Source organism: Spermophilus citellus (assembly GCF_964194105.1).
Source record: "Spermophilus citellus genome assembly, chromosome: 4".
NCBI classification, from domain to species: Eukaryota; Metazoa; Chordata; class Mammalia; order Rodentia; family Sciuridae; genus Spermophilus; species Spermophilus citellus.
The window spans coordinates 126248310-126536667 of NC_138185.1; the positions used below are offsets into that span (position 1 = coordinate 126248310).

General features: G+C 35.8%; 1 protein-coding gene across 2 annotated transcripts; it reads left to right on the plus strand.

The window, feature by feature from the left end:
* Positions 1–5053: 5053 nt before the first annotated feature.
* Positions 5054–200030, plus strand: WDR72 (WD repeat domain 72; the record flags this gene model as incomplete). 2 transcript variants are annotated; one of them, XM_081292970.1, is made up of 19 exons in its annotated part: positions 5054–5206; positions 13483–13589; positions 17914–17992; positions 19158–19332; positions 19944–20020; positions 21161–21280; positions 22138–22283; positions 22668–22764; positions 28085–28226; positions 28602–28847; positions 31200–31420; positions 34083–34278; positions 60457–60659; positions 111265–112082; positions 114701–114792; positions 118590–118669; positions 123549–123744; positions 191934–192038; positions 197895–200030. In XM_081292970.1, the coding sequence occupies 19 exons, from the start codon at positions 5054–5056 to the stop codon at positions 197948–197950; spliced, it is 3309 nt and encodes a 1102-aa protein (XP_081149096.1). The 2 variants fall into 2 exon arrangements, with proteins under 2 accessions (XP_081149096.1, XP_081149095.1); XM_081292969.1 differs by lacking the exon at positions 197895–200030 and having other exon boundaries at positions 191934–192256.
* Between the last annotated feature and the right edge of the window lie 88328 nt (positions 200031–288358).

The following is a 288358-nucleotide window of genomic DNA, read 5'->3' on the forward strand; positions in this document are numbered from 1 at the left end:
TTATTTCTTGTGGTTTTTGCTTTAGTGTGTTTTGTTTTCTAATTTGGCTGTGTTATAAATTGTGGCTATAAAGGATTTTAATCTATGAAATGTTTTGATTTATTTGATTTTCTAAGCTCCATGTGCTTTGTATTTTGCTAGATATTTAAACCATTTGTAAGTAATTAAATAGATAGAGACTTTATTACAACTGAACCTTTAGGCTTCATTCATTAATTTGTTCAGTAAGTAGTAAGTTACTGAGGACCTGCTGGTGCCTCACCTTGTTCTGGGTGCTAAAATACAGCAGTAGACAAATGAGATAGAAGTGTGAGAATAAAGCACAGTGTCATGGTAGAAGTGTTTGATCTGTGGATAACAGTTGCTATTTTCCTGAAATATGGAAACTAAGATAAAAATAAGAGCAACAATTTACTTACTGTTCTCTGCCCTACATTTGATTCAGGTTCCCATTCCATTTTCACAGAAACCCTATGAGATAGCTATCACTATTATTCCCAAGATAAGGATAACTGAAGCTAAGAGGGAATGACTGATTCAGATTTAAATCTAGTATGACTTATCATTCACACACTTATTCTCCTTTCTCAGATTCAGAGCTTAAATAAAAAGAAAAAAATATTATTTTCTTGTGTTCAAAGCACTGCACTTTGGGAATGGTAGGGAACACAACATCTATTAAGAAATGATTTCCATTTTTCACAAAGAATGTAGAAAGAAGGACCATCAAGATCTACTCATTCAAAAGAGTATCTAGCAAGTTCCCCCTCTGGATTGGGCTCTATAGAAAGGCCTATACTCTGTACTTGGGAAAATTTTATCATACTATTAAAGGAACATCAGTGTGGAGTAGATAATGTTAAAGAGATATAAAACCTGAATCATAGGTGATCAGTTTTTGGGTAGACAATGGTTTGCTGATTCAAGTAAGAGAAGCTAGTTTTCCACAATAACAGGAATATAAATAATACACCTAAGGAATTACCTTAAGTACAATATGCATTATTACAAATATACTAATTCCCTGGAAAATGTTTCCCTGAAGATTTTTTTTTCACTTCTACCTAGCAGGCATGATCAATTTCCTTGACTAGTTTCCTAAGGAAAGTTTAAAAGGTGGCAGGTAAGTCTTTGGACAAGAGCCAAAGTGCACATTGCCCATAAACAGAAATTCCTGGCTTCCTTTGGAGCTGCATGACCATGAGCACTCCTTTTTTTTTTTTTTAACCACTTCTTAGTGCCCAGAAAGCACACATTAGCTAAGCCAAGAATGAAGGTTAAAATCTAAGTGATTTTTGAATGACAATTTGTAGGAATTCTAAAAGTGTGTGGTGAAACAAGAGCAAAAGTCAGGAATGGTCTTTCTTAGTAGCTGATCTTAAGACATCCTCATAGAGGTCCTTCTTACTAGCAGTTCTGAAGTCTTCACTTATATCCCATTTATCTGATCTTCACCGGAGTGACACCTCATGTGGAAGCACCTCATGGAGTGAGCTACTTCCTCTCCTTGCTATGGTTTCAACACCCAGTAGCAGACAGTCCCATAATCCCTTTCACTCTGCTACATGTCCTGTAATTCATAATGGGCTGCCCTTTGTTTCAGCATCCTATCTACCCTCTCCAGGCTCTGACTCCATATCCTGTGCAGATGCCTTCCTCACTCCGCTTGAGCTATGACACTCCACTTAGGCTGTGTCCTACCTGATGATTACAGGCTGAGTTACCCAGGAAGGGAATAGGTTTCCTTTTTTTTTTTTTCTTATGGTAGATAAATATTGGGTCTTCTCAGTTAAAATCTCTGATTAATATTAATATTGCTGGTTTTTTCACTCAGCAATTTTTATTTCTTTACTACTTCTTGTTATAATCTGGGTTATTTCCTGAGAATTGTTTCTAAGCCTTTTATTCCCTCTTTACTTGAGCCTATTATGATTTATTCTCTTAATTGATATTTGCTTTGGTTAAATGATTATATTTTATTTCTAGAAGTAGCATTTATTTCTTTTAAAAAAGTCTACCTGTATATGTTTTTATAGATTGTTTATTTTCTAAGTTTTTTTAATGTCTTCCTTCTGTTTTTCTTTTGTCTTTTTTTTTTTTTTTTTTTTTTTTAAGAGAGAGTGAGAGAGGAGAGAGAGAGAGAGAAGAGAATTTTTTTTTTAATATTTATTTTTTACTTCTCGGCGGACACAACATCTTTGTTGGTATGTGGTGCTGAGGATCGAACCCGGGCCGCACGCATGCCAGGCGAGCGCGCTACCGCTTGAGCCACATCCCCAGCCCAATCTTTTGTCTTTTTAATAGTTTATAATACTTTAATACATTTGTTTTTCTTTTGCAGTAGGTTTAGATAATTCTCTTATCATTAGTTCCCAGGGTACTTATACCTCTGCTTGCTCATAGTTTATTATTTTCTTGAATGTTTTGTAATTTGATTTTGAATTTATTTTCCATTGAAGTTATTGGTTTCTATAGGAATCTTAATCACTCTTGGTTGTTGAGGTGTCTCCCAAAATGCATTTTAAAAACAAAAACTTCAAACTTAACTTTATTGAAGTATAGTTGGTATGTAGGATACTTGTATGTTCAAAATGCATGTAAAGTGTACAATTTTATAAGTTTTGACAAATGTATACACTAAGGAACACATTACTACAATTTAAATAATGAACCCATTTACCACCCTCAAACATTTCCTCCTTCACATTTGTAATCTCACTCTTTTCTGTCCCTTCTTGGTGTCCCAAGCAATCACTTACCTGCTACCTGCTTCTGTTGCTATGGACAAATTTAAATTTTTTAGAAATTTATACAAAGAAAACCATACAGTATTATTCTGTTGAGTTACTTTTGTCATCAATGTAATTATTTTCAAATTCATGTCGTGTGAATCATTAGGTCATTCTTTCTTGTTTTTTATTGTGGAATAGTATTCCATTGTGTGGATACTCCAAAATTTGTTTTTTTCAGTTACCTATTAATTGACATTTAGGTTATTTCCAGTTTTAGGTTACGGCAAATAACATTGCACAAGTAGCAACCTTTGTATGAAAATATCCCTTTTTTCCCCTTGTAGGTAAGACTTAGGAGTGGTTTGGCTGAGTCATGTAGTAGATATATATTCTGGCTTTGTCTGAAACAACCAAACTGTCTATCATTGTACATTCTAACCATTGGTGTATGAGTTCCATTTGCTCTACAAACTTCCTAGCATTTGACATAACTTTTATTTTTAGATGTTAGATATTCTAATAGGTACATAGTATTTCTGAAAAATCTTCCAGTAGTATCATTGACCTGGGAAAATTTTGAACCTTGATTTTTCTTGTAGTGTTTCTGTCATTATATGTAATGATATATTTTTACTCCACACCCATTTGTGGTTCAGACTGCATTTTTCTCTGAAGAGTCAAATAGTAAGCTTCCTTATCTTCTAGGAGTAGTGGTGCAGTTTTTTTGAGGTTCCCATTACATTGAGCAAGGTTATCTCTAAAAGGCTTTATTTCTTGTCCTTAAGTATATTATCACTCAAATTCCTCACCCACAAAAGCCATAGACTGACCCAGATCCAGGCTTATGTACTGGTTTTCAGATACCTCTGTTTTCACTCCTTGAGATCCTAGACTTATTTGCAGTCTTATTCAGGAAGCAATATTTTAATATGTATATAATGCACTACTTCTCTGTGTTTGAAGCAGAAGAGATCAAAAGTCAGGTTATAGTGTTTTAATAAACCAGAATCCCTGGTTAGTTTAGTAATTTGATTAACGTGTATAGTCCTGGTATTCAAAATTGCCAAGTTAAGAGTATTTTCTATAGAAACTTTGGTTTCCTGGTGCTTGGTATGGAAGTAAGACTATTACAGGTATATTATAGAATAGATATACTTTTGTACTATACTAACATGTGAACCATGTGGAATTCCAACAGTGGGAGTACATGTGAAAAATTTAAAGTAGCCAGTTTGTGGATTACTCACTGTCACTGTCCATGCTAAATTTGTATTCATGGTGTCAGTGCACACCCCAGTTTTATATATTTGTCTCTCTGTATGTGTGTGTGTATGCTAAATATATGTAAATGAGTATTGTAAATAGTAGAAACAGTAATTCTAAAATTTCTTATTGGTATTTAACTTTTTGATGCTTTACTACATAAATCCTTCCAGATAGAATATTTGAATTTTGTCAACTTTCTCAAAGCAAACATGAAAAGTATCCTTAGTACCTTCTTTCTGTCTTCTATTTTTGACATTTTAATGGGATTAAATAATACTGCTAAATTACATCCCCAAATTGTTTGTATTTCATAAAAAAAATGACTATGTGGGGAGAATAATTAACTGGTGTCTCACAAAATGTAATGACATATCACTCAGTAGTATTTTATTAATTACTCAGGTGAGCATTTTTGGATTATTATGCATTCATTTTAACCATTGCAACTATTACATGATTAGTAGTGACTGCATGAATTTTATTATTGAGGAAGATATCAAATATAAAAATGGGTCAAATAAAAATCATTATAAATAACTGTATAACTTGAATGTGAATATGGCAGAAATCATCACAGTCACTGACACATGAATCTTTCAGTACTAGGAAACACTGTTTTTGTGGAAAAGATTTTCTTTTTAATTGAAAATTCAGGTATTTGTTGCCTAGATAAAGTGATATTTCTGGAGAGAGGAAGTTTATATTGTGGTATGTAAGACAGTTTTGTTCTTCAGGGGCCTACCTGGACTTTGAAGAAGCTTGGGATAAAGCAATAGTAAGAACTGGGTGTGCAGTGGGAAGATCATTCTTATCTTTCTGTTCATCAGTATCAATAATCAAGAATGGAAAGAGGAGACATTCTTTTTTGATGGAATAGTGATGGCAATAATTTCAGTGTCTGATGGCTACTTTCTCCTCTGATTGATGATGAAGCAAACATATCATGGAAACTTGTGTCATCATAAATACATTTTGTACTGGGTCAGTTCCCCCAAATTTATGAAAGATGACCATGTACACTTTTTTCCTTCTCTGTATGTCCAGGATTCACCAACATGAAGACTTCCCTGCAGGCGGTGGCACTATGGGGAAAGAATGCCCCTCCCCACAGCATCTCTGCCATCATGATCACAGATGACCAGCAGACGATTGTGACCGGAAGTCAGGAGGGGCAGCTCTGTCTCTGGAGCCTTTCACCTGAACTAAAGGTTAGTGAAAGCTGTTGGCATTGAAATAGACAGCATTCACATAGTAAAGCACAGCTTGCTTCTTCTACCTGTGGTGACAGTGGATGGTTTGCATGATTGTTAAAAAGATGCTTACAAAAGTAATAAATTGGTTTTACTTAAGAATTTAGAGAAAATAAAGTGATATATGGTGGAATAAGGTCATATTTGAAAATTATATTTTGAATATTGCTAATCTTGACTACCAGCTAAATGCTATCACCCTTTAAGTTATGCTGAGTTTTACTATTTTATATCCTGAATTATATGCTAAGTAACTGAACTATAGACATGTAAGTATAATTCTAAAAATTATGGCTCATTAATCTAAAGAGAGAGCATGCATTCCTGAGAACTGCTACTAACTAAATGAGTAATATCTTAATTATCTGGGTGTTTCCACTGTGCTTGGCCTTCTTGCCATTCTTTTGGTCTCTGCTTTCATGTGATTGTTACAGATCACATCAAAATGCTCTAAATCCAATTTACTATGGTTGTCCTTCTATTTCAGAACCTGACCTCACCTAGGACTTGGCCCATTGATTAGCAATTAATTGTCTCTGTCCCAAGTCATAAACATTTAACATATTGGAATAGATATTTGCTTAACTCTAGCAGTCTCTAGACCCAATTTGTACATTTAAACTAATGATGTACTTAAAGTATACTGCCCTCATTAAGAAGCCTTTTAAAGATCAAAGACTATTTTTAGCCTTTAAAGTCTGTCACTTTAAAACCTAAATTAACAATTAATTGTAATTCTATTTTATAGTGTAATTAATTAACATCTCCTATCACTAAACAGTTCTACTACAGGACTGCCAAGAACCACATAGCAGAGAAGCTCGGCTTGATGTTTATGAACACCCATGAAAGAAGGAATGAGTATTATTGCAATAGTTGTGCTTTGAAAATGATGCGCCATATATATCTTGAAATATATATTTTCTGTTATAGATTTAAACTCAGACTCCTAAATGGCTTTAAATGTCTTGTTAATCTTTTTAATGTTGAGTATTATTATTTTCTGGCTGAAGCAGTTGCCTAGTAATGTGCAGTTCACTCTTAAGTTTAAGACATTTGAAATGCTGACATCTTGATCCTTTTTTATTTGTTCCTGCTATTTATCCAGCCTTTGTTCAGCATACATTTGTTGAGTATGTATGCTCTAAGGTAGGCTAGATGCTAGTTACTCATGAGTTCAAACACAAATGAGACCTGTGCTGGTTGCCCAGGAGGTTTCAGTATGGTAGAGGAAGGATTTAGGTTAATCTAGTGCAGGTATGTTGCAGTACAAGGTATTCTAAGTAGGGAGTTGTCTGCAAGTATGTACAGTTGGGAAGTTATACCATGTTTCTCTTTGTAGCAAGTCTTCCTGGAGTTAGAGCAGTGATTCATAATAGGGATCTATTTTGCCATCCAATAGAAATTTTATAATATCCACTGGCATTTTTCTTGTCAAAATTGAAAGAAGAAATTACTGTAAACATCTTAGGGTATGCATGACAGTTCCTACAACAAAGAGTTTTCCCCATTTTAAATAATAATGACACTAATATTAAGAAACTCAGGGTGAGAGGTGTGATTTGGGAATGGGAATCAGATTAGCCAGGGACTGGGGGCAACTAGATCATGCTCTGTTAAGGAAATAGCCTGTGCCTGCAGGAAAACAAAGAGCTTTCTATCGCTGTAGCCTAAATGTGAACAAAGATCAGAGAGAGGTGAGGCCAGGAGAGAAGATGGGTTGGGGCTGGTCATGTAAGGTTTAATGACCAGTGAAGGAACTTATATTGAATACTTAAAGCAAAAGGAGACATTGAGAAAATTTAAATTGGGGATAGTATTGGTTTTGTGATTTGGAAATTCACCATGAGGATGTTGTTGGAAAAGTTTGCAATGTGAATAAGGTGTTGATTAGTACAAATGTAATACTTTCTCTATGAATTTGACTTCTTTACATTCCTCACATAAATGTAATCATACAGTTTTTGCCTTTTCATGATGGGCTTATTTTACCCTGTTGAGGTTTATCTATGTTATCACATGTGACAGTGTTCCTTTCCTTTGTAAGACTTAGTAATATTCCATTGTGAATATACAACACACCACATTTCATTTATCCATTCATCCATCAATACATATTTGCACTGGCTATTGTGAATTATGCTGCTATGTACATAGATACATCTTCATCCCTGATTTCAGTTGTCCTAGTTGTACACTTAGAAGTGGAATTGCTGGCTCGTATGGTAATTCTATTTTTAATTTTTTGAGAAATCCTTATGGTGTCTATATCATTTTATATCCCCACAAACAGTGCACAAGTGTTTCAGTTTTTCTACATCCTCACCAATAACAGTTTTTTAATAATAGCTACTTGAATATATAAAGTAGTATCTTGTAGTTTTGAAGGAAAAGGCTTTCTAAGAATGAGACTGAGTTTGAACTAAGTTTTAAAGGGTTCACAAGAGCAGAAGGAGGAAGGAGAGTGCAGACAGTGGTAGCAGCAAGTGTGTGTAAAATGTATAAGCGTTTAGTTGTCAGGGAACTGATAAAAGAGGTTGAGTAGATCATGAAGGATAAATTAGAGGTCATAGATGAGACAGACCCCACATGGCATCTGCAAGAACCGGCCCTGTGTGCAGATTAAAAACAGTGACGATTATTCGGGATTAGAAGATGTTTACTGTAAGGAAATAATACTCCCATGTTTAATTGTGTTTATATTGTAGAATATCACAGGCTAGTGTTGTGCAGGGCATGTTGAAAGAAAGGAGAGATGAGACCAAGGACAGGGGGCTATGCATAGGAGCCTTCTCCAGTAGTTTAGTCCAGAAAGTTTTTGAGCATGAAACAAATCAATGGCCCATGGGGATGAAGTGAAGATGAAAACTGGGAATATGTTAAGAAGAGAGAATGGAAAGAACTGAGAAACCAATTAGTTGTAGTATCGTTGAAAGGGTACAGTCAAGAATACTTTCCAGATTTGAATTTTGTGTGATGGTAGGACTGGTAAGATAATATTATCATTTATTTAAAAAGAGTTAAAGGGATTAGGAAATTGTAATAGGGAGGGAAAGAAGGTGATGTGAGTTCTGGACATCCTGCAGTATCCAAGTATTCAGTAGCAGATTAAGTATGTCCCTCAGTTTTCCCTGACCAGGGTGGGATGTTAGGGAGCAAGGGAGCTAGGGAACAATGTCTGCAGGTCCTAGGCTTCTCATTGTTTGCCTTGGTTATGCATGCTGCATGTTCTGGGTCTGCTACTAGAACCCTCTAGTTTGTAGGGTGCACCAGTGAGGATGTCTGTGGCTTGTGGCTTGTACTAGAAACTTCCTCACTTGGGTTTTCTGATATTGACTGCTGATACTCATCACACCTAAGCATAGAGAAAAATGAGGTAAACATCTTCTCAGAGTCCCTTAGTATTGCTATTACCTAATTTTCCTCCTGTTCAGTACTCAAAGTGAAACAAAGTGAAAAACAGCAGTGTGTGTAAAGATAAAATGAAAATCTCATTTGAGGTCTAGTTCTGATATTTACCAACTCTGTGATACTGGGCAAATGACTTGTATTCTTTGAGCCTTGATTTTCTCACCTGTAAAATGTGGATTTAAACACTGTCTATGGTTGCACTAGTTCCTGGAATATAGTAGATGTTCATCCAGTCATGCTCTCTTCCATTTGTGCTATTAGAAGCACCTGAGAGTGGGGTTAGGAGGTTCCAAATACTGCATAGAGGTACATCCAATGAATAGGAGTAAAGGTCTCCCGATGTCATGACAAGAGCTAGGCATAGGTGTGGAATTTATTTTTTTATTCTTCACAGCAGCAAAATGAGGTTACAGAGATTGTTACAATTTATTTAAATTAAATACTTTTGGGGATTTATTAGCAGAATGAAGTTTTTGTGTAACAGGCAATGATAGCTTCTAATATTTCTTTTTGATATTTTGTCCACAATAGATTTTCTATAAAGAAGGAAATGTTCTTGATGTACCCTGTACTTAACCTGGCTTTTAATACTCTGGAAAGAGACTAAGTGAATGGGAATATGCACCACTGAGTGTGAGGATTTGAAAAATATAGGATGTTATTTTCTAAGCTGGAACCTTATGGACTTCCCAGGAAAAAAAAATTAGAGTTAGAATGTATCTTGTAAGTGATTCAGTTCCACCACAAGACCTTCTTAGCCTAGCAATAGACCTTTTAAAAAATATTTCTGTAATAATAGATATGAAAGAAAGAAATAATTATATTATAGAATAATTTATCCTTATTGATATGCCTGGGTTATCATTTACATATATTTTTGCATAGCTCAGGAAAAAATCACAATGGTATTTTTTGTAGTAATTCATTTGTAATATAGATTTTTTGTTACCCAAAATACATTTTCTAATCACTCAAATAAAATTTTTGGTCTATTATTGTTATTTTCCACTTACAGAGACTATATATGTTTTCTATTTTGTAGTTTAATTTTTATGATCTTGTTTTACAAAATAATGAAGAATATACTTTTTCACACATGATATAATGGTAGAATTAACCCTTAATTTTATATATTAAGATTCTCATTCAGGAGAAAAATATTTGTATTTTAAATAATCATTTAATTAAAATATTTTTAGTGAAGAAAACAGGTTCTTATCAAAATTAAGTAGAAGATACAGAGCGTTTCCATATACTCCTCTGCCCCCCATACCAGTTCTCTTCACCATCAATCTGCCACACTAGAGTGGTATATTGTTTACAATTAATGAAGCTAGCTATACATGATTATCACCAAACTCTATAGTTTAGAGTCAGTTCACTTCTTAATGTTATATGTGTGTGTGTGTGTATACACAAACACACTTATGGTATCATGTAGAATATACAGTCTTAAAAATCCTCTACTCCATATTCATGTCCCATTCCCCTGAACCTCTTATAATCACTGATATATTTTTAATCTCCATAATTTTGCCTTTTCTATAATATCATGTATTTAGAATCATACAGTGTACAAAATTTTCAGATTGACTTGTTTCACTTAAGTAATATATATTTAGGTTTTCTCTCTATCTTTTCATGGCTTGTTAGCTCATTTCATTTTAGCATTGAATAATACTTCATTGTATTAATGTGAAGTACCATGACTTGTTTGTCCATTCATCTACTGAAGGACATTGTGGTCATTTCCACATTTCTGGCAATTATGAGTAAAGCTGCTGTAAACAGTGTGCAGGTTTTTGTGTAGATAATACTTTTTAACTCATTTGGGTAAACACCAGTGAATGTCATTACTGGGTTTTATGTAATAGTATGTGTAATTTCATTATAAACTGATAAACTCACTTCCCAATTTTGCATTCTCATCAGCAACGAATACATGTTCTTATTGTTCTACATTCGTGCTAGCTTGCACCTATTGTTATCACTGTTCTGGATTTTAGCCACTCTATTAGGTGTCTACTGGTACTTCATTTTTGTTCTAATTTGTATTACTTTTATGAAAGATGATGTAGAGCACCTTTTTTTTTTTTTTTTTGGTAAAGGCATTCTCACCATTTATTAAGACTTACTGTTCTGTTTAAGCAAAGACCAAAGGGGTAGTAAAGAGAAATTCTCACCCTAACCAAGGTGAGAAGCAAGGAACAAGGACCATAGGACCCAAAAAGAAGCTTTATAATAGGATAATCCTAAATGGAAACCCCCAAAAGGCAAATGCAGACCAGGCTCCATCTACTCCATCTTTTGCAAAAGGAGTAATGACATGAATAACCTCAGGAAGGTATTCTCATTGACAAAACATCTGGCAATAAGGTTGCAGCTACAACTTAGGAGTTTCAGGAACAAATCAAACTCCCACAGTCATCTTTGGTTAACCCCAAGTTCTAGATCTGTAGACCTTCCAATTGCCCTCAGAGGTTTTTCCTGGCCTTTTGGTTGCAGTTTTACTCTTCTCTGCCCTGTTCTTTACTTCTAGCAGTAGTGGTTATTGAACCCAGGGGTGCTCTATCACTAAGCTAGGTCCCCAGCCATTTTAAATTTTTTTGAGACTGGGTCTTGCTAAGTTGTTGAGGCTGTCTTTTAATATGCTCATTTGCCATCTGATTATAATCTTTGTTGTCTGCTTCCAATTATTTTTAATCAGGTGATTCATTCTACTATTATCGAGTTTTAAGAATTCTTTAGGGCTAGAAGTGTGGCTCAATGATTGAGTGTTTGTCTAGCATGTGTGAGGCCCTGTGTTTAATCCCCAGCACCACAAAGAGAAAAATTTCTTTGTATATTTTGAATAAATAGTTTCTTATCAGATATATCTTTTGCAAATGTTTCTCCCAGTCTCTAGCTTGTCTTCTTTTTATGATCTTTACTTTTGTTTCTTGATTTTTACTTTTGATATAAATAAGAAACATGTTTACTTTAAAAATTTTAGGGAATAACTTAGAAGTGAATATTCTGCACTGGCCTGGTGTTTGGTCAATGATTAAGGACATTTCAGCTCTTTTTCTCTTTGGTTTTTGAAAGTATAATTGCCAAATAAAGATTATTTATATCTAACATGTTTGATATTGTGATTTAATGTACATATGTATTATAAATTATTTACCACAAGTTGTGTCACTGTCTATACATATATCACCTCATATAGTTACCGTTTTTTGCTTGTGGTAAGAACACTTAAAATCTACTCTCGTTAAATTTCAAGTGTGCAATAATAGTTAGCATTATTTTTATTATTATTTTGTATAGTACGAGGAATCTAATCCAGGGCCCAATGTATGCTCAGCAGGCACTCTACTACTGAGCTATATCCCCACTCCAAAATATGGTATTATCAACTATACATACTGTGCCATACATAGAGCTGTAAAACTATTCCTCTTATAAGTCAACATTTTCCTTTGACTAGTATCTCCCCATTCCTTCCCTACTTACAACTTCTGTAAACCACTGTTCTATTCTGTTTCTATGAGTTGGACTATTTTGAATTCATCATATAACTAACATCATATAGCATTTGTCTTTGTTTGTCTGGTTTATTTCACTTATCATAATAACTTATCCAGGTTTATCTGTATTGTCACAAATGATAGGATTTTCTATTTTATGACTGAATAATATTTCTTTATGTGTCTATATATATATATATATATATATACATGTATATATGCACATTTTCTTTATGCATTCATCCATTGATGAACACTTAGATTGTTTCCATATTTTAGTTATTATGAATAATGCTGCAGTGAAAATGGGTGTACAGATATCTCTTCAAGTTACTGATTTCAATTCCTTTGGATACATACACAGAAATAAAATTGCTGGGCCATACGGTAGCTCTGTTTTTAATTTTTTAAGAAATTTCCATTTTTTCCAAAACGCTGTATTAATTCATATTCCTATCACTAATAAGGTAGTATAATGGTTATAAAAATGTAATATTTTCAGTGTTATTATTTTGTAAGTTCATTTAAATTCTGAAATCTACACATTAATATGCTACCGTCATTCTACACATTAATATGCTACCGTCATTCAGGAGACATTTTACATATCATAAACATCAACATGACTTATTTGTATTCAAAACCTAGATGCTGTAAAACAGATCTGGCTATCATCTAGATTTCATGATGCATACCAAACCAAAACAAACAAAAAATTGGGTACAGCACAATTGCTTTACCTACGTTTTATTCTATGCATTTTGAGAGTTAATGTATCAGTTTTCCTGAAATATATGTACAGAAAAAGTATAATATAAAAGGGTCTCTTAATATAAATATACACTATAATCTTATTTTAGTCAGCTTTTTTTTTTTTTTTTTTTTGCCATTGTGACCAGAAGACCTGACAAGAACAATTTTAGAGGAGGAAAAGTTTATTTGGGGCTAACCATTTCAAGCAACTCTGCTTGGGGAAGAACATCATGGCAGAAGGTCATGGTGGAGGAAAGCAGCTCAGGAGAAGACCACCATGAAGCAGAGTGTTTCACTCACCAGAGACAAAATATATACCCAAAGACCCACCTTATCTAGCTACACTCTACCTGCTTACAGTTACCACCAAGATAATCCCTATTAGCAGATTAAGGCCCTGATTAGGTTAGCATGCTCACAATCCAATCACTTTGCTTTGAACTTTCTTGCACTGTCTCACATATGAGTTTTTGGGGGATACTTAATGTCTAAACCATAACAGATGTCTTTATTTTTCAAATGGTTTTTAGTTATGTGAAAGCTTCCTCTCATCATTTTCAGATTTCAGCTAAAGAACTCCTATTTGGTCATTCTACTTCAGTAACATGTTTAGCAAGAGCGAGGGACTTCTCCAAACAGCCATATGTCGTCAGTGCTGCTGAAAATGGGTAAGATATGTGGAACTTTGTTCCCTTCTTTATTCCATTCCCTTTCTGAAGACTATAATGGGGTATGACTTGTGGTCTAAAAAAATTTTCCATGATCAACATGTTTCTTTTACATATAGGAAAAGTTAGAGCTTAAATGACTGAGTACTTTTTGATTTGGTCCCAAGGAATATAATCAGTATTGTGATCTCAATGCAATACTCTTGCTGGGTGGGGACCAAGATAAACATTTTAATGTCACCCCCTTACTATGTGAAGAATAATAACAAATACCTAGAATAATAGAATTGGAAATGGAAAAGTTAAGCTGCTTGTCTGCTTTCATGTAGTTAATTACTTTTGAGATTTTAAGTAAACTTATCCATTACAGTTTTACAAAACAATTCAGTAGTTACATTCTTCATATTCTCTCAACTGAGTGGTGGGAAAGAAAAGGGAAAGGAACATAGACTGTGATTTGCCTGAAGTTTCAGGGAAGCAAGGCTCTCCAGTAAAAGAGGACATAGCTGGAAGAAGAAGCCTACCAACAGAAAAGCTTGACTGCTGAAGAGTTATTTGCCAACATGTACTAGGAATGTGGAGTCCATTCTGTATTTGTGAATGAGGGATTGAGTTACTGGCAGAAGTAAGAGAATGCCCTCTTTTGTTTTTTACCCAAAGGGATATTATATGCCTTTGAACTCTAAGAACCAAGAGAATAATAAAGAATCAGGTGTCCCACTTGTTTAAACTATTAACAAAATAGCTAGCAGAATAGTTGTATAAGAGATACCTGTTCTCAGAGTTTATAGTATAGCAACAGGGGATCATAGTTAGAGAAATGTATACTTAGACATACATAGTATAAATGCTAAGAGAATTCACAACTGATAATGCCTCCATAATTATGAAGTTTTCAAGGATATACTTCTGTAGGAAGAATAATAATTTCAGAAGGAAGCTATGAAATGAAAAAAAGAATATTGATAAAAACAAGCAAATTTTTAGAAAATTTAAATGAACCCAGACTATAAGACATACTGTTTCTATATACTCTCTCTACCCGCCACACATAATCTTAGTTGACAACAGCACAGACTAGTTCCAATTCCAGATTCCACATGTTTTGCTGTTCTACGTGTGAATAAAGATGTTGATTAACTTTTTAAATCCGCATCCCTTTTTTATATATATATTTTATTTAGAGACAGGGTCTAGTTGATTGCTTAGGACTTTGCTAAGATGCTGAGGCTGGCTTTGAACTTGTAATCCTCCTGTCTCAGCCTCCTGAGCTGCTGGGATTACAAGCATGGGCCACCGCACTCAGTTGATGTTGATTAACTTTAGAATTTCAAGCCTCATGTATATATTGTATGTCTATACAAACAAAATAAATAAAAATAAAAGAAATGGGATATACTTCTAGTTTAAAAAAGAAGAAAAAGTTGTTTAATCCAAAAAAGACATCAGAATCAAAGAAAATGAGACAGATAGAAAGCACAAAACAAGATAGTTGAAATAAATGAAGATAAAATAGAAATCCCAATTATATAATGACACTAAGACCCCTCTGTTAACTTATAAAGATTGTCAGACAATTAAAAAATTGTATAAGAACATGGAAAACTTAAAAGAAATGGATGAAAAAATTAATCAAATATGTACTAACCAAAATAAGGTTGATATAGCTACATTAATATTTTATATTAATAAATATATATATTTAATAAAACTTTTAAGGAAAAAGCCTTGGCACTAATAGAGTTATTATTTATTAGTAAAACTTTTCAATCATTGTAAAAAGATGAGACCAGAGAATGAGGCAGACTCTAGGCCTGTCAGGCCTCTAAGACTGTGAACCTTAAACCTGAGTGTGCATCACAGTGAGAGTCACTCACAGAGCTTGTTTCCCAATTTGGGGGCCTTATTCCTGGAGTCAAGGAAATAGTAGATATGAGCTGGGGTCTAAGAATTTGTGTTTCTAACACAATCTTAGAATATTCTGATACTTCTAGCTCAGAGACCATATTTGGAGTAGCACATACCCCACATTCAGCCAGTGAGAGAAATGTGGAATCAAGAATAACTTGGGAAATTCGCTAGTGATGATACCATTCACTGGGATAAAGAACTAATGTTCATTTTTAACACAAGATGTATGCATTTCTGCAAGTCATCCAGGAGGAAATATCTAGTAGCTAGTTACATGTGGAAATCTAGAGCTCAGTTGAAGATGTCTGGCTTCCAGTTAGCATGGTGACAGTAACTGAAGACATGGGAATAGATGACTCACCCAGAGAGAGTGGCAAGTCTGAGAATGTAAAAGAGTCTAAGACAAAAACCTAAGGAGGATCACCACTTAAGAAGCAGACAGAGGAAGAAGAGGAGCCTGACCATACTAGAGAAAAGTCATAAGCCTAATGGGAGGCAAGGGAAAAGGGTTTGAAGAATCCAACAAACTTCTAATTCAAGATGGCATACCAAGTATTCAGTTTATTACCTCTCCCTCCAGTTACAACATTGAAATTTGAGCAAAGCAACAATAGCATTAATAAGAGAAAAATAAATAGAACAAATAAAAAATAGTATATTTCTAAAACATGGAAAATGTATAGAAGAATAGCAGCTAATACATTTATCCATTAATGAATTTTTATTGAGTATACTGAGGACAGGTTGTAGAGTTGAATAAGGAAAAAATCCCTTCTCAAGGCCTTACAGTGAAAATTTAACAGTTTTTTTTTGTATGCTATAGATATTTCCTCTGTGCTTCTGCTTCTTATTGAAATAAAAAATAATTAGTAAACTCACCTAGGAACAAGTCAACTGGCCAAGAGCTTTTTTAAACCACACATACCAGGACCCCAACACTAATGCATGGAATTAGAATCCTTGAGGTTAATTTTCTGAAATAGGTGATTGTTGATGTATAGTAAGAGTTGAAAAAGATGGGTAGTAAACTTAAATCCCTAGTCGAACTAAAATTGTTTATTGTTGGATGCTTAAGTTTCAATTTCCTTACCTTTGAGATATATTTATTTAATTTTGTGGTGGATTATTAGTTGTTTTGCCTTAGAGTTATATGATTTTAATTTCTGCCTTTCTTGAAATCTTATTTTTCAGAACATGTTTCCCTCCTCTTCTAATAGTTACATGCCTATTCAAGTTACCTTTTTGTAATAAGGTTGGATATAAACAGAGGGGGAGAAGCCTTGAATATTTTCCTTCTATACTTAGAATATGGTTTCTCAACCTCAGTGCTAATATTTTGGACTGAACCAGCATTTGTTGTGGGCGATGATCCTGTGCATTGTAGGATGTGTAGCAGCATTGCTTGCCTCTCCCCACTAGGTGCCAGTAGTGTGTTCCTAGTTGTGACAACTGAAAATATCTCCAAACATTGCTAAATGTCCTTGGGAAGTGAAGGAAGGGGCAAGGGGACCAAAATCACCTCAGGTTTAGAGCCAGTTATTTAGAAGATTGATTTTTAGTGTTTGGTTATGACCCCCCTTCCCCCCCCCAAAGCCTCAAATTACCACATAAATATAGTATTTACTGTTATTAGTCTCTATTTTGCTTATTCTAAATCGCAGTATTTAGCTTAATGCCTGTAAAACTTGTTTTTCTTCAATAAAAATTTTGTTAAAAATGTCAAAACAGCAATATTATCAAACCACTTTGAAATAGCCTTTCTTGTTTCTGTAAACAGAAGTCATATAGATTTAAACTACCCTACCTGGGTGTATTTTATTACTGCATTTTAGACTGTATTTGTGTCTTTGTAACATGTGGAAACAAGTAAAAGTTTTCAAAACAATGAGAGTTTTCTAAATATTGAGTGACAAGGATGATTTCAAATAAAAAGAAACTATATCAGTGATAGACCATATGTAGCCTCTTGGTGGCGCTGTTAGATTTTACAAAATTGATACCTTGGCTCTAAAAGATGCAGCCCTTGATGTATTGTGCTTTTCAGAATATGTAGTTTAAGTTCAGTGAAATAAACCATTTCTAGAGGATGCAGTTTCCATGGAAAGATTGTTGTACTGTCACTCACAGGCTGTGATAGCTGTACCCCCACAATTTGTTGTAGGCCAGGTTGACCCTAAAGTAAGGTTTGCAGGCAATGGCAGGGTGTAATTACCCAAACAAAAAGATACAGATACAGTATGTCAACCTCGCTAATGACCACAACATTTTCTTGCCCAGTAATCTGTAACAAAAAGCCACATAAATGATCAGGTTGTGCTTAAGTGCGATGCTAAAGAAAAAGTTGGTGGTACAAAAATTATTCCAGCCAATTGAGTGGAAATGACAGGGAATAATACAAAGTTATGTCTTCTAGGGAGATGTGTGTTTGGAATGTCACCAATGGACAGTGCGTGGAGAAGGCTACACTTCCTTACACGCACACTGCCATCTGTGTAAGTACATTCAGAACATTTCAGGATTGCAACTCATTTAGAACATTTACAATACACATATTTAAAGGCATATATTTGTAGAATATTATTTTCTTTAACTCTTTGTCATGAGAGTAAAATATCAGTAATCCTCCACTATTTTGGCATTCTTCTTTTTCAAAAGCTGTTGTTCAAAGAAAATTGTTTTCCCTAATTCTTTTATTTCTGTATGTTATATTTGAAAGACTATTTTTGTATTTTTCCTTAGTGACACTCACAAAACATACATGGACACTTGTAAAGAAGTCATTTTAAATGATTCAGTTTAAATGACACACTATTTTATAAAGCAGTAAAAGGATTTTTTCCTCATTTTCCATTGTTCTTAATTTCTGAAGTTTTACTTATAAAAAGAGAGTAAGAGGCATAGCCATCACGTTTATAACCACTTCCTAATGTATTATTATCTATTTATTGTTTTTTTTAATTGCTGGGGATAGAACTGAGAGCCTCATACATACTAGGCAATTGTTCTACTACTGAACTATATTCCTAGCCCCACTTCCCAATTTTTAAAACAGATTCTGGCTTTTGGGGGATGGGTTCCATTGGTGTGGACAGTCTTAGACATGTCACCCATTGCTTTAAGTATGGATACCTGGCTTTGCAATAGCCACAAACTCTTTTCTATTCTTTTGGGGCCAAAACTCTGCACATTAAGAAAGTTCATTAAAGGTACAGTTTATTACTTGATCTTTTATAAAAACCATTTCCAAAACCTATTTGGCACAAGAGTTTCTCAAATGCTCTTCAAATACTTTTATTTCTTATCAACACGTAGCAGTATTGCTAGGTTAAAGAACATAGGTTTTGTTGTTGCTGTTTAGCAAAAACATTCCAGAAATAATATACTTGTGAGATTTCCATGATTTGGAACAATATTTCTTCTTTCCAAAAGATCCTTCTTTCTCCAGAAAAAAATGGTAAAATATAATTGAAACTGATGTGCAAAATCAACATCATAGGATTACAGAATAAATAAACTAAAATAAATTTGTGTTGTTTTCAGTTTAATATTTTAATTGAACAGCTATTAAAACTAAAATTTAGAATAGTCTTAAATATAGCCAAAGTTAAATTAAATGCTATAATAGTTAAATTTTTACTTTGAATTTCATTTGTACAGTATTACCACTGCTCATTCCGGATGACGGGAGAAGGCTGGCTTCTGTGCTGTGGAGAATATCAAGATATCCTTATAATTGATGCCAAAACTTTGGCTGTCATTAACACTTTCACATCATCTCAGTCTCCTGATTGGATCAACTGCATGTGCATTGTTCATTCCATGAGAATTCAAGGTAATAGTTGGATATTGTACATTGCTAAGAGATTGCATGTAATTCATCTACTTTTGAATTATTTATTAAATTATTGGGCAAAAGTCCAGAGTGCTTTTTACATTTTCTTGTTAGTAGAGATGTTTCTGTAAGTTAGATCAAGACAAACTGAGAACACCCACTCCAGTGGGTCATTAGAAAGTCAGGAAGATGTTAAGATAAGTGAAGAAAGGAGGTTTCTGTCACCTAGTTCTGTGTGGTATGTTAAGAATAATGGGCAGTATTTTGTCTTGCTGCATTTTCTGGATGTTATGCTGAGCAAGACAGAAGAAAATGAAAACTGGCTTCTCCGCTTATTTCTAAAATAAGAAGTTTGAATACTACCAACTTATAATTGATAATATGGTTCTTCTATTAGTGGTATTCCCCTTTTACAAAGGGATCACTTTGAAATTTTAAAGCAAATTTGGAACATGGTATGAAATGTCAGTTTTTTACTTAAGAAATACACCAAGTTGAACATTTTTCTACCTACATAACTCTGCATAATCCTTAAATGACTATGAAATGGTTTATACAGCAATGAGTTATGGCACTGTCCAGCTTATATGTGATCTTTGTTCATTTTACAGAAGATTCTCTCTTGGTGGTATCAGTAACTGGTGAGCTCAAAGTATGGGATCTCTCCTCATCTATCAATAGCATTCAGGTTGGCTTGGTATCCACTATCTTCTCTCCAATTTTTAGTATATTTAGTGAAACTTTTAAATTATTATGGTATTTCATGTTCACAGTTAAAAGTTTAAATGATGTAGAAGTATATAAATTTTATTTCCATCTACTTCCCCCATCTATCTTCCCAGGGATGAGCATCAGTATGGTTGAATTATACCCTTCCAACTTTTCTCCTTGCAAATGTTTTTATGTATACACTGATGTGCATACACACGAAGAGATTATGTTTTTAATTTAAAAAAAAATATAGCAGAATATCTATCTTTCTTTCCCTTTAGCAGAAGATTCTCTTTTTCTGGGTGTGTGAATAGTACAAGGAGGTGGCCATGAACAACTGTGGGTTTTGTCCCAAGGAGTCCAGCATGACACCTCTTTCTGGCATCAGACTATGAGTTGAAATATTGAATAAAGGAAGGGACATTGTGTTCATGTTTGTGACAGTATTGTTTAGGCCTTCCAAAGGGTGCTAGGGTCTCTTTAGGAATTTTGAGGTTGAAGAAGCCTAGGAATTGTTAGTATACTGAGGTCAAGAAACGTACACCCCACCCAGCATTATTGGTATTCTCTTTATACACAGGGATCACTTTGAAATTTTAAAGCAAATTTGAGAGCCTTGTTTCCCATCTGAATACTAACCTGGAGCAACCCTGCTTTATTTCTGAAATCAAATGAGATCAGGTGAATTCAGGGTGGTATGTCTGTGAACAATTGAGAGCCTTGTAGTCTCTGTTCATTGTTGGCTACTTTTGTGTCACTTTCAAAGCACTTCATTTATTTTTTTTAATATTTTGGTAATTAAGGTACTGCAGGTTTGTAGAAATTGTTTACAATTTTTGTTTGATCTCTCTGCCATATCTGAATATCAGTAACTTTATTTTCTCCACATCCAGAATGGTTCCCCAGAGTGTTTGTTGAGTGATTATATAAAATAAGTCTTTGAATCCAAGTGGATTTCCTGCTCACAGATTCTTTTTAAAGGAAACTTCTTAGTTCAAAACACTGAAATGCAAACTAGGATACTTTTACTTTTATAATGGTATGGTCTACTTCAGGTATATGGTCAAATATAAATTTCTAAAAATTAAAACTAAAATGTTTTTCTTTCATTTTCAAGGAAAAGCAAGTTGTCTATGAAAAAGAATCCAAGTTTCTTGACTCTTTGAACTGTCAGACAATACGATTTTGTACATATACTGAGAGACTTCTGTTGGTGGTGTTTTCTAAATGTTGGAAGGTAGTATTAAATAACATAATAAATAAATAGCAGTGATGTACAAATGTAGTTTTGTTCATGACAATATTTATAAAAGTATGATTTATATATGATACGAATTCTTATAATAATATTGCAAGAGTGTAGAATGACTTATCTTTCATGACTGACTGATTAATTTTCAACTCTTTTTTTAGCCACTTTGTTTTCTAAGATATTATTATATATGTCATAGTATATTCTAATTTTATGAATAGAAAATCATAGTTATAATGTCTATCTCTAAATTATTTTTAAATGTTGGTGCCTGCACTTCAGAATTAAAAAGAAAACTAAAACATTTTACCTACAGAGATTAAACCTTAGTTTTAGATTTTTTTTTTCTTTCTCTGTTACTACATTTGCTTCTAGGGAATATATATTCTTTTCTTGTGAATATATTGACTGAAGTCTGCAAGAGGAAAGCTAAGTTTTTCTTTGCGTCATTTTCTCGTGCCCTTCTTTTCTTAACTGTTACACATAACTGGCTCAATGAGCAGAACTATATTGTCTTACTTGTATGGTGATAATATATTTTTGAACAAAGATTTAAAGAACATTGTATAGCAAAGGATTTCTGCTATATAAACTTGCACATGTTAAACCTAGAATAGTCATGGAAAGAATCAAATTGTTTTGAAATTTAGGATTTGAGGTTTGTTCATTTAATAAACACATTCTGGAATGAGACAACCAAATAAACTTCATCCTTGGAAACCTATGTTAGGATGAATGTGGGAAAAAAAATAAGTGCTAGTAAAATATAATCTTGAACCATGAGTACCCTGTGGTCTGTTACTAAAAATTAATATATTGTTGAATTATGACTGTCATTCTAGGTTTATGATTATTGTGATTTTTCCCTTTTGTGGACTGAAGTTAGTAGAAATGGGCAGTTCTTTGCTGGTGGAGAGGTGCTTGCTGCTCACAGAATCCTCATCTGGACAGAAGATGGTCACAGTTATATCTATCAGCTGCTGAACAGGTGGGCTCAGATGGGAGCAGCATACAAAACATTCAGGTAGAAAATGAACTTTGGGAGGTTTATTATGGAAAAATCCCTGCATGCTGCCCATGATCAAAAACCAGAACAAAACAACTTTGGCACTAGAAGATTTACTCTGGGCTTGGTAGGCTTCAGCCTTTGTACAAAACAGCAGGGGATGAAGGAATGAGATTAACCATGTATAACTTGTACAGCTGGTGCTGGGTTTTCAAAAAGTCACTTGTAATTATTAACCCAACATTTTCTAACTAGAGTTTAGAAACTTGAATGGTACCATCCGGCTTTTGAAAATGGGAGGGGGGGGGGGGGAACAAATAAAGAACTGCAAATTTCTAAAGTTTGCTTCTAATTTTTGTGATGTAGTGGCCTTTCAAAAAGCATATACCCTGCTGATGGAAGAGTGCTTAAAGAGACCATTTATCCTCATTTACTGTGCTCTACTTCTGTGGAGGAAAACAAGGTAACGTAAGAAAAGAGTGGCTACCTCCAATCTGTTTCACTCGGTTTCTTAGATGAGTGAGTGTTGCTTTGTTTGTAACAGAATCATCCTTGAAAAAATTAACTTGAATCATCACATGAAGTTGTTAATGAGAAAATCAAGTTTTATTGTTAATGGCTACTGAAGAGAAAATGTGGTGCTTAAAAATCTAGATGTACAAAAGATTATAAAAATAAAAAATATTTTTATGTCTCATTAACCAATACCTATTTATCATAGGCAAATTATAAATATTGAAGAAAATAAAGGAGATTAAAATTCTAATTCCACTACCATAAATATGTACTGTTTTAGATTTTAAAATTTCATTTTATGTGTTTCTTTCTTGTAGTTGGATACGTTTCAAATATTTAGAAAACTTGTAAGAATAGTACAATGATCACTTATATATCCTTTATCTATATTCAGCAGTTACTAACATCTTGTCACATTTATTCTCTCTCCACACACACATTTACCTACATTTTTTTTCCTTTGACCATTTTGAAAAGATGTTTGACAGAACATTGTTAACATTTTAATGTAACTACTCTAATTTTGAAATGTTATGAGATGATTTTTATCCTGATCTTTTAAAAACCATATATCAAGATCATTTTCACATATACTTAACTATTCTTATGAGTAAATTTTCTTGTTAAAATAAATGTAATTATGATTTCTGGCAGAGAGTTGAGAATACAATTGTGAGCTTGATAGTTTGCTAAATTATACCTTTGGCACTCTAGGAAGTCTGAAAATCTAAGCAGTTATTTTATTTCAACGGTGGGTGTTCCTTCAAGTGATTTTTTTTTTAAACCTCTACACTTGGTCATCAGTTAACTATCCAAAAAGGTATTTCATAGAGGGAGGAAGATTTTTGAATTATTGATGTGTCAACCAAGAAAGCATGCTTTTTGCAGAATGATGGTTTGCTTAATTAGACAGCAGAGCTGTTGGAAATCCTATAGTTCAGTGATTGTCCCTTTAATATATTGGTGAAAAGTTTTGTTTCCAAAACTTGATTAAGAAGCTGTGAAGCCAAAATTTAGAACCCCAAATGTCACTGGAGCATAGATAAACTTTAGAATTATGGCATATATTAGGGGATGATTTCAAAATTATTTGTTAGCAGCAATAGAACCATTTCCTTTTTGTTTTGTTCTTGTTGTTTTGCTATTTATCACAAAAGCAGCACTGTTGGTTACTCAGGAATGCATTTTCAGTTATTTTAAAGGGCATGTGCTTTCCTCCAGTTTAGCTCCAGAGTATATTTTTATACAGTACAGTTTTCTCTAGAAGCCAATTATAAGTCATACCCTTCAGAAGCTTCTAGTCTACTGCAAATACCAATGTTATACATAACAATTTAAAACACAATTTAAGAAAACTAATGGGAAGCTACATTGCCGTGTTTCTCAAAATGTAAATGTATGGGTCTTCTATCAATAATTCTTACTTAGAGAATCATAATTTCTTCTGTATCTTTAGTGTGGGAAGGGCTTAAAAGTCAGTGAAATATGAGTAGTGTAACCTAAAACTGAAGGACATTGATCACCCATCCTTAGACTCTTGTTTATCCTTTATCCATTAAATAAGTTAAAGCAGAGTGTTATCCTCCTTGTTCAGAGACTACCAGCATTCACTAAATATACTACTTCTTAGTCTTTCCTGTAATTAGGAGGCAATGAAGGCATGTGGTAGAATTGAAAAGATGAGTTTGAGAGATATGTGAACCTAGAAAAAAAGTTTGCTCTGTAAATATATAGTTTTGATTAGACTTGTTTTGCGGAGTGATACCTTAGAATTAAATCTGGAGGTTTGGTAGTTACATGTTGTGAGAGTTGCCTTGGTAATACATGTGAACAATTGGCTCTCGTCTTTTGGCCAAGTGTAATACCTGTGAACATATCTTGCAAGACTGGGAATCCACCCTTGTAATACCTGTGAACATATCTTGCAAGACTGGGGATCCACCCTTACTTCCTGTAGCTTTCTGAGGATACTCCCAGCTTTCATTTCACAGTTGGTGATTGCTCAGACCTATGGGCAAAGTTCCTGACCATTAAGGAACTCTAGCTCTTCTGGCTTAGCTGAAGAGGAAGGTTGCAGGCCATGGTGGAGGTAGCTGGGATAGAAACACACCCTGAGGGTGGCAGATAAGGAATTTGGGTGTATGAACTAAAAGAGATGATGATAGATAAATTTTTTTTTACTTGTTCTTTTTAGTTATGCATAACAGTCAAATGTATTTTGGCATATTATACATACATGGGGCATAACTTATTCTAATTAGGATCCTATTCTTGTGGTTGCACATGATGCAAAGTTACCCTGGTTGTGATTTCAAATACAAGGCTAGGAAGTTTATGTCCCATTAATTCTACTGTCCTTCTTATTCCTCTCCTCCCCCCCTACTCTTCATTTCCCTTCATTTAATCCCAGGGACTTCTAGATACATAAACTTCTATTACATCGTTATTATTATCAAGCATATACATTGCCTCATCCATTTCAACAGCCACTAAGACCCCATTTTGGAACTATAGGTCAGATAAGTTAATTCCCAGGTTTTGAACCCAGGTGGTTTAGCTTTAGATTCTTATAATATGTTTTTGAAATAAGTTTGTCATTTTGTTTGAGGAAAGGATAAGAATGGTTAATATCTATTGAGTATGTGCTGAGTGCCAGACATCATTCTAAGCACCTTATCTTTATCCACTCCTTATTTCTCACATAATCCCATATAGTAAATTCTTTTATTAACCCTCTTACACAGTTAGGGATACTGAGACAAGAGAGGCTGGGTAAATTGTTTAAATTAAGTAAGTTACTCTTTTAATAGAATTACTATGTGGTAAAACCCATATTAGAATCCTCGCAGCTGTCCCCAGAATATATACTATTAGTGAATATATTTTATTGTCTCTTAGAGGATGGTTACTCAGTACTGAAATGAAAATGGTGGTCTTGGGTGAACAGCAGAACTAGAGAGGGAACTATTGGGAAGAAGGAAGACCAAGGGGTCAAGGAATGGATGTGCCCAGCTGAGGAATGGCAATATGGAATGTGAGGGGGGTGAAGGGGATTGGCAGCCCCAGGGAACTTGCCTGGTGGAGGGGATAACAACCCCAGGGAACTTTGCCTGCAGGAGCAGAGCACAATTTGAAGTAAGCTGTGCTGCCACCAATGTGAGTAACTCAACCACCCTCTCTGGAGTTTTATTTACATATCAAAACATCAAAGAAGTTGGAGTAATCAATTCTAAATTTCCTACCAGGCTCCCAGAGAGTTTGAGTAGTCAGTTTATCCAAATTTTATTAACATCATTTTCTAACAGCTACAGAAATCATGACTGTGGGACAAATAAGACCTCAAAATGCCCTCTGAATCCCGTCTGTCTGTTTAACTGGCTTAATGGAACTGTTTTTCAAAGTACTGTCATTTCTACAGACTATAGAGAATTATCTGTCTTGGTTGTATGGCCTTGAATTGTTTCTTTTTTCCTGTGTCTTAGTTTTGTAACATTGATAACAACAATACGTCATAGCTTTTTAAAAATATTTTTTAATTGCCAATGGATTTTTTACTTTGTTTATTAATATGTGGTGCTGAGGATCAAACCCAGGGTCTCACACATGCTAGATAAGCACTCTACCACTGAGCCATGTTTTGTAAGGGCTAAGTACAATAATATTTTGGTTTTTAATATTCTCTGAAGATACATTATAGAATTTTCTACTCTCATGCCTACATCTAAACCTAAAAACCTATATTTTCTGTCTAGGCGCCATCACTCTCTAATACTTTTAAAATTCTGACACCAGCAATTGCCTTTCTTTTCAGGATGCCTTTTATTTGTATATCAAAAGAGGTTGTCGGTTTTGTTTTTCTAATCACTTAATCATTGTGATTTCTGTGTGTAATCTCTATATACAAGCCTGCCCTAAGAAGAGCTGCCCTGTGCCAAGGCACTAGGGAGATTCTAGACATATTCACTAGGGAAAGTACATCTTTAAGAGCCTTTTGCCTGATATTCACGTACTCTGTTTCAGCAAAATTATGATTATATATATATATATAATTAATAATTATAACATAATGTATAACAAACATAATGTGTATAATGCATATTATACATATACCCAATATATAATATGTATTATATATTATGGAATCTTTTTTGTGGCAACGTTGGGAGATTTGAAATTATGCATGTTAGATCTAAAAACTGGTCAACAGAAAATAAAAAGCATACTAATAACACAAAAGTGCCATATAAACATTAATTGATGCTGTTTTAACTGACACTGAGAATCGTAGGGACCCAAAACAGATCAGGCCTCCTGAGAGGACAGTATGGGCTCCTGAGTTAGAATTACTAGACTGCAGGCCCATTGCTATATTCTTCACCTTAGGTGAATCACCCCTTCACTCCCTCATCTGTAAATTGAGGACAATGAGAGTGCCAACTTCACAGGATTATGCTGGGATTATATAATTGAATATGTGTAAAGCCCCTTATCAGTAACATGTGCATATAGCAGTATGTGTAATACGCTGTTATGGTTTGGATGTAAGGTAGCTTTCGAAAGCTCACATGTGAGTCAATGCAAGTAATTTGAGAGAAGAAATTTATGGGTTATGAGAGCCTTAACCCAATCAGTGAATTAGTCACCTGATGGGATTAATTGAGTGATGACTAAAGGTAGGTGGGATGTGGCTGGAGAAAGTGGGGCATTGGGAGTGTGGCTTTGGGGTATATGTTTGTATCTGGCAAGTGGAGATCTCTCTCTCTCTCTCTCTCTCTCTCTCTCTCTCTCTCTCTCTCCTTTCTGATCATCATGTGAGCTGCTTACCTCTCCAACATTCTTCTATCATGTTCTGCCTCACCTGGAGACTTGAGGAATAAAGCTGACTAGCTATGGATTGGTACCTCTGGGGCTATGAGCCTCAAATAAACTTCATCCTCTATAGTTGTTCTGGTTGGGTCCATTTAGTCACAGCAGTGAAAAAACTGACTAAAACATATACATATGAAATAGAGTCAAAAAGTTTACTCCTACCAACTCTTTGAAGTCTAGCTGATGACTGTTCCATGAAGTTATTTTTTGTCCTAAATCACAGATTATTTCATTTAATTCACTTGAAAATTCTGAAACAGTGGGAAATAAGTTGAAAAAAAAAAACTTTAGTTCAACTAGGGAGTTTTGTTCCACCTTTTATAAACAGGGGCTATCTCTCTACACTTAGAACGTTTCCACATAAAGTTTATTATTTTTTTTTGTTTGTTTTGGCACAGAGCCTTCCCTTTGTTATGGGCTACATGAATGAAAGGAAAGAGCCTTTTTATAAGGTACTTTTCTCTGGTGAAGTCTCAGGAAGGATTACTCTGTGGCACATCCCTGATGTTCCCATATCCAAGTTTGATGGTTCTCCTAGGGGTAAGACAGTTTCCTTTTCTTTCCTCACATGTTTTCTGAGTACTGATTTGTAATTAATTCAGTGTTTGTTGGTTGTTTTTTTTTTTTTTTGAGCTGAATAACCTGAAGCTACATATTAAAAAATTCTCATGAACCACTATGTACTAAGTGCAATATAAAAGCAGGCATAAACATAAAGCTTATAGATTTAAACAATTCAACTAATATAATTCAAATTAATACCAATTGAATATAACAAGGAAAGAATGTTGGCAACATGAATATGGATTAAGCTGTTATTCACAGTTTTTGAAAGTATAATGTCTTGATGACATTTTACCTGTCCACTATGAATTGATAAACCATGTTTTCTAATTTTGTATGTTTTACTTTTAGAAATACCAATAACTACCACCTGGACCCTTCAAGATAATTTCGATAAGCATCAAACTGTGTCTCAAAGTATTATTGACCATTTCTCTGGGCTTGAAAATGAGGCAGGAACTGCAGTAGTCACTTCATCAGAGTACGTTCCAAGTCTTGATAAACTAATATGTGGCTGTGAAGATGGGACAATTTTCATTACACAGGCTTTGAATGCTGCCAAAGCAGGACTTCTAGAAGGGGGTTCTTTATTAAAAGGTGACTCAATTTTATTTAACCCTCTTAATTTTATTTATCTAAGTTTCACTTTCAATAAGCTATATAAAGAAGATTCAGAAGTCTTTTGCTGATAAATTTGTACATATTTTAATATTAAAATAAAACATACATGCAGATTTTTAAAAAACTCAAACAGGAAGTTTTACAGTGAGAAACAAGTTTCTCTTCTTTTACCAAAGACAACTATAAATAATAGTTTCTTTGTGCCTTTATTGAAATTTTTTATGTACCAGCATAACAGTATACATTTTTTAAATTATATTACACAAATAGAAGCTTATTGTAATACATTTTTCTAAGATATCCTTAAATAAATATGAATAAAATATTTTGGTGTTTATTCTTTATAAACTATAATTATTAACAATGAATTTTAATTGAAAATTGATGTTTATGTTTTTTAGTCTTTAGCTACTATGGATAATACAAAATTGATTATTCTTGAACATATATTGGATATTTCTGCAATATTAGTCCACAACAGTAGAATTACTAGATCATCATTAGTTTGTATATTTAATATTTTGGAAATATACCTAAAAGTTTTTGTAAAGAAATTATATCAGTATACATGCATGTCCAGTAACAGTCTGTGAAAATGCCTTTATCCTAAACCTTTGTCAACTTTGCTATTAGACTTTTTAATCTTTGACAATTAGGGAAAGAAAAAAAAACGGTATCTTTTTGTTTTAGTTTTTATTTCTTTGTTAATGAACTATATTCATTCTTATACATCTTTGTGCATTACCACAACAAATGCCTATTTAATAAATACCATTATGCAGCAAGTTGTCAGATCAGGAAAGGAAATATAGGAGGTGATTTTAGGATGTGGAGTAAAAATCATATACCATTTTATTTATTTTTTTAAAGAGAGAGAGAGAGAGAGAGAGAGAGAGAGAGGGGGAATTTTTTAAATATTTATTTCTTAGTTTTTGGCGGACACAACATCTTTGTATGTGGTGCTGAGGATCGAACCCGGGCTGCACGCATGCCAGGCAAGCGCGCTACCGCTTGAGCCACATCCCCAGCCCCAACCATTTTAAATTATATAAATCCTATTAGAATGTAAGGTCTTCAAGGGTGGAGACTGAAGCTCAGTATGTTTTTCAACTCCTCTTACATTGCCCACTATTGTTCTCAATTTACGGAGGTTACTAACTAAATGTTACTGACTTGTGATTCAGTACTTGACTGAAGTCAGTGAATAAATGGCAATGAACTGAGGAAAGGTAATATACTGGTATATAGCTAAATGGCTGCTGTTAAAAGTTAGTGAAAAATCCAACACCTTAGCATCTTTTATTTAGGCTGATTTATCCTAATGTTAAGAAAACAAACAGAAACCTACATTTGACTTTTAGCATCTGCGTTTATATATTTTTTTTTAATGATTTTCGAGGGATATGAAATGAGGATGTGCCTAATGGACTAGAAGTAACTACAGTGAGATAATGATTCTTTGAGATTCTGCTTTAGTTTGAATATAGAGGTTATGGCTTATGGTCCTCTCCAATTTGGGGACAGTTTAGTTAATGAGGAAGGAAGAAGCTGTGTGGTTAGTCAGAAAAGAAAAGATGTGTCATTCATCCTGTGTTCCAGTACAGATATGGTTTGAAATAGCCCTGAGCCTGGAAGATGCATGGAGAGTGCTAGAAAATTATGGACATTGTCTTATTTATTTTACCCTATGGTCATTCTGAAGCAAGGATGATTATTATTCTAATCTTTCAGGTGCAGCATCTATGGGTTAGAGAAAATGCAACTTTTTCATTATGACATCTAGAAATTGATCAACCCAGAGATAAAGGCAGATTTCTTCAATAGCAAGTCTACATTCTTAAACATTATGCTTGGTTTTTGACACTTGCAATTAATTCGGTTAACCTATCTATCTGAAACTCAGGGACTTTATCTGTAAAACAAAGAGAAAGGACTAGGTAATGTCTAACATGTTTCAAAGCAAAATGTTGTGGGAAACTTGTTTTTCTTATATATTAGACTTAATTATACTAATTTTAAGGAAAATTGGCTTATTTTATGGAGCAGAATATATGAATCACTCTTTCAAAAAAGTGTTTGCTGTAGAAAAACTGATAACTTGCTAGTATTCTAAGCAATGAATAGAGTTAAACAATCAATGTTAGTGCTTCATCAAAAGCATGGTTTTGTTTCTGATAAAGCTCTTGCCTTTTGAGATGTTCTAAGTGTTGTCCACTAATTTTCCTAGTCAAATGTGGGTTTATATTAAGAATTTATAAAAAGAATTCTCAGAATTATTTCCTAGATAAAAATAAAGTCTTTACTATTTGGTGTTTGATCATTTTCCAGATTCTCCCTGTCATAAAGTTCTCAAAGGCCACCACCAAAGTGTAACTTCTTTACTTTATCCACATGGTCTATCTTCGAAATTAGACCAAAGTTGGATGGTGTCTGGGGACCAAGGTTCGTGTGTGATCTTGTGGGATATCTTTAATGAAGACATTTTGCATAAGTTCTTTTTGGAAGCCGGTCCAGTAACAAGCCTTTTGATGTCCCCGGAGAACTTCAGAGTAAGTTAAGATAAAAAGTATGGAATTCCTCAGGTATATCTTTTATTTCTGAGGTTTGTCTTTATTTTTTCTTTTTAATCACTTTTTTCCTTTTCACTCTAGTAGAGCAGTCCAAGTCAGTTTCATAATTTGAGTTATATGACATTACAGAACATTTTTAAAAGAAAGAAAAATAAGGGATATCTCACAGGAGAAAAAAAAGTTTTGTTCACCTATAATGTAACTGGTTGATTTTCCATATTTCTTTCTAATCTTTTTATCCCAATTTTTATTATTATACAAATAATTTGGTTCTAAAGGAAGTGTTTAAAGTTCTGATTTTATAAAAGTATTTAATTATTTCTAGTAAGAAATAATTATATATTTTTATATATTTTTCGGTCTTAATTCTGAATACGGAGCTATTTTTAATAAAAGTAGCCGATTAGGGCTGGGGATGTGGCTCAAGCGGTAGCGCGCTTGCCTGGCATGCGTGCGGCCCGGGTTCGATCCTCAGCACCACATACCAACAAAGATGTTGTGTCCGCCAAAAACTAAAAAAAAAAAATAAATATTAAAAATTCTCTCTCTCTCTCTCTCTCTCTCTCCTCTCTCACTCTCTCTTTAAAAAAAAAAATAAATAAAAGTAGCCGATTAATGCAAAAACAAGTCAAACAATGTAGGGATGTATAAATTAGAACTTAACTTTTGCCTTCAACAATTTCATTTTATAATAATATTCATAGTTGCATTATTTTTATTATGTGGATTTTTATTTACTTATCTATTTCTTTAATAAATATTGAGATTTAAAAAATTTATGAGCACCTATATTATGTTGGGAAAAATGAAATAGTTTTGTATGTAATTTTTTCATGAAATGTCAACCTAAATTCATCTTTCATAGAGCTAATGTCTTTGTTAAAAAATGAACAACCAAGTTTTGAGTTTCATCTAAAATAAAGGTACAGGATAATGCAGGAAAAGAGATTTTGTAAATTAGTTGGCTTATAAAATTATTTTTCCACAATATTATAAAAAATCAGCTACAATTAAACTTGCAGGAAGCATAATACTTTTTGTAATGAGATGTAGGAAAACAATATTTCAGCAACACAAATGATTGAATAAAGCAGTGAAACAAGGTTAAGTGTGGTTTTAAAATAATTTTCCCCATGATGATTTGGGATTCCTTGATATATCTTTTATTTCTGATGTTTCTTTATTTTGTTTTCTTTTTATTCATTTTTTTTCCTTTTCACTCCAGTAGAGCAGTGCAAGTCAGTTTCATTCCTGATCTCTTTTTCTCTGCCTCATTCATAGATGATTTAATTTTAAGAAACAGGATCTATTCAAACTAAGTTAAAAAATAGTTGGGGGGGACACTTTATTCAGAGAGTATAACAACAATCTTTGAGACAGACATCCAGGACAAAACATTATAGCAAGGGCTGGGGGAACTTGAACTCTAAATTCTGAAACCAAGTTTTCCTATGCAAAAGTATATGCTTGTACACTTGCATGCTTTCCTGTGATTGCTTCCTTCTCTTGCTTCTTTCTGTGAATTATTTTTATCTCTTAAATGCCTTTAAAACAGATTCTGATTGGCCTTGTATGGGTCACTAGTGTATATCCACTCCTGGCCTTAAGATTTGTATTCGTGGTGTGTGTGTGTGTGTGTGTGTGTGTGTGTGTGTGTGTTTAAGGATCCTGAAACACCTTGGGGTGTCCATTCTAGAGGCTATGGGATGGGCAGGTTCTCCAAGAGGTATTATGGGTGGGAAGAAATGATATTTAATCCATTCAATAAGTCTAGGCTCCATATGTATAGCACCTGCCATTTTGTAATTTTTTTCCCTTTGGATTTATGTAATCTCCTTAAAAAATAATTAGGAAAGAAAATATGTTCTCTAGTACCCCACAGAGAGGTTGATGATGGGTCCTGGGAGGTCTCAAGAGATCTCCATTGGTGCTATAAACACAACAGCTGAAATTCTGGGTAGATCAACAATACCCAGCATGGATGGTCATTGTCCTACACTGTGGCCAAGGTAACCACATGCTGACTTTTTAAAAAGTGTCTTAAGGATTCTTGTCCTTAGGAGCCTATTTTTGGTCCTTGTGTCTTTGAAGCGGTGCATTCAGTTGGAACTATCTAATGCTTACCTCTTTTAGATTGTGTCTACACTGAGTTTCCTGTTTGGATTAGAATCTGTATAGTTCTGGGAACAGCACCAAATCACATTTTGAGGCTTTAAGTGGAAACTCTCAGCTCATGATACCCTTGGGCCTAAGCTTGTGTCTACAAATAGCTTCTTTTTGTGGCAACAAATTAGTTCTGGGGTTTATTTTATTCTGCATTATTTCCGATGTCTGTCTCACTGCCTGAATTTGCTGAGTTATGATCAAGTTCTTCATTTATCTCATAAGTAGATCTGGCCTAGAATTCTCCTTTTTACTTGCATCTCTTGACCTTCCTCATAGGTTGTTGAGTTTAAACTGCACTCTGCTTTTAAAGCTTCTCCACAGATAGCTATGTGAAGAGATGCTGTAGAATGTAGAAATATCCTTTTGTAAATGAGGCTTTAACAAAAAATGTTCTATGTTAGGAGATAGGAGAAAATATAATCAAAAAGAAAACATTTGACTGTTTACTTATATAAGCTTGTTGTTTTTGTCACAGCTGAGGGATGATCAGATAATTTGCTGTGTGTGCAGTGACCATTCTGTGTCTCTCCTTCACCTGGAGGGAAGGAGGTGCCTCCTGCGTGCTCGGAAGCATCTTTTCCCTGTGAGGATGATAAAATGGCACCCAGTTGAGAACTTTTTAATTGTTGGATGTGCTGACGATTCTGTCTATATCTGGGAAATTGAAACAGGTAAATTGATATTTTACCCTTTCTGATTCTTTATATATTTATGATGTATAAGTGTGTGGAAAGTTCTAGAGAGGACACAGAAATGACATCACTTGCTTTAAGGTTTGGTTGGGCTGCAATTATAGCTTCAGTTGAAGACATATGTGGAAAATACAACACAATGGCTTAAGTCAGATCCTGACCAGCTGATGATTAGCTGACAGGGCAGTGCACAGGAATGAGCCGGATATTTCTGGAAGCTATAAATAAAAACACAAGTTATCTACTTTAATTATTAACAAGAGAGAAATTTAGTGTCCTACTGGTCTCAAAGTATCATTAAATTCTGCCTTCTTCAGCATACTCACCATCTCAGCAACATTTTGAGCTAATTGATGATCAGTAATAATGGATATAATTAATTGTAAAACTCCAAAAAGTTGAGTCAGGGAAACTGAAAACTGAGTGGCTTACTTGAACTTTTGGTATTATACCACACAGAATGTATAGTTTGAACTTTAAATGTTTTTTTTAAGTTTTACTACATAACTGAAGATTGAGAATAATGTATTTCAGAAAATGCTGGAACATATCAAATTAGGTGATGTAATTAATGAATGTGAGTCAGGAGAGTTCACTTGAGAGTACATTTCACTGAAACTATTGCATGATTTTTATTGATTAATCAGTGGTGGTTTTATGTTGGGTGTTATTAACAGAGTGGGTAGTTTATAATATTATAGTTTAGAGCCATACTTCACCCAAGTAATTGCTGTTTTCTTTACCTTTGACTGTTGTGTGTTAATGTTGGTGACTAATGTACTCATGTTTTGAGGGTGTGGCATAAACCTTACATTTGTATCTTGTTATATGTCTTTGAAAGCTACCATGCTCATTTGCTCATATGAGTTAGAGTCTCATAGCTAGAGGTATCAGTCACCATTTTATTGATGAGGAATTGTCAATATGTGATGTAAATGTGCAAGGTTGCACAGCTAATAAGTCGTGAGTCAGTTTGAGGGCTCTGGTGGTTCTTTGCATAATATGCCCATAATTAGGAGAGTTTCAGAATTCTTAGTTAATGGGTCCATCTGAGTGGCAGGTGAGTATAATGGATAAAATAGGCTCAGGAGCCAAGGTTTGCCTCTAGGACCTGTCAGTGAAGAGCTCTGCAACCTTGGACCAATTCCTTGGCTTCTCTGCATGACAATTTCTTCATCTGTGGAATGGGAGTAATAGCACTGCTGTCTTGCCAGCATTAAATGAGCGAGTACTGACAACACTTGTACACAGTACCTGTAGGTGATAAGCGCTTAGTCATATTTACTACTGATCTCAGAGTGCAACAAAATCTTGACCTCTGCTTGTGAAATCCAAGCCTGTAAAACACATTACTTATAAATTGTACAATTGTGTTCGTGATTGTAAACACTTGCTGACTGAACAGAATTTTTAATAGATAATAGAATCCAGCAGGAATAAAGAAATATCTTGTTGCTTACAAGTGTTCATGGTTCCATTGCCTCATCAAGATACCTTTGTGCTATGCAACTTTTTGTATATGTTAATTTTGATGAAGTGGGAAGTAAAGTACTCTTAAGGTTAGGCTTATTTCCATTTTGTATTTAATTTTATTTTTTCTTTTTATATCCTCAGAATAATCGTATGTAGTTAACAATTGAACAATAAAGAATCATAAAGAAAAATACATAATTCTGTTCCACCATATAAACCCAAGTGCTATTATTTTGATCTACATTGTCAGATATCTTTCCATGCCAATAAATAGATATCCATGTTTTATTTCAGCCATAGTCCTGGCAGAAAACTGAATTCAACTCAGGTGGGTCAAATGAAGAGACTGTAACAAAGGAATATTTATAGGTATGGGCAGGGATGAGGGAACAGACCAGGAACAGATGGTATTGTTCCCCCTACCCAGACACTGGCAGCATCAGGAAGCTCTTACCACTTGTAGGGATGAAGCCTCAATAATGGAAAAGCATTAATACCTAGTGAGAGCTGAAGCTCAGGGGGTTTGCTCATACCTGAAGTCATGCCAGGGAGGCAGCTATAGCCAGATCCTCAGGACTGAAACAGAGAATTGTGGGAAATTCTCTTCTTTCTCCTGCAGTCCCCTTCATTAGTTTAATCTTTCTGGATGTCAGAGGTGAAAGGTATCCAGTTCTAGATATCATATTAACTTCACTGTGGACAGAGCAGGACCTAGAAGGATAAGTGGGATCGAGTGGGCTACCAAATGTACAGAGACTGGAATAGTGGCTGTAATGGACACATCTGAGTTCAATCCCAGGTACCAAAAAAATGATTAATTACTTCAGGAGTCTCCTACAGCTGGCTATTTATGTTGTTTCCTATTAAAGTGTTTGTTTTAGTTTGCCATATTAAATAATATGTACTGTTAATCACCAAATTAACCTAGAGGATATTTGATCCAAATGAGGCTATTTATTTATCTCATGCTACTACACTGGTAGTTTTTAAACAACCTCAACTCAGCCTAAGATAGAACTTAGGATTGCTCAGAACTATATCAGTGTCTTCACATTTGTCCTGTGTCCTTCACTTTTTCAAAGGATTGTCCCATTGACCGACCATCCCATGTGATTCCCACAACAACCTGTGTAGGTGGCTGATGTCTCAGTTTTTCACCTCATAAGCATTCCTTTTGAATAAGTTTTGTTTTGTTTTTTAAGTCTTGTGTCTGGTATTGGCTTTGTTGTTGGTTGCCTTTAATCTCTATCTCAATTTTTCCTAAAATTTAATGAACACTTTTTTCCCCCAAGCTGACTTTATCTAGCTAAGGTGGCTCCATCATGTTTCCTGTACTTGATCTTTATTTTATCCTTTTCCTGTAAGAGAGAAAAAAAATCTTGGATGAGGAATCTTTTCTATTTATATTTTCATAAAGTTAAAAGAGAAAATATCAGCTAAGACCAAAACAGGCTTGGAGAGCCTGATTGGAAGGTACCTATTCACACAAATGAATGAATAATGACTGGGTGAACTAACCTAAATGTTCTTGGGTCTCAAATGAGTTCAACTTCACATTGACCAATTGTGGTAGTTTTTAGGTCATGGTTGCTCAACCATAAGCAGATTTTAGCTTTCTTCTCCAAGTCTCCTATGGGGTTTCTGGAGCTCACAGGTAGTGAATGTCTGTGTATTTTCTATTTCAGTCAGTTTTCCTGAGCCTCTGCCTTTTAGCTTTTCTCATAGCTATCCTCTCTGTAGGGTTTGAACTTAGTTCCTTTTGTGAACAAACCTATTTTTTGTTCCATTTCTCCAGCACTCTGCCTCTTCTAAATACATAAAGGTAGAATAAATTGACATATAGCTATCTCCTCATATCTTTCAGCACTAGAACAAATCTAGAACTCCCAGAGAAAAAAACAGAAGGTATCAGTGAGATAAGAGATTTGGGGAAAAGGGCCTAGACAGAAGGCAATGGAAGAAGATTGACACCAAAGGTTAATTTTCATTTGTGCCTAAAGTCTGTTTTGTTGGAAGTTTAGGGAGTGTGTGGTATGCATGGTCAGGACTTATGCCATCCCCTCAGGTGTGGATGGTAGCAGGTGAGGCCTCTTCAGTTTTTCACAATTACTTTTTAACAGCCTGTTCTCACTTCATTCAAAAATCTTGGTGGAAAAATGCACCAAGATTCTATTCTAGAGCAAAACAATCCCAGGCATATTTTTCTTGAAGTGGTAAAAGGTGGTTGTTCAAATGCATGGCAGGGCAAAGTTTGGGTGACAGGTGGGCATGCTTATCCCATGGAAGAGGCAAACAGCTAAAATAAGGAAGTATTTGTGTAACATTGAGAACCCTCATCCTGGCTAAAGATGCAGTGCTGCCAGGCTCGGAGTGATGAGAGCATCCCATTTTGCTTATTGATTTCCTGGATATCCTGCAATGTTTAGGGCTGATTAGGAAAGAGAGAAATTGGAGATGTCATTTTGATTAATATTTGAGCTCCCACAGTGTGTTCGGCACTGATGACTATGGGCAGCTTTTTGCCCTCAGTGCTGTGACACAATGGGGACAATGTAATACTGATTTTTTTTTCACCCTAAAATACACACCAGAAGTAGTTTTGGGCTCTGATCTAATTATTCTTTGAAGAATTAAATTCAAAATATTCTGAGGACTTTAATGTTCAAAATAAGAGATTGACATATCAGGAAACATGTATAACAAATTTCTTGTGTGTTAGCCATATAATTAGCATCATCAAATGTCTTCTTTCTGTTAAGCACACATTCTGTGTTGTGAAATATTCCATGTGTGTATTTAGTGGAAAAATGAAACCTTGTTTGTTTGAAAATTTTTTTAAAAATGTGTTGATATGATGGTTCCGAAAAGTATTTTCTGTATAAGGCTGGATAGTAAGAATTTTCAGCTTTCTGGGCCATATGATATCTGTTGCAACTATTGAGCTTTGCTCTGTATTTCTAAAGAAGCCACATCATACACAAAGGAACAGGCAAAGCTGCATTCCAATAAAACTTTATTCATAAAAATTGGCAGCCAGTAGTCAAGGTTTATAGACTTTTGAGAATGATGGTGGTTGTTTCCATAACAGCTCATGCATGATTCACTGTACTTCATTGGCTCCATGTGGTAGGCAGGACAGTAGGGTTATACAATGGAGGAAATGGAGCAGAGGTTTTATGAATCTGAAGGTCCTTGCCTGGATGTTGGTTCTTGCCCCAGGACAGATGTCTCCTCCTTCCACTCTGGTGTGTTCTCCACTGCAACTCATAATAGTAAAACCTCCTTCAAATGGAAGTCAACTTTTTGAGACTGTCAAGCAGGAAATTAGATAAGAGAAGCTCTGAGAAGAAAGGAAATGGCTGCCAGGAAACCTGCTGCAAGCTGTTTTGAAGAAGAGGGTTTTCAGTTATCTTTCAGAGCTTGGCTCTTAATTTACACATAGTTCTAACAGCTCTGCTCATCTAATCTTAGATGACAGATTAGAAACATCAAATTTCATGTGGGGAAGCTGTTAGAAGCAGGCACTCTGATAGCAGAAGTGACAGCTGATGGGAATCGAGGAGAAACGAAAGCTGTGTATCACTGCTCAGGATAGACTTTTCTGAGCTGGTAGGAAGAGTTACCAGACACAAACCAAAAAAAAATCTGAAATTGTTTCCCCTGTTCAGAAAGCTCTATAGGGAAGCTGCTTGTCCATGTCTTATGACTCATGTTGGAGGGCTGGACTTTCTCCTTCCCAGGTACTCCTGGACTCCAACAGGAATACTGAAAGGTGTCACATCCATGGTGAATTTCAGACCTAAGGACATCTCAGAATCAGCTTGGTGCCCGAAGTTCAAAGAACTAAAATCTGACTAGTGAGTAGGTAGAATACAGAGTCCATGTGAATCATTTTTATTAATTCCTTCATTTTCCTCCTCAGGAAATGTGGGCTGTGTGACCTTGAGCAGAAATTTCTCACTCTAGCATGGCTTGAGGATCCAGTCCCTAGTCCTGAGATGGCTTTTGTTAGAAAGCACACACTGTGTTTGAACAGCCACTTTTTAAGCATAACGGTGGAACAAAGCCTATTCCTAGGAAATTAAGGAATAAGAAAAAAGATATGTTCAGAGTTATTTTTCCTATCTCAATTTCTTTTTCTTATTTGAATCAGAAATAGTTAGCTGAGAAATTATTCAGCCTACCATGATGCCATATAAATGAAGTGTTTATAGTCTTAAGAAGAATTTTTTTTAAAAAATTAAGAAGGAAAAGTTTTGTCAACTAATAGTTTATACACTGTATTTTAAAATACATATTTGGTATTTGATCTTTTATAGAGTCTACTTTAATTGCTCAGGGTGAGGGATATGTAGAAAATGTGTAGGACAGTTTTCCAGAAATGTAATCAAATTTTCCCCTATAGAATAGAATTGTGTGGTTGAATTCTTACTTTGCCATAATAAAATATCAAACAAATTCACTATGTGAAGAAATCATTTTTCAGTCCACAAATTTTACTTGCTCTCCTTCTTTTATAGTTATATAATGGCTAGTATTGCTATACATATAAAATAAAAATTTGAAAGTTACTCTAGTGACCAATTATACTATTCTGAGGGACAATATTTCTTGGCTTTCTCATCAAGGTCACTACTTTCTAGATACAGGGGCAAAGTTATGTTGTGTCAACTGCCTCGTCAGCACTAATATAAAGCCTCCATTACATGGGTGTTAAAAGTAGGTTTGGGGTATGCAGCATCCTGCGGGTACCAGTTCTGCAGTATATCATTTTCTTAAAGCCATGTTATTTTGTTGTGGCAGATTACAGATGGAACCCTCTTGGGATGATTGTTTTTAGAAAAGAAAAAATAGGATACATTAAAGTACAGGATGAGCTTTTTTCTATATCACCTTTTCCAAGCCCATTTCCTTTATTATAATAATTACTGATGTTATTACTCAACATATATTTTTAGTTTACTGCCAATTTTTGAATCTTCATTTCTTCTCATGTGACCCTGGTTATCACAGCTACACTATAATTTGCAGTTTGTGCTCATGCAGTATTGAGTGTGTGTGCACATACATAGTTGCAGAGATGAATTTTGAAGTTTAGTGACTAAATATTTGCACAATTGTCAACCTTTAATTTCTTAAATAGAAGGTAGTGTCCAGAGGGGTGATGAACATGAACACTGGGAGTCACATTACCCAAATTTGAATTTCGTCTTACCTTCTCTTATCTATATTACACAGTCAAGTTTTAACTCCTCAAAAAGGAGTTAAGTCTCCATAGCCACTGGCGCTGATCAAATGTTAACTATCATTTATTGTGAATCCTTCATAAATTGTCATCCTACCTTGTGTTTATGGTTTCTTTATCCCTGACTCCCTAACTCTCTGGTTCTAGTTGAGCTCAGTGGTTATTTCTTATTTTGATGAAGTGTCTACCACCATGAAGGGCACTGCATTGATCATATGGGACATTCTTTGTTAAAGGACTTTCATTATCTCAGGGAGCCTTTGTACTTTTGAAGCAGTTTGCAAAGTGTAAGACAGTATATAAGTGGAGTGTGCTGGAGTGCCTAAACACACTGATAGGAATCACTGTGGAGAAAATTTTTATTACTTTTATTCTTATTAGCATAGCAAAGTGCACTCTCTCATATTTACAATTTGGAGGTTACTATCTGTCCTCTCTAGACTAAAGCACCAAGAGGACAAGAATTTTACCTATCTTGGTCATTACTCTATTCCCAGAAACTAATGTTGCACCCAACATATAGGAAGATCTCAACAAATATTTGTTAAATTCAATGAAAAATGAAAAAAGAAAAAACAGTATTTAGCTCAAGAGGACAAATGATGCCACATGACTCATTATTTATTTATAGTGTTTCAAACTAATGTTATTGTCTAATATTTAAGGACTAAATTAAAAGATTCTGCCACTATTGTACACTCAGACAAGTCAATAACTTGATCAAAACCTTAATTTTTTTGTGGTAATGATGATGATAACATTCAATGTTTGCAGCAGAATACATACATTTACACATACACATACATACATATACACACGCATATATCACATGCTTATTATAATGGAAACTAGTGCAATGAAAAAATAATAAATTGAAATTCATAAAATTAAAACTTTTGTGCATCACAGCGCATTACCAAGACTATGGAGAGATATGGGAAAACAAGATTTGCAAATCACACATCTGTTAATAGTTTAATATCTAGAAATATAAATAACTCTCATAGAACAACAAAAAGACAAACTCCCCAAATTTGAGAAGGACAGAGGACTTGAGTAGATATTTCTCCAAAGAAAACACGCAAATAGACAAGAAACATAGGAAAAATTTATTATCATCACTAGCCTTCAGGGAATTTCAAATCAAAATCACAGTGAGCTACTAATTCACATTAACTAGGATGGTTAGAATCAAAACAGTGGAAAATAATAAGAGTTGGCAAGGAGTTAGAAAATATGAACACTGGTACATTGCTGGTGGGAATATAAAATGGTGCCACTGAAGGTAACAGTTTGGCATTTCCTCAGAGTTAAACATAGAGTGACCATATGACCCAGCAATTCCACCAACAGAAATGAAAGCAATTCCCACACAGAAATTGAACATTTCTTATTACACTATTCATAATGGCCAAAACATATAAACTGTATAATTGTACATTGATGGGAGAATAGATAAACAAATTTTGGTATATATGTACAATGAAATATTATTTTGTCCCTTAAAGGAATGAAGTTGTGATACAAGGAATAACTTGGATGGATCTTGAAAACATTATGCTAAGTGAAAGAAGTTAGATGTACACACACACAAATCGGCTTTTGTATGATTCTTTTTATATGAAGTATCTAGAATGGTGAACTAGCACAAAGACAACAGATTGGTGGTTTCAGGAGATGGGGGAGGAGTGAACATGGAGTGATTATTTAATGAATACAGGATATTCTTTTTTTATTTTTTTTATTGATTATTTAAAGCATTGCATAGCTCATGATATATCATCTTTCATACATTTGACTCAAATTGTGTTTTGAACTCCCATTTTCACCCCAAATACAGATTGCAGAATCACATCTGTTACATAGTCACATTTTTACATAATGCCATATTAGTGACTGTTGTATTCTGCTACCTTTCCTATCCCCTACTATCCCCCCTCCCCTCCACTCCCCTCCCATCTTCCCTCTCTACCTCCCCTGCTGTTGTTCAGTTCTCTCCCTTTTTTTCCCTCCCCCTTGCCCCTCATAACCTCTTATAATTTTGTGTATCATTGAAGGTCTCCTACTATTTCCATGTGCTTTCCCTTCTCTCTCCGTTTCTCTCCCCCCATTCGTCTTTGTTTACTGTAGTCTTTTCCTCATGCTCTTCCTTCCTGTTCTGTTCTTAGTTGTTCTCTTTATATCAAAGCAGACATTTGGCATTTGTTTTTTAGGGCTTGGCTAGCTTCGCTTAGCATAATCTGCTCTAATGCCATCCATTTCCCTGCAAATTCTATGATTTTGTCATTTCTTAGTGCTGCATAATACTCCATTGTGTATAGATGCCACATTTTTTTTATCCATTCATCTATTGAGGGGCATCTAGATTGGTTCCACAGTCTAGCTATTGTGAATTGTGCCGCTATAATCATTGATGCAGCCGTATCCCTATAGAGCGCTTTTTTAAAGTCCTCAGGGAATAGTCCGAGAAGTGCGATAGCTGGATCAAATGGTGGATCCATTCCCAGCTTTCCCAGGAATCTCCATACTGCTTTCCAAATTGGCCTCACCATTTTGCAGCCCCACCAGCAGTGTACAAGTGTACCCTTTTCCCCACATCCCGCCAACACTTATTGTTGTTTGACTTCATAATGGCTGCCAATCTTACTGGAGTGAGATGGCATCTTAGGGTGGTTTTGATTTGCATTTCTCTGATTGCTAGAGATGGTGAGCATTTTTTCATGTACTTGTTGATTGATTGTATGTCCTCCTCTGAGAAGTGTCTGTTCAGGTCCTTGGCCCATTTGTTAATTGGGTTATTTGTTATCTTATTGTTTAATTTTTTGAGTTCTGTGTACATTCTGGATATTAGGGCTCTATCGGAGGTGTGGGGGGTAAAAATTTGTTCCCAGGATGTAGGCTCTCTATTTACCTCTTTTATTGTTTCTCTTGCTGAGAAAAAACTTTTTAGTTTAAGTAAGTCCCATTTAAGGTGATACAAAGTATTGGAGCTAGAGAGAGATGGGGACTGCACAACACTGTGGGTGTACTAAATGCCACTGGATTGTATAATAAATGTACATTATGTCAATTTCATCCAAAATTTAAAAAACACAGAGATTAAGAAAGTATAAAAACATTGCTAAAAAGTGATAGAATTTAAGCATTTGTTGAAAATAATTACTAAATTTAGCATATTATACTTTTAAATTTTTTCTCTTACATATTAACATGTGCAGAATTATGTGTATTCTTATTTTTATGTTGTGATTTTATATTTTGATGATTGCATTTCAATATAATCAATATCCTTTATAAGCTTACATATTTTATTGACATTTTTGCAAAAAAGCAAAAAAGGCTTCATTGTCTTCCCTAGACCAATGAAGGGGTTTGTTACCTTAAAAAGGTTAAGAGCTCCTATTAGTCTTTAAGATTTTCAAAGCGGGATGCATCAGAATTACTCAATGATAGCACTACAGTTGGAGAGTATGAGTCAATATCTGCTTTTTCACTTGGCAGACTGTTTCCATTCGCTTTACATATCCTTTAGTAAAACACCAAAACAAAAATACAATAATAATAGTTTGACCTCATTTTCAATGACATTAAAACAAAAAATACTATAGCACTAAATAGAGTTATTTATCTCATCAAATATATTTTTTTACTTCCATAAAAAATCCTTGATGGACATTTTTACATGCATATGTGCACAAACACATGTGAGCACATACATATTCACCCCATACCATTATCACAGTAGTTGTCTGTTACTTCTATCAGGTGAACATGGACTTTGATGAAATTTTACAAACATTCATTTGATCTTATAATTTTACAAATACTTGCTCTTTTCATAAAGAGGATATTTTAAGTATGGAGTGATAAACTGATCTGAGTAGGGTAGTCTGCTGTGTTCTTACGATTTTCTTCCCTCAAATTCAGACCTGTGCCTCTATTAATGTTTATTAGTTAGAAATATTTGAAGAACTGCCTACAAAATGTTACAGGCATAATATTACTTTATGTGAACAGGATTCTCTATTGCTTTTAGATACCTGCAACTTACTTTTAAGGAAGTAACCTACATTATAACCAGGTTTGGTGGTGCATGTCTATAATCCTCCTGAGACAGGAGAATCACAAGTTTGAGGCCAGCCTCAGAACTTAGTGAGACCTTGCCTCAAGATAAAAAAAATTAAAAAATAAAAAAGAGCAGGGGCATAGTTTAGTGGTGGAGTACCCTTGGGTTCAATCTCCAGTACTACAAAATTGTGTGTGTGTGTGTGTGTGTGTCTCCTATAATAGATGATTACATTTTCTAGTAAAACACACATAGGTGAATTATGTGTATGTGCACACATGCATTTTACTTGAGATATTACTCAATTCCATCCTTTTTTGTCCTGGCATCTTAATATACATTAGGCATATTATTGTGGTATTTGCAGGATGTCTTTGGAACATTTGTAGGCTCAGATACAAACATGAGAATAATACAATATCACACTAATGATAAAAATAAATACTGTCTGCTTTTAAGATTACTTTTACCAATTAAATTGCACCTTTTGTTCCCTTTATTGTTTCCTTTGGCAGTTGACATCTTCCTGGGCTTTCCTTTTCTAACAAAATTACTGGCTGTAGTCATTTTTACCAATTCCTGTGGAATGATCACACTTTTGGATCAGTGTTAGCTAAGTGTGCTTGCCATATATTTGCATTTAGTATTTATGGGGGCTTATTCTATAGCATTCAAGAGGAACACTTCAGGACGGCCCCACTGTGACTTCTCCTTTGCCAGGCCCCTGCTGCAGGGAGTTTACATAGACACTTGGAACGTTAGTGGGTTTCACAGCTGCAGCGTTTAGTGGAAATAAACCCAAAGGAGCCATCTGCCCTCCCCACGCTGCTTCCTTTCAATTCCCTAGCAACTTCCCAGTAGCCAGCTGCCACAGAAACGATTGGAAAAGCAAGACTCAGTGGACTGTAATGATTGTTATTCTTGGGGAAAGTAGGTTCTCCGATTTGGCTGAGAGATAAAGGATATTGGATGCACTTGGTTCATCTGAGTGTATCAATAATATCCAACTTCTCCCATTAACTAACTTGTTAGGATTTGATGAGGGAAGTATTTTGTTTCTAGGGATGAACCAGGTAAAAACCAAGCCAGAGTTCAAGTTCTTGCTTGAGAGTGGTGAGCAGAAAATTGGACTCTGGGAATGTTGTCAGAGTTTATCTCGGGTGCCACAAATAATGTTGCTTATTAATCTCAGTATTGTCAATAAATCCTAGGCGTAGATTGGCCTGCCTCTTTCTTTAGTTTTTTCACATTTCCATGAACCAGATACTTTCCACTGAAGCCCATATTCTGAAAAGACATGGGACTAGCTTCTGTCACTGGAAAGCACCGAAGTTGCAAAAACTCCACTAATGGACACAAGATGCCCTCTTACAGTTTGCCATTTGAGCAGAAAGTACATTGTTTTTGAAAATGAAGTAAATGTATTATACTTTATAGGGATAGTTCAAAATTGATGATATTTGTGAGTTGAGATTCTAAGAAAATAATTGTAATACAAAAACTTATTTGATAAGACAATTCAATTTAACCCATACTTTACACTGCAGATTAACTTTCTTTTTTTTTTTTTTTTTTTTTTTTTTTGGTCACAACATTTTTCTTACTTCCATAAGCATCAGCTCTTTGCTTGAAAAATTACATTACATTGCTACATATTCCTCATTGTATGTCTGTTTTTCTAAAAAGTTCTTATTTCTATATCTTACAACCATTATAGTTTCCCCAAGATTGGTCTGTTATTAAAGTTAACAGTCATCAATGATTTTGTAAAGGAAGTTGAGCTTCCTTTAGGCACTAGATTTAAAGAATATTTGGCATGTTATAATTGTAGATAGCATAAAAATCCCAATCACACATTCTTGGGGTTGTAATCAGATAACAAAGCATGACTATATAAACATTAGGAGAATATAAAGGCATGATCTAATGCCCTGTGTTATAGAAAACAGAGGGTTGCACTAACTCATCTCATAGAATCTCTCTCTGTTTACCTCTGGTCTCCTACCTAACAATTGTTTGGAATCCACATCTATATTCTTAATGTCACAGCCTAAAAGTCTAAAAATCTTTGAAAATTAAAGTTTTTATTAGTTTATGGTAAAGCAACAAAATCAAACCTTAGCTCACATGAGGTTATTTATCCTACTAAGTCGTCTTTGTCATCTTTCTTTCTCATTCTCCTCTTTCTCCTCCTCTTCCTCCAGCTGCTCTCTGCAGATACATACTTTGGGTTGTGTCTGTTCTCCTAGACTCTACTGTAAGCATAAGTGTTATACAGTATGTATTCTAATGTATGAAATATGATATGTCAAGAGCTTTGTAATGTTTTGAACAACCAATAAAAAAAAGAAAACAAAAACAAAATATGAAAACTCCTAAATTCCAAAGCCTGCTGATCCCACATGTTTTGGACAAGGGATTATGAGCTACTCTTTACTTTTCTGTGTCATTCTACTTAAAAGTGATTGATAGTTTTCTTCAAAATCTCAGCTGTACTCTGTGTCTTTGTTTTCTTACCTTCCCATTTGTTTAATGCAATTTGATCTGGCTTCTGCCTGCACCATTCCAATAGAACTGATCTTCCTGAGGTTTCCTCATTGCCAAGTTCAGTTGTCATTCTCTGGATCATGGGTGAATGACTTGTCTGAAATCACTTTGTCATCAGTGTCCTTCTTTTCTGTGACACTGACTTCTCCTGATGGTCAATGGCCCCTCTTTTTCGATTGTCCTACTTCTGCATACTCTCTCATTATTTCCTGGGTTTATTGTCAGTGTGTTTCTCTTTTTCTCTGCATTTTCCTTGGACTATCCACACAGATGCTTTTTAAAATGATTGTAGTAAAATTTAAGAAACGATGTGTTTGAAGTATAAACAAAAGTGTAGAATTTATACAAAGTATAGAATTTGCCATTTTGAAGTAAATATTTCAGTGGCATTCAGTTCATTCACATTATTGTTCTACTCTCACCACCATTCATTTCTAGAATTTTTTTCATCTTTTCAAAATGAGATTCTGTACCCATGAGACTGTTCACCCTTCATTTCTCCCAACCTTTAACAATTGCTATTCTGTTTTTGGTTTCTATTAATTTGACTATTCTAGGCATCTCATATAAGAGGAATCATACAGTATTTAGCTTATTTCACTTACCATAATGTATTCAAGGTTTATCTATATTGTAGCATGTGTCAGAATTTTCTTACTCTCTTAAGCCTGAATAATACTCCATTTTAGGTATATACCACATTTTGTTTATTCATTTATTCTTTTGATGGATGCTTGGATTGGTTCCACCTTTTCTCTACTATGGATATTGCTGCTATGAACATGAGTGTAAAAATATCTACTTGTATCCCCTCTTTTAATTATTTTGAGTATATACCCAGAAGGTCACTATGAGTCCTTTTGACTACCATCTATGCATCCTACGAGATGGAGTGTGGCATATTGTAGCATAGAATGAGCAGTCACCCACACTTGGATTTTTACCAGAGCAGGGGCCTCATTAGGGAGAAATTGTTCTCTAAGGCAAAATTAGTTAGGACAGTGATTGTTGCAAGAAATCTTATGTATGTTCTGTAAAACCCATTCCATGGTTTGGGGTGTATACAACTACATACAAACTGCCGACAGGTGGTGGCAGCAGAAATCATAAACTACAGAAACAGAGATGGCGGTGAGAAGGGATAGGGTAGAATACTCTGGACAAATAACAATAAAAATGAAATGACTTTTTAGAATTAAGAACTCACTAAAGAGCCTAGCTTTATAAAGAATTCTACAGCTATTTCATGAAATTCCTAGTTTAATATTAATGAAGGACATTACTGTTTCTTTTCTCAATACTGTCAACAACATCTAGTGATGAACTTTGATCATTTGACAGGTCAAATACACACTACAATTCTTTTGTATGCTTCCAATAAAACATAGAATTATATATTTTCAAAGGTACTGAAAACAATTAAAAATAAATTGTTGTAGGGCCATCTTCATCAGCTTTTACATGAACTATTGACAAGTTTCCTAAATGATTATCTTGCCAGTCAAGTTCTTTCTTCAGCTCTCCTCCCCAGGTTGCCAACAGATATTACCTACTTTAAACCCAGGCCTGGACATGCCAGTCCCCATGGGCTGTGGCAGAATTATTACTCTATGACTTGGCATCTGACCTTTCCCTGCTGTTTAAAAGTCAAAATACCTATCATTGTCACCCTCCCAGCCACAGAATATACAAATACCCTTTCAGTTGCTCTTCTGAACCTCAGTTTCCTTGTACTTTGATGGATTCATTTAAAACTAAACAACACACAAAGTACCCAATTAGAGGTAAATAATGGCAGTTTTGGACAATGTTGATAACTAAATAAGAGATGAATAAGGAAACATTATTTTGTCTCTTATGTATGATTTCTTAGGAAACAGAATGTTTTTTTATTTTTTTATCTTTTATTCTTTTAGAGGGCAAACAGGAGCAGAAATTTTACACTAATGCATTTACAGGATGATTTACATTAATATTTAAATAGATCTTAAATATCAAAGAGGGCCTTGATTTTATTTCAATGGGCTGAGAAACTGATACTTCATCTGTCATCTAGATTTTTTTCCTCTTTCCAAAAATTTGGAATACTGAATGACTTGTAGACCCAGAATAAAGTTGAGGTGTATGCTTGAATATTTGAAATATCAGATTTTTTTTCCTCTCACTCAAAGTCTGACTTTGATTACATATCTCAGAGTAAACATATTATTTGAGAACTCAGTACCCTCAGTAGCATTTACCCTCTAAATGATTTAGAAATAGATCCTGGAAGAGAGTGATTCTTAATGGTTTACAAAACCAAAATAGATTGAAAAAAATACTGTTAAATCAGAATCTGCCTTGGCATCTGTAAACCTCCCAGTTAGTTTGTGTTGCTTGTGTTTGATGTCAGTTTGATTGGCATAGCTCTCTTCTTCAACCTAGGTGAGTATTGTCCCCCCACCCCACCCCAATTTGAACAAATCTAAGAGCTGCCATCTAGTAGCTAGCCTGGCAGTGATACCCACTATTCAACAGAAACAAGCCTTGTACAAACTACCAAAATGACCACAGTTCTCTCTTTCCCAAAGATACAAATAACTACTTTTTGTTTGTCAGCTATAGTCTTAGTCCTTATTTGCCTTTACTATTCCTAGATAAAAATTATTAGGAAAACAGATTGTTTTAAAAGGAATTTTTGGTGTTGTATATTATTTTTCCATTCCCAACTGTTTAATAAATGTCTGCATGATTTGTGATTCTCAGAGTGCAAGAGTAAGAGCATTTAGAAAAAGAGTCTTAAATGTCTAACCAGCCTTCACATTTATTTGGTTTTATATCTTCATGCCTTTATTCATTCAGTTACTTATTTTGTTTGAGGCAAGACTTTCACATATGAAATAATGAAAAAAAGAATAAAAGATTTGAGGTCTAAATCTGTGGTCCAGAGTAAAAGTATTGCCACAAGTCCTGGTTGTGTTGGTTTCCTATTGTTGGGTAACAAATTACCACAAACTTAGTAGCTTGAAACTTCATTGTTTAATATCTCACAGTTCTGTGAACTGCAGGTTCAGGAGAGCTCAACTCGTTTTTTTGCTTAGGATCACACAAGGACACAATAAAAGTTTTACCAACTGAGCTCTAAGCTAGAGTCTCTGGGGAAGAATTAACTTCCAAACTCATTCTGGCACAGAATTTAGTTATGTACTATTGTAGTTCTGAAGTCCTCTGGCTATGACCAGATTTTGCTCTCAGTTCTTAGATGATACCTCTGATCCTTGTCCATGGCCTTCTTCATTTTCAAAGCCAGCAGCAGCACATAAACTCTTTCCTGGTTCAAATCTCCGACTTCCCCTTCTTCCAGCATCTAGAGAAAACTCTGCTTTCAGAGGGCTCACTAAGGCCTGGTGTGCTTGATTGGTCTCCTTTTTAGTAGGCCAACTGATGAGATGCCTTAATTATATCTGTGAAGCCCTTTTTTCCATGTAATATGATAGTCACTAGAATGTTTTACCATCATAGTCACAGGAGAGCGAAATCACATAAGGATGAATGTCATTAGAAATTATTCTTAGAATTCTGCCTTTTCCCTTGCTGGGTGGCCAGAACTTTCTCTAGAAGACTCTATAGGTGAATGAGTCCATGAAATGGAAAGGTGAAGAGATAGGAGAGAATTTTTGGATTGCATGGTATTGACATGATATTGAATTTTACAGGGGACTATGGTGAGGGTGGTGGTGCTTTCAATATGAACACTGACCTGCTTGCTGCAGCTGTGGTCACCCATGATTTTCCTACAGCAAACTGTTGCCCTGATGCAAAGTCAGAGTGCTTTTTATCTCCTATCTCCAGCATATCCTGGCCTCCAAACACAAAAATGAAGAGCAACAATAATAGATAGATAGATAGATAGATAAAGACTCCTCATTTAGTATCTTATTTAAGGGACTATACCTTAATTTCTCCTTTCTCAATACTCTTCCTCTTTCTAGGAGAAACTCTAGATCAATTCTGCAAGATTGTGACCTAATTAATTGATACCAGAAGTGAATAAATGATAGATAGAGATATCTCTTCAGGGATAGTCTATCCTTGAAGAGGATAAATAATCTGAACTTCGGTGAAGAGCAGGATGAGCAAAATATACATTTGAAATAATTTATGGTTAAAAATATGCATATCTTGTATAAAAATGTAAACAATACAGAGTGAATAACATTTTACAAAATTTAGAAACAAGACAATTTTCATGTTCCATATATGATAGATAACTAACTACAAAAATATATTCTTTGTATAATATATCATACTTTTCTACAAACATCATCTTAAATTGGTTGTAAATTAAATTTAGTTGCAGAGTGGGGTTAAAAATTAAAATTTAGTCATAAGGGATGTTATATTGTTATCACATGTTAAGAAGAAAAATCATTTTATAAGCAAATACCTTATCAAAAAGACTAGTATTTGGGGCTGGGGTTTGATTTAGCAGTCAAGTGCTTGCCTAGCATGTGCAAGGCACTGGGTCCAATCCTCAGCACCACAAATAAATAAAATAAAGGTACAGTGTCCAACTACAACTAAATATATATATATATATATATATATATATATATATATATATATATATGACTAGTATAAAATTTGTTCAAGATTAATGCATTATTTCTAATCCATATACAAATTAACAAACTTAACCCTCTATACATTTCAATCCTTTTTTTTTTCCTGTCATATCCCTCCCCATCCTGTTTTCCTGGAGGTCAATGGTCAGAATTAGATGTGAAGGTCTAGCTGATAAGTGCTTGTGTTGCTCTGAATGTGCTGGAGAGTGTGTCAGAGCTGGGGTTAAATTCACAATGGCGAGGGAATTTTAAAGAATGTATTCCATACCCTTAAGGTATAGAAGTTGATGTGGAATCACTCATGACTGTGTAATCTTATTAGGGCCTTTATATAGTATACAAATGAGCCACGTCTTTAACAGTCTATTTTACAGCTAGATTTATTATATTCAAATATATTGAGGAATGAAGGTAAGTGTCTTTATGCCTGAATTAATATTTTCAGAGGCATTCCTTTTCCCCACACTTTCATTTCTCGTTCAGGTTAGCTAAGTTTTACGCCCCCAGGTCCCTATCCTTGGTCAAATCCCCATCATGTTCATATTTTCTGGTGTAAAATTCAGTAACTATGAAATGCTCTTGTTAGGAATGGGGCATTGGGTCCACCTCCATAAACTCTATGAGGAAGGCAACAAACTTCATGTGTAACTGAAGATAAATGATAAATCTGACAAGAGATTCAATGGTCAAATTCCTTGATAGTGGAATTCAGTTATAACTGTCAGTCAGCTGTTTGGTTGAAATCTGATTTTATGAATTTGATCACCAAATTTTGTAGCAAGACCATGTTTTAAATCTAATCTTGTTTTAGAGAGAGCTACTTTGAAATATAACTATTATTAATTACAGTCCAATCTCATGGTATATCCAGTTAGAAAGTGCCTGCCTGCTTAAAATACCTACCTGCAATGTATCCTTTTACGCATCTTTGTTCATATAAGTACAATGTATATCCATTACTAATCTCATAATGGGAATTATTTAGTAAATTCTGATATGTTCATAGTACCATAATAAGTAGAGTATTTAGTGGAAATTTGTTGGTTTACATTATATACAGTTTTGGTGACCTAGGAGAATCTTATTGTCCTGTAGAGATATTCTTTCTACAGTGTTCTGAGGGGGGAAAAAGTCACTATCTTAAATTTATTTATGTATAATTTTTAAGTAAATGAAATTTTTCTTTTAATGTGACAAAATTTAAATCCAGTAGGTGATTTTTTTTTAGTCCTAATTTATGTTTATTCATTTAGAAATGAATTCATCAAGTGTCTGTGAATTCTTTTTAATCCTTTTTTTTTCCTTTTTGGGATAGTAACTATTCCTTTTTTTGACAAACTCAGTGAACCTAGTTGTTAACTGGTAGAAGGAGGTTTGACTAAGGGAGCTAAATATTAAAGCCATCCATTAATTGGTAGCAAGCTATGATAATTCTGTTGGTTGTAGAAAGCAAATATCAGTGGGGGTTGAAAAAATATTTATGTACAAGGTAGAAAATTCTCCAAATATTGGGCAAATTACCATGGAAATAAAATCAAAGGAGGACCTTCTGACTGGAAGGAAATTAAAGTGTAAGTATTGCTGCTCCTTCCCTTTCCTTTACATCTCTAAGGAATATTTTTGTAAGTGTTCTCTTTTTTTGTGCTGTTGTTTATCACAATTGAAGGCAGCATCCTTTGTGATGCATACTTCTTGCCTAACATAGCCCAATACTTCAAAATCAGATTTCATAGCATGTGCTTCACATTGTGATTATTTGCTCTATTTAAAAACAAACAGAAAATCTGCAGGTGTCCTATAAACATTGATATCCTAATGCCTTAGAATAGACTGTATTATAGCAACATCCTGACTTATAGTAGTTTTGGAATCGTCCTCCTTCCCTTATTTTTATTTTTGGGGTGAGGGTGGGGGTGGAGTGGTACCAGGGATTGAACTCAGGGGCACTCAACCACTGAATCACATCCTTCGCCCTATTTTGTATTTTATTATAGACAGGGTCTCTCTGAGTTTCTTAGAGTCTTTCCATTGCTGAGACTGGTTTTGAACTCCCAATCCTCCTGCCTCAGCCTACCGAGCCACTGGGATTACAAACGTGCACCACCTTGCCTGGCTCTTTCCTTCCTTCTTCTTCTTTTTTTTTTTTTTTTTTTACATTTTCTTTCTTCTTGATGTCCAGAAACTGCTACAGGGTTTGTGCTGGTCTCTTGAAACATTTCACTCCAAATTTCCTTCAATTTGGCCTTCTTTATTGGAATTTAATCCTCACCCATCTGCTGATAATGCTTAAACCTCTGTTTCTGCTCTGATCTCATCTGGAGTTCTATATGCATATTTAAATGGCTATACTCAAATTTGGTGTGTATGGCAATAGAAACATCTCTATCCTCTCTGTATCAGGGTCCATTAGATAAGTAGATAGTAGGAGGAGCCAAGTAGATGTGTTTTTTTCAGAAAGAGGCATTTATTGTAAGGATTCAAAAGTATGTTTCACAGAGATCAGTAGCTAGTCTTTAGGAAAAGACTGAAAACAAAATTAGAAAGTTGCAAGGTCTCCCTCAACCACCACCTCTTTCTGATTCCCTCTTTCCATCTTTGCCTCCTTCTCTCTGCATTTTCTTGTTTTTTTTTTTTTTTCCTCCTTTGACTATTATATTCTGCTTCTCAATCTACAGGGAAGAAAATGACTACTGCACAGATCAAGTTAACATTACATATTCAGAGACTAACTTGCAGTCTCCAATCCCCAGTTCTTGGGTTTCAGGAATGGCCTCATATCATAGTTGAGAGCTGGGCTAGGCTTCTGGCTCAGGTTCCTGCATACATCTAGTCTACTATTGGCCTCTCTTGGACCCTATAGTCCAAGTCATAATGAGCACAGTTGGTATTAACTCCTGCCACCCTAAGACCTTGCTATGTTCTGATACTTTATAGCTGCCCCTCCTCCACTGCCTACTGGGAAATGGTAAATTTTAATCTGTCCATTCAGTGAACATTTATTGAGTCCTGCTTTGTTCCAAGCTTATAGAATGCATACTTGCCCAATAATTCAGCATCTGGTGAGGAAGCCATCTGGAATCTAAACAAGCAACTGAAATACACCAGTTACAAATGTGGTGAGTGCTGTAGAGAAGCTGGAATAGAAAACAGTGCAAATACTTGAGGAAGGCCTCTCTGAGAAGGTGGAAATTCAAGCTAGTACCTAGAAGATGAGATAGAGGTAGGAGGAAGGATTTGTTTGTTTTCTAGAGGGAAAAATAAAAGAAAATCTAATTTATGCACAAGGGGAGGATGACATAGAAGAAAGTGGAGGTGAGAATAAAACTTGTAGGTTAGGAGTTTAATTGTAATTGGAAGTGTAGCCATAGAAGAGAAAAAAAAAATCTTTGGAGTACTGACCATATAATCCATTAAAGAGTGCCATTTAGCCTTTAATTTATGCCAGACCCCATTCTAATATACTGAGAAGGATGAAAAAATAAGTCAAATATGTAATCCTACCCTTATTTTGATTATAACCTAGTGTGTTGAGAAAGGCTGATTATAAAGGTAAAAGTCTCAGGAAGAAGGATGGGGGGCCCAAGCTTCATATCCCTGTGACCTCAGGGCTAGGTTCAGGCAAATTTCAGAGCCTGAGAGCCAAGGTGGTTTATTAAAAACCCATAAGGGATGTTTGAGAAACTGTCATGTAACAGAGGGCACTGTCATATAGCACAACACTTGATCTCTGTATGCCAAACCTCTAAGCTGTCTTCAAATGTTTACTTAATTTGATCCTCTGAGTAATCTGTGAGGTAGGAATTACTTTTATCCCCATTAAACAGATGAGGAAACTGAGGCATAGAAATGTAAAATAACTTGCTGAAGGCCTTACATCCTGTAAGAGTGAACTGAGTATTTCAGTACAAAGCAGTGGGGAGCCATAGTCTGCTCTGAACCACCATGCTGCAAGGTCACCTTGGTGTCCATTATGATGGACAGAGAAAACGTCTGCTAGACACAGGGCTGCCCACATGGCCACTAGAACGCTATAACTTAAAACATTTTTTAATGGATACTATTGGATGTGTTGAAATGACAGTGAAAGCAGATATACAAGTGAAAATATTGTCCATACGGGTTTAGGATCTTGACAGTCCTTCTGTTTTTATGCACTGACTTTTTTGGGGGAGGAGGGGTAACCAATTTTGGATCAGTAAAACTTGATCCAGAATTGCTTATCAGGATGTTAAGTGTTCTAAGCTCTCTTTTCTTTCTCTTATGTATCATAGGTTGAATATCTCTTACCCAAAATGCTTGAGATCAGAATTTAGATTTTATATGCATTTTTAAATTGGGAAATATTTTTATACACTTTACCAATTTAGCATTCCTAATCTAAAAATCCTAAACCCAAAGGGTCTCAAAACCTGGGACTTTTTTTCTTTTTCTTTGGTGCATTATATTTGTACACAGTACTTACATATTGTTACATGTTAGTACATGCACACAAGATAACTATAATTTTTTGAGTGCCACGATCTTCAGGGAATAGCTTAGAACCAAAATAAATTGTATCAAAACTCATATTAATAAAATAAACAATAGAAAATATAAACTATTTACTAAAAAAACATTTTATGCAATGACCAGATAGAGTTTACGGTGTTTTTATACCTCTACTTGGAGGGAAGAGATAGTATCGTAACTTTTAGGAATGCTTCACTCCTACATGTCTCGACATCTTTTTTGATCATGTTCAAACTGATTCCAATGGCTAAGTATAAGTTAAATTCTATTCTAATTATCATAAAGTTAACTTTAGGAAGCAAATGTTTTTTTTTTTTAATTGGAACTTGAATTAAATAATCGAACCTTCAGTTTCTGGTATTTCTGTAACATCAGGAAGCAGCGACTCTGTTTCTTGTCCAATGCAAAAAAGATGCAAAAGCATCCCTTGCCAACATTCCTCCTTATGGTGCTGCCCTCCCTCCTTGTTTGTGTTGTAGCTGTAGACTCCCTCTAACAATTTAACTATATCCCTGAAGTAGCATAAATTCCATGAATAGCATAATATAGTTAAAGGAACATTCTGCATCAGAAGCTATTTATCTGGGCATATCCATCAGGATCTGCTCAGGGTGGAGAAGTGACATAGCGATTTAAGGAGAAAATTTCACATAAAGGATTGTGAACTATCACAAAGAATTTTCATATGAAGAAAGTGCTAGTAAGAAGTAAAGAACTCTAAAGAATATAGGAATAGCAGATTTAAAAAAACAAGTTCTAGTCCTAGAACTGAGATAACCTGACCAAGGAAGAGACCCCGGCTCCCCCCACCCAAGGCTAAGCTCCTGACGTTGCTGAAGAAGGTACAGATATTGTTACTAGATGGCAGAGAAGCTGCCATGGTGGGGCGTTGGTGGAACTTTCCAGGAATATGCCCTCTAAGGTGCCAGCTAGAGCGGTTTACAGAAAGTTGTCTTATTAGAAACACTGATAAGTTTACAGAACTGCCCAAAGAATGTGACAAAGGAAGCTACTTGGTGCTTGGGAAGCTCTGTTGCAAGAGAGAACACCAAACCAAGAAGGAAAACCCCTTTCCTCTGCTAGACCTTTCCATCAATCTCTATTCATAAAGGTTCACATTGCACTAGCCACTAAAGGAAAAATATCCATGGAATTCATATCAACTTTCCCAGAGCAGGTAATAAAGGGTGAATTTGGAACTAATTTGGGGACAATAAAATGATAACTAGCACACATGGGAATCTCTAACCATTATCAGAATTTGACTAAGGGCTTTCAAAAGCTATTGTGTTGGACTTATTGCAAAATCAAAGTACTGTTTTGAATATGTTGTTTTTTAAATTTGTCTCTATAACTTTTAAAGAAATTGACTCTAATACTCATTATGTCACATTTGTGCTTAAATTGGTTCTTTGAAACAAAATAATATCCATAATATTTCAAATATTTTATAATTAATCATAATAGAAACTGTTATTCACAAAGTCGAATGTTTAATATTTTGTTAGAATGAGAGATTTTTACTTATTAGTGAAAATAGCATGTTTTTTTGTTTTAAATATTGTAGCAAATTAGTTTTTATATATGTTTCCTGCTCCTGTACTATTATTAGATTTTAAGGGAGCTCCAAGTACTCCTGGTCTGAATCATTCTTATTTACAAAACATTGTTAACATTTGTCATTGTAAATAGCAGAGTAGATGTTGGAGTAGATTAGTTATCTGTGTGTGAATACAAGTTTCTAGGTGAGCTATTGTCATTACTGAAAAATGCAAGAATTATAAGAAATAGTTGTACTTGTGTAAGATAGTATAAAATAAACCATATCAATACATAAATGTGCCTTATACGTATATAGTATAAGGCACATGAGCCATGTGTTAAAGTGCATTAAATTATTTTTCAACAATCCTCAAAAGTTGGGCATGGTGGTGCACTTCTATATAGTCTCAGCCACAAGGGAGGCTAAGGCAGGAGGGTTGCTTGAGCTTTAGGAGTCTGTGTCCACCAGCCAGAGCAGCATAGCAAGACCCTGTCAAAAAAAAATAAAATCTTGAAATATTTTTAAAACATCATATTTTGATGAACTGCAGAAAACCTATGAGAAGAAAATATCTGACCCTGTGTTCCAACTGAGACTTCTTAGAAAGATGGTGAATTTTACAGGTGAAACAGTTAAAAGTTCTTGAATGCAATAATTTTAAAGGAAGCTGTGGTAACCAGTATCTTTGGTTTGAGGAAGTTTTCTCATTCTTGAAAGAAAGGATTTTCTTGATGTTGCCAGCTTCCTTTTTTGAAAATATCAATCTTGATGTAAAATGAAAGCTTAAGAGAACGTCTATAAGTTTTATATTTTAAAGATGTTGATTTATGAATATAGAAAAATTATAAGAGAAAATATTGTTATAAGAGAGTCAAGACTAAAATTCTGTCTGCAAAATTAGTATAGAGCTATTACTGGTTCAGAATCCAACATACCAACTAATGGTAGTTTAGTTTCTGCAAAGGAAGAATTTGAAAGAAAGAAGGAGAAATAAGGAAGAATTGGGATTTCTAATCTTCAAAACTATCTACCTATCTGAAGCCATCATGGTTTATAGTACATATTACTATTTTCTTATTGTAATTTTTTAGTTAATATTCTCTTATTACCATCAATAACAATTAATAATCTTTCTCCTTAAATAACATAGCTTTCTTTCTCAGCAGTAGAAAAGGAGTATATGAAATCTATATTTAGGTATTATTTATCAAGTTTATTTCCCTTAGCATTTTTATTCATTTGGAGGAAAATGTGTTATAGTACTAATAAGGCAAATGAACTCATGAGATAGAGGTCATGATTATTTCATTGATTGAGTTTTTCCTGAGAGCATGGTATCATATTTTGTAAAAATACAACTATCTGTTAATTATTTTCTGACACTTTTGCTCTATTTTATGCTTGTCCTTTTAAATATTGTAGCAAATTAGTTTCCATGTTTCCCACCCCTGCACTACCATCAGATTTTAAAGGAGCTGGGACTTTCCAGCACCTTTTTAACTCTCATTTGGACTTGCCAGCACCCCTTCTGGAACTGGAAGAATACCAGAGGGCGAGGGATTTATTTTCCCTTCTAAAAATATAAAAAATAAAACCTAACAGATATAATAACAACATTCCAACAATAAAAACTGCAATGACCAAAGCGATGAGGCATTTTCAGGCACTTTGGAAAGACATGAGACAGGAAAAAGAACAAAACATCTGTATTCCTATTTATCCTAATCATTCAAATTATATATTACCAACAGAAACACTGTCAACCTGGTGTCCAAGCCGACTACTATTGACTCTGTTATTTGTGATTTGGAACACTAGGGGACAGCACCAAAATATTCCATCGCTCTTTGTTATTGATCACTTGCATACTGTATAATAAATAAGAGATTTCACTGTTAAAGACTATTGAATGTCTTGTTGACTTCAGCAGTTGTAAAAGCATACAAAGGAAGACAAGCTTTTCAAGTCTTTAATTTCACTTTGGGAGTGGGTGATTTGAATAATTTAGAAAAATCTCCCAGGCTGGTTTGTTTTGGCTTGCAAGAAGATAATCAGACATGATAACTTAAAGAATTGCGATTCTTCGGTTAAGAGTGTTTTGTGTTCTGTCTTTTTATTCTACGAGGATAAATATTTTGCTTAGATTTTTATTCCTACTCTTGTTTTCCAGGCACTTTGGAAAGACATGAGACAGGAGAAAGAGCGAGAATTATTCTTAATTGTTGTGATGATTTGCAGCTTCTAAAGCCTGAACCTGCACTTTCAGTTGCCTCAGAGACACATAAGCACAAAAGTATAGAACAGAGATCCTCCAGCTCCCACCAGCTTGGGCCAATACCTTGCCCTGGTCTGCAGGTGGAGTCTTCATGTAAGGTAAGTTCAAATCAAGTTGCTGCTCACCAAGAACATTATCAACTTGAGTAAGAAGTAATATGCATTCATAAATACATGGTGGCACTTAAGCCACAAAAATAGGAACTAAGAGATGATTGAATCTAAATAGGAACTAAGAGATGATTGAATCTGCCAAGTGATCTTGGGTGAATTAGGACAGTTTTTGAGTGAATATTATCCTTGCTATGGCATTATCTTTGACACAATAGGTTTCTGGCTTATCAAAATTTAAATCAAATTCTACATGGTTTTCAAAGAGGAGGAAAAGTTACATTCTGCAGTGTGTGTCCAAAATTAATTTTCAATTGAGCTTATTTGACCTCTTTTAAACATATATTTGCAAATAAACAAGAAGTTATCAACTAAATCATTGCATGGACAATGCTTTTGATATACTCAGCATCTATGGGATTCCCACCTCTTTAGGATTCCAAGCCTTAGTTAATAAACAATGATAGAATTTGTATTTACTCTCATAAATCAGAAATTTATACTATCTTGATTGTTTTTTCACTTTTCAACATGATATTGTCATTTTATTTAAGAGATTGTTTCCATCTTTTCTTCTTTACTTTATTGAGTTATCTCCTCAGCATGTTTTAACTATGCCATTTATATGCACATATCTAATGTATCTTTTCATTTAAACATATTTTCATAATGTCATCTAATATATTTAAATTTTATTTGTTAATGGCTGCATCATGCTTTATTGTTTTCTTATGGCTTAATGTATTTTTTTTATGTTTCATCTATTAACCTTAGTTTTTTTCATTAAAATTATTTAAAGGACATGTTGGAAACAGGATTTCTAAGTCAAGATTTAGCTGATGAATGACATATTAGTATTTTCCATTATTTTAATGGTATTCAAATACCATTAATAACAACTTTGAGTAAGACCATCTTTTATCTCATGTGTACATATATAGTTAGTGGTAAAGGATGTGTTATCATCAAGAAAGGCCAAGTGGCTGTCCAAGCCATGTCTCAGAGCAGCAGAGCTAGTAACAGGGTGCTAGCACATAATCTTCACACTTTTAGATTTAGAGACCTGATTTAGATTTTATCAGAGTTCATAATTTGTCAACTGAGTCAGAATTTAAGAACTGAGTAACATAACCAAACACCTAAAAATGAATATATAAACAAGAAAAACACTCATTTTACAGTTGCCAATATAACTGGAATTCTGTCCATCCTCTAACACAGAGACTGGAACAGCACCAATTATAATAAAGGCCCTTTGATGAACATGAAGTCAGAGCCATAGGGTTCACTGAGCTCTGAGTCAAATACAGTCAACTGTTTCGGCCCATCACGTTACTATATTCCTTGGTCAAGACTGATATACAATGAAAAATTTCCAACGATTGTATTTCTCTTCTTACTATTTTATTTAGACTAACCTATTTTGTTTATACCTTCTTCCTTCAGATGCTAAGTTCAGTGCTTATGTAACATTTTTTTCCCCTTTTCTTATTTAATCATTTATTTTAGGTTGTCAGAATCTGTTTTTTTTTTTTATTATTTCTAACTTAAAAGGAGTTATTTTTAAAGGAAAATTGCATCGGTACAATGAAACTTTTAACATTCACAACTGAACATAAGGTGGGAAATTGAATCACACATATAAGGTTGGGGTAAATAAAGTGCAGCCAGTGAGGGCAGCTGAAGGACACCCATTCTTGTCCTGAGGCTGCCTTGTTGCTCTCAGTAGACTGTGTGTCAGTGCGAAGGCTGCAGGAATGGTTGGGGAGAGCTGAATGTCTCTTGACCTGTGTGTTTCAGATGCTTAAGATCTGTGGGAGGAAATCTCATTCAAGTGCCAATTTTACTAGTTTAATTCCCAGAAGGTAAACTGATTGCTATTTCTTTCAGTTTCTTGGAGAACCTCAGAGCTACCCTTTAGGTAGAAATAACAGTATATATAAATTTCATTTTTTAAATGTAATTTGTAACTTTCTTATCTTTCTTGACTTCAGAAAGCAATAAAATGCCAGAGTCATTGTCTTCTACTCATAGGCTGATTTCAACTTTATTTTCTAACTGATGCCCATTACCTTAGATGACTACAGTTTCCAACCTTCATTCTTTATAATTGGAGAGGAACTGAATTCAACAGGACTATCACCTCCTTTGTTCTACATACTATACTTCTGTTGTTACTGTGTGTAATGTTAACTACAGATATTTTTATTTGTTTTCTAAGTTTTATCTTTTCCAGTGATGTACTAGGTATCTTCGTTACCTATCATTAATTTGTTCTTTTAACATTTCATCTTCTTAGAGTTAAGACTGTTTAGATTGTTTTATCTTAATCTTCTTTAATTTACAACTTTGATAAGTATGAAATTCAAAGGTGCTTTTAAGTGCCCCGTTCTCCTTGTTATTCACATAGCAAAATGTTTGCATCATTTTCAGAAGAAAAAAATCAACTTCCAAAAAGAGATTTAAATCACGCTCATTTTATAGGTGGAAATATAGTAAGCCCATGAAATTCTGGTTGTCTAAGCTTACTTTATATTTCAGGATTTGTGAGTGTGTGTGTGTGTGTGTTTGTGTGTTATAGTGAGATACAAGTAAAATACTCTAACAATAGGGTGAACTAATGAAACAAAAGAATAGCATGTCAAACACGTGAGTGAACGATTTTTGTTTGGCAACATTAGGACATTTCGAGAATGTCATATTCAGTTTTTCTTCCTTCATTTAAAGAGTGCTTAAGATTTGGGGAGAGGTTTAAAAGAAAACAGTAAATACAATAAAAATTAAAAAAAAAAAACACTTTGAAAATGGGTCCAATCTGAAATGTTAGAGAAGTTGAATTTGTGCAGCTAGACAAAGAAAAATCTTTGAGATAGGAGAGGATGGTCAGAGTCTTAAAGGATTTAATGGAATACAATATCATATTAGTGATGGGAAGCTTCTTTTCTTAGATACTGCTGAGGATAAAACAAGATATAACCTGTATAAATTGCAGTGGGAGGAATTTAACTTCAAAGTAGGGAATAAACATCCTTGTTAATATCATTTCTACATGGCAGAAATTTTTGTAGCTTTCTTGTATTTCAAGGAGAAAAGGCCTTTTTGTCTGGGATTGGTTGGTTTTAAATTCCTAAATTCTGCATTTTTTTTTTTTTTTTTTTTTTTTTTTGCCTGAAAAGTGAGTAAAAGGAAAAGAAGGATTATGTTAACTGCCACATTTTAGGCCCATTGTAATGTCCTGGGAATGCCTTCTGCTGAGCTGACTTTATCTCTAGAGTGGGTCTCAGCTCCCCTGGTTGCTTATTTAGAGCTTTGCCTAATGTGGTGGCCATTAAGCACATGTGGCTGTTGAGCACTTGAACTATGGCCAGCCAGCACCACATGTTAAAATGGTTATATTTATCATATGTAAGGTTAAATAAAACATATTTTTAAAGTCAATTTCACCCATTTCCTTTTTTTTAATATGTCAATTTAAAATTACAAACCTGACTTGTGATTTGCTTTTTATTTGTATTGAACCCTGGTGAACAAGATCAGGTTTAAGTAGTTTTTGTAGAGAACCAAATAGTAAATATTTTAGGCTTTGCAGGCCAGATCTTTGCTGTGGTACCTACATAAGTCTGCTATTGGAGCACAACAGCAGCAATAGACAACTCTTCAAGTGTGGTTGTATTCCACTAAAACTCCACTTACAAAACAGGCAGTGGACCAGAGTTCTTGCACTGGCTCTAGGTTGCCAGCTCATGGTCTGTCCTGTCCTGTCTGGACTGGGGATCATAGTCAAAAAGAGTCAGTGCTTCCTATTTCCCCTTCATATCTAAAGTTTTAATATAGCAATTCATCCTAATCTTATGTACCAGGTGGAGTGTAACCCAAAAGACCCTATATCAAGTCTATTCTCTTACAGAAACTAGGAACTCATATCTATTTGAAAACCATCCTTTGTGAAAAACATATGTACAAATTATGGCTCCCAATCCAAATGAATTTTTTTTGTGTGTGTGTATTTAGATTGCTTTTATTTTTTTTTTATTTTTTTTTAATTATTTTATTGTTGGTTGTTCAAAACATTACATAGTACTTATTATACCATATTTCACAGATTGATTCAAGTGGGTTATGAACTCCCATTTTTACCCCGTATACAGATTGCTGTGTCACATCAAACCAAATGAATTTTTTTAAATGGAATTTTCTTTAAATAATGCACTTATATATTCACCTTTTTTAAACTGAAAAACTGATTATAATTAAAGAATACATTTGCATTTATTTCCATTCTGGCTGAGCTTTCTAGAAATATGACTGTATTTTTTTAAGATTTATCTGACCTTAGGTTGATGTGTTTGGTGCCATCTGCAGAAAAATCTTATTAGAACTTTATACTATGACCTCTTGTAAGACACAGATGGTGCCTTGTTAGAACACCAAAAACTGGATCCCACTATTACCTATACCTTATCAGAATGAAAAGTTAGTTCTTTCATATTTTATGACACCCAAAATAACCAAATGAACAGGTAAAATTCCCAAGTAATTATATTTGAACATTTTACCTGTAAATTTACATGTAAATATTAAATGGTAATTCATAATGGCAATGTTACAACTTGCGGCTTAACTTACTTTTTATTTAATTATATTATCAAATTGTATCACTTCAAAAAATAACAGTATCTACTTGAAAACAATTGTATTTTGTAAGCATAAATCTTCCATGTTGAATGACACTTCTCACTTATTTGACAGGTAATTAATTTGGGTCCTGTTCTTTTTGATGTTTAATAAACAATGTATGGTTATTTTTCTAATGTGGAAAATATCTTGCATTGATTTTATACAATTTGGAAGAAAATAGACTTCCTATTAAACATGAGAGCACTCAATGAAAATACAATGATTTCTTTCTGTAAGCATTAGATTAAAATTAAGTACTCTGATTTAATGAATCCCAGCTTAAAACTTTAGTGCTTAAATGGTAACACCCTTTGTAGTAACACAGGGTAGGCAAATACAGAATAGGGGAGAAGTCTACAAGGCAGTTTCCTTTATGACTATATGTGAAATGATGCAAATTTTTGGCAATGTGTAGCCATTTCTCATAAGCATTTTATAAATAACTTTAACTGCTCTATAATACATAACAAGTTTAAAAAATAACTTCTTTATAAAGAATGTCCCTTTTCTCTGTGGCCCAAGTTGAAAAAAAAAATTTTTTTTTAAGTGACCTCAGTCATGAGGAAAACTATGACAAGCAGATTACAGCTTTGTTTCAAAGCAACTGAGGCGGTCTTAGTCACTGGGACAAGTAGGAAACACACCATGAAGTAACTCCAGCTGTCTGCCTCACAAACAGAAGCCACTCCAAATTTCCTCACAGGACTTCAAAGGCTGGCTTGTATCTAAACATTTGCTGGCCATGTAAATCAGAGGCACAAAAGGAGAATGCTTCTATTTCATGGTGCACGGCTGATGTGAGTTCCGCATTGTGCTGCACGTGCTGGTGGGGAGTGCCAGCAACAGAAGGACACTGTTCTGACTCGTGTGACAAATGTAGTTAACACCAGATCCATATTAATGTTGTCAAGTTCCCTTGATGTATTTAAACAGATTTTAATTATTTTCAGCGTCCAAAGGCCTGAAATATATAGCCTAATAGTTCTTCAAAGAAAGCTTATTTAATGTGTGAATGTAAAACCTCTCATAAAAATGAAACTTTTATATTGGCCTTAGTCATTGACATAGGTTATTCATCAAGTCAGCAATTTGTGTGGCAAAGTGCCATTTGAATAGTGTATTGTTAGGATACTTATGGTCCACTTGACAAGGGCTCTTGCTGTAAATAGTGCAATTTGACTCCAGCTGTTAAAGAGTGGCTTTGACAGCAGCCACATAGAATGGAGATGCCTTACTGCACTGCTGAAAAATCAATATTGGGTTCTTGTTCATAGTAACCTGTTCTTTTCCCTTCTGTAGATTTATAAACGACCATCAACGGTTTATAAGTGGAAGTTTAAATATTGTTTTAAATGCAATTCACTGGAGTTTCAAATTAAGACCCATGATAATGGTACGAATGTGGAGTTTTAGGATATGATTTTCAAACCCTGGTTCATGTTTAGTCACAATGACAGCTAAGTTGAATTTGGATTCTCTTACTCAGTAGAATAGAATTAGTATAAAACACAGACTCAAAATCCTGTGCCTATTATACATGTGAGCCCAGTTATTTCTTCTTTGTGATTTTTCTTATCAGTTTGTCTTCTGCGTCCCTCCCATCTTCTCTGTGTTTACCTTTTTGTATAGATGGCAGAGTCCTTTGTGACTGTGCCCATGGCAACACCCACAGATGTTGACAACCAGTGTTGTCTCCAGTGTTGTTTTCCTAAAGCAGTCTTGCTGGTTTTGAAGTTTTCTAGCAGTTTTCAGCACTACAAGGTTGCTATGATACCTGACTGGTGGTAATAGATATTGAATCTGTTAATTACAATAACTATACACAAGGGCTCTTTTTTGATTGGGTTTTTCTACTGTTGCTAGACGTTATGTTTAAAGTACAGAAGAGGAAATGAAATTATATTCTCAAGATGAGAAAAAAAAATATTTCAAGGAAAGTCTTGAACCCTATGAAAAAATTCAAGTTATAAAAACCTTTTAGCCGACTATTGATTTCCTAGGATTACAGACATAATTTATTTAAATTAGCTCTAGTTTTGACTGAATTTGATTTTGAATTTTTACTGTTGTTTACCTGAGCTGTTGGAAATCTTCGTCAAATGTTGCTGAGCAGAATTTGAAACAGCTGTCATTGTTAACATGGAAAATGCCTTTTTCAGTGAGACAGTTAAAATAACTGTCTTCCCATTACTAACCAACTCTGCATTTATTGAATTTGTGGCTGAGATAGCAACTGAAAATTCATAAAGCTGATAATATAATTGTGAAGGAAGACCTTTAAAGCTGATTCAAGGTCGATGTTATTGTTTTTATAATTGCTGATAGGCAATCCTGATTTCTACCAGAGAAAGGGTTTGCTGGCTCTGGCTTTAGCTGATTTCAAAAATGTTATCTCTTCTGTTAATTCTAAAATAAGATTTTTCAACTGAATGTATGTTTATATCATTTCTTTAGTGCTAAATTTAGCCAAGATCCACCTCAGTTCCCCTCCCCCAAAATATTTCATCATCCCTGTTAGAGACATGGAGATCTAAGATTACAAATCTCCTTTTGAATTAAATTCTGTTTTCGATCATCCATTTACTTGACTGCAAATCTCACTTAGAAACATGGGGAAAAGTTAAGCATATCAAGCATTTTAATTTTGCATTTAGCTTAATCTAGGGAAAGTTACAGCATGAGTATAATTTATTAAAGCATGTCTTTAAATTTGCCTTTAGATTTTTATTTTATAAATATTATGAAAATATGAATCCTGTAATCATGTTCATACCACATTACCAACTCATAATCAGTTAGAGATTTTTTCTTTCCCTTCTTTCTTCTTTCCATTCTTTTTCTTTTTAAAAAATATGTGACTTTCAAAATTTGTTACATCTCATAGGACCCAAAAGATGGATTATTTAACCTGCTTAAATGGGTCTGAATATGCTGAGGCAAAAATTCACTGCAGTGGGTCTGAGTGTTCTATTATTGAATAACTCTGGTTTTGACTACAAGGTGTTGATAAATGTTTCACCTTTTAAGAAACAGAATGTTCTTGAAAATCAGATCATTATCTTACCTTAAGAATAGGGTATGTTTTTATCTATTTTATGAATATCACATGGGATGATATTTTCAGGAATAAAAAGTGAAGTTTGTAGAAATTCAATGTTGAGTTAACTCAGAGTTAGCTGCTTATAACAGGAAAGAAAAAGAGGAGAATAAAATCTTTCTTCTTGAAAGCTGGTAATATCACTTATTGACTGAGTGTACCATCTGGACTCATTTAAAGAAATCCCAACAGGAGCACTACTTCTGTACCAATGACTTATGTTGGAACTGGCCTTGAGAGAGCAGAAAATGCAAAAAAGTTACAGGAAGCAATTCTTAAAAAAAAAAAAAAAGCATTTATTCTCATGGAATATTTCACTTGTACTATTAAAAACAAAATGTATTAAGACCCTAGCTTTATTTATTAGAACTAAGGGCATGAATATATATATATTATTAGAAAATATATCCAGCCAACATTGCTGTCCATTTTTCTGAATTGGATTTTAAATAGTGATATCCCGAAAGTGCCACCAGTTCTCTGCATCCCAAAATGACAATCACTATTTAATAATTGTCTTTACTCTCGTTAACTACTCTGAAAACAGCTGTTTTCATCTTAAAATAATCTTGTGTAAACCTTTTGGTCCAAGTATGATTGTTCCTGCTAGACATAAAAATTATCGTAGTAGGCTGCTGAAAGCAGTAGGGACTTTCTTATGCATGTATTTAATTCTGTGCACAAACAGGACTAAAAACTATAGTTGTGTTTTGTCTTCAGATATTGTCTTAGACCAGATGTTTTTTAGAAAGCCATTATGAAAACACAAAATACAAAGTCCTGCTCACAGTCACTATTTTCTTCCTAGCTCCCACTAGAGGTCTCTTGTCATTATATAAAATTTGACTTTCTTCATCTTCTCTCTGGTAGCAAATGTGTTTTCCTTTTTCTTATCTCTATAGCTAATCCTTGTTTTACAACGACATGGCATCAATGGTGTGATTGTATGGTAGAATTCGGAAAGAATAACATGGGTCCTGTCTCTTCCAATAATTACCATGAGGCTTAAATGAGGATATCATTTGATATCTGATATGACTCCCCAAATCTAAGAGGTTACCTAAGTCTAGAATTTTCACAAAGATTTTTATCATGTGATTGTCTAACATTTTTAATCATCAACACCTAGCTTTTATTCAACCCTGTCAATTACAATTCAAATCAATTTGTAAATAAGAAATTGTCTGTCTTTAAGGTTTTATAAACATGTTTGATGTTCACTTATGCTAATTATCAGGTTAAATAATCTTTAGACCATGATTTTTCCTTGATTTTTGGTGTTATCAAGGATGGAATTAATGTGATAGCAGCAGAAAACTATAAGTTGTGAGTATATCTTTTGATGATTCCATTAATCATAACCAAATATGCCCTAAAATATACACCTGACTTAAATGATCTACCCTTCTGTCTTAGTAAAGATAGAAGCTGGAATAAGATACAGAATATTCAATGAGTTGTACCATGAGCAAGCTTCTGGATGATACACAGCACTTAACACAATGGCTTGCTTCACTATTCTTGTGAACCTATGGCAAAAGTCCCAGCTGTGGCCCCAGAGATTGATGTTTTTATGTCTTACCTGATATTTTGTGTCCTCTAATTCTAGGACTGAGTTTTTGTATTGCATTATCATACACTTTGTAACAAGAATAATTGTAAAAATCTTTTTACCCTTCACTAATGAATAAAATCTAAGGATTTGGATCCTTACTATATCTATCTGTAAAAAGGGCATAATAAATGGGTACTTAAATCATTGTCAAATCATGAAGTATAATAGGGCCAAGCAATTTAATCTACTACAGTCTCATTATGTATGAATGATACATCACATCTCTTAAAGCTTTTGTAGCCCTCCTGTGGTTACCTGTCTTCTTGATAAATCATTTAATATGATTGCTTTTAATTCCCATTTTCAGGATATGCTGAATTTCATTCAGAGTAAATATGCAGCACCACATTACAATTAAAAGTTCTAATTGATTTTAACCATCCACTGGTAACTTTTTGTTTACTAACTCTGGCCACGTTGATACATGTCAAAACCTAGAATGTATCCCCCTTGAATATTTCAGAATGGTCATTAAATTACAATTGTTAATCAATACTTTTATGCAACTTTTATTATATCTACTGAAGTAGGAATTACACCTGTACTTTTCTTATTAAGAAAAACTTCTGAACTTTAAATTTGATTTGGACAGTTATCATGAGGTCAGGGTAAGTATCTTGTAAGGATTACACATATCCTTCATCCATGGGAGTATCCAGTCTGTTGAACTTGCATTATGGCTTATGAAATAGCTTTTTCAACTTCCACCAGCATGATCTGCATGGGAAGAAAAGCCTGGAAAATTGAATTTCAATTATTCTTAATCTGAACTGCATTCATCCTTGACATAAAAATCAGAATATAAAGCATATATGAGAGAGAGATTGAATATCCACTGTAGGTTTAGAACCATAACCCAGATATTTAACGCCCAGATACTTGGCTCCATTAAAGAAACTCATATTTCCACTATAGCTAATCTTCTGCCAGCATGTTTTTTCTTGGATTCTTCATCTTCTTGTCTAAGCTTCAGTGTCATTTCCTTGTAAGTAGTAGCCCACTTCCCTGTACTGTCTTTCTCAGCATCCTATTTTTAATATCATTTTTTATCTTTCTGACTGTCTACTACATTATAAATTTGGAGAGGGTGGCAACCTATTCCTCTAGTCTATCATGACATCCATTTCACCTAACACATGTCTGACACATGGCAGACATTCAGAAATATTTGTTGAATACGCTCAAGAACTAATAACTACTAAAGTCTAGACATGAAAAATAGATGGCAAAGTGGAGGATACTTCCTTTTTTGAATTATAAAGAAAAAATAAATAAAAATACTAGAAAATATTATGTATTTATTTTTCCAGTTAATTGCTTTAAGTCCAATTGGGTTTTGTGTGACTTGATTTTATAGAGAGTAGTGCCTTAAAAAAAATAGTCCAATAATAGCAAAAAGGCTATTAAAACACAATAGCTAACTCATCAGTATTTAGATACCATTCTCAATCAATTCAAAAGTTTATAATAAAAAGTTTATTAAATAATGGTAATGAAATTTAGGACAGTCAGCACTTTGGGGAGGAGTGATTCCCCATAAGTAAGGTGGGTACCATGTGAGCTGAAAAAGACTCAGGAAGATTAAAAAGCAATGTAGTTAAGATGGCTTCTTTCACCACCAAAGTTTACAGTATTGCCCCATTTACTTGTCCTTAAATCTTAGACTTTGTTTTTCCAGTAACAAAATTATCTAAAATAAGCACTCAAAAATAGCCTGAGGATTGTATTGTATATCATAAGCCCTCTACTTCCCTAGAATAATTACTTTGCTCAGCCCTCCCCTCAATACAAAACCCCTGAAGCCAGCCAACAATCTAATCAACAGGTTTGTAATAACTTTTAGAAATGTAAGTATAATAAATATGAAGAGGCCTTATTTATGTTTTATTTCCCAAATGCAAAGACTCTGGTACAATTCTTCATCCCTCAAGTAGCAAACACAGATTCCTGCTTTTGTAGATCATTTGAAAATTGCTTCACTCTCTTTCTAGTTAGAGAGTGGAGAAGAGAGGGCTAATTACACTCTAATATATATGACATTAAATACTTTTATATAACTCATTGTAGTGACAAAGGTGGTACTGGATTAGTAGTCCCAGGAGACTCCAAGCCTTATAAGATTTCCTTTTCTTTATTGTCTCTTAATAACCCATTTAGATCCCAGTGATGAGGCTCTTCAATAATTTCTAGTAGGTCAGTGTTCTTCTAGGTGCAGGCTCTGCTGATTTCAGTCTCTACATATCTCTTCCTGCTTAATGTCATGTACAACAGTTGTCCTTATGTACCTAGTCAAATGCCATCTTTATGCACATATTAGTTAACTTGTAAACTGCCTAAGGATTACCTAATTATAAGTATTTACTTTATCTTCTCAAATAGGCTGTAAACTCCTTGTAAATAAAGAATACTATGTATGTTGTGTAACTTTTGTAGAATGCAATGCAAAACAGAGTATTCACTCAACAAATATTCATTGTATACCTACTATGTGCCAGATATTCTTCATGACACTAGGAATCTCAAGATCCCAGTGTTCATGGTCCATAGGTTTCTAGTAAGAAGGAATAGATCATAACTTACATGTGTACACACACACACACACACACACACACACACACACACACACCAGATAGCAATAAAGGCTCTGCAGGGAAGCAGTGTGTTGGAGTGCCTATAAATTTACTGTAGGCTGAAGGGTCATATAATATCAGAGAAGGGGTAGCATTTATACTGTTCGCTTGGCAGAAAGGAGCCAGCCATTATTCAGTGGGAAGAATATTGTATGCAAAGCAAGCAACTACAACAAAAGAACTAAAGTACAAATAAGCTTAATGTGGGCATTGAAGCCAAGAGAGCCAGTGTAACTCAAAAGGGTCAGTGTAACTCAAGGGAGAGAATTAGGAGTTGCTAACTGAAGAAGAAGGCAGGGCCGACCATGCTGGATGTGACAGTCCTAGATAAGGAGCTTGAGTTCCAGGTACTGAGAAGAGTCTTTCTTGGTTTTACCCAAAAGGAGTGATATGCTCTGATTTGTGTTTTGAAAAGATCACTTAGGTTACTATGTAGAAAACTTGAATAGAGGAGAGATGTTATCAGGGAGAGGAGGCCATTGCATAGTTGAAGCAAGAGAAGGAAATTGTTAGGTGATGTTGAGTTTTTGAATATCTTCAGTAAAAGCTATGATATGCTATATGCGACTAATAGACCTAGATTCCAATGGAGTCACCATAGATGGTGACACCAACTCTGTCCACAGAGTGCAGGATGTTGTGTTAGATCATCTTCTGATGTAGAGAATAGTGGGTCTAAAAGCCCAGAATATAAAGGTGAATGGTGAGTATAAGTTTGGAGAGGTGTAGATATGACTGGAGATAGAATGCATAATGAAGAGTAATGTAAAATAATGTATTGAAATTTTGTAGAAAAATAAATATTTGAATCTGGACTTGCACTTATTCTAATTATTGACTCTTGTGCAATGTTTTACAGCAGATTACTAGAGCTAATTCAGTTTAAGGACTGAAACTTTGACGCCTATTAATTAATAACTCACCATTTTCCCTCCACCCAGCCCCTGGTAACCCAATTCCACTCTTTGATTGTGTGAAATTACTTTTAGATATCTCATGTAAGTATCTGTCTTTTTGGACTAGTTTATTTCACTTGGCATAATGTCCTCAAGGTTCATTCATTTTGCACATATTGCAGAATTTCCTACTTTTATAAGCCTGAGTATTATTCCATCACATACGTATAACACATTTCTATCCATTCATCTGACATTGGACATTTAGATTTACACATCCAAGTTATTAAGAATAGTGCTGCATGGAACACAAGAGAGGTAATATCACTTTGAAATCCTGATTTCAATCTTTTGGATAAACACCACATTCTTTTTTTTTTAATTTATTGTTGGTCGTTCAAAACATTACAAAGTTCTTAATATATCATATTTCACAATTTGATTCAAGTGGGTTATGAACTCCCATTTTTACCCCGTATCACATCAGTTACACTTCCATTGATTTACATATTGCCATTCTAGTGTATGATGTATTCTGCTGTCTATCCTATTCTCTACTATCCCCCCTCCCCTCCCCACCCCTCCCTTTTTCTCTCTCTACCCCCTCTACTGTAAATCATTTCTTCCACTTGTATTATTCTTCTCTTACCCCTCCTTTCCTCTTATATGTAATTTTGTATAACCCTGAGGATCACCTTCCATTTCCATGCAATTTCCCTTCTCACTCCCTTTCCCTCCCACCTCTCATCCCTGTTTAATGTTAATCTTCTTCTCAAGCTCTTCGTCCCTACCCTGCCCTTGGTTACTCCCCTTATATCAAAGAAGTCATTTGGCATTTGTTTTTTAAGGATTGGCTAGCTTCGCTTAGCATAATCTGCTCTAATGCCATCCATTTCCCTCCAAATTCTATGATTTTGTCATTTCTTAATGCAGAGTAATACTCCATTGTGTATAAATGCCACATTTTTTTAATCCATTCATCTATTGAAGGGCATCTAGGTTGGTTCCACAATCTTGCTATCGTGAATTGTGCTGCTATGAACATCGATGTAGCAGTGTCCCTGTAGCATGCTCTTATTAGGTCTTTAGGGAATAGACCGAGAAGGGGAATAGCTGGGTCAAATGGTAGTTCCATTCCCAGCTTTCCAAGAAATCTCCATACTCCTTTCCAAATTGGCTGCACCAATTTGCAGTCCCACCAACAATGAACAAGTGTACCCTTTTCCCCGCATCCTTGCCAGCACTTGTTGTTGTTGGACTTCCTAATGGCTGCCAATCTTACTGGAGTGAGATGGTATCTTAGGGTGGTTTTGATTTGCATTTCTCTGACTGCTAGAGATGGTGAGCATTTTTTCATGTACTTGTTAATTGATTGTATGTCCTCCTCTGAGAAGTGTCTGTTCAGGTCCTTGGCCCATTTGTTGATTGGGTTATTTGTTATCTTATTATCTAATTTTTTGAGTTCCTTGTATACTCTGGATATTAGGGCTCTATCTGAAGTGTGTGGAGTAAAAATTTGTTCCCAGGATGTAGGCTCCCTGTTTATCTCTCTTATTGTTTCTTTTGCTGCGAAAAAACTTTTTAGTTTGAGTAAGTCCCATTTGTTGATTCTAGTTGTTAACTCTTGCGCTATGGGTGTCCTATTGAGGAATTTGGAGCCCGACCCCACAGTATGTAGATCATAGCCAACTTTTTCTTCTATCAGACGCCATGTCTCTGATTTAATATCGAGCTCCTTAATCCATTTTGAGTTAACTTTTGTGCATGGCGAGAGAAAGGGATTCAGTTTCATTTTGATGCAAATGGATTTCCAGTTTTCCCAGCACCATTTGTTGAAGATGCTATCCTTCCTCCATTGCATGCTTTTAGCCCCTTTATCAAATATAAGATAGTTGTAGTTTTGTGGATTGGTTACTGTGTCCTCTATTCTGTACCATTGGTCCACCCGCCTTAAACACCACATTCTTGCCAACACTTGTTGTGTTCTGTTTGTCTTGGTTTGGGTTTTATGATAGTGTCTTGGTGAAGTGATATTTCATTGTGGCTTTGATTTCAATTTCCAGGATAAATCCTGAGCATTTTTTCACAACCCATTGTTCAGTTTTATATTTTCTTTGGAGAAATACCTATTTGGTTCCTTAGCTCATTTTTAGTTGGATTATTAGTTTTTGTTTGTTTTTTTTTTTTTTTGCTATTGAGTTGTAGTAGTTCCTGGACTTGGGCTTTCAAGAACAATGTATAGTATATTTACAGTGGAAAATCCTCTGAGTGACATAAAAACAACAACTTAACATTGAGTCTTGTCAAAATATAACTTACTTAAATAAAAGGGGTTTATATCTTAATTTGCATTCTTTATATTGTGGTTTTACTTAGTAAAAACATTTTTGTATGCATTTGAAGTTAATTAGGATAAACTGGGATTAGCAACCCTTTTCTCTAAAAGGCCAAATAGTAATATTTTTGGCTTCTTGGGCCAGCAGTCTGTCGTAATGACTCAACTATGCCTTGTCATACAAAGCCACCCATAGAGGATACATAAATAAAAGATTTTCTGTGTCCCAATGATATTTCCTTTACAACAAGAGGAGATAGGCATGATTTGCCTGGCTAGCCGGCCAGCCACGGTTTCCTGATCCTTACAGTAGGCAGTACTGTGATTAGATTGTGTTTTAATTGAGTATATTAAGCCTCAAGAGGAGCAGTGCATCCTTTCCACTGGAAAGAACTGTGGTTGATTGCTGTTATTAACAGCTTTCTTGTAATGTTCTCTCTTTGCTAAAACTTAACAGCTATTTTCACTGAATTTGAGAGCTTTGGTTTGTGAGATACAATGTATCTTTATAAAGGTTTTTGTCTTATTTCCTCTGCTTCTTAACTTGTTTAAGGTAGTGTACAAACTTGGTCTTATCATTCAATTGCTAGGGAGGAATAGGTTATTGAAGTATGGTTTTTGGAAAGAACTAATGTCTTCAGTTAGGTATTTTATAAACTTTAGCTTAAATTATACACTTTTTGTTTTTTTTTAAACTATGCACTCTCTAGGTATTGATTTCAATTTAACAAGAATGTGTTGCATTGACTGAAATATCTGGTGACCACACAGAGACATACATCCAAAATAGCCTTGTGGCTGGAGATTCTTTGTGTTAATACACCTAAGAATCATTCAAAAGAGAAACTCTATAAAATTTTGTCTCTTGCTCTATTTAGTGGTAAACCAATTCTGACTTGGTTGTTTTTCCCTAGACTTACACCTTTCCTGACCTTTTTGGCCAATTATAAGCTGATTAGTATGATGTTTAGAAAGCATTGACATGATGCCACTGACTTAAGTGTCATAGCTGGAAAGCAAAGGTGTTTGGAGTAAGTCCAATCCACATATTTATAGCACACTTCTTTTAATTAGTTTTCATCTCTAGAGGCTGAGTTCAGAGTAATTTAGCAACACATACTAGTTATCTTAATTGACAGTTACGTACTGGAAAAGAGGTTAAAAGAAATTTAAGAAAATAGTAGCTATTTATAGAATGCATATGGGAAACATATCTTTTCTGCCATGTGTGAGTTGGCTTTTTAATGAAATTGTTTTGGAATTTGATATTAAAGTGTTTTATTTCTATTTTGTGTCTTTGAATTTTTAATAAGATGTGAAGTAGACCACCTTTGAATATAAATTGTCTTTCAACTAGTTGTATCCACCTGTCAAAAGTGTGAGGAAAAAAGTGGTTTCTTGGTCTTCTAGCATCTTTAGGTGACACACGAAGCACATAAGCATGAGAGATCACATTTCATGGAATGGAAAGAGCACTGAACTGCGAGTAGTCATTTTGTTTTCTGATTTCATCTTTTGGCACTTCAGTAGTTAGGTTGATGAAATGAAGAGCCTCGTGGCTTTGAATTGGTCACCAAACCTCTGTTGGGTGTCGTCAGTCTGTGGGTCCATCCCTCTATTGATATCAAGTTGGATAACGCCATATATATCATATAAAGATAACCCAAGTTGATTTCTTCTTCACTGCATGTGAACCAAAAGCATGTGTAGACATACTAGTGAATACATAGATATGATTTCTCAGATTCTATTTCATCTATAAAATTCTGTGAGATTTTGTGAGAAAGTATAATTTCTCTCCAGGTTTCTATTTCAAAAAGTTAAGCATCTTCCTAGATGTCACGATTATGAATGATTTAGTTTTCTTTTGTCTGTGTTATATTTTAATGCTGGGTAAATAGTAATAGTGCTGTTCATTAAAGGCAAAACCAATAGAGCAAAAACTAAGTTAAGGCTCTTTTTCAAATGTCCCTCACTGTCTAAATTATAAAAATTATCAGTGTATATAAATTTCTTTGATCTCTACTATAATTCAGAATTTGGTGTTTATGTTAACATTTCACATTACATACTATTATGATTGAATATATATTTTCAATTTTATGGACAAAGTCATTTTTTAGGTTGTTTGTGTGCAGAAATAATTCTGAACCTTCACATTTTGTTCCTAATAAGTAGCCAGATATATCTATCATTCTAATGGAGTTCTTCTCATAGCTTTACTCCAAAACAGAATATCCTTTCTATATTGTCTCTAGTACTGATGATAACCTACTCTTTGGAGAAATATTTTGGCTTCAGCAGAATGTTAGATAAGTTTACCAGCAAATACTTTTAGTTATTCATGGATACATATAAGTATATATGTATACACACACACACACACACACACACACACACACACACACACATATATATATATATATATATATATATATATATAACCAGAATTACTTGCCATAATTCTTGTTTGACCCATGCCTCAACCTTATTGACACTCCTCCCACCCCTGAAGTCTCTCAAAGTCTTTCCTTGAAGTAGATTTCTATCACTGCCTAGAAAGATTTGTTGTGTTTGCTTTTGGGAATTACTTCTAATATCCTGAAACTTTAAATTTGGTATGAGGTTTCAATCCCTTTGCAGAGGCCACATGTGTAGTTGTGGTTCTTATTTGGAGGAGGATGGATTTGTTCCCAGTTTTTCTCTCATCTGTTGGCCAGTCTCACTCCAAAATGTCCTGGAACATTTCTTCTGACTCTGGTAATGTTTATCTTATTCCTTCCCTTCCTCTTGCCCTCACTCCTTTACCTTGGTCATTAAAAGTTCTTCAAAAGTGTCAAGAACTTTTTGTTACCTTTAAATCAATTATTTATATATATATATATATATATATATATATATATATATATATATATAAATTTTTCACTTACTACAAAATCTGTGTTAACAGAAATTTAGTTGATTACTGAGATATTATTTTGAAAATGCAATAGGATACTAGTTGCATGTATTTTATAAGCACAAAATATAGAAATTTAAAAAATTTGAATTATGTGGATTTGGTTATTATTTCACTTACAACAAATCAGATATTTGTTTGTTTCTAAGAGTTAGAACTAAAATTGACCCAGAAATTTTTGGGAAAAAAATTGTGTTTTTGTTTTGTTTTGTTTGCACTTCTGGGGATCTGAACCTAGAGTCTCATGTATGCTCTCTATCTCTAAGCTTTACCTCCAGCTTGCTAATTCTCTTTTTGGCCATTAAAAATAAATAAATTTATGAAAATATAATTGTGATTTACAGAACAGTGGTCACATTTTAAGAGTGATACAGAAACACTGATTTTTTAATAAGTAAACTTATTGCCTTATTTCTTGAAGAGAGGGTGACACTTCATCTAGGTTCATAAGGCCAACAATAGCTCATGTATGTTGTTACACTATAATTACTAATGGCACACTATTTCACTGTAAAACATAGCCTCATTTGAATAATAAATTTTATGATTATTGTTTTTAAGGGAGACCCAGCCTTTGCTTTAAATAAAGAAATATATATGCATTGCCTAACAATTTCAAAATACTCAAATAGAACAAGGTGATACACAAACACAAATGGATAAAATAAAGCTGATGCTTAAAAATTTTTTCCTTTTATATTCAGATATGCAAAAATACTAGAATCTCTTTCTAGCAGGTAAATTACATAATGTAAGAGAAAAATTATATCTAGTACAAATTAAAATCTTCATTTTTATTTCATTCAATATTTACTGTCTTAGTATGTGTATGACAGTTTTCTTAGTGCATTATTAATTTAAAAAACGTGCATAGCACATGGCACCCTGCATTTTAAAATGGGCTGTTATTATATTTGTTAAAATGTAACCAAATGACTTCTAGATCCTCTTTACAAAATTCTACTCTTCCTCAGACTTTAAATCCAAAACCTGCAATTAAAAAAGAAACAAGCAGTTTTGCACATTAGCCAGAATGAGATTGTGGTCTTTAGAGATTTTGTCGGACACACCAATAATATTTTATACTCATAAACCAGTTTGAAGTCTGAAACACAATTTCATTTATCTTTATATTCTAAGTTTATAGTGATGCAGAAGTGTCCATCTGTTCAGCTGAGATTGCTTCAAATTGTGAGTGGTCAGAAAGACTTAGATGATAAAGGTCAAAGGAGACTCTTGACCCTGTGATACTAGCCAAAGCAATTGGAGTATCCGGGCTGATATATAGTTAGATACAGTTTGCTAAAGCAGCCTCTACTTTAATTGGTAATGATAGCAAGAATACACAGTAAAGTCATTGCTGAAAGAAAACAAAAAGTATCCAATATAGTAATTTATTACCAGTCAGTGGGTTTCACGCACTAGGTTGTTTTACCCCTGCAGTGGTGAGAGAAAGCAAAAAGGTACTCTAACACTTAGCTGAAAATGGATGCCCTGCTGATACCCGGGATGCGTGGTGGCCCCATGATTGCCCGTGCCATTAGCTTGGTAATGTTGTCTCTATTGTAAACTCAGCTCCCTGTGTTCTTCCTGTGCATCAGCTGCAGATTGAGGGCTTTCTCCTTTGTCTTCTATTTGCACTGCCAATCATGCTGCTCTCCACCTGACCAGATGGAGGAAGACAGTTTTACTGCCAACAACTATCACCAGAAACCTAGGGCTTGAAGAATCTAAAAATGAATGGCTAGCACTTTCAATTGCACCTTATTGTTTGATTTATACATTGATGGGATATTTGCTCATTCCTCTTGGTCTACAGTAGTTTCCGGATTTTTCATATATTTTGTACGAAAAATATACATATATTTCGTATATTTCATAACTTGCGTATCTTTTCCTGCTATGATTTCCTATGAAATTAAGTCATTTATTAGGATTGCTAATGTGTATTGGATGCAGTATAGGCAAGGCCCTTTGTAGATCCTTTTCATTTAGTTAATCAATAAAAAAATCCTTTTAAAAATATCTACTGATTTCTGTCAATGAAGATAAAATTCCTATGGAGAAATATAAATGAACTCTTTTGAACATCTAGATTTTTTCTATAAAAATATCTTAAGATAAACTATATAGCAACAAGAAGAGATAAAGAGACTTTCCTAATTACCAGAACAGACACAGTAAAATAAATCTTATTTCACATTCACAATGGTATAGGAAAGTTGCAGTTTGTGTTTTGGGTTTATGTTTGTGTGCACTTTTAAGTAGCCTCACCCTTATAAAACAAGTAAAAATCAGTTGTACTTAATTTTTTCAAATATTTGAGCTTCCTTCACAGATCTCTTCATTTACTTTATGGATACCCGCTTCCCTTAAATCATGATAGATGTTTATTCCTAAAATAATCATATAGAAAACACTTAAGTTAGCATTTATGTTAAACGCAAAACTTAAATTTGATTTTGGTTTTACAACTGAAGGTCCCAGTAACATATAAATGCTTGTTTACTGTATACATTTTTAATGGGTAAAATAGTGTCTTATACATTTAGTTTCCCTATGTAAAATTAAATCATATTGTGATTCTCCATGGAAATATCTTTTCAATTAAATTTAGACATTTTAGGGTAGATTATGGAAATCAGTGAACTGTTGAAAAGGATGTTATTTCTTCTTTTACAAGCAAACACATGTTTCAGCTTTTAACTTAAGCAAACAGTATCTAGCATTATTCTGAGACTAAACCTAGATATGTAAGGAGCTAGAAAAGACCCAGACCCAATTCAGCCTTTTCTCCAGCAGCTACTTTAAGATGGGCCAGGTTCTCAGTTTAATAGAAATCATGCCCCAGATGCTACAAGTTATTCTAGAAACTATAAAGTGTTGGGCTTTAAAACACCTAGAAGCTGGACATGGTGGTACACACCTGTAAGCCCAGCTTCTCAGGAAGCTGAAGCAGGAGGATGGCCATTTTGAAGCCAGCCTGGGTAACTTAGTTAGACTGTGTCTCAGAATAAAAATAAAAAGAAATGGGGGTGTGTTCAGTGCTAGAGTGCCCCTGGGTTCAACCTCCAGTACCAGGGAAAATGCAACAAATAGGGACTTGAGCTTTGTGGGCTGGAATGGAGCTTCGTAGTCTCTTTGAGGACAGATGGCTGGAAGTATTTCAGGAAGAAAAAACAAACCAACCCTTCATAACCTGCTTGTGCCATGTGAGGGATTGTTTGCTTACTTAGTAAGTTTTCTATTCAGCATTTAGTCATTATTGTTATATTAATTAATTAACTCATTAATTTGCTACTATGATGGAGGCCAAGTACTCATTATGCCACATATCATCAAACTTCATAAACCAAGGAACTGTAAAGTCTACTTTTATATCAGTTCTATGTTTTAGACCAAATTATTCTAAAGTGAAAATTGTGGGAAAGTGTTTTAGCATTGGATAAATGTTGCCTTATCATCACATGTAATAAGAACTTTTTTGTGTTTCTACTTTAGATTCTGGGAAAGCACAAGGAAGCAGGCAAAGGAGAAACTTGTTCATCAGGAGCAAGTATCTTGTTAGGAAAATGACTAGTCTTAGGAAAGGGTGAAGAAGAGGTAAACCGATATGGGACTCTCCATCAGCTAATGGAGGTAGCAGAGTTCCCAGAATAAGTTGAATCCCAATGTTAAACAGCCTTCAGAGACAAGAAGGTTAGGTAGGTAAAATAGCATTTAAGTTGTACTTTCCATGAAATTTTTATGTGGTTATGTGTATTAAATCAGTTAATGCCTTGATGTATTTGAGGGGGGAAAATATAAAAGCATTTTCTTTTCCTGGATATCATGTCAGTGATATATACAGTAACTTTACTTTTCAGGTATGGTTTATGCCATAATTCAAGACTTTCCAAAATACAGTGTTGCAGTATTGGTTTTCTTGTATCACTAATGGATCAAGACTGAATTTTAGGAAGTGAGTGCCTGACAGTACAGAGAGGACCCTGACATTTATGGATAGTAAAGAACCTCTCTCACTCTTTAAACCACAGTCCTGTGCTAGCCTCTGTTATTATGATGCTGTTGATGTGCTGCTTTCTAGGCCATAAAGTCCAAAGCATGTGTGTCTTTGTGTGCATGTATATGAATTTCTTTCTTAAGTAGAAATGAGATTATAATTACAGAAACAAATTGCTTTAATTCAAATATTTAGCTGATCTCCTTCTATATCAATATGTGCTACATACAGATATAACCTGGTTAGATTTTTAACCAGGCCTTCAACAAATACTCTTTTCCTTTTCTCTTTTGGAAAATTTTTGATTTGAGAAGCTACTTGAGACTGTGTGATAATATGCAATCCTTTTTATTTGTACTATTAAAATGGACCCAGTATTTTTTTTTTTCATTTTTCCTGATACTACTGCATAAATCAACATCAAATGACAGGTATTAAAGCAGGGTGATTACTCTAGGAAATGGACCTAGAAAAACAATTCTAACTTATCCAATCAATATTAAGAAAATAAGTAGATCATGATTTTTTAAAAGAAACAATAATCATATCAATTAAAATTATAATAATACATCATCCCCACTATTGTTAAGCATCTATTTCCTGGATGTTTTAGCAAATGCCAAAACATAAGAAAGGGAAATAAAAAGAATAAAAATGAAAATATAGCAAGGTAGTTGGTTAGAATAAAAATTCATACAAGTAATGGCAATTAGAAAATGCAATGTAATTTAATTCCCATTCTTAATAATAATAACAGAAAATACTAATAAATTTAATAAGAATTAAGAAGATCCATTTTAAAAAATACTATTAAAAGACATAATTTTTTATTTAATAAAATGATATAGTTGCAGAAGTAAAGAACAAAATTTTAAAGATTTTCATACTCACAAATTTGTGTATTTAAAAACAATAACTATAAAAAACTCATTGGTAGGTTTCTGGGAACTTGATGAGTTGATTGCAAAATTCATCTAGAAAGATAAATTACAAATTGAGCCAAGAAAAAATTAGAAAATAGAGGAACGATGTGGAAAAGGCTTTCTTCTCATACATCAAAAATTATCCATCTATGTATCTATCCATCCCCCTACATGCATACATAATATTAAGGCAGTAGAGTTGGGTACCAATTCAAGAATAGTTAACTAAATACATGGAAAGGAAGGACCGTCCAGGAATGAGCATGTACATAAATCATAATTTGTTTTTTGGAAAAGATGGCATTTAAAATCATAAATAAAAGTTAATTAGTGGCTTTTGTATAATCAATTGTAATTTTTGTAAAACATAAAATTATTTCTTTACCTTTCACAAAAATAACTTTCAGATGCATAAATTTTTTTAATATGAAAAGATAAATTACTAGAAGAAAGTATTTGATAATATTTTTAGTAATTGGATTGTGAAGGACCTAAGAATGGCAAAATATCAAAAAGATCCATTAAAAAGATTAATTTATTAATTTTAAAGATTAAATTATTTTTTTAAAAATGTATTATAAAACCCATAATTTAAAAGCCTAATGACAGGCTTGAAAAATCTTTGTAATGGGTTCAATAGAAGATAAGGAAAAGAAATAGTAAATAGAAAATTGGGTGAAGAGCCACACTTGAATCACAGGAAAAATAAGAACATTTGTTAAGTATTTCTCACTAAAAACAAACAATGTAAATTTTCTTTCATTGGATTAATGAATATTTAAAGAAATGCTAAGTTCTTCAATGGTATCTAAATACTAATACATTTGCTCAGTATTTTGAAATATCCTTGCTGGAGCACTAACAGTTTATCTAACACTTCAAAGTTACATATATTTTAACCCTGAAATTCCACATCAAAGAATTTTTAAAAGAACCAGAAAAATATTTATTTGTATCGGGCACATGCATATTCCGAGAAGGGAAAGAAAGCAGTGGTTTTTAGTTGTAATCTGTGGAGAAATATCTGAAAGAAAACTTTTGTCCTTTTCCCAATTATGCTAAATTCTGTATCAGTAGGCCAGATTTTGAGGAGACATATTCCAAAGTTGGGGCCATGTCATCCAAGTACCCCAAGATCCATTAGTGGAGCTTCTTAACTAAAGTTATCAATGGACAGGAACCCTCAGATGATGCGGTAATCTGTTACAGAACAGATTGACTTCCGACTGAACTGTAATTAGGTGCTTAAATGGAGAAGTGTTAGGACACATTTATTTTTCACTTATGTGACAGTTTCTTAAGTGAATTCCTCTGGCCACACAGAGGTTAGAGATGGGCTAATGAAAATGTGTAGGACTAATGCCTAATGGCTGAATTTCAAGTTACTATAAACAAAATCATACTTAATAATAGCAATAAAATGTGCTGGATTTTTTTTTTTTTTAAAGACCTAGATTGACCTCTTCCACCATTATCTTGAAGGGGAAGACTGTCATGAAATGAGTATGTTTTCCTTTAACAGTTACATGATCCAGGCTTACCTGGCACAGGTAGACTCAATGAAGTAATTGGAAGGACCTCATGTTTTATGAACTGGCATGGAGTGTAACTCATTCTTAACTTCTCAGAGATTAGGGTGGGTGAAGAACAATGGTACTTTTGTATATGTTGATGACAAAAGGTAAAGACTAGAAAAGAAATAAAACTGTTGGCCCCAGAAAGGCAAGATTACCACTGGAAGGAAGGATTAGAAAAGATTTATAGAGGGAGGGCTCTTGGGAGAAATGAGTTGTCCTAAGAGTAGAATTCCTACAGATGGATGTTTAGGACACTCTCAGCATGAGAAGAGGCACACAGGCAGAGAAGTCAGAAAGGCCATGAGGCCAAGTCAACTATTAATAGCAGAAGAATCAGCAGCAGCACGAAGCACAGGCTACAATTAGAAAAGGAGGCTGGGCAAGGATTGGAGTGAGATGAATTATTCTGTAAACTGCCTGCTTCAGGGGCTGCGTTGCTCATCACTGAATCTTCCACATATGGATTAATACCAGCACATAGGAGACACTGGATAAATATTTGATGGACAGATGAGTGCACGAATGATGAATAAAATGTAAAGAAGAGGATATTTTGGAAGAGTCATTGAAGAAGACTAAGAGAAGAGAAGGAGAACATGATGTATAAGGAGAAGTGTGGTGGACTGGGAGACTATTGCTGCCATTACAAGAAGGAGGAAAGTCAAGGATGGGATTGACTTTCTTAGCGAGAAATTTGGTGTCGCAGTAACCATGATTTTTTAAAAATATTTTTTAATTGTCAGTGGACCTTTATTTTATTTATTTATATGTGGTGATGAGAATAGAACTCAGTACCTCACATATGCTAGACAAGTGCTCTACCATTGATCTACCACCCCAGCCCCAGTAACCATGGTTTAATAAGCATTTCCTATAGCACATGAAATATACCTTCTTGATATTTTTTTATCTGATTTTTTAAAAAATTGTCAATTGATCTCTTATTTTATTTATTTATTTATTTATATGTGGTGCTGAGGATCAAACCCAGAGCCTCAGACATGCCTGGCAAGTGCTTTACCACTGAGCCACAACTCCAGCCCACCTTCTTGATATTTGAAAGGTAGAAGTTTTGTTTTCTTTTGTTTTGTTTCTGACTTCCTAATATGTTTCTCTCTAACTGGTGAAAGGCCAGCATGTGCCAAAACAGACTGTGGTGAAGAGCAAGTATAAAATCCTGGTTATAAATCTAGAAGGACATTTTATTTGTTATAGTGATTAAATACATTTTGCCTGACTTCCAGGACCAGGTTTAAATAGGACTTTAGTACCTTTGTTGTTTGGAGCAACCAAAGGTGCTTGGTTTCTAGGTGAGCTCACTAAAGTCCCTTAACCTATGCTGTAAATGGCATGTGTTATTTAACAACAGCACTTTAGACTCCATTAAATCATATCTTATAGTGATTTTGTGAGACAATATATTCCAGGTTCCCACCCAAGGAGAACAAAATTTGAAACCTTCCTATCTAGCTGGGTCTGGTAGGGATGTAGTTGAATATATAAAAATGGCTTCAGGGAAGCATTAGTTCATCATTTTCATAAGTGAAGGAATTTACCTAGGTTTTCTCCATAAGCTAAGTTGTTCTGAATTGAAAAAAAAAATAGACATACAAACATAGCTGCATTGCACAACTATTAGTTCCCTATTTTTGTCTTTTTTTCAGTTAAAATGGCATCACAGCATCACACTTCACAGGTAGGTTGGTAAGGTGATAAATTTTAACCTCTTCAAATGAGGTCTATTTACTGTTCTACTCTACTAGATATCCAGCTCTCTCTTGTTCTGGCTCGGGAATGTTCTGGAAGGGTAGAAGGGAAACAGAGCATCCTATCTCAAAGATTGCCACCCTTAGTAATTTTTCAGGTTACTTTAGTGGCCTGGTTGGGGGAGGGAAAACTGAGCATCTCTGCCTGCAGATGAAGAGCACAGACTCCCACCTATGGCTTATGCTGCTGTGTGGGAGCAGAAGGTCAGTGCCTGGCTCCTCCTATACCACTCTGGCAGGGATAGCTGAGTGCAGGTACCACCTACCACCTTGCCCCTCTGCCTACATGATGGTGGAAGGTCAGCTACTCTTTCAGCCTCCTGATGCCAGCTCAGGTAGAAAAGCAGAGGGTCAGCTGACCTTGGTTTCTTACCTTTTGGTAACACAAGAACTTGAGTCTGACACCAAGGTGGAGGGAAGGGCAGATTTTTCAATGATGTTGATTAGAATACAGTGGATATTATTGAAAGGATTTTCTGTTCCACAAGGCCCCCCTTTTCCCAGCCTTTTGGTTTGAGAGAGCAAACTCTTCTTGTGGCTTTTTAGGTCTGTGCCTACCACCAGCTTTACCAGATTTTTTGAGAAATGGGAGGGATAGAAAAAACTCATTTGTGGATAATTGTACATGCTGATTATTTTTCTTGCAGCACCAAATAAAGCCCTCAGTAGAACTGCCATAGTGTCCATTGCATAGTGAAGATTCATGTTGATGATATGCTTCTATAGTGAGAGACATGAGGGAAAAGGTACATCACCTTGTACAAGTCAAATGAGAAAATGTCTTAAAATGCAGTATTCTGTGTGGTAATATGGATTCTATACCTACAACAAAAACATAACTTACCAACAGTTTATTAAATTTGGTGATGTGAAGTTTTAAATTTTATTTTTAACACGAATAAAATTATGATATCAATAAAAAAAAAAGAAAAGAAAAAACTCAGGGAACTCATCAAAGTATCATCTTTGTTTTCTTTTTTTGGTGGGAAGTACCACAGATTGAACTCAAATGCACTTGACTACTGAGCCACAACACCAGCCCTATTTTGCAATTTATTTAAATACAGGATCTCATTGAGTTGATTAGTGCCTCACTTTTGCTGAGGCTGGCTTTGAACTTGTGATCCTTCTGCCTCAGCCTCCTGAGCTACTGTGCTGGAATTACAGACCTACACCACTGCGCCCAGCTCTTAAGAGTCATTCTTTGAGTCTGGTCCTAGTCAGGCTGCCTTCCCTCTGCTTTTCAGTCTTCCTGTGTCTGTTGTTCATGCCTAGGGTATTTTCACTGTGAGAAAAAGACCTGAGAGGATCGGGCTACTCTATCTTGACCAGAACCTGAAGTCTCAACATTCAATTTTAAATATTCTACAATTTTTGTTGACTTTAAAGCATGAATTACTTAGGAGGACTTTATCATTTCCAAAATTTTATGTTTTGCTATTGATTTTCAAATTAATTACAGTGTGGATAGAGAATGAAAATTTTAGCAAATACTGGTACTTTTAAATCTATTGAGAATTCTTCAGTTCCTTTTTACAAAATGTTCAATGTATCCAAAAAAGAAGACATATTTTTTACATCGTGGAACAAATGTTCATAGTTTATTTTTGTGGATGCATGTATACATGTGTGTATCAATTTGAAAATGTGTATGTTTTCTATTTCATGAATGTATATATCTGTATGTGTTTTAATATTTTCACACATTCTTGTTTTGTCAGTCGTGAATTCTATTTTGTTTCACCACTTTAATATTAAATATTTTGTCTCCTTCAGTTAACTGTTTTTGATAGAAATATGTTAAAATTACATACAATGATTGCTGTTTTATCAATTTATGTTTATAATTATAGATGTCTTATTTATTTTGATACTTTTTGTTAGATACATAAATGTTCATAATTTTCTCATGGTAGATTTTTTTCCTTGTGGTGCTACCATGAAGGGATGGTTTTCTTAATTTCATTTTTGGATTGATTCTTGCTAGCATATAGAAATTCAATAAGTTTTATGCTTTTGTGCACCACAATTTTGCCAAACTTGTTTATTACTTCTAATAGTTGTTTTTTTTAATATTTTAGGGTTATCTATATAAAAGGTCATATAATATGTAAATTAACATAGCTAACTTCCTTCTTTATAATCTGGTTCTCTCTTATTTGTTTTTCTTTCTTAATTGCCCTGGCTAGAACCTCCAGTACACCATTAAATAGAAGTGACAAGAAAGCATGTATTTCTATTTCATCTCATGCCAGTTTTGGTATTTCAGGTCTCTCAAATAGTTTGTCCATTTCATCTTGGTTTTCTAATTTGTTGGCATATAATTTATTCATAGTCTTCTTCTATAATGTCTTTTTGAAATGTTTCTGTAAGATTAGTAGTGATGTTTCCTCTTTTATTACTTTATAGTTTCTTCTTTGAAGCATTAATTATTTAGGAGTATATTAATTTTCACATATTTGTATATTTTCCACATAATTACAAACTCAGTGAATGAGAATTTTTTTAGAAAGCTGAGAGGAAGGTTAAATATTGACAAGTATCCAGAGATGAGCCTCAAAAAAACTCTCCAAATATGATATGCCTTCTTTAGTAATATAGGCGCTAGTTTTTACAGCCAGTGCAGTTGCCAGACTGCTGCTTTTTAAGACTACTATGATGTTAGAATAGGGCATTGGGAAGAAGGCAGAATAAAATGCCATTAATCGTATTGTTCTTACAGAAATCCAGTCATTTTCCAAGAAAAAGAAATCCTTGCATAGTAACAAACTTTTTTTTTTCCTGGAATTCTAAAAAAAAAAATTGATTTTGACAATTTTGGCCATTTTGTAGGAGCATATTTTCAGAGATCCTTTTTCTACCAATACAGAGGTTCTGTCCCTACTTGTTTTCTATGTATTATATATTTACTTGGTTTTATAATAATTTCATTTATGCATTTTATTTTATTTATTTCTCTTTTTAATTTTTATGAACCTCTTTGCTTCAATTTCTCTCTTTTTAAAAATACATTATTTATTTATTTTTATGTAATGCTGAGGGTCGAACCCACACATGCTAGGCAAGCATTTTACCACTGAGCTACAACTCCAGTCCCTCAATTTCTTTTTAATTGTTATAAATACACACTTTTTTTCAATCCATTTCCATAGCACTGATTTTATATAGAGTAAATATATATTTCAGGTTTTATTTTTTTACTGTTGTACTAAATATTAGATTTTCTGTGTTTTGAAATTTTGGTTTGTAAGCTCATTTTTAGAGGAATTTTTTTTGTTGTTGTTTATTTGTTTTATTCTTTAGTTTTGGTATATTTTATTTGTATTTATCTTTCCCTGTGCTCACTTAATATTCCCTGTGAATTCCACTGTTGCCTTCCTGCCTTTTCCAGGCTCTTAGCCCCCAAAGAGATGTGAACAACATTAACAGTGGGTGTATATTCTCTAATAAGTGAACTAGCTTGTGGGTTGATTCAGTTATAAGTTACATTAGGATTTTTGCAGGTTTTCCACCTCTCTAGGCCCTGACACTTAATCTCAGGAAATGAACCCTAAAGCCTAACTACTTTCTTATAGACCTGTTGCTAAGCAGGCCTGTGACTTTAACTCCATCTCCACTATGCTTCTGTTCCAATTTTGGTCCTCATAGATGGTATTTTATTTTTTACCTAAATAAACCCTTTTAATTTTACTTTAAGTTTAGTCTGTAATTATTATGAATTTGAAAGAAATAATTTTCTTCAAAATATAAACTTTGCCATCTTGAAATCAAATGTTTTAGTCAGTTTCCCATCACTGTAACAAGATACCTGAAACAAACAACTTACAGGATATAAGGTTTATTTTGGCTCACAGTTGCAGAGGTTTCAGTCTGTGCTTGCTAGGCCCCACTGTTCTTAGTCCTGTGGGGAGATAGGACTTCATAACAGAAATGTGTGGTGGAGGAAAACTGCTCACCATATGGCAGCTAGGAAGCACAGAGAGAGATAGAAAGAGGCTGGGCTCCCTGTATGCCCCAGCGACCTAACTTCCTTCCATTAGGCTATACTTCATAAAGGTTCCATCACCTCCCAATTTTGCCACAAACTAGCAACCAAGCCTTTAGCCTTTAGAAAGAATTTCATACCCAAACTATAATACTCTGTCCATGCCCCCCAAAGGTTTGTATCCATCACATAATGCAAAATGCATTCAGTCCATCTCCAAGAGCCCTCCAAATCTCAGTAGTTCCAACATTATTCCAAAGCCCAAGTCCAAAGTCTCCTCTGAAAATCAAGAGAAGCTCTTAGTTGTGAGCTCCTATAAAATAAAAGGGAAAGTTATATATTTCCAAGGTACAAGGGCACAGGGTGAACCAACATATTCCAAAAGAGAAGAGTAGAAGGATAGAAAGGAAGGAGTGGGTCAAAGCCAACTGAAACCCAATAGGGCTAACATTGGATTCTGTAACTCCCCATTTATCATTCAGTGCACATGTTGGAGTGTTGTGAGCTCCAAAGAGCTTGTGCAGCCACCCCTGTAGTCTTGCTAGCACCCCCCCACTCCCCCCCCCGCCCCCCCGCTGCATGGCTCCACTCTGGGGTTGGCTCTACTCAATCTCTTATATATCTACTGCATCTCTTATATTCTGGGGTCTCCCTTGCAGTTTTGGCTTTACTCTCATAACTTCACACATTGCCCCCTCAGGAGTTGCTTGTAGGGATTCGGATCCTGTCACATTCTGCTGGCCTCCCAGGTTTTCTCTGAAATCTCAATGGAAGATTCTATGACCCCACAACTCTTAATTGTACATGCTTGCAAAAGCAGACCTTGGATGACACCAAGGTCTGCTGCAAGTGCAGTAGCCAGGACCTCTTGAATCATAGCTTCATTGACCTCTGAGTTCCTGGACAATTGAACCCAGGGAAATGAATCCCAGGAAAATAATTCTGTATATGGTCCTGTGCTAGCAAGGTAGATTTTCAGAAGCTCTCTTCTCAAAGCAGTTTTTGAAAGGAGTTTATTTATCCTTTCACACCCTAGAACCTACAGTGAATAGGGTCTTGCTGTTCCTGAGATGCCCTCCAGTCACATCAACTTTCCCTTGTCCCAGTGCAAAGCACTAGATTTCTTTTTAAGGGCCCTAATCCCTTTACCACCCACACTTTCATTGACTTCAACTTTATCTATGCTTCTTTTTTTCTGACTAAATGTAAGTTTTTCAAGGCTTTCTGGTTTGATTTTTACTCCTGATTCTTTCTATAAATCTAGATAAAAGCTTCCAGCATTACACAGGCCACAGCCAGAATGCCTTGACAGATTAATTAGTCCATCTTTTTTAAACTCAGCCTCCTACAAAGCCTTAGGGCGTGGACAAAATGTAGATAAGGGGTTTTTGTTCTTGTTTTTTTGCTTTGTTTTTTTGCCAGAATGTAACATGAATGGCCTTTAGTCCACTTCCCAACAGAGTCCTTATTTCCATTTGAAACATGAGCTGAGCCTCTACTCTCCACATTCCTGTTGCCATTCTAGTCTTCTAATATCCCACCAGAATTGCCCATCTAGCTCTGCTTACAGTGTTCCAAGCATTCTCTAGCCTGTTTCTCAAACATTTCTGAACTCATTCCACAAACCAATTCCAAAGGCTTCTGAAAAACATTTTCAGGTCACAGCAAGGACCTATTTCTTACTAACAATTTTCTGCGTTAGTCAGCTTTTGGTTTTTGTGACAAAATATCTAAGATAATCAAGTTATAAGGAGGAAAGTTTTATTTTGGCTCATCTTTTCAGAGGTTTTAGTGCCTGGTAGCTTGGCCCCAGCATTGTGGGCCTGTGCCAAGGCAGAACAACATGGCAGAGCAGAGTTGCTCAATTCATGGCAGCCAGGAAGCAGAGGGGGCTCACTTTTATAACACTTTTATAACAGAGCCCCTCCCTGATGAACTACTGAGCTATGAATCCATAAATTAATTAATTCCTTCATAAGATTAGGCCCTTTTGATCCAGTCACTCCCCTAAGGACCCACCTTTGCATGCTTCTGCATTGGGGACCAAGGCTTCAACACATAAGCCTTTGGTGGACATTTAAGACACAAACCATAATATCCCCTCATATCCTAAAAACTTCTAAAATTTGTTAATTTGTCATAATACAAAAGTTGTTACTGAAATATTTTGCAAAAATGATATAGACAGTTAACTGTGATTTCTTTTTTTACCTAGGTATCATATTTTCTACTGTTCCATGGTATAGTGTTAAAGACAGATTTTATTAGTTAGGTTAGAAATTCATCTACAACGTGTACTTGCTTTTCAAAAACTGTTATTGAATTAGAAATTTTGTTATCTTGTTTCTGAAATGTATGATATAAGCTTATCATCAAATAGTTTCTCAGTAATAGTGTTCAATACATGAATGTAATGTGTTGTTGGTTGTTTTTTTTTAATCATTTCTGCCATTCCTCATTATAAAAACTTGCCATAAATCTTTTGATGGCAACAGTGTCCCTTGAGTATAGATAAATGCTTTAGAATTCTCTTTTTTACTTTGCATAAATTATACTTACCATGCATCAATTGTGACTTGGGGTTTTTATTATTTGAAGTATAGAAAGAATTTCAAAATTTGGGGTGTAACTAGACTGTGTCCTTATAATATTTCTGATTATTTTTCAATCTATTTATACCTAATTAGCCAGCAGTTTAGAACACTTTTTAGAACAATTCATTCTCAGGGGGTGTTCCAGCTCACCAAACTTTGTATTCATAGGGACTCAATTTTAGAGTTCTCTAATTTTGCAGTTTCTTAATTTTAGAACAGAGTTCCCTAATTCTTTTAACATAGTTTTATTAAAATATATAACCAAAGTGATAAGCATGCCCCAAACAAGATGATTGAGAACAAAAAAAGGTTAAGATTACCAGGAAGTAATATGTCATATGTCTTGAGTAAGATGCAGACAGTAGCAAGTTGTTTTTCTCAGTGGTCAGAGGAATGGAGAGTACAGGTTAATCTGTGAGTTAGCAGAGTGAAGACCTGTCAAGAGGATTAAAAAATAATTTTATTTTTAAAAATGAAATCATAATTTTTAAAATAATATATTTAATAGGATAATTAATAATTACAGTTTTTAATTGACTGCAGAATAAATTAACTTTTTAATTTTGTATTTTTCTAATTAAGCCTTAAAAAGAATAATAGTTATTTTAGAAAAGAATTTGAAAGTTAATCAAGTTTTCCAGAGATTTCACACTCTTTATCTAACCAGAGTCCTGGGCCAGAGGCCAGACTGGCCATTCAACCCAGGAACCAAATGGAAAAGGTAATCATTTATTTAATATAGTGATATCAAGAATCCTCAGCTCTATCTGGGGGTACTGAAATGAGCTTCAGGGGAACAAAAGCAGGGTACAGGAAATATACATAGTCCCCAGTCTTGAGGACACTGTTGTCTGGTTGATAATTATCTCAGGATTGGTTAGATGGAGTCTTGTGTTAGATAAGAAAGTTGCTGTGGCCTGGGGGTAGTTTCGGGCTCTTATCACCAGATGTTTATCCATTGGGCCTTTGTTCCTGGAATCCAGGGTGACTACAGGAGAGAATGATCAGAGCAGAGGAAAGACTCAGAGAAAAATGCAGGCAGAGATTCCAACTTTTATCCTGTTAAGGCCTTCATCAGGTATGTACAGGTGTTTATTTGCAGGCCCAAGAAAAGATCAGTGCTTTTAGCAAAAGCAATATTTTAATTTTTCTCACATTTATATTAAAATGCTTTTCATTTGACACTTCAGGGTTGATGTTCTCAAGTTACCTGGTCACCTCTGCTGCACCCTTATTTGTCTGTGGTATTGGGTATGTATGTCTTCAGTAATTTTTTCATCACTGCTATGGGTTTAGTGAGACCCTGCATGTGTAGTAGGATTTGGTGCCTACTTTGTGACTGAATTACATACATCATCTGATAACCAGTCAGATCTCAACTAAAGAAGAGGCATGGCCTTTATAGTTTAAAAGGAGTTTGTACACTCAATTTATATGCAGTTGCTTCATTGGTGAATATATTATTCATTGGTGAATAAAATATTCAGGTAATGATAACTTTTTCTTCTTTACACAGCTAAATGAATATGGAATCTCATTAAATGAGTGCTTAGCTCATAAGACGCTTGTATGTCCAGAAACAACAAAGAAACAACAACATTATTATATACAGTGACCAGTGTCCTCTGTAGGATAATTGAAAAAAACACAAACTTGAAAATCCTGGCTTAGCTATTTTCCAAATGGGTCACATTGAACAAATCATTTCACTTCTGCCTCTCACTTCCACTTTATTTAAGGAGGAGTCATATGAGACAATTTCTAAATTCTTTATTTACTAAAGTAACTAAAAATTGAAAATGTTTTAGCAGCTAACACCTATATGTTTTCTCACTTAGTATTTAAATATTTGTATTACGTCTCACTGCAAAAAGTCACAACAGTGAGATACTGGTAATTTTCACCATTGGTTTTACCCAAAGTATTTTCTGATTGTGGTAGGTTGGGCAGGTCATATCCTTTTATAAAAAGCTCAGTGGGGGATCCAATATGTTTTGAGAGAGAAGTTTCATCAGAACATGTTGTTATAAAGTGTATTTCTATCTTCAAAGGCAGGGAGTAAAGAGCATTTTCATCTCCAAACCAGTCTTGTTTAACCACTTTCTCCTGTCTTTCTGAGTCAGGTAAGAGGAGGCACAAATAGGACATAGTGGAATAAAGGAAAAAGAAAATAAATCCATGAAGTGATGCATATTTTAGTGTGTGTGTGTGTGTGTGTGTGTGTGTTAGATTTGTATCTTCACACCTATTATATTTTTCCTCCAAACTTTTAGTCTTTTTATTTTTCCTTTTTATATATGTATTGGGTTGTTCTGCATTTGTTGTCTTCAGTTTTACTTATGATTCATTCAGGGTATTTGTAGGTAGTGGAGGAATGAATTCTGCCTGATGGCCATCTGGAATCCTGCTTGCAGACTTTCTGACTCAGTAGCTTTTCCCAAAGTCTGTGTCCTTCAGACAAAGAATACATGTGTGCCTCTTCCTACTCCCCACCTGCTGTTCATGTATTCACATGTAGATGTACCAGCATTATTTCACTGGGAGCCCCTCCAAAGTTCAGAGTTTGGAATGAATTGCCCTTTAGCAAGCTGCCCTCTTGCTGTCTTGATTGTGGACAATTTCTCCTCTCTTGCTTAACCTGCACCTTCAGAGAGTGGCACTAAAGGTGATGTTTGTTGGGGGAAGTGCAGCACCTTCTCTGTGCAAATTCACTTGGTGGGAAATAAGATCTGTCAGGCAATCACATAGCATGCTGCAAGCAACATGTGAACCAGTAGCTTAAAATTTATATTTAGTCCTCACATTTCTGCACTGGTCTATAGAATGACTGAATAAAATCCTTTTTGCATTTTATTACTTGTTTTAAACTTTTTAAATATTAGCAAGTTTTTTTAAAAAAATATTAACAATATTGGTGAATGTTTCTAAAACACTTTTGTTAGAATGTTTGAGATATGCTTTATCATTCTGAAATTAATGTTTATATTTTATCACAACATTACTCAGTAATGATTTAGCATGCTACATTATTTATATTTATTTATTTATTTATTTATTTATTTATTGCAGTACTAGGTATTGAACCGAGAGGCACTCTACCACCGAGCTATATCTCTAGTCCTTTTTATCTTTTATTTTGGGACAGGGTCTTGCTATTTGCTTATGACTATACCAAGTTAGTGAAGCTGGCCTCAAACTTGGGATTGTCTCAGGAACAGCTAAGTAGCTGATATTACAGGTGTGTGCCACCATAGTCAGCTTAGCATGCTACTTTTAAAAGAATTTTGGTTTGAGAAATGCAATGTATATAGGTAATACATAAATAAGGTAAAGCGTTTTTACAGACTTTGCTAAACATTGCTGAAAATTATGTCTGCTAAACCTATATGTAAAAACTGGAATCACTATTATAGGCATTTATTATCACTTTTCTATATGACTTATGTCCAAAATATTGGTATTTATGGTTTCAAGGTCTTTTGATAACAAGACTTTAAATATATACTTTCTAAAATTTCAAAAAGTGATGACAAGCTAGAATTATATTAAAACAGAGCAATATTTATACTTAACAATCTAATGTACTTATTTCCAAATGAAAACCAACTTTGTTGTGTGTTGAATAAATTTGGAATAACATTTTGAATTTTGAAACAATATAAAATGTTCACTTTCTCCTGTGGTAAGGGGACCATATTTTGAGAAAGAAATTTGGATTTTTTTATAGCAATACAGCAAACTTTTGTGGCTATATGGAGAATAGGAAGTATATCATATTTTAAAATTCACTGTTATGGTTTTGATTGTCCCAATAATTGGAGAGATCCAGATGCTATGGCCAGAAAATATTCTAGTTTGGGGGAGTACAATTACAGAAGAGGGCAGACTCTGCCTTTTGCCCACTTGACTAACCAATAACACAGACGAAACCACTGCAAGTAGTTTGTGAATAGGTAAATTCCTTGTTGAAATTCCCCTCCACATATCATAATTGCTCTTAGAATAAATTTGAAACTCATTAGGGTTTATGAGGCTTTATGTAACCTGGCTCCTCATCTCTTATGGTTAGCTCATTCTCTAACATTCCAATATTCTCCGCTCTAGTTAGACTGCAGGACACTGTTCATGCTCTGTACTTATCTACCCTTCCTTCCTCCAGCCATCACCCCAGGGATTGTCTCATCCCCTTGCCTGAAACACTCTTGTCTCTCACTTTCTTTTTTTTTTCTTTTTCTTTTTCTTTTTTTTTTTTTAAGCTCATTTCTCTTAGTTTTACAAATCTCAGTTTTGGTAATACTTCTGCTCAGACTTCTTCTATCCATCCTCCAGGTCAAATGCAGGGTGTCTGCTCCCCATCCGCATAGTTGCCAATATTTGCTTTTACCCTGTTCTCATCAAGCTGTATGTTTATTCTTTTCTTCCTTTGTTGAGTGTGCAGTATGAGCTACACCAGTAGAGCTGAGCTTTGCTCCCTGTTGTGTGTATGTTACTCATAACACATCCTGTATCATGGATACTCAGCAGGAACCCCTTAAATGAAGGCTGAGTATATGCAATCCTGTGCTGGTTCCAAAGGATGAAACTGAGAATGGTGACCTCCAAGGACATGATGCAGGAGGTAGCATCTGAATTAAAGAAGATAATGCTAAATATCACATAATATTACATATTACATATTGCCAAAATGATACATCTTGCCACATATTTTTGAGAAAGATTATAATCATCAACAGTCCTTTAGCGTCCTGATTGAAATGAGCACTCAATAGCATTTGATATTCTACTTCCTGTTTATTAAGTATGCTAAAATTTTAGTTGAGATCAAAACTAGGACAGTATAAAATATAAACTTTTCTCCTTTTAATTGAGACAAATGGCTTAAAAACTATCTACCTCTAGGATATTTTTGTCTCCTTTTTTAAAAAACATTTTGTCTCTTGAGATACAAATAATTTACTAATTAATTTTTGTTAATTCATTTTATACTTAAAATATTAGTCTTTGATTATTTGTCCTATAAACCTTATTGTTATGCTTTTAAGGTACATGTTGTGATAATAAGCTTTCCTTTGTTCTAACAAAAGACCTGAGATTCATTTTGGCTCATGGTTTCAGAGATTTCAGTCCATGGCTGCTTGGCTCTGTTATTTTTGGCCTTGTGGCAAGGCAAAACATGTTGGCAGTGAGCACATGGTGGAGCAAAGTTTCTTACCACATAGAAGCAAAGAGAAAGAGTGGACAGAAGGGTCCTGGGTCACACCATCTCCCCTTCAAGAGCACACTCCAGTGACCTAACTTCCTTCCACTAGGCCCTCCTTCTGAAAGGTTCCATGTCCTCCCAGTAGCACTGCAGGCTGGCAGTCAACTCTTTAGCACATAGACTTTGAAGGACATTTAAGATCCAAACTACAGCACATGAAAAAAAAATTAGAAAATCTTGTCTGTTACTGACATTTTCTTAGCAATTTTGATGACTGTTTTTATTTATTTTATTCTTTTTTATTTTATTTTTTTTATTGATTATTTAAAGCATTACATAGTTCATGATATATCATCTTTCATACATTTGACTCAAATTGTGTTTTGAACTCCCATTTTCACCCCAAATACAGATTGCAGAATCACATCTGTTACATATTCACATTTTTACATAATGCCATATTAGTGACTGTTGTATTCTGCTACCTTTCCTATCCCCTACTATCCCCCCTCCCCTCCCCTCCCCTCCCATCTTCCCTCTCTACCTCCCCTGCTGTTGTTCAATTCTCTCCCTCTTTTTCCTTCCCCCTTGCCCCTCATAACCTCTTATAATTTTATGTATCATTGAAGGTCTCCTACCATTTCCATGTGCTTTCCCTTCTCTCCCCGTTTCTCTCCCCCCATTCGTCTTTGTTTACTGTAGTCTTTTCCTCATGCTCTTCCTTCCTGTTCTGTTCTTAGTTGTTCTCATTATATCAAAGCAGACATTTGGCATTTGTTTTTTAGGGCTTGGCTAGCTTCACTTAGCATAATCTGTTCTAATGCCATCCATTTCCCTGCAAATTCTATGATTTTGTCATTTCTTAGTGCTGCATAATACTCCATTGTGTATATATGCCACATTTTTTTATCCATTCATCTATTGAGGGGCATCTAGGTTGGTTCCACAGTCTAGCTATTGTGAATTGTGCCGCTATAATCATTGATGCAGCCGTATCCCTATAGAGCGCTCTTTTAAGGTCCTCAGGGAATAGTCCGAGAAGGGCGATAGCTGGGTCAAATGGTGGATCCATTCCCAGCTTTCCCAGGAATCTCCATACTGCTTTCCAAATTGGCCTCACCATTTTGCAGCCCCACCAGCAGTGTACAAGTGTGCCCTTTTCCCCACATCCCCGCCAACACTTATTGTTGTTTGACTTCATAATGGCTGCCAATCTTACTGGAGTGAGATGGTATCTTAGGGTGGTTTTGATTTGCATTTCTCTGATTGCTAGAGATGGTGAGCATTTTTTCATGTACTTGTTGATTGATTGTATGTCCTCCTCTGAGAAGTGTCTGTTCAGGTCCTTGGCCCATTTGTTAATTGGGTTATTTGTTATCTTATTGTTTAATTTTTTGAGTTCTTTGTACATTCTGGATATTAGGGCTCTATCGGAGGTGTGGGGGGTAAAAATTTGTTCCCAGGATGTAGGCTCTCTATTTACCTCTTTTATTGTTTCTCTTGCTGAGAAAAAACTTTTTAGTTTAAGTAAGTCCCATTTGTTTATTCTTGTTGTTAACTCTTGGGCTATGGGTGTCCTATTAAGGAATTTGGAGCCCGACCCCACAATATGTAAATCGTATCCAACTTTTTCTTCTATCAGACGCAGTGTCTCTGATTTGATATCTAGCTCCCTGATCCATTTTGAGTTAATTTTTGTGGATGGCGAGAGAAAGGGATTCAATTTCATTTTGTTGCATATGGATTTCCAATTTTCCCAGCACCATTTGTTGAAGATGCTATCCTTCCTCCATTGCATGCTTTTAGCCCCTTTATCAAATATAAGATAGTTGTAACTTTGTGGATTAGTCTCTGTGTCTTCTATTCTGTACCATTGGTCCACCTGCCTGTTTTGGTACCAGTACCATGCTGTTTTTGTTACTATTGCTTTGTAGTACAGTTTGACCTCCGGTATCGCTATACCTCCAGATTCACACTTCCTGCTTAGAATTGCTTTTGCTATTCTGGGTCTTTTGTTTTTCCATATGAATTTCATGATTGCTTTGTCTATTTCTTCAAGATATGCCATTGGAATTTTGATTGGCATCGCATTAAACCTGTAGAGAACTTTGGGTAATATCGCCATTTTGATGATGTTAGTTCTGCCTATCCATGAACAGGGTACATTTTTCCATCTTCTGAGATCTTCTTCTATCTCTCTCTTTAGGGTTCTGTAGTTTTCATTGTATAAATCTTTCACCTCTTTTGTTAGGTTGATTCCCAAGTATCTTATTTTCTTTGAGGATATTGTGAATGGAGTGGTTTTCCTTATTTCCATTTCAGAGGTTTTGTTGCTGATATACAGGAATGCCTTTGATTTATGCGTGTTGATTTTATAACCTGCCACTTTGCTGAATTCATTTATTAACTCTAGCAGCTTCTTTGTAGACTCTTTTGGGTCTGTTAAGTATATTATCATGTCATCCGCAAATAGTGATAGTTTAATTTCTTCTTTTCCTATTTTTATGCCTTTAATTTCTTTCGTCTGTCTAATTGCTCTGGCTAGTACTTCGAGAACTAAATTGAATAGAAGTGGTGATAGAGGGCATCCCTGTCTTGTTCCAGATTTTAGAGGAAATGCCTTCAGTTTTTCTCCGTTCAGGATGATGCTAGCCTGAGGTTTAGCATAAATAGCTTTTACAATGTTGAGGTAACTTCCTGTTATCCCTAGTTTTTCTAATGTTTTGAACATAAAGGGGTGCTGTACTTTGTCAAATGCTTTTTCTGCATCCATCGAGATGATCATGTGGTTCTTGTCTTTAGGTCTATTGATGTGGTGAATAGCATTTATTGATTTCCATATATTGAACCATCCTTGCATCCCAGGAATGAATCCTACTTGATCATGGTGCACAAGTTTTCTGATATGTTTTTGTATTCGATTCGCCACAATTTTATTGAGAATTTTTGCATCCAAGTTCATTAGAGATATTGGTCTGTAGTTTTCTTTCTTTGAAGTATCTTTGTCTGGTTTTGGGATCAAAGTGATGTTGGCCTCATAGAATGAATTTGGAAGAGCTCCTTCTTTTTCTATTTCTTCAAATAGCTTGAAAAGTATTGGTATTAATTCTTCTTTGAAGGTTTTGTAGAACTCTGCTGTATACCCATCCGGTCCAGGGCTTTTCTTGGTTGGTAGTCTTTTGATGGCTTCTTCTATTTCTTCTTTTGTTATTGGTCTGTTTAAATTGTGTGTGTCTTCCTGTCTCAATCTGGGCAAATCATATGCCTTAAGAAATTTATCGATATCTTCATTATCTTCTATTTTATTGGAATATAGGGTTTCAAAATACTTTCTAATTATCTTCTGTATTTCTGTAGTGTCTGTTGTGATATTGCCTTTTTCATCCCGTATGTTAGTAATTTGAGTTCTCTCTCTTCTTCTTTTTGTTAGCATGGCTAAAGGCTTGTCTATCTTATTTATTTTTTCAAAGAACCAACTTTTAGTTTTATCAATTTTTTCAATGGTTTCTTTTGTTTCAATTTTGTTGATTTCTGCTCTAATTTTAATTATTTCTTGTCTTCTACTACATTTGCTGTTGTTTTGCTCTTCCTTTTCTAGGTTTTTGAGGTGTTGCGTGAGTTCATTTATTTGTTGGTTTTTTCTTTTTTTGAGGTAAGAACTCCAAGAAATGAATTTCCCTCTTAAAACTGCTTTCATTGTGTCCCATAGATTCCGGTATGTTGTGTCTGTGTTATCATTTGATTCTAAGAATTTTTTCATCTCCTCCTTTATGTCTTCTATAACCCATTGATCATTCAATAACTTATTGTTCATTTTCCATGTTATGTAGGATTTTTCCTTCCTTCTTTTATCATTGATTTCCAATTTCATTCCATTATGATCAGATATGGTGCATGGTATTATCTCCACACCTTTATATTTACTAAGAGTTGCCTTATGGCATAATACATGGTCTATCTTTGAGTAGGATCCATGTGCTGCTGAGAAGAACGTATACCCACTTGATGATGGTTGATATATTCTATATATGTCGGTTAAATCTAGGTTATTGATTGTGCTGTTGAGTTCTATAGTTTCTTTATTCAGCTTTTGTCTAGAGGATCTGTCTAATGGCGAGAGCGGTGTGTTGAAGTCACCCATAATTATTGTGTTGTGGTCTATTTGACTCTTGAACTGAACTTGAGGAGAGTTTGTTTTATGAACGTTGCAGCTCCATTGTTTGGTGCATACAAATTGATGATTGTTATGTCTTGTTGGTGGATGGTTCCTTTTAACAGTATATAGTGACCTTATTTATCCTTCTTGATTAACTTAGGTTTGAAGTTGATTTTATTCGATATGAGTATGGCCACTCCTGCTTGCTTCCGAGGGCCATGTGAGTGGTATGATTTTTCCCAACCTTTCACCTTCAGCCTGTGTATGTCTTTTCCTATCATATGAGTCTCCTGAAGGCAGCATATTGTTGGATTTGTTTTCTTGATCCAGGTTACTAGCCTATGTCTCTTAATTGGTGAGTTTAGGCCATTAACATTTAAGGTTACAATTGAGATATGATTTGTACTTCCAGTCATGCTTCTTTATTTATTTATTTTAGTTTGGCTAGTTTTGCTTTTTGGTTATTCTTCTCCCCCTTTACTGAGATACCTCCTGCTGTTAGTTTTGTGCACTATTTTTCCATTCCTCTTCTTGTAGTGTTTTGTTCAAAATGCTTTGCAGAGCTGGTTTTCTTGCTGCAAATTCTTTTAGCTTTTGTTTATCGTGAAAGATTTTAATTTCATTGTCAAATTTGAAGCTCAGTTTTGCTGGATATAGTATTCTTGGTTGAAATCCATTATTTTTCAGCGTTTGAAATACATTATTCCAGGATCTTCTCGCTTTCAAAGTTTGTGATGAGAAATCAGTCGTTAACCTAATTGGTTTACCCCTGAATGTAATCTGCCTCTTTTCTCTCGTAGCTTTTAATATTCTCTCCTTGTTCTGTACGTTGGCTATCTTCATAATTATATGTCTTGGAGTTGGTCTATTATGGTTTTGAATGTTTGGGGTCCTGTAGGCTTCCAGGATTTGGCAATCCATTCCATCTTTCATCTCTGGGAAGTTTTCTAGAATTATTTCATTTAATATGCTGTCCATTCCTTTGGTTTGAAACTCTGTGCCTTCTTCTATCCCTATGACTCTCAGATTTGTTTTTTTTATGACATCCCATATCTCTTGAATAGATTGCTCGTGGGATTTAAGCATCTTTTCTGTGTTGACTATATTCTTTTCAAGTTGATAAACCTTGTCTTCATTATCTGATGTTCTGACTTCTACTTGATCAAGTCTATTTGTAATATTCTCGTTTGAGTTTTTAATTTGGTTTATAGTTTCCTGTAATTCTAGGATTATTGTTTGATTTTTTTTAAGATCTCTATCTCCTGGTAGAGCTCGTTCTTTGCCATTTGAATTTGTTTGTTTAATTCATTTTCAAAATATACTTTTATTTCTTGGACTTGCTGTCTCATGTCTTCTCTAATATTCCTTTCCATTCGAGTTAGGTATGCCTTGAGTTCTTTCGCTATCCCTGTTTCTGATGTTTCTGTGTCCTCCTGTAGAATTGGGTTGTCTTGCATTGTTTGTAATCCTTTTTTCCCTTGTTTTCTCATGTTGTCCACGTTACTTTCCAGCTCTTTTTGATTGTCGTGTTTCTGCTCTCTTCTATAGATTTGTTTTGTTTCTGTATTACTCTGATGTCTCTCCTTTGTGTTGTTAAACTATGCCTGCTAACTTGGATTCCGCTGGGAAGGAATTCCGACGTCCGAGCTCCAGTGACGACACTACTCTGCTATGACGGGCCCCAGTCTCCTTGCCGGGGTGCCCTAATGGGGGGGTGTGACTGGACTGTCTCTGTTTGGTTTCAGCTCCCTGTCGCGGCAGGCGGGCAGTCTCCAGCCGCCCAGTATCACAGGCCGCGAGCAGGTGATCAGTCGCCAGCGGGTGGGCATTCTCCTACTGCCCAGTTACGCGGGCAGTGGGTGAGCTGTTGCCGGCGGGCCTGCAGTTTACAGCTGCTCAGTCGTGAGGGCCTTGCCTCTAGTCTCCTGGTTTCTCCTGCTAGTCTTGGTTTCTCCTGCTAGACCAGATTTCCCCTGAGTGATGGTTCTCGGCAGTTCAAACTGTACTCTGGGCCTGCCGTTTGTTGGGTGTGGAGGGTGGCTATTGGGAACCCCGGCACTCTATTGTTTTGTTTCCCTTGTGGTGAATAGAACTGTACCGCTTCCTTCCCCGTCTGAAATCCCGTACTCAGCCCGGGGGTCAGTGCGGGCTAGGCTGGCGGGATTCCACTTCGTGGCAACCACTTATCTCCCTGCTTGCTAGTTAATCCCTTGTCTGCAGCGCCACGCCTCTGTAGCCGCGGGGCAGGCTGCGCGAATCACATAGCCTGGATCTCCGGGGTCACACCGTTGTCTTTTGGGATCCCCGGCTCTCTATGGTTTTGATTTTTTCTGTTTGTTTACCCTCCCCCGGCGCTGGCTAGACAGGTTTTGTTTTAGCTGCTGATGGGAGGGGGGGTTGAAGGTCAGGTGCCTCTAATTCTCCCTTAGTCTTTGTGCCGGCTCACTGTGATACTCCCTTCCCCTGAAAGTCTAGGAGAGAATTTATGCGAAATCCCCCTATGTATGGGGGCTGAACTGAGTGACACACACCTGTCTTGTTGTTGCAATCTGTCGGAGAGTGGCGCTGGATACTTCAGCTCTCCAAGATGGTGGCCGCTGGTTGCCTTAGTGGAGTGTCCCTTGTGGGGGAAGGGACTGTATCGCTTCCTTCCCCGTCTGCAATCCCGAACTCAGCCCTGGGGTCAGTGCCCGCTTGGCAGTTGGGATACCACCATGTCCCAGGCCCTTATCTCCCTGCTTACTATTTAATCCCTTCTCTGTGGCGCCACGCCTTCTGTAGCCGCGGGGCAGTCCGCCAGAATCAGACCGCCTGGATCTCCGGGGTCACACCATTGGCTTCTTGATGACTGTTTTTAAAGTGTTTTTTTTTTTCTTTTTGGTACAGTTAATATAGGTTTTACAGAAATTTTTCAAATACCTATAATCAAAAATAGACATTAAGAAATCTGTAATTTTATAAAAAATGGGATTATACTTTTAAAAATCTAGATATTTTCCATCGATAGTATATGTAAATTTCTTCCCATGACATTATATATTTTATAAAATCTTGTTTTTAATGGCCACATCATATTTTGTTGTGCACACATTTAGCCAACTCTATATTGTTGGACATTTAAGTTATTTTCAGCTCATTGATATGGAAGATCCTTCAATTTGTATGATTTTATTATGTTTATAATTACTTGTTAAGATAAATTATTTTTAAAGGAATTTCCACATTAAAGGGTATATAATATTTTAAGGTTACTGATAGAGATTGCTAAATTGCCTTCCATAAACTAGGTACCAATTTACACCAAAATATATGAGAAAACTAATTTTCTCTTTCCATTTTCAAAAATAAATATTTTAATTTTTAATGTTTTTTCCAAATCCAATTTTCATCTATTAGTAGGCTAACAGCCTGAACATCAGTCCGAGCCAATCTCTAAAAATAATTGATACACTACTTTTGAAATCATCTTTAGGACTAATTCATACCTGAGTTAAAAAGAAACTCAAGGAAATTCTTAAAGATAAAAACAAAATGGGAATACAGGTGAAGACAGGTCAGGAGAATGCTGAAAAGGCATATGTTAATCCCTGGGAGTTTCTAGTTTTCATTTTAACTACTACTTAGGTGATTAGAGAAAATACACAGGTCCAAGACAGTGATGGAATGTTGGAGACTGCTGCATAAATCCATGGTCCCGTAAGAGGTGCATATTCAGTTAAAAAATGAACCAAAGCAAGGGCTATGAACTACAGAAAGAAAGGATGGAAATATCATTCTTTGCTGGTCCCAGTCCTGGAATGAAAAACTTTGAAGAGGAAATTTTTTTCTTACAAAGGGTCCTGGATATCTGACAGGCACAAACTAAAATTTTCTGTTAAAGAGTGTGTCTCACAGGATCCTCACTGATAACATTGAACACAAACATATACAATCCCAACCAATGTAAGCAAGAAAGCAGGAAAGCCTTAGCAGAATGGAAAAGCAGGGTAAAACAAAGATTTAGAACTCAGAATTGCAGATGCAGAAAGTAAAACAAGTATTTTTTTAAATAAAGAATTAAAAAATATGAATAAGAAATAATTGACTACAAAAATGACTAATTTATTTTTTAAAAGGACCAAACAGAACTTCTAGAAACTCAGTGAGTAAGGTGAGTAGCATATTAGCGACTGATTAAAAGAAAATTGGCAAACTAAAAATCAACATCTCTAGAGATTTTCCAGCATGAGACAGAGAGATGTAAAGAATCACAGGAAATATAAAGCCTCTGACAAACACCAATTAGATAGTGTTCCATAGGGGATGATAATATGAGGGAACAAAATATTTTAAAAGAGAAGTTTGACCATCACTCAAAAGATGAAAAATGGGAACTGTACTCAGGTACAATATAGGATTTGGGGAAAAAAATCCTACCTAGAAGTTATATTTTGTGGCAGAATATTAAAGACAAAAGATCTTAAAAAACAAAAAGGCAGAAAAAAGATGAGAGACAGAATAGCACCTGACTGACCTGTCAGCTGCATCAAAGGAAGCCAAGAGACTGCAGAATAACACCTTCAAAAATACCAAAAAGAAGAGAAATCAAGCTAAAAGTGTGTACTCAGCAAAACTGTCTTTCAAGAGAAACATTCTTCCATTGATGAGCTAAACAAAGTCAAAAGTTGGTCTTTTGAGAAGAATATCAAAATTGGCAAATTTCTAGTAAGAAAAAAAGAGGTAATAAAAATAAAGAAAGGACTCATAGATACCACAGATTCAAATATTTGACAATCAAATAACAGACATTCTTTAGCACAATTAGAAAAACTATCAAAAGAAATTATATATGGCCTAAATAACTGGAAGATAGATATAACTTAGCAAATAGTTACAATTTGATGAATGATCTCAAATTCATATGAAAGAATAATAATAATAAAAAAAAACACCATAGACTAAGGTAGGAGAACTTTCCCAACTAGATGTTAGGTCTTTTTCTAATACTAGTGTACAATTTCATGTTCTGTAGTAACAGATAAATCAAATGATGCCCCAGGTAATAGAGATCAGTGAGAAAAGAGCAAATTGACAATGACATTGAAACAGTCAGATATCAAAACATAAAAACATGAAAATTGTTACCTATGGCAAATCAAACACAAAAATGAAAAATAAAACCATTAAAGATTTTAAAAGTTGTATAAAACTATAAATTTTGAAAAAAATAGGTAATTATTTTATTTCCTCTGGGCAGGAAATATTAATTTAAAGAAAAACACAGGAATATAATCTTTTAGGAAAGTGTTTCCTAATTTGCTAGTATTAAAAGAAGAACTCAGTGTTCATCAAAAAACACCATTAAAAATAGTTACAAGAGCCAGACGCTGTGGTGCATGCCTGTAATCCCAGCAGCTCTGGAGGCTGTGGCAAGAGGATAGTCAGTTCAATGCCAGCCTCAGCAATAGTGAGGCTCTAAGAAACTCAGTGAGACTTTGTCTCTAAATAAAATACAAACTAGGGCTGGTGATGTGGCTCAGTGGTCGAGTGCCTCTGAATTCAATCTAGTACCCATCCCCTCCAAATAATAACAAGACAAGCTACAAATAAGGAAAAGGTATTTGGAACACTAATTAACAAAGAAATATATCCTAGATAAATATCAAAACTACCTCGAATCAATATGAAAATAAAAGTTATAAAAGCCAAATAGGTATTTTATCAAACATAAAAGACTGATAAAATATTGGAATGGTACTTAATAGCAATAGTAAAAGCAATTAAAATCACAAGGATACCAATTTATATTCCCCATATTGACAAAAATGAGAAAGCCTATGTTGATAAGTATGTGGAGCAAAGGAAACTCATTTTACACAATGCTTCTGAGGTTACAAATTGGTGCAGCCACTGGTGCAAATTTTTTCACAAATTGGTGAAAAGAATTTGAAATAATAGCACAGAGCTGAAAGTATTCATCCTCAGTATCACTCTCAGTATCTCAGTATCACTCTCACTTTTGCAGATGTGTCACCAAGTGATTTGTATCAGAAGAATAGTCACTGTGGCTTTTTAAAAAAATCTGTAAAAACAACAACAAATCTTAAAAATAATTTAAATTTCCACTTAAAAGCAATAAATAACCACATAGATCATAAAATAGCATATGTGTGCACACCAGAAACAATTGTCTCCCTGTCTTTGAAAGGTAACTATTTTCTAAACCCTATCATTTAGTTTTCTCCTATTTTTTAAAGTATCAGAGATGAAACCATAGAGAGTTAATTCTTTTGTGTCTGATTTCTTAAGTTGACAGTATGTTGGTGAGATCTGTAGTTGGTATATATATTTTGTTGAATGTAGCAACAGTTCTTTCATTTTCATTGAATATTTTCCAATTGCATGGATGCATTATTGTATTCCCACCTGTTCTACTGTTGATGGATATTTAGTTTCTAATTTGGGATAATTATGAATGGTCATGCTACATAGTTTTGTTCATGTTTCTTTATATACAACATTTCCATTGTACATTGATAATTCTGAAAAGACTAAATAGTTGATTATATGTTATTTTGTATTAATAAATATATCTACTAAAATAATGTAAGAAATTCTCCTAAATTAACAGATAGTGAATGGTACTATCTTAATTTTACTTCCTTTGATTATTACTTGTGGTAACCACTTTTTCATATTTTAATTTTTTTGTGAATTGCTTTTGATTGTCTTTACCCATTTTTCAATTTTTATGGTACTCATTGATTTACAAAAGCTATTTATAAAAAATTATATTGGGGACTGGGGATATAGCTCAGTTGGTATATTAATCTTTGTATTATGTATTGATAGAAAAAGATACTTTTTACATTTCACTTTTTTATTGTTTATAATTTTCAATGGTCTGTTTTAAAATTTTTCTTTTTTATTATTATAAATTAAAAATATCATGACTTAAAATTTCAGAAATTCAAAACTTGAATTTCAAAGTTCAAATAGAGATAAATATCATTGTAATTCCCAATTTCAAAGTAACTGTTGTTAACATTTTGGTGCATATTCTTTGTGTCTGTATTATATATTATGTCTACATATGTGTAGATTAGTGTGTGTGTATATGTATATTTAAAATATCTTTATATTTATGTGCACACATGTTTATAAGGGGGTTATTTTTCTGCCTATTTTTTAATCAATTAACATAGCTAACACTATCATTTAAAAATATTTAAATGGTATCTCATTGTATAAATATGCCATTTTTAATTCAACAAATATTTATTGAGTCTTTATAACAGCATCATTTTTTAGGCACTGGAAGCAAACAATGTCTTCAAAGGTGAAGTTTAAATGCTAATGGACCAAACATAAAATATACTAATAAGTTTTTCATATAACATAAGATAATGACAAGTAGTTCGAAGAAGAACAAGTACAAGGAAGAGGATAGAGAGTGATGGGTTGGTGAGAGGTCACAGGGTACCCAAGGAAGGGGCATCATAAGTGAACAGGAATATATTGAGTATGGGAGTCATTGCCAATTTGTGGGCAAAATCAAATGCAAGTCCCCAGGGTAAGATTTTTGGTTTTGTCTTTGAGCAAGAAATGCTCAAAGAAATCAATCTGATGTAGGTTAACATTAAGGTCATTTCTAATTATTCAAATTTTTAAACAAAAATTGGAGAAACTGTCATGTTAAACTACTTGCTTAATGTCTGCAGGTATTCTAACTGTTGGTCTTTTTATTTTGCAAACTCATTTTTTTCTTGTATGTTTCCGTGACTATAATAGGAAGATGTGGGTATATATCAAAGGATGTTCATCTAGTGCCATCTTGCTCCAAAGGCCTAATTCAAATTTACTTAGAGAAAAAAAAAAAAAGCCTTTTTTAAAAGTGGAAAGGAAGAATGGGTAATAATGAGTGTAATGCATTCCACTATTGTCATGTATTTAAAAAATAAATAAATAATTTTTAAACAGGGGAAAGGAAGAATGTCACAATATAAAATGTTCAATTTAAAAAAGAATTTTTATAGCTTAAGACAAAACTATTGACATGACATCTTTAGCTATACTTAATGGTTCTTACCTTTAACTCTTACTTCATTCATATTTCCTTTTTATGACACTTTGACATCATGGAACATTTAATACAATAACTTATAAACAAGAATTTGATGTACGAATATTTTTCCCCTTAGGTTGCTGACGCTAACTCTTTCCCAACACCTTTTAATGTCTTGCCTGTGAAAACAAAATGGAGTAACGTTGGCTTTCATATTCTTCTTTTTGATCTGGAAAACCTTGTTAAACTTTTGCTGCCGACTCCACTGAGTGCTGCTGACTCTTCCAATTCATTCTATGGTAGTGAAATCTTGAGGAGAGCCAAGAGCACAGTAGAGAAGAAGACACTGACAATAAAAAGAAATAAAACTGCTAGTGGTTCTCTCTCAGCAGAAGCCCAAGCCAAGCCTCTCAATGATGGCCTGATCCAAGGAAACAATGCTATCAAATTCATAGAAGAAAATGATGATATTAAAAGGCAGAAGAAAACAAAGAGCTCCAAGAAGATGCATACCAAAGCATCAAGAAAAGTTGATGCCAACCTCACAATAGACACTGCTAAATTGTTTCTGTCCTGCCTTTTGCCATGGGGAGTGGATAAAGAACTAGATAATCTCTGCATTAATCATCTCAATATTTTAAAGCTTCAGGGTCCTGTTTCCTTAGGGCTTGCTTCAAATGAAGACCACTTCTCATTGATGCTGCCAGGTTGGGATTTATGCAATACTGAAATGAAGAAAGAGTACTCCAGAGTAAATTTATTTTCCAGAAAAGTTTTGGACTTGTCAAATAAATACACAGCCACTCTTCCAAATCATGTTGGAACACCAAGAAGACTGGAAAATAATTGTGATTCTTTCGAGGAGTCAAATGCTATAGTTTATTTATTGAGCAGACTCTTTTTAGTTAATAAGTTAGTCAACATGCCTTCAGAACTGGCCTGTGATTTTGACAGGTAAGACATGCCTAAATATTTTAACTATTCTAATTTGGGATATTTGAAAAAAATATTATTTGCAATATTCAGCTCTCTAGTGTTTCTTTCTTCCTAATGATGGTAGTAGATATGCAAAAACTTATTTGGTTTAAAACAAAATTAAGGAAATCTTATTAATCCTTTGGGATTGGAGGATAATTTGCCAATACATGTATATATTTTAAAATTACTTCATTCAACAAATATCCATTGTACTCAAAATATATGTGAGGAAAGTCATAATGTTAAATGTTTAAGGAGTAGGTAGGTAGGTGAGTACATATATATATGTTCAAATCAATTATACATGATATGAATTAAGTATGAGCAAACCATATGTAAATAAATGCTTATGAAGATATATATTATCAGGAATAGAAAAATTTGAAAATTTTATATATCAAATCATATCATTAAATTTATGTTTCAGCATGATAAAATAGAAGAGGTTCTCCACTAATTCATTATAGAAAGTACAATTTAGTAACAACATAGCTATTGTTTCTTGAGTGTTGAACATTTGCTAGTCATTATGTAATCCCTTTACATACATTGTTTCATTTACTGTGCACATCAAAGCTGGGCTGTTAGTAGTTTTGTTTTGCTCATTGTAGGGATAGGGATAATGAGGCTTATAGAAAGTGTTGAGCCCAAGGTTAATTCAGCTTCTGAGAGGTAGGACAGGCTAAGCACCAGAGCAGTCTTCCAGCTTCTCCAGTACTAACTGCATCTCTGTGTTTTCCTTTTCAGTGTAGTTTTCACAGTCTGTTGTTACAGAACTGAGTTTAGTTCACCAAGTGCTTATTTATTAAACTATATTCTTAGCACTGGACTAGAGAAAAAATTTAAAACGAACTTATGATTTGGGTAGGGACTCATTCAAATGATAAACATGTTATACATGAAACAAAGAAAACACTGAAACAGAGGAAAGGCTTAAGGAAAAACATTGGTTATGTGAATAAGTAGGTCATGTGGTTGGAGTAGAGAGAGCAGAGTGGGATGAATCCATCAGAAGGCTTTTCTAGAGGAGATGCTATTTGCATTGCCGGTGACATGGTAAATTTTCCAAGATGTTTCTATTCTTTGACAAGAGATCAGTTCAACATGTATCTGCAAGGCACAGTGTAATAGAGGCCTTGCCCTCAGTGAACCCATAGACTGGTGAAAGTTTAAATGAATTCTATCAGATTCACCATTATGCTTTTTTCCATTGTAATGTTTCCATGTTACAAGACTTTTAATTTTCAGTTTGTTGGTTCTAATAATAGAAAACAAAAGATTGGTAAAATTGTGATTCATATATGTAGTTTTTCTCTATTTACTGTATTCATTTTAAATGCCTAAATCTTTTTTAAATTATTATTTTGAATAGTCTTTTTTTTTTTCTTAACTTTTCTGTTATTAAGATTATATAACACCAAACTATGGTGGGAAAAAAAATGCAATGGCCCTGGAATCTGAAAACCTAGAACTGAATGCTGATTTTCTTGTCATACCAGCTGTGTAACTTTGGGCTGGTCACTTAGACTTTTGGGGCTTTTTTCCCCTCATTTGCAAAATGAATTGGGTAGAAAGATTATTCCTAAGATTTCTTAAAATTCTTAAAAACTTGAGCTGCAAACAATTTTGTCTGCTTATTATAATTTCACAGAGCACATGAAAGAGTTGGTTACTATCTTCACTCTGAGTTTGTTCATGAAATAGAGTATAGGATGGAGAGGATGTATTCATGTCCTGCAGGAGAATTTATGGGCTTTCAACATGCCTTTCATTAAATGGCCTTTAAATTGTTGCCAGATACTAGTTGATTCCTTAAAGCCTTCTCCTAGACCTCTGGATATAGCTCTCTGATAGAGAATTTACCTAGCATGCATGAGGCCCTCCATTCCATCACCCACCCCTGAAAAAAAAAATTCCACCAAAAATAAACCTTATAGAATGGAGTATCAGAATTAATTATGAACTGTTTCTCTAAGTCAGTCACCCCAAATTTGATCAGCTATTGGAGTGTTGGAGCCTGGACAATTTTTTTTAGAAATTACAAAAATATATATTGAATTTGTTATATCAAATCCTTCAACAAATCCTTTCAACAAATTTTGCCACTTCTCTAACATTTTATTGTGGTTGTGAAATTGAGAAATCATTGTACACTTAACAAAGGGTACATGATTTAAATAAATTTAAGGAAATAGCTTATTATGAGAACATCCCTTATAGTATCTAAAGATCCCCATAATTTAAACTCAGACCTAGGTAACTGGGGAGGATTTTTTGACAGATGTCAACATATAGGATTCAAATGTTTGTTGCAATAGCCAGAAGTCATTTCCTTAAGTAGCAAGGTTCATCTTATAAAAGTAGGTCACAAATAATCCTGGTTAACTAAGATTTGCAATTCAATTGGGATTAATATTTTAGTCAGAAATGAGACTCACAAAAGAGATTAATATGGAAGATATTCCTAAAAATAATCTGTGTTCAGTTCCCAAATTTGCTAATGTGTTCATGTACTCACATCTTCAATTTATTTTCTCAAATTATTTTTCATAGCCTTTCAATAATATTCTGTATATACATTTTTTTCCCAACAGATTCTTCAAAACAGAATCTATGCATAATAAGGTGAAAAGTCCTGGGAATGATATTTTGCATATTTCAAGCTTCTATGGTTACTTAAGAAATGGTAAGGAAGTTATAGGCATGGATATGATCAGATTTATTTTTTTCCTATGAAATAATATTTTGTAACTAAATGGCATTGGTAAAATAAGTAACATTGCATAAAATATAGATTTCACAAATGATCTTTGAAATACCTAAAAGTTTGAAACTTTCAGCAAAGAAAATATTTGGATATTAAATTAAGGTCACATGTGATTTATTGGAAGGTTTATTTTGCATCGATATCTTTACTACTGAATGATTATTAGAGAATTTTATTGCTATTTTAGAAGGTCATCTTCTTCTGTGTCAAACTCTTATATGCTTCTGAGTAACAATCTAAGTGTTTAGATTTTCTTTTGGTGCCAAATGATGCTCCTTTATCTCAATAAATGGTAGTTGTCAATCCAGTTGTTCAGGCCAAGAACTTTGATATCATTTTTACTTTCCCTGTCTCTCATATCCCACATCCACAATTTTAGTCATCATGTTGGTTCCACCTTCCGAATACATCCCTGAATCCTGCTGCTTCTCACCACCTCCATGACCACTCACTCCACTGGTATGAGCCTTCATCCTTCTTGCCTGGATGACCTTAGCAGATTCCCCATCACCTCTCTGATCCTATTCTTGGCTCATACCCTCCATTCCCAATTAAGCAGCCATTTCGATCTAACTCAGAATCTCCTTTCTCTACTTACAGCCTTCCAGTGACTTTTTTTTCACGCAGAATAAAAGTCATAGTCCTTCCCAGAGCTCACAAGACCATAAGGCCCCATTTGACCTGGCCACTGTATCCACACCATCACATACTCACCACCTAGTTAAACTCAGTTACACCTACTCTCACCTTTTTATTCCTAACCAAATACAACAAGCAGACCTTTTGTGTTGGCTGTACCTTTGCACAGAATGTTCTTTATCCAGATGTCTGTATGGATCAACCTACCCTCCCTCCACTCACCTTGACCTTTAAGTCTACTCAGATGCCACTTAGTCAACAAAGGTGCCAACTCAGTGCTTCCTTAGCCCTCCCTACCTCTTTTCTTCTTTTACTATTTAAAACCTTTTCACTGTCACTTTTTCTATTTGTCATCTGCTGCCTGTTGTTGAAATGTAAGTTTGATAGGGGTTACACTTTTAGGATAGTTTTATTCACTGCTATGTCCCCAGTTCCTCAAACAATGAGGAGAAGAATTTAAACAAGCACTTTTTGAATTAGTGGATGAATAAAACTAGTGACTAAATAAAATTAAGGGATAAGTAGTAAATAAAACAATGGCTTGGGAAATAAATGAAATAAATGACTGAGGTTCAAGATTCACCTCTTTCGCTTACTACTTACTCCTTTAAAAACTTTATTTACTACATTTTGAAAGTGATGATAAGTTTTCAGACTTGATCTGCATGTTCTTTCTAAAGTTGTGTAGTGCCTGACCTGTTTAATGGATTTACTTGAACATTGGTGCACAGAGGCCCTCACAAAACTGTTAGAAAAACTTCTCAAGGTTTTTTCAAGTATGAGTGGCTTAGTGTATTCTAAGAATTATACTGATGGATTTAGATATATTATCTCATTTAATATATGAAGAACTTTACAAAGTAAAAAGAACTCTATTTTTTACCTTCAGAAAAATTGGGGCACATAGAAGTTAGATGATTCATTCATAATCAAAATTCCAATCCAAATCTGATTCCTAACCTTTCTTTTTCTTTCCATTCTGACAGGTCATGTCTGACATTTATGATTGTAAATAGTGTTCCCTCTATGTGGCCCTCATCTGGGCTGCTGGCTGTCTTCTTAGATAGTTGCTCTTGTTAGAGTTAGTTATTTGATGTTCATTTTTTATAACATGGGGAATGGTATTAGAATTTAAGGTTTAACATACATGTTTCTGCAAAGACAGGGAATTGCTAACTAGAGCCAAGGCATTCCCTCTTCTCCTCTGACTTCCCACCCAAAGCAGCTTAAGCAACCAGTATTATTACTGAATAATATCTCTAATATTTAGGGTGGCATTTATACCATTTAAAATTCAGTTAAATACTGAAAACACAAGATTGTCTTCTGTTTAATAATAGATGGAAAGTAAAAGGATTTACTCCATGTTGTTAATTTTATAAAGCCAGATTCTGAAGAATAAATTAATACTCTGAGGCACTCATTCTAAAGGGTTGACAAGAACCAATACTCATTTCTGTCAGCAGAAACAGTGACTGGGTTATATTGGTAAGCCTGGGATGTTTTCTTTTCATCTTTCCCTCTGAAGTTGCAATTAATTCTTTAACTCACTGACGTTGCCAAGAAAAGTTGGCTCTCATTTCTATCTCATATTAAAATTTTAACATCACATTAAAGTGCACTGTGAAGTACCCCATGATGCCAGTAAGTAGTTACAGTTGAGACCAATACTTAGCTTTGATGGTTGAGTCACAAGGTCAACAAAATGAGAGAGGGAGAAAGGAAAGAGATCAAAAGAAGATTTTTTCTATTCCCTTCTGTGCTCTGGAATAAATGGAAAATATGACTTCAAAATCATAAATCTCTATAATATATGTTGTTTGGCTATTTCAAATTCATATCATATGCTCCTACAGAAAAAAAATAATAGTCAAAATTTCATATGTGTTTCTTTTTTATTCTAATTTTTATGTTCCAAGTATTATATCCAATACTTTCTATCACATTTTCTTCGACTACTAATATGATAAAATATATATTAAAATATATAAAATATCATTCATATTACTATATAGGATGATGATTCAATCAAAGGTATATTGGAACAATGTTAATTTAAATATTTGATATCAGAATGTCAAACTGTATGAGAACATTAATTTAAATAAACAGAGTAGCAATTTGCCCACTGGGGAAAGCCATCATCTTTTTCCCCCATCTTATTCCTAGGATTTGACACTGACATAATATACTTTAGCTATCAGAAAGCCTTAATTCATTGATTTTTTTCCTTTGGGTGATTATATGTACATTTTCAATTAATGAAAAGGTACTTATTAAGTGCTTTTTTGTGTAGGGAACTTCTGGGCACTCTGTGGATCAATTTAAATAGACCAAGCCCTACTTCACTCTTAAAATTTCACATGGAACATTAAGGCAGAGATAGAAAGGACATTTAAAAGGGCAAACTTAAAAGAAACAATACATAACAAAATGAGTCAAATTGAAGCATTAGTGCTTTACCTATTGATCAGAGTGGAATTGCTGGGTAAGGACAAATCAAAGGAAGTCTTTTATTTGATTTTACATATTATAGATACTGATTCATAGCAGGATTGAATTTCAGAAACTATTTGTATGAGGAAGGAATTGCAAAATTTGGTGATCTTAGATTGGCAAAGAGGTGCAAAGATGAATTTAAGTTACAAAAATGAATATGATTTGATCTGAATTTGTGTTAGTATTATTGGTAGAAATATGTCTAAAAGTACGTACATATATGCATGTGTGTATACACTTACTTATATGTATTTAAAATTCTTATATATACATACATATGTAAAATTCTTATAGGTATATATATAAATATACATGTGTGTGTATACATGAACGTATATTTATTTCTTAACTCTGGCTATACGTGAAAATCATCTGAGATATTGTTACAAAGTATTACTGCCTGCCACACCTCCACCCCTGGACCTTCTAAATCAGAATTTCTGCAAGATTGAATCTGTGCATTGGTGTTTGCACAAACAAGTTACCCAGGTTGTTCCATTGTGCAGCCAGGGATAAGGTCGGTGTGTTACATCATTTTTAACACTCTCAGGGTATTAATGTGTTCTACATATTTCTAGGTAAGAATGAATCTCATACACCTGACGCTGACCTTCCGCTTTTGAAGCTAATCTCATGTTGGCGAGACCAGTCTGTGCAGGTATGATTTAATCCATGTTTTTGAAATTATTGGAAGAGTTTATTTCTGCTGCAAGTAATTGGTACTTCCTTTACCTGAGAGTAAAGTAGGTAGTTACTCATGTATTTCTCTGGACTTGCATTTTAACATGCCTAATGTAGAAACAGAGATGAGAAAAAAGAAAAATCAAAATCAAATATGCAAGGGTACACCAAGGAAAAGACATGAATAAACTGGGGTGTGGGGCTTTATGCTATATGTAACTACTTGCTTCACGGGGTTGTAGTTTGAGGCAGAGTTGTCTGTTGCTTGATTTCAAAATGTGCCATGACATTATGGTGCTTTTCTTGAAAATTTGTTCATATGAATTTAGAAACCATTTTTCTGTCCTTTGAGTACCTAATCTGTGAACTGACAGAGAGCTATTTTTATTCAATGTCCAATTTAAACCCTTCTCCCTCTTTTAATGCTTCTTTGGGTCCTAAAAGCAAACTTACTTTTAGCTTTGCACATTGTACAATAAATATCTGTGCATTGATTAGATGAATTTTTGTTGGAACTTAATTTCTCTTCAAGAACTTGGCAAATGTCAAGTTTGCAAGAGGGGGGAAGCAGTAATTCTGATTACAAATGGCTATTCTTGGTTATAGGGAAACAAAGTTTAGTCAAAGCAAACTTTAGGGGTTTGATACTACTATAACACCAAATATGCACAGCTCTAATGACAATGAAAAATCACATTTCCACATGATTTACCATCATCCTAATATCATCCCTCATCATTTTTATGCCCCTATTTTTATCCTTATATAGACACATTGGCCTTCATTTCTAAAAAAACAAAATTATCTCCTCAGTATCTTAATGCAATCTTGTGATGGAATTCATATTTCTCCATCTTTCAACCCTTGATCTTCACTCAAAATCTGCCTTGTTAAACAAGTTTGTCCCTGACTACTCCAACTGATGTTGCTACCAGGTCTCCCCTCATTTCACACCTCCAGTAGCCATCATGTTACCCAAACTTATGCTTTTCATTGTGGTTGCTTTTAAGGGAAATGATATCATTTGATTTTTTTTGTTTGCTTATTTCCTATCTCCTCACTGTTTTATCAACTTTTTAAAAGCAGGGACCTTGTTTATCTCATTCATCCCCTCTCACCAATGGCCAGAAAACAGTAATGACAGTAGCCAGTCAATAAATATTCAATGGATGCATGAATAGCTATGCAAATATTTTCTGTAATGATCAAAAATAACACTAGTACATGTTCACATTTATCAACATTTTAACAGTCACTCCAAAGAGTCTGTTTATTAAAAGGGAGATTTTCCCCCTGCCCCAGTAGTCAAAGAATCTTTCAATGGGGGAAATTCTATAGCTAGCTGTTCATTCAGATTTCACTACACTTTGGTATAGTTTGGTGTGTTTGGCCTGATGGACCTTTAAGTTTCTATGTTCAGCAACCTTAGATGAAATCTAGACAATAGGGCAGATATTTTCAGAGTATTTATCATTTCCCGCCCAGGAACTCTAAGCCTTATAGTCCTGTCATCTCTATCAGTTACCTAATGCAGGAGTCAGGAAGATAGATTTAGTTTGTTGATTTTTTTCATTTTCATCTTTTTCATTTGTAAAGTGGGAAGGAAAATTTCTTGGCTAACCAGAAACAACATGGTTGTTTGCAAGTAGTTGTTTAAATGCTTCAGCACCCAGTGCTAAGATTCTTGATAACACTGTTTATTTAAGCAGTTAATTGAATCATTGAATCCTGAATTTATTTATTTTATTTTTATTCTTTTGCATTTTGGGACCGCCAGGGAGTAATGAAATAAGTTTTATTAAACAGCAAAATATGAATTTAGAAATTGAGTGTTTGCCTTTAAGGGAGAAGAATGAGTTAATTTTTCAGATGAATGAGTCAATCCAGAGGTTACTCTCTTTTCTCATACATCAGAGAGTCAATATAAAAATAATTCCTGAAAGAGAAACAGGAAAGTTTGGGGATTGCTATTTACATTTCTGGTACTTCAGTAAAGTGCTTTGGATTTTTTTATTCCAAACACCAATGGGCACAAATACTGGCAACTGGACCTTCAGGGAGAAGTGTTGCTTCTCTGGGAGATACTGCAAAGACATAAAAGGCCAACAAGAAGTGCAGTGTTGTTGAAAAGCTTTTATCACAGACAATCTTGACATCATAACAGCAAGCAGCATACAGGGATTCTTATGAATGTAATGATGCTCAATGCTGTTTTTTTAGTACTTTGATATTCCAAGGTGTTAGTGAGATACAATCAAAAAATCATGGCTGACTCTAGTCATGGATTTGTAAACTTTACTTTGATTCTCTGTACATCTCCTTGTAAAAGTATAGTACTTTGCATACCTACCTTATCAGAGAAATTTATTTCTATGAATTTGGAAGATAGCTTTATAGACATAGTGCTCCATTTTATGCTAACATTAAAAAATCACAAAGTTATATAAAATCTGTCTAAAAATTTATATTTTGTTGGAGAAAATTCTGCCACTATTGACACTCAACAAAATTTACCTACTATTTTTATGTATTAGATGGATGCAAGAATTGATAGCTGAAAATTGTCAATAAATTATACTTTTTAGACTTTTTATATGAATCATAACTGAGGTTATAACTTGATCCTATAAGTTATAAGATATTATATCTGATAGACTACATTGAAATAGATTACATTTTATATCACAGTTGTGAACACTGCTCAGAGAGGTGATAATTTTCCGACTATGGACATATGGCCAACTTGTCCACTCTAAGGGCTATATTATGTTCTGGACACGTTGTGATCTACGGGTTCCAGATGGTGTTCTGTTTTGAGAAGCTGTCATCCTGAGCCCTCTCAGTAAGTAAGGACATGAATTTTCAGAGGAGTTTGACTTGCCAAAGGTTGCATATGTAGTAACTGTCACAACTGGATCAGAAACTGAAGTCTTCTTTTTTTGATCCAGTGTTCTTTCCATCACATCATCCACATCTTGGAATTAGTACTATCAAATAACATGAGTGAAAGATAAATATTTCATGTATGAAATATTCAGTTATATAAAATTACTCATCATTAATAATTAAGAAAATATGCCCATCTTATGATACACGTAAATCAGCATAGTTTGCCAATGTTATAGTATATATTAGTAAACACCTTATAAGTAACACATTATTATAAGTTTCATCACATGGTGAATTTTAATAAGCATGATTCACAAGAATTGTGATATGTATAATTATACACTACATTCATAATATATAATAAATTTTACAGTGCTGAATATTACATCACAGACATTCATGAGTAAGCATTACTTACTTGTATCCTGATAGGCTATACTACATGTTAGTATACATGGTATACAATAGCAAAATCATTACCACTCATTAGCCTGTTTTCTTTCCTTAATCAAGCATTTAAGTGCAAGATGTACAAGAACAGGCGAAGAATCAGTAATCTAATACTCTTGGAAAGAAGCTTCCTTATTTAAAAGTCAGGTGCCCAGTTCCTTCTGCCCAGTAGTTCAGTGAGCATCTGCCATAGCATGAGCTCCCTGGGAGGCCGTGGACTTTAAAGATAGCATATGTCACCATAATTTATAATGAGACTAAATAATGTCCAGAGAATGCATGTTCTATTTTTGGCTATCACATCTCCAGATCACTACTCTCAGCTACACACATCCTGCAGGTAGACTGGGAATAGTGGAGAGGGCAACAGTAGCAATTGTGGAATATGGGCCAACTTGGCAAAGGGCAGGCTTCTGAAGGAAAACAGAGCAGGCACTGAGATGTGGCTACATGAAAGACTTCACTACAGTCAGAGAAGGTTAATGGGAAGGCATCCAAAGTCCACCTAGATCAGTGGTGTCCTTCCTTTTCTCTCCTTGATTCAGATCCTGGCTTTTCTGGGTCACTACCTAACTCCTGGTCTTTGCCACATTGCTTGCCAGGAAGAAGTCTGAGTAAGCAGTCACTAGTGTTGCATTGACAAGAAAGGGTATAGAAACTTGGGTGGCAACATACTGTAAAACAGAATCAAGGATCAGAGGCCTGTTTACCAGGTCTCTATAACCTTGGACTGTCATTTACTGAGTTCTTAATTTTAAAATGAAGATATTTGGGCATAATGCTCTGTGTTTGATCCTTAGCACTGGAAAGAAGGAAAGAAGGAAGGAAGGGAGGGAGGGAGGGAGAAAGGAAGGGAGGGAGAGAAGGAGGGAGGGAGGAAAAAAGGAAGGAAGGAAGGAAGGAAGGAAGGAAGGAAGGAAGGAAGGAAGGAAGGAAGGAAGGAATTAGACTAGATGCTCTGTGATAAACATCTCCCTGCCCCCACCCAGCCACAGCTACTTGAGTAGGTAAGCACAACAACTGGAAGGGAAGGCCTTGCAGTGTTTTAATCTGTGTAAAACCACATATGCATTCATTCAGCTGAGTGAGATTTATTATTAAAGTCCTTTCTTTAACCTTCTCTATTAAACAGTTTAAATCCAGTGTTTTAGCTAACTGGTGCTTTGGAACTGAACATAATTTGAAGAGCTAACCTTGTCTTTAAATGCAATATGATACATTAATTTTCTGTAACTTCTAATGAAACTTAAAATAGCTTAGTTAGATCAAAGAATTGAAAACTCCTTTCAAGTATCCATTTAGAATCTTGGATTTACAGAACAGCTTTTACTCCCCATATTTTAGCTCCTTTAGATGCTACTTCTACCAGAATGTAACAGTATTATTTATAGAAATTCAATTAAATCAAAATTCTGGGCTTTTTCTTTTTTTTTTAAACAAGACTACCAAGTATTTGTAATAAAACTATTAAAAATAATTCACTAAAATAACAACAGTTACAACAAAAACCTTTCTAGGTAACTGAAGCAATACAAGCTGTTCTCTTGGCTGAAGTGCAACAGCACATGAAAAGTTTGAGAAAGACGCCAATTGACAGTCAACCAGTGTCCACAGCAGAGAATGGTAACTGTGAGATGATGCAGATCCCAAAGAAGAAGGAGTGGACTGAGGAACTAGAATTACAGTGTATTAGAAACACTTCAGCTCCGCAAAGTAAGTAAAAAATTTACCGGATTACTCTTTCAATAGAATTTTTGTACTAAATGAGAATGTAACTTTATAATATATACTGTTGAAAAATAAGTTCATCTCATTTCTGCAAGATCCAAGCCAAGTGCCTTGTTTCTATCCTATCTGCTATCAATTTCCCCTGATTAGGTGTCAGATTTTTAAAGAACTTCTAGATTCTACAAAAAAATAAATATTTTTCTAGAAGTAAATTGTACATTATTTATAACAATGTTTTGAAGTTGAGGGATTAAAAATGAAGACAGAATTAACCACAATAGCCTAAAAGGATATATATCACACCTATATCCAAATAATAATGGGTCCTAAATGTGTTTGTTTTGTTCCTTGATAATAGTCATATGCTGATTTTTCTTTTCTAGGAAGAAGAAATATTGTATAGAAAATGAAACCAGTTTTACAGTTGGACCATTTGATTTTTATAATTAACTTTTTCATTATAGCTTCATAATAAAAATAATAATGTTTATGGTTTATGGCTAGCAGATCAATCCAAATTAATATAATACAGTGTTAACTGGTTTTTTAATCCCAATTACCATGACTTTTTAAAAAAGCAACTAAAACACATAAAAAATTAACTACAAACTTTATTAGTAAGCTTTTGATGAATAATTAATTTGTAATGTGATTAATTGAGTGTTTTGGACAGGAAAACACATTATAAACATATATATTCAAGATTGTTAAAATTGTCAGATGTTTCTTCTATCTCTCAAAAGAGATTTTATTTTTATTTATTTGAGACTCAGAAATTTGTTATATTTCTAATGTTAAATCTTAGAACTGGTATCATTCTTGGAAATACAATTATTTATACTTGTTATTTTATAAAATTACTGATGGGAGAGTGTTATGTGGTAAGAGATAAAAAGGCATATTCAGAATAGGCCAAAGAGTAAAAAAAAAAAAAAAAAAAAAAAAAAAAACTAGAATATTTCTAGATGCTAGGAAGGCCCTGATGATGGAAAATTCAGTAAATACTTTGACAAAGCTAGATGGCTATTTCAACTTGTTGATTTGTTGTTTGTTTTTAATTATTTGGTAATACCTCTATGAAGAGCTCATTTTTTGTATCGCATGACTGCAGTTATAGTACACCTTTTAGGTAAGAAGTATAAAAATTCCTTTTTACTTAAATTTCAGAGACTACATTGAGCTCTTGACTCATACAGAGAGCCACCCTTGGTGCCATTGGTAGGTTTCTTCCAAGTCCCCAGAGCCTGTGTCATTGATCATGTGAGGTAGCTTTTATGAGCATTATCTTTAATCTTCAGGGTTTACCTTATTCTTTGCCCATTCTTTTTTTCTGGGCAAGAAGCTCTTGGTAGACTATCAAAGTGAAACTTGAGATAAGTTTTGCTGTCACATGCCTTACCCATATTTGGACTTCCACCAGATTGGACCCAGTTCTAACCCCAGGTCATTCTCAAATGTAATAACTGTTCTTGACACAATGGAATCTCATCTAACTGTGACTGAAGACATTTGGACTTTAAGTTTGGCATTAGCTGTCCTGATCAGTTATGAAAAGATTTTTTCTTTGCTTATGAAAAAAAAATAATTGGGGTTAACTTCTGATAAGAATTGGAACACCGAAGTATTAAACTAATTTATATGTTAGTGGATGAGTTTTAGAATAAATTATTAAACAAATAACACATTCACAAAATGTGGAACATGTATTTTCTCAAGGAATATTACCTGCATGAAAATACTAACTACTTTGCAGTTAAATATGAAATACATCACAGGCATTAAAGAGGAAACTATCCAAACAATATTATATTAAATTGCCCTTTTCCCCTTTGGGAAAAGATGTGTTTTTAAATGATTCAAAAGAACTTAGTAAAATGATAGTAAAAGATCTTAGAATTCCAATATAGTGATATGTACTATATTACATGATGGTATTTGGAAGACAAAAAAAAAAAAGCTGCTTTATTTCAAATGTTCAGAGAAAAAGTTAAAAAGATGGTGGAAGGGCTATTGGTGTGATGATCCTCAAATCTAACAGGCAAATTTACTTAGCTCAAGTATCAACTGTAACATATATTATTTTACAAGTATTCTTATGATAAATGGTATATTTTAATTTTATAAGGTTCTTGCTCATTTGTCTCCTCTGAGCTCTCTCCACCTCCTCCTTTTTTCCTGATTTTTTTCTTGTTTTTTTTTTTTTGGCAATACATCTTTTTTGTGAATCAGTTGTAAAGTAAAAGATGATAGTTTTATTTTGCATGGGTAATCATAAATTTGTATTATGATAGAATGAAGTATATTTGGTGTATTAGCTATATGTAATATAGTAATAACAAATCATAGAAAAATAATAACAATTATTGAGGTTTTGTTTTTTGTCTTTTGATTTTGTTTTTGTTTTTGTTTTTTTTGGTACCAGGGATTGAACCCAATGGCACTTAAACACTAAGCCACATCTCCAGCTCTTTTTATATTTTATTTTGAGACAGAGTCTCATTAAGTAGCTTAGTGCCTCCCTAAGTTGCTGAAGCTGGCTTTGAACTCACAGTCCCCCTGCCTCAGCCTCCCTAGCCATTAGGATTCCAGGCATATGTCACTGAACTCAGCAATTATTGAGTTCCTTTTTTTTTTTTTTTTTTTTTTTTTTAGAGTGGGGGTTCCAGAGATTGAACTCATGGGCACTCAACCACTGACCCACATCCCCAGTCCTATTTTGTATTTTATTTAGAGACAGGGTATTACTGAGTTGCTTAGCACCTTGCTTTTGCTGAGGCTGGCTTTGAACTCACAATCCTCCTGTTTTAGCCTCCCGGGCCACTGGAATTACAGGCGTTCACCACTGCATCCAGCCATTATTGAACTTTTAATGCATTCCAACACTATGCAAAGTAAATTTTGAATGTTTTCTCACTTTTTTCTTAAATTCTCATATAATCCACAGGAAGACTAAGACTATACTTCCAACAGTTGAATCCTCTGTGCAGATAACTTCACCACTCTTTAAATGTCCATGTTTATGGACATGAAGTTTCCAAGTAAAACTGAAAAGAACCATTCTTTGAGAAAGATAGATTTCCCTTCTGCTGCCTAGGTTGGGCCTAAGAAACTACCTCTTGAATTTTTAAATTACATACACACACACACACACACACACATATATTATATACCTATATATACACATATGTACCCACATATATATTTATCTACATATATTTCTCTTTCATATTAAGTATAGTTTAAAATTATGCCATAACCACACCAGCTACTTTGAATATCACCAGAGGTATACACCTTGTACTATAAGCTATACTTCCTATTATTTATTATTATCCCACTTTTAAAATGAATAAACTGGGGCATAAGAGAGTATGTGTGTTCCCTACAGTCACAAAATTAATAAAAACAGGAATGCAAACCCAGATATTCTCTTAAACGTTGTACTCTTATCTAGTAAGCTATATTCTCTCTACTGGCAGCATGACAGAAATTTGCTCTAAATCAGCTTGATCTAAAAATTGAATAATTTACTGAATGGTTTTCTTAGATTTTTATTCCTCTCTCATAAATCATACTTTCTATTACCAAAGAAAATTCAGAGTGTTCAATCATTGCCATCTCAGCCCTCACAATAGAGAAAATCACCAGGTTTATGGAACTATTTGTACAAGATGCATCTGGGAACATTGGAAATCAAATGAAGTGAAAGTTGAAGTATAATGTGTGTTTGAACATCTGTAATTTTGTGTCTTGTTTCTTTTTCAGTGTTTTGTTACATTTCACAGCATGTATTTTATTTGAACTCAATATTTGAGTATCAATGTTTTATGTGAAAGTGGTGGATTTTATCTATTTACATTTTTACAGTGATTACATTGCTGTCATTCTTGAAACTCTTTTTTAAATATTATATAATTAATACTCAAATTCAAAACTAAAATTCATTGCTTTAAAAACAGCAATGGTTTTGATTATTAAACTGTATCTGAAAGTTAACCACCACCCTTTTTTTGTTTGAATGTTTTTTGGATAAGCTTAAATAAGTAATCTAAATTGTTCCATTAAATAAATTGGTTCAAATAGAAAAGGAGGTTTTGTAGATAAAACTGTCACCTTGGAATTATTGGCTGAATTTAAATTTCACGTTAAACTGTGATTATGAAGATGATGCATCATATATAGATATTGCAAATAATCTTTACTACATGCATCATATTGAAAGACTTATCTAGAATATTAAATAACAAAAGTGTGCTTTCTGTTTAAATAAACCATGTGTTTGTTGTAAATCAAGGAAATAAATATCTATTCAATAGAAAGTTTTGATGGTCCTGCTGTGGTAGGCTTCTGCTGCCAGCTGAGCCTCTCAGAAGAAAAAACTGATTGTAGAAAGTCTTTGAAATGTACTTGTCTCCCTCACACTTTAGTTCACCCACTGTGAGGTCTCCAAGCTGAAGTTATTATGGCCACATAAGTCATCTAGGAAAGGTCTGAGTGATATTAAGTGAGCAAGGAACAATAGGAAATGGGGGAACCCAGCATAGAACGCCTGTGTGTCATAGTGAGGTCTTGGGTGCTTGTTCTCTCTCTCTCTCTCTCTCTCTCTCTCTCTCTCTCTCTCTCTCTATCTATCTATCTATCTCTCTCTCTCTCTCTCTCTCTCTCTCTCCCCCTCTCTCTAAGAAATCATTTGGACAAGTGGCACCCATTTTCCAAGGTATGTAGCCCATGGTGTAGGGGCCAAGGACAGCGATAGGTGGATTGGCTCTGGTATCCTGACTTGGTCCTGTGTAGGGTGGTGCAGCATTGCTTATAGATACAATGTCACCCGCCAGGTATGCTGGAGAAAGAGCAGAAGATGCACTCCATAAAATACTGTCCCTGGTGTGTTCATTTTCAGGTATACCTGTCTAGATGATCTACAGGCTTTATATTGTATTTTTACCTAAACTAATCCCCAGAAAATTGACAAGAGGCTAAAATTCCCCTGCCAAGAAACTATGGATTGAAGATAATACTAACAATGCAAGCTAAAGCAAACAAGATATAAATGTCATCGCCAAATTTATCTTATGTTATAACTGGAGGCACATATGTGTGTGTATGTTTGTCAACTTCTTCCTTTTGAAGTTTCTTATTTTGTGTATATTTTAGAATGAACATACTATCAATACATTAATAGCATATATATCATTTATAAACAAATATACATACTAATGCATGTTTCAGTGTTCCTCTTGGTTGTTTTATTTAAGAAAGTATCTGAACTGAAGCCTTTGGGTAGCCTGAGCCAGGAAGCTAGGATTAAGCTGAAATGATAGACCTTTGACTATGCAGGGTGATGACTTGATATTTTATATCCTACCCTGTCCCCAAAACTTTAAACCAATCTTTATGTATTGCTGCTCTATGTCACTTCCTCTATGACCATTTCCATTGATCCAAGAGATGAAGAAACTACAGAAAACAAACTGGAGCTCTGAGGTGGGGTACAAGCCAGCATCTAGTTCAGTACTGGGTGTGTGAGGCATGAAGAAACATGAAGCCATATCAAAGCTAGTGGTTATTTTGGTCATAGTTGTCAGGCTTGTCATTCTGGAAGGCTGAGGGTTAGGAGAGAAAGTTGTATATAATGCCCCAGCTGAGTTTGTGAAAGTACATAAAGGAAGTACCTAATCCAGTCTTTGAAAAGAACATATGCATAAATGGAGCCCTGGGTGGACAGTGGGTGAACAGGATATAGCCAAGCAAAGAGACAAGATAGGAGGATGAAGCTGTCTACAAAGACCACCAAAGCCACCTATGCCCATATTTTTTTATTCCCAAGAATCATATGGATTAAAGTGCATGAATGAGAATCCTGAACACTAGAGAAGCCCTCTAGGTCTTCTTCCCTTTAAAATATTTGTGTTTTCTTTGACTCTCGCCTTCCTTTCCTAACCCTCAGCTTTGAGATTAACAATGAAAAGTAAGATAAGGAAACAAAGAAATTAAGTAACTTGTGTAGGGTCTTGTTGCCAACAAGTGATACAGCCAGGAATCAAACCTAGACGGCCTGGCTTCTTCATCATTACATGACACTCCTCCCAATTACACATAATTTCTCCTTCACTATTTATTGTTCAGCAAATATTTGCCTAGTACCTCCAAGTGACAGAGATATACATATTATCCAAGTTGGGGATTATAAGGCATCAAAACCTCAGATATGTGGCAGGACAGCAGGAAAAAAGATTCACTAGGAATCTATCAACAAATATTTAATAATTTCTATAAAACTCTGAGTGTAGCATTGTATATCCTGTAACTAAAGATGTACTTAATGCTAAAGACTTATTTGGAAAATAAATCTATAAAAGTTTTAGTGGGTTTGAAATAGAGTTTACTCCTGAAAACTGGAGAAGCTGGTAAATATTAAAAAATGTAAAGTATTTGCATATACATGTTAATTGAAAGGGGTAAGCATTGGGGGTATTGAAGGAAGAGAGGAAGAGAAGAAATTGAAAACCATTCTTATAGATTGATTTGAATTATCCAATAGATAATCTTATTCAAATATCAAGGTATTCATGTGTTGGATGAAGATTAATTTATATATATGATAAACAAGTAAATTATTTAGCACAGAACATACATTATATGATTTTCAAAACACACAGTAGTCATTTGGGCCTAACATATGTCTGGTTTTGTTTTCAGCTCCTTACAAAAATGATGGAGAGATTTCATAATTTCCCTTTGTCCATAAAAGTCTTCTGAGCTTCTTCACTGTTTCTGACCTCTCTGTGTCATCTTAAAGACTGCATTGCCTCAGAAAGACTGATAGAGTTTACTGTTCTTTTTCCAAAAGTAGGTTCATTTTTCATGGAGATTGAGATTAATGGTTTTCATCTTGGCATATGAAGAACTAGAGTATTTCATTGTCTTATTTTCTTCATGAGCAATCAGAATGCCAACCTAGCTCCAGTGCACAGAGGTGCTAGCATCAAGGAATTGAGTTAAATATTTCCTTGGTAACAGTTGTGGAGGCACCACTTTATTGATTATTGTCTACATACCCATTTAAACATATTGACAAAGAAAAAGTGATCTAGATTCTGTCACTGAAATCGATGTGTTTTCCACTATTGTTCTCCCAAGCTGAGACTGGCCTCTCTACACTGACCCTTCAAGGACAGGGACGGGTCTATTTATCTTTTTTCCTCCTATCACCTGAGATGGTCTTTCACCTAGTAGCTGGTAATAAGTGTTTATTGAGTGGGTGGATGAATAGATGGGCAGTAGGATGGTTTCTACTGAAGAGTCAGCCAACTTCTAATTAGTAAGAGGAGGAGAAAAAGAAAAGCAGATGATGGCTATTCTGTAGCATCCAGGCCTGATCTTGAATACAAACTGAAATTCTTATTTTCCAATATTTTGCATCATCCTGGATCAGGCCATATACACACAGCAGGCTCACAAATAATTAAAAATAGAAACACGAATGAATCTAGTCTGCAAATTCTGGAAGCTTCTTTTCCCTACTAGTTAAGTACTAGCTCTTCACTACTCCTTTTACCATGATATGCTTTCAGTTTGATCTTAGAGAGCCCCAAGCCTTGCCTGAGACTCCCCTTGTTCCTCCTTCAGCTACTGTTTCTCCAGGAAGTAGTTGAGGAACCTCTGCCTCAAACATGGTTTCCTCAGCATTTGGACTCGTCCTAGGACCTGGCTCCTCTGCCTCCCCAGAAACTTCTAACTCATTCCTGACCGATGGTAACCAGTAACCCTTATGTGAGTGACATAGAGCTTTTTTACAACCTGGTGACCTGAGTCACCTCCTCCCTTATGACCCCAGCACTGCTTCTGAGCCTGGGACTTGGCATGACATTAGTCCATCAAATACAATTCCATTAGCCAATATGAGTATGTATTCCTAGTCCTGAAAATAATTTTAGTATAACTGAGGACTATATTATTTTTGAGGGAAAATGCAGGGCCTTCATGAGTTTTGTATTCTCAACAGCACAGTGTCTAGCACATGGTAATGGCTAGATAAATTGTGACTGAAGGGAACACTATCCATTTATCCCTGTGCCCTTGGAATATCCTATTCCAATCATGACTTTGATTGTCTTGCTGGATGTAGCCTTATATTTCCATTTAAACTCTTCAATATGTCTGAGCAGTTTTCAACCTTGGAACAATTTGTATAACTTTAAACATCTTTTAAGCATTTACTGCTTTTAAATTTCAATGTTAGGGCCTGAGATTTTAATTATATTACTTTCTAAAGTCTTTGTACACTCTTCTAAAATAGTATGTGTTACCTGGCCCTCTGATTGTTTATATACCTTGCTTTCTACCACTCTGAACTCCTTGAGGGCAAAAGTTGGATCTTAATTAATCTTTGCTCATAGCAACAAATGCACCATGTGGTGCACAATGAATGCTCATTAAATTTTGTTCCCTGAATGAGCAAAATACTAACAAATGATAGCATAAAATAAGCATCATATTCAAGGCAGAATGGAAGAAGTGCTAAATAACATGTTAATAGTCTGTATCTAGGAAAAGAAAGGAAGTAACCATTGCAGTGTTGGTTGTTTTCCTCTAAAATGTTAATTCAGGAGCATTTCTTCAAATTTATCTGTTTACTTAAAGAAGCAATTTATCTATCTGGAGACCCATCTGGAAAAATTAATGCTGACTGCTTTTGAAGGCAAAAAACAAGGTAGGGAATTCATTTTCAACCCTGTGAGAATAAGCTGCAAGAAATGAAGACAACTAGTTCAAAGAACTGTTACTTTTTCTTTTTCTTGCCTCTACTAAGCATAAGCCCTTTATTTATATCTGTGAAGGAATACCTGTCCTCCAGACAAGAAGCCTGCCAATCTGGGGGCAATGTTAAAGTGCTCTTGGGTTGCTGAATATACATAACAACATGGTCTATATAGAGGCACTTCTAGTCTAAGATTTCTTCCCATCAGAATGAGGTGATTTTGAAATTTCAGAAAATGTAATTATAATAGTTTTCAGTCCTAGCTGGTATTTTGTAACTTCATCTTTATTATCCTAAAATGAAATTCATAAGTAATATAACCTATTTACATACATCACTCATATGCCATCTAAAAATGATCAGTAATTTATAATAAAATAATATGTTGTAAAGGACTGGGCATGACTAATTAAAATATAACAAAATGCTAACACAGACACCTCCCATTTCTGAGACAACAGCTGAGACAACAGACTCCTGTACATGTGTGGTAGACATGGGAACCAAAGTGGATTTTCCTGGTACAGTTCTGGATAAAGCAGCAGAATATGACCATTTCTTGATATATAGAGTAGTGGCTTTCCTAGAAAATTAGTTTATTATAAGACTTGAAAAGTTACTATGTGTTTATAGATAAGAAAGTTAGTTTATGGGGTTGGGAAATTATAAAAATACTTTCCCTTCCATTAATGTCCAGTGTAATATTTGGGAACTATGTGAAACAGCAGGATAATTGTTCATTATGAAGGTCTTTTCTGAGCATTGACGGACATCAGGCAACTCTAGTGCCTGTCCACACAATGCCAATTAATGTCTTCATAATCATTGGGAAACCCATATGTCCCTCACCTCAACTGTTCCCAAAGGCTCCAGTAGGGGGCAGTACCAACCCTGCCAACAACCAGTGCTTAGGGAAAGGGATCTAGACATTCTGTGGCCTTTGTTTCTGCCCTTCTCTCTCTCTCTCTCTCTCAATTTAAATTTGTTTTACTACATCTTATTTTGTTTCCATCATACCCTTAATCATTCATTTAAATTTTGTTTTATTATTTTATTGGTTCTTTTTAGTTATACATGACATGAATAGCTAGAATCCATTCTGATATAATTATACAAGCATGGAATATATCTTATTCTAATTCGGACCCCAGTCTTGGGGATGTACACAATGGTGAGATTCACTGTGGTGTATTCATATATTTACATAGAAAAGTTATGTTAGATTCATTACACTGCTGTTTTCTTTTAAAACTACATAAGGAAATGAAACCAAAAATAGTAATTCCAAGCTAACTCCAGAATTTTCGTTATCAGCTCCCCAATTTTTCCTTCTTCCTTGTGCCCTCCTCTTTAGTCGCAGTATTTCCCACATTGTATATGTTTATTATTTTTTGGACTTATGTAGACCTTGTTGACCTCTTTTTTTTTTTTTTTAATGTACATGGTAAGTGATATGACCTTTGTTCCGTCTCCTCTCTTAGAAAAAGAACTTCTTGTTCTATTCATTCATTTTCACTTTTATATCCTCAAATGTTAGCTTTGAGGTCAGCATGGAGAAAATGTGGTTGGCTGATTAAATAAGACTGAATGTAAACTACTAAGACCTGTCCAAAAAGATAATCAAATAAAATCCCCAAATTTATATCTTTGTTATTTTACAATATAGACTAGACACAGCACACTTCTAAACATGAAATTAGATGAGGTGTTTTCCAGTCTGTAAATTCACAGAGAAAATTGGAAGAGAATGATGGATAGAAAGAGGTCATAGATTCATGGAATTTATCATTAGGATTGGATTTTTGATTGGGAATATAATTCCAAAACTTTGATTTAGAGCATCCTAATTTTTGATACATAGTATTTTTAAAATTCATAGTTCATTGGTGGTTTTTTTTTTTTTTGAGAGAGAGAGAGAGAGAGAGAGAGAGAATTTTTTTAATATTTATTTTTTAGTTTTCGGCAGACACAACATCTTTGTTTTGTATGTGGAGCTGAGGATCGGACCCGGGCCGCACGCATGCCAGGCAAGCGCGCTACCGCTTGAGCCACATCCCCAGCCCCCATTATTATTTAAAGTACATTAATGTATACTATTGTTTTTGAGAACTCCATTAATATTCCTTGACACAAACAAGGTATAGCTCTTGATATCTCTCTGTACCACAGTAGGGAATAACCTTCTTGGTCATCCAGGTGGTAAGTCTGTCCATACATGAGACATCAAAATTCTCATGGCTGTGGAGGCATAGAGCCACTGATTACCAGGGGCTGATTTTCAGAGACTTCACATGGGAGTAGACATTTACATGGACTCTGGAGAATAGTGGTGTGGCAGACTCAGAGAGACGCACTTCTCAGATTCCTCTTCTGGAAAGGACGACTTGACTTGCTGTGAGGAGGATGGCTCTCTGACACCTGTGAGCACCTTGAGGTCTGTGCCAGCATTGGAGCAGAAGTCATACTCCTTGGGATAATGGCTGAGCAAAGATAAATATAAGGGCCTAGCCATTTTCAGCCCTTGCAGACTTCCTTTAATGGGCAATCCTTTCTCTGGAGTTTCCAGTAAGTTGGTAGAAAACTTGTCATGTCTTCGTGGTGAATAGAGTTCCTCCTGCCCAATTCTGCTTTAGCAATTTTTCTTTCATAGGTGTTACTTCCAAGTAAGCCTTTGTATTTCTAAGTGCATCTAACATTTTCTGGAAGGACCCAGCTGACATTAGTGGGAGTGAGTATGGTGAGAGGATATTTCAGGCAAAGGGAATAACAGAAAACAGACACAGAGGCATGCAAGTGCAACCTATTTGGGAAATAGGGATGAGTTTGGTGAGGACAGTGTAGAGGAGATGAGGACATTTCAAACAGGATGCAGAAGATGAGACACCTGGAGTCAATAGGTTCTAGTATGGAGCTTTTTTTCTGAAAGATAAAGAAAGCCATGAAAACAAACAAACCAAAAAAAAAAAAAAACATTTTAAGAGATGTGGGACATTTCCAGTGCAAAGAAACAGATAATAGAGAAACCTGTGTTCAAGTTTTGCCAAATATCTTTCTGTATAATAATTTATTAGTAAAGCAGTACTTTTTTTTTACCTCCTTATAATTTTTTCTCTATCTTTAGTTAGATGAAACATTAGTGCTTCATGTCCCATACAAAAAAAGGAATTTTTGTTTATGTTACATACAGGAAGGAAATTTTGTCTCCTAGGGTGCTTTTAGACCAAATTATTAAGTATTATTTAGGATTGTCAGACTTCAGATCTCATTAGTTATACCTTCTGAGTTGCTATGGTGCTGACTTCTTTTCCTCTATTAAGTCCTTATTCCAATCTCCTATCTTTCTTGAATTGGCTTTTAAATTTTGTCCAGCTTCTATACATTACTAATTTGGTCTGATTTCTCATCTCTTTTGGATTCATTTGTGTTGCTTACCACTTATTGACAAGTTTAGACCACCCATGTTGTTTACCTATTTGTTTATTTTATTATTATTTTTTGGACTTATATAGAGCTTGTCGACCTCTTTTTTTTTAAATGTACTTAACTGAGACATTATAACCAGGCTAAGTATTTGCTATTAGACATTTTCAAGGAATACTATATATGATTTTAGTTTACCACTTCTAAAAAACCCCTTGATCTAATTAATAGAATTTAGCAAAACAAGGTAACATTGAAATGTGCTTTACCATGTGTTTATATTAATATCCAATGAATAATCTCAAAGGTTAAACTTCATGATCTGTCTCTTCAAGCTATGTACTTAATTCCAGTCATTACATTACCTGCTTCCCTTATGCTATTGATTTATGTTTCTTTCAAACTGCTGAGATTGGGCAGTATAATTTATTTTTTGTTAGACACACCCTGCACTATGATACAGTGTTTCAGAAGGTAATGGCAAAATACCTGTAATGCAGTGCAGAATTGCCTACTCACCTGTGTGGATCAATAACATCCTCCCTGTTGTATGTCTAGGAGTCTCATAATAAAGGAAGAAAATGGAAAGTTATTATCAGTCTTTCTTTCTGTGGTAAATATGTCAGGGAATCTCCAAATAGCAGTGGTGTTCAGACCCTATAAAGTCTATTTAATGTTGATAGATGCAAAAGAATGGTTAGAATTTTCATAGGGATCTATATTTCAATCTTTCCAAAGTAGCTAAAGCCTATTCAAACTATTCAAAAGAAAATACAAGTTCAAGACCCCTAAATATCTATTTAGGAATTATTTTTAGATATTTAAAAACATTAGATGGGTTATTTTCAAATGATTAGTGTGCCTTTTCTGGTACTTATATAACATTTTATGTTTCAAAAGGTTTTAGCATGTCATTTTCTTTCTATTTTCAGATATCCAATGAAGTGATTCTTTGCCCATTTCATTGAGAGGAAAATTAGGGCACATCAGACATAGGTAGCATTACCACAATGATGTAACTTATGTGACCATGGCATTGACTAGATCACATGCCAATCCCAGATTCTTTTCTGTAAAGTGCCCTATTTCATGGGCATGATGTGAAGGATGGAATTACAAGGGAGTAAGTTCATTTATTTATGAAAAATGATGTATTTCATTTTTGCTAAATTTGAGCCTTTCCTGAGGAGAATATTAACATTTTTATATTCCAAGTGGCTCACTTTAAAGGAAAATATATTACACATTTTAAAAATGAGTTAAACTATTTCTACTGTTAATGGCAATCCTCTATTATGATATTCATACCATAAAAGCCAACTATTAGTCAAAAATATAGTTTGATGAATGTAGTATATTTATAAATTGAAGACAGTCATTTCATTTCTTCCACAGTAAATTTGCTTTAAATATTAGTTTATTATATATGTTGGCTTGTATTACAAATATTTCCAGTAAGCAAACACAAATCATTTTTATATTTAGCATTTAAAATGTATCTTAACTTGACCATTAAATCATGTATTAAATATTCAATTAAAGTGGGTTTTGATCCATTTTTTTAAAATTAGTGGTCAGGTATTCGGGGAAACAAGCTCACAAGATGTTTCTAAAACACAATTCACTTCATTTCTTGTTCTGTATATTTTGTCAGAGAATGCCTTAATGTAACAGAAATCAGATTTGGTGTGTATTTTTACACCAAATCAAATTGTGCAGGCGCCACCCTCAGCTTTCTCCAAAACATTATAAAGGATAAGGTTCCAGCACGATATAGCTTAAGAAAGCAGCGCAGACCTGGAAAAAGTCCATATGTAGAAAACGTGGCTACAGGAGGAGGTTTTACTGGAAAACCACGTGTCCCATAGCACCATTACAAGAGCTGGACTTCAAAAGTAACTTTTACTTTAGCCGAGTTCTGACTCCTGGAATCTGTATGTAAAACATGCATGGTTTTTCTAGTTATTCTTCAGGCATAAATCAGGAATATAAAAGCTACCAAAAAAAAATATAAGAATGAAACTGTGATACAGTAGTGACTAATGGTAAAAAGCACTTAAATGTGCCAGTTATAACAGCTGTATGAAGAGGGTGAAGGCATCATAAGTCATTTTATTTATTACAATTGGCAGGTTTCCCATCCTAGTTGTATTGAATATAATCTGCTTTTTCTGTCTTCTTCTTGCCCAGTCCTTGCTTTTTCAAATTCACCAGCTATAATCACAAATGTGAAAAAATTTAATCTCTATTATTTTAATACGTACCAGTTACCCAAACTTGTTAAGTCTTTTTCCTAAATCCAGAAAAAAAAAACATCCATAGTATACTTTAAAATATTAAGCAATGGGCTGGGGATGTGGCTCAAGCAGTAGCGCGCTCGCCTGGCATGCGTGCGGCCCGGGTTCGATCCTCAGCACCACATACAAAGATGTTGTGTCCGCCAAAAACTAAAAAATAAATACTAAAATTTAAAAAAAAAATAATAGTCTTAAAAAAATAAAATAAAATATTAAGCATTACTTTAGATCACTAGTTCTAAATCTTCCATTTCTGATTCCTGAAATAAAGAGCTGTGTGTTCTCCTCATATACACAGTTGCTTAATCCAAGGAAGATACAACATGATTGTTCCACTATGAAGTCAATTAGGTATTTTAACCTTCATATGATATCTTCTACACAGCTGTAATTGAGAATTTATAAAATATTAGAAAAATAAAGACAAGATTAATCAATCCATTTTCATTTTATATGGAAAGCACAGATGTCTTAAAGATCTATACCAATGACTAACTTCCTATTTATTAAAAAATGATCTAAATTGGTGTTTTAAAACTTTCATAAGCATCTGAATCTTTGTAAAAATTAAATAACCAACAAGGTGGTCAAACTATATCTTATTGTTAAATTTATAATATACATTTCTAATAATTTATATTTTATAAGGTTAAATATGAGAAGAAGGATATTTCTGTGAAGTATGAGATTTGAAATTAAAATGAATGACAGTCATATAAACTTTTGGTCTCAATATCTAATTCATTTTCATTTGTAGCTTTGGGTACAATGTAGTGAAAAAAATTCTGATTTATCTTGTTAAGTAGAATTCTCCAACAGGACTTGACTATAAAATTCTGCATCAATGGAAATGAAGGGAGACCCTCATTGCTATACAAAATTACATATAAGAGGTTGTGAGGGGAATGGGAAAATAAACAAGGAGAGAAATGAATTACAGTAGATGGGGTAGAGAGAGAAGATGGGAGGGGAGGGGAAGGGGGATAGTAGGGGATAGGAAAGGTAGCAGAATACAACAATTACTAATAGGGCATTATGTAAAATTGTGGATGTGTAACCGACGTGATTCTGCAATCTACATTTGGGGTAAAATTGGGGGTTCATAACCCACTTCAATCTAATGTATGAAATATGATATGTCAAGAGCTTTGTAATGTTGTGAACAACCAATAAAAAAAAATAACGATGTTATGTCCACCAAAAACTACAAAATAAATATTTAAAAAATTCTTAAAAAAAATTCTGCATCAGTGGAACTGCTTTGTACTATCATTAAATACACATACACTTTTTTTTTTTAGAGAGAATTTTAACATTTATTTATTTTTTCTTGGTTCTCGGCGGACACAACATCTTCGTTTGTATGTGGTGCTGAGGATCGAACGCTAGGCGAGTGCGCTACCGCTTGAGCCACATCCCCAGCCCCACACATACATTTTCTTTCACCAGTGATATATTTTGTAAATTTTTTTAGACATTTTCTTATACTTTATTTTTCAATTTTTCCATCACTTTTGCAAGCATAGAACTTAATGTTTTCTTAGAGCAAGTCCTAGTGAAAAGGAATATATTTAATCTTACCACTACATGAGGATATTTACATGTACCTGGAGAAAGTTTCTGATATTATTTCTAAAGTTTAACTAACAGTACCTCTTCACTTTGAATCTAGGTTGCACCCATTGATATACTGAAGTCAATATATGATGTTTCACCATATATTCCTTCCCCTGAAACAAGGACAGGGAGGGTGTTTTTTTTCAATAAAGGATAATTATTTTAGAACAATGTATTTTATAAATTTTTTAAGAAGCAGATTGATCTGCACAAAAACAGTGATTTGGCAGCATAAATCCATGTGTGTATGGTTTCCACATTTTATTAACAACTATTTGTAAAATTTACATATTTAAGTCACAGTTTATAAACAATAGTGTATATATTATTCAAAGATAAAATTTGAGTTAAACAATTATGTAATTCCCTCTTGGAAATGCTGAGATTGTGTGGAATTTGGGTGGGAATCTGCTGGGCAGGGTCATTTCTTCTATACATACCTGACCTCCTAGTATAACAATGTGACAGTGCAGCAAATACTTACCTAATTACCTCAGATTCTTTTGATGGCCACTTCTAGATGTACATTAATAATGATTCGGATAATGTGAGCTGTTGTCTTTTGGCTGTTTCAAGGCTCAGGTCATAAATCATAGGCTGTGTCACTGCCGACAAGCCTGAGCCCTTAGGCTTCCCAGGGCTCCCTGACATGCCCTGCCTCAGTGCATTGCCCTGCTCATGCCAGGCAAGCTGCTGACTTGCACAGAAGGGAATTCCAGGAAGTCCTTGGAGCGGGCCTTTTTTCAATAATGCTCCCTGGCATGTACTCAGTTCAAGGCTTTTTGCAAATGGCTATTACACTGAGATCATGATGAGATTTCCTAGAAGTACATGCAATTCTTTTCACTAAAATTTCCTACTTTGAAACTTTTTGTAAAAACAGGGATTTTCCTTTGCATTCCTAATGTCATATAATTATATGAATGTGCATTTTAGTGTCCTCTTAAGGTATGGAAGTGCTTAAATCTCCTGGAGACATATTTTTGAAGTAAAATTATTGTTTTCATTGAGTATTATTTTTTTTAGGTTTTAGACTTAATTATAGTGGATTTTAAGTCTTACTTCAAGTGGTAGATGAACACAAGAGTATTACATTATTAATTACACTATTAATTCTGTCATTCATCAGTAGTCACTGAGAATAGATGGTGAGCAAATGATGCAATAAGTACTTGAGACATATGAGCAGCTGCCTTGGGTGATTTTGGCTGAGAGTAGCCTTTTACAGCCACTTACGGAGTCTAAAGCACATGATGAATTTTCAGGGATGGAGATAATTGTGTCACATAGGATGAAGTTGGGTGTGAAAACATAACAGAGTTCTCAGTTCCAACTTGGACTAAAGGCAGAGTCCAGCTGTTGACTCCATCCCTTCATGTCTGTTAATAGGCATTTGATATTTACTTGATTTTGAACATCTTTGGAGAAAGAAGGGGGATATTTGAAATCAATATAGTACTTGGTGAAGGGAAAGTGAGGACCAAGAGACAGGTAAGCAAGAAATGAAAGACAGAGACCAGGCAGAGATACACACGAGGGTTTATTTGTCAGAGCTGACAAATAAAAGCCATCTTTCAGTAGGAGAGAGAGGCAAAACAGGCTTGGATCCTGGGATTTTTGTAGGGCAGGCTCAGGAATCAGAGCCAGGTGGGTCCTAATGTGGGCAGTTAAGGACTGGGTTAGTATGCCAGAGTGGGGAGCCTTTCTCAGAAATGTCCTTGGGCAGGAAAGCAAAACTTCTTCCTTAAAATGGCAACTGTCATTTAAGATGGTCATCCAGATGCTAAGCAAGGACCTTATACTTGGTACATGAGTGATATTCAGATAATAGGACCCACAGGACCTTCCATCAGATTTTTTGAACTCTTCGTTTTTTTCTGCCCAGGAACTTGAGGCTCAGACAAACCTAGTGACTTCTTGAGACTACCCACTGGTTAGAGCGAGACTGTTGAAATATAACCCTTCTCAACATTTGTTAAGTTTTGTAAATGGCTTGATGGTCCCCATTAAGCATTTCTCCTGTTCCCTCTGACTCTCTTAATTACCAGAGCAGTTTAATGTTTTCTCCATTAAGTGGCAGATGAACTGCACCCAAAAAGACATGGAAAGCAGTTGGCATTTCTATTTCTGCTCCTCAAGGGCTTAGAGCCTCCAGGTTTTTGATAACACTTAAAAGGATGCTGATTTTTTCCCTCATACTTTACAGGCTTCCATCTTACACAAGCAAGACTATTAACTAATTCAATATATCCTAGAGGCACTGCCTTTAAGAGCTAAAGAGATCCTGTAAAAAAAAAAAAAACTATCTGTTCTTATTAACTCTCCTACTTAAAACTCTTCAGTAGTACAGTGTCTTCTAAGCTCATCTAAACATGCAGACTCGATAGGTGACCACACCCCACAACTGGCACCTGTCTATCTACTCAGAAGGACAGAGTTAGAAACCACAACTTGCCTGCAGAGCAGCAGTGGGACTTTGTCTTCAGGAATCCTAACCACAGCCCAGCATCTCAGCATGGCTCTGGAAGTCTCCCTGCTTAACAGCTTGATACCTCTTGAGACAATTCCATAGGCAGGGCTTGCCCAGGTCTGCTCACGGGCAATCCCAACACTATGAAATAGGATTTTTATGGTTCATTTATAGTCCTTTCTAGTCCAGATGCAATTTACCAATGATGGGTAATTTTTACTACCAGCAGTGTTGCCTTGAGATTTGGTTGTCATTCTACCTTATCAAGTTACTAAGGAAATCCAGTTAGAGGTAAGCAGAGGTCAAGTTCTTAGGAGTAGGGGAAAAGCATTCTTTAAAAGGAAAAAAAATAAGTTTCTTTAATCACATATAACCTCCCTTTTCTTTAGGGTTAAATGCAGATTAATTAAATGAATTGCAAAGATCCTTTACAACTGGCCCTTGGATGCTTCTGTAATCTCATCTTGCCCTCTCCTTCTCACCTTTAATTCTAAACCCAGCCTAACCAAATTCTTTTTGATTCCTCCAAAAGACCAAATTATCCCTCTGTGGCTCTCAGCCTCCCGGCATGCTGTCCTATCACTCATTTATTTATTAAAAAGATTTTAATTCCTTCCTTGAGCCAAGCATTGAGTATAAATATGGTAAAAAAGACAACCTAGTGGAGTCCACAACCTGAAATCCTTTCCCATTCATCCATTCTGTGCCTTAAGCATCCTCTGGAAAGCCCTTTCTAGTCCCCAGTGTAGGTTAGGTGGCCTACCCTGTATGATAACACTGATGCTCTGTGTTGTCATTGCATGGTGCCTTGTCAACCCCCCATGAAATTGTGAGTGCCTGAAGATGAGGGGAGTATATCTAGCCTGCCCACCATCATATCTCTAATGTATTAGTTGTATCTAGGTGCCCAACAGATAATTGATAAACATGAGAGCACATTCTAGGATTGCAATATACATTTTAAACTTCAAATAATGTACTGTTACATTTTCAAGTCCTATTATCCATAATGAAAAAGATATTTTCAGAGCAGATGCCTACCAAAATCTGTGTTACAGATAGAATTGTTTTTATTTTAAAAAAATAGTTATAAATAAAAAAGAAAAAAGTATATAGAAAATAGTGTATAAAAACATTCATAACTGGGTGATTCCCAATTACCCCAAACCTAAGGCCAACATTAACCTTAGTGAAAAAATAATGGAGGTGGGTCAGTAAGAGCTTCAGAAACTCCCAAACATGAGATCCTTATTCTCACATAATGTAATTTTTAAGTTTGGCCTGGTAACTAAGGAAAAGAAATTGTTTCCCACTAAGGCATCGTATGTAGATGCATCTGTGAGGATAACCACCCTTTCCTGGAACTATTTTCCTGGGATTTATCACATGAGTTCCTGTGTAAAATAGTGCTAAGTCACACCCTAGAATTTACTTCCAACCAAATGGTACAAAATATGCTCTTCAACATGGCACTTTTCATATTAGCATTCTGTAACATCAAAGGAATTGGTGATGAGTCATAACTCAGAAACCATGTCTTTGATTGACTGAGATAATGTGGTCCAAGACATTACTTTTTGATGGTCTAAGAGAATGAAGATAGAATTTGGAATAGTGTTAGGTAAATGGATAGTTAACATGCCCATTTAAGCTTTTTTCTCTCAAATATCAAATATCTTAAATGAGTTTTGGAGAGGTGCTGGATCACATTCAATCTGCAATCAAATTCCCTTAATAAGATTTTGCAGTGTAGGAATTCTCCCTTGCTGATGAAAATGAAAGCCATAAATTTATGAGTCAGACTCCGACCAAACTTCTTGCATAAGGAAGGAGAGCACAACTATGAACAGCCTGGGTCTTCCAAGTAGCATCCTCATCTTTTCCAAGGAACAATGGATCTTTTCAAGCTCAAATGTGCAGCAGTGATTCCAGAGACTGCCATATCCTGATACATTATGGCAAAAATTCAACCTGGCCTGCTATAGCTATATTTTGTTTAATTTATATAGTATTTTACAGAAAACAACAAAACAAATCCAAATGTCACCTTTTAAAAACCAGAAAATTTCACAAAATCTTCTGGATCTCTGACTTCTCATAAAAAAAAAATAGGAGAGGCCACATTAAGTTGCCATTTTCCTGTGACAAGAGGGATCTGGAGATGAGTAGCAGCTGCTTAGGATGTCCTTTTGGGAGTGAATGTGTGCTTTTGAGGTCATCTCAGGGCCCACCAAGCCTGCTTTACTTATTTTCCCTAGGTTCCTCCAGGAATCTGAGAATTTTTACCTGCTTAACACGGCAGAAAGGTAGCTTTAGTTTGTAAAAATTTCGTGTGCATGTATTTATAGAGGTAGAGGAGTTAGGGGAAAAGAATGGAACTATTTAGATATCTAAATGTCTAAATATCTAAATAAGTAAGGGCACTGTACATGTTACAAAGAGGAGTTAGACACAAGGAGCATGTGACAGTGTGTTCTTAGCTTAATGCCATGGGAGTGGCTGTTTAGGACCCACTTGCTTATGGAAAGTTTCAGGGGATCTGGAGGTATGATAACTTCTTTCTCTGTTTTACAACATCCTTTAAATTAATTTTAAATGTTCATTTTACTGATATCCCAAGGAGCCTGTGAAAAATGGGAAACTCTTTCCAAGTATGATTATACTGAAAAATGTGTGGGAGCATATATTTGTTAGCTTGCTCCAAACACACTTTGAGATATGACCCTTTATACATAATCCAGCTGGGCATTTGACACCTGATGAGCTAACTATAACTCAGTGTCATAAAGGCTTTTGAAGAGTCTAATTACAGAAGTCTCATGGGTTAGGGGATGAAGCAGATTTCAAGTTGGAGTAGGGCCGATTTGTAAACAGTTTTTTATACATGCTGTAGGTAATAGGAATTTTTCAGATATGTAATTTAGAAACTTCTCAATATGGTAGAGAGACTGAAGACTGAAGGAGCTAAAGCAGGGAATCCAGTTGTTTCAGTGAGTAACAGAGTTTTCTCCCAGCACTCCCTAAGTGATTGGCTGTCCATTCTAACTTTCTAGATAGTGGAATAAGCTAAGGTTGCACAGACTTTTGCAACTAAATCTCTCTGTGTTATGGCACTAATAGGAACTGTTAAAACACACAAGTTAACTCTAATTCAATTATGGGAAACAATACTAAAGTTCAAATTATTTTTTCATTCTCTAATTTTAGAAGTAATCCTAGAAATCTTTACACACATTATCTTATTTGATTTTGTAACAACTTTGTAAATTAGGAACTATTTATGTTATAGTTAAGGAAACTGAGTCAAGTTTTCCTACTACAATAGATGACCTGTTTTCATAAAAACAATATATATAGGCTAAAATTATAACTTTTAAGTATTAATGTGTTAAAATCTTTTAAGATGCTAGGCTGGCTTTTCTTTTTAAACTGGTAATAAAGTTGTTTCAGGGAAGATACATTTTAAACCAGGGATGTTTGTGTTAGTAATTAAAACTTGACTTGCAGAATGATTGTGGATTAATTTCAATGACAGAGAATGTAGCAAATAGTATTGATTATAGCCTAATACATAAAGCGTCAGCTCCCAGATAGAAAGTTCTCCTTGGCATATTGTAGAAACTGTCCATGAATCACTTTTCCTGAACTTCAAAGGTTCAGTCCACATTTACACATGAAAGTACATGCTTACTTGGCAGTTTTCAAGTACAATTAGTAGGGGTTCTCCAGCTGAGATTGGAACACATGATATGTTAGTACTTAATCAAAAACAAATCTACTACTAAGTTCCCTACTTTGCTTTTCAAAATATATTATATACATTATATAATATATTATATATATAATTTTATATATATAAATTTTGCTTTTCAAAATATATTATGTACATTATATAAATTATATATATAAAATTAAAATTTATATACACATATATGTGTATTAAAAATATAATATACACATAGGCATTGTGTTTAATTTTAGGTAATCTGTTAAATACATTCTAGTACAGCATCTCTTATAATATTTCCTCACATGATATGTGAGTTTTTTAATTCTACCCAGCACCAGCATCAAAAACATCTATTTCTTCCACCTTTATTCCCAATACACTTTCCATATCTAAGTACAGAGAAAATATAAAAAAATATATCCTATGGAAATTCTTCTGTTAATGTTTCATAGAAAAAGAATAAAATCTAGATTTTATGTCATTTGTTATATAATACTTTTGTATTTGTTTACATTGAAACTATATAATGAAAGAAATATTGCTTTAAAGAAAATATGAATACTACAATAGTCTTTTTAGGAGAAGTTTTAGTTAAAGTAAATATATTGGAAATAGTTGAATTAGAAAATCTGAAAGAAACCTATCCAGTGCTATAGCATGTTTTTCTCCATTTTGAGATATAAATCTGGGTGCCTTCTATAGTTGAAGAACGTAAGTACAACAAAAGGGAAGATTTTATTGATTTTGTTCACTGTATTTCCTCTGTACCTAGGACAATGCCTGTCAATATTAGACCGTAGATATATACTTGTTGAATGAATAGTAAACCTAAGTTAAAAGACAGTTGCCTGTCACCCAAAGAATGAGTGTCATTATCTATGCATAAACTTGACAATATATAGAAATCATCAATTTTCATCTCAGTTGAAATTATTCACATTAGTAGCACTGCTTAGTGTCCCAATTTAAATCAAATTTAGATTTTTAATTTTCACCTAAAATCTATTCAGAAGTATTATTTTGTGATACAAAACTGAAATATATACTGCTTAACATGTAGAAGATTCCCAAGAGATGTGAACAAAGACAGAAGAAATGGGCAAATCTTTTAGTGATCACCAAATTTCTAAGCTGTGGGTACCCCTATAACCTACTCAGGTATTATAAAGAACTAAGACATTTCCTACTAACTTCCTTAAGGATCTGTTAAATAGCCTGGGATATGTAATTTAGTTAAAGAAGCAAAAGCAAACACAAAGTCAGGACATTAATAAATATAAAATTCAAATGAAATAGTTAATGTTAAAATTGATAAAGAAGTAAGTAAAACTTACAAGGAAACACCATGAAGAGCTGGGCATGGTGGCACATGCCTTCAATCCCAGCAACACAGGAGGCTGAAGCAGGAGGGCTACAAATTTGTGGCCAGCCTCAGCAGCTTAGCAAGTCCCTGTGCAACTTAGTGAGACTGTGTCTTAAAATAAAACTTAAAAACAAATGGCTGGGGATGTGACTCAGTGGTTAAGTACCCCTGTGATCAATACCTAGTAACCACCCCCCAAAAAAATCATGAAGAAGCAATTCATGAAATGGCAGTGATTAAAGTGAATTAAAGTGATTAAAGTGTATTAAAATGGTTAAAGTGAATCAGAAAAAAATCCTAACCTTTGAACACACACAAGATTAGATTTCAACATTATTAGCATATTGGGAAAGAAAGTGATGTATATTATATAAATAACTGTATGCCATTGTGAATTGATGCAAAATATAGATAATTAATGTGTAGTTTTCTTCTACCCAGTGACTATTTTGATGATATCTTTAAATGAAGAATACATACACAGTCGCAGAAACATTTAAGATTCATTATGATTATTATTATTATTATTATTTATCCAGGATTGAACTCAGGGGCACTCGACCACTGAGCCACATCCTCAGCCCTATTTTGTATTTTATTTAGAGACAAGGACTCACTGATTTACTTAGTGCCTCACTTTGCTGATGGTGACTTTGAACTCATGATCCTCCTGCCTCAGCCTCCTGAGCTGCCGGGATTACAGGTGTGTGCCACCATGCCTGGCTAAGAGGTATTATTCAGATGAACAGAGGAACAAAATTAAATCCATAAGTGGTTGAGTATAAGAGATATCAGATAAAACAGTTTTTAAATCAACATTTGCCCTAAGATTTGGTTGGCACTATTTAGATTCCTTGACCAACGGATGGATTGAGTCTTCTCATTGAAATTTTGTCCCTTACCTCCTCCCAGCCCCAATTGCAAATACATAGTGTCATTATAGCAACATAATAATACTTTCCTTTATTTGCATTTCCAATTAACATAAAAATTTATATTTTGTGGAAAATATGTATTGTGCTAAGATAATAGAAAATGTGCTTCTTTGGACAGGAGAACCTTATTGCTCCAGACAATGACTTTCCTTAAGGGTTAGGAGCATTCCCAGTGCAGCCACTGGAGCACAGCATGGGTGGCCTTTTTACCAGAGAATAAGTAAGTGATTGGTTTCAGGCCAGCCTTATGGGAGTGTGTGCCTTCCCACATATCCCTAGTCATGCTTGCCCCTGTTTATTGAGGGTTCTCCAAAAAAATGGTCAAAAGTTTATTGCAGCAAGGGCCCCATTCTCTCCCACAAAGCAAAAAAAAAAAAAAAAAAAAAAAATTAAATTTGATGAAGTCCAGTGTATTTGTTTTTCTTTTATGGATTAAGCTTTTGGAGTCAAGCCCAGTAACTTTGCCTAGTTCTAGAGCCTAAAAATATTTTCTTTTATTTTTATATCAATACGCTTATCAAAGATATTATAGGCTTTCAATGTGAGAGAAAAAGATTATAAGGAGAAAAAAGAAAGATTGTATATCTGACACCATATGCAAAAATAGGTTCGAAATGGAGTAATGATTTAAATGTAAGACCCAAAGTATAAAACTTCTAGAAGAAAAGCTCCATGACATTGGTCTGGGTGATGATTTGTTATATGATTCCAAAAGCACTGGCAGCAAAAGTAAAAATAGACAAATGGAATAGCATCAAACTAAAAAGCTTATACACAGCCAAGGAAACAATCAACAAAGTGAAGAGGCACCCTACAGAATCAAAGAAAATTCTGCAAACCACACTTTTGGTAAGAATTAATATCCAAAATGAATAAGGGACTCAAAAAACTCAACAGCTAGAAAATAGATAACTTGATTTTAAAAAATGGGACAAGGGACCTGAATAGCTATTTCTCAAAAGAAGACATATAAATGGTTAATAGATATATGAAAACAATGCACACCATCACTAATCACTAGGTATTGATCCTACAGTCACTAAACACTCTTTGTTTGTATTGAAATTACATAATGAAGGAAATGTTGTTTTAAAGAAAATATGTGAATACTACAATAATCTTTTTAGGAGACATTTTAGTTAAAGTAAATGCATTGGAAATAGTTGAATTAGAAAATCTGAAAGAAACCTACTCAATGCTACAGCATGTTTTTTTCCATTTTGAGATAGAAATCTGGGTGCCTTCTATAGTTGAAGAATGTAAGTACAACAAAAGGGAAGATTTTATTGATTTTGTTCACTGTACTTTGTTTTCCTAGGAAAAGGCATATTGAAACCACAATGATATATCACTTCACACCTATTAGAATGGCTCCTATAAAAAAGTCAAAAAGTTAAGAAGTGCTTGCAAGAATATGTAAAAAATGGAAACTTATATACTGTTGGTGGAAATATAAATTTGTACAACCATTATAGAAAATGGTATGGTGGTTCTTCAAAAAATTAAAAATTAAAAATACCATATGATCCAGTAGGCCCACTACTATATTTGTATACAGAAGAAAGGAAATCAGTATGTCGAAGAGATATCTGCATTTCTATGTACACTGCAGCATTTTTCAGGATAGCCAACTTAAGTGTATACCAGTGGATATCTGGGTAAAGAAAAGGTGGTATATGCACATAGTGGAACTGGAATACTATTTAGTCTTTAATAAAAAGGAAATCCTTTTGTGTGCAATGACATAGGTGAATCTGGGGAACATTACACTAAGTGAAATAAGGAAGACTCAGAAAGACAAATACTGCATGATCTCTCCTATATATGGAATCAAAATAGTCAAACTCAGAGAAGTGGAGAGTAGAGTGGTAGTACTCAGGGATGAGATTCAGAGATTGAAGAAATGGTGGTCAATGGATATAAAATTTCAGTAACATAGAAAGAATAAATTCCAGAAATTTATTATACAATGTGGTGATTGTCCCTAATAATAATGTAATGTATCCTTGAAAATTGCTGAGAGCATATTTTAATGTCCTGACACACACACACAAAAATAGGTCATTTATAAATAAGCCCAATGTAACCATTCCACATGCATAATATTCAAAACATCATATTGTGTCAATAAATATTAGCCATATAATTTTAGTTGTTAATTTTAAAATAAATAAATTTAATTTTCTTAAAGGTTTATACTGAAATGATAATGTATTTCTACAAAAGCATATAGACTTTGTAGAATATGACCTTTCTTCTGTATTAATTTTAATACATCTCTACACACTGATCACTGAAGATCACAAAAGCTACTTTAAATATTCATCATTTCCATGATTCAGTGTTTATTCAAAGAAACAAATAAGAGAAACAAAAAAAGGGTAGCATGTGAAACAATGCAAATTATACTTACTCACACAATGATGTCTTAGGGGAACATGATAAATGGGATCATTACTCTTGTGAGAGCAACCCTGAGTGGTCTGAGAAGGAGGGTTAAATAAAGACACAGCAAGTATACCTGTTAGAGATATCCAGGTGGTAGCTCCTGGTACTTACATTCAACATTTGGTTTTGTGAATGCAAATAAATGCTTGGTAGGCTGATGCAAAAATATTAGATGGAATTCCTATTAATGTAATTTGAATGAATGATTCAGAATGTGGCTTATTCTATGATAGGATAAATCTTATTTCTACATTTAATACTGTGTTTTAACTACTAGACACATGGTTCAGAGTAGCTGTCTGACTGATGCTTCCTTCCCCCATATACTTATCCATAACCTTTCAGAGAGCCTGTACCTATGGTATAGATGCATAAGCTGTTGGTCATATAACCCTACAACCCTGGCCATCTCTAATCTCAGTTGTTGTGGGTGAAGACCTGGAACAAAATAAAATTTTCTGTCCCAAGTATCGAACGCTGAGACTGTTGAGCCCTAATAAAGTTTCTATTTGATGTAGACCAGGATAACCACAGGTGTGTACTGACTATGTATAATCAAAAGCACAAGGCCAGTGTGTAGAGAAAGTAAGTGAGCCTATATGTGAAAGGGAAGAAGCCATAAGGGAAAAAAAAACACCTTGGACTTTTATGATATTTTCAATAAATTCCACACTATGCTTAAATACCTTGACTTCTTCTGTATCTCCTAATTATCCTAAGGCAAATTATGTATTATTTTATAATTTAAGTATAACACTAATAACATTTTCCTATACTCTGTGTTAAACTCCAAAAGACAATAGAAACTTGTATGTACCAATATTCCATTCATATGCTTATAATCTAAGTTTACTTTGATGGAGCTAAGGGGTAAACTCCCGGGAAATTATAACCCTACACAAAAAGCTTTGTGTTAGGTGAATGAAGCTGTCTACCATCTTGCTAGAGATGATTGGTAATGCTGCTAGAGCAGGAAGTGATGAGACTCAAAATCATGATTGGAAGAATGACTGGGGGAAATGGAATGTTTTGCCTTAAAAAATAAAATCTTCATAGGGGAAACAAGATTTTACTACTGTAGTAAAAATGAGGAAGATGGCTGGGATTGTTCCAGATGCCAGAGAGACCATTGCTAGACATACAGGAAAATGGATTTTTGTATAGTACTTAAGAAAAATATTTATACTCAGATCTGTTGAATGAGGTGACAGGCTATCTCACCAGGTCCTGAGCTCCCTTCATTATTGCTCGAACAGTGCCTGTGTTGAAGTCAAAGCCACTGTTTTGGATATCCGATTGATTAGAAAAATCCTATTTTCCACTTCATAGAAATTGATTTCACTATTCCAAACCTCTTAATGGCCTGCAAAAACAAAGGCTCAAGAAGGGCTATTTTTTAAAGCTGTTGTTTCTCCACATGCACACACACGTGTGTGTTATGCACACATATGCAATTTACATGTTCAATAGTAAAGACTACTTTTGCATTTTATATACATTATTTAAAAATCATTACCTGTTTTTAAAAATCAGATCTTCATTGGCCAATATTTAGAAATCAAGTAGAGTTTACTTAAGAGGAAAAAAAGCCTACAATCAAATCTTGATTTTGAACATTGCAAATAATCAGTAGTTTTTCTTTGTTAAGGTAACTACATTTGTGCTCAGGATAATGAGAAATAGATATTGAAGATACAACTTGATAGAATGGGGGAGATATTGAATTTAACACATTTCTACTAAGGCTTAGAAATAATTTTTTAAAATCTATACAACATAAAATTTGGTTTAATAAATCATTTATTATAAAATTTGCTATTAATTTAAATTAGACGTTAATAGTATATATTAGATTTCTAATTGTTCCTTTTAAAATATTTTAATAATGTTACAATTTTATTTCTACGATATTCAAAATTCTGTTCCAGTAAACATAGTTCAAACAAATAAAAAAGTATATTCTGTATTTTGGTTCAATAATAATTTTCAGTTTTGGTGTATTTAGAAGTGAAATTTAGTTTGCTAACATAGAAAATAACATTTGTAATTTATAAGACTTATTTTATAACATTGAATAAGAAAATCAGTCCCATCTCTCCAGGTCATGGCATACTAGATAAGCTACAGAGTATTCAGTCACATTTAGAGAACTTAGTCCCTCCGGAAAACGGGTCTTTGTGGTAGTTGTTCCAGAGGAGGGAGTTGCAGAGAGTGAGCCATTTGGAGCTTCTCCATACTGAATCCATCAATTGATTGACAGCACCTACATATTCTCTCCCCAAAATATATCGTATGAACTGCATATTACACAGTCTAGGCAGTCTCAAAAAATCTATACTCATTTCTGGATTCTAAATGTGAAGGTCCTCCTTAAACCTAGAGGACTCCTAGAAGGATTTACAGAGAAAATATAACGAGACTGATTTTCCAACACGTGTTGGAAACACAGCTCACATAAACCTTTGGGCAGCCTTTGTAGATTTATATGAGGTGGTGCAAGAGAATTCTCCTTGCTGTTGAGTGTGACTCTCCTGCTTCTGAGTTATGTCAGGTACATAGAAATCACTCCCAGACACTCTCCTGGGACTACAGCCGTTGCCTTTAAATCCTCAATTTGACACTTTTCTGCATGGTTATTAGAGCTTTGAAGAAATGTATCAGGACTCTCAGCCAGCTTAGGGAAAGCGATTTTGCCCTGCACTGTCACCTCCACAAGACAATATTGGTGGGGATGTTTTAGTAACCTATTCTTTCCTTGTGTTTGAGGAGCATTTCATGAATGTTGCTTTCACAATGTAAGAGAGCTCTTAGAAGTTAGAAAAATAGGGTGTTACTTCAAAATATTCAAAAATATTTTGTTTTATTTATTTAATGTGGTTTCAGGATGACATTTTCTTCTGGTTTTCCTTCCTTTCTTATCTCTTGGCTCATTCTTAATCTTTTTCATGCTCACCTTATCCTTGGCCCATTCCTTAGATGTTGCTCCATAAGGTGAGCCCATCTGTGCTAGTGACTTCCCAAGCATAGTGACTGTATACTGATGACACTCCATGTGTATCTCTAGACTTGACTGCTCTCCTGCAGCTATTCTACCTCCCCGTGGCATCTCAAACTGAAAATCAAACTCTAGCCTCAGCAGATAATGCTGATCTGTTTCTTTTCGATCAGCTACTAAATTCTTTCAGGTATACCTCTGATAAATCTCAATGCATGAACTTCCCTTCATCCCAAACATGGTTTTATAGTGGTTAAAAGCACATACTCTGAGCTATTTTCCCCCTATATTTGAATCCCCATATTCCTATTGCTATATTGTGGATTTTGAGAGTCCCCCCAAAGTAGTGGGACTGAAAGTCCCCTTCAGGTGGTGAAGTCTTGCTTCCCACAGTGGGGCTATTGGGAGCTGATGGAAACTTCGATAGGTAGGTCTTTGGCGGCGGGGGGGGCATGCCTATGAAGGTACAGTGGGACTCCAGATCCTTTTTGTTCTACTCTTTTGCTTTGCTTCACCACATACACCCTGCAATGATGTGCTTCCTCTCCACAGGCCCAAAAGCAATGGGGTCAAGTGATTGAATCCTTTAAAACTGTGAGCCAAATAAATCTCTTTTCTTTATAAGTGAAATATCTCAAATATTTGTTATATAGTAACAGGAAGCTAATTCAACTGTGTGCTACCTTCATAAACTTGGACAAGTAATTAACTTCAAAACCTCAGGGTTTTTAAAAATTTTTTGTCTGAAATTAGAAATAACAATAGCTGTAGTAGAGTTGCTTTAAAAAATAAATGAGATAATGCAATATAAATGCTCTGCAGAGTCTTCGCATATAATAAGAAAAATCCTTGTCCCACTATATACTCCATACCAGGTGATCTCTCCTGGACTACTTACTGCAGAGCTTTCTAACTATCCTTATGTTCCCTTAGTTACTTATTCCAATTCATTGATTGTCCACATTGCATTGGGACATAGCTTTCTAAAATGGAAGCTTAATCAGGGCATTCCTTCTTTTAAGATCCTTGATTTACTCTCAGTGTTCTCAAGATAAGGGTTAACCATCCACCTTGCCTTTGGGAGAATAAGGAAACCATCATTCTTATGCCTTACACATGAGATTGCAAATTAGTACAGTCTCAGTGGAAAGCATTGTTATAATATGTAACAACATGTTAGATGCCGATGCCCCTTTATTCAAAAATTATATTTCTTGAAATTTAATATATGTGTACCTATTTGAAAAGACTTAAGCACAAGATTATTCTTCACAGCATTACTTGTGAGAGAAAACGTTTATAAATACTCAATTGTCCACTAGCAGGTGACCAGTAAAATAAATGATGGTATGTGTATACAATAGAGCATCATACATTCTTTACATAAAATTAGATGTGGCTCCATATCCAAAAATATATCATCAAAAAATCAAGGTGCAGAATCATTCACAGTTCAGTTTATCTCATTACTTTTATTTGTTGGAATGAAGATTTTCATAGATATTAGTAAATTCTTATATGTCTTTAATATCTCTGGGGAGATACACAAGCTCTCCTCCTTCCAAGAGACAAATAGGTGGATGGGAAGAGGTCAGAAGGAAAAGTTGTCATTGTATATCCTTTTAACACATTTTTTTCCATGCATATGTGTTCAAAAGATAAATTATTGAAAAGAAAACCAATTGTCCTTCCCGATGGGCTCCTGTCAACTTCTGAGAATTCATCTCTTGTCTTTGCCCAGTTGTCTAAACTGGGACACCTGCAGTTCCCGAGGACTTACTCTCTCATACAGTTCCCTTGCTAGGAACACTTTCCCCAATCTTCCCTTCCTGTGCCCACATTATGATTATGAAGTTTTTATTTCTATAGCACCTTTTCCCAAAGCCTTTTCAGCGACTTTAGGATTAAGACAAATGTTTTTCCTATGTACTCCTTAGCACCCAGCCTTACTCCTTGCACTGAGAAATCTCCTGTAGGCCAACAACCTACCTTGGAATTTTCAGTAGTACACATTAGAGGAGGATATATCTGAGCCTCCTGCCAGATGTGTGAACTCAGAAGTTGAGCTATGACCTCAGAATTCTCCTTGGGGTAGTTTTTCTGCACACTAAGCCTACTATTACACTTGCCTGTCTTCTGTCTGTCTCCCTCTACAAGTCAGCAGGACTGTGTCTTCTCAGGGTTGTGACTGGAAAATAGTGGTCTAGTAAATATAGAAGGAACGAATGTCATCCTTCTAGATAAAACTTTGGATGGACCACCGAGTATCATTCTTATAATACTAAATGTGGACACTGATGCTAAGAACAGCCGAGTGACTCATCTAAAGCCGTATAATAAGGTTTAGGCAGTACCCTAAATCAAAGGCAGGCCCCCTACTTCCTATGCCAACATTCTTTTAGGTATGTGTAGTTGACTTGGAGATAGTTTCTTTAAAATTGAATTTTAAGTTCAAGTTACTTTAATATTAATAAAGGAAATAATACATAGCATGTTCACAGGATAATTTTTATGATATCTTTAGACACAATTTTGAGATATGAGAGTCTAACACATAATAAATTGGCAGAATTTTTTTATGTGAAGAATTTAGTTTTGAGGAACAGTTGACATTTTTGGTTTATATTCATAATAGTATATAACTACTTTTCATATACATTTGGCTCCAGAAAATTAATCATCACATTGGGCAATTCTAGCCACACCAAGTTGATAACCATTATACACCTTGTTTATTAAATTCTGTTGTAGATAAAGGTGCCAAAAATAAATTAATGACTGTTATAACAGCTGGGCTTTCTTGGTTACAAGAAAAATACCTTGACATATTTTTTGACTCTGTGATTGGTCTACATTTCAAGGGTATGAATTAATCTTCAGAAGATCCTAAAGAGTATCTTCCCTGGACACTTCACTTATACATCAAGTTGGCCATGTTAGCAATCTAATCACAAACCTGTAATTCAGTGGACAACAATTTCTTATTGTGAACAGCATAGCGGCTTTTACTATCATTTAGGTCAGCCCAAGATTGCTGATGCACCGTATGTTTCAGGCCAGGGATGATGGATGGTGAGCTCTGATGCCCATCCCTAAGTGATTGGAAAGATTGAAGACACACAGTTCACTTAAGCTTGCTTACTATTACATCAAGTAATCAGTGTGATAGGCAAGCCCATGCTCTTCATGTCACCCAACCAACTTTCTGCAGGAACAGTATTTCACATAAAAAAAAAAACCCTGAAGAATTGTGTTCCCATTGACATTCCTATTACTAGATTAATCATTTAGCAAACAGCTTCACCTCAAACCTCAGGGTAGTGGTGAGGAGTTTAATGAACATTTTTAAAGTGCCTTTTTAAAACAGGCAGATCTTTAGTATTTCAAATGAAGTATGTGTCACTGAAGTTATAAGTGAGAAAGATGCAAATTCATTTCTTTGAAACTTTATTTAGGCAAGGAAAAGAAACAGTCAAAATAATTTTCTACATTATTCCTAATTTCCAACTTAATAGTCTACATGCTGATTTTAATGATCATAAAGTTCCAAAGATGTGACTTTGCTGAAACTGATTCATGTAAATACTGTTCTCTGAATCACATGTGACCAATTTCCAACATAAACAATTAAGGCCCTCTACCTAGCTATGATTCCATTATGTGGGAGATTTCTTTCCAAAAGTGATAAGAAAAAACTGCGTATCTTAATTGTCAATTTTTCACTAAGAGTATAAGTCACTGAAATAAATTCAACAAAATTCACTTTCTGTTATTGTTTCAGACACTGTAATTCATAACTTTAAACAAAACATTTCATATATATATGTATAATTATTTAGGTAACTCAGGGAACACAAAGCATAGAAGACCTTAAAATTTTTCATCATTCCTTATTTATTTCCTAAGCAATATCATATTGTAATTTTCCTTGGCTTTTAGAATATGTGTGCTGCCTGTCATCAGATACCAAGTCTAATTTTAGCTTTGGAAAGAACAGAAAGCTCAAGTCCATTTATCTCTTGGGAAGGGTTTGCAGCAGGGGATAGAAAATCACTTTGTTTCTTGAAGTTTTATTACTTGTTTTAATTACCATGGTTTATATATCATCATCCTTCTTTCCTGCTTTTATTTATACATAACTTATTCTATTTACATAAACAATTTGAGAATGCTTATAATGAAGACAGGTAACATTACAATTAATCTAGTCCACTGATTTGTAAAGCATTGTTCTGGTAGCGTCGCCATCACCAGGGAATTTCTTAGAAACACAGATTCTTGGGGTTGCACTCAAGACCTGCTGAATCATCAACCTGTGGTTGAACAAACACTCCAGTTGATTCTAATTCATACTAAATATGAGTTCCACTTATCATTCTGGAATCCAAAGGAAAGCTAAAAACTAAGTGTGGGGGAGTGTGTGAGAGAGATGGCAGTGAAGAAAAAGTTCATCCATAGGTTGAGAAAAATTGGATACACAAAGTAACCTAGAACACCAACCAAATAAAGATTTCAGATCATCTGTGGTCAAGTACAGCTGGTTTTGATTCTTGGATGTTGTATTACATTGCGTCTGACCTGGCTCAGTTTATTCAACCCTCCCTAGTCTCAGTTTGCTTACATGTAAAGTGAGAAGAATAACATTGTTTTGAATGTTAAATGACACAATGTATAAAAAGGAGTTTACTGAGGCTGGCCTAGAATTTGCTGATCTTTTTGCTTCCCAGTACCCCCCCCAAAAAAAAAAAAAAAAGCTTACTGCAGTAACTAGCATAATATATTGTAGCTTTTAATATAAAATGTTGATATCGTAAATACTTAAAAAGATTCACACTGACTACTTGAAATTCCTAGCAGTTATTGTAAAAAGGTAAAGACAGCAGCTTATATAGCTTTGTTTGGAATGGAAGCCCCGACCCCTGATTGTACATTTGAAGCTTTAAAAAACTAGTGAGTCAGCCCAACTGCCAGAATTCTTATTCTTATTTAATTGGTTTATAGTAAAGCACTGGCATCTTATGTTTGAAGACATCCTCAGGTGATTTTAAAATTCAGATGTGATTTACAAGTATTGCTTTAAATTAGGCTTTTTCAAATTTGCATGTACATAGGAATCACCTAGGGAAGTTGTTGGAATAGGAGTTATTACTCTTGTGAATGAGGAGATTATCTATGAATTTCCCAGACAATAGGTACTTTGGATATCCAGGTATGAAAACATATGGAGGCTGATTCATAGTGGGGTAGGGGGGAGGAGCATGGAGGGATAAATGAACTCTAGATAGGGCTGAGGGACGGGAGGGTAAGGGAGAGGCAAGGGGTTAGATGGTGGAATGTGATGTACATCATTATCTAAAGTACATGTATGAAGACACGAATTGGTGTGAATATACTTTGTATATAACTAGAGATATGAAAAATTTGTGCTCTATTTTTTTAATATGAATTGTAATGCAAAAATTAATAAAAATATGCAAGTTCCTAGGAAAAAACAAAACACTGCCCCCTCTTTACTATCTACTCTGCAAGAGTAAATAGAATCAGAATGCAGCAAATCATGGGCTTACTTCATGTGGGGAAATACCTCATTCCTGACAGATTTAAGCAAAGTGAAACTACATTACACTTTGATTATATTTTTTTGTAATTGCTTTGTTTTCTTTTTTTACATTGTAGCCATGGATTTGCATTCTAGAGAGAATAAAAGATTCCAATGCTTTATTTTCTTTCTCAGGGCATTTTAAAAGAGTATAATTCATTTTTTAAGATTTTTTTTGAGAGAGAAGAGATCTAATATTAGGTCTTGATGTCAGATTGAAGTTTTAGAATTAAGTATATCTTCATCAGGCTTAATTTCTTTTTTGTTGAATTTGTCATACTGGTTTTTACATGTATTAAAGGTAAAATTCCAAGTGTTTTGAACAATGCCATTTATGGTACTCACAAGTTATACAACTCTAAAATGCCAACGGGGGAATAAAACTTGGAGATTTACAATGTTCTAATCTCAAATAAAGAACTATAATAATAATATCCTTAGAGAAAATGAACTCTGGAAATGAAATATGAGGAAGTAGTATGGAAAACATGTTTTTTAATGATTCTAGAGCATCTCTCTTCTTTTTCCTCATTTATTTCCTCTTTTTGTTTTTTGACAATACAAGTAAGAATTATGAAGAGTGGTTATTTTGAAATTAATAAATTGAGTTGATAGGTGCAAGATTTGACCCCAGAAGCAGGTAAAAACATTGTATTAATTTCTGTTAAACTCCTTGGTAAAACAAATTTTAGTCACTAAAATCTACTAAAAGAAACCAAAAATCTTATACACTACTCCTGAGAGTATTGATGCTCTAAAAGTCATTCCCTATTTTAGAGCACAAAATAAAAATAAGAACAAGTACATCAACTTGGTTTTTTGTGGGGAGAATCCACCTTGCATCTTGGAGTCAGAGAGCTGGCAATTCTGGCTTCTGACTCTTTGGAATCACATCACGCATGTCAAGAAAGAGGCTGGGCAGCCTGAGCTGTGATCCTGACTAGGCAGGACAGCACTCTTCCTTTACATAGCTACAGTTTAAAAGAGTCGCTGGTAAGCAGGAATAAAGAATCGGGGCTTTTAACCAGTGCCATCTTCTCTCTTTTATATTGAATCTATTTTTGTTTTTAAAATGTAATGGTGGAAGACCCTTGTGTTAAATTCAATGGCTGGCTGGTCAAGTCAACCATGTGCATCAGAAAGTGGCAGAATATGGAGTAAGGGGCAACCTCAGTCTGGGTCATAATAAAGTAGCTGTTCATCTGTGGTCAGAGAGCACCGTGAAAGACCTCGAATTCCTTCACTTTATTTTGCAGAAAGCCATCGGACAGCTTTGCATCATCTAACTCTATCAATCAAGGACCTCAACGGCTGTTCAGTGCTGAAAGCTTTCCTGTTTGGCTCTGTTTTTTCACAGACAGCTCAATAACTTGTCTGTGGAGCTGTGATAAATGTACCATGCGCTTCTAAACTGTCTCTTTAACACTGGACTGCATTTCAACTTGTAATGCTTGTGACTAATTGCGTGTATCAAAGGCTTTTTATTTATTTGTAATGATTATCCAATAGACTTATCATTTATATTTCTCACTTCTTTTTATAAAGTGGTTTTATTTTAAAGTTGCACACAACAGACTGTCTGCTAACTTCTAATGTAGCAGCTTTGTTCAATGCGTGAGCTGTCGAGTTAAGAGAACATAATTGGCAGACTGTAGTATATAACCAGAGCAAGTGCAAACTCCTAATGATTTTCCCTTTTCTTTTTGTGATCCCCACACATCAGCCATAGTTTTAAACATCAGCTTTATGGCTGCCTACTGTGGCTGTCGGAAGGGAAATTTCCTAGTGGTTTTGTCCTCTTGTGTAAGAACAGCAGTCAGGATCACAAAACCTTCTTATTAGGCACAATTGCTAGTTTCAGCTAAGGAGGCCCAGAATAGAGCTATTATAGTCAATGAATAACTTCTCACTTTGAAAGAAGGTGGTTCTTTCAGATCAGGTTGGAGGTCAATGACAGGGCAACGAAAGGAAGCTCATATTGCAGCTGTCTGCAAATGAGCTTTTCCTACAGATACTGTAAGGAAAAATAAGAGTATACTGGGGAGGCTGGTTTTCACCTAATCTTTAAAATGTACTTTTTCAAAAGGAAATCTGTATGTTTTTTCCTTAAACTTAATTTCCTTGTATTTGGGGGGGAAAAGAGATCCATATATTTATCATCTTCATATGCAGAAGGAAGACTCTTCTTTCTGGCTCATGGCTAAAAGGAAAAGGGAATAATACAATGGCACTAGCAATATCCATCTCTTTCAATGCTTGGAGAAAAAGTGTCCACACTCAAGCTAAAATATACTTTAGCAAGTTATAAGTAGATAACCATTTAAGGTCACCATTATCTTCATGCCTGAGATTCTAACACTCTAAAAATGTGTATTTCAATAAAAAGTTCACTTTAAGTATTAAAATGAAATAACTTAAGAAGTGGAATGTCCCATTGTTTGAGTGGTCAAAAAAAGTTTCATTATGAGGCATATTCTGAAGCTGTTTCTGGGTCGCTATAAAAAAAAATCTGTTAAACAATGAAATCAAAAGACAGGTGCCATTTACTGCTGTGAATCAGAATTTACCAGCATCAGTCATTGGCTTGGTTGAAGGGAAAAGTTGCACATAAAATTAAGAAATGATCTGTGTGAGGTTTCAGAATACATTATAGGGTCCTTTCTTATACAGCAACCTAGTAAATGGGCTTTAACTTTTTAAAAAATATAAATTAGGAAATCAACATTGCATTAAACATACTTTAATGGAATGTTGAATAGCTGAATCATCATTTTGAGAAATAATCAAATAATCTTTGTTCTTCCTTTACTCCACCCAGGCCATTTCCCTAATGACCAAAGATAGAAAGTAGTATCTATGGAATACTATTTGATGAAGTTTCATTTATCTAATGAAATTTTATACATAGTATTTACTTTAAAGCCAAAGTTTCAGAATTTGCTTTTGTTTTCATATATTAGGGCTACATTATTGTATTCTTTTTTTTTCCTCCTTTCAGGTCTGCTGCACTTGAGGTCTGTTGGAGTAAGCCCCCCCCCCCAAAACTGCTAGGTGATAGGAAGAGACAATATGGAATTAAATATTTTATGAGTAATATTTTAAAATGTGGGCAATTAAGAATATACTAGCATAGTATGATTGCCATTAAGGTTGAATATAATGTTAACATTAGAATCTATAAATTCCTATTATGGAATGAATGAAAGTGTTTGTGGTATAAATGGTACTGTGTTATTCAGGGTCTATGGGAAGGCAGGGGAAGAAACCCTTTCTCTGAGCTCTATTCCACTTCTTCCTAATCCCACCATTGCTACATTTCAACATCAACTGGGAAAAAAATCCTTTATATCCACTATTTTCTAGAATTGAGATACAGCAAGGAAGTTACAGGAACTATTTTCTTCCTTGCAGTTGTCTACTTTGTCCAAGTTTGTTGTGGTGAAGGTGTTGAGCTGCTTTCTTCAGTGCTTTCCATTGGCACTGTTAGAGCTTAGATCATTTGTTTCCACAACCTACAAGGTAGTATAAAAAGTCTGAAGGAAGAACAGCACTTTCTGCTTCACTCTATTCCAGCTCAAGTTGGAGACCTGCTTGATCACAGAGGAAGTTCAGGAGACTGGTCTCTCCTGAGTGAGAGTCCTGTCAACTGGCTCTAACTGCAGTGTGTCCAGAAGTCTCCCACCAGGTCTTGGCTCAGCAAGGAAAACTGACATATTAGTGATCCCTATCATAGGAAAGGAATGGCAGATCCTGAAGGAAAGGTGAAAAAATTGGCACTTGACAGTTTGATAGGTGCTAAATTAGAAACTATGTTGGTATATCAATAGAAGTGTACCTTTGTGTGTGTAGGAAGCAGTGTGTTCACTGGATACAAACTAACATTTGAATCCCAGTTCCACTCTCTGTGTAATCTTGTTAGCTTCCTTGAACTTTAGTTTCATTATCTAAAAGATAACAATAATGATATAAGAAATTATATAGGTAAAACATTTTTAATTATAATGTTGATATATAGACACTGGGTGCTATTAAATTGTCTCAGGGTTAATGAGAGCTTTTGGAGATTATCTAGTAGCACCCTTTTTACTTAAGGCTGAAGAAATATGAATCAGAATGGTTGATGTTCACTTTTCCATCAGGTTCATAGGAATCATCTCTCTTGACCTCATCCTAGATCTCATTCCACAAGATCACTAAGGTGTCATGGGAGCTGATTCTTCTCAGTTCCTTTCTTTTGACAGATTTTATTCTTCAATCAATGCATTGTTACTTGCTGGGTCCAAATACAAGATTAGAAATTCCATATTCTTCCAATAGATCATTATCATCTTCTTGGATGTGATAGGTGAGATGAAACTCCTAGCAATCTTAAGGTCTAAGGGACCCCTAAACTAACCCAAAGTAAGTTGACACATACACTTCTCTATTTTAGCGCGCTCGCTCTCCCCCCCCCCTCTCTCTCTCTCTCTCTCTCTCTCTCTCTCTTTAATCATACTAAAGGCAACAGTCAACTTGTTTCTCCAAGATAATCTGAAAGCTCAGGAAAGTTTAATAAATGCTAAATACAGTATGATTCTTTACACTTAGAAAATGAGAAAGAAGTTCATAACCTTAGAAAACTAAGTGTAATGGCGCTATAATTGTTCATTTTTCTCTGATGACTGTGACACTGCCTCTTGGCATCTGAGCTCTCTGGATAGCCTGATATACTAAGACCTAATAAAGTAAATTACCTCTTAAAGTGCAGTTTCTTCTTCTGGCCAAATTCATGTTGGCAATCTCCATTGTTCAACTGTTGAAGTAAAATTCCTATTGTCAATAAACCTTTTCTTCCTTTTTTATTTCTTTTTTGTTTTAATCTATTCAGAGTCCCCACTCCTTTTCATTGTTTCTGTAATAGCCAGAATTTCTCATTCAGGTTAGTGTGTGTGTGTGTGTGTGTGTGTGTGTGTGTGTGTGTGTGTGTGTAATGCATGTATAAGCATGTATTGTGTGTGTGATGTGTATTATATGACATTAGTGAATGTGTAACCTTTCTACATGTACTCAGAATGCCTTATATCAATAATTTACATTTTTTTAAAGACCAGATTTATGCTGTTTTGAGCATGTTATAAAGTACCTGTAATAGCAGTTAGTGTTATTCATATTAGATGACTTAATGAGCCTGCTATTGTGGGTTAAATCCAATCGAGACATTGTGTTTTGAATCATCAAAAAGGATTCTTCATGGTTTCCCAATGCAATTATATTTATTCTTTGAACTTTTATCAGTCTAGGCAGTTTACTAGGCTGGGTTCACCAGATAATTGCCCACTCGGTGCCAAGTCAGCCTTTCTCACATGGGTGATTTGGGTGATATGGGTGACAGTTGATAAGTCAGTTCCATCCATCCATGTACAGGAACACTGCTGAATGTCACCCTGCTGATTTCCAGGCCTTAGCATAGACAGTCTTCTAGAAACACTTCTGTGAATTCTGTGAAGTAACAGATTAGGAAAAAGAAGTAACTTTGCTGCAACATAATGAAAACAGGATGATGAATCCTTAGTTCTAAAAGCAACGACCCAACTTACTCTTTTTTTTTTCTCATGAAAAATCATTTTTTTCAAATGGTTTTCTTCATTCTAACCCATATCCTGACACTCAATTACTTAATCTCATTATTTAACTGCTAGTATAATGTTTTATCCTAGCAAAGGGTATTATATGACTTAAATGTCCACCTCTTGGATATACCTCAGTTAAATCTTTACATTAGCAAAAGAGAGCATGAGTATTTGTTTTCTCCATAAAGAAATGATGAAACACATTCACACCCAAGCATTTATCTTCAAATAAAATGATGTTTAAAATATTGAGTTTATATTTTGAGTATGAGACAGTGTGGTATAATAGAAAATATCAGAATAATAATGTAGAAAAACAGATACAATTTGTTATTTGTTAAAGTAACTCATTCTTTTTGTCTTTATTTCTTTTGTAAAATAAAAATCATAACCACTACTTCTGAAGGAGTGCTAGAAAACTTTTTAAGTAATGGGTTAAAATCCCTTGTCCTCTTTGCCAAGTAATATTACAGTGAAGGACTGAGAAACTTTTTTTTTAATTGCTGACTATAGATCCAGCAAAATAATCAAATAATTGGCCTGAATGTAAAACGAATAAACCAAACTTTATTTTAATTTCATGCAGGTGATATGGTGGAATAATAGGAGAATTGAAAGAACTATAAAATATTGGATGGTTTATTAATAGGTTTGTGTGTGTGTGATGCACACCACAAAGAATATGACAAATAAGGAATATATGTCATATTGCATGAAAAAGAGGAGATATAAATGGGAAATAAGCAAAGGAGTCAAAATGTAAAAACTAACATACATTTTTAAAAGATAAAGATGCAAATTTTAGGGAAGGATTGCACCAGCTTATGACATATTGCTATATCATGGCTAAAGATCTTTTTCTATACATTGTCTTTCACTAGTGGTAGGAATAAATCAGTATATCATCTCTAATCTGTATGATTGCCTAGGAGAAATCAAGTCAAAGGCCAGAGACTCCTGAATGCTGCTCTTTTTCTTTGGTCTTCAAAGTCTCCTCAATGAAACTTTACCTAGACAGTCATTCAGCCTTTTGGGCCACTTTTGTTTTGCATTTCTGCCAGATGAAAATACATTTAATCACTGTTTTATTAAACAGGTTTTGTTTTGTTTTTAAGGAAGTGGATTGGACCATTTTCCTTCCTGCCTGCACCCTGCAAAAGCTGGTTCATGTGATGTACAGGCTCAGATGAGCATTGTAGAATGATGGACTCCAGAAAAAGAGATTTTATTATGTTACTAGCAGTTATATACTACTGCATGACCAGGGATGTAAAAGTGTTTGATAAATGCAGAGAGAGACCTGTGCATTCCTTCTTATGAGTACCTATGTAGATGAGATAAGGGCAAAACCATTCTTACTCAGGAAAAGAAGGAAATCTGGGTTTTAGACTATGGAACAAGTTGAGTCTGTGGTAGCAGGTTTTTTGCTTAAAGAACTTACTGAAACTTACTGACTTTCTGTCTTTCTTTCCCCCCTTTGCCCTACTCCCTTCCTCCCCCACCCCTTCCTCATCTCTCTATTTCTCTCTCCTCTCTGTGGCATCTTCCTGTCCCACTGTTTCTTCCCTTTGTGTCGGACTGTTCACCGAGGTCTATGTAATCTGCCCTGCATCACTCCTTTGTGGAGGGCATACAGCTTCCTTGAGTTCACACAGTTTCCTTAATCATCTGGAACTCAGATTTCCTTTTTATCCTAAATGGATAAAAATGTAGAAAGTAGGAAAAATATATCAGAACCCGGTTATGAATATTGTCTAATACTAGCTCTATAATTCATTTCTTCTTTATCTCAGATGATTCCCTTAATCCTTTCACATCATTTTCCTTAACTCCAAAATGCAGATACTAGTATGTGCCCGTATCCAGTGGTGTCATGGAAGGAGTAACACCAGCCCAGGAGAGCTACTCACATGCATCTCTTCCCAGCTCTTTGTTCAGTGACGTCACTTTGGTAGCCTAAAATTGGTCACAATGGGAGTATTCCCACCATGAAAATCCATAAATAGTACAAATCAGGGGTTTTCTTTGCTTGAGTGCTTTTTTTCCTTATTCAGAGCAAATTGTCAAACATTATCAGAACAGAACTGAATATTTTCCAAATGAGGTTGTAGTAAGTTAACATGAAAAGAATTGTTAAGTGTTTTAATGGAACAAAGAAATGCTCCTCAATAACCATAAGGTATCCTCTTATTTTCTGCAAGCCTACAAGCTCATTTCTTTCTTATCTTATAACACAGTTCAGCTGGTGTATGGCAATAGTGCCCCATAATACTAATTAGGGGGTGCCCTTCGACGTATATCTAGGTCACGAGCTTTTACTTGCATAAATTTGTGACTATAGAAAAGTTCAACATGTACATGGCAAAATATTTTAACATAACACAATAATGCTTACCAAGACACTGCACACCAAAAACCACACTTTCAATTGAATCAAATTGAGGAGACTTGAGGCCAGTTGAACACCAGTTAACTTTGGCTGTCATTTTTCCTTTCTGCTTTTGGCAGATATGGAAAATCATGTGAATATGTAGTAAGGGTTTCTGCAAATTCTCCATTGTTAAGGTTTTGTTTTGTTTTTGCAATTAATGGTAAATAAAAAACAAAAAAATGGTTCAGAACACTCCCTACTCATCTGTGTTTTTCAAGAGGAGATGTTACTTTACCAAAAGTCCTTTCTGCGAAATTTAACAGTTGATAAGAATTTAATACAAAGGTGAATAAAATTATCATGTTAGTTGAAAGCTGAAAGGAGACCAAGCAAGGTAAATGCAATTAATTAAACTGGAATTTTTCCAGGATCCTGACACTTTTTATTTAAAATAACACAAAGTAAACATAAATTAAATGCACTATACATGTTAAAATATAGAAATTTAAAATATTAAAATCATTAGGATGGGGAATTTAGTTTAAAGCCATATGTTGTTTTCATTTTTTTTTTTGGAAATTTTGTAAGTTTTACATTAGATTATTGTGTTAGTCAAATAAGCTTAAATAAACAATTATTATATCACAACTATTCTTATACATGTGCAACTAAATTTCTTATCTCTTGTACAAGAACTGTTTGCTGTAAAAGGAGAACAAGTGTCACATCTATAGAGTCCTGTGTTCAGAAAGTTCTTAGAAAATCAATTGCCTTGCTGATAATATAAATGAAATTCATCCAACAAAAGGAACTCTTTTCTTCAGTGATAAAATAATCACAGAAATCAGAACGGGAAGAAAAACCTTTCACGATGCTTAGGTTTCCACATACCTGTAACCACAAAATAGAAACACAAAAAATCAAGAAAGAATGTAGTCAAATAGAAAAGTGTGGAACCAAGAATAGGTGTTCCTGTATTTATAGAAATAGGTATTTATTTGTTTACAGAAATAACCTCTTCACATAACAAACAGCTCTAAAAACCTGTTCTCTCCTGGCTGCAGCACACTGGGATTCTGCAGCGCCTGAACCTGGGATGAGGCCGCTCATTAGCTGGCCTGTCTGTGTGTGCGTCTGCCATCAGCATCTGGTGAAAGAGGAAACACTCACCCTGCCAGATTTGGGTCATGAGGTCAACAGGTCTCATTTATTATTCAAAATTGCTGTCTGACCTTTTATCTGCCAGGTCAAAGGACGTTGTATTCTAGTTGGTTGAATTTTTTAATGATGAAGCCACTATCTTGCCAGATAATAAAATTACTTCTCCCCTCTCCCAGATATTATGATTTTCTCCTCCCCCTATCTAAAAATGTAGCATTCTGAATTATTGACTATGGGAAACTCCTCTAAAGAAATTGTCATTAGTTTTAGATTTTCCTTTTTCCCCTATAAGATTTGTAGAAATTTAAATAACATTGCTGTTGAGAGTAGTAGAAGTCATTTTCTTGGCTGTGGTTTGAACCATTCAACCTATATTTGGAATTCCCACTTCCTACAGAGCTTCTAAATAACACAGAAACTAGTCTTCTCCATGCTGACTCCCCCTAGGTTTCCAAAGCAAAGGAGGGCAAAATCAAATGACATTAAGTTTTTACTTGTCAATATTTGCTTCAGGAAGAGAAGGAAGTGACAGAGATGTGAAATGTCTTTCCATTCAGAGGATATTTGGGAGAATTCTTCTAATCTACAATATACAGAGTTTTCATCATCAAGAAAAAAGAATTTTCTAAGCACTGCAATATTTTCTATGTCTTATCTCATAAAATGTAATGAAATAAAATACCTTTGAAAATATTCAGACATCTAGCCCTATACTATAAAAGTAGCTATAAACATTTAACAAGCAATATTGCAGAAAATTGAGACTACTTCATAGCAGATCGTGTAGCTGTACAAATAGTCAATGTTCCCAAAGAATGATTTTATCCTTTGTAAAACAAAAAGTCAAAGGTCACATTGGCCCTGCCCTTGAAGCAGACATATGAGATGGGACCATGTGCTTTGTGACACTGCATATGATGAATAACTTTGACAAGCTGGTAAACAAACAATGGAGAATATATGGCATTTGTGAGCCCAGTGAGGCATTAATATGCTGTACAACCAAATATACAACTCTAAACTTGAATATATAGCTCTGTCACCAATATGAAATTAATCCAATATTGACTCTGCATCTTTGTGTATTTATACATAATAGTACACACACACACACATACACAGATGTAGAACAATTCAGTTGGGGATAGTCTAAAAATGTCAGGTGACATGTGGTGCAAGGCATTCCAAACAACCACACTTTTGTCTGCTCAGTAGCAGATGGCCAAATGGTCACTTCAAATCCTTCCTTCCCCACCCTGATCTTTCAGGACTACTATACTAAATGGAGGTCAACTGTCAGGACCAGAAGCTTTCTACTCAGCAGATTGCATGTGTGTGTGTGTGTGTGTGTGTGTGTGTGTGTGTGTGTGTGTGTGTATTCCAAGTCTTCTCCAATGTGTACCTGAATATATTTTAACTACCCCCTTCATTGATACCATTCAGTTAGTTAAAAAAAAAAAATCCTCTTCAAGGAAGGTTCTACCTCTGGTTCCTTGCTTTCTTTGTCTGGAATCTCTTATGTTTAAATCTTAAAGTAGTTGTTTTTTTATGGTGATTGTACAATTCATCAGTGAGACTCTAATTTTTGTACATGATTTGTACATGTCATTAGAATTGTACCTGCACAATGATGTAGAACAATTCAGTTGGGGATAGTCTAAAAAAGGAAGCAAATCTATGGTAATGCCTCCACTTTATGGACACAGAAGAAGCCTGAGGAAGGGGTACCTGACTTTGTCCCTTTGCCCTTCTTGTTACTGGGCACAGTTGTTAAAGGATCTTTGCCCAGAGAAGGAACTAGGAGAAGAAAGGTGGAGACTGAGTTTAATCAATTTGCCCTTCCAAACCACATTTTGTAGTATCTGAATGATAAATCTAAACATTCTACTCCCTGCATAAATTATCTTGATGTCTTATGATGGAATTTAATATATGATACAAAGCCCTTAAAATGTTCCTTTAGACCTGTTTGCCTCCTCAGCCTCTCCAGCTTCATTTTTGCCATTTTTAGTGTCCTAGTCTCACTGGCCTTCTTCCAATCCCCAGAACAAGCCAAGCTCCTTCTTGCCTCAACAGTTCCACAAACTTACACAAGTGGCACCCCTTCACCCTGAGATCTGTCCCATCACATGTTCTTCACTTGATTTCTACCCATCTCTCAGTTCTTTTTTAAAGTAACTTCCTTAGATATTCACTGATCTCCAAGCTTTATTAAGTTCATTCTGTTATTTGTTCTCATGGCATCCTTTGCTTTTCTTTCTGATCACTTGATTTCATGTTCATGTTTATGCACTTACTGTATGTCTCCTCGTCAGGCTCTGAGCTTTATCATTATGGAGATCCTGTGTTCTTGTGTTGCTGGTCCAGTATTCTAGAATATATCATCAATAAATATTACTTGAATTAGTGATACCATCACTCCCTCTTCTCTTTCATCCAAAGTACTTCTACAATGAAGTCCTGACTGTGCAAGAAGGCAGTGTGAATAGAGAACCTCTCTGTACATTTCCCTACCCAATCCCTGTGGAAGAAGCTCGAGTATATATGTCTTTATCTCCCGAACCAGGGCAGTGATTGAATGTAGCTTTGAAGGGGAAGGTAGAAGAAAGGACAGATTCTTATGTTATAATCCTAGGTTCAGAGGTTTTCACAAGCTCTCAGTACCACGGTATTCACTCTGCTATGGAAACTGGGACTCAACTGTTCAATCAGAAATGGTCAAGATCAGGTGTCTGTAAACCAGAGCCCATTAGCTAAATCAAGCTTCATGGGAACACACACACATTTATTCATTTATGTGTTGTCTGTAGTGGCTTTTGTGATCTCACTTCAGCATTGAGTTATTATGATAGAGACTGTATACACCACAAGTCTAGTTAAGATCCATGAGGGGGAGAAGCAATTGGAGGACACAGATGATGTCTCATTCTGCCTCTTTTCTTAACACTTATCCCAATGCTTGCCACTAAGAACTGTTTAAAAAAACAATGGTTAGATTCAATGAAACATAGATTTTTCTTGTTTAATTGAACTTCTAATTTGTGGAGCTTGTATTACTAAGGGAGACAATAGCAGTTCATCCAGGAATATGTCTGCATGAATGAAAGGGAAAACAAATAACCACAAATGGGCAAGATAACTCTGAGGAACTTGGGGATCTGGATCTGGGGCCTAGGGTTAAGGTATTTCAGTTTGGGTATATATTATGAAGTTGGGCACAAGAATAAGGCAAAAGTCTGGGCAATTACTGACCTTCAAACTATTATAAAACCATACAGTATGTATAGCCTTAGGTGTAAAACTTTATATTGGTTTGATTAACCACTAGTACACTCCAACTAACAATGACCTCCCTTTGTCAATCGGAGTCCTTCATCCTTTTGAAAAATTTCTTCAAATCAACTTGTTTTTCAAGTTGGTCCCCTTTTGACAGCATTGGCATTTATTCTGTGTGTGCATAGGGCATGGTACTTTAAACTACCTTGAGTTAAAATGTGCTCGTCAATAAATGGATAAATGTACACTTACTTGGCAGGTTTGTTTTAATAATAATGGACACACTGTGTTTCAGGTATATATATGTCAACAACCAAAACTTCTGAAATTTGACTAACCAGTTTCTAAACAAAGTCTACGTGCTGCATTTGAGGTCTCCCAGGAAACAAAGTAGTCTAATATTCCTTATCTGCATGTTCCAGAAGCACTTTGTACTCACCAGCTTCACATTATAATGACTTACTCCATGTCTCTTTGCCTATTAGACCATGAGATCTGCAAAGGCACCAACCCTGTCTTTTACTGTCGCTTCCCTCTGCAACACCTTGGATAGTATCTGATGTAGGAGGGAATCCCAAATACGTGTATGATTGTACAGATAACATGTTAAAAGAAATAAAAAATCCCTAAGAATGAATTAAAATAATTTTGGCCATATTTAACTGCTTCAAACAAGGCTAGATATTTGTGTTCTTCATAATTAGGGCAGAGCTGATTGTTCTGTTAATTCCTTAAATGTCTCTATATTCTTTTTAGAGCTTCTTGCCTGTTATTCTCAGCCCTCTCTGTGTTATTATTAAGATGAACCAACCAAATAAACAACAAACAAACATAAGCCATATTTGTATCACTGCTGTGCTTATCTCTCTCTTTTGACTCTGAGTTCTACAAATTTTTTCTCCTGTAACTACTGATGACTCATTAGCCCCTTCTACCAAGGCTGTTCCATTTTTAAGTGACCAGGCTAATTTTTTAAATTATATAATCACTTATAAGCTACTCAGCAATAACACAGTGCTTTACAACCAAGCTATGTTCCCCTGGAAAAAAAAATAATCACAGTTCATGACACAGTCAGAAAATCATTACCATTCACTCCAGATAGCTCCCTCAGCTTTTACTTTTTAACCTTATCCCAATTCCCATTGCCTTTATAAATTAGTAAATGGAGCTTATCAAAGATTAATGCCTTGCTTTCTCCTTTTGGTGACCAACCCTCTCTCCTCAAAATCACTCTCTTTGAAGTCAGCAGAAATTCTATACATGGTCTGGATACACAACAGGAATCACAAGCCCACTGTGTGATGGAAACCAACCACAGTGCATCTCAGAGCTCACATACTCCCATCATGCTAGCTCTGCTTACTCTCTAGGAAAAGTGGCACTGCCTATTTCTCCTCTATTTAGGAAGACTTTACCTTAGCACAGGTGCACTTAGAAGGAAGATCAGGAATATTTTTCAGCAGTGCTACAACATACTACTTTTATTATAAATCAGGGATATTTAAGCCTGTTATAATTAGAGAATAGCTGTAAATTTCTGTAAGATTTTGCAGTATTGATGATCACCATATCATCAATTTTATACTTGTTATTTTTCACTGGAGAAGGTGGTCTCACATTAGTGTAGACTTATACAGCAGATGATTCTACATGGTCAATTACAAAGAAGTCATGCAGCTTATCATATCAACCTTTGAAAATCAGTGACATTTCTCTTTTTTGCTGTCCATCATCTATTGCTGCATGAGAGCACCTCAGTTTTCTGCATTCCTGCAGAGACAATAAATTAATTTGTCCACCCACTTCAGATGCCATAAGCATGCCTGAAGCATCTACCACCAGATCAATTCTTCTATCATTACCACAATGTGTCCAGGGGGTGGGTAGGTGCCTTTAGCTCAACCACTCAATTAATCTCTTCTACTCAGAACTTAAAGCTGAATGAAGCAAGTGTAGAACAAGTAGGTGAAATCCATTTATTCCAGATGTGGTGACCAAAAGAGTTCAATGCAGTTCTTACTACAGAGACATTTTGGAGATACCCTGTTTCTGTGAGCAGCATTCACGTAAGTAGTCAATGTTTAGCTCTCAGACCCACTGAAACCTGGTGAATATAGAGATTTTTTTTTATCACCAGTGTATAATCAGTACCTCATACAGAGCCTGTCACACAATAGCACTCATTGCTTATGGAATAAATGAGATTATAATAGTAATTCTTTAATTATTTTGCAACATTGTGACATGAAATATTCATGTAGCTCATTTCTTTTTGGTATCAGGTATTGAACCCAGGGATGCTTAACTGCTGAGCCACATCCCCTTTCCTTCCTTCCTTCCTTCCTTCCTTCCTTCCTTCCTTCCTTCCTTCCTTCCTCCCTTCCTCCCTTCCTCCCTTCCTCCCTTCCTCCCTTCCTCCCTTCCTCCCTTCCTCCCTCCCTTCCTCCATCCCTCCCTCCCTTTCTTTCTTTCTTTTTTTCTCTTCTTTTGGTTTCACTTTGAGACAGGGTCTTGTAAGCTGCTTAGAGCCTCACTAAGTTGCTGAGGCTGGCTTTGAACTTACAGTCCTCCTGCCTCAGCCTCCTGAGTTGCTGGAATTACCAGTATGTGCCATGTAATTCCTTTCTAACAAATCAGTTCTCAACTTCTTGCTGAAAATACCCACTCTACTTTTTAATATTTTTTGTATACCACACACATATATTAATTTTTATCTATTTTCTCATGCAATAATAATAATCATTGGGAGACCAAATATATTGTATTGGATACTGAATCATGAGTTCATATCTAAGGTCCTGCTTCTTTTGTAAAACAGAATTTCTATGACCACATCTTTGAACTTGTTTTTGATTTGTTTGTTTGATTTCATTATGTCACACTAATGAATTCTGAGAGTTAACACAATTACTTGCTCAAAGTTGTTCCTTACAAGAATAAGGCATATCTTGCCACTGGTTCAATTTACTTTTGTATCGTATAAGGTTGCTTTAGAGTTTTCCTCATATAGATTTAGGGAAATTCTTAATTAAAAAAAATATTATAGGCCATGCATGGTGACACACACCTGTAGTTCCAGCAGCTCAGGAGGCTGGGACAGGAGGATTGCAAGTTCAAAAACAGCTTCAGCAATTTAGGGAGGCCCTAAACAATTAAGCAACACGCTGTCTCAGATTAAAAACATGAAAAGGGCCAGAAATGTGGCTCAGTGGTTTAAACATTGCAGGGTTCAATCCCTGGTGTGTGTGTGTGTGTGTCTGTGTGTGTACAGTCTTCCATGTTCAATTTCATGAACATCCTCCTTTGCCTATTGTGAGTCAGCATCTGCATATCAGAGAGAACATTTAGCCTTTGGTTTTATAGAATTGGCTTATTTCACTTAGCATGATAGTCTCCAGTTCCATCCACTAAAAAAAGCCATTTATCAGCAAATGCCATAATTTCATTTTTCTTTATGTCTGAGTAGTATTCCATTGTGTGTATGCACCACATTTACTTTATCCATTCATCTGTTGAAAGGCACCTAGGTTATTTCCATAGCTTAGCTATTGTGAATTGAGCTGCTATAAATATTGATATGGCTACACACTGATTAGTATGCTGATTTTAATTCTTTGGCACATAGGCTGAGAAGTGGGATAACTGGGTCAAATGGTGGATCCATTCCAAATTTTCTGAGAAATCTCCATATTCCTTTTCAGAGTGGTTGCATGAATTGGTGAATACTTTCAACACAGTTTTAAACAATAGTTAGAAATAGTTGACATTCTGTTGTTTTCCTTGTTTTGATGGGAAAATTAGGGGTATTTCTAAATTAAGTAGGATGCTGGTTTGGGAGCTCACATATGTACTTTGTCAAATAAATATCCAGCAATCATATTTTCTTTAAGTATTTTTATATAAATGGGTGCTGAATTTTGTTAAATAACTTTCCACACTCATTTTTCTAATATGGTAAACTTAACCTTGTTATCACTACACATTTTTCCACAAAACTACTTACTCTAAACTTTCAAAATAATCTGTACAGAGTTGAATACTGAAATCTCTTATGATTTTAAAGTTTTCTTCTTATTAATAGCTCCTTCCATCCCTTTTTTTTTCTTGACTTTATTTGTGAATTTTTCTTTTACTTCTTGATTAGATTTACAGGTAGTTGGTTAGTTTTGTTGATTATTTTATTAAAAGGACCTTAAATATATCTTTCTTAAATTCTCTGATTTTCCTGCTTTCTAACATTGTATTTATTAATCTTTTCCTCTTGGTTTCTTTTTGTTGATGTTATGGTTTTCCAGCTTTTTGGGTTCACTATTTAATTTATTTCTAGTTTTTTTTTGGGGGGGGGACAGATTGAACTCAGGGGTACTCAACCACTAAGCTACATCCTCACCCCTTTTTTGTATTTTATTTAGAGATAAAGTCTCAGTGAGTTGCTGAGAGTCTCCCTTAATCGCTAGCTTTGAAGTCGAGATCCTCCTGCCTCAGCCTCCCAAGTTGCTGGGATTACAGATGTGCACCACTGCACCCAGCCCATTTTTACATTTATTAATTAGTTTTTGAATGCTTTATGATGTCCTTTCTCCACTGAATTCATTGTATGAATTATTCCTGATATATTATGTTTTCATTAAACAATTATGAAAATTTTCTGCAATTTTATATTGAATTTTCCTTTTAAAGCAGGAGTTATTTATTGATATATTTTGAAATTTCCAGGTAGAAAATCTTTTTTTTGTTTGATAGTCTTATTGATTTCTAATATTATTGCATTGTGATCAAGAAAAAGTTGTCTATGCAAGTTGTATTTCTTAGAATATTGGAGGGGGATAGTTTGGAGTTAAAATATGGCCAATTTTGGTGAATGTTTTATGTGCTAAAACTTAAAACCAAATGAATTCTGTCTATTTTTGGCATTCAAAGTTCATTAGATTTAGCTTCTTGTGTAGGTTTTTTACATATTTATCAATATTTTATCTCCATTATCTGTCTTAGATTAAGAGTTATATATTATTAGTTGCTAAAGTTATATATTATTAGTTCTTGTTTCTCTTTGCATTTTTGATGATCTCTGCTTTATTAAAGTAACTCATAGGTGCATATATTAGTCATAGAAAAACCTTCTTTGGGAATTATAGCTATTAATATTACAAAATATTCTTATTGGTATTTTTATTTAATACTTTTGGTATATATTTCACCATGTTCAATAACATTGTGACCACTTATTTTTTTCTTTTTATTAATGTCCTGTCTATTCTTTTAGGTTTAATATTTCCTCTTTGTGGTTTGTATGCTTCTTTTCTCCAACATAGTGTTAGGTTTAACTTTGATAGCAATCTTGCCATATTTTCTTCTAATAGGAGAATGAAGTCCATTAACATTTGTTGGAAAAAAAGAAAAACATGTGTTGCTAAGTTTGTACACATACATATGAAATCATATACATTTTTTACTATATGATCTGTTTTTTAAAAAATTTTTCTCAAAATATCTCTTTTTCTCTGACTTTTTTGGGGGGACAAAGGAGCATTTGGGAAGTTTATTTTTTATGTTCTAATTCTTTCCTTTATATATTTTTTATAAACTATGCCATGTGTTGTAAAGATCAAGAGCAAGAGCATTACTTAATACACTTGCTAAGACCTTGCCAACCACCAAGTCTATGATCCAGTTTTTTTCAGCTGTTTTTACAAAGGAATTGGAACCATGTAGTGATTTGATTGATTTTGTGATCTGCAGTGCTTATAGAGGCAAGGGAACAAGTAAAGAAGTATCTAGGTCAAACAAGATGTTTTTAATGATGACCAGAATTGGATATAAAAGTAGTTTTAAATAACACCTTCTTTAAAAAAACTTTCATAATAAATATAGATCAACAATGTTTTTTAAATTTAGGATTAGTTTGGATGCATATAAGTATGCTTTCTGCCTCACCCAAGTTTTACCCGGGTGTTCAAGGAAAAGAGAAATGTTATGTCAATAACCCATAAGCCACTCTTCTGTGTATTTTTCACCAAATGACCACACTGCAGTAATGCTTTCACTTTTGGTGGGGTTGAGCTGGGTTGAACTTTCAATTTCAATACTAGTATTTCTTAAAACCAAATGTGTGGATGGAAACTAGTAAAAAATGCCAAAGATAAAGGGCCGTGTATAAGTGATGTTTTACAAGGTTGTTTTTTTTTTCTTTCAAATATAAAATGTAATAGCTGTTCATTTAAGAGGTTATAATCTTATCATATCTATGATATGAAACTCTGTTGTGCATACACAATGACTTAAACTTCCAAACCCAAATCAATTTCCTCATACAGGTGAGGGTTTTATTTCCTAAAGGACATCAACATGTCATCATTTCCATTCCACTTAATTTCCATTTAGTTTGTCAGCAAGAGGAAGCTATTTGAAATAGCTTTTCAGTGAGATCTCGTGTTATCTGGTCAACATTATCAGACACCATTTTTATTTTCTTCCATATATAGCACTCAAAATAGGAAAAAGGAGGAGAGTTACAGATGACTCTAGGCAGCATTTATTTGGCTACAGATATCATGAAAGGGATACAAAACCATATGCCTCCTTAAACTGTTAAAGTCAGAAAGGCTGCTAACACTAGATTTCTATGATCTTAAATGAAGATAAAGATAATATAACTATTTAAAATATAGGTTGAATTACTAGGTCAGAGAAATTTTAAGTGCTACTCTGTTGCTTGTAAAATTTAAAAACAAATGCTTTGATCCAAAGACTGGACATCTTATGTCGTCTGCATGCATTTCTAGACAAAGACAGATTAAAAAAAAAAATTGTAACAGCATTGGCTTTATTTAGACCTTCTGCATTCCAGCCATTAGTTTAAGCAGTTTCTGTGTTTTAATTCATTTGATTATAACAGTTCTCTTCATCTGGTAGCCACCGTCTTATTACAATTTTGCAGATGAGGAAACTTGGGCACAGATAGGTTAATAACTTGATCAAGGTCACCTGGATTGAGGATGAGCCAGGATGTTATTTGAATTGGGTATTTTAATATCATATTTAAAAATTTCCATGACAAAAAGCTACTTGTCTCTTTTGTGAATAAACTTGTCCTTTTCAGCACAAGCCCTAAAACTGAATAGTGATCTTAAACAATGTTGAAGAAAACACTTATTATAAACTGGCCAATTAAAAAAGGAAAGCAATATATGTAATTCTTTAAACATCTAATTAAACTATATCATTCAATTAAACCGTCACTCTTAGAAGTACAATCCCCATATTACCAAGTACAATCCTTGCCAAATATCCAGACACAATCATGGGCTTTAAGGATTACAAGTCACATAATAAAGGATAATGACCTAAAATTAAGCACACCGACATAGAAAGCCTGGACTGCTATGCTCAGTATAAGTCAGCAATCTATTAGATTTAATGTGAGATTAAGGAGCTGTGTAACCTGCAATTATGCCATTTTTCATTAAGAAAAAAACCTGATGATGGTGGTCAGCAAAATTCTTCCTCCTATTTACCTCTGTTTAATTGGATTGTGGACTGCCTGGACATCTTTAAGATGGAGCTTATAAGAAGATGATCCCAGCTGGTTTTCAAAGCTTGAGGCAGCAGGCAGACAACACGATCATGTCAAGGCTCATGCAAATGCCTTAATCTTACCTTTTTTCCATCAACCAGCAACGCAGCCCAGTGTTTAACCTTGGAAGTACTGAATGAGCCTTGTCACTGCTTTGGTAGATGTGTCACTGCCTTGCTATTGTTTAACACTGTTAGCTTCAGTACCATTAAAAGATCTCTGTTCCCTCTGCCTTTGGATACCAGTGGTTCACCACATTTCTAAAATGTCCAGTGAAGAGTGAACTATCTGTTCATACATTCATCCTCCATTTATTCACTTGGTAAATTTGAAGCCTTATGGTGTCTTTCCCTGACCTCTCTGGTAGATGCAGAGTTCTTTTTCTTCCAATGGTGACCAGTTAGCCCTACAATCACAAAGTCTCAACTAACTCTTCTGACCTCATTGTTGAAAGTGAATAAAATAAGTTGGAGTTCTCTTTTGCTTTCTTTTTCCAACTATATTTTACCTAGTCCAGCTATCAAGCATCTTAACTTAAGAGCTATCAGCTGTAATTTGCCAAGATCAGTTATATGGTTGTATTTAAAGAGCAAAGGTTAAATGTTCAAATTAGCTTTCTCTATAGCTATATTTGCTACTTGGATTGTGGCATGCACACACACACCCCACACCCCTCTCCTTCCTTCGTTCCTTCCTTCGTTCCTTCGTTCGTTCGTTCCTTCCTTTCTTCTTCTTCTTTTTTCTTCTTTTTTGGAGGGTAAGTGGTAAAGGAAAAAGGAGGTGGCTCTTTTGGCCCCAGTAATAGTGAGCAGCAAGCAGAAAAGCAGACACAGTTAATGCTCAGCTGCTCCAACCAGTCAAGCAAGCTACCAAGTCCCAGCTGTGCCTCTTGATGTTTTCTGATTGCACCTACTCCTCAATCTGTGAACTGTTTTCTGGACTCAGATTTATCAAGCACTGCTGCTTTAAAAACGCATGCAGGCAGGCATCCTAGGATATGCCATTATAAACTGCTGCCAGGGGATCTTCTAGGAGATAAATGGAATCTGTGTGAAGTAAATTAGTGTGAACCAGTCAATCTGAGTGTCAGCCTTGAGCCACTTCCATGGATAACTAGCTGGCTGACTGGAGGCCCGGGTCTTTTGCCATATGTGGGTTGGAATCTCTGATACTGTTTCACAGGATAAGGGGATTTGGGGTGCTGTTTAGTCTTGGAAGAAGCCCAATTTGATCTGTTTTAGATTTATCAATGAAATGGACTTGTAAAGCATTTTTGTTTACCTCCCTCCTTTGGCTATACTGAATGCCTCTAAGTTGGATAACTTCCTTACTGTGGGAAATAAGACAAATGCCCAGGAAATAACTGCTTCCTCCTGGTTGAGCTGCCGTCGTGTAGGATCCAACTGTGCTGTGCTTGGTTTGACCCTCCAGTCTAAGATCTTTAGGGTTTAAAAACAAAATAACCATAATTTGGCAAAAAGAGCTTAATCTAAATCTCCTCTCCCTGTTTGTTTTTGAGGAATAAATCTATGTGATCTTTAATTCATGAAGAGAAGGAGGTTCTATGCAAAGGCTGATGATCACGGTTCCCTGTAGATACCCAGCATGGGAAATAGAATTTGTGCCATTAGAAAAGAGAAGAAGTCCCTCAATAGCAAAGCAATAGAATGAAAAAAAAAAAAAACCTTTTGAAATAACCATTCACTGTAAAGAATTTAGAGACAAAAAGCACATCAGCCCCCAAGCCATCAGAATTATTATTTAACATGATTAAATGGTAAGTGTAAATGGTTCTATTATGTAAAACTCATGTTTCCATAATTCAGTATTCCTTTAGAGATCATAGTCTGTTCTTGCATTAAGATCACAAGAATTCATTTTATATAGTTAAATTATGACAAATCATCTTCATTTATTTTTTCTTTTATTACATTAATAAAAGTTTTATCACCTTTCTATAGAATGAAATATCAATGAGATTGTTGAGCATAGAATAAAAATGTTAAAATAGAATGAGAATAAATTTAGGCCTCATATTTGGGTAGAATTTTTAGGAGACTTCTCTCCTATATCCCTGGGGAAGTTTTTGCCTTTCATTGGAAGGAAAAAAAACTATCTTGGAATAGGAACTTAGACAAAACAACAATTGCTTAAATATTAATTAAGGTTTTTTTAAATTTCTGATTGTCTTGCCTAGACTCTTGTGCCTGTACAATTGCTTTTGACTACATTTCATGAAGGTACCACCATTACAGGGTCCATGGGGACACATTTTATATATATGAGACATTTCAGTACATAGTGAGTCTGTGGATGTTAGATAGCATGAATCATAGCAAAGATCAAACCAAATGCTTTAAAAATTGAGTGACCCTTTTCTTGAACTAATGAAACAAAAATGGGTTGTCCTATGAGAACAAAATTTGTTTTATGCCTGTACATTGAGTTTGAAAAGTGAAATCTCTGGGGTAAATTTAGTTTTGTGATTTACGAGGGTAAGGAAAAGAGAGTAGAAATCAGTGAATTTTCCCTTCTGTTGTAGGGTATAGATACAATCTCTTGCAGTGTGCAGCACTTATTTTAAGTCTTTGAAGGGTCAGAAGTTAATTTGTATAAATGATGTTTCGGCCTAGAAATCTTGCTTAATATTGTCCATCTAGTGTCTATACATAAACACCATAGAAATGCATAGAAAATCGACTTCCTTGGTCATTATTGCCCATAAAGAAGCTGTCCCATGAGCTCTAGATGCATTAAATTTATGTGTTTATATACATATTGAGTCAGGCCCTTGATTTTACCACCTCAGTTTGGATGTAGCATCAAAGGTTCCATAATAAAGAGGCAAAGTTGTCCTCATAACATTAACTTCACAATTTTCAGATGTGAAATATCTTGCTTTCTTATTAACAGTGCCCTACTGGGGTAATCAAATATAAGATCCAAAGAATGGAATTAGAAGTGTGATACAGTCAGATAAAGTACTATCAAGCAAAAGAAGAGAAAGAAATGTTAGTTTGTAGGTTTTAAGATTTATAGAAAGGTGGAATTTGAGCTAAATCTTTAACAGTGATATTTTAGTAAGCAAAGAACTGAGAGTCAGATGAGAAAGGATATATGGTAACTGGGTATTTACAGTAAGACACAGATACAGAAAATAAATGGCATACCCGGGCATACTTCAGCTCTTATCCTGCTAAAGTACTTGATATCAAAGCTGGGAAGGTTTGAGAGAGGGTAGCCTCCAGTGAGGAATTGCTGAATGAATAGAGATCATTCTGAGGTTTTTTTGTACATAGGAACAAGAAGATTGGACCTTAGTTTTAGAGATATGACAGGTCTCAGTTTGAAAAATGTCTGAAAGAAGAAATATCTATTTTCAGGCTATTAAAATAGAGGAGTGACTGATAATAGGAAGTAGGGAGAGAATATAGTCATGGTGGTTGGAGGAACTGGAGGTGAGGAAATAACATTAGAGCCATCTATTACTTTTCAGCAATTTTACAAGTAGTATTCACATTCTTCAGATTTACTTTCAGACTGGAGCCTTGGTCCTGAGATTTTCTCATATTGACAAACTCTCCTCCTCCTATTCCTCTTAGATTTTGGTTTTGGTCCTCTTCATTTTATCCAACAAGGACAATGGACAAGAAGGACTAGAGACACATGCAGTGCTCCAAGTGCAGTACCTCATGGCCTCCCTTGGGTTTGGTTTTGCTTTGTTTTGTTTTGTTTTGTTTGATATTTTATGGTGTTGTTCATCCCCTTCCTACAGTATCATCCTCTTGAGAAGTTTGCTTATTTTTTTTTTTTTGTAATACATAGCAAATGGTAGCTCAAACGGCCCAGAACTTAACTATACCAAGATGTGTGTATAACATTTACTTTCACTGATTCTGCCTTACATTTGTTTTCAACAGCATATCTGATCAGTCCAATATTTCACAACTCAAGAACCCTTCGTGTCCTAGTGATTTTACCATGTATTCTGCCAAACAATTTGTAAAAACATATTAAGAGTAGTAGTTTATACTAATCTAGGGAACTGTCTTATCTAGAAATGTATATGTGTTTCTTAACTTTTGTTTACTATTTCTTAGGTCTTCTATCATGATAATGTCTCTTTTATATTGAACTTAGTTTACTGTAAGTCTCCTTAGATTACTAGTTTCTTTTACTAGTTTCTCTTAATTTACATGAATGTTTTCTCTTAAATGTTTTTCTTTATTTGGTTGTGTTTCTATTAGTTTTTATTTATAGATATCACTGGATTATCTAGTATCAAAATAAAACTCTCTACAGTTCATCAAGGTCATTTCTATGTTTCAGGTAACTGTTTTTCAGAGACGTTAGTCCAATGTACTGAGCATTATGCAAGACATAGCTTTAGGATTTCTGTTATTTATTGCCCAGAAAAATCAATATTTTGAATGCTGGCTACATTTGACATATAAAGTCCTATAAAACAGTGAATGGTGGTAACCACCTCTGTTTCCCATGTCTAGTGCAAAAGCTTGTCTGGGTGTGGACTGTAAGAGAGTGAAGCTTGCTCCTGTTACATTGTAATATAGTAGTTAACGCCTGTTATTAGCATCCAAGCATGTCTTCCATTCAGTTTCAGTAAGTTCTCAAGTATACTAACATACCATTTCAATGTCATTCAAATAAAAATAAATCACCTTCAGAGTAAGCCTAATGGTACAAAACATGGTAACTTAGGCCTTTTCTTCCTTGCATCCTTCCTAATGTTGACAAAGGACTAGAAAATGAAGGCATAGTCTAGATAATTTGATTTCCTTATTTTCCATTTCCTATCTGGGAGATGAAAGAGCTCTGACACTTGACTAACCATCTGAGTCAAACGTTTTCCCCTGAGATAGAGACAGCTATCAGCTGGGAATTTGAGACTGCCTGCCAACCCTTCTCCCCACACTGATGGTCTTGCCTTAGGTTCCCCCTGCGGAAAGATTGCTGCTCTTACAGATTCCAATGCTGGTGCAGTTTGACAGTTTCTTCTTCCACTGATTCAGGAGAAGAATGTTTCCCATATGGATAACTGTAGACTTTGCTGTCGTTTAAATTGCCCTATGTTGTGAATCCTTATCTTATGTTCATATATAAATCATGTTTATGTCTAGTTTCAAATGCTAACTTGATGCTCTTTTGATTGAAAGGTCTTTTGTTTTCCTGACCTTCTTCTACATTTTCAAATACAAACTGGGAATTTACTATAAATTCCTCCTAGAGTTCTCCCTTTACTGAATGCTCTCAATTTGTCAATATGCGGGGATCTATTTGTTTTCTTCTTTGGAAATTATTCCTGCTTTAAGCTACTATTTTCTTGAAGTTCTAAACAATAAGTAAAATTAATGCATTTCTGTGTTCACTATAGCATTTGGCCCTTCTGAGAAAAGTCAGATAGCTTCTATAGAATTTCTACTTTCTTAGGACCCATCACCTGTGCGTTCCTTTAGTGATGAAGGAGTCCTTTGAAATATGATGTTCCTGAATCCCATTTCTTAAGTAATCTCCATCGTGTAGAAAGCTAGTATTAAGCTTGATGATTTGACCAGATTATTTCTTGCATATTCTCTTTCAATTTATGGATAAATACACAAAATAATAAGTGATGCTTCCCTTCGTTATTTACACACTGTATTACTAAGTAATGTTTAGATACCAAAATCCTGTGAGCTGTTTTGATTTGATACTTTTAAAAAAATTTTCTGCTTATCTACTCACCTCCTTTCTATTTGCAATACTGCTCACCAAGAAGATGATACTCTGAAGGAAAACAAAGAGAAATTGAGGTGAACTTCTCACTGGTAACTCTTAGAACACCTGGTGGTGAATGAGGAAACAGCAGAAATAGAGGAAGCAGCTTCATCATTCCCTGTTATTTTTCTTTCCTCTTCCCAACTTACACATTTTCTCTCTGTCCTATGTCCTATGTTCAGTTGAAGAGTTGAGATAAATTGATGAGAGTACTTTTTCATGTTGTCCTTGACTCAAACAAAATGTCTTCATGGGCCCCATCCTTACATAGAAAAGGAATAGAAAGATTTGGGACTACAATTATTCTTCTCTTAAGAGGTTTGAATTGAGGAAAGTACAATTTCATAACACCGAACCCCTTCCAAACCTTGTCCCATTCATTTGCCAAATAACAGTTGAGACTGTCTTTATGGCTAAATAACTGAAGCAAAGAAGCAGGTAGTCTTCCTGTAGAAAGAAAAACTTAATTAATTCAGGAAGAACAAAACAAACCAATAAAAAACTTCACAAGTCCTCATTATTTCCAAGGCTGCTATAGTGGGTACTTTTCAGTGTCTTGTTCAGTAACATCCTGAGGGAGTGGTTGGCTGGCTTGGAATGCTTAGCTGGAAGAATATTTGTATCTCTCAGAACTAGTGGGCATCAAAGAAGCTGTCCAGTCCAGTTCCCTCATTGGATAAAGAACCCAAGACCAGGAAAATAAAATGACATGCCCAAGGTCACACTATCAGAAATAGAGGTGACATTAAAACCAGATTTTGGAAATGCTTAAATTCATCTCAATAATGAAATTATTTGTATCCTTATTTCTTAAAAATTAATACATATATTTGGGTGCTAAAAAATGAAGATTTTTATTTTCTGTTAAAAAAATAAGGTAGACAGGATTTCTTATGCAAACTGCCCACTGACATTAGCAATAGATTTAGGGAGATGTTTGAGTAAGTTTGAACTATAAACCTTAGGCCTGATTTTGAGGTTTTCCCCTAAAACAGCAAGAAAAATTAATCATTGCTTTTTTTTTTCATTCTTAGGAATCCATGTTCACAGTTTCACTCAGTCATTTTTTAAGTCTCCTATGTACTTGCCTCATGCCTTGAAGAAGTCCAAAGGTGTATCATTTGTTTGCTTTTATCAGCCTTACCAAAGCAGCTCATTTCTCAATATCCAGATAGCAGAGAAATTTTTGTATTTGAGAGGAATTAAGCAGTGTTTTAAAAGAATCAAAGAACAACTGATACCATTTTCTCATCCACGTTTATCTTCTCCCAAGTTAGTTGGGTGATCCAGCCACACTTGTAACCTAGAGAAGTTACCTATAAGCAGATTTCCCTCCTTAGCCAAATTAGTCAATAAGGTGGTCCTCTGTTTGCATGTTTATTTACACAAAATAATAAACACTGTACATCTAGGTAAGGATATCAACATAATACTTATTCTTTACTGCATTTTGTAAAGTTCATTTCTTTACCATTTGAGAAATATGTCATCCTTAAAGCAACTCATACTAGAAAATACCACCCAGGAAATAATACTCCAGAACAGATTGCAATTGCAGGAAGATGGTAAAACCCATAAATCTAATGTTAACCCCTTTATTGAACTTGCCCATGAAATTGTTATTACTTAGTTCTAAAGAAGCATTAGGGAATCCTAATTTAATTTTTGGTTTCTCTATATGATTTCTTTTTTCAGTTTCCAATCCACCCCTAAGATAGAATAATGCAGATGTAGCTATTGCTATTCAGATATAATCAAGAGGTCCTATGACTTGATTATCTCAGTAGATACTCTTCAAAGTAGGGGTAATATGTACACAGCTCTTTAGCTAGATATGCTTTCCTGATAAGACATCTGTCCAGAGAGAAGCCACTTTGTAAACTGAATTTAGAGATCTGTTCAAGTGACATCCACTTTGTTTACAAATCTGGTGTTATCACTTAAAGTCATTTCATGAATTTTATGCCTTCCTCTAATTTGAAATGTGTTACAGGTTGTGTGTGTGTGTGTGCATGAGCATGTGCACATGAGCATGTTTGTATGCATGTGTGTAATCTGCCAATATTGCATTAGTATTTTCTTCTACCTGAATTTGATGTCATTTTTTTCTTTCAAGCCTCCAGGAAGACACTTTTTAGTTTATTTCATAGTGACTACTTAAGATTGAGAAGAGACCCAAATTCAAGCAAGAAAGTTATCTATTCTAGACACCATATAACTAGTAGATTTGCATTCAGGTCATTTATTCCATAAGACCTGATCTCCATAACCTGTATATTATTTGTATGCCCTTGATTAATAAGGGATTAAGATTTTTCTATGGCCTTTATATGATGCTATAGTGGATTATTCCATTCATTTGACCAACATTTCAAGCTGTCATTTCTTTTTATTAATGATTTTACTATAAATATCCCTATTACTTCCAAAAAGCCTAAAACATATGATGAATGAGATCTCTTTTTAAAAATCATTCATAAGTCATTGTGTTGAAAATATTATTTGGAGCTTCAGATTTTATTTACACTGTAAATGATAATGAATTTTTAACAAGGGCTCTGTTTAGACAGTCATGGCCTGAGAAGATCATCTGGTATGTGTGAAAGGGAATGGAGATTTTTTTCCCCAGTGGCTTTACTCTTGTTGAGTGTGGCAGGTATTTCTTGGAGTTATTTACTAGCTAAACCTAGCCATCTTTTATAGCAAATACTATCTCTCTGCAAATGATGAGAGGAGAAGGAAAGATGTTTTAATAGGCTAACTGAAGCAAGAATGAGGAACAAGGAAGTGGAGGAGCATTACACTGACCTGCCACCAATATTGTTTCTTAACCACAGAGTCTTCTTGTTGTTGGGGTTTTTCTTAAGGCATTCCTGAATGTTGTTTAAACTGATTTCCTATTGTCTTTGGCAGAACCATTCATTTTATTAGGATCTAGAAGAATTTGACTCTTGGTTAAAGGTGCTGTAGTCAAATGCATCCATACAAAGCACATCTCTCTAGCTACCAAAGATATTGCTGAGATATTTAGAACATTGGCCTTTCAGTTGTCAATATTTTGAGGTGTGTGATGAGTAAATGGAATAGCCTTACATCTTTCAGTGGTAGAACTGTCAAGAAGAGTTTGTCTTTTTAGCCCCATACCCCCCAAAGGTAGACTATTTCAGAATCCATTACAGAGGAAGTAAACACTTGAATTTTACCTAAAGATGAGTCTAAGCAACCATTTGCCCTTTATTGATGTCAAAAGTATTTCTTTGCCAAGCTCTGAAATGCACCTTCAAAAACTACTGAAATATCCAAGAACTTTAGTGATGTGCTACAAATGGACTTTGGTATTGATAAATACAAGTCAATATGTATAGTGAAAGGACAACTCACGGTGATAAATGGGCCCATCATCAGTAAAAATCAAATTATTGACTATCTAGGGTAAGGAAAAAAATCTGTCTATACCTAACATCTACAGGTGAGAAGAATTAGCCAACAACAGCAATTCAGGAAAGGTTCAAAGAGACAAGTAAGGAGAATTCATTAAAAATACATACCAAACAGGCAGCAACATTAACGAATACTCTGTGGCCCCAGGATGCTGTATTTCTTCCATCATACCTGTGTTCACTTTTGGGGGAATGAGCTCCCCTTGGGCTTCCCACGTACTCAAAGGGGGTTTAATTCAGATTTCTCCTCTGCACTACCTTATTGTAAAGGAATTCTCTTGTGCACTCCTAAAATGTGTACTGCTCTAAGGATATTTTTTCTAATGCTTCTTAACTAGTTAAATTCATCATCTTTCAACTAGATCACAAGTTGTATGAGGGCACATTAAAAGTGCCTTCATTTCTTTACCCCACAGAGTCTGGCAAAGAGCTCTACCCATAAGAAGTACTAGATCAATATTTGTTGATTTCACCATTTTTGAAATGATTCATTAGAGAAGCCTTGGTCACACATCATGTTAGAGTTTAATGATGAAACATTGGCAGGAAACACCCAAAAGAACAATTGCAAGAATTAGTCTATCAAACAAACAACAAAGAGCAGAATGGCAGTAATTAACCTCTCCAAAGCCTGCTGTTCCCAAATGGCAAAGTGTAGTCATTTCTTCTACAGTAAATTTAATTGGACACTCTATGAACTACCCAGTAAAAATGACAAATCTAACACGGCTTCAAATCTGGAAGCTATTATGTGTAATTAAGCAACATATCTGAAGGAAAATCCTTTTCACTCCCCTACTCTCACACAAACCACACCCTCAAAAACCAGAGATAAAGGCAAAAATAGCTGCATGGTTCCTACTGGTGTGAATTTAATGAAGATGATGCTGTTGAAAAGTACATCTAACTCTAGTTTTCTTGAGAGATTTGGAACTTCACTTCATGCTGGGTCTACTTTATTGCCACTAAAAATGGTTGTAGGCATGTGCTTTATTGCTCTAATACGTATCCTCTTTGTCCTTGAGATCTCTAGTTTAGAATAAATCTTTAAATATCTGCTGCTTGATAAATATTTGCTGGAGAAATGATTAAATGAATGAATGTAGTAAAGTGTTAAATTAGGAAAGAACAATATATTGGATGACAGTATAATGCATTTGCCCAAATAGAGGTACTATTTCATTGACTTTTAGTAAAAGATTTAGCTACATGATTGATTCCCTGTTATAAATACCAATGTAAATACTTTCAGGAAATTAACAAGTAAAATATAGAGAGATAGAAATCATTAAAATGGGCCAGAAAATTTTGACCAATATAATAGTTTTCTGCAGCTTTGATGCATTTAACTATCCACTTAAACATCTCCCAGAAATCTAAGGATTCAAAAATAATCCACACCTGATTTAAAATGAGGAGAATTAAATTCAAGGCAGCTAGAATAGTGACTACTTAGGCCATACTTGGTATGCCTCTTCTTCCAAATCACAGACTAACTAACCCACATCACCATTTGCAAATATACATCCATGATCTCAAATGGGTTTAAGCAAGCAACTGAACAGATCCGGCAGAAAGATAATTGAAAGCATATATTCTCTTGGGTCAGAGGAACATCTAGCCTGGTACCTCTGCTTCATTCATTTGTTCATTCATTCATTTCACAACTCCTTTGGGAATATTTTCTATAGTCCAGGTACTGTCACACAGAAATGAATGAAGCAGGTATGGTATTTGGTTTTGCATGTTGTTTTTAGAAAATTCAAATGTATGAAGTGAAAAAAATCAGGTTATTTGTTTAAAATAAGAATTTCATAATTTTCCTGTATTTTGTTCTCAGACAAAAGTCTGTAAGAGAAGCAGGGAATTTAAACTGCTTTTATTTTAATAGAGCAAAGTGCTGTTTATGTACTGAGAGGGCTGGTAAAATGATCTGGAGGGGCTGTTTGACCAGAATTATGTTACTAGCTTCCTTTAAAGTATGTCTATGTGGTCCTCCTGTTTTCATCACCACTGTTACTCAAGCTCCATTAAAACTTATGGAGGAGAGCAGCAGTTGTGAGCACTGCTAATGCTGCTTGGATTAGCAGGGTACCATTGTGTCACTCATCCAGACTGTGAAGCAAAGGTCTCCAGCCTCAGTGCTGCTCTCTTATCTTCTAAAGGAGGTTTAGCAACAGTAACCCTGAGCTAACAAACATATTCCCTATGTGATTCGTGTGTGTGCGTGCGTGCGTGCGAGTGTGCATGTGCCTGTGTACACGTGCATAGGTGTGTATTTTGTCTATTGCATTTAAGGCTTACAAATATGGCATGTGTTATCAACATCTGAAGACACTGTAGTAGTGATTACTGCAGCAAAATAGATAAAATTCCATTGTACTCAATCGTGTGTGTGTGTGTGTGTATGTGTGTGTATGTGTGTGTATGTGTCTGTGTTTAATAGTATTTAACTTCAGAATGGTTTAAGTGGGACCTGATATGTGTGATTGGAGGCTGTTTTATTTTGTTTTTTCACTGAATTTCTTCATGAAGACAAAGCCCACTTTTCCCTGACAAATAATTACTAGAACAAATGATATATGGGAATATATTACTTACAGAGATAATTTAGACCAACTGTTATGGGAAAATGCAGAAACCTGAGTTAGTTTCTTGAATAGAGTTAGTGAGTATAGTATGTTTATAGAAAGTTTGGACTCCTTCCCTAACTTCTGTTTCTGGTTATAATTCCTACTTAGTAAACAATATTTCATCCCAAGTTGTTAAATGCTTTCCATTCAAAACACCAGCCCTCTGTATCATTTTCAGTGTATTCATTAAGATTTACTTTTTAAAAGACTTTTTTTGAGTGTGTGTTTAGTGCCATTATTTTTATTTAATGAAAGAGAACCAAAATGCATATGAAGTGTTCATTAGCTGTGATTTGTACCACCAAAGGAAGCCTTGCCACCAGCATAGAACTGATCTTTCTAATTGAGTAGCCTGGTGTTCTCTATGCCCTGTTGCTGTTAATTGACCATATTGTTTTAGATTTATGCATTAAAAATACGATTTCCACTTCGAAGGCATCACTTTGTTACTTTGTAGCTTTTAAGCTGATGCCATGAACTTATTTTTCTTCTAAGATAAAGTCACATCTATAGATTTTTCAACTAATTACATGTCTGCCAATAAATACTTAGAGGATACATTTTATTTCAATTTATTATTTGTGTTTACATAGTGTATCCCTGGAAATATCTGTAGAACTGAAAAGAAATGTTTTAATGGTGTTTGCTACTACTCTTTCATGGCTCTTTCTCTTTCTTTTCTCTCTCTTTTTTAATAGCTCCAGTCAGTCCGGTCAAGCATGACAGCAACTCAAACTCGGCAAACTTCCAAGATGCTGAGGACATGCCTGACAGATGTGTCTTGGAAGAGTCTGAGAGTCCAGGTGAAAGCCATTTAAAAATAGTCAAGTATAAAATGATAAATTTGACACAGCTTTGGGGTCCTTGGAAGGGTGGGGGAGAGGACATTGTAATGCTGTTTTCTCTTAGCAGCTGCACTGTCAAATTAATGGTCACCTCCAGAGGTCACAGTGTGGAGCTGTTATCTTTTCCTCTTTCATCAAGAATTCAGTTGGAGGAAGTACAAAGGCTTCATGACTGAGAAGGGAAGCTGACACTATTAGTTCATTATCATCAATTTTAGGCTATACTGGTTAACATACAGAGAGATTGGGAAATGAGAGAAATGTTGACATTTTAAATATTTCAAATAATGAGATCTAACAAGAGTCAAGCAGACATGGAAAGATGAAGAGAAAAGAGGAACAAATTGTCATCCTTTCAAATATATTTACCTTTCTAAATACAAACAGCACTTTCAATGGGAAGAGGATTTTAGCATGACATTGTCAAACAAAAGAAAAGAAGATGGCAACCCTTCCTCTTGCAATGAAATTTACTCTATGTCAAAGTCACTTGTGCTTATATTTTTCTTTGTGGGAAGAACAGACGGAGATGTACCAGAAGGATATAGCCAGAAACACTTGAGCATGGATTTGTGTGGTTTTGTTTTGGATTTGTTTTGAAGTATGCCTAGTCTTAATTACTAGTTAATTAAAAGAAAAAAAAACCTTGCAAAAGTTGAAGTGACATTTTTGGATCACTATAAAGCCATTAGATACTAGAAGGTACCTTATTACCATGAATGAAGGAGTTAGATATCTTCCCCACAGAATATTTCTCTTTCCTGTTTTATCTGGCTACTGTGTACCCTCTACCCTCTCACATCTTTGTGTGTTGATCCATGTATCATATTTTTGATTCATCCTCTCTGTGGCCTGTCAGCTTAGTTAAGAGATTTCCAAATCTTGTAGCCTTCACTGACAGGGGGCAGCTGCAAACAGTCCCCTGATCCTTCCCCGAGGAGAGCTACTGAGATTTAATTTTCAGTGAAAGGTGCAGCCTGCAATCTATGTCAGGTCCCCTAAGTCATCTAGGAACCCCAATAGGCCCAGTGGCTCTGGCATTGTATATCAGCCCCCTCCACTACACCAAGATTTCTCAGAAGATGAACTACTGTTGTGCTGGGTGCCCATTCTCAACACCCTCCTTTTACTTCAGTATTCCGTTGCAGGGAGAAATGACACCTCTAGCAATGATGGCAAATTTAAATGAGCAAATTAACCTCAGCCTCTCTCCTAATAGCCAAAAGAAAAATGTAGATCACTGGTGAGGGTAATGGTAGGTGTTAAATTTTTGTAATAAAAGTTTTTTTAAAAATTACTTTTAGTTTGAACTAACATTGCCTAGTTTTAACTTGATTTTTTAAAGCGTCTTAATAAAACATTTCTTATTAGCCATTTTGCCAGGCAGTTAAATTCCTGAGTCAGGTGTTCACCTTGACTCATTGCTTCATTGTTTTTGACAAGAACAGATCAGCTTTATACCATTCCTTTTGCCCCTTAATGTGAATGGAATTGTAGTGAGATTCAAATGTAACATACTCTGTCTGACTAATGCAAACAAAGGACATACCGAAAAAGAAAGATTAATCAGAAAATATAGGTGCTGATAAGGAATCTTAAAGAGTGAGTACTGTTCTATACATGGGACATCATTAAACTGGTAATAAAGAATGAATTACTCTGGCTTTTTTCTCTGTCCATTCCTGCATTTTAAGACATCTTGCCTTATAGGCCTAGAAACCTCTGGAGGGTTCACTACTGGTCTCACTGCCTTCCACTGAGAATTTGTGGCTTGGTTGTCATGGAGACATCGTATTTCTCCAAGAATTGCTCATATTGATCCGTGGCCAGGCGTAAATGGCCAAGCGAGTGTGAGGAATAAAGGGGGCTGGGCAGTCCTATAAAATGACCAGGGCTTGTGGGTTGGAAATAAGCTCATAGCAAACACTTAGGTAAAAAGAAAGAAGCAGTTTTATTTTGTTTCAGGATTTCTTTCTGCACTTTGGGCCATTGTCTTCTTTCACTATGAACTGAAAGAAACTTGTTAGTCACTTGTCATGTCAGATCTTTGGTGCTTGTCCTGACACAGCTGTCAGCCTTCTAGCTCTGTGCAGTTCAGGGACACACAACAAAGAGGCAGTGACATGAATTATTTATTGCTCCTTGTGTGGATAAAATTCTGTGATAAGAAATTAAGACACTTCTGACAGAGTTGCTTGTTTAGTAAGAAAGATTTTGAAGAAAGAGTGTATTTTCTTGAAGTAGGAGTATTCAGTAGGCAAAATTGGTAGACCAGAACACAGAGGAAAATAAGTTTTGTGTTTGTGTTTCGTATGTGAATTTGGTGGATAGAGGGACTTTCTTGAACTACGACAATATGACTGTCCACTTTTCAGTGTCTAAAAATGAACTTCAGAATATCAAATTCTGAAGTAATTCAAAATGTAGGTGCTACTAATGGCTAGCATTTCTCTGGTGGTTTAGCTATCTTTAGTTACCATGTGTGAATACTTTCGAAATACTAACCACCTTACTGATAAAAAAAAAAAAAAAAAATTGGGGCTTTAAGGTTTATTGTTGATATTTGTTGTTTGTGGTACTGGGAATTCAACCCAGAATCTTGCACATGCTGGGCAAGTATTCTGTTACTGAGCACATCCCCAGCCCTTTTTATTTTTATTTTGAGAAAGGCTCTCTCTAGGCTGGCCTTAAACTTGGGATTCTCCTGCCTCAGCCTCCTGAGTAGCTGGGATTATAGGTGTACACCACTGCATCTGGCAAATGTTGGGTTTTTAAGAGGTGAGATCTGGGAAACTTGTAGAAGTACTTCAGTAGCTAAACTTGTAACTGCATTAGCTTATTCATTATTCACTGTATGGTAAAGAGTGTGTTTTAATCTGAGTGCATTGTTGTTCACATTTTCAACTGAAATATCATAACTCATTTAAAATTCCTTTTAACATTTAGTGTACATGCAAAATCCCCTAGTTACAAAGTTGAATGTGGTCAGTCTTCCACCTTTAATGGATATTGACCTTACATAGTTTTATCTATGCAATGCTAAATGACTACTATATTTATTGCTCCAATTTAAATGAAGAGACCAGTTGTTTGAACAGAATTTAGAAAATGAAAACTGGAAATCATTTTCCCATTACAAGCACAGTTCCAAAATATTACTTTACATGTTATTCTTTCCAATCAGTCTTTTCTGTGCAGAGTTTCTAAACATCATATTATGTTAGCTTTTCTAGCTCAGTGTTGTTAGTATCAACTCATTTTCATATGTGAAAATCCTGGACATTGAAGGGCAGAAAAATATATTTTAGAAAAATAGGTGAACTTGATATTTTAAATGTTGATAGTTGTTAAATGCCATTAATAAAATAAAAATTTTAGAATTTTATTAATAGTAAGATTGACTTCATGAATTGTCTTTGAATACAATGAGTTTTGAATTCAAGTATATAGATTTTTTTTTTTTGCATTGACATTACTTCTCCAACACTGAATTGACTAGGGTGATCCATTTGTAAATAGGTTGCAGTCTGCATGTAGGTCATGAATTAGCCTTGTGGAGTGGTTGCTCACCTTGTCTCCAGGGTGCTCTACCTTATTCATCATGCCATTGTGATCTCTTTATTGGTTCAAGCTGTATACCCAGGTGAGTGCCTGGAATCCATTAAGGTTGGCAAAGCACCTTTAGACCAGAGCATTCCTGTTACTATGACCCTGCTAGTGAACCTGGAGGTCTTCTCAGACCGGGGAAAGTATCCCTCAGTAGTGTCTTTTCTTTGGAATAATTCATTAGCAAAGAGTTTTGACTCACAGGTGAATCCCAGATTGAAGTTTCTATCTTAGACTCTGAAGTCTACTTGCTTCTTCACTAGCATTTATATGTTCCTGGAACCTGTGGGAATAACTTTGCTGTCTAGTAATAGAAGCACTGAGACAACATCATGAACTTGCAGCTCCCTATTTTTGTGATGTTAGGGCCATTAGGCTTTCTTTGGCTCTTTAAGGCCTGGTTGCTTCTGAATCTAAAAGATGTTTCCACAAAAATAGTTCAGTTAAGTCTTTTGCTAGTTTGCTTCTTGTTAACTGTTTCATGCACATTGATTAAAGCCCAATCTTCATTCTCTAGAATTTTTTTTTAAAACGATTCCTTGCCCTTCATCTGTACATTCATCATAATAAAAGCTTTAAAGAGTAATGTTCACAATTTTTAAGCAAGTGGTAATGAGAGAACTCGAGCTTTTATCACTTATCAGTTTGGAAAACTGGGTTTTACTTTCTAGCATATGAGGGAGCATGCACTTAAAAGGAGCTTCAGCTGGGTGTGGTGGCAAATGTCTGTAATCCTGGGAAGCTAAGGCAGGAGGATCATGAGTTCAAAGCCAGCCTCAGCAACTGAGAGGTGCTAAGCAACTCAGTGAGAATCTGTCTCTAAATCAAATACAAAATAGGGCTGGGGATGTAGCTCAGTAGTCAAGTGCCCCTGAGTTGAATCCCCAACACCCCGCCTCTAAAAAAAAAAAAAAAAAAAAAGTAGCTTCAGCTGCAAAGAGTAGTGACAAGAGTAAGCTTGGAAATCCAAACAGCACATTCACATGAGTTTTCACATAATTCTGAAGTGGTTTATAATCAGTATGCATTTTGCCATTAATAGATCATTTCAGTGGTTTTTATGTAGCACGTTAAATGTGTGGATCTATATACATCATTGTCAATCAATATTACATTTGCATGAATCTGATGAACAAAACTAGATTTTGCATATTGTTCCAGAGGATAATACGTTGTGAAAATCCAAGGTGGATTTTTTTCTTTTACTATTGTGGCTCATGAATCACCAGTAAAAACCAGGTAACAGAAAGTAGGACAGATTCAGGACTGGAGTGTTGGAGATGGCTGATGATGATGCATGAAGCAGAAAAATGCGGACCGTGTGAGCAGCACATCAATCATAGCCACCAAGAACACACTTCCTATGGCTAGTGCTAAGAAAATGTTCTAGGAGGAAGAACAATTTCAGTAGTCATGCATATGTTCCTTCTTCTTGTTGTGTTTAACAGTATCTATATTTTGATTAATTTGACCTGAGGGGAAATTTAAGCATTGATGTAATGATTTTTTAAAAAGAATATAATAATTTAGGCTAATTCACACACAAGCACACACAGGCACACATATGCCCATATACATTAAGGATACAGTATTAAAGTGAACCCATCAGCTTTTTAATTTTTTTTTCCATAGTAGCAGTAGGAGTTACTATTCAGCATCACCTCATTAACATAAAATCATTAATTGAGGCACAATTCTCTAATTGATTTGATAGTCAAATTAATTCAAGTAATGTGTTTTTTTAGCCATGAAATATAATCATTCAAGCAGTATAAGAAATAATGTTTTTTGATTCTATACATCAAACCATATTTCAATGAATATTTAAAAGATTTGACCCTAAAACTGTAGTTGTGGGTTTTTCTAAGAATCATTAAGTGCTTGAATTTATGAAAGTTTAGTAATTTCAAGCCAGATTTGTCTTGTTGGAAATTTTCATTTTCTTTGGCAATTAAGAAAAACTATTAATCAAGTGATTAAAAATGTATTTGCCCAGTTTATAAGACAAGAGTATTCATTATTATATCAACATATTTTATTTCAAGACAGAAAAAAATATAGAAATTGTAGGCAATGACATCCTTTCTTTCTTTCCTGATCCCCTTACTCTTTCCTCCCTATTTCTCTGCCTCTCTCCCTCCTTCCCCTTCTTCTTGCTTCTTTTCTGTTATTTTTACCATATAACCCAGATATCCATTTTATTTCTAGGTGATCCAAGGCATCATTCATGGATGGCAAAGGTGTGCTCCTGCAAGGTGTGCTAACTAGAATCTCACTGTGGCAATGGATTTGGACAAACCAAGAAACCCCCAAACAAGCCCTTGCTTTATTGTCACATAAAAGCAATGTTGTTCTTGGTCTGTAATTTACTAAAACTTTAACCAGAGTGTCCTGAAAGTGTAATGACGGATTGAAAATACCTGAATTTTCCTTCTAGAAAATCATTGTCTAAATCATTCCATGTTCCTCATTTTCCTTAATATTTCCAACAGGGAATGCCAGCCCACACATACAAATTGAACATTGCTTTAGATTTGCTTCCATGTTTTCAGTCCCTGAATTATATAATAAGAAACACTTCTCAATTTAATGTTGCTTCAATGTGTTTAATATAAAACTTCACCAAATTTGACTTGTTAGGTTAGAACATTTTGTTTTAGTAGATGCCTAATTGACACCAATCATTGCAGTAAATCGCATCCCCAATCATGGCATGTTTTCACACAGTTTCACACAGTCATCAATTTGCCCAAATACGTGATACATGGTATGGAAGTACACTGTACAGCCTGGTTAATTTCTAATGACACTGAGGCTTTAGCAAAAGGTTTATCTTTTGGGTCATATAGATGTGAACTAGAAACAGGGAATCTACTTATAACACTTCACAGTTGATTCTTATTAAGTATATACTCTTACAGTTCTTTTCCCAGAAAGAAGCTTGACTAGCAGGAATTCTAAAACTAAAATATGCAAAGCAATATAAATAGAAATTGACATAAAGTGCTCATCTATCAAGGCCTTTAGTGATCAGATTTATTTGCCATGATTTATACTGTATAATTTCTTAACTTATAGAAAATCATCAAAGACTATAAATGTGCATATGTTATGAATACAAATATTGCCTAATCTGTAGGAAAAAAGTGGAAATAAAGTATTAAATATATGAAACATAGTTCTATCTCAGGGAATATCAAGTCCCTTCAATTTAGCAGATACATTTTTGAGCACCAACTTCAGCTCCAATGCCTGGGTACAGGGTACAGGGTACAGGAGGCAGGGGAAATGGGAGATAAGAGGGCTCTGTGACTGAAATGGAATAGTCTTTATCTTTGAGGACTTATAATTAATGTTTTGCCTGGATGAATATTCCAGACAGAAATTGAGTATGACCCCTTTAAAGTCAATTAAAGTGTGTGCTCTTTGTTTCCTAAAATGTACTGCCCCTGCTTAAAATTATTGAGTTGTAATTCAGAAACTGTAACATATTGTTAATATGAACAATAGTGAAAATTTTTCATCCTTTGAAAAATTGCACATATACATTTCCCAACTTTGGAAAAAAATCTACTTCTAACAAGTTTCAAAATAAAGGAAAGTAGTAAGTTAGGCAATGGAATATATTTTCTTGTATGCTGTGTTGTGGCTCTCAAGCCTATTAAAAGAACTCTCAAAAACACTTTGATGACAATATCAAATGAGTGTATGTTCTCTCAAAGGGAAATTTTAATTATTAAACCTATTTGTATGCTCAAGTTCTGGTATGTATGTTGAAAATGAGCTTTATTATTTTTATACCTATATTCTATTATTCTCCTCAAACAAGAGTAACAACAAGTTTAACAGATGCTATACTTAGTATATTTTGGTGGGCGGGAGTCTAAATTAACCAATAATAAATCCCCAATGATTATTTTATGATGTTGCCAGCTATCAGAAATTAGAAATGGCATAAACTTGACTTTAATAAGTAGGAGTTTTACTAATTCTGGAGGCCAATATTATTAACTCTGAAGACTTAATTTCTAAAAATGAGAGTTGTAGAGAAAATTAAATTATGCTACCCTAATATCCATGTGCAAATATGCTGATGTAACAAATCCATTTGTCTATTTTAAAATGATTTATTTTATTTATATTGACTTACATTTAACATGTTTTAGTGATTTTCATTGTAGGGAGACTTGAAGTAGCAGTTACCATGCAATTCATTAGGTTAACCATGCAGTAATCTTAACCACTTGGTACTAGTTAAAAACTCATGATGCTTGATCTGGTGGTTGTCCTTTTGAATGCCTATCCTTAGGTAAACCACTGTGGTAAATGTATTAGTGAATATGTTTGTAAACTGATTCTTCTTGTCATTATAATAAACAATTCATAATTCATAAAAATATTATTTTGTGGTTCTTCTTTGGTAATCATCTTGGTGATAAAGATAAATTGAGAGAGAAAGAGAGAGTCATTGTCCAAAGGAATATCATATTTTCAAATTTACAAGCCTGGATTATTTTATTTATTGGGGAGCTGTACATTGGCTATGTGGGATGTTACAGAAACACAAATCTGGAAAGCATCTAGTGTTATGAGAGAAGCTTCTTGCTGTGTCTCCGGGTAGCACAGGCTTCTCAGAGGCTTATTTCCTTATCTGCATTGAGGAGCTTCCTCACAGGGGTGGTCCAAAGGCACTCTATGAGATGGTTCAGAGACAGCAATCTGAATACTATAAAACACTTCCAATACAAGGTAACATATAGTATTATAAACATGCAACTAGGGAGGCACCCCTCAGGCCTCAAATATTCTCTTAGTATTTTAGAAACAAAGTTAAGCCTACTTGGAACATGTCCCTATTAGTAAAATGATAGGAAAACACTTTACTAAATGTTAACATTCTATCTTTAGATGGTAGCATTTGGGGTGATAATAATTGAGTTTTTAAAAATTGTTTTATGTCATATGTTTAAAAAGAAGATTCAGAAAACATTAATTTAAATTGATTTTAAAGTCTTATTTTCACAGAATGGACTTATATAGTATTTTAAATTGTATGTTGTATAGGTTTTGATTGCTTAGTTATTTAAAAGCAATGTTAAACCCTTTTATCTGCTCCAAAATGTTGTCATATGTGTGTGTGTATACAGACACATATGTACCTATATAAAGTGCCCAAAGTTTCATTTAATGCAAAAGTCACTGCTTTTTAAACATTTGCATAATGCTGAGTGTTTTTAGATATTTTAAAAAATGGCTAAAATCAAACTAGTTAAAAATATCTTGGTTGGATGCTTTTTAGATGACATTAAGTCACTTCACATACAGTGGTTTCAAGAGCACTTTGGTCAACAAGGATTCTACAGGTGAAAAACATCAACCAGAAAAGAACAGGTCTCCCAGTAGAACATGCCACTACTGGAAACTCCCATCCAACATTTGAACCCCTGGAAAATGGCAGGTGTCATTTGTCCCATTAGCAGGGCAGGGACCAGGGTGAGGCCTGCCTTAATTCCTTTTTCTCTTTTGACCTCCCTACCTACTGACTTTCCTAGAACCTATCTTTAGAATTTTGATATCATGGACTTTTTGCAGCAATTAAACTTTCATAGATATTATCTTAAAATGTTTATCTAGATTATCCAGTTTTGTACCACTCCCTAGTATTGGGCCCTGTTCATTAAATCTAAGATAAAGCCACCTTTACACTAGAATGCATGTTACACTTAAATGGCCTGTAACAATTGCATCATTAAGAGCATGATTATAATGATACAAATGGTAAGAATTTGTATTTTAATACTATGTGGAAACAAAAGGCGTATGGGGGAATATTGAACACAGACAATTCTTTCTTTTGATGTTGCTTTTCCAAATGCTTTTTCTTCATTGCAGAGAACATATTTTCCTATCATCAATTTTAGGGATCCTTTTCTGTCTTCAACATCCTAATAATTTGAAAGGTAGCAATGATATTTATTCAAGAATACAAGATTTTTAGCACCAAAGATAATTAGTCATTGTTTAGTACAACATTAGGTCTAAATCTGCAAAATGCCAAATGCCAGAAAAATGCCAATATTCATAACATTATATAATAGCAATAATTACTTGGCACATGCTTCCAAAACCCATCATTTATTCACTTAGTAATCATTTTAATTGCAATTATCTAAAGTCATCAATCAGGTCTTCGATCTTCCCTGTGTATTTTCGAGGGTGAAGGTGTTTCATATGGCCTCAGTAACAGAACATCATGGCCTTGGATGTTGCCTTCTAAGATAAAACGATGGTCTATGATGTGTTCTTGACTTATCACAAGTTTCCTTTAGACTTTTAAAGAGATTTCCTATTAATTCTACTGTGTCAACTACATTCCCTATCAGAAATAACCTGTCCTATTATCAAAAGAATTCTCAAGCTTCATCATCTGCATTTGTGTCAATTTACAGTTATCATATACTAGGGAAACATTATTTTGTTTCATTTTTTCCCCTTTTGTATTTTAGAATGTGCCAAAGGAAAAAATAAAAATCTATAGCACTGTGAGATTAAGGACCTTCCTCCTTCCCACAGACATGGAGATCAGTTGCATTTGAGATTCTTTTATAAGAAGGAAAATTTCCTCAGATTAGCCCCTGTTTCAAATAATGTGTAATTTCCACCAGTCTGACAAAAACATTTAGTCTAATTTTGCAAGAACCTGAGATAGAAAGTGAGGTGAAAATAAATGCTGTCATGTCATTGGGACAGTCGAGCAAAGAAACAATCTTGAGAATTTCTAGAGTATGTTTTCATGAAAAGTATACTACAACAGAGGCCCTTCTGGGAAGGGGCTGGGTTTTGTTTGTAGTCTTCCTGCCATGTAGGTGGCAGCAACACTCAAGGCTAGGAATTTTCTTTCTCGTTCTCTTAGCTCTAGTCCAAAACATATTCTTACTACACAAAATCCTTGTGGAAGAGAAACGGTTTAAAGTGTAGAGACAAATTTCTCTATGTCTTCGCCTATCTCTAAACCACTATTTTAAGACTGTGCTTAAAATGGTTCCCATAATGTGAAGACATTCATCATTTCCCCTAATACAGAAGTCATATTCTGCTCTCATTCACATTGGTAGTTTTAGGTTTCTGTTGCTTTATTTACTAGGATCTGACTTCTCTGCCTTCCCAGGCTAAAGCCTTTCTGCAGGGAAAAAGGCAGAAAACAGCTTTCGTGTAGTGCTACCTAAGCTTTTTGGGAAATAGTACAAGGCTTTATTTCTTTGTAAAGATCTAAGAATCCAGGCTTTTGAGTAACATGGGGAGATCGTCCCTTAGTCTTCAAAATGAAGCCACTGTCTCTCCTAACTTTAGGTGCCTGCATTCAAGTTAGTTCTGTATGCAAATGAAATAAAGGCTACATACCTGCAGAGCATCTCAGGTCACCTGGAAGTGAGGCCCAAAGGCACACAAGGCATGCGTGTGGGTGGATGAGGCTACAGGCACTGAGTCATTGTGAGGACCTGGCTCACCGCCTTGAAGAAGCTATTTACTCCTGTGCCCAGGGTGAGATGAAATCAGAATGCCTGCCCTTCTGTACGAGTTTGCTCTTCCTCAGTATTGGAAATTGGTGAGCCAATAAGCTTTTCTTCAATCCCTGGCATTTTGCTAGAACTAGCACATTATAGCAAACATAAGTCACCTTTGTGAAGGCTTCTTCACAGTGTTCTTGTTACATAGGGTCAGTCAATGTGTCCAAAATACCAAGAAAATATACACAATTCCAGATGTGGGCAAAACAGCAAGTAAATTCTGAGGCTTCGAACAGGCCATTAAATGGTTTGGGGAGGGTGAGGAAAGTGTTCTGCATCTCCTGTCTCTCACACTAGTTTAAACCCAGCCTCCCTCCTCTTATCCTTCCACATTCTCTGATCTCTTTCCCTACATCTATATAGTTTAATGCAAATATTTTGAAAAATAAAAAAAGCAGGCGCTGAACATGGAGTAGAACATACTGGCACTGTATCACAGCTCCTTCACTTTCTTGCTTGCTCTTTGATATTAGAAAAATAGTTTCATATAATATTCAGAACTGCAGTTTCCTCAACTGTGCATGGAGACTTATAATTTCAATTAAATACCAAGCACTATATGTATATACTATTATGAATGGATATAATATTACAAATGACCAGTAAATACCCAAAATGCCTGAGAATCTTAATTTGAAAGTCATAATGGCACTCCAAGTCCTATGTGGACTTCTTACTCAGATTGAATAGGGCATTTTGGCATAATCAAGCTAAATAGATTATTTTAATAAAAGTTGTTTCTTTAATTTTTATTGAACTGAGTATTCCCAGAATCAAGCTCTAGATTCACAGATTTCAATTTATTTAAAGGCCAACACTTTCCTCAGCACAGTGGGTAAGAACAAATAACAAATAGTCAAATAATCTGTAGTCAAATAGTCTTCTGGGTCCAGAAAGATAATCTTCCATAAATGTTTTATATCAGAATAGGACAGATCATAGTTCACTTAAGGTTATATAAAACAACAAGTAGTTTCTCTTTTGACTTCTGTTAAGTGTTCATGTAATCAAATGGCCCTTAAAAGTATGTTTTTATAGCTTTAAATGTGTTTGAAAGCCAAACCAAAATACATAAGCATTTCTAAAGATAGATCCTAAAACTCAAAAAGTCAGTGAGTTCCTGAAAGATTTTGTACAAAGTCAAACCAAGTATATCAAAGTCTGCTTTCCCACTGAGGATGACATGTATTTTAAATGCCTTTCTATTAAACAAAACACTGAAAATGGATAAACTGGGCAGGAAATCTAGGGGGAGGAGGATTTAAAGTGGAGAGCAATAGAATGTATGAAGAGAGGAAAACTCATCCTTATTTTTGCTTTAATATATCTTGGTAAGATATTTCATCAGAGCTCTGCCTCTGTTTCTATCCTTTTCTGTCTTCCTCTCCTTTTTTTCTCTCTTGTGGAAAAAAAAAACAAGTATCAAATATTTCTACTAGTAATAAAATGACTGTGGGAGTTTTCAATTAATATGACAAATTAGTGTCACATTCATCTCCAAGCTAATGTGCAACCTCACTGAAATTGTGGGACAACAGACATCAACCCTAAAGACAAAGAAAGAATAGGAAAAGAATAACAAAAAAATCTTAAAAACTGAAAAGCAAATAAGTGCCTTAGGGGATGATGGCATGAATTGAGCTGCTGGTGTTGCCAGAGCTCCTTAAAATTTCAGAAACCAGAACTGAGCACGACCATTGTAAGTGGGGTACAGCTTCAGCTGAAACAGCCAAGTTAACTTCCCTGACTCCCACCCCCATCCACATGCAAGCAATTGTCTCTCTCCCTCTCCAGGTGATACTAGGAGTTTCCCTCTGTGGACAGGTTGAATGAGAGGAAGTCTGAACTTAGGACTCAAGACCTCACTGAAGGCAGGGGCATCATCCTGAAAGAGGAGGGATGGGTGAACATTTGCATATTGATGTTCATACCCCAGCTTCATTCTGATTTGCTTCCAAAATGTTGATAATTGTTTAAATTAACCCTGGAGAAGGGATAGATGATCCATTTCGATAAAACAACCAGCCTGAAGCCAACAAAGTACCTGAAAAGATGCTCTACATCACTATGCATTAGGGAAATTCAAATCAAAATCACAATGAGATGCCATTTCACATAAGTTTAGGATGGCAACTATCGCACACGTGCTCGCTCTCGCTCTCTCTCTCTCCCTCCACACACACACACACACACACACCGAGAGAGAGAGAGAGAGAGAGAGAGAGAGAGAGAGAGAGAGAGAGAGTGCTGACGAGGATGTAGAGAAAGAAGACTCTTGTGAACTATTTGGTGAGAAAGTAAAATGGTACTGTTGCTATGGAAAACATCAGGGCAGTTCTTAAAAAAAAAAAAATGGACTGCCATGCAATCCAGCAATTCTATTTCTGGGCTTCTACTTTAAAGAACTGAAGACAGTGTCTCAAAGAGATATCTGTATGTCCATGTTCATAGCAGCATTAATCATAATATCAAAAGGGTGGAAGCTGGGGTGGAGTTGTGGCTCAGTAGTAGAGTGCTTGCCTTGTACGTGGGATACAGCTTCAGCTGTACAAGTGTGTGAGGCACTGAGTTCAATCCTCAGCACCACATAAAAATATATAAAGGTATCAATTGTGCCCATCTACAACTAAAACAGTATTAAAAAAAAAAGAAAGGTGGAAGCAACCCAAGTGTCCATGCATGGATGAGTGTATAAAAGTATGTGGTGTATACATACAATGGAATATTATTCACTTTTTAAAAAATAATGAAATTCTAGAACATGACGTAGTGATGTAAACCTTGAGGACAGTATGCTAAGTGAACAAAGCTAGTCACAAAAAGGTAAATACTGTATGATTGCATTCATATGAGGTACTTAGGGAAATTAAATTCATAGAGCTACAAAGTAGAATGGTGCTTGTCAGGGGCTGAAGCACATCCTGCACACCTGGCCATGGTTGTTAATGATCCTCCTTTGCACCATGACTAGTGAGTGCTACATGTGATTATTGTGTGTGAAGTGGTGAAATTTTACATAGCTGAATATAATATTAAGTATCTGATTATTCATGAGGCCTTTTCTGAATAACAGCTAAGAGGAGTGGTCAAAAAATATTTTATTACCTGCTTTGCTGTCCCAGAGACGAGAAGTCTAGTTACTTCTGTGCTTCTCAAAAAGTTACACCAAGAGTTCCCAGACTAGTTCACAAAAATAACCCCCACGTAGCACACTGTAAATGTGACGTTTCTCTGCCATCCTATAGATTATCTTTAAAACTTTATTTATATATTACATGTATAAGTATCTTTGTTCATTAAATTAATAAAATTCTAATAGCTAACATTTGCGGAATATTTTCTGGGTGTTCTGTGCCTAATTATTTCACATGTGATTTCTTATTTAATCATCATAGCCATGTTATGAAATAGATTCTCTCCCCATTTTAGAACTAAGGAAACAGAAAAACAGAAAGACTAAGTAATTTGCCAAAGACCACACAGGTGGCATATTATAGTGTAGTTTATAAGCATGCAGATTCTGCTTTTGGACTTTTTGGAATCATAACTACAGGGTCGTACTTGTGATTTCCAGATTTTGTGTGTGTGTGTGTGTGATTGTGTGTGTGTCAGAGATTGAACCCAGGGCTGCTTAACCATTAAACCACATCCCATCCCTTTTTTATATTTTATTTAGAGATAGGGTCTCACTGATTTGCTTTAGGACCTCGTCAAGTTTCTGAGGCTGGCTTTAAACTCAAGATCTTCCTGCCTCAGTCTTCCAAGCTGCTGGGATTAGAGGTGTGCCCCACCACTCCCAGCAGTTTCCAGAATTTTATTAGGAATATGAGAACTAGAATTTGAAAAGAATGAAACTATTTCATTTACTTCCATTTATTATGGAAGAAACTTGTAGAATAAACAACAAAAATGTCACCAGTTTTAACAAATATCAATCAGCAAATCATTGGTTTGACCAAAAAACAAAACAAAACAAAACAAACAAACAAACAAAAAACTTGGGGAGGTAAATACTGTAATGCTTCCAGCATTATACTGTTAATATCTTGCATCAGTTACCTGGAAGTCCCCAGTGAAAGGAAACTCTGAAAACAGTGGGCTGGGTCTAGGTCTTTTTTGATGTTGTTGTTGTGCTTTATTGTTAACAAACTCTACCAGGTCGGATCCTGCAATATTATATTTGATTTACTCCCAAACACAATTCTTTGAGGCAGATGTTATTTTTATCCCCACCTTACAGGTGAGAAGGGTCAGCATATGGGAGGATAAGTAGTTTGCAGCAAATCACACAACTAATATGTATAAGACCAGAAGTCTTGCAAGCTCAGACAGCTGGACACAGAACCTGTGCTTTTTATCACTGTTATATTGTTGACCTACTTTCACCTTTTTGCTTCATCTCTGAAAATACAATAACCAAATTTGATGGTCCTCTTCAAGACTCCACTTTTTAGATGTCCTTCATGGTATATGCTTTCCCATCTAGTCTCATGTTATTGAACTTGTTATCTTTGCTTTGGCTGCTATCCTATGTTATGGGGTTCCCTGAGTAAAAGTGCCCTGCTTGCTTGGAGCCCTCAATGTTGTGTGCTACCAAAGTGCTTCAAGGGCTTTGGAGCACACAAGGGCTTTTGACCAGGTAAGTGGCCTTTTGACTCAGAAGAGCTAACTGGAATGGACTTCCCAGACAGAATATCAAGGTCCTTTTGTTCATTACATCATAGTCCTTCTATGGTGTTTCTTGATCAGAAAGACAATTTAAGGATGATTTTAGCTCTTTCAACAAAATCATTAGCTTGACTGTCTAAGACAGGGGTTTTTCCACCTCAGCAATATTAACATCTTTGGTGGGAGCTGTACTGTGACCAAATATTTATGTGATTCGCTGCAAATATTTAGCAGTGTATTAGCTTTCCATCACCACGACAAAGTACCTGAGAAAAACAATGTAAAAGAAGGAAAGATTTATTTTGGCTCATGGTTTTAGAGATTTCATTCCATGACCCTTTGGCTCAGTTGTTACTGGAGCTGTAGTGAGGCAGGATATGATGGCAGAGGACATGGTACAGCAAAGCTGCTCACCTAGTGGCAGCAGAAGCAAAGAGAAAGAGAATAAAAGGTTCAGGACAAGATATTCCCTTCAAGAACATGACCCTAGTGACCCACTTCCTCCAGGTAGATCCCAACTCCTACAGTTTCCATCTCCTCTCACTAGCACCACCAGCTGTGACATGAGCCTTTAAGACATGAGCCTTTAGGGGACGGACATTCCAGATCCAAACTATAACAAGCAGCATCCCTGGCTTCTACCACTAGATTCGAATAACAGTGCCCCATTATCTCCTCTAGTTGTGACAATGAAAACTGTCCTTAGACATATGCCCCTGAAGGGAAAAATTGCACTTAGTTAAAAAACACTGGTCCAAAGTAAAGTACTTCCAACATGGATTTTCAAACCCAAGTTCATAAAGTGCTTTATTGAGCTTTATTTATATTAGAATAAAGTGCTTTTTTCTTCTTTATTAATTTTATAATAATATACCCTAAACTGACTTGAACATAAATCGTATTCAGGCTTTATTTAAATTCACTGGAAGACTATGAGAAAGTAACGATATGCATTTTCTCTTTTTAACTTTTTAATGTTTGCTACTTTCTCTAATTCTAATAATCTCAGCTTCCAAAAACATATGTCCCTCATGCACATCTCTATGTCATATATTCACCCGTAAAACCATCATCTCTGGAACATCCCACAGGAACTTCAATCCTGGATCCCACACTGACCTCATTCTCTATTTTCTATCACAGCAAATCTTTTCTTCTTTCCTCACTCACAGCGTGAAATTGGTCTCCAAATATCTTCTATTTGATTGCCTATTTGTAGTTCTTAAGTCTGTCCTCTTGACATCCCCATGGTCATTCCCTCAGTTCAGACTCATTGCCCATCTGAATTGCCACAGGAGCCTCCTGATGATGGTTCTGCTGCATCTATCACATCCTACAAATTCTGCAAAACACAAATATATTGTTTCATTCCCTTGGATACAGGCCAAATCCCTTCAGCAGGGCTTATGGAAGCCCTTCATTAAATATCCCTTGCTTGCTACCATCTTATGATAATAATTAGTGAAGATTACATTTGCTCCTAGAATGAAGGCATGACAAAAATTCAAGGTAGAAATTAAATACGTAAAATAGAAAGTTTGTATATATGCTATTGTTTTCAAGTAATGGGTTGTGCATAGTTTTATTGACTTGATAATGTAAACTCCGGGGTGTAGGTGCTTTTGAAAGTGGGAGAGAAATGAAGTTTCAAATGTGCAAAAAAGCTGTTCTTATTTTCTTTATAAAATAAATTGAATTTCCATTTTAGATTTCCCTCTTCATTTTTTTTTCAGGTAGAAAAACATTAACTTCAACTGGTTCAGTTTTCCCATTTTTCCACTGGGTTGCATCTGACTTTTAAGGCTTAGATAACCATGTAGTCACCTTTCTAGAGTAAGAGGACTAGTGCTTAATAATTTGACATAATTAATGAGGCAATTGGAAAAAAGTAAGACTATCCTGGACAAATACAGACCTAAGTCAACCCATTAGTATAGTGTAAGGGTGAGTGTCTGAGTGATCATCTGTCCATGTTGGATGGATAGATAACATTATTTACAGCAACATCCAGAAGGGGAAAATGTGCTCCATTCCTTTCTAATCTTTGGTCACCCATCCACACATATCTCAGCTACTTCCTCCATCACTTCCAGTAATAGGCATCTCTGGCATAGTTTTCTGTATGGTCCCTCCAGAAAAAAAAATTTTAATCTTTTGCACATGATGGAGGTGGAACTTGGCTGTCTCAAACATCTTTACTGAATCACTGGGTGTGCTGCTAGAGAGAAAAACATTTCACGGGACTTGCAGCACTCTGAACTCCTCACAGAAATCCAAACAGAAGTCTGCACTGCTTTGGGGTTCTTATTTCTATCATTGTTTCCCTTCCCCATCCCACACCTGGCTACGAATAGGTGGTGGAGGAGATGCAAGCTTGCTTTTCAGGAGTCCACCTGCATCCAAGTTATTTGTCTTCTCTTTGCTTACCCATATATTCTTTACCTTTCCTACAGTGAGATAGCCATACTTTTCTTTTTTTATCAGTTATGTTATTTGTGAAATAAACATCATATTTTCATATTACAGATTTTAAAATGAAAAAGTCTTATTGAAACTCAAAGATGTTTTCTTTGCTTGTATATCTTGTTCTCCTCTAAAATAATACACGCTATTGACAATAAGGAGAATAGCAATAGGCATAAGAAACTACAGAAAGTAATGGAGCCCTAAGTCCTTGAAAATTATAGCAACATATATTAAGTATTAAATTTTCCATCTACTAAAGGCACATATATTCTAGAGTGAAAAAAAAATCATGAGAGATGGGATGGTTATAACTTGGCAGGGCTATCATGCCTACTTGTTTAGTCAAAGACCAACCTAGAGGCTTCTGTAAAGGTATTTTCAAATGTGATTAAAATGTAAATCAGTAGTTTTGAGAGATATCAGAAATAGCCTACCCTAAACTTATTCTAGTATTGGCCCATAATGACATGAAAAAGTTCTCAAACAATGTCTTCAATAGAAACTTAAAGATAGCAGCAGCTATCTAGTGACCTGTTCCGTTCTTCCCTGGTCATAAAATCTTTGTTGATTCTCTCTGTCTTTTTGCTGATTCTCTCTGTCTCTCTCTGTCTCTCTCTTCCTCTCTCTGTTTTTCTGGTTGGTTCTATCTCTCTCTTTCTTTTAAAAATATCTAGTACAGAGGTCACCAAGTTTTTTTGTTTGTTTGTTTGTTTGTTTTTTTGGCAACGAGACAGAAATTATTTTAGGCTCTCAGGACCAAGAGGTGAATCCAGTTTGCCTACAGGTTAGAATTTGCTAAACCCTGATCTGGAGAGTTCATAAATTTCTTTTGTTAGGATGAGAGAATTAATTGCCCTAGGATAAAAATAGGTATATCTTACCCTTGAAGTAAGATGCAGAGGCAAATTCTATAAGCTCCTTTTATTACTGGGTCCCTTGTTATGAATCATTCTAGTTTGGTCTCTGTGAAAAGTTCTTTTTCTGAACCATAGTTCACCTGGTACAATCTAGAGATCTGGAGAAAAAGTATAAAAGGTGAAGATCCAATATTTAGGTAGGAAGTCTGTTGCCTGTTGTTGCTTGTATTCCTATCCACATGCTTAAAGGTTGCCAAGGTGTTCATCCAATAGTTGAGGAAGGCCACAGAAGAGAAGGCCCAAGGCCATGTTCATGGTGAGCTTGGCAGGTACCAGAACCCACAACTGAGAGTGCTAGGCCTGGGCCAAGCTTGCTGTGTAGGAGCACAGGCCATGGGAACTGTCCTTCCACCTCTTGTTTCTTTGTATCAGTGGCCTTCCTAATCACCAGAGCTCAAATATCCTCTACCAATAAGAAGAAAAACCAAATTTACACCTACTCGTTCTTTTCTCAATATTTCAATATGCAAGAGGATTTTATTTCATGTTTCATGTTTCTTCTCATGTCAGATGCCATACTTAACCTACTTCTAGGAACTTTCAACCTAGAAGAAATATCCTATTTTATATATATATATATATATATATATATATATATATATATATATATATATGCCAGCATCCTATGGCAAATAAATTTATTTTGTAAGAATGAGAGAATTAATTTCCATGGGATAAAAATAGGTATATCTTATCCTTGAAGATGCAGAGGCAAATTCTATAAGCTCCTCCTATTAATGGATCCTTTGTTATGATTCATTCTAGTTTGGCCTCTGTGAAAAGTTCGTTTTCTGAACCATAGTTCACCTGGTACAATCTAGACCAGCTCTATACAACTGAAAAATATGTGAACCCACCTATAATTAGAAAACTTCTAGTAGTCACATTAAAAGTTAAAAGAAATAGGTGGGATGAATTTAATCATGTATTTTATGTAACCCTGTGTAACCAAAATATGATCCACTCAATAGGTAAGCAACATAAAAATAATTAATTAGATATTTTAAATTATTTTTTTCATACTGTTTTCCAACCTCTCTGTGATTTTATTTATCCAGCACAACTCAGTCTGGACTATATAAGTAGCTAATGGTGACTAACATATTGGACAGCACGGATCTAAATGAGACTGTGTTTGAGAAAGAATTAAGGATTATTAATTATGTTCATTATCATAAGCTTATAGAAGATTAGAACAAGAAAATATATCTGAGGTATAGTCCTTTGATCTGACTCCCTCATTACACGAATAGAAACCATGAAAACCATAGTAGTTATGTGATTCTCTGAAAATCATTCAGTGAGAATCAAGGCAGAATCAACATGACAAGGCAACATTTCTCATTCTCAGCCTTTGTCTTTGAATAGTCATAAAAATGGTAAAGAATAATGTTTTAGGTCAATTTATAGTATCAGGACTACAAGGAATCAAAATCCAATTAAATGGGCTTAAACGTGGGGGTGTGCACATAAGCCAAACTTAAATTGTCTGCTTTAAACATGAGCAGTTTATTCTGTTATTTATAACTCAACTAATTAAAGTCCCAATGTAAAAAATACTTTAGATAACTTTGTCCTCTAAAACAACTAGATTCCTAGGTTAGTTGCTTCAGAGGGTTACCAGGGTCATCAAAAGTTCTAGTTCCTTCCATCCTTCTGCTCTGCTGTGTTCTGTGTGTCATCTTTGTGACCAGTTGCCCCCCCCCCCCCCCATGGTGGTGAGCAGGTTGTTTCTATTCCAGATAAAACCATCAGGAGGAAAAATGTACCAAGGAAAAAAGGGACAGCCACTTCTCATGCTTCTTTCTTAAGAGGGAGGAGACTTTTTCTAGAAGCCCTCAATGGCAGAATCCTTATCTTAATGACCAGGACTGGGAGGTAGCTTATCCTTAAACCAATCACTGCCAAGACAAATAGGATTAGGACTCGCTTAGGTTAATCATTTGAGACTAGAATGGATGTGGACAGAACCAACCACTAAGTCTACCACACCTCTGATTAAAATCAATAGCCTAAAAACATCAGTACTGGAAATAGAGTCATTTTCATAACCCTGAACTCTACACACAGCTGCTTTTTACTTTTTAATAGTCTTAAACTGCATTTGGCTTTAATTAACTAATGATTCAAAAACATACATGAAATGTTCTGACTGATAACTTGGTCATATTTCTTAACCTAAACCCCAGAGTTATGAGACAGGAAGCAGAGTTCCAGGGTTGCTATTGCCTAAATGTTTCGGTCTCCCCCCATCACCCCACATTCTCATGTTGAAACTCAGTCCCCGATGTGAGGGTATTTGTAGGTAGGGGCTGTGAAAGGTGGTTCAGACAGGAGGGCAAAGCTGAGCAGTTGCAATGGAAATTCTGTGGACCACAAAGCTGAAAATATTTACTCCCTAATCCTTTAGAGAAAATGTTCCAGCTCTTACACAAGGAAAGCTCTGAGAGTTTAGAGTCCAGAGCCTGAATTTAAAATCTAGTTCTGATTTGATTTAGTGGTTGTGTACTCCTGGGCATTTCACTTAACTACTCTGAGCTCAGTTTTCTTCTCAGAAAAATAGGAATCATGCCTAACTCAAGAAATTTTGAGAATTACATGAGTGTTTATAAATAACAGTAACTGAAAAATGGTATCTGGTGCATATTGTAACATCAATGCTACTATCTTCTGAGAGTGCAACCATCATAGTTGGAAATGTGCATGTTTTATTAGTAGAAGATGAAAAAATAATTTTTTTCAGGAATAATTTTTATCAGGTTTTAAAGAAAAGAGGAATATAAAACTATATGCTTTAAACGTGTGCAGTTTATCTATATGTTAATTATATCTCAAACTAATTAAAATTCCAATGTAAAAAAAAAAAAACCTTTGTTCTCTAAAAGAACTAGATTCCTAGGTTAGTTGCTTCAGAGGGTTACCAGGGTCATCAAATGTTGTAGTTCTGATGACTAACATATTGGACAGCATGGATCTAGATGAGACTGTGTTATGAGAAAGAATTAAGGACTCTTAATTATGTTTATTAGCATAAGCTTATAGAAGATTAGAACAAGAAAATATATCTGAGGTGTAGTCCTTTGATTTGACTCCCTCATTACATAAATAGAAACCATGAAAACCAAAGAGATATTCCTCTTTAATCTGTCATATAGAAATTTGCCTATTATTAGAGCAAAAATCCAAGTTGTGGTCAAACTGGAATAAGAACAATAAGGATGTTTTGTGTGTTAGCTTTTCATTATTTGATCAAAATATCTAAGACGAACAGTTTAGAGGAGGAAAAGTTTATTTAGGGCTCACAGTTTCAGAGGTCTCAGTCCACAGATAGCAGAACCCATTGCTCTGGGCCCACAGGGAGGCAGAACATAATGGTAGAAGGGCCTGGTGGAGGAGTCTGCTCTGTTCCCATTTGTGGCAGCCAGGAAGCAGAGAGGGAAAGCAGGAGAGACTGCAGGGCAGATGAACCTGTATAGGGCATGCCCTCAGTGATGTAACTCCTTCTGTCACCCCCCACAATTACCACCCAGTTAGTCCATTCAAAGAGGATGGACTAGTTAGGCTCTCCCAATCCAATCATTTCACCTCTGAATGTTCCTGCTTCAACACAGGAGCTTTTGGGAAACACCTCATAATCAAAACACAACATTTTCCTTTCCAAGGTAGAACTATTTGCTTAGCTAAGCAATAGCTGATGGTGAAGTTCAGTGACATGAGGGTAAATTGATGGATGCAGCTCTCTGGTGGCTTCTTCCAGAAACTTGGAGAATAGGAAGGAAGTCGATGGACTCAGGTAGATAACACAATTGTCCAAGAAACATAATTCAGGGCCAAGATGATGACTGTCTTAAAAGGAGATTACAAAGTTAGATTGAAAATAGAAAATTTTTTCATCTTCTACTAATAAAACATGCACATTTCCAACTATGGTTGCACTCTCAGAAAATAGTAGCATTAATGTTACAATCTGGATTTTAAAAGTAAAAATATTACATCCTGGCATTTAAAAAAAAACAACTCCTTGTGCTCTATTATACACACATAAATTCCTTCCTTGATATTCACCTTGACCACAATAAGAAAAACAGTCATTTTTCTACTTTTAAGCCTGTCAGCAAATATTTTCCTATACTGATCTAGGCCATCTTGGATTATAGAGAGGGTAAAAACAGTAAAATGTGGAGTAAGGTATAGCAAAAGTGCCATTTATGCTGCTATTCTGACTGCTATTACCAACAATGACTATCATTGCTAAACTGTTTAACAGTAAATCCACACCAATAAGTGGAAACATTTTTTCCTAACCTCTGATTTGCACACAGTATCTTCTATCCCCAAGAATCCTAAAGTTGCCTAGGCACTATCCTGGGATCTACATTTATCTATCAAAGAAATGCAACAGTCTCTGGAGTACAGAGTGGCAGCCCACCTACATACACCATTCCTGGTATTTCCAGGAGAAGGAAGGAGGGAGGTTCGTGTCACTTTCTAGGCCCTCCAGAGCCTACCTGGTTTATGCTGTAGTTTTATACACACAAGCTGTGAACCTAAAATGTAATCTCATCTATTTCTTCTTTTCCTGCTTCAGTGGGAGGGATGATTCTTGAACCACAGTGAAGACTTGAGAAATTTTGTACAAGTGCTGATTTATTCTAGCTGTTCCTCATTTAAAGAAGTTTTTGTGGAAACTAATTTTAAAGTGAACATAGTACAAATGCCTTTGAAACCAGAACCTATTTTGTTGTTGTTGTTCCTGGTTCTGCTATTTTCTACTTGTAAATTTAGGGAAGATTTAAGTTCTTTTTGTCTCATCTTTAAATTAGATACCAACACTTACTCCAAAGTTACCTTATTAATTTAAAGTGATCAGAAGGGCAGTCAGGGTACAAAATAAAATGTGCTCCCTTTTCTTCCATAGGGTGTGTCTGTAGAAAACAGTCTGTGTTCATTGATTAAATCTGGTGGGGAGGGGTTGGGAGGAGGGTTCTATTATTTCTTAACAGAGAAGTTTACTTTGGCAATGGTAATGCTATGGATTAGAAGTCAGGCATTTGATTTAATAATGTTTGGGTGTGTCAGTTATTTTATGCCTCCAATTAACCCTGTCTACTAAAAGGATAAAATAATATCCTCTACTCTCCTCACTAAAGACTTAGAGGATAAATTGAAGAGTATTTGTAATATAGCTCCACTTCCTCAGAAAGTGGCACCATGTAAAGATAATGCAACATGACTCTGATTATGACTCTTCTTGTAGAAAAGGATTGAACTAGGAAGAAAATAATAAATGAGAGGAAAAGATGCAGAAATGTTATGTTCAAATCAACATATTAAGTAACACAAAGCTATCTTAAAAGGACCCTTATCTCTTCCCTATCAGAGAGATATAGAAAAAATATCAGACGATGAACCACCTAGCTTCTCTGGATTCTAATATGTGTATTCACTCAGTATGCAGTTATTAAGAATCTACTGTGCATTGGGTGTGGTGGTGCATGCCTGTATTCCCAGCTGCTCGGGAGGCTGAGGCAGGAGGATCATGAGTTCAAAGCCAGTCTCAGCAAAAGCAAGGTGCTAGGAGCCACAACCAAATAATATGATGCATGGCACTTTCGGTTGTAAGGTGACGCCAGCTAGCCATTGAGATGATATGATTATGTTAAGATTTACATTTCGGGGCTGGGGATGTGGCTCAAGCGGTAGTGCGCTCGCCTGGCATGCGTGCGGCCCGGGTTCGATCCTCAGCACCACATACCAACAAAGATGTTGTGTCCGCCGAGAACTAAAAAATAAATATTAAAAATTCTCTCTCTCTCTCACTCTCTCTCCTCTCTCACTCTCTCTTTAAAAAAAAAAAAAAGATTTACATTCATATGGAAATTGGACTCCTGCTGTTCAGCTTGGCCTGCTACGGGACTCATGTTACGGGACTCCTGGAGAGTTCCCATTGGTTGGGGAAGGATAGTAGGAGGGAATTCCGGGGGAGGTCCTGGGCTCCAGTTCCGGTAGACGCACGCGTGGGTGGACCGCTTTGCTTGCCAGGTGCGTAGGGAGTACTGGCGGCATTTTCAAAAAATAAAGTTTTGTTCCTGCTTGAGTGGCTCGTGATTCTGTGCCCAGCTAGACTGCGGCAGCAAGGCACTAAGCAACTCAGTGAGACCTTGTTTTTAAACAAAATACAAAATACAGCTGGGGAAGTGACTCAGTGGTCAAATTCAATCCCTGGTATCCCCCCCACCCACCGCGCCAAAAAAAAAAATAAATAACCTACTATATGCAAAGTGTAGCAATAGAAGTGCTTCATTCTCAGATCAAATTTGAAGATATTTAACTCAATTCACATTACTTGATGTCTATTGTGGGCAAAGCACCGTATTCAGTCACAGTACTAATGAGCTAGAAATATGAATAAAGAACCTCTTTAAAGTCAAGTTCTGAGTAAGTATGAAACCTAGAATATGAGAGCAGAATATGGGATCCAGAAAAAAAATCATGTTGAGTCTAGTGATCAGAAATTGTAGTCCATTATCATCAAGACATTAAATATAGAAACCAGGGAATTACTCTTGGAAAGTACAACAGTTTAGTGATACTTGCTACTCTGTCATTGAAGGGAGAATAGCAGGAAAAATAAAGGGCAGTCCAAACAGAGGCCACCAAGGCCAGTGAAACTCATATGGAGAGTAACATGTTTAAAAACCAGTCTCAGCATCCTGCTGTTTTATCAAAAGAAAAATGAGAAAGCCTGAAGTACTATAGAAAGAATTTTTGGTCTGTCTCTTGGGGAATGGGGTTCCTATTCAAGTTAATAACTCTTTTATGATATAGAGAATGGAAGAGAGAGAGGTAACAATACAGTCTCCCACAGGGCAGATGGTAGGTAGAGGGACAGTGAGAAAACTGGTAGACAAATGTCTAATCTTGGGAGGTCAAGTAGCCCCGGGGAATCAACCAGGACCAAAGGGAGCACTGTAGAGTCCAAGCTGGAAAGGAGCGAATGCCCGGGGAGGACACAGCATCAGTGAATGGTGTTCATATGACTGCTACAAACAGAGTTGCACGGGAGGAAAAAGAATTCAGCCAAGGTAAGGAGTGTTGGGAAAGGGGAAGTGATCTGTCTCTGAAGGATTTGTAGCCAGGGCCCAGAACATGGCACTATGATACCCGGTCATTGAGTAAATGGAGAGAGATCCTAAGGGCATACAAAAGAGAAAGGATTGTCCCAACTGCCCTAGGCAGCAGAATCAAGGTACTTTGAATATCTCAGTCTAGAGACTTTATTCACTCACAGTGTTTTTGGAGCAACTGGTATTCAGATGCAGCAGGCTCAGTTATAATTAGTTTTTATATTCGTATTTCTTAAGAATATTCAAATACAACAAATATTGAGGCTCTTCTGTGAATTAATACAGGAAATATCTAGGGAGATTAGAGTCAGGGATACAGTAGGATGAGATACAGTGTTGGTGGTGGAATGAAAGTAGGGCATAGGGAGAGATGTGAATAAACCACTGAATTACAAAGTAAGGTAAGGCAAATATTTTAAATATTTAAAGATGCTCTGAGTGCAGAGGGAAAGAAAAATTAAATATGGGGGATTGTGGAACGTTTCACAGAGAAGGTGACTCTTAATTAAACTTTATCCTACTTTCTAAGGATATTATCAAGCAAATATGTGTCTGGTTATAACTTAATCTAAACACTTTGACACATTAGAAGAGTATAACATGGATGAAGCCTAAATCCATAAACTAGAACCTGGAACAAACAGAATTCAGAAAAGAGAAATATGATCAGTATTGCATAAAAATACCTCATTAAAAACAAATGCAATGATTATCTTCATTGAATCTATCAGAAAAGTAGAGAATGTCCCAGAAAATTAGATGAGAGTTGCTGTATAGTTAGAACCTGGCTAGGAACAAATGAGTGCTCAGGAACTTCTAAGCTGTTTTGTCAGAATCCATTGGTAGATACCAGCTAAGATGATAGAGGTGCTACTGGGAGTCCTAGCCACAATCAGGAGCTGGGGAAAGATCTAAACCAAGAATCTGCAACATTTGCAGTCTGGGACACTTCATGTGGAAGCATATAGACTTTTATGCCTTACAGTCTTATTTTGTATTATGAATGTGAATTAATTAATGTCTATAATAGAGATATTCATTCATTATGACTTAGATATTTACCAGTAATTCAAACTCAAAACTAGATGATATATAAAATAATTTAGAAAAATGGGTAAAAGAGGTCCTTAGGCATTTATAAAAGTAAAGCCTAGATAATAAAAAAAAAAATTGGTTCACTGAGGGAGGGGATTCAAGATGGCAGAATAGAGGAGTCTGTTTCTGGCTGCTCTGTGGAATGAAACCAAGGAACCAGTCAGGCCGAGTCTTCACAGGGTCTCACCTATGTGGAATACAATATCTCAGAGCATGTGACAGGACCCCTATACAGCAGACAGACTTTCACAGAAGCCACCAGAGCTGCGACCACCTGCACATAAATCAGAGCCTCTGTGCTCCAGTAAGACTCTGGACCCAAAGCCCGGAGTTCTAGGGCGCCCACAGCTCTCAAGTGATGGAGCAGAACCACCTAATCAGCTGCGCTCTCCTGCCATGAAGGCCACACGGCTGCAATCTAGCCACAGCACAAGGCCATCCCAGCTCCCTCCACCTCACCAGACACCTTGGCACTGGAAGCAGACCGACTCCATCTTGGAAAACCTCTCTCGCCATTTTTTGGTGGGCATGGCTATCAGCGAGGACCTCGTTTGAACAGGTACCTGGTTTCCAACTTCCTCCCCCTCCCCCCTCCCCAGCTGTGATTACTTGGCACAGTGACTCCCCAGCACAAAAACCACTGTCAACTGAACAGGAACGCAGAGCGACCAGGGCACCGCCCATCTGGCGTGAGCTTGAGGGTGAGAGGTCTCACAGTTGGGACCTGATAAACAAAAGAGGGGAAGGGTCTAAAAACCTGAAGCAAATCAGAGAGACCAGGATTGGGAAGCTCCAGGCAGGAGAGGGAGACCATGGGGGGAGGGGGCTCAAGTCTTCTCACCCTGGTTACCTACACCACCCTGAGGACAGAGACTCCAGCTTAAAATAGACAACTCCACCTACTGGAAGAGAAGCAGGAAGGAAACGGAATTCTAAGAGGGTTTTGTTGTTGTTGTTGTTGTTGTTTTTTCCCCCTTTGTATACTTCTCTTTCTTCTCTACCCTTCTATCTTCTGACCCTCACAACCCCAACATATGTGAAGCCAAGAACTAAACATGAAATAGAACTTTGGGAACCAAGTCACCTGAATAATATAATATAGAGGAATTGCATAAGGCCTTGCCCCTTTTTTTTTGCTCTTTTTTTCTTTCTTCTTTCTTCTCTCTATTTTTTCTCTTTATTTCCCTTTTTCTACTCTTTCTTCTTCTTTCACCCTCCAAATTTTACTATTTTAACATCCTATAATTTTCTAAATACATATATGTGTTTGTTTTCATGTAGTCTACTGTCCTCCCATGTACTTGTCTACCCTAAATTACCTCCTGTCTATTCCCCTGCTACTAACCCTCTTCATTAGAGTTCTCCTTCAAATTTCCTAAGTTATATTAACCCCTGAGAGAGGGGATTCAAGATACAATAAGGGGATTAACCCCCTTATCGTATCGTCCTATACTCGACCCCCAGTTCATTGTCTGACACCAGAAACTGTACACCTTTTAGGAAACTACTGATTATATTTTAAATAGTAATTGAATTCAACATTTCTGGACATTGAGACTAACTATAAATATCTTAATAACAACAATTTGTTCATAGGTGATGTACTGTTGATATTAGGATCTGTTAACATTGTCCTTCCCCACAAAGGAGGAATCGTGGAACCATATAAGAGCACTAAAAATCTATAGAGTAAAAACAATAACACACCAGTCCCACAGTGCTGGAAAGAAAGAAATGTGAGCAACATGAAAAGACAAGGGAAGAAAGTACCACAAACAATTCAAGACAACGCATCTTTAGAAGAATTGACAGCTAAAGCAGAAAAAATTACAGAGAAAGATTTCAGGATATACATGATTAAAATATTTTGGGATCTCAAAGAAGACATTAGAGAACAATTACAGGCAATGAAAGATCACTTTGACAATGAGCTACATAAACAAATCCAAGAAGAAAAAGATCAACTCAACAGGGAAATAGAGGTTATACAAAAACAAAAACAAAACAGAAATCCTTGAAATGAAAGAAACAATAAACTAAATTAAAAACTCAAACGAGAGGATCACCAACAGAGTAGACCTCTTAGAAGATAGGACATCAGACAATGAAGATAAAGTATATCATCTTGAAAAGAATGTAAACAGCACAGTGAAAATGATAAGAAACCATGAGCAGAACATCCAAGAAATATGGGATAGCATAAAAAGACCAAATTTAAGAGTTATTGGGCTAGAGGAAGGTAGAGGTCCAAACCAAAGGAATGAGCAATCTGTTCAATGAAATAATATCAGAAAACTTTCCAGACATGAAGAATAAAAAGGAAATCCAAATCCAAGAAGCCTACAAGATGCTGGATATGCAAAAATCACAACAGATCCACACCAAGACACATTATAATGAAAATGACCAACATACAGAATAAGAAGAGAATTTTAAAAGCCACAAGATAAAAGAATCAGATTATCTATAGGAGTAAACCAATTAGGATAATGGCAGATCTTTCATCACAGGCCCTGAAAGCTAGAAGATCCTGGAACAATATATTTCAAGCTCTGAAAGATAATGGGTGCCAACCAAGAATCTTATTTCCAGCAAAATTAAGCTTCAGGTTTGAAGATGAAGTAAAAACCTCCCATGATAAACAAAAGTTAAAAGAATTTATAGCTAGAAAACTGGCACTACAAAACATCCTTGGCAAAATATTTCATGAAGAGGAAATGAAAAGCAACAATGAAAACCAGCAGAGGGAGGTAGTACACTAAAGGAAAAACTAATCAAAGAGGAAAACCAAGTCAAGTTAAATAACAAAAGTAAACAAATATGACTGGAAATACAAACCATGTCTCAATAGTAATCCTAAATGTTAATGGCTTAAACTCACCAATCAAAAGACATAGGCTAGCAGATTGGATTAAAAAAAGATCCAACAATCTGCTGCCCCCAGGAGATTCCTCATCTGTTAGGAAAGGACATATACAGACTGAAGGTGAAAGGTTGGGAAAAATCATACCACTTACATCAACTGTGGAAGCAAGCAGGGGTTTCCATACTCATATCAAATAAAGTAGACTTCAAGCCAAAGTTAATCAAAAGGGATAAAGATGGACATTACATACTGCTCAAGGGAACCATACACCAACAAGACATGACAATCATAAACATATAAGCCCCAAACAATGGTGCAGTTATGTTCATCAAACAAAGTCTTCTTAAGTTCAAGAGTCAATTGATCACAACACAATAATCTTGGTGATTTTTAACACACCTCTTTCACCACTAGACAGATCTTCCAAAAAAAAAGTTGAATAAAGAAACTGTAGAGCTTAATAACACAATTAATAACTTAGACTTAACTGACATGTATAGAATATTTCAACCGCCATCATGCGAATACACTTTCTTCTCAGCAGCACATGGATCCTTCTCTAAAATAGATCATATACTATGCCACAAAGCAACTTTTAGCAAATAAAAAAGTAGAGATACTACCATGTATTTTATCAGATAATAATATGGAATGAAATTGGAAATCAATGACAAAATAAAAAATAAAAATTTATGCATCATATGGAGACTGAACAATATGCTACTGAATGAACAATGGGGTGACAGAAGACATAAAGGAGGAGATTTAAAAATTCTCAGAGGTAAATGAGAACACAGACACAACATATGGAAATCTCTAGGACACTATGAAAGCAGTACTAAGGGGAAAATTCATTACATGGAATTCATTCCTTAAAAGAAGAAAAAGTCAACAAATAAATGACCTCACACTACATCTCAAAGCACTAGAAAAAGAAGAACAAATTTGCAGAAAAAGCAGTAGAAGGCAAGAAATAATTAAAATTAGAGCAGAAATCAATGAAATCGAAACAATTGAAAAAATTGACAAAACTAAAAGTTGGTTCTTTGAAAAAATAAATAAAATCGACAGACCCTTAGCCACGCTAACAAAGAGAAGGAGCAACAATACTCAAATTACCAGCATACATGATGAAAAAGGCAATATCACAACATACACTACAGAAAAACAGCGGATAATTAGAAATTATTTTGAAAACTTATACTCCAATAAAATAGAAGACTTTGAAGGCATCAACAAATTTCTTAAGTCATATGATCTGCCCAGATCGAGTCAGGAAGAGCTACATAACTTAAATAGACCAATAGCAAGTGAGGAAATAGAAGATGCCATCAAAAAATTATCAACCAAGAAACGCCCAGGACCGGATGGATACACAGCCAAGTTCTGTAAGACCTTTAAAGAAGAACTAATACCAATACTCTTCAATTTATTTCAGGAAATAGAAAAAGAGGGAGCACTTCTAAACTCATTCTATGAGGCCAATATCACCCTGATTCCAAAACCAGACACAGACACTTCAAAGAAAGAAAACTTTAGATCACTATCTCCAATGAATATAGATGCAAAAATTCTCAATAAAATTCTGGCAAATCCAATACAAAACTTATCACAAAGATTGTGCATCATGATCAAGTGGGATTCATCCCAGAGTTGCAAGGTTGGTTCAACATACAGAAATCAATAAATGTAATTGATCACATCAATAGACTTAAAAATAAGAATCATATGATCATTTTGATAGACACAGAAAAAGCTTTTGACAAAATACAACACCCCTTTATGTTTAAAACACTAGAAAAACTAGGGATGACAGGAACATATCTAAACAGTGTAAAGGCTATCTACGCTTAGCCTCAGGCCAACATCATTCTAGACAGAGAAAAACTGAAGGCATTCCCTCTAAAAATTGGAACAAGACAGGGATGCCCTCTTTCACCACTTCCATTTAACATAGTTCTTGAAACACTGGCCAGAGCAATTAGACAGATGAAAGAAATTAAAGGGATATGTATAGGAAAAGAAAAACTTAAATTAGCTCTATTTGCTGACAATATGATTCTATACCTAGAAGACCCAAAAAACTCCACCAGAACACTTCTAGAACTAGTAAATGAATTCAGCAAAGTAGCAGGATATAAAATCAACACCCATAAATCAAAAGCATTTCTGTATATCAGTGACAAATCCTCTGAGAAGGAAATGAGGAAAACTACTCCATTTGCAATATCCTAAAAAAAAAAAAATAAGATACTTGGGAATCAACAAAACAGGTGAAAGATTTATACAATGAAAACTACAGAACCCTAATGAAAGAAATCAAAGAAGACCTTAGAAGATGGAAGGATCTACCTTGCTCTTGGATAGGCAGAATTAATATTATCAAAATGACCATACTAACAAAAGCACTATACAGATTTAATGCAATTCAATCAAAATCACAATGGCATTCCTCATAGAAATAGAAAAAGCAATCATGAAATTCATCTGGAAAAATAAGAGACCTAGAATAGATAAAGCAGTCCTGAGCAGGAATAGTGAAGCAGGTGGTATCGCTATACCAGACCTTAAACTATACTAAAGAGTAATAGTAACAAAAACAGCATGGTATTGGCACCAAAACAGGCTAGTAGACCAATGGTACAGAATAGAGCATACAGAGATTAACCCACAAAATTACAATTATCTTTTATTAGACAAAGGTGCCAAAAATATGCACTGGAGACAAGATAGTATCTTCAACAAATGGTGCTGAGAAAATTGGAAATCCATATGCCACAAAATGAAATTAAACCCCTGTCTCTCACCATGCACAAAACTTAACTCAAAATGGATCAAGAACCTAGGAATTAAACCAGAGACTCTCTGTCAAATAGAAGAAAAAGCAGGTTCTAATCTTCATCATGTGGGATTAGGCCCCAACTTCCTTAATAAGACACCTATAGTGCAAGAATTAAAACCAAGAATCAATAAATGGGATGGAATCAAACTAAAAATTTATTTTCAGCAAAAAAGAAAAATCTGTGAGGTGAACAGAGAGCCTACATCCTGGGAGCAAATTTTTATCCCTCACACATCAGATAGATCACTAATATCTAGGGTATATAAAGAACTCAAAAAGGTAAACACCAAAAAAACAAATAACCCATCAAAAAATGAGCTAAGGACCTGAACAGACACTTCTCAGAAGAGGATATACAATCAATAAACAAATATATGAAAAAATTCTCATCTTCTCTAGCAATCAGAGAAATACAAATCAAAACAACTCTAAGATATCATCTCACTCCAGTCAGAATGGCAGCTATTATGAAGACAAAGAAAAATAAGTGTTGGCAAGGATCTGGGGAAAAAGGTACACTTATACATTGCTGGTGGGACTGCAAATTGGTGAAGCCAATTTGGAAAGCAGTATGGAGATTCCTTGGAAAACTGGGTTGGAACCACCATTTGACCCAGCTATTTCTCTCCTCAGACTATACCTAAAGGACTGAAAAACAGCATACTACAGGGACACAGCCATATCAATGTTTATAGAAGCACAATTCAAAATAGCTAAACTGTGGAGCCAACCTAGATGCTCCTTCAGTGGATGAATGGATAAAAAAAATGTGGCATATATTCACAATGAAATTTTACTCAGCATTAAAAAAAAACAAAACCATGGCATTTGCAGGTAAATGGATGGCATTGGAGAAGATAATGTTAAGTCAGCCAATCCTAAAAAAAAAAAAAAAAACAAAAAAAAAAAAACAAATACCAAATGTTTTCTCTTATATAAGGAAGTTGACTCATAGTGGGATTGGGAGGGAGAGCATGGGAGGAATGGATGAATTCTAGATAGGGAAGAGGGGTGGGAGGGTGCAGGGGATTAGCAAGGGCAGTGGAATGTGATGGACATCATTACACAAAGTACATGTATGAAGACTTGAATTGGGTGTCAACATACTTTATATACAAACAGAGATATGAAAAATTGTGGTATATATGTGTATTAAGAATTGTAATTCCAAAAAACAACAACAACAACAACAACAAAGTACATGTATAAAGGCAAAAAAAAAAAATAGCATTACCTTAGATTAGGTAGAGGGAAGTGAAAGGAGGGGAAGGCAGGGGATGTGGGGATACTAAAATATATTACAAAGCATCAGTAATTTAAAAAGTATGGTATTGATTTGTTAATAGATAAACAAATCAGTAGAATAAACAAATTTTCAAAGAAAACCCAAGTATATAGGGAAATTTAAAATATAATACAAATGCTACCTCAAATCCAGGAGGCAAACACGGGCATTTTAATCTGGGTAGGCGGTTTGAAAGGGTAGCACTGTATCTATGCCTCTTGATGTATACCAATACAGACTCCAAATGTATCAAATTTTAATTGTAAAAATGAACTCAAACATGTATTAAATAAAGTGTGTGTGAATTCCTTAATAATTGGAGAGGGAGAGTAGGAAAGTGATTCCTGTCACAAATAAAATGAAAACCAGGAGCAAATGTCAAAAAGAAATTGCAAACTGGGAAAAAATATTTTCAACTTTTACAACTTTGGGAAAAATGAAAAATAACCCATTTTTTATACTGAGTGAGGTGATGCTTGCCTATAATCCCAGTGACTCAGGAGGCTGAGGCAGGAGGATCACAAGTTCAAAGTCAGCCTCAGCAACTTAGCAAGTCCCTAAGCAGTGTAGTAAGACCCTGTCTCATAGTAAAAAATAAAAAAGGATGTGCCTCAGTGGTTATGGACTCCTGAAGATTCAATCCCTGCTACCAAAAAAAAAAAAAAGGTTGTTAGAATATATGAACAAAGAAAGCATAAAAAAGAAATATAAACAAACCCTAAGTACCCAAAACAAAAGCACATTTTCACTCATAAGAACATGATGTTTCCTCTCTCAGCTATCAAGTGGTAAAAATTCCCAATGTTTGGACAAGAAGTTGTTTGCCAGACCATGAATATAAGGCACTGATCTGTCCCACAGGTGTGCATACAAAGCAGCACCACACCTAGAAAGGGAAAGCAGCAACCAAGTCTGTCAGGTCTGCCAAGATTATGGAAGCTCGAAGCCACCCATCCAGAAATCCCACCTTAGGGCCTGTCCACTGTGGCATTGTATTACATTTTAAAAGGCTGTGAAAGAAAGGGTGGAAAATAAGAACAAAATGTTTATATTTACTTGTGTTTAAATAAAGCAACACTGAAAGGGTGAACAAATTAAAAGTTGCTATTGATGGGGGGCAGAGGAGAGTGAGATTTCTCATGGTCCACCTTTTTATTTATTTATTTTGTATGCAAACTGAATTTTAAAATTCTATGGGAATATTTTTCATGACCATTCTAAAGCCATTCTGATTACTTTAAAAATAGATTTTTTTTTTTACCCAAACGTAAATCTGATCATGCAAAATTAAAACTCTTGGTGTTTTCTCATTGAAAAAAAACACAATTCCATGTATGATAGATGAGGTGCTTCCTGACTGGCCTTCTCTCTGTCAATGTCTACAGACTTCCTTCCACTTTTTCAATGAGCAGATCCCTAATGGTTTTGAACATTCAACTTTGGGCCATTTCTCTCCTCCATTTCTCCTTCCTCCTCCATGCTGGATGAGGGGATAGCTTTAGTTGTGCATGTCTCAGTCACTGTCCATATCACACATTCTGTTCATTTCTCTCTTCTTCATTTGCTCAAGTTCCTGGAGGATAATGTAATATCCTCAGTGATTAGAACATAGTAGGTTGTCTATATTTCTTGGGTGAATAGATAGATTATACAGTATGTCAATTATAAAGCTTACCATCTCTCAGCTCTGCACATGTTCTTCTATTTCCTGGTTTGGGTGATAATGGCCTGAGATGGTGCAAACCACATTCTTTCTCCCCCAGTGGCTCCATCTAACCTTGTTAGGTTCACCCACATAGGGTGCCAGAGGCAGCTACACGGCAAGGGAAAGAGGAGGTCTTGCTCCATTCTCCTGTGGATTGTTTCTTCCTGTCACTGGTACCTCAGCCTCATTCCTCACTCCAGTAAGTGCCTTCACAGTCCAGTGGTGGAAGCTGAATCTTGTTTGCAACCAGTTTTTATGACTTTTAAAAACCAGCTTCATCAGTCCTCCTCCAAGCCCCCAACAGCAGCTGAACAGTGCCCTCACCCCAGACATTTGCCAAAACGATATATCTTCCAGACTTCCAAGTTTGAATAATTGTAACCTCTTCCTTTGTTTCCTTAATTCCAGAGCTTGAAGTTGTTTCTTGTGCTTGCTACCTCTTCATTACCTTTGAATTCTCTTTGCCTTCCTAATTCTTCAAGCCTAATTAACAAGTATTTGTACTAAGTCCTCTCTATTGAAATAACCAGTTTGGCTTCTGCATCTCACTTGGAGCTGGAGACATGCTGCTGTCAGCACGTGGGCCCCTGAGCCTGTTGGAAGTCTACGCTGGGATTGCATTGCTCCTAACTGTGGGCTCTATAGTCCTTCCGGGTTCTGTATGACCTCTGCAAAGGCCTCCATGTTTTGTGTGATCTGCTGGGTCTTGAACATGGGTTTAGGTGAAAAGAGAACCGACTTTCAGTAATTTCAAGTGCGGCTTTGGCTGTTTCCTGCTCCACTTCTCCTCTCAAGGACCTCAGGCCCATTGCACCATGATTCAGGTGTCCGAAGTACCTTTTGTCCTTGTCCATTATACCTGCCTTCTCCAAGTGCCTGATGTTCCTAAAAATCTACACAGTTTTTGAAAAATTTTCTGTTATGTATAACAAGCACATCAGAAGTACAATAATAGTAAAACTACCTAGTATTTATTAAACATTTATATAAACCATTAAGATGATGTCCTCCTTTAATTCTCAAAACAATCCCATTTTATAGATGAGGAAACTGATGGAGATAGAATCATTTGTTCAGAATCATGGATGAAACCCAGATTTACCTTAGGCAGACAGACATATTGCTTCCTGCAGGACAATCAGAACTGGGGAGAATTTCAGTTGATTTTCAAAAGATAGAGGGCTATGGGATTTGGGTAGAATTCCATTTTGTGTGTGTGTACACACAGTGTATAATATAGTATGTTAATCACCTTTCTATTGCTGTAACAAAATAGCTGAGATATCAATTTAAAAAGAGAAAAGTTTTATTTTGGCTATACCATTGTAGGGGTACATGGTGAAGCTCTCAGCTTGTGGCCAGGAAGACAGAGTGAAGGAGAACAAGACTGACATCCCACAATCCTCTTTGAGGGCACACTCTCAAATGACATAAGACCTTTCACTAGGCCCCACCTCCTAAAGGTTCTACGACCTCCAAATAGTGCCATGCTGAGAATCAAGCCTTTAATATATGGACCTTTAGGGGGCATTCCAGATCCAAATTATACCATATAAATCCTATATAGTGAAGCACATAAATATTTTAAACTGGGGGGAAAGTTATCTGTGAGGTTATTCTGTAATGTATTGTCAAACCAGAGTTCAATAATGGGGGAAGGGAACACTGTCACAGGAAAAATATATATATATATATATATATATATATATATATATATATATATATATATATATTGTGTGTGTGTGTGTGTGTGTGTGTGTATAACTGCCCATTTCTCTTGGTAGTACCCGGATGATTACTGGATCCTTGGCATTAATCACCTGTCAGAAATTACCTTCCCCACACCTGACACTCCTACCTTGACAATTTTTGCCTCCTTGCTCTTGAGTGATGGTTTGATGGTCTGACCCTATCCATCATGCATTTTGATCAGACTGTCATCTCTGGGTGATTCACATCTCCAGGTTGGGACTTGGCCCCAAAGATGTCAGCCCCAAATGATGTCTTGTGATGGTTGGGTAGAAGATTCTGAGCGCAGATTGATGGCAATCAGGGTTTGCTCGATGTCGTTGCCTGCTGTGACACATGAGCTATGCGCTCATAGAATAGCACAGCACTGATGCTGGCCAGGGCCTGCCTTTTTAACATAAGGATGAGCCTAATTGGAAGGTGCTCTAATGAGCCTCCTCTGGGGTCAAGGATAGGTCAGAGAAGAACAGAATTCTAAACTAGTGAGGAGATAGAGTTTCTGTGTTGCCTGAATAAATGACTCAGATCACCTCTTGATGCCAACCTTGGGAATGAAAGAATTGGAATCAAGAAAAAGTTTTCAGGGCTCTGAAGACCAAAAACAAAACAAAACAAGACAAAACACAGCAAAATCAAGTAGCAACACTGAGGGAGTTAAGAAGATCTAATAGTGAACTCTGATTTTAGAAGAAATATTTTCTTCTAAAATCTACTTTAAAGTTAGCATTGTACTCTGTAGGCATTTAATTTTATAATTCCAGATCAGTAAAATCCTTCTTCACTATGGAAGCCTAAGGGCTTTCCTTCCCATCTCACAGCATCCCTGATCTTTTATCAGCATTTGATGCTTTGCTTCTCTTCCTTCTCTAATGCCCTTCTCCTCATCTGTTGCTTAATAATCTAAACCCACCTAAAATTCCTTCTCAAGTCCTATATCTTAATTGAGCCATTCTTACTCATATTTATGTTATTCATTTAGACAACAAACAAATATTGGTTTTTACTATATAACAATATACCCAGTAAGATGTAAACATGCACTTGAAATTTTATTGGAAGAGTAATTTTATAAACCTGCTTTCTAAATTTATGGTGAAGTTTATATTATCTTCCTGAAAGTTGATGAGAAGGCCTTTGAGATTAGAAATCCTGTCTTGTTGGGGCTGGGGATGTGGCTCAAGCGGTAGCGCGCTTGCCTGGCATGCGTGCAGAGATGTGGTGTCCGCTGAAGACTAAAAATAAATATTAAATTTTTTTCTCTCTCTCTTAAAAAAAAAGAAATCCTATCTTGTCTATTTTGGGTTCCTAGTACTCAGCACTAGCATATACTCTAGGATTGTTTATTGGTTGATGATTTTTATGCTTTGACACTGAACATGGAGGGTGAGCTTATATTATATTCAGAGCTTATTTTCAGGTTCGGTAAGGCCTGATGCCTTGTTTAGCACTGTCACCCAGCCTTCTGAAGGACTCCTTCTGCACCTCCTTCTAAATACACAGACACCATTTTTATTCTCAAGGTCATAGTATCAAGCAAGTTGAAAACATTTCTCAGGCCTCACTCAGTAAACTCTTTACAGTTGAAAAGGTATCTGTTTCAAATGCCACTTATAAGAACCACTACTATTAGAAGGGCTTGATCCTGACAGCAGAGAAATGTGCTGATGGTCCCAATATACAGCATTTTCTGTAATCTTGAGTAAATTTCACTCTTTCTTTTCTACCTCTACTTCAGAGAGTCCCTCATTTGGAGAGTAATTTCTTTAGAATGCTGTCCAGGTTAAGAAGACCCCTTTCCTATTTTGACCTCTGAAGTTGTCATTAAGCTGAATGCATAGTTTTCTTTTCTAACTCTTACCACCAATTTCTTATTCACTTATCCTGTGTACTCTCTCACATATTCACTGAACACCAGTTATTGTCATTGATCTCCTGGTTTTATTTTTTACTACTTATGTGACTTTAGCTTTCTTTGGACTCAGTTTGCTCATCCCAAAATAGGGATAATTAATTGCCTGATTTATAGGATTACTGTGTGTGTGTGTGTGTGTGTGTGTGTGTGTGTGAGAGAGAGAGAGAGAGAGAGAGAGAGAGAGAGAGAGAGAGAACGAGGAAAAGTGGGGTGTTTATAATTATGCCTGCAACATTCTGAGAATTTGTTGTTGTTTTTATCTTCGGACAGAACTGCATCAAATACATTGGAAAGGCAAAATTAAGTCCCCAGCAATATATTTTCCTCTCCCATTTAAAATGTATAACAACCACCAATTAATATTCTCCAAATACAACTGTTCCCACTCTATCCTCTCCACAAAGCTTCCAGGGCAGCCAAGCTTCATGGCAGGGCTGGCTGCTGTGAGAAGCCTGAGGACTCAGAACAAACTCATTTTCTAAGGAACATTTGCTTGTTACTGATCTGATAAACTGTGCATCAGTTAATTTATAAGTACCTCTGTGATTATGATATCCTCCTGGGCTACAGGGATACATAATTGAAGACACAGAGAGACATAAGGAGATAAAATTAAATCATCCCAAAATGAGCAAGTGTTGAGCTAGCATTTCCCAAGTGGAATCCTGAGGAATTCTTGGAATGCTATATGAGAAAAAATGTAGCACAAATGTTTTGGAAACTTTATATTTACCAAGTTGTCATGCCCAGCTGCTGCCTTCCTATGCCATGTTTTAAATTATTTCTTGTAGATCACTGCTGTAACCACCTGGTTAGATTTTCTGCCTCTTCTTATCTTTCTCCTTCTACTCCAACCTTTTTATTCTTGCTACAAGGATTTTTTCTAGACATGATTACACTGTTGTTTGAAATCACTGACAGTTCTCATAATCAGTGGCATAGAATCCAAATGTCTTACCGAGGTGTACAAAGAATTGGAGCCATGAAACTGTTTTTGATCTCCCCCTCTTCATGCACACTGTACTCTGTCTCCCCCTCTTCCTCCTCCTCCTCCTCCTCTTCCTCCTCCTCCTGCTCTTCCTCCTCCACCACCACCACTACTACTACTACTTCTCCTCCTCCTCCTCCTGCTCTTCCTCCTCCACCACCACTACTACTACTACTTCTCCTCCTCCTCCTCCTCCTCCTCCTCCTCCTCCTCCTCCTCCTCCTCCTTCTTCTTCTTTGTGTGTGTGGGTGGGAAGTACTAGGGACTAAACTTAGGAGCATTCCAACACTGAGCCACATCTCCAGCCCTATTTTGTATTTTATTTAGAGACAGGGTCTCACTGACTTGCTTAGTGCCTTGCTTTAGCTGAGACTGACTTTAAAATTGCCATCCTCCTGCCTCAACCTCCCGAGCCACTGGGATTACAGGCCACTGTGCCTGGCAGCTTTGCTCTTCTTGATGTTCCAGGGATGACTTTTATTTCTGCTTGTACTATTCTCTCTACCTGGAATGGCCTATTCATGTTCACATGTACTCACTCATTTAATGCTCACAGCAACCCTATGGGAATTATACTGTAACCATCCCACTTTATAGTTGAGTAAGCTGAGGAGAAGAGCTGTTAAATAACTTGGCAGAGGCTGTACATGTCCCACAGTGATTGATCTGAACCCAGGCAGTCTAGCTCTGAGCCGCTATCTTAAGCCTTGAGCTTACCTGGTTCTGGGAAGTTGACAAAGAGAGACTGGTAACAAACTCTACCAATCCAACTCATGTCAGCTTCTTTTTGACTAAATATACAATCTCTTCCTCCTCTCAGAATAATAAATAAATTACCTTCTTATATTTTTCCCCAGATACATACATATAATGTTTGTACATATACTGTGTATATACACACCCTCACCTGTAACCATTAACTTAGTTGTTTTCCCTATTGGTCTGCAAGTGCTTCAGAAGAGACCTTTTATAAATATTCTGATATCCATCCCTACCCTAATAGCCAGGTACAACACCTGGTGCATGTTAGGCACTTCAATCTTTATGGAGGTGAATTAAAATGAATCTGCTTGAAGGTAATAGGAGGCTGTGGTGACAGCTTGGTTATGATTTCTGTCCAGTAGTTCTCAGACACACAGCTGATAAATGCAAACCCCTTGTCAAAAATGACAGTGTCTGCTAAGCTATATGTTGCAAGCCAGTGTTTCTGTCCAGTAATTGTCCCAGCAGGTTTAGGAGTGGAACTCAAAGTATTTTTGAGAGAGTCCACCTTAGTCAAGAACTACTTCTTCTGAGATGGCATTGGAAAAATCAATTTACCTTGCTGTCTGAGATTTTTTCGGTCACTTCTAATGGACATGGGTATCCACCAAACGCACTAACTTTTCTACAGTCCTTTCAATATCAAAATCAATCTCAAGCCCCTAGATCTGGCTCCCACTCAGTGGTATACATCACATGAAGAACTCTCCAAAGTCCAGAGAGTATGACATATCCCTTCATCAGATGCCTGTGGAGCACTGGGCTCTGTGCTTGGGTTGATGATATGAAAATGGACGAGGCACTGAGCTCTGTGCTTATGCTAGGGATACAGTTATGGATACTGATAAGCCATAGCCTCTGCCTTAAAATGGGTCACAGACAAGAAAGTCAACATGATGGTATGTCACATCGTGGAAGTATGGCACAGGCTGCTTAGAGAACACAAGGACTGTCTAATCCTGTGGGACTGAAGGGCCTTCAGAGTAACATGGTAATGTGACCTTTAAGACAAGGGAAATAGGAAGAGAAAGCCTCGATTGCCCTGTTAATTCTACCTCTCTACATCTCTTGAATCCATTCACATCCTTCCTTTCCTTGTCATCCAGACTAGACTTCTAAGTCTCTCACCCAATGTCTCTCGTCTTTCTTTTGGTTCATTGAATAACACAGATGCCACAGCAATCTTTCAAGACACAAATGGGTTTTATCTCACCCCTTTGCTTAAATCCAACCAACAATGTCTAATAAAATTTCCCTGCTATGAGCTACAAAGCCCTACATGATCTGACACCTGGCTTTCCCTTCAGTCCCCCACACTGTACCTCCAGTCCTCCACATTATCATGATCCAGCCACACTGGACTTTATTCAATTCCTTCAATCTGAGAAAGGAAAGTCTTCTTACTGTAGAACTTGAACATGTTATTTCCTCTGTCTGTAAATCTTTATCCTGGTCTTCACCGGGCACATTCCAAACATCACACCTCACTCTCTCCTCCTTTTTATTATCTCTATGTCTACACTCAGAGTTACTGTTGTTTTATTTTTTCTTTTCCCTCATCAGCATCTGTTATGGTGAAATGTTCCCCAGAAGTTCACGTGTGAACGAGGCAATGGAAGAAGGTTCAGAGGAGAAATGATTAGGTTGTGGGAGTCTTAACCCAATCAGAGAATTAATCTCCTGATAGGGATTAACTGAGTGGTAACTAAAGTGATAGGGTACTGCTGGAGGAGGTGGGAATTGGGGTGTGACTTTGGGTATATATTTGTATCTGGCAAGCGGAGTCTCTCTCTCTCTCTCTCTCTCTCTCTCTCTCTCTCTGTTTTCTGATCATAATGTGAGCTGCTTCCCTCTGCCAACCCTCCCGCCATGATGTTCAGCCTCACCTTGAGCCCCAAGGAATACAGCCGGCTTTCTATGAACTAAGACCTCTGAAATTGTGGGCACTCAAATAAAATTTTCCTCCTCTAAAATTGTTCTGATCAGATCTGTTAGCCACAGCAGTGAAATAGCTGACTAAAACAGCATCACAATTTATGACTATTTTATTTATGTTTATTTCTGGTGGAAGTGGGATTGTTGCACAGTATTTGAATCACATCAACATGTTCATCTGTGTCTGGCACATACCCAGGAAATATGGATTGAATGAGTGAAGGAAAGGCATGGGGCATGAGGACATGGTCCACTTAGGAACTACAATAATTGATGAGGATGCGTCTGTTGTGCTGTCTGGGTGGATGGATGGGTGTCAGAATTTTTGATTGGAGAGGCAGGCAACTCAGAATGATGAGAATATCTTCCTCAAATGATGGGCAACTGCAGAAATATTTTAAATCATTAAATGTATTAAAATGCAATGCAGTTTTTGTGTTTTGTACACATTTTCCCATGTAAGAAATATTACTTTGTATTGAAATCGTTTACTTTCTGTCCTGTGTACTTCTGTAGGATTCTGAAAGGAAGTGACATGCTTTACCATTGGCCTAAAACTATTTCCTTTTCCCTGCCCATTGCTAACGGTATTATTGCTTTTATTTGTCTTCCACTGAGGGACAACTTTGGAAAAAAAAGGAGCAAATAAGGCCATTTCTGATCTTATTCGTTAAGTGGTGACAAGAATTTAAGAGAAATTGTGACCATTGTACACCATTCTCTGGCTTCCATTCCCACCTGAAACATAAGACAAAACTTATGTGTAATCATTTGTCATTTTCACACTTTGACAAACCCTTTTCATATTTTTATTACCAAAAAAACTGTAAGGTGTATAAAATGTACATGATATAGTGAAGGTTTTATGTCGCTTTTCAAACCAACTCTATTGCAAAAGTACTGAGCAGGCTGTCTCCCAAGACATATTTGTACAAGGATTGGTATAACATGCAATATATTCTGGATTCTCCTTCTGCCCAACCCCCAATTATTTGACCAATGAAAGGTTAGCTCTTCATTATTTGAACTGGAATGTTCCTTTGATAAATCTGTACCAGTTTAAGTTTACTTACAAAAGACATCTACTTCAAGTATTTCCTGGGAAAAGTAATAAGTTGAATCTGAAAAAAAAATTTTCCTCCACTGGGCAATATTTATCAAATAGTAAATCACAAGAAAGTCATAGATGAGTGACCTGTACTGAGTCTCTTTCATTGAAATATAATGAGTATGGAGTAATTAAGAATTACCATCTACAAAGCTGCTTTTTCAAATGAAGGCCACAAGATAACACATATTCTAAAATCTTTCTATTTAATTCCTGGCAATGAATTAATTACATCTTACACTTTTAACCCTTTACCCCAAATCATTCCAAATTCTACTAATAGTTTTATATCCTATCAAATTTATTTAGAATTGAATTTTAAAATATTAAACAGAAGATTTGATTTTAGTTATATTTTATTAGCTACAAACAGATTCTATATTTTTAACACCTCATATGCATCTGCTTTCCCCATTGGAATCTAAGTAGTCCAACTCTACCAACTTATTCCAACCTGGCACCTAAAGCAAAGGATTTATGACATTTGTTTAGGTGGAAATTTCTTGTCAGGAGATTCGTCATTTTTTGGAGTGGCCTAACATATCTTTGTTCTTTTTATAAAAAAATATTTTTTTTTAGTTGTCAATGGTTTTTTTTATTTTAATTATTTATATGTGATGCTGAGGATCAAACCCAGGACCTCACACATGCCAGGCAAGCATTCTACCACTGACCCACAACTCTAGCCCCATGTCATTGTTCTTGATCATCTTACTGAGATCTTTCAGGCAAAGAATGTCAAAGAAAACCTTTCTATATGCAAAACTAGAGAAGTCTGGGATGAAAATAGGGACTCCATGAGGCCTCCTTTTATACATTGTATCAAGTCCATATGCCCAGTAGATCTCACAGGAGGTCCAATGCACGAGTCCACAAGACTATGGAAGGCTCTATATTTAGTTCCATAGATTTCTCAGAAAGATTTGAACACCCTACTGCAGTAAACATTTGATTGTACCAAAATAGTTCCCACAAAGTAGGTCACTATGTTTCCATCAGCACCGAGTATGCTCTTTACTCTGGAAGAGGCTGGAAGCCCACAGCAGGGTGAGTAAAGTGGGGGTGGAGGGATCCAGACTTTACTTTCATTTTTCAAGAGCAAACCTGTTATTGTCAAGTAACTCTGAAATTCCACTTTGAGATGAAACTGAAATTGAGCTCTGAAAACCTCCATTGAAGAGCACCAAATTACAGGAGAATTTATGTTTAAATACCAGACTCACTTGTTTTCTGATAATTCCTTCTGGGTGAGGAGGAGGAAATGTGTGCACAGAATCTGGGATAGCCACCTAGCCCTTCCCCCATCTCATGTCAAAATCACGTCAATTCCCCAACATGATAACCGTTCCCATGCCGTGAACGAAGTATTCATCTTCTGTTGGTAATCAGATTCCACAAGACGTATTGATATTGAACTATCTTCCTTAAGTTTAACCCTGTTTAATAAAAGAAAGGAGCCCTTCAGTCCTAATAAAGCTTTTTTAAGAATTGGAGTATCAGAAAATCTACCAGTCCAAAGCCCTTTCTTGAATGAACCCAAACATTTGATTGGCACTGAAATATGTATTGTTGATAAATATTTAGTTTCCATAAATCAAAATAATGACTGCTTTAAATCCTTTTAGAGTCAGTCAGGAATCTTAGTCAATTATATAGACTCTTCTAGGAGCTATATTTCAGGCTGCAAGAATAGCTGCAAGAATAGCAGATGGTAAATGGCGACCTAAATAGTGCTATGGGAAAGGACAGTGCCAGACATGTCCCACTTCCTCTCCATATTCACTCTCAAGTTTTCTCTCCCCACTCTGTGCCCTGTGAGCATTGGAGCATGTGGACAGAACCAGCAGCTGCTCTTGCCCGCTGGCTTCCAGTGCATTTTGGCCAGGGCATTAGTAGTGGCAAGAGAGTGGGGGGTGTGAGGATAAGGACTGTTTCCCTCAGCTCCTCCCTGCCAGTCACCATGGGCTGGCTGGTCCTCTACCAGCTTCAGGCAGTTGTTCTTTTCCTACAGGGACCCTCAGTGGCTTTTGCAAATACTCTTTTGCTTATTCACAACCAGAGGAATAACTGTACCCATTACTATCAGAGCTTAGTTTCTGCACAATCTGTTTTCCTAAGCCCTGCCTACATCTTTGAAAACATTCTCTTACACCCAACTCAATTATGAGGTTCAAGTGTATCTTTTCATTCCTGCTGATAAAAGGACCAGAAGAGCTCATGAAAGAGCAGCAAAAATCCCCTTCTCAGAAATGTGGCACAGTCAAGGACATTTTGTACAAATAATACTTGTTTTTAGTCGGCTTAATTTTTGGAGAAGTTTTAGGTTAATAGCAAAATTGAGAGGAAGAATCACACTCCTTGCCCCTACACATGCCTAGCTCCCTCATTATCAATGGACACCACCAGAGTAATGCTCTGCTTTCTACAAAAAGAAACAAATGACAATTTATCTTAAATTTAAGGGTTTGTGAGAAATGCAAGGATATCTTCATTGTCACTGTAAAATACATTCTTTCTACTTAAATGGGACAAAGAGTTGAGAAAAACCTCAAAAGACTATCCCCAAACAATAAATTCTTATTTGTTAGAGAAGGCATTCAAGAAAGCTTGCTTAGAGTGTTTAAAAACAAGAGAGAAGCCTCTGAGCAGGCTGTTTTGCCTTGACTCATGGGAGCCACGAATATGTTGAGTATAAGAGATCTGAGACATCATTTTCCTAAATCCCCTTCCAGTGCTCAAACGCCTGTAGTGACAGCTCTGGCAGAGCATGGCTCAGCTTTCACTTGCACATTTCTGGTACCTGGGAGCTCTCTGCCTCCTGAGGCAACTCTCTGCTATGTGAAGTGATCTCATAATTTAGAAAGCATTTCCTTCCGTGGAGCCCCGGTTTGCCTCCCTGTGGCTTCTATCCACTGACCCTAGTGTGGCTCTGGAGGGCAGGCAGCACAGAGTGAGTCTAATCTGTCTTCGCTCTGACAGCCTTTCCTACTGTGAAGACAGCAGTCGTGTTCTCTGTACATTTTTTCACCCCTAGGCCCAAATCCCTAGGTGCCAGTGGCAGAGGAACACAGATGATATTTTATTTTATCAATGTCCTGAACTGAACTGTGTGTTTGAGGTGTGATCTGACCAGCACAGAGTGGCACTCTGCCCCTTACATTCAAAAACTGTATTCTATCAATGCAAACTTAGAGTGCATTAGCCAAGCCAAAAAGGAAAGAAAAGTAGTTATCCAGCTGCATTCTTTCATTCTTTGAGTAACCACTGAAAAACCAAGTACTTACTTTCTTCCCCTCTGGGCTAAAAATATGCACAGACTAATAGTCTGCTTCTCTAACCACTGAGTTTACAGTTACCCAATTTTTCTTTCTCCATTCCTTTTTTTTTTTCCCCTGTAGTACTGAGGATTGAACCCAAGGGTGCTTGACCACTGAGCTACATCTCCATCATTTTTATTTTTTTATTTAATTTTAAAATTTTAAACAGAATCTCATTACATTGAGGAGTCTGGTCTTGAACTTGAGGTCCTACTGCTTCATCCTTCCAGAGTCACTGGGATTAGAGGTGTGCACCACTGCACCTTCTTTCCAAGGATGCTTTCTTTGAGAGAGGCTTCTCGGGGAAAAGGAGGGCACAGGGAGGCACGTGTGTAAAGTATGTTGAAATGTTGGCACTAGTGAAAAGTGTAATTTGAATCCAACATGGACACAGATCGACAAGGTAGGGCTTTCTTGAAGAGGAGTGCTAGTGTTTGCCTGAAGGAACGGGCACTGCAGGCTTCCCTGTGGCCCTCAGGACTCTGTGATCCTCTGGACCCTCTTTGTGAGCATCAGAAACCTTTTCTTTTTTCTTATTTCTTTTTTTTTTGTGTGTGTGTGTGTGATAGATTCTGAATTAATATTTTTTTATTTAACTGAGTAAAAAGATCAATGCAATAAGACTAATCCCAATTCATATTTGACAGTTTTTAAGTAAAATTGAACTGTACATGGAGTGTTATAAGCACTGGGGATGGGTGATTGAGTGCTGTTCATAGTTTCAATAATGGCTTAGATGATCAAAAGATGGTTTCTGCAGTAGCACTCCTAAGGTAACCAGCACATTAGTTAGACCAGGTTAAAGGAACTTATGTTCATTTTCTTGAAAAAAGAGAAAAGTTATATTTGTAGCTCAATTCTTCTTCACACTATCTCATAGAATTCTCCATAGGCCTTATAATTCATCAGTATAGAAATAGTTATCTGTATTTTTCAGATGAGAAATTTGAGTTCCAGAAGTATAAAACTTTTGCTTAAGCTTATTTAGAGACCGGAACATAAGTTCAAAAATTAAAAAAAAAAAATTGTTGGAATGATTGAATGAATACATGAATGAATAAATGAGCAGAGAGCAAAATGCAAAAGGTCTGAGACAAAGTTCCAACTGCAGGTTTGAAGTATTTCCCATTACACCAGGATTATTCATACATGACAATATGTGAACAATTTTGCAAGAAAATCTCCATTGGAATCATACAGTATTATAATGCTATGATGGACAATATAGTTCTGTTATTAGCTTTCAGTTCCAACTTTCAGTTTCCAACTCTCTTCAATTAAAAAAAATTGGTGAAATATTTCACATTTTCTTTTGTCATTAACGTTTGGTTGTCCTGTGTTCCTTGATTTTGTTTCATGTAATTCTGAGCCGCACTTATAGCTCTCTCTTAACATTGACTTTTCATACCAATTTCAGAGAATTTACAGCTTTTCCTTCAATAATTGTACACAGTTCCTATTTTAAATTGACTTTTAGCTATTCTGTAGCTCTGACTGCTGTGTTTCTACTTCTACAAACCAGGAGACTAGAACAGGACAGGCTCCTAAAAATATCCACTCTGCTAACCTCCTTCCTCTGTTTCTCTGGCACTACAGTCCCATTTTCCTTCTTTGCATTTTATGATCTGCATTTCTACATATTTGCTGCCTTATGGAGTGCTAGAAATTGAGAAAGGCCACACTTTGCTCATTTTGCAGGAAACATTTAGAACAGGTCTTAGAATAAAATGACCATTTCCTTGTGTATAAGTCATGGGCACCATTGACACTATCAGGATCCTCCACTGCCACCCACCCCAGCCCTAACCCTTGATGGCAGGCTCCTTAGGTTTATTCCATGTAACTAGCTCACAAACACCTTAAGAATACCGAGGTCACCAAAATCTGTCATGGATGCAGGCGGCCTTACATGAAGTTGATGCCATCCTTAGCTTTTCAGTCTAGCACACATAACACACAGAGAGCCATCAAGTGCCAAGCCAAATTGTATCAGCCATAATTAAAAGAGAACTTCAGCGAATGGAGAAAAAGGTCTGTGGATAAAATGACCGAGAAAGAATTCTTGGAGCCTCTGGGGACAAAGCAAGATCTTGAAGAGTAAATAGAACTCGTAAGGGGATGAGAATAAAAACAGTATCACAAGTGGAATAATAACACCAGTGAAGAGTGCCTGGTAAGAACAGAATGTGAGCAGTGTCACTTAGCTAGATGACAAACTGGGAGTCAGAGACTAACATGTAGAAGAAAGTCAAAAAGGAAAGATAAAAATCAAGAGGGGTGGGAAACAAGGAGGAGCCCTGAGTTTCTGGAGCAATGAAGTAACTGAGACCTGCACTTAAAAAGTTCCATGTGGAAGCCATTCCCCCATAAATCCTTTAGTCTTCAGAGGACAAGATCCAAAGTTAAATAGATATGCCTGGAATTCACAACTGTTAAAAATCTGGCCCAAGCTTCATGGTTATTTTTTTCCCATCTTAATATTTGAGAGACAAAAGATCACTCGGCATCCTAAACATTTTATAAATGTTAATGCCTCACTGCTTTTGCTTTTCTTCCCATCTTCTTTTATTCCTGATTTTTTAATTCATCCTCCCCTCTCAAAATCCTACAATCTGTTATTCATTAAGCATACACTATAATGTAGTATGTGCAAGATACTTGGCATTCTAAAAAGGAAGAGTGGGAAAGAGAGAAGGAACGAAGAGAACAAGGCTTGAGGTGGGCAGAGCAGCACTTCCAATGTATTCTGTTGGTCAAAGCAAAGCACAGGCCCAAGCAGGGAAGGCGGGCCTACATTTCTTTTCCCCAGTGCTGGGATCAAACCTGGGGGCTTGCATTTGCTAGGCAAGTGCTTCACCACTGAGTTTTCCCCTAGCTTGGCTTTATTTTTGATAGAAGGTGTGGCATCAGTCTTGGTGGGAGGAACTGCTGAGGTCCATCATTGCAGAAAATTTATGGAAACTATTATAGAAGAGACATGGCCATTGGAGTTAGCTTCATGGAGGTCATAAGTGAACCTGTCTAAAGTATTTCCAGTCAAGTAATTGAGTCAAAAGCTTGAGTTGGGGGACTTCAAGAAATAAATGAAGAAGAGGATTCCAGTGCTAAAGTAAAGGACAGTGGAGAAACTATGTAATAGGTGAAGATAGGTCTATGGCAAGAGACCAAGAATTTTTTTTTCTTTTTCAAGAGGAGAGAAATAACAGCATGTTTATATGGTGATGGGAATAATTGAGTAGCTTAGAAAATTTTTATGATATAGAAGAACCACAGGATCATTGTTGGAGTGAGATTTATGAATAGACTGGAAAGGATGAGAGGATGTCACCCATAAGTGAAGGAATTTGCCTTAGAAAGGAGTAAGGACAGTTCAGTTTGAGTAACAGGCAGGAATGTGAAAAATGTAGATTGAAATGCAAGCCGGCAGGTAGATGTGGAGTGGTAACCTTTGAAAGTTCTATTCAGATGGCTTCTGTATCCTCAATTAAAACAGAAAGACAGATTATCATCAGAGAGTGCAGAGAGGAAAGATTTGAAGTTTTAAGAACTCTTAAGGTCTGAAGCAGTCAAACAGAAGAGAGAGAATGTATAAAGAAAGCATAAAATGTTTGCTGGGAAGCACTGGAGGTCTCCATAAAGTCAAGGTTGACAAATTTAGTGAAATCAGGCATTCTGAATTTGTGCTTCCCCAAACTTTCAATTTCATGCATGCAGCCACCGAATAATAGGAGTATTAGAGTTCAGCAGAGCTAGGGATTTCTAAGGCAGTGTAGTAAAGGAGACTTAAACAAGGGAGAGTGAAGTGAAAATAAGAACCATTATAAGCTTTGACCACAGAATTTCAGCTGGAGATGAAGAGAAGTCACCAGATGAGATGGGGGAAGGACAAAGTAAAAGTCGGTGATAGAGGCTGGGATTATAGCTCCATGGTAGAGCACTGCCTACCACATGTGAGGCACTGGGTTCAATCCTCAGCACCACATAAAAATAAATAAAATAAAGGTACTACAACTAAAAAAATTTTTTTAAATAGGTGATAGGACCAATAGTTAGGAAGTCCTGATATTGTGGAATATTTTTACAAACAAGAGTAATAGGGAAAATTACTTGAAAAATGCCTGGAGCCTGATCCCTGGGCCCATGTGTGCTTTCCCCCAGTCCCAGTCCATGCTCTTAAGGACTGACCAATCTTCCTGCTTCCACAAGATGTAGTATGAAGCTCAGATGGGACTGGAAGATGGACTATCTTTATGTCAGGAGCCAGGAGAGGGGCTACTAACCTCATGGTGCCACATGAAGTCCTATAAATCTAAACTCAAACTTGGCCTTCCAGATGGAGATGAAGTGCTATTTGTCCACATATGGAGATAAACTGATAAATAGTTCTGTCATCTTAATCTGTGATTTTCAAGTACTTAGACTATACTACATGAACTTCTATTTTCAGGGGCATATGGGACTGAGGAATAGCTTGAGAAAGTAGAGGATTTGTGACACTGCAGAGCCAAGGAAACCTTCCCATCTCTCCAAGCACAGGTAATGCCATGCTGCCGAGGGCTCTGGTTAAAGAGATATTGAAATCAAATTACCAACATGGCCCTTAGTCTACGGTGTCATAGTCATATACATGTTATCCTTCCAGTAGGCAGGGATTCCAGGAGGTCTGTGGCCTCAGACCTTGAACATTTGCTTGGCATATAATGCTCACTTAAAAAGAAAAATAACTGTAAAGAAATTAACTGGATTATAGTCCAGAATATAGCAGAGTCCAGCCATGGTATATTCCTGATTTCAGGATGAAATGGTTCAAAATACAAACTTGTATCCACACATATATTTGATTCTACCGCTAATCTTCAGATTTTTCATTTAAACTGGGGTTAAAGCCACCTTGATCACTGGTTACAATTTTAGTAGCAGGTAGAATTTTTAAAGCAAATTATGTTTTGAATAATTTAAAGGAAATCCCTGAAATTTTGCTTTCCCTGAAGCGGTCTAATGCATCCTCTCCTTTTTGTGTGCATCCTCAGTTGTAGTAGTTTTGTAGATAATTGATGGTGGCATTTCAAATAAAAATGAAATTTTGGGTTTCAGCTCTGGACTGCTTCAATGGCCATTGATCAGTTAGCTCTCAGTTTACCAATTTGTGTTCCGGTGAGTTGAACAGTAAAAATCCTTGGTAGTTCACCTGAAAGGCCATGAAGATGACTTATGGGCTGCAGCACACAATATTTCTTTTCCGTACTTTATCTAGACAAATAAGTGCTTATAACTCTGGATTCAGGAAAGACTGTTTATTCTTCAGAACTGACATCCCATTAAAAAGAAAATAAAGTAAGCATCAGGATTAGTCCCTTAAGCTTCCACCAAGACTTTTGTCATTGACTGTCTGTGTGTTTTCCCTCTGTCAGCTTCTGTCACCCAAAACACATTTTTCTACAGAAGATAATGCCATATTACTCTCTTCTCTCCCCTCTATATTTGCCATACTTCTTCCTCCTCTCTCACAAAAATCAAGTCAGAGGTCTTTTTAATAAAAATAAAATAATAAGTAAGAAATTAAAGTTCTTGCAGGGTAAAGGTGATGTTATTACCTTAGAAAAAAAACTCTCCCCACCCTGTCCATTTATTGTTATGGGAGAGGGGTATGAGACACATTCTGGCTAAGCACAATGTCACTGTGCTTTTAGCAATCCAACAAGAGGTCAGAGTTTAGGGGGAAATAAAGGGATAGAACACTAGTTGACAATACTAAGTGAATTTTACTGGGAGAGGCAGCTTCTTCCTAATGTCTCATACCAATCAAATGTAGCTTTCAGTTATCACTTCTCTCAACATAGTATGTCTAAGTTCTAGGGGAAAAAGAGCACTCGGAAAACTTAATGGGCTGTTCTGGTTGTTAAGTTACCAGGCAAGGCCTAAAGAAGGACTATCACAGCTCTGGATCTTATTGTGAGTGTCTTGAAACCCACCCTTTAGTTTCTCCATCTTTAGTTTCTCCAAAATGGAACATTTTGTCATCCTTCGGTCAGAGGCAGGGGTGATATGATTTTCATGAGACGAGCACTTTGGGATTTTGTGTTTTGGTGGAGACTCTTTTGGAGTCCTTGTCCATAGGCTCCAACGATCAACAAGGGAATGTGAGTTTACCCACCAGTGATTGGCAGCTGGAAAGCAACTAATATTAAGTTCACATAGCAACCAGCAATGAGAGTGAGATCTTCATATATCTAGCTACTCCCAGTTGACAACCCTATGATTCTCCTTAGTCATGGAGAAGCTGGGAGGTGAGTTTCTCTTTCTTATACATATTGCCTTTTTCAACTTCTTAGCCTGGGGCAAAACATTCTCAGCCTGGAAATAGCCCTAGTCATCATCTGAGTGGATACCTCCACCTCCACAATGAGTTAACTAAGGTACTGGAAAAGCATGCTGTTAGTCTAAACCCACCTAAACTTGTTCTCTACATGGAAACACAAAGTTATTGCCCTTTGGAGATGACCTTGGTGTTTGTTTTTTTCCTAACAGCACTTGGATTAAAATGCTTGAAATGGGAGACTTGCCAACCCCAGTAATGCTTTGTGGTCCACTAGCCAAGGAAAGGCCCTATGGAATTCTGTTAGAGAATCATAAAGAAATTCTTTGACTCCAAGAAAGAATATTGTTGAGCCTCAGAAAGTAAATGGGAAGGGCACTTCTTTTGTTTGGAAAATAATATAGATTTTATCATAACAAAGAATATTATAGAACAGAGGCAGTTATTTTTTACTGGGCTGATTTCAAGTGATTTGAATATGTTTGTTGTTTTTAATTTTTATTTAGTTTTATTCAATATTTTTTGTACAGTAAATGTGTGTTATTAAAAAAGATAGAAAAATCCACATGGATATTACAAAGTATATATACAATGCTTTAGTATTAGTGCCCAATGGAGAAAAATAACTATCTATTATTACTGAATGAGAGGCCATCCTGTTATTCAAAGAAAAGTGCTGTCATAAGAGCCATAAATCTGAGTTTGAGATTCAGTTACTTTTAAGTAATTTCACAAATAATACTGAGCATCTCTAGTGCAATGGGTACTTGGCTAAGCTCTGAAGATTGGATGGAGACGTGCAGGCAGAATTTATAGCAGATAAAACTTGCTCATCATTCATTTCTCTGGGCATCATTTTCCTCTTTACTTCTAACAGGGAAATAACCACACATTATTAGGCCACTATGAAGATAAAATTATGTAATTTATGTTAATTCTGAGAGTGCAGAGGAGCTACTCAGTTAAGTGTAGGATCTGAGAGTGATAGAAAGCAAAACTGAGCTATTAAGTTTTGGCAAACAAAAATTAGCTCACTTATGATAGACATCTTCTTTTGTTATTATTAGTTGTTCAAAACATTACATAGTTCTTGACATATCATATTTCATACATTTGATTCAAGTGGGTTATGAACTCCCATTTTTACATCTTCTATACTATCAAACTCATGTTTATTACTATGAGTTTAAGAGAAAACACATTAACTTGTTCAGATAAAAGCTGTTGAAATTACCTCTTGCTTTGATTTACCTTCCCCACAGAGCCCTTGATACACAAGATCCAAGTGGGAGAATGCTTCTAATGCTGCCTTTCTCTTGTCAACTGAAGGGAAAGTTAGTTTATAGGCATTCAAACTCACAATGACTCTATCTGAAAGTCAAGCCTGACGGATTGGCAAAGTGAAAGTTCACTTCAATTAATGAACCATTCAACCAACGCATTCTCATAATTTCATCCACAGACTCCTTTATCTATGACACTTTGCAAAAGCTTGTCACAGCAATTGCAAGGACATTTCCCTTAGCAATTGCTCTGTGTGCACAGAGTCATGCTCAGAGCAAACTGTGAGGCTGAGAAGGTGGGGGCATGCTAGTCAGCATTCCATGGCTCTGCAAAACGCCTGAGAAAAGCAACATAACAGGAGGATAGGTTGGTTTTGACTCATGGTTTCAGAGATTTCAGCTCATGGTCACTGGCTCCATTGTTTCTGGGCTGTGGTGAGGCAGAACATCATGGTGGAGATGTAAAGAGGAAGATAAAGCACATCTGCTTACTTTATTTTAGAGAGATAGGGAGAGAGTGAAGGGGATGGGGACAAGAGATATCCTTCAAGCACACACACCCCAATGACCTACTTCCTCCACCTAGGCCCCACCTCCTACTCTATAGTGCCTTAGGGGTAAAAGCAAGCCTTCAATACATGAGCTTTTGGGGGACATTCCAGATGCAAACCATAATAGGAATTTCATATTTCCCCAGGTAGAAAATATATTTTAATTTCCCCAAACAACTAAGTAATTCTACCTTGGGAAGTTTTCTAACACTTTTTCCCCCCTAAATTTCTTTCTTTCTTTCTTTAAAAAAAAAAAGGACTTAAATTTTTCTTAAAAAAAATTATACTACAGAGCAATAGTAACAAAAACAGCATGGTATTGGAATCAAAATAGACTTGTAGACCAATGGTACAGAATAAAAGACACAGAGACTAACCCACATAATTACAGTTACCTTATATTTGGCAAAGGCACCAAAAATGTACACTGGATAAAAGATAGCCTCTTCAAGAAGTGGTGTTGGGAAAATTGGAAATTCATATGCAACGAAATGAAATTAAACCCCTATCTTTAACTATGCATAAAACTCAACTCAAAGTGGATCAAGAATGTAGGAATTAGGGGCTGGAGATGTGGCTCAAGCAGTAGAGCGCTCGCCTGGCATGCGCGGGGCACTGGGTTCAATCCTCAGCACCACATAAAAATAAAATAAAGATGTTGTGTCTGCCGAGAACTAAAAAAAAAAAATATTGAAAAATTCTCTCTCTCTCTCTCTCTCTCTCTCTCTCTCTCTTTAAAAAAGAGACACTGGGTCTATTAGAAGAAAAAGTAGGTCCAAATCTCCATCATGTTGGATTAGGCCCCAGCTTCCTTAATAAGACTCTTATAGCACAAGAATTATTATCAATAATCAAAAAATAGGATGGATTCAAACTATAAAGTTTCTTCTCAGCAAAAGAAGCAATCAGTAAGGTTAATAGAGATCCTACTAATTGGAAACAAATTCTTACCACATGCATGTCAGAGCAATAATCTCTAGAATACCTAAAGAACTAAAAAATCTTAACACCAAAAACAAAAAAACCCCAAATAACCCAATTAATAAATGGGCCAAGGAACTGAACAGACTCTTCTCAGAAGAAGATATACAATCAATCAACAAATATATGACAAAATGTTCAACATCTCTAGCATTTAGAGACATGCAAATCAAAACTACTCTAAGATTTCATCTAACTCCAGTCAGAAAGGCAGCTACCAAGAATACAAACAACAGTAAATGTTGGTGAGGATGTGGGGGAAAAGGCACACTCATACATTGCTGGTGGGACTGCAAATTGATGCAGCCAATATGGAAAGCAGTATGGAGAATCCTTGGAACCATCATTTGGCCCAGTTATCCCACTCCTCGGTCTATACCCAAAGGACTTAAAAACAGCATACTACAGGGACACAGCCACATCAATGTTTATAGCAGCACACTTCACAATAGCTAAACTCTAGTACCAACCAAGATGCCCTTCAGTAGATGAACGGATAAAGAAAATGTGGTGTATATACACAATAAAATATTATTCAGCATTAAAGGAGAATAAAATCATGGCATTTGCAGGTAAATGGATGGAGCTAGAGAATATAATGCTAAGTGAAATTAGCCAATCCCAAGAAACCAAATGCCGAATGTTTCTCTGATTTAAGGATACCAATTCATAATATGCTGTGGGGGGTGAGGAGGATGGGAGGATTAAATGAACTCTAGATAGGGCAAAGCAGATCATAGGGGTAGGAAAGACAGTGGAATGTGATGGTCATTATCACACTAAGTACATGTATGAAGTCATAAAGGATGTTACTCTACTTTGTGTGCAACCAGAGATATAAAGAATTGTGCTCTCTATGTGTAATATGAATTGTGTTCTGTTTTCATATATAACAAATGAAAATTTTTAAAAAATTAAAAATAAATAAATAATCATTCTTAAACTGACCTAGATCCATTTTCCCCTAAAACACCTCCTTTTCCACATGTTCTCTCCAGACTGGGTTCTCTGGGGCAGGGGTTATTTTTTAGCACCTGGCAAGCTCTGCCAAGCATTCTATAGGCTGAGAACCCCCTCTCCAAGGTGACACAGAACCTAAGGACACAGGGACTGAGGCACCTGCAGTAGCAGGCAGGGTGATACAGAATAGAGAAAGTGGACCTTGGGCTTTAATTCAGGGGTCACCAACAGATACAGTAGCAATTTTAAAACTTTTTAAAACTCTTGCAACTTTATTTTCTACAAGTTGTTACATGGGGAGATAATTGCCTGCCTCCTAATGTTATGGACAGAATTAAATGAGGAAACATATATAGATAGCAAGCATGGACAATTGCTAGACAATTTTAAAAATCTTAACGGTGTCTAGTGCTATGAACTGAATTGTGTCCTCATCTAAATTCATATTTCAAAACTCTAACTCCATCAAGTGTGCTGTTGATGACTCTCATGAATGAAAGGAATGTTCTCCAAACCTCCCTTCTATTCTCCCTACTCCTTTATACAAATAAGCTCATGACTCTCTGCCCCTGCTGGGTAAATAAGTAGGGCTTTCCCACCCCCAAAATCTTTAGGGAATGTATCGATATTTGGTAAGGAAGGGCTAAGAGGATAGAAAGCAGATATCAAGAAGGCTCTGATCCCTGCAGTAGCTTGGTGTTCCACAGTATTTAGACAGAAAGGCTCTTTATGAGTCTGATATGCTTTTATTTTCATCTCTCTCCTGACTCTTCTCCCACCTTTCTCCCAGAGGTGGTTCTTCACTTCTTATAGTAGTTTGTTTGATCAAACCTTGAATTCACTTGCACAAACCAGCTGGGCAATAATTGTGTCTGTCTTTGTTTTTTCTGGAGAAACTAGCAACTCTTCCTACATTCCCCATAGACAGTAGTAATGCCATCTCTTAGTTCTTAGAGTCTGTCTAGCTCCTCCCCATTGTGAGTGAACACATCCTGAGAACACAGTTCCTCTCTGCTGCTGTTACCCTTGACTCTTTACCACGGTGAATGGATAGGAGATGGCCTCATGGAGTCCAGAGACCTGAGACTGCAACTGCAAAGTTATCCCAAATCCCTCCCCAATCCTGGGCAATGAGCAGATATAACTCCTCTATGGCTTTCCCTTGCTCTCAGGACAAAGACCAAGCCTTCACATGACCCTTGCTCAGGGCTTGCATGACCCTGTCCCTAAAAGCCTCACCCAATGTTTGGCACTCCCTCTCCTTCACATCTGAGCCCCATGACCTCTGCACCAGGTGTTCTCTCATCTTCCCAACAAGGCCAAACAACATTATTATTTGCATAGCCACATGCCTCACTCCTTGAAGTGCTTATTTGTGTGATTAGTTGTCTCTTTCATTTATCTACCCAAAAAGGTAAAGATACCTGGTTCTGCTCACTCATTACCCTAGTACCTATTGCCACACCTGGTATAGACTTGACACTCAATGATTAATACTGACTATATAAACAAATAAGAAATGGAAAATGAGGGGGATTCTGCAAACAAATTTATTCCAGTTAATATTTAAAGTTAAAAAGGGAGCTATGTCCCTCTTGTTAAGTGTCCCAAAGCTGAAATGGGCAATGAGCAGATATAACCTGTTTTTGTGTCTCAAAGAACAAAATTTCAGCAAATTGGGTTTTAAAGATCTAAATGGCTTTTACTAGCAATTTATTAACTGGGAAGCACTCAGACTACAAAATACACAAGAGCCCCTCTGGGACTAATAGAAAAGTAATTTTTTTGTGTGTATGTTTGTGGGGGGGCAACTGACACAGGAACAAGGAATAAGCAGAATTGTCCAAACAGTGGAATGTTAGCACCAGGTTTCTTTCCTTGTAAAAGCAGAGGGGATTTCCTTATTCTTCTGGCTCAAGGGCTCAAGTCGTCTGGGCCCTTTATGAATGGGTGCTATGAATCTATTGGATTTTTTTGGCAAGCCCCCATTTGGTGATTTGACACTCCTCTCCTAATTTCCTGAAAGATTGAATCATTCTCTCTCTCTCTCTCTCTCTCTCTCTCTCTCTCTCTCTCTCTCTCTCTTTGGTGTTAGGGTTTAAACCCTGGAGATCTTTACTATTGACTACTTTCCTGGCCCTTTTTATTTTTATATTTTGAGACAAGGTCTTACTAAGTTGTTTAGGGCCTCACTAAATTGTTGAGGCTGGTCTCAGATTTGCAATCCTCCTGCCTCAGCCTCCCAAATCATGGGGTTATAGGTATGCACCATCACATCTGGTTCTGGAAGGTTGAATCTTACAAGTGGGCAGCCTAGACTGATTGGGTGGTATAAGACCTTGGTAGTTGTGATTTCATTTGTTTTAGACTATACAGAATCTCATGCCAAATCAATGGCTTCTAATAATTTTTTTAACATCATTTTTCTACAAAGTTTTTTTTTTTTAAAGAGAGAGTGAGAGAGGGGGGAGAGAGAGAGAGAGAGAGAGAGAGAGAGAGAATTTTTAATATTTATTTTTAGTTCTCGGCAGACACAACATCTTTGTTGGTATGTGGTGCTGAGGATCGAACCCGGGCCGCACGCATGCCAGGCGAGCGTGCTACGGCTTGAGCCACATCCCCAGCCCATTTCTACAAAGTTTTAATCTTAAAGAACCATTGAGGGACTCTTACATAAGTGCTACTTTTTCATTGGGAAATGCTTTTTCACTGGGAATGATCTTCCCTGTCTTTTCCCCACTCTCGCACCGCCCCCCACCCACCACACACCAAGTAATAGCATTGTTATGGTTTAGATTAGGAGTTCCTCAAAAGCTCCTGTGTGAGACAATGCAAGAAGTTTTAGAGGTGAAAAGATTGGATTATGAGAACCTTAACCCAATTAGTGAATGAATTACCTGATGGGGATTAACTAAATGGTAATTGAAAGCAGGTAGGATGTAGCTGGAAGAGGTAGATCACAGGTCGGGGTGGGCTGTGGGCTGTATATTTTGTCCCTGGTGAGTAGAGTCTTTCTCTTTCTGCTTCCTGGTACCATGTTCCCAGCTGCTTTCCTCCACCACACCCTTCCACCATGATGTTCTGCCTCCCCTTCAGCCCAGAGCAATGGAGTAGGCCATCTATGGACTGAGATCTCTGAGACCATGAGCCCCCAAATAAACTTTCCCTCCTAAAATTGTCAGGTCTTTTGCTGAAAGCAACAAAAAAGCTGACGAAAACAAGCATTATGTTTTTTAATGGCAGTTAAATGCCAGTAGTGAGTAATCCTCTAGCAGAAGGCTCTAGATACTCAGAAGCACTAAGTGCCTATGGTGTGGAGTCATTCATCACCATCCATGAATACAGTTCCTCAGGAGGGCAGAAAGTTGAGCCTCTTGCCTGAGGAAGTGCCACCTTCCTTTTGCACCTTCTATCCCTCTGCTAAGAGCCCCACCTTGAGATAATTTACAATGACAAAAGTTTTTGCAGCAGATACACACCTGCGCCATACATCTCCAGTGCAAGCTGTGGGGTTTCTCCAAAAACTGTTTGTTCATACGGAGTTCAGTGAACGAGACTCAGAAAGAAAAATGCATAAAACACATACAAATAACCTTTTAAAAAATGAGGTCTGTACATTCAGAGAAAGGACTTTTAAGGCAAAAGAGGCAAAGCAAATAAGAAGTGATCATTAAGAAACCATGTTGAACAGTTTTATTTTCCGAAACAGAAATGAATGCATATTTCCTATTATGTCTGACTGCTTCAGGGAGGGAAATGTAACTTAGTAGATTAATCTGCCATTTGTATCATGCATGGTCTTTAAATCACTAATTCTTGATGAGACGGCGGGGGCAGGTGGAAGAAAAGACTTGTAATTGCCTAAATGGGGTCATTGTTGGTTACCACCCATAGGCTTGTGTCTGGAGTCAGGGAAGGATTTAGCCCTCTACTTGATCTGTGGATGTGCCTGAGGGGCAGTGAAGTTTTGAAGGAAACAAACCAATGGAGGATTTGTGTTTCGCTCCATCAGTTTGGACCTAAGAATCTAAGAAGATGCTTATAGCAGTGTCTTCCTTCTTAGCAGATTTTTTTGTTCTGAATCATCACAACATGTAAAGCCCTGACACCTAGGGTATCCTGAGGGGGGAAAGCAAGAGAGAAGGATGTAATTGTGCCAATTCATCTGGCCAGGAGACTCGGGGCACAATGTCCTTTGGGCAGAATAAATTGTTATTTTGGGAGCTCGTGTTGATCATTTTGGCAGCAGTATCCTAGAGGGACAAATCTAGAGTTGCAGAAAGATGTTTGGGTGCCTGGGGCAGGAAGTCAATTAGTTATAAGACTCTCCATTTTCTTGCCCATATTTATACTGGGTGAATAGCCATTAAAGCTCCAATTTAATGAAGTAGTAACAGTTTTATGTTTTATAGCCTAATTTTAAAAGTTTACGGTGTTCTTTATTTTGATTATTTGTCATGCATGTGAATAAAAACAACTGCATGTTATAATTTTAAGTATTGAAACATAACCAAATCCTGAAATTAAAAAAAAATACACATACACATATGCCTGTTCTATAGAAGATTGATGTGATATTCAAGTTCCAATTCTCTTTACACCTTAACGCCTCTTCTCATAGTTGGAAAAAACCTCACAAATTATATTTTAAGGAGAAATCTTGTTTGTTCTATTTCTGTGAGGTCATCTGGGCCTTATTTCCAATTACCCTTGCAAACTTGAATTCCGGCTGTCATTCACCTTCACTGTAGAATTAAATACAATTCTCACATTTAAGGGCTAAAGAATCAGCAGTGAAAATACTATCAACTCTGAAAGCAAAAGGAATAAATACCCTACCAGCATGATCTGCTTAAAAAAAACACTTCTTTTTTTCTTTTTCCTTTTTGGAAAGTGCTATTTTATTGTCCTAAGCCTTCAGATCAGTCTACCCACACTTTACTATACTGTCAAACCCACTCCAATTCTGCCAAATCCTATCCCCCACACTGGGCCCCAAAGAGAAGGACAGGAGAAAGCAGGGTGGAGGTTACGACTCTTAGCAGGCTCTAGGGCCATTAAATTCCCAGTATCAAGAGGAGTGTGAGGGTTAGGGTACTGGGGCTTTTCTTTTTAGCTAGTGCCCTTCTTTTCTTTAAGATTATTGCCTCCCACCTTAAGCTTTCTTTCTCCCTCCCTTCCAGCTCCTCTTCCTTCTCCCTCCTAGTCTTTCTTCTCTTTTTCCTCCTCTCCTCCGCCTCCTCCTCTTTCCCTCCTCCTCCTTCTTGCTCATCTCTAGCTAGTAGAACAGAGGATCCACTACAAGGGAGACAGCTAAGGAGCCTCCACTGGATGAGCCCTCCGAAGAGGCAAACTTCCCAGATGGAGGAGGGAGAGAGATAAATGAGTTTCTAGAAACCTAGAAAACACCACCACTGACAAGTATAAGGAGAATGGAGCTGACCACGGGAAGATGGATGGAACTTTGTTTTGAGTGTCTTAGAACATATCTTTCATAATTCATCAGTGCAAATAAATATTGTTTGTTTCACATTTTCTTTATATAATAGTTATTTCTCTATATATTTATTTATAAAATGTGTGTCCTTTCTGGTGGAAATCTGCCTATGCAGTCACCTGCATCTGTGTTGATCCTGACCTTTCACCTAAGGTAAATTCCTTCTTGTGTGACCCATTCCATGTGTCATTAGAGCATCCCAGTAGTTAAAATTTTACATGATGGAGAATGCATCATTGGAAAGCAAACATTTTTGAGATTTTTTTTGCATCTGTTTTAAAATGCAGCTTGGACATTATCAGATTCACCATGTTTACACTGTGCTATGTCCCACACAACTTGTAAATATTTGATAAATGTTACCGTTTAATTCCTGATAACATTATGAAAGTGTTAAGAAATGTTATGGCTGATAACCTCTTTCTGAGCCTAAGATTCACATTTACCATGTAGAGTTATTGATTGACTAGAGCAAAATGATTTTGTTTTCAGAAAACGAAGTCTCTCAGAGGCCACATTCAAACTTTCCCTTCATTTACTTGTATGTTTTCCAAGGACAGAGATAAGATTTTTTTCCCCTGCTTTTTCTCAAGCAGGTCAACCTGGGTCTACCAAGACCAAATATTTATGGACATATGTGAGTATGCAGTTCCCTAATGACAAATGTGTGATAATAGGTCAGAATGAAAGATTTTTGAGACAGTAATGTTGACTGTCTGAGTTGAGCATTTACTTAAGCTGTGTTGCTGGGAAGCAAGTACCTGGCTCTCAATCAAAGCATTTTCTAATGAATGAGTTTACCGTCTTAGGTATAACCTGTAAACTAAGAACATTTAGGCATTGTCCTGTGCAGGAAAAATTCAGCAATTTTTTTTTTTGAGAGAATTTCATTCTGAGCCTAAGCTTCACAGTGGAACAACTTTTGCTGGCTTACTGTAATGAATAAAGTAACAAATAATAAATTAGAATTTTATAGAAAATGTTTCTGAATCTGTACATTTTAAGATCCTATTTATATAAAATGTAAAGACAAAAAAAAATTGTTTTGTGCCATTAGCCTACAGGATATTGATTGCCTTTGGAGGCAGGGACTTGAAGAAGTACGCAAGCATTGTGTGGTGCCTGCAATGTTAGGTTTCTTAATCTGTGTACTGGTTACCTAAGTGTGCCCAATTCATGAAAGTTCACTGAACCTGACAATTATAATATGTATAGGTGTGAGTGACAAAAACATTCAATTTTAACTTGATAAGAAAATTTAATAAGGAAGATGCACACGCATCAAAAACATCTGCATAGGTCCTTAGTAGCTTTAGGTTCTATTTTTCTTTAGAGAAAGATGTATCTTTCTTCCTGTTAAGTTCAAAGGGGTGTTTTGAGTAAATATCTTTGTATTTTTCTTGAATTTGATATGTGCACACTTACATATATTTCCTGAAGGAATCTCTTATTATATCCAGCTGTGTTTTTGTGTAAAATTCACTTCAGAGGAAATGTGTTCTCACTGTAGCATCAGGCTTTGAGCTCCCTGAGGCCTGGCTCATGTCCTGTTTATACCCTAAGAGCCTGGTATAAGGTAGGCAATCAATAATTATTGAATCATGCAAAAGATCAGGTATGCAGGATTCCTGGTATTCCCCAACTCTGACCTCCCAGTCCCTTCTGTCTCTCTGCTTGATAGTTCATAACATGGAGGGAAGAGACTGTTAAAGCATAACCACTTCTACTGTGACCGGGTTACACGATCTGCAGAGCTCCAGCTTCAAATCAGGAGGTATTGCACAAGAGCCAGGAAGTAGCCAAGGACAAGAACTGAGAAACTACATCAGAGTTAGATAAACAACAGCTAACACAATGGCTGCACTAAACAGAACAAGCTCAAAGAGCAATGTCATGGCCAGCTGTCTCCTTGTATTAGAATGGGCATGGGTGCTCCTAAGAGATGTGCTTTGCAAAACTGGTTGGAGTAAATATTTAGCAAGTAAATTGTGGCTGCTATGCTTTTTTATGTGCTTTTTAAAAATTATCTCAATAACTAGCCTATGTAGGTAATGTTATTGTAGTTTCATAGTTGAGGAGACTGAAGCTCAAGAAGTTAAGCAATTTACTCTTTGTCACCAAGTAAATAACAGAATTGTACTTCAAACCTAGAACTGTCTAACTGACCCAAATCCCATGCACTGATAACATCATACATTTAAAAAGAAAAATAAATACTTGAAAATAATTCTGTGAAAACTCAGAATGATTTTGATTAAGTTCAGAACTCAAGGGGAGAAAAGGGAAGAGTGAGGAGATAATGGAGTCATCTTTTTTCCCCCTGGATGATAATGATACAACAGTAATGGAGATCTGCAAAATTAAGTAATCGGTCCAGGGCCACTCAGCTAATAAGTGGCACCTCGGGGGTCCATAACCTACATACTTCTCACTTTACTGAGGATATCATACAGCTTTCTTCTCTAGAGCCAGCCCTGGTCAAAGGGTAGTGGTTGCCTGCAGTTCTATGCTAAGATAGATTATGAGCCACACAGAGCCCCATGGGAAAAAAAAGGTTGGGATAGATTAGCCATGCTACTTATTTGCCATCTCTGAGCTATACTGGTTCCCAAACCCACAACCCTTACAGCCCAGGGGATCCACCAGGACTTAATTATCACAGCCTGTTATGCTTCCCAGCCTGAAGGCACAGACAGGAAGGCCACACTGAGACATCTTCATATTTGCATGTTCCAACTACACCATACCCATTCTATCACCAAATAGCAGGTATAGAGATTTGTAATATTTCTGCTTAGGTTTTAATTTCAAGTAAAGATTTAACTTTTAATTCACTAAAGCAAACATGGGTTGGAATTATTCTTAATAATTCTTAAAATTATTTTTTTTAAGCTCACTTAAAATAAAAACACTTATTAAATGCCTACACTGTTTTGTAAAAAAAATTTAAAAAAGAGAGAAAGCATTAGGACAATTAAAAGGGAATTGGTGGAGTCAGGACTACTGGGCCCAACTTCAAACCTTATTAGTTTTGCAGTTTTAAGGCTAATCTCACAAAAGCATGGGTTTTAGAATTAGACTTGGGTGTGAATCCCATACCTGACTTTTACAAATGCCATGAACTCATGCAGTTGACTGTATTTCATAAAGCTCCAATTTTCTCATCTTTATCATATGATGATGATAACCATGCTTCTGGTTGTTATGAAATTTGCATATTAACTGCTTAGCACAGTCCTTGTAACACTGAAGTCCCCAATATATGTAGCTGTCATTACTTCATGCCACATGGTTTTCTCATTTATAAAACCTGGCTAACAATGTAAACTTCTTTATCCTTCACAAAGTTCACCAACAAGTTCACGTTCTATAAAAATATCAAATTGTATTTATTGTACACATCATCTCAAAGAATACCTCATCTATGAAGAAAACAAGACCAAAAAGGAAAGAAAATGTGAGAGAAAATAACAAAACATATTTGCAAAAAAAAAAGAAAAGTAATAAATACATGGGTATGAGGAGAAAAAAAATGTGATGATTAGAACTGACATGATAAGCTGTGGATTTTTTGAAGGAACATAAAGGCATCCTCATCACAGAGCAATAAGAGGGGGCATAGTCTCCTTGTGCTGGAAAGAAAATTCTTCTCAGATGGAGGCCTGCTATCACGTTCTGAGTCTGATACTCCCTAACTTTAGTTTTTCAGAATTTCAAATTTTCTCATTATGTAGAATGGGGAATACTATTGGTATCTCTGGAGGCTGACAGGATAAAATTATAACATATATATTAACATATTAATAGGCTTTGAATGTTAAAAAACCATATACACATCAGGAAGCCATCCATGAACCCTGTGTGAACTGTACGACATTGGAGCAGATAGGCAGGGAAGCCCGGTCTTGGGATCTCCCAGGTGGAATCCACTTGTTCCAGAATGCCAAATTCACATTGGCATTCTGATCTAGCTCATGGTTCAGGTTCAAACATAGTTCCCAAGAGAAGTAACCCACTAGAGCCAACAGCCTCTGGGCGATGAGTATAGCTTGCCAAAGGCCAATCAATGTGTTTAGCCCAAGACCCCTGCCACACCAAGAAGCCAGCCCTGAAACAAAACTCCTCCCACTGAAATCTTATCCCTGTCTTTGATGTACTCCCCCTTAATTAAAGAATTGGGGCCTTTTTCAGTTGTTCATTTCCAGTTCCTATCAGGACTTAAAGACCCATCAGATGTTTCACTTTTAAAATCTATCTTTGGATTTGTCTTATTTCTAACCAATTATTTCAGACTTTTTATTTTCCCAACAGGTTCATACTTCCTGGGCAGGAGCCTGCTCTGTTGGGGTGCTGGCCACCCCATCATAATGTGAAATGTAATATATATATTACAATTAGCTGATGGTACAAGGCAAGTCCAGAGCTGGAATAAATAAAGCAGGTAAGACATGCAGGAATTCAAGGAGATTACCAAGTAGGTGTCTGAGAGGATGCTTCTTTAAATTTGGCTCCCTTGTCTCACCTGTCTTGCCAGGTTCATTCTGGACTGGACAAAGAAACATTCAGCAAGCAGTCTAAATGGACTAATGGTGTGAAGGCCAGTAGGAGATACGAAGATACAATGAAAAGTCCAACTGGTAACTGTATATTAAAGCATAAAACAATGAGTTTGGGGCTGAGGAGACAGTGGACTTATTTCAGGTTTGGGGGAAGGGATGTGAAATGTGTTTTCATAATTTGACCGAATAATACAGCAGTTCCATTGGATTCTGGAACACATCCCCATTTGGGAAGAACCAATGTTTGCTTTATTTTACATGGGCTTGGAAAGCAAATAAAATGATGCATACACTGGTAGATCAGGAATTGAAATTTTGAATTATGAATGAGTGAAATTAATAATGTATTGATAATGCATATCTTCTTTTTGTAATATATAAGATGGCTAAAGTGGAAATAGCCACAGTAAAGAAACACCAGGTCACTCATGCCAAACAAATGCTTGCAATTTGCTATTTGTACAAATTGGCTACTGAAAAAGAAAGCAGTATTTGATAAGCTGGTACAATTCACCTAGTGAGTCTTAAAATGTAGAACTGCTTGGATATACATTTGGAGTATAGTTGATATGGAGCCTACACAGGGTCCAGGGAGTTAGATGTCTACATATCTAATGGAAAACTTAATCTTAATTCTTTTCCATTGAGGGTTGGGAAAGGGCTTTTAGAGTCATGAAGGACGAGAAACTTAGGAACTTATTTTGGCCTATGATAGAAAAGTGTGATCCATTACATCTACACTTAATTAATGATGGCTACCAGGAATACTGTTAGATGATGGGTTCTGAGGTCCAGTCAGGCTTGGTAGGTGTGGACCAGAATGGATAACAAGACTGGCATAGAAGAACAGGTATATGTGCCACGTCAGAGTTGCCAATCTAGTTCAACTCTTTTATTTTGTGATTGATAAAGCCGGGGCTCTAATGAGGGAAAACTCACAGCACACATAACGTTAAAAAATAAGTAACAATCAACTCAAGTTCTCCAAACCAATACAATTTGTTCATGATCCTCTTCTCTTCAAATAAATCTCAGAGGTTTTTATTTATGTCATTTTCCTTCAATACCCACATTTTAACTAAACTTTTCCTTTCTAATTATTTCAGTTATTCCAAGATCTCCCACACCCATGTATTTGCCTTCATTTATTTTGCAAACATCTACTATGATTTATCTCTTAATTTTAAAAAATGCATATCTGAGTTTATCTCTACATTTTGATCTGTAGTGGAAGGCTCAGCATTTCAGAGTAATGATTTTTTTTTTTTTAAGAAATTTTATTCTAGCTCCAACCATGTCTTTTCTAGGCTAGTCTATCAGAAATGCAGCATAATGGAGCCTCTTGCTGAATATGAAGCAGATTCCTAGAAAACAAGCAGGCATTGATTTATTTTTATTGATGTGCTTTTACTAACTGACAGAAAGTGTTCTTTGAACACCTCTCTCCCATTCCACTCCAATAAGCCACTGAGTTTGATAATTTCCAGAACATGGTCCCTGCTGCTGTCTGGTGAACTGAGGGCCTCACCAACCACAGTGCTAAGTGGGGCAATAGCCACCCAAATCTCTCCCATTCAGATGCAGCATTTTCCTGATGTGGGACATATATCTTGACCTGATCTAACCCCTCTTTTGTGGGAAGCATGAATAGGAAATAGGAAGGAATATACATTTGCAGGATAATTCTTGGTCTTTTTAAAAAAGACATTCAGTTGTAGCTAGAAATGAACTATTGTATGAGTGGGCACATATCCAGTGCACAGGGAAAAGGGTTATCAGATAAATGGAGAAAAGTTAACCTCTTCCTGCAGGCCCTTCGAGGCCAGGTGTTATCTAGGTAGATGTCACTGAGCATCAGGCTCTGTCTGGGATCTCCAAATTTCACTTTCTCTGTGGAAATCATGGCACCAAAACATTTGTTGTTTTCAAAGCAAGTGTGACAAGGCACTGGGGCGTTGCTGTTAGAAACAGAGTAAAATGGCCTCCTCTGGGCTAGAAAGAACCATTGGTTCCTTTAGTTCCCAATTTACTACCTAAGCATTGGAGAAAATGTAGTATGGACAAATTCAAATGAGAATCTGGGAAATTAAAACAAACAAACAAACAAAAACTTCTTTTTGAACATTGTTATCAGTCCCCTTCCCCAAGAAAGGTTTCTCAGGAGTCATTTCTGCCTAATTTATTATTGTTCTTGTTATTGTTAATAATTTTTAAATCAATACAATATCCAAATTAGAATACAAGGGAAAACATATTTCACTCATAACTCCCTTGTCATAGCATTTTGGGGTGGGTGAGGGGTTTTTGGTGTTTTTCTGAGTATTCACTTTTCCATAGCTATGCCTTATTATCATTTTTATTTACCTATAGTATATGTTTATTTTATTTCTTTAGCATTATCTCTGTTTTCCCAAACCCTTATTTTTAGTAGCTGCATAATAAACTATCAAATGTATATGCCATAGTCAATCTTTTAAAACCCTTCCTTTCTGGATACCTAGTTTATATTGGGTTCTAGACACTTCTCTGGATGCCCTTGTGCATGACACTCTTATACCTGTGAAATTCCATCAGCCTCGATTCCTTTGGTGAGTTTGTCCTTTCCATATCCCACTGTCATTTCATTCTAAAACCAGACAGTTTTGTTTTGCTGCAAATGGTTGAATTATTTAAATATTTGAAGGTTTGCCAAAATCCAGTCTGCTGTTTCCTCAGGTATGACCTTGGCCTTAATGAATGTGGTTTTTGTTTCCCACATCCACACGTGAGTCAACTTTCCTATAAAGAGAAAAACAGTGTCTAGATCTTCTTTGAAGGGCTTCAGTGACATCCTAGGTACAACACTCCTTTGTGCTAGTGGCCACAGCAGGGACATCACTGAGAGGCCTGCCTGAAATAAAAATGGCACTTTTATGGCTATGGATGTGTTTGTCCAAAGAACATTTAATCACTCTGAAGGTTTTTTCCCCTTGTCTGAAGTAAGCAGCATTTTGTAACTGTAGAGTTCTGCTAATGCACACTTCTGCCGGGAAGCTTCCCAGGGTGGGGCACAAAAGATGCTAAGTGGCAGGGGGGAGATGGGGAGAAAGCCATTAACACTCCAGCAGCGAGGTCAGATTTGATGTTTCCTTTTGTTTGCAGGATCCAAATTAAGAAGCTGCTTCTGTACTTTCCCTGTTGCCTCCCACCTAAACACACTCTTGGGTCATCTCACTCTGGTCACATCTTTTGACAATTAGCCACCCATTAACAGGATGATTGAAAAGGAGCCAGAGTGGTTTACACATAAAGTGCTTACTCTTTTCCAGGAAGAACACATATCTCTACAGTTTCATTAATGCTTTGGCCGATTAGTACACAAAATAAAATACTTATACTCTAGAAAGCACTAGCAAAAGGAAAGAAAGTGGGCCGGGAAGGAAGAAAATTAAAGAACAAAAATAACCCTTAGAGGCTTTTCTTCTTTTTTTTCTTTTTTGCAAACGTGCATTAAAGATGGGGGGAGGGGTGTTATCTTGCTTCTATCTTTTTCCACCTTTAAAGCCAGTATTACCAGCCATTTTACTTGTACTTTACTATTATTATCTGGGTGATGGCTGTGACATGTTGATCATATATGGCAGTGAGAAAATTGATTTCCCTCAACAGAAATGCTTCCAATTTTCCCAGAGCCATAATTTTATGTCCACAACAAAATAAAAGGGTCATTTTCCTTAAGATGAGGGGAATTGAAATCTTTGATAAAAGCTATGGTAAATGTTGTACTTTTGATTGCGGAAACTGCAGTTTTCACAAACATCTGGCCTGTCTGATTTGGGGGTGTGGGCTGGGGGCAGGAGAAAGGGGTTTGAAGGCAAAGAATTGTTGTTATTTTTCTTTAAGGAGCTGAATTTGCTTTAAGAAAGCCCTGCAGTCCACAGCTTCACTCTAACTGTTCATATTCCCATTAAAGGGAAGCTCCAGAGTGCTGCTTTGAGCTGCTGGCCCAGGAGAAAGAGGACTGAAGGAAGCCCAAGTCCTGTCTTCTCAAAGAATGAACACCTGTGCGGGCCTCAGTGCACAGTGAGCCTGTCACAAAATGTGTTAATAAACTCACAGATGTGGCTTTGCAGCCCAAAGACATTTTATACCAAAGGAGAAGGAGGGTAGGAGGACCAGCCTGGGACCAACTGACTTTGCATAGGTACAAAGAGAATAAAACAGAGGCTGTTTTCTGACTGCAGTCCTAACTGCTGCGTTGTTTGGTTAGTGGCCTTTACCCAATCTGATGGAAACTGATTTCCAAGTAGCTGATGGAGCAACATTTACCAACAAATATTTAGAATTAGAGAACTTTGCTTCACCCTGAATTTACATGCAAGGTTAAACTGTTAAGTTTTCTAGCCAAATAGACAACCATTTTATTCACCTTTTGATTTACCAGCACAAAGATTTTTATATAATAGCTAGAGACACATGAAAGAAGATAAGAAGATTTCTTGGTTCCAAATGGTAAAAATCATTCCTGAATTAGAAGCAACCTATTTTCTTGTGCATTTTCCACAGTCTTAAATAAACAAGTACAATTGTGTAATCAGAAACAGCAATTTTTCTTACAAGTTTTTTTTAAAATGAATATAAATAATGAATGTTCATTTATTAGAAAAATTCACAATATATTAGGAAACTGAGAGTACCCTCATGAGAAAAATGTAACTCAAAGAGTAGTCAAAGTACAAGAAAAATCACAAAAATCTTTCTTGAAGCACATTTTAAGAGAAAAATCCAAATATCTCTTTCTCTTTCCCTCTACCTAGAAATTCTCCTTCTTACTTTATAAAAGTTAAATCTGAAATTACTAGTGTTTACAAACTGCAGTAATTCTTCTGCATGTGTTTTCAAGGTTTCACTGATCTCCTCATCCAATCAGGCAGAGCAAGTTCATGTCAATAAAGAACTTAAAAATGAAATGTAAGCAAAGAGTTTATAGGTTTTAGTTTCAAAGCTATGGGTTAAAACAAGAGTCAGTATGCCATCGTCTGTGGACCAAATACAGTCTGCCACCGTAGACCTTCCAGTGATGAATGGATTTGACATTTTTCAATTGTTGAACAATATCGGAATGTCTTGTTACATTTAAACATTATATGAAATTCAAATTTCACTATTGTCCATAAATAGAAATTAATTGGAATATAGTCACACACATTCATTTGCATAATGTCTCTGGCTACTTTAGTACCATGATGGCCAAGTTGAGTTCAACAGACTATATGGTTCACGAGTCTAAAGGTCTACTATCTGGTCTTTTAATTTATATTCTCCTTTATCTATAGTAAAAGCTTATTAGACAATTGTTCCAATCACTTAGTATCTATGACTTATCCCATAATCACAGCAATAACTATTACTTTTATACAGGCATAAGATTCACTTCCTAATTTGGACACAGTTGAGATCTATACAACTGTGGTCCCAATAATGCTTCAGTTTTACTGAGGAATCCTTCTGAAAAGTGGGTGAGACATTTTCAAGAAGACCCTTCAAATAATGGAAATTCTTATAGCCCTTAAAAATGTCTGCACCCAGAAGAAACCTAAATGCTTGTACTTTGGTGGCTAAGAGCATTTGTGTGCATTTCTTCAGAGGTACAGGTAATAGGAGGAAAAAAAACCCTAATTTTATTTCTTGGAGCTGTGCTCTTATAATGTCCAGTTCTTTTTGGTGAAGATTGGATGACAGTGATTATAGATTCCTTTAAAGACACTGGACCAGGCAGGGTGAGTGACAAGTCATAAGTAAGTGACACTCATTTGAATCCTTGGTCCCACCTCTTAAGTGTGAAAAGGTCCCTGCATTTAGAAGAGTAACAACGAATTAGAGTAACTTGCCTGCCTCATTAACATGTGGTCTGAGCTATGTAAATCAATTTGGAGGATGTCAGTGTATTTAATCCTTCCCAAGGGTGAGTTGTGGCTTTTTCCAATTTGTTGACCTTACGGCTACACCCAGAAGAGTTTCCACATGTCATCTGCCTTATACACTGAGCATATCTATGGCGAACAAGGAACAAGATCGAGTCACTTTGCATTTATTCTGTCAAATAGTGAATTTGTGTGTGTTGGAATGCTGAGGAAGATGCAAGCATTTATTCAGAAATCTCATCACACCACACTGATAGCACCCATCCTTAATGTAGCAGTGCTACTTTTTGCTGGTGTCCAATCAACCTCCTTGTGTGAATTGCACTTCTTAAGGGTCAGCATCTGTGAAATTGCAGAGATGGTTATGTCTTAAGGAGAAAGATTTTCAACAAAACTGTAATTTGGGAGGCCAAATGGATTTTGCAGGATTGCTACAACGTCCTAAATTTGGTTCAGCAAGCATGAGGTTTACATAGGTGGCCACATCTCCAAATCAAAATCATTTAGACTATTGTGCACAGCTACTCAGCTTTAGTTCCCACATGAAAATGAATACATAATGCCTGCAAGAACCAGTGGGAGGTGGTGCTCTTAGAACTCCTGCTCCCTTGGCTAACAAAGTGTTAAAAACCTGTGTTTTCTCAAACAAGTACTCATAATAGAAAAACCTGATCCATGGACAAACAAGTATAGGAAATGCTGAATTAATTAATATCAAACAAATATCTCTACAGTGCTAGTCTTTAATATGTTATGCATATTAACACAACCCTAAGAGGGCAATATTATAGGGATTTCTCAAGATTATTTGGGCAGGCACACTTCCTTCAACAACAATTATATTTCCATAGTACAAATATAAGAAAGGTTGTATTAGGGCTTTAGACCATGAAAGGAGTGGGGAGAAGTTTTCACTCAACAAGTTTAGTGAGAATTACTTAAACTGATAGATTCAGACAACATTAGAGGCTGAATGGTCTTATTAGTTTTTTTAACTAAAAAGTTTTCAAACTAAGCAGTTTTCAAACCTGGGAAGTAGTACAGTTATTGCAATTTTATGTGCTCTACTATCTTACATATATATGTACTACGATTTTTTTAAAACAAATTATTTCTGTAATTAACATGAATAAATTTATTTTAAAATACTAATGAATCCATAGAACATTTTTTGTCAGCTATAAGCCCATTGCATAGCCTGTTATGTGATAGTCTGGGATGTTTTTGCAGGAAAAAGAGAGTCCTCTTTCCCTGAAAGCACAGTCTCTTCATTTGATGCAGAAAGGGGCTCACTAGTAATGTAGTCAGAACAGTTTCCTTAGAGTCTCTTGGTAATTTCTGTTCTCTCTGTGGTTGGACAAGAAGACATTGAATCAGTGTTTTCAGACCAACTGAGTGTACAGGGATCTGTAGAAGTGGTTTCTAGATACTCTGCAGGCAGATTGAGGCTTTGCTCGAACCCAGGAACAAACTGTGTGCTGGTTCCTGGCTTTTCTACTTTATTATAGGTAGTTTGTTGTGGTTGTGGAGTTGGAATACTTCAGGAATAACACACATATTTGTGTCATTTGAGCTGGAACTAGATCGGGATTTATAAATCCCTGGGTGTCTGGGAATGGATTGAGACAGAACTGATGACGGATCAGGACATCTTGTCCATAAGTTAATGTGGGCCAAATATAGGTTGCTAATAACAGCAAACAAAAAGAACCACTAATGAGCATATTAAGATGTCATTTAATCTAAATGTTAAAGAGTAGTGCCAATTTGGATAGATGTGAGGAGCCCTAAATAAGTAAATTCAATAAAAAGGAAGAGAGTATATTTAGGAATACAAATCAATATTTAGTTAATTTGTTGCTTCCATAAAAATTATTGATTATGTTGTGTGCTTGGGCTTTAAGGGTAAAAACAACATGGTCCTTCCTCCAGGAGTTTATGAACAGTTGGAGAAAGAGGTAACTAAGAAGACATTTGAATAGTGTTTAGAATGGAGTTAAATACAGTTCACTTCCATGGAAGAGAAGCCTTTCTCAATGATGAGATGAGGTGGCAGGATGGGAAATAGAGCAAGACTTCTCAGAAAAGTAATCAGTTAGCTAACATCTGAAGAATATGTGTTGTTATCAAATAAGTAAAGAAGATGTGAGACAAGTATTACTTAAGAGAACACTCATTTAAAAAAAAAAAACTTGGAGATTTGGAACACTGACAGCAAAATTCATTTGGAAAATGGAAAGTAATTCAGAACAACTTTAGAATGTGTTTATTTAAGGAAGAAGGGATGACATAGGGAAAGTAAACCAGGTGATACTACCTGGGTAAGCAGCAGCCAGTAACTAAGTATCTGTCAATATGAGCTTTATTACAAATGCAGTGGGGAAACTCTGGATGGATTTTAAGTAGAGAAGTAACATGATCATAATGTGCTTGATAATGATCAACCTAAACCTGACATTACTTGGGTTTTGGGGGGATGAGGGGCCAGTTAGAGAGGGAACAATAAGAGATCAACAGCGGTCCAGAAGAAAGACAGTTTGCTGTACTGATGATGAGGTTGGAGAGAAATGGACAGGTGTCAGAAACTGGAGGCAAATTAGACAGGACACAGTGATTGTTTGGATGTGAAAACTGGGAGACAGAGGTAAGAGCTAGGGGAAATGCCCAGATCACTAAGCCCAGATGTAGATGGCACTGAGCAAGGTATTGGGAGAGGAAGAGCAGGTGTCTCCTGTTGGATGGGAGATAATTGAGATAGATAATATATTATGAGAGTTTTGGTTTTAATTTTTTTAATTTCATGTTTTAGGCCAACCATTTATAGGAAATTTAAAGGTAGAGTTCCAAAGGTGGAGAAATTCTAAGTGACAACAAGGCCCAGAGTGAGCCCTTGGGAATTCATGGCAGAAGTGGCATGGAGCTGAAGGCTATGGGAGTATAAGAGGTCAAGATGTGGGTAGGCTAGGATAGTGTATTCTTAGGAATTCCCAAATCTCCCAAGATGACAATACAGCTTGGCACAGAAATCTGATGAAGTAATCTAATTTTAAATGTTTCAGTAAGTAAGGATGGAGTTATCATAAAACTAGTAGATGGGAGTGACAAGAAGTCAAGGCTAATATGGCCAAATATCATGAGTAGTCTATAACAACCAGGGATTTCTACACAAAAATAAAAGTGTGATGGTTTGGAAACAGTTTATTATTGGAAATTAGATATGTGGCATGAATGAAAAATAAAGGCATCTTCTTGAGGGTATTGTCCTTGGGAGAGAGCATTTTACAGTCACAGCCAGCAGTTATGGGATGCATTTGGTGAAGTGTCTGAGAACACAGCAGTGTTTGCATACACCGTGATGGAAAGCCTCAATAGGAAGCACAGGGCATCTGAGGAAGGAAAATTTTGGAGAGATAAATGAACACAAAGATGAGTCTTAAACAGTGATCAGGGGCTGGGGATGTGGCTCAAGCGGTAGCGCGCTCGCCTGGCATGCGTGCAGCCCAGGTTCGATCCTCAGCACCACATACCAACAAAGATGTTGTGTCCGCAGAGAACTAAAAAATAAATATTAAAAATTCTCTCTCTCTCTCACTCTCTCTCTTCTCTCACTCTCTCTTTAAAAAAAAACAGTGATCAGGGATTATATGATGGGGAAGAATGTTTGGCTCAGGGAATTATTAGACTCTTACAGCTGCTATAACAAATCACAACAAACTTGGAGGATCAAAACAATACAAATTCATTGTCTTACAGCTCTAGATGTCAGAAATCCAAAAATGGGAGTTTGGAGGCTAAAATCAATGTGTTGGCAGGGCCGTATTTCTTCTGGAAGCTCTTGGGGAGAATTTGTTCATTGCTTTTTCCAGATTCCAGAAGCTTCCCTGTTTCCTTGGCTTGTGGCCCCCTTCTAGCTATGGCATCAGTCCAAACTCCACTTCTACCGTCACATCTCCTTTGACTTTCTTGCTTCGCCTTTTCAGTTACACCTGTGCTTACACTGGGTTCACTACATTAATCCAAGACAGTCTCTCATCTCATGATCTTTAATTTACTCACATCTGTAGAGTTCTTTGGCATGTATCCTAATATATTCACAGGTTTCAGGGATGAGGATGTGTTTTTGTTTGGGGTGGGGAACATTATTCTATCATAGGAGCCACAAAATGCCCTCAGGTAGGAGTGAATAGAGCTGGAAATGGCAGGGGAAGCACAGGCTTCTCCTCCAGGATTAACCAAATTCTGGAATGATTGTGCTTCCAAGGTAGCACTCGTGTAGGTGAAATGGAAGAGTCACATGGATATTGTATTCCAACTACAAATCAGAAACAACCATGGCCTCTAAAAGTATTCAGTAAAGGCCCAGACTGAGAGAACAAGGACTCAAAGCTGCTGGAAGCCACTGGGAGGTGACATCAATCTCAGGAAAAGATGAATATAGGATCCATTCATTACATTTATTCATTCTTTTTTTATATATAAATACTTTGTAAAGTCTATAGCTAAAGTTACCTGGGTAGAAGATAAACATAAAATTGTTAAATTAAACACCTTGACTGGTTGGGGAAGGAAGACAAGCCACGAACAAAGAATGAAGTCAAAAGAGACCTGAATCCCATATCACCGATGCCGAGGAGCTGCTTAAAGAGGAATACTTTATCCTGAAATCATTCTTCAATCAGCCATTTAATACGAACTTTGTTCCTTAGAAAGTTTTTGCAAGTACATTTCTTTCTTCTCCCTTTGCCTGCTACTACATTGGTTCACCACTTAAACTTTACATCTTATAAAGCCAGAACAAAAATATTTGGGGGAGAAGTAATGGGTTAGGTCTGGTATATGCTAATCTCTTAAAAATGACAGAATAAGGATACAGGACTGAGTTGGAAAGGCAGATTTGAAAGTCATTTGTATGGTGATATCTGGAAACTCAAGACAGGATAAATACTCTTGAGGTGAGATTTTAGAGAAATAAGAGCTGATGGTCAAGAGTTGAAGTACTTCTAGGAGGAAACAGAATCACAGAAATGGGAGAAAAACAAAAATAAAGAAGCTTGGAAGCACCATTTTTTTTGGGAAAAAATTCATTAAAAGATATATAGTGGTGCCTTCTTTGGATTCCTTGGATTTAGGCATAAGGATGTCATTAGTTACTAACCTGAAGAAAATTACTATGGCACACAAGGAAGGCAATACAGAACTTTAAATGTATTCATTGAAGATGGTCATATTATGTAGACACAGTCCATACAAACATTATTTGTATGCTATTCCTAAGGTTTGGGTGTAGACTATCCCCCAAAAGCTCACGTACTGAAGGCTTGGTCTCCAGGATGAAGCTGTTGGGAACTGGTGGAAAGGTGGGGCCTAGTGGGAGATCTTTTGATCACCATGGTGAGGATGGGTGGGTCCTCAAATGGTATTATGGAGTATTGGTCCTCTTTCTTCCCAGGCTAGCCATGAGGAGAGCAACCTGCTCCACTTTGTGTTCCTCGCCATGGTGGCACTCAATAACAACTGACCATGGGTTTAAACTTCCAAAGCTGTGAGCTAAAAGAAACTTTTTCTCATTATAAACTAATTATCTTAGGTATTTGTTACAGTACCAAAGCTGACTAACACAGTAATGATTACATATGAGATGGAATAACAAGTTGTTGGGAGTAATAGAAATTTTTGGTTTCCGTAAGAAGTAATTAAAAGGAGTCTTCAACCAATCTTTCCAGTAGTTAGAAAGATTAATATCTTAAAGAAGGGGACATATCTTATGACAAAAAAAAAAAAGAAAAGAAATGGAAATATCAAGACTCAGTTATGGTTTTAAGTTCAGAGAGAAAAAGTGATGGGATATTGCAAAGTTAATTCCAACATGATATTAAACCTCTTGCTTAGGAAATCAGTCATCATGTGATCCTTAAGACTGTGATAAGGAGTTAAGGGGGTAGAGTATCAACATAGTGAAGCTCAAAAGCCTGGTCCTGCTCTGCCCAATTTGATACTTGGATCAAGACAGCTTACATACACATTGATATTAAGGGTCAGACTGAGTTAAGCTTCTGGACTCAATTTGATGTTTCCCCAAATTGTAGCCTATTAAAGAAGACAAAGGAGTCTTTAAGAAAATATTCTGAAACAAAAGTCCCCCATTGTTACCTTTGCTACCAGCAAAGCCTTGTCTGGAGGTCCTGAAGGACTAGCACTAGTCAGAGGAGAAAGATCACAGTAACAGAGAGGCCCAATTACTGTCCAGACAAGATGTTGAATAAGAAAATTGTGGCTCACTGGGTGGAAAGATGCACATAAGTTCTCAAAAAGGATTTTGATACATTAGTAATGATAACCAAGCAACTGGAAAGTGTGGTTTACACAGGCTGGTCTGTCCAAATTAGATGATATCCTTGAATGGACAAACACTTAGGTGTTATCAGGATACAGATGAAGAACAGGACTGAGCGAATGGGGCATGAAAATGGCCTATTCCATCTTATAAAATATAAATCTACCCAGAGCACATTCCTTCCCACTTGAACATCAACTGGGCTGTAATAATATAATGGGCAGGAGGGGAGAAGATTCAACTTTATAGGAGCAAGAGTTTCATTCATAGAATGGCTAAATCTCTTTTTAATAGAAGAATCTTAATGTTAGAAATTAAAAATGTTATTTTATAAAAAAAAACCTAGTGTTTGTCCTTACCCATTTCTTTCATCTATTCTCTTTTCTGTAGCCTTCAGTCTTCTCCTTAGTATCTGGTATAGGAAGCAATACAACATTGTGGCTAGACACCTTTGTATGGTTCCAAATTCCACCTAGTTTACTATTTATCCTTGTAGCTGTCACAAATTACTCAAATTCTCCATGTCTGGGTTTCTTCATTTATCAAATGACACTAAAATACTGCCTCCTTCAAGAGTAGTATGAAGATTAAATGAGATAATGTGGGTAAAGTGCTCAGTATAGAATACAATAATCATTCAATGAATAGCAATGCTGTTGTTGTTGTTATTATTATTATTATTATTATTATTATTATATAATATTACAATGCAATAAGAAGATAATTTTACCAGGGAATTGGGCTGGGCTCTAAATCAAAATGACTTGCTCCTAATCTTTTAGCCTTTGTTTGTTAGATAGGAATAATGAAATCTATACCAGTATTTCCCCTAGGCTTATTCTGTAGATGAATGGAACTATGAATATCTTAACTTTATAAACAATATTTAAGTGTAAGATACAGAAAAGAAATAAAAGTGTCCCATTACGATCTTACTTTTGTTTCCAAAACTAGCATAAGTTCAGTAAAATTTGTTATCAATTAGTTGAGACTTCACCTGCATGCCATTGTTTATTTAGTGAAAGCCTATGACTATTATCTGCCAAAGGCTTTCAAACCAGTTAAATAGGTATGTCTTAAGTCAATCTGGGATTTAAAGAAATCAAAATCCTTGGAGTTGCATTTTATTTAATTGCCTATTGATAATATAATAAAGTTCAATGGATATTTTTAAAAACCTACTATGTTCTATGCATAATCTAACAGCAAATGTTACATATAGAGAATTAGGAACCTTGAATTGCATCTCTTGTAATAATTTGCAGAGACATTGACCTTATAATGTATGTGTTTCCATCAAGTCATCTATTAAAAGACTATTATGATACTTATCTACTATGCAAAGGAACTATAAATTGGTTTGAATGTTAAGCTTTACTCAGGAAAAACACGATCTAAGCAAAAGTCTCACCATTGTGTCATTTCTACCTTTGGTGCCACAGTTAATAGATGCAAAGTACAAACCACTGAATTATGCATTTGACAGTACAATTCTGCCCCAGAGCAAGGTACGATTGGAAACCAGCCCAGTGAAGGGCAGTAGAAAAAGTGCCTGGTTTTGAAAAACTGATGAGAAGAGGACATGATAAGAGACAAGGAACAGACCCAGAGCAGTACACTCTGAGGCTGTGTCTGCTAATAACCCCTGCCACTGGTTAGGAGCCAATATTGTAACCAAACTGATTGATTGACTAAGAATGTTAAGAAAGGGTCTCTCAGGAAATGCACACAGACAAACGCTTCATGGAAAGGTGATTTGACCGAATGTAAGCAATCCATGTGTGGGATAGAGAGCAAGAGAGGGTTCAGCTTCGTTTATAAAAGTCTCAGCTATGTGAATGGGAGTCCCAACACAATAAACAATACTGACACATGCTTTGCTCTTTACAAAGCATTCTCTCTCTCTCTCTCTCTCTCTCTCTCTCTCTCTCACACACACACACACACACACACACACAGAAAGACATACACACACACACACACACACACACACACACACACACATGCAAACACATATATAATCACATTTACTTCTTACTGAAGAGTCATAGTTTTTCTGTGTCTACCTTCTGGGCCGATAGAAGAAACAATCCCTTTTCTACTTATGCTTTGGATTCAATTCTGGTTTCCCTCAGTATAAATTCTTATATGACTTGCTTCCTTCCTTACCATCTAGACAGTGTGTGTCTCTGCACTCTGGTTGAGGTCATAATTCAGCCCCTGAAAATTTCAGGTTCTGTTGGGTTCGGTGGACCTTTTTGTTACCTCATAGACTCTGGGAATCTGAGGAAAAAATCTAAGAGATCATTTAGTCAAAATTTCTCTTAATAGTAGGTATCCCCTCTATAGTGTTGATGATCGCTGGTCATTTAGCTTCCAGGTGACCAACTGAAAAGAAGTTTCCTATTTTGCAAGGCAGCCCATTCCAGCAGATGGTCGTTTCCTAAATGACCAAGGTGATATTTCTCATCCCACCTGCTTTCTTATAATGTGACCTTGAGGCTTCTCCCACTGAAAATATAGCCCATAGCTCCTCTCCTTGAATCTGGGTAGTGCTTGGGACTGTTCTAACCAATGGAGTACAGAAGACTTCTGAGGCCAGCTCACAAGAAAAAAAAAAAAAGACTAAAGTGCAGATGCTAATTCACAATAAGGTGAGGTGGCTAGGGAAGAAGGGAGGTAGTTTGGATTAAGCAGCAAGGAGTGAAAGGAGGGGAGGGGTATGGGGGTAGGAAGGATACTAGAATGAATCAGACATTGTTACCCTATGTGAATATATGATTTCATGACCATTGTATCTCAACATCATGTACAACCAAACGCATGAGAAATTATACTCCATTTATGTATGATATGTCAAAATGCATTCTACTCTCATGTATAAATAATTGGGACAACAACAACAAAAGACTAGAATGCCTAGCTGGCTTAAAATTTGGGGTGCTTGTTCTAGGGATGCCATCCAGTATGCTGTGAGGAAACCCAACCTTGCCACACAAAGAGTGCACATGGAAAGGTTCACCTATAGAGAAACCAAGGTTTTCAGCCAAATCTAGTAGCAACAATCAGACATGCTAGTCAATGACACTTCAAATGTTCACACCAGTGCTCCCGGAGTTAGTACTGAGGAATCATACGACAGAAGCCTCCTTCTCATCTGAACTTTATTTCAGTGGTATCCTGGACTTCAATCTAATGCTTCAAAGGGATGAGACTTGAGATTTCAGAGGCAGAGCATGAGCATATTTAACACATGGAAGAGATTTGAATTTTTAGGGCCAGAGGGAAGATCATATTTTCCTAAATGCAACAATATCTTCCCTTCTATTTATTCATTTTTCAATGTGACATCAAGTGTCCCACTGAGAGGTGAGATACGTTCTCTCTCCTTGACTCTGGGCAGAAGCTTGATTGAAGGCTTCAACCAATAAAGTAGAAGGTGTGCTGTGTAACTTCCAAGGCTAATCTTTTTGAGATGCTCACTCTACTCTGTGAGGGAGCCCGGACTACCAGGTGGACAGAACACATGGAGAGGCTCCTGTGAGGAGAAATTGAGATGCTTGCCAATATCTTGCATCAGCCATCAGACCTGTGAGGGAAGGTGGCTCCTGATGATTCCAGATGTTCTAGCCAATGACAAATGGGATAGAGATGAGCTGTCGTCCTCAGGCTTTGTCCAAATTGTTGACTCATGGACAAATATACACTGTTATTATCTTGAGCCACTAATTTTAGGGTTATATTGATTGATATGTAGCATTAAATGACCAGAATGAAAATAAATTCCTAACATGAGGGCATGGTGTCCAGAGCCATCCGTGAGCTATGTGAACCAAAAATTGGCATTGCAGTCAGTGAATAGGAGAATCTGGTGTCTGGGAACTTCCAATTTCCTCTGGCCATAACCACCCTGACACATGTGAGCCCTATTCAGTTTTGTCCCAGGTCCTACACAGCACCGGAGATAGGGTGACCTGATGCAGCAACACAGCCTCTCAGAGATGGGTGTGACCTGCCAAAATGCCAGTCAACCTGTTGACTGAAAGATCCCTGCCTTTGATGCACTTGCTTACATAAAACACGGGAGCCATTTTCTAATTGTCCAGCTCCAGCTCCTGTGCAGACTGGACCTATCAGGAGCTCTGCTTCAAAACTATAATTCTGACTCTGTCTTTTGTTGTTCTCTCATTATTTCTGACTTATTTTCTTTGGTGACTTAAAAACCCCTGGGCAGGAAAAAGGGACCCCTCGCAAGGCATGGCACCCTCCCCATAGCATGGGAAGAGCCCTACATTGGGAATAGAGTGGGTTCTGTATTGGGGCAGATTCTTGATTGTGGTAGAGCTCTGTATGGGGGATAGAGCCCTGATTAGTGCATGGAAGCTTGTATTAAGGTAGAGCCTTGAAATGGATGTAGCTTTCTTGAAGGTAAAGGCCTGTATGAGACACAAGTGCACAGCTCCGGTTGGCCATGACCTGCTGGCTGATAGACAGGCAAGATGTCCCAGGATCTTAGGTGACTCACCTGAAACACCGAGATAATAACTTTGTTCATCTAAAAGGAAACAAGATTAGGTCTTGCTGTAGACTTTGATTCTCAATTGCCATTAATTCATCTAAATACTCATTGTGACTTGTCATTGTGATCAAAGTGGGATTTATTTCCAAACTTAAAGCCTCACTAAGTAGGGGAGAAAACCTCATCATTTACATTGTTCTAAACCACTGCCTCACCAACCTTTGTCATATGCCCTGTTCATAGGTAGAGCTTTCGCTGAGGGCGCTTCCACAGTATAAATTGTAATTCCAAATACAATTCTTGTAGTATCTCCAAAGAAAACAGGAAACTGTGCATCTTCCCATCACAATAAAAAGTACCAGCAAAGCCCAAGATTTACTTTTCTTTGCAATTAGCCCCTGGGCTGACAAAGAAATCATCCTAATTTTCCAGAGTTCTTGAAAATAACATCCTTTGACAGCAAAGACCTACATTCCCAAGCCCAAAACAATAGTCTCAACAAACTAATTTTCCATCTAGAAATTTAAAGCATAATGTCATTTCACTTAAAATCCTAGATATAGTAGAAATACAGAAAATTGGCTAAGGAGTTGGTCAAAAATGAAACAGAAGGTCACATACCCACTCCCTGAATAAAACCCAATTATCTCAAATTATGAAGCAAAATTACTGAGCATTTTAGAAATACTGGGCTCTAGAAAGTCTTGTTTCCTAATAAGGGATTTAGCTAAAAACATGCCTTACTATATGGAATTTACTCTCCAAATAAAAGGAATTGCACTCTCCTGGCTCTGTTGCTTCAATTTATAAAGTGAAAGTGGCACCCACTTTTCAGATGATAAGGGGCTCTTGGGACTTCCTCCCCATCTTCCTGATCCAAACCTCCTTTCATTTTCTCCCATTTCTTGAACACCTTTAACCTTCTCCCCAAAAGACAGATCTTTAGGATTGTTTTTTTCTAAATTGATCATTTTGATGTCAGGTCATTTTGGAACTAGTGATTAGTGAACATGATAAATTACCAGTAGCAGATTTGCTTTTGCAGGTTTGAAGTTTTGATGCATTAGTTATTTCCACCCAGGAAAATTATAACTCTGTACAGCATCAACTTCTAAATCTCTAGAAGGAAAATAGGTTTGTTAAGAATATAACTTTGTGTTTGGAAAGATAGGTTCTTTATATTGATTGAGAAGACCTAAAAGGCACCCACTGTCATTTAAAATATTTTTAGGTGCTTTCTCTTCACTCTGTCTCATTGAACCCAGAGAGTTTTAGAGCTTAGTGTCTTGGTGTTTAAATCAGAATGATTTTTACAATTCTGTGTCTCATAAAAATTTCAAGGCATAGGCACAGAAGATTCTGTCCCTTTGTTTGAGGTATGTGTATGATACAGAATCATTTCTTAGAGGTGTGCTCCAGAATTGGCAGGTCATCTGTCTCTTTGTCCTCCCTCTGAAAGGGTCCTTTGGACAATGGAGTTAACCAACTACATATACATAGAGCAAACGCCTAGGCATTTATATTCTAGGCTGTTGTTTACACAAATTTCTTAACACTTGTGATTATGGGTGCCCCTCTCTGAAATGGGAGGGTGCCATAGGCTTGTTTACATGAATCTCTCTCTGGGAAAACACACAGATTCACATTAGAAGCAGCAGGAGGATTTTCTGGGGAGAGAATTTCAGGACAGTGTATGGAATCGGAGCCGGGGGTCATGACCTTGCCTATTGATCCAGTCTCTCTAATTTCCACAGCTTGCTGAGGCTTGTTCTTCCAGCCTGCTGCTGTACATTAGAGCAGAAATCCATAACATGGCCATGTTCATCCAAGCACAGGAAGAAACTAAATTAAATGTTAAAAAACAATCTGAGGCGAGAGTTGGAGACAATTCATCATGATCCTAGATGCCAGGCAGGTGGGATGACCAAGGATTCCTCAGCCGACAGACCCCCAAACAGAATAAGGAAGGGCCTGGGTGCCTCATTTGTCAGGTACATAGTAGAGACTCGGAAAATGCACGAAGGTCAGCTCTTTGGGCTGTAATATATTTTTCTACAAAAATGAGATATTACACATCTGAAGAGTGTAACTGAAGTAAATTAGCAGAAGGCATTGGGAGAAATGAATGGAATTCTTTATAAAAAAGTCAGTGATGCTTTTGCTCAAGTCTTGGAATTATTTTCATCCCACCGTGTTCTGAGGCTGGCTGGTTAGATTTATGTGGGAGGAGGGAGAATTTTGAACCAGAATCATGAACTTCTTCTTGATGTCAGGAATTCAGAACAATAGCACCTCTGGCACCTTGATATGAAGTCTGCGTGTGAAAGTACAGGACACCCGCCACTGTTGTTCTAAACCATCTGTGCGGTGCCTGTCATTGTTCACTTTGCATCTGGCTATTTCATCCCAAGTAGACAGAGCTGAAGGCAGCACTTCTCCAGGTTTGTTGGACAGTACCAAAAGTGCCCTTTTGTGCTTCTTTCATTGATCTCATTTATATTGGACATAGGGCTCATGCCATTTATTTGCCATTTACTTATTGATTAATCTAAAATGTTTAACCTAAAGAAGGCATCACAAATGGCAGGCTGTTCAGTTGGGAGTTGTGCAAATTCTGGGATACATTCCTTAAAAGGCGTTATCCAGGTAAGATGGGTGTGAATGAGGAGGACTGCAGTATGGTAGTCCCCCTGTTTAAGGAAACCAGCCTCCGTATGGTGGTGGCCTGCAGCAACAAGGACTTAAGGTTGATAGAATTGTATTAAGCAATACAACAGCCACATTCCCCAGAACACATCTAGACAGTCCTGCAAAGCCTGCACTCCACCTACCCACAAAAGAAGGAGAAAGAAAACATTCTGCAATTGCACTCTAGATTCAATCTATTTTGTCTGCAAATATCACATTCGTCTGTCTAGGAGAATTTTTTTTTTTTTTTTTAAGAAGAGGGAACAGGGACAAAAAGGTGAAGAGATACATGAATCTGTCAGCAAAGCCAGACTGAACCACAATATGAGAGCCAAAAGAGGCAAACAAGAAGCCGAGGCTCCAGGACAGTGACAGTGCTCATCCCCAAGCACACTAGCCAAGCTTCTTGCAGTTCAGATGCTTGTGCTCTTATTAAAAAATCTGTATTTTGTGACTTGTTTCTGTTGCTCACTACCTGCAAGGACCTTGGATGAGTTAATTTATCTCTCTGTACTGTGGTTTCTTGTTCAGTAAAGTGTGGATCACAATTGTATTCTATCAGTGTTGCAAGCATTAAATTAGATAGTGTAACCCCAGGACCTTTAACAGAGCTAGCCACTGTTGAACACTCAATGGATTATGGTAGTCCTTGCTCCTAATGGGCACATTTGGCTCTCCATATCTTTTACTTATGTAATCATTTTAAGCAAACACAATACAGTTTTCATTTATACAGGAAACTGTTCAGGTTGTAAGAGTACAATGTGATAAGTTTTCACAAAGTGAACATAACCACACAGTCTCCTCCCAGACAAGAAAAAGAACTTCACCAAAACCCTAGAAACCTTTCTGGAACCCCTCCCAGCTGTAAGTTACTCAAGACAAATGTATCTATATGTCATATTTCTTTCTCTGTGTTCATCTATTTTGCTAATTGACTTTATATAAGTGGAATCATGCCAGGTTTGTTCTTTTGTGTATGGCTTCCTTTTTGCAACCCTGTTTGTGAAATCCATTACTTGTGACAGCAATTTGTTAATTTCCACTTTAGAGACACTGCTTTTCCTTGCTATAGACTCAGGAAATTTTTGTGTCTTCTAAACAGTTATGAGGAATATGGAAATTTATGCTTCAGTTAAAATAGAGTACCAAAGCTGAATATTAGTTACTTTCAAAAGTTATTTGAATATTATTCAAAGCTTTACCCCCCAAAAAAAAAACCCCACAAAAAACCTTATTCTTTGTCATTTGTACAGTGACATGTTTATTAAAGGGGAGAAAAGGAGGCTTTCTAGCTGGTACCTTACCTTATCCACAGCCAACAAAGCATGGCTGTGATTGATCATCATGCCACAGCAAGTGATAAACTGTCATTGTCCTCTGAGTTTTGTTAGATCTGGGCACATATAGGAAGGGCTGGTATGAATGGCCTCTACCAAGAGTATGCCATCAGAGCGAATGGTGTGAACCACTGAGTGAGACCTCAAGACGGGAAAACTGATTCCAGAGAAATAATCCCCCAGAATTGGAGTGGTGATAAGAAAGTTAGGAATGAATGGGAAAAAATAAAAAGTAAAGGAATTGGAATCTTGGTTGAAGCAGGAGCAAAAGCAGATAGAGAAAGCTGTTTTATTGTTGACATGTCCTCTAATAAGGAAAACTAACCACAAATTACTTTGGTTTCTCTGCTTCTGTTTCTCTATCCTGTATAACCTGATTAAACTTCTATTTAATTCAAAAGCCTAAATTCAAAAAGTATATTTTCACCTGAAGTTAGGCATATTACTGATGTAATAAGTAAGTTTATATTTTCCAAGTGGAGAAATGGTTTATGAATTTGTACTTCAACACCATTAAATGTTTTTACTTTATATATTTGCATTATATGCTTTCTGTACGTATACTTTATTCTGTAAATTCTTATTTTTCATATTAAATGGCTTTTTGGATAATTTCTCCTATTTTTTTCTATAAATTTAATGGTTCAATATATTTTCTGATCTTGAAAGTTTTTTATTCTGAAAAATGTATAAGTCAGCTTCTACCTACTTCCAAAACCAATATGAAGTTTATTTTGGAACTTGTAATGTAAAACACTTTCTTCCCTTCTGAATAGGTAGTGGACCAGACTGACTCATATCTGTTTAAACAAGATACAACCAGATAAGTACAAAAAACAAATAAAACACATGGGATTTGAATACATGTAGGTCTCTCTCTCTCTTTGTGTGTGTGTGTGTGTGTGTGTGTGTGTGTGTGTGTGTGTGTAAATATGTCTGTGTGGATGGATGGATGGATGGCAGATAGGTTCAAAATTGTCATTTGAGCTACTTGGGAGACTAAAGCAGGAGAATCATGAGTTCAAGGCGAGCCTGGGTAAATTAGACTATATCTCAAAATAAAATAAAATGAAAAAGGACTTGGTGATGAGGTGCTTGCTTAGCACCTTTAAGACCCTGGGTTCAGTCCCTGGTACTGAAAAAAAACATTTCCACTTGGAACAAAATATAAAATGGGAAAAGGCAAAGTGTGAGAAATCACTGCATTCACATAGCACATGGAAGGCCAGTTCAATATGGTTGTTAGAATTATGGAGTAGCCCAGATGTCATTGCCATTTTATCTGCATTTGGGAAAACAAGTAGGTTACTGTGAGGAATGAGGTCACTTTTAGTAATGCCATACCAATTAAATGAAGAGTCCATTTGGTTATGCTCAAAAGAACCTCTTCTGTACTCTATGAGAAAAGGACTCCCTTTCCCTTTCCCATCACATACATATTCCATTTCCTGATTATAATTCCAATCAGGAAGAAGCATTTTTTTGGAATTAAGAAATGGAAAGGTCCCCTGAGATATACTCAGACTATATATACAAGGCCCAATTATGACTCTATTGATAATTTCCTAATCAAATAGTTTTTTTTTAGTCATCATAAGGGCTGATTGCCATAAATGGCAAAGCAATCAATGAGATTGATGTTATTTCAGACACCTTAACAACTGAATTGGATCAACCATGCATGTGTCCATAGATAGCTCATTGATTGGCTGTTATTGTGGCTGATAAAACCAACTCAACTGGAAAAGAGCTCTTTGAGCCTGGCCTTGTACACAAACTTTAAGTCTTTACTGTGGAACCATCCAAGATTACTAGCCTTTTCAAGTGGCATAAGCCTAGAGGGATTAGAACCACAACAAGAGGCCCAAGAACAGAGATTCAAGACAATGAGAGCCTTAGTTTTTGTAAGTACATCCTTGAAAGTATTCAGTGATTGACTTATTAGGGCTGAACTAATTAAATCTATGGACACTGGTTTCATGGTAGTCAAAAGACAGAATAGTCTGCATTGTCTCACGGGAATAAGAAGGAAGATTCTCACAAGAAGCAATTATCAATGAAAATTCATGGAAGAAATTTTACTAATGCCTTTAGTAAAATTCCTATGTTAGAAGCACGTATTAGGACTATTGATAGGTTTCAAACTATCTTTATTATTTCTGTAGTTTTGCTATTTCCAGAATGTCATGTAGTAGGAATCATACATTGTGTAACCTTTTTACACTATTTTAAATGAGATAGGGAACCACTGGAAGACTTTAAGTATTGCAGGATTGGATTTGATTTGGCTGTTGGATGGAGAGAGTGCTGTAGGAAAACAAAAGTGAGAACCAGGGGGGTCAGTATTCAGAGACCACTGCTGTCATGCAAATGAGACAGGCCAAGTCTCAGACAAGGATTATGGCAATGAATGTAAAAAATTGGGAAAGATTGAGATATATTTTGCAAGTGGCTTGAATCTGGTGATAAATTAGATGTAGTAAGAGAGGACAGAGAGGATGTATGAAGGTTTTTAACCTGAGGATATGGGTATATGCTAGTGTCATTTATGGAGATAGATTTAAAGCAGAACAGCAGAACAGATTTCGGAGGGGAAATTAGGAATTCCATTTGGCCATCTTAAAATTTGGAATGTTTTTTGGCTATCCAAGTGGAGAAATCAACTAGCTTATCAGATGTCCAAGTCTAGAGTCAGTGGAAATACCTGGGCTAGAGAGATAAATGTGGGGATCATTAGCATGTAGATGGCATTAGATCAATGGGGTGATGGCAGCCATCTCTGGAGAAAAGTGTAGTTGCAGAAGAGAAAGGAAATGAGGGCCAAGTTTTATAGGAGCTGCTATAAATGATTTTAGGAGGTAGCATTTAATAAAGAATAGAAAAGACAGTGAAATTAATCCAAAATGATTTTCCTATGTACTTGTATAAATACACCTTGTACAATTATATAAAAATGAATTCTACTGTAAAGTATAACTAAAAAGAACCAATAAAAAAGAAAAGCAACTATTTGTAACCTTGCTTTATCTTGTAAATATAGTTCTGTTACCCATGCTTCAGTTCCAATAGAATATTTTTAATAGTATTATTTGACCTTTGGGAAGGTATCAGAGGTTCACAGATACACTTGTATCTGATTCTCCAGAGGAAATTGTGTCAAAGTTGGAACTAGAGTCTGGTGTCTTTTTATTAAATGATTGCTCTGCTGTTGAGCTACTGAGTGATGTGAAAAGGGGCCAGCCCTGGCTGTGCATCTCTCCCTGTTGTTCCTCTTGCAGGCAAAGAGAGTGAAGTGGTCCTCACAGCCCCTTGACCAGGAAGGAAAGGGCAAGAATAATGGGAGTACTAATAAAGAAGAGGTGATGACATTTGGGTACTTTAAATTTCTTCCCTGCCCACCCTGGACTTCAAGTTTCCTCTCTGCTATGAACTTAGGCAAGAGGCCTATAAATTTGGGCTCTGGCTCTCATTTCTTCTGAGTTTTCTTTTGGCTTCCTCTGCACCTTGTCACAAAAATGATCAACTCTTTCTTCCTTTATTGTGGCTAGAATCATACCAATTAGGTCACTGTGCTTTACCTGTGTGGGTAGTTCCTGCCATTTTACTGCCATTCCTATGAAGGCACCTAATATTCAAATACAGGAGTCAATCTGACAATTAGAGAATCAAATCTGCAACTCAATGATTGGTTTTCTCTTCATTTCTACGTGTGCACCTGCTCAAAACCTCACCAACTAAATGGATAGAACTGAAGGCTCTCATACAAAGTGAAATAAGCCAGATTCAGAAAGTGAAAGGCTGAAGGTTTGCTCTGATATGAGGAATCAAGTCCAAAGTAAGGGGGGTGAGGAGAGAGAAGGAGGGTATTCCATCAAAATAGAAGAAAGATTGGTAGACTAGATGAAGGGGACTGTAGGGGAGGGAGAAGGGACTGAATAAGGGAAGAAGAGCAGAATGAATCTGACCTGGCTTTTCTATGTCCATATATGAACCTACCACAGTGAATCTCATAACCTTGTATATACTCAAGACACTAATTATTAAAAAAATAAACAAAATAAAAGTAAATAGCAGAAAGATCAGTAGAGGGAAGGGAAAAAGGGAGGGAGGAGGAGAGGAAAAGGGGAAATACTGGGGACTGAATTAGAGCAAATTATATCTATGCTTTTACAATTATGTCAGAATAAATCCTAATGTTACATATAACTGAAAATAACCAATAAAAGGGGGGGGGACCCCAAAACCTCACTACCACCTTAACTTTCCCTGTGGTCTCTATATGACAGAAACCTCAGATTGTGCCATCTGAATGAGCAACTGTGAGCTCCCTTCATTTGAGTGGACTATTTTAACTTTTGGGGACCTAGGTTTACTCTCTCTTCAGAGCTCCCTTTAATTCGCCACTGGAATTTGTCACACTAGGGAATTCTCTCATACTGCAACTTTAAAAGAAACAGAAGAGGAAAATGTCTACTCAATGGATCTTTCTCAAATGGCTCTTATTTTGAGTTCTTTCTCTTTCTCCTACATTTACATACCATTTTGCACCTCTTTACATTCCCACATATATTATATTCTTTCATGTATTGTTATTCTTGGAGAAAAAAATGGGTATCTTAATATCTTTATAATTTAGTGAATAATTATTCATAGCAACATGTTTGCATAGTACATTATAAATTATCTCCATTTTTTAAATTTTAATAAAGGAAAAGACCATGCAAAGAGAAACCTTTAGTCTAAGAAATAAACTCATTTTTTAAAAATGTCTTTCAAATGCTAATCATCACTGCAAAAGTGAAATTTTCTCATCACTGAAAAAGCGACATTTTCATTTATAATAGACAAAATACTTTAAAGCATTATATGAAAACTAATATACAAAATTAAGAAAATTTTATGGAACCCTGGGGTTATGTCCATGATTCCCAAGTAACTTTGCCCCATAGTATGAGGAGAACCCTGGAGAACCTTATTCATGGACTGCTGAGGGACCTTACCATAGTGTGAACTGTGCCATGTCCATGCACAACAAGGTTGCTTTTCCTCCAGGTCAAGGATCTCTACTCCTAAGTAAAGTCAGCAGCAAGATTAGCTCTGTAGACTCTTAGACGTTTGTCAGAAATAATAAGAACAATAGGAAGAAGTTAGATTTGGTTCAGTGCTACTCAAACTTCTATCTGTACATTGCCTTAATAGTTTCTTTGTATGAACATGTTATTATTGTTACTGTTAATATCATTTGTATTTAATTCAACATATTTTTGTTACTAAAGCAAATTTATTTCCAAAGGAAACATTTTATCATGGGTTTATTATACTAGTTACATTTTTCTGATATTGATCTTAATGAACATATATTTTAAAGTGTTCTATTAAAGTTCTATTAAAGTGATTCTATTAAAGTCAACTTAAGTGATTCGTTTTGAGAAACATGGCAACTATCTAACCTTGTATTCCCTGGAAATGTTTATGCACAAGTTTATTATTGGGCATATGACTCCAGGGAGTAGAAGGGAAAGATGGAGGGAGAATTTGGGAGGGAGGGGTTATAGTGCAATATTGTATGATCACATGACCAGCCTCCATAGGCTGCTCTATCCCAGAGGACCCTCTCAGAAGCTGTGAGAAACACATCATAGAAGTGCCTCATTAGCGAATAAAGGAGAAGATGGTTATTCATCAGCAACTATTTCCCATTGTTCAAAGGTTCACTCATGGTATGTTAAATCCCCCTTACTTCTGCCTTGCACACAGGAGGTCAAATTAATGTGTTCCTGTGGTGACCCATGAGGTAGCAGATTCAGGACAGGAAGCAAGATGCACCTCGGAAGACTTAGGCATTAGGCTCCCAGGTTGTAGCTTGCAAAGCTGGAGGGAGCCTCTTATCACTATAGTAGTGGCTGTCAAAAGACAGATGAGGCTATAGAACAATTACTTTTCCAATATCAGCATATTCTCTCTTCCTGAATTGCCTATGGAAATGCCAACTGTTGACTCTTCTCAATGAGTAGAAAGGCACTGGTTTTCACAAACCATTTTGAAGTCTAGGATCTAAGGAAGAAGTCATTTATCTCAGGACCCTATAACTCTAATAAAAGTGTTTATACTATCCTGAACTTATACAGGGACTTCTGACAATTCCTATATAAAAGGAACACCTTCCACATTACACTAGCCTTTATGCCTTCTTTAATATCTTCTTCTATTTTAAGCACTTTCTTTGGTATTGAAACAACAATCAGTAAATGATTTTCTACTTATGACATTCTCTAGGGGATCCAAAAAATACTATACTAGCTTTTGACAAAGAAGTAGCTACAACTTAAAACTTACAAAAACTGATCTTAGCAATAGCTCCTTGGGAATTCCTAAAGGAAAAAAAATGCATTTTTTAAAGAAAAGTTTCCCAACATCCAGATTTGGCTCCTGCAAAGAGGAAACTGGGACCCAGACAAACTATATTGCAGGATTGCTTTGGCATTTGTCGCAGGGCTGAAAGAGCCTAGCAAAAAGGCCTGGACTAAAGCATATACCAGCTTAATTGGCAGCATGATAGGTGTGGAAAATAATTTATTATCCTCTTTTAGTCTTATAGCTTTCCATAAAAGGAGGTACGCATGGTTATTTTCAATGTCAAATTTCTTTGAGGGAGAAAGATTGACCCAATCTTTTTGTATTGGCAAAGAATTCATTACTCCAGGCTCATTTTGCCACCCTCTGTTCATCCCTAACATTGGCTGCCTACAGGTTCAGTCTAACCCCTTATTCCATCTGCAATATAAAAATGTGCTCTTCCTCAGTCTCCATATCTCACTGCAAGTGTGACCTATGTCCACCATCTATCTATCAGTCATTGCTTATTCATCCATATATTTGGGCTTATTGGTAGTAACCTTGACAATGAATTTTTCCTTAGTGTACATGCTCCTTCTTTGCAGCGACACATATCTCTATTCCTGAAAATCTATCAGACAATAAGTTCCTTGAAGGCAGAGGCTGTATCTTAGTAGTTATTGAATCCTAGTGATAAGCACAATTACTGACTCTTGGAAGATATTCAATAAATGTCAGTTGAACTGATGGAACTATCTTGAGTGAACCCAATCCTGAGACCCCTAGGTGCCCACAGCAATTTTTTGTGCATCTGTCCTACACTCCTCTTCCTAGATGGAGGCTTTGAGTAAGGAAAAGAAAAACTGGGAGATGGTGAGCAAGGGGTAAAGACAGAGGTAAGGCTTTCCTCACAGGCTTCACAGAGGTTCTCCTAGGGGAAAGGCTGAGGAAGAATTCAATTTGCTGCATGTTTACAGTAAATTTACAATTTACAGTGTTTCTTGACCTAGGACCTTGCTCTCCTGTTTCATTGTTGTTTAAAAGTATGTTATCAAAAAAAAAAAAAAAAAACCAATGGAAGTGCTGAGGAGAGAT